General features: G+C 42.4%; 5 protein-coding genes, 1 long non-coding RNA gene, 1 other non-coding gene and 1 pseudogene across 15 annotated transcripts; 5 read left to right on the top strand and 3 right to left on the bottom strand.

Annotated features, from left to right (window-relative positions):
- Positions 1 to 5,819: 5,819 nt before the first annotated feature.
- Positions 5,820 to 135,176, top strand: Mga (MAX dimerization protein MGA). Of its 3 annotated transcripts, none has more exons than XM_026390625.2 (24): positions 5,820 to 5,868; positions 52,383 to 53,489; positions 80,005 to 80,953; positions 82,975 to 83,053; positions 83,167 to 83,262; positions 91,466 to 91,597; positions 91,803 to 91,907; positions 93,522 to 94,201; positions 95,385 to 95,727; positions 105,210 to 105,436; positions 106,952 to 107,134; positions 108,156 to 108,228; positions 108,971 to 109,488; positions 112,597 to 112,894; positions 114,187 to 114,813; positions 118,214 to 118,504; positions 118,684 to 120,182; positions 123,287 to 123,417; positions 126,058 to 126,109; positions 128,408 to 128,614; positions 130,131 to 130,242; positions 130,528 to 130,761; positions 131,953 to 132,129; positions 133,022 to 135,176. In XM_026390625.2, the coding sequence occupies exons 2-24, from the start codon at positions 52,450 to 52,452 to the stop codon at positions 134,299 to 134,301; spliced, it is 9,333 nt and encodes a 3,110-aa protein (XP_026246410.1). In that variant the 5' UTR covers positions 5,820 to 5,868; positions 52,383 to 52,449; the 3' UTR covers positions 134,302 to 135,176. The 3 variants fall into 3 exon arrangements, with proteins under 3 accessions (XP_026246410.1, XP_077656432.1, XP_077656433.1); XM_077800306.1 differs by having other exon boundaries at positions 112,744 to 112,894; XM_077800307.1 differs by lacking the exons at positions 118,214 to 118,504; positions 118,684 to 120,182; positions 123,287 to 123,417; ... (4 more) ...; positions 131,953 to 132,129; positions 133,022 to 135,176 and having other exon boundaries at positions 112,748 to 112,894; positions 114,187 to 114,323.
- On the bottom strand, positions 65,837 to 71,950 carry LOC113183566 (DDB1- and CUL4-associated factor 13-like; annotated as a pseudogene).
- A 5,470-nt stretch (positions 135,177 to 140,646) lies between the features above and the next one.
- On the top strand, positions 140,647 to 194,983 carry Mapkbp1 (mitogen-activated protein kinase binding protein 1). 5 transcript variants are annotated; one of them, XM_026392503.2, is made up of 31 exons: positions 140,647 to 140,735; positions 141,268 to 141,489; positions 169,467 to 169,558; positions 178,422 to 178,484; positions 178,693 to 178,750; positions 179,490 to 179,660; positions 180,060 to 180,197; positions 180,424 to 180,606; positions 181,416 to 181,576; positions 182,368 to 182,557; positions 183,241 to 183,387; positions 183,606 to 183,781; positions 184,639 to 184,730; positions 185,003 to 185,128; positions 185,462 to 185,532; positions 185,630 to 185,751; positions 186,029 to 186,104; positions 186,219 to 186,330; positions 186,510 to 186,573; positions 186,830 to 186,964; positions 187,150 to 187,286; positions 187,495 to 187,550; positions 188,587 to 188,823; positions 189,321 to 189,487; positions 189,682 to 189,830; positions 189,926 to 190,123; positions 190,295 to 190,379; positions 190,685 to 190,962; positions 191,165 to 191,734; positions 192,494 to 192,579; positions 193,289 to 194,983. In XM_026392503.2, the coding sequence occupies exons 2-31, from the start codon at positions 141,373 to 141,375 to the stop codon at positions 193,514 to 193,516; spliced, it is 4,485 nt and encodes a 1,494-aa protein (XP_026248288.2). In that variant the 5' UTR covers positions 140,647 to 140,735; positions 141,268 to 141,372; the 3' UTR covers positions 193,517 to 194,983. The 5 variants fall into 5 exon arrangements, with proteins under 5 accessions (XP_026248288.2, XP_077655973.1, XP_026248317.2 ...); XM_077799847.1 differs by lacking the exon at positions 140,647 to 140,735 and having other exon boundaries at positions 140,834 to 141,489; positions 193,289 to 193,360; positions 193,994 to 194,983; XM_026392532.2 differs by lacking the exon at positions 140,647 to 140,735 and having other exon boundaries at positions 140,834 to 141,489; positions 189,971 to 190,123.
- LOC113185431 (uncharacterized) lies at positions 146,092 to 152,120 on the top strand. The gene is made up of 3 exons (XR_003301127.2): positions 146,092 to 146,168; positions 151,382 to 151,485; positions 151,947 to 152,120. It is a non-coding gene; the product is annotated as an uncharacterized LOC113185431 (long non-coding RNA).
- Positions 148,350 to 148,454, bottom strand: LOC113186171 (U6 spliceosomal RNA). Its single transcript, XR_003301238.1, has one exon. It is a non-coding gene; the product is annotated as a U6 spliceosomal RNA (small nuclear RNA).
- Positions 194,984 to 195,079: 96 nt separating the features above from the next.
- Positions 195,080 to 204,904, top strand: Jmjd7 (jumonji domain containing 7). Of its 3 annotated transcripts, none has more exons than XM_026392563.2 (9): positions 195,080 to 195,869; positions 199,678 to 199,831; positions 199,908 to 200,161; positions 200,486 to 200,542; positions 201,038 to 201,133; positions 201,377 to 201,453; positions 201,681 to 201,840; positions 201,966 to 202,064; positions 204,849 to 204,904. In XM_026392563.2, the coding sequence occupies exons 1-8, from the start codon at positions 195,806 to 195,808 to the stop codon at positions 202,052 to 202,054; spliced, it is 951 nt and encodes a 316-aa protein (XP_026248348.1). In that variant the 5' UTR covers positions 195,080 to 195,805; the 3' UTR covers positions 202,055 to 202,064; positions 204,849 to 204,904. The 3 variants fall into 3 exon arrangements, with proteins under 3 accessions (XP_026248348.1, XP_026248352.1, XP_026248340.1); XM_026392567.2 differs by lacking the exon at positions 204,849 to 204,904 and having other exon boundaries at positions 199,908 to 199,929; positions 200,077 to 200,161; positions 201,966 to 202,597; XM_026392555.2 differs by lacking the exon at positions 204,849 to 204,904 and having other exon boundaries at positions 201,966 to 202,597.
- On the top strand, positions 203,698 to 213,421 carry Pla2g4b (phospholipase A2 group IVB). The gene is made up of 20 exons (XM_026390191.1): positions 203,698 to 203,706; positions 204,849 to 204,921; positions 205,167 to 205,303; positions 205,448 to 205,579; positions 205,952 to 205,992; positions 206,153 to 206,195; positions 206,469 to 206,523; positions 206,961 to 207,091; positions 207,352 to 207,435; positions 207,707 to 207,744; positions 208,726 to 208,861; positions 209,649 to 209,785; positions 210,062 to 210,284; positions 210,419 to 210,536; positions 210,823 to 210,960; positions 211,122 to 211,226; positions 211,390 to 211,569; positions 211,881 to 212,047; positions 212,293 to 212,479; positions 212,585 to 213,421. The coding sequence occupies exons 1-20, from the start codon at positions 203,698 to 203,700 to the stop codon at positions 212,803 to 212,805; spliced, it is 2,355 nt and encodes a 784-aa protein (XP_026245976.1). The 3' UTR covers positions 212,806 to 213,421.
- A 215-nt stretch (positions 213,422 to 213,636) lies between these two features.
- Sptbn5 (spectrin beta, non-erythrocytic 5) lies at positions 213,637 to 261,179 on the bottom strand. Its single transcript, XM_077799784.1, is given in 70 exon segments — positions 213,637 to 213,783; positions 215,046 to 215,109; positions 215,959 to 216,044; positions 216,128 to 216,219; positions 216,353 to 216,439; positions 216,760 to 216,831; positions 217,146 to 217,250; positions 217,414 to 217,590; positions 217,799 to 217,988; positions 218,132 to 218,349; positions 218,622 to 218,777; positions 219,674 to 219,868; positions 220,130 to 220,334; positions 220,450 to 220,646; positions 221,440 to 221,652; positions 221,886 to 222,072; positions 222,263 to 222,519; positions 222,595 to 222,732; positions 223,285 to 223,431; positions 223,576 to 223,666; positions 225,959 to 226,131; positions 226,717 to 226,794; positions 227,071 to 227,259; positions 227,474 to 227,648; positions 227,871 to 227,989; positions 228,156 to 228,269; positions 228,933 to 229,047; positions 229,137 to 229,252; positions 229,763 to 229,768; positions 230,748 to 230,822; positions 231,047 to 231,238; positions 231,355 to 231,504; positions 232,188 to 232,355; positions 232,713 to 232,817; positions 233,248 to 233,397; positions 233,567 to 233,770; positions 235,107 to 235,286; positions 235,512 to 235,622; positions 235,728 to 235,842; positions 237,001 to 237,146; positions 237,400 to 237,535; positions 237,935 to 238,092; positions 238,863 to 238,979; positions 239,199 to 239,399; positions 239,644 to 239,830; positions 240,214 to 240,428; positions 240,807 to 240,971; positions 241,408 to 241,578; positions 242,268 to 242,367; positions 242,501 to 242,640; positions 242,819 to 243,059; positions 244,107 to 244,394; positions 244,721 to 244,960; positions 245,163 to 245,293; positions 245,786 to 245,938; positions 246,562 to 246,705; positions 246,790 to 246,878; positions 247,769 to 247,901; positions 249,300 to 249,311; positions 249,314 to 249,559; positions 249,653 to 249,853; positions 249,980 to 250,133; positions 250,379 to 250,617; positions 250,736 to 250,874; positions 253,266 to 253,897; positions 254,744 to 254,972; positions 255,416 to 255,573; positions 257,711 to 257,827; positions 260,698 to 260,865; positions 261,069 to 261,179. Coding segments are annotated over 70 exon segments (10,986 nt in total). The 3' UTR covers positions 213,637 to 213,770.
- Between the last annotated feature and the right edge of the window lie 3,077 nt (positions 261,180 to 264,256).

Consider the following 264,256-nt stretch of genomic DNA (forward strand, 5'->3'; position numbering starts at 1 on the left):
TGCTGAGGATCGAACCCGGGCCGCACGCATGCCAAGCAAGCGCGCTACCGAATGAGCCACATCCCCAGCCCCTCTTTATAACTTTTTTTATTTTTGTTTTTGGTGGTACTGAGGATCAAATCCCAAAACGGTCATGGAGCTACATCCAGAAATCTTTCTTTTTTTTAAATTTATTTTTTAGTTATAGGTGGACAATATCTTTATTTTATTAAAAAAAAATTATGTGGTGCTGAGGATCAAACCCAGTGTCTCACAGGTGCTAGGCAAGTGCTCTACCTCTGAGCCACAACCCCAGCCCCTACATCCACAACTCTATCTTATTTTGAGACATGGTTTTGTTAAATTCGCCAAACTTGAAATCCTCCTGATTCAGCCTCCTGACTTGCTGGGATTACAGTTGTGGGCTACCATGCCCACCTAAGGGCCAAGTACAATAAATACTAATGATAAAAAAAAATGAGGTTGATGCTAGCAAGGCTCTGTTTTAAAATCAAAAATTAAAAGAACTGAGGATGTAGCTAAACGGCAAAGCACCCCCAAAAACAACATAAAAAAAATTGCTGAGGCTTGCCTGGAACTTGTGATCCTTCTGAAGTTGCTGAGATTATAGGCATGCACCACTGTGTTCAGTGTGTTTGTGTTTGTGTGTGTGTGTCTGTGTGTGTGTGTATACATATTCTATTCATCTGGTGATGGACTTTGGCATTTGGGTTTTTTTGTTTTGGTACTGGGGATTGAACCCAGGGGCATTTTACCACTGAACCTCATCCCTAGCCCTTTTTATTTATATTTTTAAATTCTATTCATTTTTTTGGGGTACCAGGGATTCAACTCTGGGGCACTCAGCCACTGAGCCACATCTCCAGCCCTATTTTCTATTTTTATTTAGAAGACAGGGTCTCATTGAATTAGTGCTTCACTGTTGCTGAGGCTGGCTTTGAACTCATAATCTTCCTGCCTCAGCCTCCCTAGCCACTGGGATTATGGGCATGTGCCACCTCACCAGAACAGGTTCAACAAGTTTTCCTTTCTTGTTACTGCAGTCTCCTACTCTTCTATGTTTTTTTCTTCTGTTTTCTTTTTTTGGTGGCACTAGACACTGAGTCCAGAGGCATTCTACCAGTAAGATACACCCTTCCTTTTTATTTTATTATTTTTATATCTTGAGACAGGGTCTTACTAAGTTGCCCAGCTGGTTTTAAACTTGTGATCCTCCTGCCTCAGACTTATGAGTAGCAGGGATTCCAGGTATTTGTCACTATGCTTGGCTTATTTTTATAAATTTGTATCACAACCTGGATATTGGCAATTAGGATCTTCCTTAAAAATTGGATTTTTTGGGGGGCTGGGGATGTGGCTCAAGCGGTAGCGCGCTCGCCTGGCATGCGTGTGGTCCGCGTTCAATCTTCAGCACCACATACAAACAAAGATGTTGTGTCAGCCAAAAACTGAAAAATAAATATTAAAAAAAAATTCTGTCTTTGTCTCTGTCTCTCTCACCTCTCTCTTTAAAAAAAAAAATTGGATTTTTTGGGCTGGGGATGTGGCTCAGTGATAGAGCACTTGCCTAGCACGTGTGAGACCCTGTGTTCGATCCTCACCACCACAAAAAAATCAATAAAATAAAAATATTGTGTCCAACTACAACTAAAAAATATTTTTTAAAAATTGGATTTTGATCAACTATAGTAATTCCTCCATAACTGTATCATTCAGTGTATGCTAGGTTTTTTTATGGTAATAAACAATCCCAAATCTCTGAGTCTTATTTTTTATTTTTTTTGGTACTGGGAATTGAACTCGGAGATGCTTAACCACTGAGCCACATCCCCAGCCCTAATTATTATTATTATTTTATTTTGAGACAGGGTCTCACTAAGTTGCCTAGAGCCTCACTAAATTGCTGAGGCAGACTTTGAACTCTTGAGCTTCTAGAACATATTCACATTCATTTTAGAAGTGAAAATTTGTACCCTTTGACCAACATCTTCCCATTCTCCCACCCACTGACAATCACCATTCTGAAAAAAAGGTTTGACTTTTTTTTTTTTTTTTAATATTGGGGATTGAACCTAGGGGCACTTAACTACTGAGCCACATCCCCTGCCCTTTCATATATATATATAAAATTTAGAGACAGGGTCTCACTAAGTTGCTTCAGGCTTTGCTAAGTTGCTGAGGCTAGCTCTGAACTCAAAATCCTCCTGCCTCATCCTCCCAAACTGCTGGGGTAAGGTGTATACCACTGCTCCTGGCAGGTTTGACTCTTTTTGATTCTACATGTAAGTGATGTAATACTGTATTTATCTTTGTGTTTGGTTTCTATTACTTAGCTGGGATTACAGTTTCTATTACTTAGCATAGTCTTCTAGGTTTATCCATGTTGTCACAAATTATAGAATTTTCTTTTTCTTTTTTTTTTTAAAGAGAGAGTGAGAGAGGGGAGAGAGAGAGAGAGAGAGAGAGAGAGAGAGAGAGAGAGAGAGAGAGAGAATTTTTGATATTTATTTTTTAGTTCTCCGCAGACACAACATCTTTGTTGGTATGTGGTGATGAGGATCGAACCCGGGCCGCACGAATACCAGACGAGCGCGCTACCGCTTGAGCCACATCCCCAGCCCGAATTTTCTTTTTTTATGATTGTAAGTCCAAGTTTAGCTTTTTGAAATAAATGTTAATATACTATTATTGTTATAGTGCAATCTTTATATGTTTTTAGGGTCTTATATAGAGAAAGTAAGGTTTGAACAAGTGCAATGGTGGAGGAAATGGAAAATAGGCAGGAGGATTGCAAGTTCAATTATTATCATTATTTTTTATCTTGAGACAAGTTCTCACTAAGCTCTAAGCAACTTAGTGAGACGCTATTGCAAACAAACAAACAAACAAACAGACAAACAAAAAGCTGGGCTGGGGAATGTAGCTCAGTGGTGGAGTGCTTGCTTAGTATGTGCAAGGTCCTGAGTTCAATCCTCAGTGCCACCAAAAGTCTGGTTTTGTAGTTCAGTGGTAAAGACTCCCTTGTTTCAATCCCCAGTTAAACAACAACAACAACAAAATATTTTGTGAACAATTAAATGTAGAAAACAGATGAGAAGGACTAGTTGTAAGTTTTCCAGCCTGAGAGACTTACTGGAATGATAGTGCCATTGCCTATTTAAAGGAATGCAGTGTGTCTGGGGTGTGGGTTGAGGAGACAAATGATTAGCTTGACTTTGGAAACTGAGTTTCAGATGTCTATAGAAAATTTTGCCTAAGCTAAAACCTCCCTTTTAAAGAGTGACTGATGAAATAGGAGAGGAAAAGAATCCACTGGAAGGAATCTGGCAAGGGTGCATCTGAAATATTGTTATATAATTGAAAGACAGAGGGAGTTTTATAGATATCTTTACTTAGAGCTATTTAAATATAAACAATTTAAACCTCTTGAAGTGTAGGCATAGGTTTCTTCTAAGCCTCTCCATGTAACTCTTTTACTGCAATAATGTCTATGTTTCAGCATTTTAACATGTTAAGAAAAAAAGGAAGTTGGAGGGAAATAATGTAATGATATGTCCTCCCAACAGATGGGCAATAGTAACCAAGGAGTCTAAAAAAGATCTACAGTGTATGAATCTGTTAGTGTGCCTCTAGCACTGTCTAGGGGAGAAATAGAATAGTGAAGAAAAAATTATTTAAGAATATGTTGTATTGGACTGAGTACAGGATGCTAGTTTCATTGCAACCTTTACCACTAACTAGTATTCAGGTACAGAGTATCTCACATTTATCATCAACTATGACAGGTGCTCTAGATATATCTATCACAGAATCATTATGTCAGTCCAAAGATTAGATGTGATTGGCCCCAATTTTCAGTTAAAGGAACCATAGATTCAAAAATTAAAAAATTTATTCCCAGTAATATGCAAGAACTGCAAATTTACCTAGATCTGTCCCTTTCAGGATCTTTCCACTAACAGCCAATGGATCTCAAATCTACTTATGCACCATATTGCCTTGAGAACATGTTAAAATATATTTTTCCTGATTTCTACTCAAGACTATCTCAGAGGATGGTAATATTAGTATAATAATTTTCTCTCAGGATTGTTAGAATACAATGTAAGAATATTAGAATGTTTCATAAACTTCAAGTTTAATATAGATATGCTCATAATACAATGTTTTCTATTACATGTTTATCCAATTCCCTTTCTTTTGATTTCCTAGTCAAAAAATAATTTCCTGATAAGCAGTTAGGTTTATGAAATACATTGTAGTTCAGGACCACTGCCCATGCCTGTAATCCCAGCAATTCAGGAGGCTGAGGCCCAAGGATTACAATTTAAGGCCAGCCTCAGCAATTTAGTGAGATGCTTTCTCAAAATAAAAAATATGGACTGGGGATGAAGCTCTGTGGTAAAACATCCATGGGGTTAGTCCCCAGTAACCCCTCTACCCATCGGACCTGGGGAAACAAAACCTTGCAATTAGAAAAGTGTGCCCCAAACTTTAGGTTTTAACTTGGTATTCACATAAATTGAACTTTTTTTTTTTTTTTTTTTTTTTTGGTACCAGGAATTGAATCCAGGGACACTTACACCAGAACCACATCCCCAGACCTTTTTATTTTTATTTTGAGACAAGATCTCTCTAAAGTGCCTTGGGCCTCACTTAGTTTCTGGGGCTGGTTTTAATTTGGGAATCCTTCTGCTTCAGGTTCCTGAGTTGCTGGGATTACAGGTGTGAGCCACTGTGTCTGGTAAATTAATAAATGTAATTTTTTTTTGGTACAGAAAATTGAACCCAGGGTACTCTATTGTTCTACCACTGAGCTACATCCCAAGCCCTTTTTATTTTTACAAATTACTGATTCCCACCAAGTTGCTGAGGGTCTTACTTAATTGCTGAGACTGGCCTTGAATTTATGATCTTCCTGCTTCAGCCTAACCAGTTGCTGGGATTACAGCATGTGTCACTGCTCCCGGGTTTTAATTTCTAGTTTTTAAGAGCTCTTGTGAATCCCACACATGCTAATCAGATTCAATCTTGATCAAACCTTTTAGAACTGATAAATTTTCATCATTAGCAAAGCTGAGAAATGGAGTTCAAAGTAGAAAAGGTGTGACTTGTTTTAAGTAGGGGCTTCAGTGGAATAGAATATTATGTTTTGGCCTGAAGTAAATTTGTGAATACATCACAAAATCAGTTCGTTCGATGTACAATCACCTTTTTTCAGGGTCAGCAGGTATTTTTCTCAGTTCAAATACACTATAGCTAGTATTAGGTGTAATCAGCAACTGTGACAGAGACCAGCCCTTGGTTTTTTTAAAAAAAAGCCTATATCCTCCCACCCTCACTCTCCCTGGTAATAGTGTAAGTTCACCAATAAAATTCTAGTTTTCTATTTGTAGCAAAATTCGAAGTATTATTTACACTCTTAAGTGGGGCTTGTAGTAAATTGTGTTTAAGTTAGTCTTCTTTTCCACCGATTATGAATGTCTAGTAGTTTCCTTGTGGGTAAATACCCTTGCTGTTCAGTAGTCTTCACAAAGTCAGTCTGCAGGCAACAACTAAATACTTGCTTCACGAAGGTTAAGCATTTTCCCCGAGATCACACGGATCAAACAAATGATGGAGGAGGGACTGAAAGTGTCTGGTATACTGTCACACTCCCATAACCCTCTCATTCGGAGTCCAAGGACCTGACTCTCAAAGGGACACAGAACTACCGCCCGAGAGGCGAGAGCCAGGAAATCGGGAGAGGTGGCTTTCCCGGCATGCTCTGCAGCACACAGAAGGGCGCCAGACGCATCCCGGCGTGCATCGGGGAGCGCCCAAGGGCGATGGTTCAGGGCTCCTGGAGGGGTGCGCGAAGTTAAGCCGGTATGTGTGAGCTTACTTAGTTTCCCGACGCTGATTTCTCATTTTGTCTTTATGGATGTACTCCCATAAAGGTAGAAAAGGAGGTACTCTTAACTATTCTCCCTTTCCGCGTGCGAATGACTTTCGTTGCCGCTTCGAGCACGGTGCCAGGTGATTAGCGGTTAGGGGCGGACCTGAAAGTTGCACGTGACCAGACCTGCTAGCCAATGGCTAGCCGGGTGGTCCGGCAGCGCGAGGATCCCCGGACTCCGGAGTGGAGCGACGCGTGGGCTGGCTACCGTCTGCCCCGGCAGGTACGCGCAGGCGCCTTGCTTGCCACGCGTTCCATCTGTTCCCACGCGCCCGGTGGCGTGTACTTAGTGCGAGGTGTTAAGAGTCTCTCGTGGGTGTTTTCAGGGGCAGCGGGGACGGCGAGAGTGGGGGGGGGGGGCTGGTGTCACGTGCGCACCACAGCCAATTGCAGGCCGAGGCGCACCCACAGCTTTTCTCAGCGCCCCGGGGTGCGACGTGTTCGGTGAGGTTGGACCCAGCCCTGACATTCTAAGCGCTCCTTCGAAGCGCGTGTGCAGCCTGTATTATGTGGGCACGGCGTCTCATGCCCTCTTGCCCCGCTGTGAGCGCGGATGACAAGTTCTCGGCAAAATGGCTGCTGGAAAGAGTCGCCTAGCAAGGGCAGCGCTGGGGCCGCGTGAAGGTCACATGACGAGGTTGGCAGCGCGTGCTGCTGGCGCGGGGAAGGAGTGGGGGGGTAAGGGGCGTGGTAAGTCACGTGCCTTCTACTGCTGCGTCCAGTGATTTCCTAGAGTCTGTGCAGAGGCCAGATGGCCTGCTTTTACCCCTCCCACTTCGAAGCGTGGCAAGCATGGAGAGAAGCTGTGCGGTGTCGTGTAATGAGCCCTGATGTGGGATTTAAGAGACTTGGGGTTCCAGGCCTTTGGCTGGTTTTATAATCTTATTTATATTTTAGCTTTTTAGAGGTGATTAGTTTTTAAGAGCCTAAATAAATAAGGTCCATGACTACCTACTCTCAGTTATCTGTAGATTAAAAAGAAATGTTAACAATGGCGTGGTGGGGATGGAGCTCAGTGACAGAGTGCTTGTTTAGAATTTGTGAGGGAGGCCCTGAGTTTGATCCAAAACAATGAGGAAGTCATAAACAAATTATTATGAGACAATCCCTACCCTCAAAGAAAAAATGACAAGCAATCATTCAAACTCCCAATAACAGTGCTGTGCGAAACTTGGTGTAGATAAATTATTATATTCTGGGCATATCCGTCTTTATCAATTCCATTTATACAATGTTCCCATCTACTACCTCTGGGAAAATAGTCTTTTAGACATTTAGATCCTGTATGCTTTCTGGAAAGAAAGGGTATCCATTATTGTCATAACTGTGGAGATGGGGAATATTTAATTTGAAGGACTTACTAATGTCCTGTAAAGTTGACTAGAAGACCCTAGGAGTCATCTTTTCGCTTGGTGGGTCAGTCTTTGAAAAATTTTTGAGTTTTTGTACTGCAAACCTTTAATATTCTTCATTAAAACTTTCTGCTTCCCGCACTAGCTCTTTATTTTCCCCGAGGGTCAAGGCCTTGGGGGAAAGGAAGTAAACATAAATATATTTTCTATATCACTGCTTATATATTTTATAGTACCCTTTGATTTATCTTTAAGAGTCTTTGAATTTTGTGGGAAGAGAACCAATTTTTCCTTCCTTCTTTTAGTTTTTTGTACTGGATTGAACCAGTACATCCCCATTCATTTTATTCTTTATGTTCTGAGAGCCTTGTTAAGTTGCTGAATCTGTCCTCCAATTTTAGAGCCTCCTGAGTCAGCCTCTGGAGTTGTTGGGATTATAGGTGTGCATGCCTGGGCCCAGGTAGAATTTTTTTTTTTTATTTATTTTGGTTATGTGGGATTGAACTCAGGGCCACTCAACTATCAGCCACATACCTAGCCCTGTTTTGTATTTTATTTAGAGACAGAGTCTCACTGAGTTACTTAGGTCTTCACTTTTGCTGAGGCTGGCTTTGAATTCATGATCTTCCTGCCTCAGCCCCTCCCATCCCCACCCAAGCCCCTGGGATCACAGGTGTGTGCCACTGCACCATGCTTTAGATTTCCTTTTAAAAAGTTGACAAAATGATTCCAAAATTCATTTGAAAGAATGCACCTATAGGGGCTGGGGTGGTAGCTCAGTGGTAGAGCGCTGCCTTGAACTGGTGAGACCCTGGGTTTAATCCTCAGCACCACATAAAAATAAAGAAATAAAAATAAAGATAAAAAGAAAAAGAATGTATCAATAAAGTAAAAACAATTTGGAAAGATAAAGTAGGTGGGTTTGTCTTGGTGATATACAATTAGATATAATAATCAAAAGTGCAAGTGGTGATTTGAGTAGACAGCAGTGGAACAAAATAATAAATCTAGAAACATAAGGTTATTTAGTATTAGGTGGCATTTCATATCAGTGGAAAAATATTATGTTGGAATACTTGGATAATCATTTTTAAAAAATGTTATTCTTACCTTAAAATTTAAATAAAATCTAGGTGATTAAGTATTTAAATATAAAATTTGAGATCAGGAAATTGCAACTTTGAAAAAAATGGGTGAACAGTTTTCTAGTCTTGAAATAGGATGAGTTATTTGAAGCATGGCTACAAAAAGCAGAATCCACAAAGGCAAAGATTGATGGAATTTTAAAATTGACTCAAATTGGCAGAAACACCATAAAGTTAAAAGATAAATTTATTTTTTAAAAAACATTTATTTATTTATATATCTTTAGTTTTAGTTGGATACATTATTTTGTTTTTACGTGGTGCTAAGGATCGAACCCAGTGGCTCATGCATGCTAGGCGAGCACTCTACCACTGAGCCACAACCCCAGCCCCAAAAGATAAATTTATTAATGGCGTGGAAGCAGGTGCCTCCAATCCCAGCCACTTGGAAAGGCAGAGGCATGAGGATGGAGAATTTCAGGCCAGCTTAGTCAACTTAGTGAGATCAAACAAACAAAAACCAAACTCATTTACTCACTGAGCATTCATTTAATATATTTATTCAGTGCATACTGTGTGCTAGACAATTTTTTTAGGTGTAGAGAATACAGTGATGAGCAAAGCCTAGCAAATTGTGGGAAAAAGTTGAATCAGGTTTTGGACCTAGGTTAATGATCTTAATATCTGATAGGCAAAAGACATGAGTAGGTAGTCACACAAAATAAAAATAATGAATAAAGATAAAAATACTTTATTTTTCACATAAGTAATACAAAACAACACTGTCCCCTAGTCTGGCAGATTGTTATAGGTGTAATATGAAATCATAATATCTGATGATTGGCATTCATACATTACTCTTGGTGTCTATTTCCATCAGAACATAATTTTTTAAAAATTTATTTGTTATTTATTTATTTTTGGATATGGGGGATTGCACTCAGGGGCACTAGACCACTGAGCCACATCCCCAACCCTATTGTATTTTATTTAGAGACAGAGTCTCACTGAGTTGCTTAGCGCCTTGCTTTTGTTGAGGCTGGCTTTGAACTTGGTGATCCTCCTGTCACAGCCTCCTGGGTCTCTGGGATTACAGGCGTGCATCACCGCACCTGGCTTTATTTTTGTTTTTGTTAGGGGGGATTGAACCCAGGGTGTTCTACTTGTCAGACCAGCGCTGTACCACTAAGCTACATCCAGAATTTTTTTTTTTTTTTTTTAGGAAACAGGATCTTGTTATGTTGCCTAGTCTGGCCTCAAATTTGCCATTCTTCTGCCTCAGTCTCCTGAGTAACTGGGATTACAGGCCACCACACCTGACTTGACTATACTTATTGAAAGCATTAAAAACCGTTATATACTTGGATTTAGGAACTCCTCTTTTTTTGTTAAGGTACTAATTAGTAAGTTTGCAAATATGTGCATTTGAGAATTTGTCTTTGGCCAGGTGATTGGCTAGGTTCAGTGGTGCATACCTGTAATCTTAAGAGATTTGGGAGACTGAGGCAGGAGGAATGCAAGTTCAAGGCTAGCCTGGGCAACTTAGTGAGACTCTGTCTTAAAATATAAAATTTAAAGGACTGATTTTGTGGCTCAGTTGTATAGTATTCCTAGATTGAATCCTCAATTTAAAAAAAGTTACTGGAATAATATGTTGAGATATTATGGCTTGGACTAAGCAGGTAGTAATGGTAGTGAGAAGTGGTTGCTGAGAGTTGAGTTGTGGAAAGTGAGAGGAATCAAAGATGATTCCATGGTTTTTAGCTGGAACAATTGATGACATTTATAGAGAAGACTGGAAGGAGCTAGTTTAGAGGAGAGTTTAGTTGGGTATTTTGAGTTTGAGATGCCTACTACTTATCTAGGATTAGAGGAGTATGCAGTGGACTGTTCAGGTCTGGATTCCAGGGTTAAGGTCGGGATTGTGAATATGTGCTTGGGTCATTGATATGTAGATGGTCTTTATGTGGAGCTGATAAGGTCATCCAGTAAATAAAGAGGGTCAATGGCTGAGCCCTGAGACTGTGGAAATCAAAATCAGGGAGGGGAGGAAATTATACTATAATTAGATTTCTTTTTGTATTGGCATTAACACACTGTATACATCTAATGGTGCACTATTAAATGATGTCCTTGAGATATGCTCTTCCTACTAACTGAATTCTCAGGTTGTCACTTTTCTGCCTGATGCTTTCTATTTTTTCTTTTTTTTAAAATTTGTTTTAATTAGATACACATGACAGTACAATGATCTTGACATATCATACATTTGAATTAGATGGGGTATAATTTCTCATTTTTCTGAGTGTACAAGTTGCAGAATCACATTGGTCATGTAGTCACGTATATATGTACAGCAATAATAATGTCTATTTTATTCTGCTGTCCTTCCTTTCCCCCTCCCCCTCCCCTCCCATCGCTTCTCTCTACCCAATCTAATGAGACACACTTATTTTTTTTTTCCTCACTTAGTCATATGTGTAATCTGTATAACGAAGAGGGTCTCCTTCCATCTTCCGTGCAATTCCCCTTCTCCCTCCCTTTCCCTCCCACCTCTCTTCCTTATTTAGTGATAATCTTCTTCTCATGCTCTTCCTCCTTACCCCATTTTGAGTCACCCCCCTTATATCAGAGAAGACATTCTGCATTTGTTTTTTAGGGATTCGCTAACTTCACTTAGCAAAATCTACTCTAATGCCACCCATTTCCCTGCAAATGCCATGATCTTGTTATTTTTTAGTGCTGAGTAATATTCCAATGTGTATATATGCCACATTTTTTTTTAATCTATTCAACCATTGAAGGGCATCTAGGTTGGTTCCATAGTCTAGCTATTGTGATTTGTGCTGCTATAAACATTGATGTGGCTGTGTCCCTGTAGTATGCTATTTTTAGGTCTTTTGGGTATAGGCGGAGAAGTGGAGTAGCGGGGTTAAATGGTGGTTCCATTCCCAGCTTTCCAAGGAATCTCCATACTGCTTTCCAAATTGGCTGCATCAATTTGCAGTCGTACCAGCAATGTATGAGTGTATCTCCCCCGCAACCCCCCATCTTCGCCAGCACTTGTTGTTTGACTTCATAATGGCTGCCATTCTTACTGGAGTGAGATGGTATCTTAGAGTAGTTTTAATTTGCATTTCTCTGATTGCTAGAGATGGTGAGCTTTTTTTCGTGTATTTGTTGACAGATTGTATATCCTCTTCTGAGAAGTGTCTTTTCAGGTCCTTGGCTCATTTGTTGATTGGATTTTTTGTTGTTGTTTTTTTGACTTTTTGAGTTCTTTGTATAACATAGAGATTAGAGCTCTATCTGATGTGTGAGGGGTAAAAATTTGTTCCCAGGATGTTGGCTCCCTATTCACCTCACATATTATTTCTCTTACTGAGAAAAAACTTTTTAGTTTGAATTCGTCCCATTTGTTGATTCTTGGTTTTAACTCTTGTGCTATAGGTGTCTTATTAAGGAATTTGGGGCCTGACCCCATGTGATGGAGATTAGGGCCAACTTTTTCTTCTATCAGATGTAGAGTCTCTGGTTTGATTCCTAGATCCTTGATCCATTTTGAGTTAACTTTTGTGCATGGGAGAGAAAGGGATTCAATTTCATTTTGTTGCATATGGATATCCAGTTTTCCTAGCACCATTTGTTGAAGATGCTATCCTTTCTCCATTGCAGCTTTTAGCACCTTTGTCTAATATAAGGTAGTTGTAATTTTGTAGGTTAGTCTCTGTGTCCTCTATTCTGTACCATTGGTCTACCAGACTGTTTTGGTGCCATCTATTTTTTTTTTCCTCTAATATCTGAGGTCATAAACTCCAAACTTTTGCAGTTTTGCATATTAGACCCATCATCTGATTCTGCTCTACATCTGGTCTTTATCAATCTTGCTGTGCCCATAGTGCTCTACTCTTTTTTAAGAATTTAACCTTTGTTTGTTTGTTTTTATGTAGTGCTGAGGATCAAACCCAGTGCTTCACCTAGGCTAGGAAAGCACTTTACCACTGAACTACAAGCCCAGCCCTGCTCTGCTCTTTTATTGCTTTGTTTGCCTCACTCTTCCTGCTTTTTGCCTCAAACTTCTGTTCAGTTTTCAGTGTCCCCCTTACATTTGCTTTGTAACTTCTACTTTTAATAGGTAGAAGTCCATCCCTCACTGCATGGTACTTCTCAGAGCTGTTGTTTGTACTTTTATTTATAGCAAAATATAAAATGAGTTGGTATTTTGATTGTCTTTTTATTTGTTTCCCAGTGCTTGGCATGTGGTAGATGCTTAATCATAATGCTTAAAAAGTTTAGAAGTTTGATTTGGCAAAAGAGTAAATTAAAACCAATTCTCAACTATTAGCTGAGATTTTTAGGATCTTTTTATTATGGCAAGTTTTTGGTTTTAGTGATATTCATTTTGATTTAAGTTAGCCAGAACAAAGTTTAATGAAATCATGTCAGAATGAGACATGTTAGGAGTGTTTTAATCTGTAGAGCTGAATAATGCTTATTCTTTGGAAGCAAACTATTATAATAGATTCTTCTTTCACTTGCCCACTTTGCCACCCACCTTCTCAGTAGTCAAGAAGTCTATTTTAACATTATGCATGTACTTTGAGCTCTTTGCTGGAAAAGGAACCTAATGTAATAAATCCAAGTAGATTCAGCAGAACTCACCCCAGGAATGTCCTTTAAATTGTTGTGAAGAGGGAAGCTTAGTGGTGTGAATGTAGGTGTGAGGGTTTCAGTCTTTGAGCCTAAAGTAGGGTTGATTATTTTGTCATTCAATATTAAGCATGTATTGAGCACCAGCCATATATGGGCATTGTATGAGGTATGAGTGGCTTTAAAAAAGAAAAAGATATGTTTCCCTGTACATGAGGCTGTATAAATTTAGTTGAGGAACTGAAACATAAGATTAAAAAGGAATTTAATCTTAATAAGCAGTGTATTAGTAAGTGCCAAGTGCTATAGTATATATCAAGGACTTTGCATTTCTTAAGCCCATAATTATGTTCTCAAAGTTATGTGCAGTCTTACCTTATATCATTTTAAATTGATTTAAAAGTTGTCCATTTTCTCTTTTACATTTCTAGCTTCAATAAGATATTATTGATTTGGCCCTTTGATATGATAAATGACATATACAGAGAGTACATTGCTCCTATATTGTATCCAAATGTTTTGTTCTTTCACATTTATTCATGTATTATTTATTTTTTGGTACTAGAGATCAAAATCAGGGCTTTCTATATGCAAGGCAAGTGCTCTACCATTGAGTTAAGTACCCTGCGCTAGTAGTAATGACATGGACCTGTTATTTCATCATTCATGAACCCTAGGCTGGAGATAATATCTCTCTTTTTTTTTTTTAATATTTATTTATTTATTTATTTTAGTTCTCGGCGGACACAACATCTTTGTTGGTATGCGGTGCTGAGGATCGAACCCGGGCCGCACGCATGGCAGGCGAGCGCGCTACCACTTGAGCCACATCCCCAGCCCCAGAGATAATATTTCTTTTCAGAAGTTTTGATGGCCTTATTTCTGTCTTTAAAGTTCCTTTTGAGAATTATTTTGCTTTTCTGATTCTTAATCCTTTGTTTAAACCAATCCCCCAACACATCTCTGGTTCTGTGCCTCCTGTAAGTTACTTAAATTCACTTAACTTTTTTCTTATCCTTTCCTTATCCTATATCTACTTTTGGTTTGTTTTGAGGATTAGTGAGATAAATAATGTAAAGTGCTAAAAACAATACTTTGCATTAATAGTAAGCATTCAGTAAATAGTTGTTCCTGTGTTCCATGTGTTCTCACTACATAGAACACAGTGAGATGCCTTTAGTCCATGTGTGGGTATTCCTCTGCTGTGAAATCTGGACATCCAAGACAAAAATTTGGGTTTTTGACTTTAGGGTTTATGGAGTGGAAATGGGATTTTCCCATATCCCTGAGCCTAAAGTGGGGGTTTGGAGTTTTGTAAGATCTGGTTTCCAGTTGCATTCACTGAGTTTGGAGAGGCCTTAGAATGTCCTCCTTCACCAAGGTGATCCCTCACCAGGATTATGCATTTGTTAGTGTCAATCACAATGTTTTCTAAGTTGTTAACTGTATTTATAATTTCAAAATGCAAGTTTTTCAACACTGCAGGTTACTTTTCAGTTCTTTTAAAAATGTTGTAACTGCCTTTTTATCTTAAATATGCATTCTTGCAAACTAGCATTTTATATTGCCACTAAGAATTTAAGATAATTAGGTCAATATCGTTGCTATTTGAAATAATAGATTTGAAAAGAGCAGATTTTTCCAAATTATATTTCTATGCAAAAGTATACTCAATTTCTTTATATTTTCCTTAACTTTTCTTTTTCTTTTTTCTTCTTCTTATTGGAGATTGAACTCAAGAGTGCTCTGCCACTGAACTACATCCCCAGTTCTTTTATTTTTTATTTTGAGACAAGGTCTTACTAAGTTGCCCAGTTTGTCTTTGAATTTGCTATTCTCTTTCCTTAGCATCCTGAGTTGCTGAGATCATAGGTATGTGTCACTGCACTCAGACTCCATTGACAGTATTTGAGCATTAGAGTAGTTCAAAGCAGTGGTTTTAAAAAATATTGATCTTGGGGCTGGGGTTGTGGCTCAGTAGTGGAGTGCTCATCTAGCATGTCTGAGGCCCTGGGTTTGATCCTCAGCACCACAGTAAAAAAAAATATAAACAAATAAATAAATAAATAAAGATATTGTATCCAGGGGCTGGGGTTATAGCTTAGCCGTAGAGCACTTGCTTCGCACATGTGAGGCACTGGGTTTGAAATTCAGCACCACATTAAAAATAAATAAATAAATAAGTAAATGAAGTAAAGATATTGTGTCTATCTTTAAAAAATCTTTAAATTTTTTTAAAAAAGATATTGTATCCAAATATAACTAAAAATAAATATTTAAAAAATATTTGGTCTTGTATGATGAAAATGTTTTGAAATTAGAAGAGGCTAAAATTATAGAGAATGCTTAGGTGATTGTTATGATGATCTAGTGGGGAATTAAGAATGGAAGTTAGAAGTGATAGTGGAAGTGAGAGCCTAGAGATAAGATGCTTAAAATGTGATTTGTAAGATGCAAACTTCCACTGTGGCTTACAAGATGCTACAAGATTTGACTTTTACCTACCTCTGCAGCCTTATCTCCTGTCATATTTTAAAAATAGTTTTTAGTTATACATGGACATAATATCTTTATTTTGTTGATTTATTTTTATGTGGTGCTGAGGATTGAACCCAGTGCCTCACATGTACAAGGCAAGTAAGTGCTCTCCCAATGAGCCCCGGCCCCAGCTCCCTTTCCTGTCATCTTTGCTCTCATTCTGTACATTTTAGCCACATTGACTGAGTCATTTCACAGAATGGGCTGTTTGTCTTGACTTCAGTGCCTTTGCATCTACCTTCTCTTTACCTGGATATTCTTTTCCAAGTCCTTTCTACCATTCAGTTCTTAGTTTAAATCTGCTTAGTTTTCCCTGATCACTAGTCCTTAAGCAACTTCTCTTACTGATTCATTCATTGTTTTGCTATCATTATAGTATATAATCATTAGCTTGGTTTAAAAAATGGATTTATTTGTCACTGTCTTTTTGAATTTCAATTTCATGAGAGAAGGAACTTTGTCATTTATATTCTTGACACCTATAAAGATACTTGGCATTACTGGATTTGAAATAGGACTTGATAAATCACCTGAGTTGGAGAGGTCCTCTGAATCTAAGGTTTTCAGCCTGGATATATGTGCCATTGACCCAAATAGAAGAGTATGGAGGAGTCAGGGACACCAACATGTAATGTAGTTCCAGCTATTCCAGAGTTGGAGGCAGGAGGCTCCTTTGCATTCTGGAGTTTGAGACCAGTCTGGGCAACTTAATGCCTGTCTCAAAAAACAAACACAGAAAGAAAGATTAGGAAAAGAAAAATGAAAAATAAAAAAGAAAGGAAAAGTCTGAATTTTGATAACTTTCTTACACATGCTAGACAAGTGCTGTTGAGTTATGTCCCTAACCCAGGAATTTTGATTTTTGAAGGAAAGAGAGTCTGAGATAAGGATGGGGAGTCCTGATGTGATATTTAGTAGGCTGTAGGAGATAGATAATTAATTGACCCTTGTGAGAGAAAGATTAGGACTGGAGGTAGAATCTTTTTTTTGTGTGTTGGAGCTTGAACCAGGGTATGCTCTACCACTGAGCTACATCCCCAGCTGTTTTTATTTTTTATTTTGAGACAGGATCTCACTGAAGTTGCTGAAGCTGGTCTTGAGATTGTGATCCTCCTGCCTCACCCTCCAGAGTAGCTGGGATTATTGGTATGCACCACTGTACCTGGATTAAAAAAAAATACCATTTTACTATAGTATTTTGTATGTGTGTGTGTGTGTGTGTGTGTATATATATATATGTATATGTATGTATATATACACATATATAAATATGAAGGTGTACATATTATATGTACAGTTTAATGAGTTTTTGCAAAGTAATACATTATATCTTGATCCAACACTTGGATCAAGAAAGAGAATTATTAGGCTGGGAGTTATAGCTCTGTAGTACAGCTCTTGCCTCTTGCCTAAGCACACATGAGGCCCTGGATGCCATCTCTGGCAAACACATACACACCCCCCACACACCCCCACACACCAAAAAAAAAAAAAAAAAGGAAGAAGAAAGAAAGAAAAGCCAGAGAAAGAGAATTATTACCAATACTTATGAGCCCCCATGGTGATGAACTGTAATTTTTAATTGGTATTTATTCTATATCCCTTTGATGATAAATATTTTGAGGTAAGAACCATGCTTGTTTAACTTACCATGGTGATCCACATAGTGATTTATGTTTGATGACAGTTCAGAGGAGTCTTATTTTGATAATAGTTGGCACTGGTTGAGAACATTTCTCCAGGATTATACTCAGCATTTTTTCTGGTGATTCTATTCAGTCTTTGTTTTACCTGTCTTTGAACTCTGATAGTATTGTCTGTTCATTTGATTTATCACTTCATTTATACTATCTCTGATGTTTCTTTAGTTTTTTTTTTTAAATATGTGTAGCTCATCTTTCTTTTCTTTCCTTTTCTTTTCTTTCTTTCTTTCTTTCTTTCTTTCTTTCTTTCTTTCTTTCCTTTTCTATCTTTTTTCTTTCTTTCTTTCGTATTGGGGATTGAACCCAGGGGTGCTTAACCACTGAGCAACATCCCAGCCCTTTTTTATATTTTATTTGAGATCAAGTCTTGCAGATTTGCTCAGGACCTTGCTAAATTGCTGAGTCTGGCTTTGAACTCAAGAGTCTCTTGCCTCAATTTCCCAAACTGATAGGATTACAGGCATGCACCACCATGCTGGACTGTAGGTTTATATTTTTTATTAAAAAGTTTTTCGAGATTGATAATTTTTCATTCTTCTGAATTCTCTTATTTGCTATACAGACCTGAGTAAATAAGAGCTTCATGTCTAGTTACTTTGAAGTAGTGCTGAATTTATATAGTTTTTGTTGTAAAAAATTACCTTCAAGCTGGGTATAATGTATGCCTGTAATCCCAGCAATTTAGGAGGCTGAGACAGGAGGATTGCAAATTCAAGGCCAGCCTCAACAAATCAGTGAGGTCATCAGCAATTTAGCTAGATCCTGTCGCAAAGAAATAAAAATTACTGGGGAATGGCGCTGGGGTTGTAGCTCAGTGGTAGAACACTTACCTAGCAAGTGTGAGGCACTGAGTTCAGTTCTTAGCACCACATATAAATGAATAAATGAAGGTCCATCAACAACTAAAAAAATCAAAAACAAAACAAAAAACCAGTGGGGATGTAGCTCAGTGGTACCCCTAGGTTAAGTCCCTAGTACCTAAATAAATAAACAAAAGGAGCATGTTAAAATGCAAATGTATGTCCATCCCTTTGTTAGGGAGCTTCCCCCCCCCTTCTGATTGTGGGGATTTAACTCAGGGACTCAAAACCACTAAGCTACATCCCCAGCCCTATTTTGTATTTTTTTAAAATAATTTTTTAGTTATAGATAGACATAATACTTTTACTTATTTATTTTTTATTTATTTTACTTATTTATTTTTATGAGATGCTGAGGATTGAACCCAGTGCCTCACATATGTGAGGCAATCACTCTGCCACTGTGCCACAGTCCCATTATTTAGAGACAGGGTCTCACTGAGTTGCTAAGCACCTCCATATTGCTGAGGCTGACTTTGGACTCTTGATCCTCCTGACTCAGCCTCCCAAACTGCTGGAATTATAGGCATGTCCCACCGCACCTGGTGTTACTCAGCTTTTTTTTTTTTCCTCTGACCAAAATACCTGAGAAGAACAACCTAGGGAAGGAAAAGTTTATTCTATTTTGGGCTCCTAGTTTCAGTGGCTCAGTCTGTGATCAGCTGACTCAGTTGCTGTGGGCCTGAGATGAAAAAGAACATTATTGCAAAAGGGCATGGCAGAGAAAAGCTCTCAGCTCAGGGCTGCAGGGAAACAGAAAGCAAAGAGCCAGGGATAGGGCTGGCCCCAGGCCATGCCCTCACTTACCTACTTCCTCCAGTCATTCCCCTCTGCCTGAGTTACCACCAGTAATTTCTTAAGATTATTAATGAAATGGAAGAATCCACTGATAAAGTTGTAACTACCATAATCCAGTCTTTTTTCCTTTGAACATTGCTGTTACCTTACACATTAGTTTCTTTGCGGGGGTATTTTTATAACCAAATCATAATGATAGTATAATAAAATATTAAAGATAATTTCAGTAATTTTTTTTTTTTTTTTTTAGTGGTGCCTGGGATTGAACTCAGGGTCTGGTGCATGCTAGGCAAGTGTTCTATCATTGAGCCTAAGCCCCTTGACTAAAGTAAAAACAAACAAACAAACAAACAAAAAACCCCAAAAAAAACAAAAAAACTTTTTATTTTCCCTTTCTCAATTATTTTTTGTGATATACTGTATTTTAAAGATTAAATCCCAGCCACAAATATTTTTTTTTTTTTTTTTTTTTTAGAGAGAGAATTTTTTTAATATTTATTTTTTAGTTTTCAGTGGACACAACATCTTTGTTTGTATGTGGTGCTGAGGATCGAACCCAGGCTCCACGCATGCCAGGCGAGCGTGCTACCGCTTGAGCCACATCCCCAGCCCCCAGCCACAAATATTTGAAAATCATAGTTTTCCCTTAAGTTGATTATAGATGAACAAACTATTAGGTAGCAGAGAGCTGGTAAGTCTTGCTTTCTTGTTGGTGACAACAGTAAATCAAAAAGTGACAATCTTATGATATATTCCCACTTTTATCATATTTTCATAGAGTAAAAATTCTGGCTTTTTACTATATATTATTATTCCAAAGTATTCATATTCACATGTGTATAAATCTCATAAAGTAGTTGATTATTTTCAGAGTATCTTCTTTTAAATTTAATCAATATCAAGCATGCAGATACAATGAAGAAATAATATGACATTAACTTTGTTTTTATGTCTGATTTCAATGTAGCACAGTACGAGCCCACGCAAGTGGGTTGGAATGTTGCTTAGCTCAACTGACGATTCAATAGCTACGTATGTGCCTGTATAGAAATTCTATTTTCTATAATATTTTTTATTGGATCATGGAGTACTACCTTCCTTTGAGGTAGTCACATATATGTAGGGAGAGGTAAATGCAGTACCCTAGGTGTCTAATTTCAGTGAATGTTGTTCTTTTCAGTAAAGGTGATTTGTCAAATATATAATTAAATGCAATTTAACTTTCATACTTCATGACATTTTCAACATTTTTTTTGAGAAGTCTCCAGCAGATGGGTGATTCAGAAAATGAGCTTAATATTACTTAATTCTCTATACCTTCTTGTGCTAACCCTTGGTCTTGTTTGTCTCATACCACTTGATTATCATCTTTTTTCCTGGAATATTTCTGATTGAGGGAGAATCATATTTAAATTATTTTAATTTAATTTAATTTTTTTTTTGAGAGAGAGAGAGAGAGAGAGAGAGAGAGAGAGAGAGAGAGAGAGAATTTCAATATTTATTTTTCAGTTTTCGGCAGACACAACATCTTTGTTTGTATGTGGTGCTGAGGATCCAACCCAGGCTGCACGCATGCCAGGTGAGCATGCTACCCCAGCCCTTAATTTTATATTTAAAACATAAAAGTGGGGCTGGGATATGACTCAGTTGTAGAGCAATTGCCTAGTGTGTCCCAGGCCCTGCAAAAAGGATCTACCATTCTAGGTCCCTTGCCTAGCTAGCATCCCAGCACTGCAAAAAGCAACAACAAGGGCTGGGGATATAACTCAGTTGGTAGAGTGCTTGCCTTGTAAGCACAAGGCCCTGAGTTCAATACCCAGCATCAAAAAAAAAAAAAAAAAAAAAAAACCAATAATAAAACTATAAAAGTTAATATATTATTATTATTTTAAATTCTTTTTTAGTTATAGATGAACACAATAGATTTTATTTATTTATTTTTACTTAATTCTCTATACCTTCTTGTGATCGAACCCAGTGCCTCACATGTTCTAGGTGAGTGCTCTACCACTGAGGCACAACCCAAGCCTAATATATTATTTTTATGGTAAAAAAAAAAAAAAAGAAAAGGAAAATTTTCTTTCATGTTTTGTACCCACATTTTCTTCCTCCTCTTTCTCTCTTATCAGTATTGCTGGTAACAACTTGTTTTGACTTTTTTATAAATGTGCATATATATTTTTCCCATTTTTACAAAATTGGGGGGAAACACAAATATACATATATATTAAAAGAAATAGGACTGGGGATATGGCTCAAGCATAATGCGCTTGCCTGGCATGCGTGGGGCGCTGGGTTTGATCCTCAACACCACATTAAAAAAATAAAATAAAGATGTTATATCCACCGAAAACTGAAAAATAAATATTAAAAAAATTCTCTCTCAAAAAAGAAATATTTGTAAAAAATGTTTCTGAATGGAAATATCAAGATTTTGCTTTTTCGGGCTGGGGATGTGGCTCAAGCAGTAGCATGCTTGCCTGGCATGCGTGCCGCCCGGGTTCGATCCTCAGCACCACATACAAACAAAGATGTTGTGTCTGCCGAAAACTAAAAAAAATTAAAAATGTTAAAATTTAAAAAAAAAGATTTTGCTTTTTCAACTTAATATGTTTTAGAAATCTTCTCATTTGTGTGTATACCTTTGTCTTATATGGTTGTATTCTTTAGGTCATTCCAGTGATTTATATAAACATTATGTAAATGCCCTCCAATGGGGTATTTTCCAGGTGTTCTCTATTATTATTGACATTCCTTGTTTCTTGCTTTTTTTTTGTTGTTTTTTTTTGTCCCAGGGATTGAACCAAGGGACAATTAGCCACTGAGCCACATCCTCAGTTTTATTTATTTATTTATTTATTTTTGGCGTACCAGGGATTGAACTCAGGTACACCCAATCACTTAGCCACATCCCCAGCCCAATTTTTGTATTCTACTAGAGACGGGTCCTCACTGAGTTGCTTAGTGCCTCCCTGTTGCTGAGGCTGGCTTTGAATTCTCAATCTTTCTGTTTCAGCCTCCCAAACTGCTGGGATTATGGGCATGTATCACCAAGCCCAACAGCTTGTTTTATTTTTGAGACAGGTCTCACTAAATTGCTTAGGTCCTGGATAAGTTGCCAAGGCTGGCTTTGAATTTGTGGTCTTCCTGCTTCAGTGTCACCATGGGCAAAAGGTGCCACTTATGCAGTGAGGGAGAGAAATAAAGAATATCCACATGCTTCTGCTCTTTTCAATGCTTTATTCACTCAAATCATTCAATACAATTTCACTCTATAGGTTCTTAATCAATAAAATGACAGTCCTTAAAGCTAGGCATTGCAGTAAACACAATCAATTCACAGCCAATAATTCTAGATTAATTCTAAGCACTGCAAACATACTTAATCATGACAGGCTCATGACATTCCCTCTGCATGCTAAGCTCAAGTGTCAGATCAAAAATCTCAAGCCTTAGGTTCTAAGTCCAGCACATGCACACTCATTCAGACTGTGGTGATCAGATCAGGAACCAAGGCAGGCTTCTCCTGGGGTGGAGCTGACAGCCAATTGAGGATAGGGTCATAGGAAGAAGTCCTTTTCTCAACCAGAGTCAAAAGGCTGCTGTAGAGTTTGAGAGCAGAGAGAACAACTCAGAGGATCAGGTGGATGAGAAGAGTTTGGGTGTCAGTCTAGGTCCTCTCAGACTCTCCAGCTCGAGGGCATCAGTGTCAGCTGGATGAATGTCTGTTCATTTGCTCCATCATTTATACTAAATTTTGGGGCTTCTGACCATTCTTTCAGTCCCTATCAGGTGCCACCGGAATTTGCATTTGCATCTGGTCTGGTGGTCCCCACCCTGATTTTCTTGCCTTTCCGTCTTATGGGGCAAGGATAGCATGACAGAGACTTCACTCTGAGCTTATCAGGGTGGGGAGAAGTGACTTGTTTGTGCCTAAGGGCCATACTGGAGTGCTTTGTAGGTGCCAGTGGTGAGAGTGCAGGTTTCAAACTGGAGTTTTAAAATGGAGTTGCTTAGGCTAAGTCCTACGGCCATCCTTACATTTAGTCTCCGCCACTGGGATTACAGGCATGTGCCACCATGCCTGCTTCCTTGTTTAGTTTCTTTATGTAGATGTTCACATATCTGGACATGATAGTAAATAAGAAGTGAAATTGCTAGATTTAATATTTTTTAGCTATCAACTAACATTTATTTATTTAAGTTGTAGATGGACACAATATTTTTTATTTTATTTTTTTGGTACTGGGGATTGAACTCAAGGGCACCCAGCCACTGAGCCACATCCTAGCCCTATTTTGTATTTTATTTAGAGATAGGGTCTCACTGAGTTGCTTATCGCCTTGCTTTTGCTGAGGCTGGCTTTGAACTCTCGATCCTCCTGTCTCAGCCTCCCAAGCCACTTGGGATTATAGGCATGCATCTCTGTGCCCAGCAATATCTTTATTTTATGTATTAATTTTTCTGTAGTGCTGCAAATCAAACCCAGTGAGTGACTCACACATGCTAGGCAAGCCCTCTACCACCAAGCTGCAAACCCAGCTCCCTTTATGTGTTTTTATAATTTAATAAAATGTTATCCAATTGCTGGCTTGATATACCATTATATCCATCTACCTGTAATGTATGAGAGTACCTTCTCACTAAATTGCCAGGCTGGCCTAGAGTTTGTGATCCTACTGCCATAGCCTTCTGAGTCACTTCTGTACCATTGAGCCTAGCAAAATTTTTTTTGGTAACAGGTATTGAACCAAGGGGCACTTAATCACTGAGCCACATCTCCAGCCCTTTTTTATATTTTCTTTAGAGTCAGGGTTGTACTGAATTGCTTAGGGCCTCATTAAGTTGTTGAGGCTAGCTTTGAATTCATGATCCTCATGCCTCAGTTTCCTGAACCAGTGGGTTTACAGGTGTGTGCAACCATGCCTGGCTGAGCCCAGCTAAATTAGCTTTAAATTAAAGAAGTTTGACATCTTCACAAAGTGAATCTCTCCTTATCCTGGAATATGTCCTGTTGTCTCTTTTCCTTTTTCTATTATCATTATCTTTAGAGCTTTGTCATTTTCTTCATATTGGTCTTAATACTTCTCATTAGATCGTTAGTTAAAAAGAATCTCCTTTGATTAGTTTTTTTGTTTTTAATGCTTCAAGAGAAAAGAAATACCCCAAATTATTTTGGTCACTGCTTATGATGGACTGTATATTTTGTGGTGCTGTGGATAGAGCCTAAGGCCTCTTTCATATCTAAGCAAGTGCTCAATTACTGAGGTACATCCTCAGCCCTGTCATAGACTTTAAATAAAAGATTGTTTTATTTTCCTTTTGTTTTCTTGAATTGACAGTAGTTTAGAGGTATTTTTTTTTTTTTCAATTTCCTTTTGCCCTTGTCATGATAGGGAAGTTGTTACTTCCGTTTTACCCTACATTCTGAGACCAGTAATGTCCTCATTCCTGGGGAATTTAGCAAGTCCTGGGCTGGTGTTAATCAGATATTAACCATTTTATATATAATTTAATCTTGCTGTTAATACTTCTGAAGAATAAACTTCTAGGCATCATCATCTCTTTCTCTCTCTCTCTCTCTCTCTCTCTCTCTCTCTCTCTCTCTTTTTGTGGTGCTGGAGATTGAACCCATGGCTTTGTAAACATACTAGGGGAGGGTATTGTACCTCAGAGCCACATACCCAGTGCTAGAGTAAACTACTAGAAGCACAATTACTGGGTTAGAGAGAGGGTTAAAGCAAAGGCTATAGTGACAGTACCAATATACTGCTACCAAAGGTATGAATTCTGCTAAATTCATACCATACATATGTGTGTGTGTGTGTATACACACATATATATAGGGTGTGTGTGTGTGTGTGTGTGTGTGTGTATATGGATGGGATGTAGCTCAATGATCGAATGCTCTGGATTCAATCCCAGTACTGCCAAAAAAAAAAAAAAAAAGTATGTGTTATTATTTCTCTGTATCCTCACCAGCAGTGTTGAGAATTTAATTTTTTTTGCCAATTTGATAAATGAAAAATTCTATATTGTTATTTTAAGTTTACATTTCCTAGTTTTTAGTAAGATTAAGCATCCTTTAGTTCCATCCCTCCTTTTCCTGGCAGGTCTGGAACTCTGAGCATCAAGAAATCTCTATTTCTGAAGTAGCTGGGAGTCCAGTCCAATCACCTTGCTAGGCAAGTGCCCTATCACTGAACTACATGTCTAGACTCTCAGTAGTTTTTTTGGGGGGTACCGGGGATTGAACCCAGGGGCACTAAACCACTGAGCCATACCCCCAGCCCTGTTTTGTATTTTATTTAGAGACAGGGTCTCATTGATTTCCTTAGCACCTCACTGTTGCTGAGGCTTTTGATCCTCTTGCCTCAGCCTCCAGGGCTGCTGGGATTACAGGCCAACGCCACTGTGCCCTGCTTAACGGGGTTTTTTTTTTTTTAAATTTTTTTTATTGTTGGTTATTATTGTTATTTTTTTATTATTAGTTCTTAATACATCATATTTCACAATTTGATTCAAGTGGGTTATGAACTCCCAATTATACCCCATATACAGATTGCTGAATCACATCAGTTACCCTTCCATTGATTGACAAATTGCCTTTCTAGTGTCTGATGTATTCTGCTGTCTGTCCTATTCTCTACTACCCCCCCCCTCCCCTCCCCTCCCCTCCCCTCCCCTCCCCTCCCCTTTTCTCTCTCTACCCCTTCTACTGTAAATCATTTCTTCGATTTGTATTATCTTGTCTTACCCCTCCTTTCCTCTTATATGTCCTTATGTATAACCCTGAGGATCGCCTTCCATTTCCATGCGATTTCCCTTCTCACTCCCTTTCCCTCCCACCTCTCATCCCTGTTTAATGTACATCTTCTTCTCAAGCTCTTTGTCCCTACCCTGTCCTTGTTTACTCCCCTTATATCAAAGGGGTCATTTGGTATTTGTTTTTTAAAGATTGACTAGCTTCACTTAGCATAATCTGCTCTAATGCCATCCATTTCCCTCCAAATTCTATGATTTTGTCATTTTTTAATGCAGAGTAATACTCCATTGTGTATAAATGCCACATTTTTTTTATCCATTCATCTATTGAAGGGCATCTAGGCTGATTCCACAATCTTGCTATCGTGAATTGTGCTGCTATGAACATTGATGTAGCAGTGTCCCTGTAGCATGCTCTTATTAGGTCTTTAGGGAATAGACCGAGAAGGGGAATAGCTGGGTCAAATGGTGGTTCCATTCCCAGCTTTCCAAGAAATCTCCATACTGCTTTCCAAATTGGCTTCACCAATTTGCAGTCCCACCAGCAATGAACAAGAGTGCCCTTTTCCCCGCATCCTCTCCAGCACTTATTGTTGTTTGACTTCCTAATGGCTGCCAATCTTACTGGAGTGAGATGGTATCTTAGGGTAGTTTTGATTTGCATTTCTCTGACTGCTAGAGATGGTGAGCATTTTTTCATGTACTTATTGATTGATTGCATGTCCTCCTCTGAGAAGTGTCTGTTCAGGTCCTTGGCCCATTTATTGATTGGGTTATTTGTAATCTTATTGTCTAATTTTTTGAGTTCTTTGTATATTCTGGTTATTAGGGCTCTATCTGAAGTGTGTGGAGTAAAGATTTGTTCCCAGGATGTAGGCTCCCTGTTTATCTCTCTTATTGTTTCTTTTGCTGAGAAAAAACTTTTTAGTTTGAGTAAGTCCCATTTGTTGATTCTAGTTGTTAACTCTTGCGCTATGGGTGTCCTATTGAGGAATTTGGGGCCCTATCCCACAGTATGTAGATCATAACCAACTTTTTTTTCTATCAGATGCCGTGTCTCTGATTTAATATCAAGCTCCTTGATCCATTTTGAGTTAACTTTTGTGCATGGCGAGAGATAGGGATTCAGTTTTCAGCAGACACATCTTTATTTGTATGTGGTGCTGAGGATCGAACCTAGCGCCGCATGCATGCCAGGCGAGGGCGCTACCGCTTGAGCCACATCCCCAGCCCCTCACGTTTCTTTATATGTTAATTGCCATTTCATATTCTTTGCACATTTAAAAAAATTTGCATGGGCTGAGTGTTTGGCTCAGTGGTATAATGTTTGCCTAGTATGCTCAGGGTCCTAAATTTGATCTCCAGCACCATCCCCACTAATTGCATATTTTATATAGGTTTTCTTTCTTTTTTCTTTTTTTGTTAATTTTAGGATTATACATGATAGTAGGTAATCATTTGCTTATATATGTTTAGGGATTTTTCTCCCAAAATACCATTTTCCTTATAATGGGTTATCCTGCTATAGTTTTTTTTTCTTCTCTCTCTCTCTCTTTTTTTTTTTTTTTCTGTATTGGAAATTGAACCCAGGGCCTCATTCATGCAAGGTAGACCTCTGACATGAACTATATCCCTAGCTCTTTTTATTTTTTATTTTGAGACAGTGTTTCAAAGTTGCCAAGGTTGGCCTTCCTCTTCCAATTCTCCTGCCTCAGCTTACTGAGTACATGGGATTAAAGGTTTGTGTCACCATGCCAGGCATCCCATAGGAGTTTTTAAACATTATCATTTTTAGTAGTCATATTTTTTATAGTGTGTTAGTCTTTTCATTCTTGGCTATTTCTTTCTCTCTTGGTGCATTTTATTCTCTCTCCTCCAGTGTGTTTTGTTATCTTGCATTTTATATTATTGTGCCTTTGTGTATGTATGTTTGTATGTGTGTGTGTGTGTGGTACTCACACATGTTAGGGAAGTGCTCTACCACTAAATTGTAGCCCATCTCTTTAATTTTTTGAGATAAATTTCTAAAGCTGGACTCAAACTTGCCATCCTCCTGACTCAGGTTCCTGAGTAACTGGGACTACAGACATGAGCCTAGTGACTGGCTTCTACTGCATTTCATTTTATTTTTATGGCACTGGGGATTGAGCCCAGGGTCTTATGAATGCTAAGCAAGTGCTCTACCACTGTACTATATCCCCAGCCATTTTTATTTTTTATTTTTAGATAGGGTCTCACTTAGTTGTTGAGACTGCCTTCCAACTTGTTGTCTTCCTCAGAACAGCTGGCTGTGAACTGTCTTTATTTTTCTTTTTTAAAATGTATTTTGTTTTTGCCGCTGTACTTGACAAGTACAGTGGCAAGTCCCACCATTTATGTGGTGCTGTAGATCAAACCCAGTGCCTCGTGCATGCTAGGTGAGCACTCTACCACTGAACCACAACCCCAGCCCAAATAGTGCATTTTAAATGCAGTAACTTCAGTGTGACTTGTAAGCAGTGTAATTAATATGTTAACCTAGTAGTGTTCATGAAATAGCATTTTTGCATATATTTTGTTAAAGTTATCTTCCTTCTAGGGATATAAACCCTAAATGAAGAAAGAAAATGGAGAAGTGTAGATGATTTTATAAGGGGAATTTGAGGTCATTCAATAGAAACTAGCTTCATTATATACTTGACAAACTAAGATAGCTCTTTTTGCATGATTAAAAGTCTGGAAACTTTAAAATTTTAGCACATGGGCTGGGGATGTGGCTCAAGCGGTAGCGCGCTCGCCTGGCATGCGTGCGGCCCGGGTTCGATCCTCAGCACCACATACCAACAAAGATGTTGTGTCTGCGAGAACTAAAAAAAATAAATATTAAAAATTCTCTCTCTCTTCTAAAAAAAAATTTAGCACATGTAGGAAGTCATAGTATATCTAAGATGTTTTATATAGGTTTCTGATTCTTAGAATTTTGTAATATTTTAATCTATTGATACTTACATTGTGTTAAATCCTGTGCCAGTTGTTCTGAACGATATAGAAACTGAATTATTGGACATGGTGGCGCACACCTGTAATCCCAGTGGTTTGGGGGCTGAGGCAGGAGATCATGAATTCAAAGCCATCCTCAGCAACTTAGGGAGGCCCTAAGCAACTCAGTGAGACCTTTTCTCTAAATAAAATATTAAGGGTTGGGGATGTGGCTCGATGGTTAAGTCTCCCAAGTTAAATCTATGTCCTGAGCTCAGTTGTGCACCCCTGTAGTTCCACTTGGTTGGGAGGCTGGGGTAGGAGGATTTTTGAGCTCCAGACTTTGGTGCCAAGGTAAACAACATATTGAGACTCCATCTCAAAAAACAAACAAAAACAACAACAAAAATAACCTTATAATTAAAGGTACTACAGTGTTAGAAAAACTTTACTAAAAAAAAGGAATAATTGAATAATCTGTGTAGGGTGGGGCATGTAGCTCATTGCATGGTGCGTGCAAGGCCCTGGGTTCAATCCCCAGTACTGGGTGGAAAAAAAATCACAGTTTCACCATATTTACATAGATCATTCTCCTCCTCTTTCTCTTACTGGGATTGAATTTAGGGGTCGTCTACCACTGAGCTACATCTCCTACCCCTTTTCTTTTTTTTTTTCTTTTTTATTATTTCTTACATACATGACAATAGTGGAGTGTATTATATTCATAATTTTTTTACATTACAATTCTTAATACACCTTTATACTACAATTTAATAATAACTTTTTAACAAAAAGTGTCTTATGTTACAATCACTTTGTGCATTTCCTACATATAAGTCTAGATTTGTTCTTGCTTTCTCCTGTCTTATTTTTTTTCTTTTGAGACAGGGTCTTGTTGGATTGCCCCAGCTAATGTCAAACTTGGTAATCTTCCTGCCTCAGCCTTCCAAGTAGCTGGGACTTGCCACTGTACTTGGCAAGTATAGTGGCAAAAAAAAAAAAAAAAAAAAAAAAAATTTTAAAAAAGAAAAATAAAGACAGTTCACAGCTATTACAGCAGGAAAGGAAATCTCAGGTACTAAAATTTTGGGAAGGAAAAGAGATCTACTTGTAAAACAGTGCAAGGAGTCAGGCTGCCTTCTATGTTAAAAAATACTTTAAAGTATTGCGAAAAATAGTTAGGCTTTGTGATTTGTCACACTCAGCAAGGATGTACAGAAATACTTAGGGCCCATTATTGTTTCCCCATCACTTCTTTTTTTAGCTCTAATAGCTTCTTAGTTACCCTTCAAACACTCCAGGAAAGCTCCTACTTGACACCTTTGCATTGTGGTCTTTCTGCCTAGAATATCTTCACAGATACTGTTTATTCTCTCACTTCTTCTAAGTCTGGTTATCTTTTCAGTGAGGGGTTAATCAACCACACTATTTAAACTTGCAGCTCTTCCCAACACTATCGATTTCCCTTTCCTTTTTTATTTCCATGGCACTTATTACTATATAACATGTTACATATTTTCCTTATTTAATTTTGTTTGTCTCACTCCATGAGAATACCATAAATGCTTCATAGGACAGTGAGTTTTCTATTTTGTTTACTGCTTTTTCTCTGTGGCACCTAAAAAAAAAATGTCTAGCCTGTGAAAGGATGACTGAATTTGAAGAACATAATATAAAGTTATTTAAAAAATTAATAGTAGTTTTAGGGCATGTAAACAGAAATCTAGTATCTGGAATGCTCTTTTTTATTTTTTGTAAATGGGAATTGAACCTAGGGGTGTTTGAACCACTGAGCTACACCCCCAATCCTTTTTATTTTTTATTTTGTGTCAGAGTCTCACAAAGTTGCTGAGGGTCTCACTAAATAGCTGAGGCTAATCTTGAACCTGCTATTCTTTTTGCCTTAACCTTCAAAGTTACTGGGGTTACAGTTGAGTGGTTGGGATTATGGACATATAACACTGTGCCCAGGTAGAATGCTAACTCTTAATTTGAATGGATTCAAGGACAACTTTAAAAATTTTTTGAAAGCTGTATGGGTTTGAAAGCTGTATGTATTATTATAAGAAAGTAATTAATTGTCCTGAATTGATCTTTAATTATTAATGTAGAAAGGGGTGATGCCTTTAGTGTCCATCATAAGGGTCATTATCATTATTCCTGCAACAAAATACAAGTTAACAAGAGAAAAGCATAACAATTTGTTTATCCAAAATTTTAAGTGATATGAGAGTCTTTATATTAAAAACTAAAGCTATGGGGAAAGCAGGGACAGAGGGAGGGACAGCTATTTAGAACTGTGATTGGATAAAAGTTTTACCCAGTGCAAACAGACTTTCTGGGGAAACCCAGAAAGTCCTGTCTAGATTCTTCTTGGCCCCTTGCTTACAGTAATTTTTCCTCCTGGGTATGCAGCAGGACCCTTCTGAGATCTTAATTTATTTATGGTTAGCTGTCACACTGAAAGTTAAGGAAGGCTAGAGTAATATTTTTAGGCTTTGAGGAAGGGGGTTCTAGTTTCTGTGACCTGCGTTGGGAAGAAGAATTCTGGTTTCTGTGACTTGTCTCAGAGGAGAATGAGGGGTGAGAGAAGAAAGGTCAGAGAGGTTAGAGAGAAGCTTTGCTTCAGAGGCCTTCATTTTGGAGCATTTTTTTGTGAGCCCCTGTACTAATAATGTGGAGCATTTTCAGTGCTTTTAAAAAATTGTTCAGAGTGAAATTTTGTAAATTTTCTGATTTTTCCATTTGTTTATTGAGTTATGTATTTATGGATATGTGTGTAATTAATATACATAAGAATATTTTCTTTCACAGTTTTAAAAACTTTTTGTATAATAAAATTCATGTTTTCTTTGCTTTCAGCTTAGAAAATTGTCTCATCTTCCTTTTTACTTCTTCCTTGTGTGGCCAGAGATTTGATAAATATTAATTTTTCTTCTAGCTTCTTCATTCTTTTAAAGAAAGAAAAGCTTTGTAGGTACCATAGAATTTAGGAATCATTGGGTGGAAGAGATTGTTAGTAGGAGTGTTTAAGTGAAGAGAGAAAAGAAGAGGGGAACTTCACAGAGGACCAACATGTTGGGTACTTGGCAAAGGATGAGTTTAGTAAAGTAGTCTAAAGAAAGTCAGTAGTAGGAGAATAAAGAGAGGAACATAGTAAAGTCCAGGGACAAAGCATATTTTAGGAAGGGTAGAATTGTCGATAGTATCAAATTCCTTAGGTCGAGGAGTGAAAACTTAAGGCTGAGGACTGAAGAATGATTATTATATTTGGCTACTAAGAATTCATTGTTATTATTTTAGTAGAAAGATGAAAGTGGAATACAAATGCATTTGTAGACTTTGTTCAGTAGACTTTGTTCAGATGGCAAGAGATTAGGTTATAGGTTATAGATAAATGGAGTTGAGGAAATGTTTTTGTATTGTTTTGGGTACTGGGGATTGAACCCTAGACATGTGCTTTACTGTTGAATTACATTCTTCTTCCTATGTACTTTGAGACAGGTTCTCACTAATTTGCCCAGACTGGTCTGGAACTTGTGATCCTCTTACCTCAGCTTCCTAAGTAGCTGGGATTACAGGTGTCTATGTCCAGTTCTGTTTATTTATAGTTATCTTGGAATACTTCTGCCTCAGCCTCCTCAGTTATTGAGATTACAGGTGCACACCACTGTACCTGGGTTCTTTTTTTTTTTGGTTACGGGGGATTGAACTCAGGGTCACTCAACCACTGAGCCACATCCCTAGCCCAATTTTGTATTTTATATTTGGAGACAGGGTCTCACTGAGTTGCTTAGCGTGTCACATTGCTGAGGCTGGCTTTGAACTCCTGATCCTCCTGTCTCAGTCTCCTGAGTCACTGGGATTGTAGGCATGCCCCTCCATGCCCAGCAATAGTGTCCACCAATATACAAATGTTTTAAATTTTGATATTCTCTTTTGGAGTATAGCTCAGTGTTGTAGTGTTTGCCTAGCATGTGTGAGGCCCTGATTTTTATTCTCAGCACCACAAAATTAAAAAAGAAATTTTTTTGATGTTTATCTGTTTTTCCATTTGTTACCTATGCTTTTGTTATCTTAAGAAATCATTACAAGAACCAAGATTGTGATTTCCCCTTTTTTTTTTTTCCTCTAAAAGTTTCATTAGTTTATTTGATCTGAAATGAGTTAGGTTTTGCATATGATGTGAGATAAAGGTCCAATTTAGTTCTGCGAGTATGTATATCCAGTTGTTCCAGCACCATTTGTTTATTGATTTTCTATAAATTTAATAAAATATTTCTTCATATTTTGTATAGTAAAACTTTGTAAACTGGCTTTATCTCTCTCTTTTTGAATTTTTTTTGTAGTTGCAGATGGACAGAATGCCTTTATTTTATTTGTTTATTTTTTAAATTTGGTGCTATGGATCAAACCCAGTGCCTCACACATGTTAGACAAGCACTCTGCTACTGAGCTACAGCCCCAGCTCCTGGCTTTATCTATTATTCAAGTTATTATCATATACAGTGAATGTAAAAGGTATTCTTATTTATAGAATGCTAAAGTTGGAAGATACCTTAGAGATTTTCTTTTATCTTCTTCATTTTATAAATGTGGAATGAGATCCAGAGAAGTTAATTGATGTCTAAAGTTGTATAGCTAATCAGTTAAAGATTGATGCTTTGACTCAGGGCTTTGAAACTTTCTGTTGAAGGCCAGTATTACAGTAAATAGTTTAGTTTCATGGGCCAAGAAGCAAACTAGAATAGGTATTATGTAGGTGCTTATATAATATGAGATAAAACAAATCTCCATAGTTTTTTTTTTTTTTTTTTTTTTTTTTTTGGTATGGGGGATTGAAACCAGGGATACTCAACCACTGAGCCACATCTCCAGCCCTTCTTATATTTTATTTAGAGATAGGATCTTGCTAAGTCTTTTTGCTTAGGGCCTCACTAAATTACTGAGGCTGGCTTTGAACTCGTGATCCTCTTGCCGCAGCCTCCTGAGCTGCTGATGTTATAGGCATGTGCCACCATGCTCAGTCCCATAATTTTTTTAAAAATTGGATTCATCTTTAAAAATTTTTTTTATAATTATGTGTTTATATTTACAGTGTTGGGAATTAAACCCCAGGCTTTGGGCATGGGGGCCCAGTCCTATACCACTGAGCTATCTTCATTCCATCCTACAAGTTTTTTATTAATGAAATTCAAAATATAACAGTACTTTTTAAAATGTTGGTAATGTTGGTAACATGTCTACAGAATAAAATAATGGAATTCTTTTTAGGGAGGATACATTGTGTTTAAATGAGTCTCAAATTTAGTGTTCTTGGGCTGGTGCTGTAGCTCAGTAGCAGAGCATTTGTCCAGAACATGTGAGGCACTGGGTTTGATCCTTAGCACCACATAAAAATAAATAAAATAAAGGCATTCTGTCCATTTACAACTACAAAACAACAACACCCCCAAAACAAACCAAAACCAACTAAGCAAAAAAGTTGGTGTTCTTTAGTATTAAAATGGTTATAAATATTCATCAATTGTCGCTGACCAGTATGAGATTTTATGTGTTTCATCTTCTTTTTTACCTCGAGGTACTGAGGATTGAATCTAGGGGTTTGTACATTTTAGGGAAGCACACTACCACTGAGCTATAAAAGGGAATCCAGCCCTTTTTATTTTTTTATTTTGAAGCAGGATCTCACTTAATTTCCCAGACTGATCTTGAACTTGGAATCTTCCTGCCTCAGTCTCCCAAATAGCTAGGATTGCAGACATGTGCCAACATACCAAGTAACATATTTCTGTCTGAGCATGTTTATCACTTGGATGACATTTATAGAATTCTGTTAGATTCTTTTCCTGATATTTGTATTTTAACATCACTAAAAGATTAATAATTTCCAATTTAAGGGGTATGTGGAAACTCCTTAATTTCACAGGTACATGGATTTTGAAATAGGGAAATTCCTTTTTCATTTGCATTAGTGTCTGAAAAATGCTGCTGGAGCTGTATTTTGAACTTGGATAATATATCCATTGTAAGTTTGTATGGGAGTGGACATCCATCTCTTGTGTTATTTTAATTTTTGACAAACTAGGAGGTATATGCAGCTTGATATTACCTGTGATAGAAACAATGTTTTTCACTTAAATGACTTTATTGCAGTGTTGGTTCTGTATATAATAACTTTTTTTTTTCCCCCTTTGGCTTCAGGTTGAATTCATTGAGGGACATTAACAAGTCTATAGGAAGAGCTAATTTTCAAAGCCAATCAGTGTTTGTTTAATAATAGCAATGGTGAGTGGTTCTTTAAAATTTTTTTTTTATGGTGTTGAGGATTGAACCTACAGGGCATTCCACCTCTTAGCAACAAATCCCCAGCCTGTTTTTCATTATATTTTTCAATTTTGAGAAAGGGTCTTGCCTCTACAATTACTGGGATCATAGACATGTGCTGCCATGCCTAGCTTGAGGATGGTTCTTCTCATTTAGGAAAGTTTCAGTTTACCCTGAGCTCAAAAAATTACAATAAAACTGTATATCTGTTGAGCCTGGTAACTGCATAGTAGTAGGATAAGTCAGTCAATTTTTGTTTTTGACAAAAATGAATGAAATCAACAATAGTTAAGTTCCTTGAGAGTGAAGTTAATTGACATTACTGGTTGAATAACACATGATTGATTCAGATATTTTCTGCAAAATGCCTTCTTTTTATTTTTTTGGTGGTGGTGTTGGGGATTAAACCCTGGTCATTGGGCATGCTAGGCAGGTGCTCTACCACTGAGCTACATCCCCAGCCTTTTGCAGAATACCTTCTGATGAATAATGCAGTGAATAATTATGTACCTCCTCTTACATTTATACTTTGTCAGTTCATCTAATTAGATCATTTCTTGTTTCACATATACTTTTACTACCACCAGTTTTAACACATCTTAGCAGATCTCACTTTGATTTTACTGAATTTGTATTTTCCTGACTGCTTCTTCAGAAATATCTTTGCTCGTTGTTCTGTGTAGATTATTCATAGACGTGAATTGTTTGATCACTGCAAGCTTGCATTGATTCTTCTAATAACAATAACTGGGAAATGTTGACTCATTAAGAGCCAAGGAAAACTACTTAAATTCATTTGCCTCGATGGTGCATGATTGTTTTATAACTGATGAATAAAATTGATTTCTTATTGATATATTTTTAAAAAATATTTATTTTTTGTAGGCTGGGAATATGGCTCAAGATGTAGCATGCTCGCCTGGCATGCGCGGAGCGCTGGGCTCTATCCTCAACACCACATTAAAATAAAGGTATTGTGTCCACCTAAAACTAAAACATAAATATTTTAAAAAAATATTTATTTTTTTGTAGTTGGACATAATACCTTTATTTTATTTATTTATTTTTATGTGGTGCTGAGGATTGAGCCCAGGGCCTCGCACATGCTAGATGAGCACTCTACTGATGAGCCACAACCCCAGTACTCTTATTGATTGATATATATATATATATATATTATTTTTTTTTTTTAATGTGGTGCCGAGAATCAAACCCAGTGCCTCACGCATGCTACGTGAGCGCGCTACCACTTGAGCCATCTCCCCAGCCTGCTTATTGATATTTTTAATGCCTTCAACTCTTTGAGTATTCTTGCAAAATGGCTAATAATCTTAAATAAGTTTGTTTATTATTTATTTATTTTAGTATTCTGGATTGAACCAGAGGCACTTTACCACTGAGCTACATCCCCAGTCCTTTTTATTATTTATTTTGAGACAGACAGGGTCTTGCTAAGTTGCTGAATTTGGCCTCACATTTGGGACTGTCTTGTCCCTGCCTCCAGAGTCATTGGGATTACAGGTGTGCACCACTGAGCCCAACTGTGGTAGTGTTTTAATAAAAAGGTTTATTTTTGGACACTTGAATTATATTAACCCTTACATCATGAAACATTCTTCTTTTGATTTTTTTTCCCCAGTAACTTAAAAATGTAAAAACCAGCTGGGTGTGGCAGCACTTGCCTATAGTTCAAACCTTGGAAGACTGAGGCAGGAAGATCCCTTGAGCCTAGGAGTTTAATGCCAGTCTAGGCAACATAGCAAGACTCCCTCTTCAAATGTAATAAAACAAAAAGTATGAAACCTTTCTTAGCTCATGGGCTGTACAATAATAGGCTTAGGCCTGTGGACTATACTAAATTACTAACGCTTACCAAAAAGAATAGTCTAGTGGGAGTAACATCATATCACACTTGATGTGAGGGAAATAATTTTGGATGACATTTGGATAACCCTTAACTTAGACCTGATATTTGTCAGGCTTGGCACTACCTTGGAAGAAGGGAAAAAGTAAAGGAAAACAGCTAGGGCATGGTGATGCCTGTCTATAATCCTACCTACTTGGGTGGCTAGAGGATTGTGAAGTTTGAGGCTTGGGCAGTGGTAGAGCTACAACATTGGGATTAAAAGCATACTATTCTGGGTCTGGGAGTGTGGCTCAGTGGAAGAGCGCTCGTCTAGCACGTGTGAGGTCCTGGGTTCGATCCTCCCATAAAAATAAAAAAATAAAATATAGGTAGTGTGTCCATCTACAACTAAAAAAATAAATATTAAAAAAAAAGCATACAATTCCTAGCTGGGCGCAGGGCACATGCCTATAATTTCAACTGCTTGGGAGATTGAGGTGGGAAAATTGCAAGGGCCAGCCTGGGCAATTTAGGGAGATGCTGTATCAAAAGAAAATATAAAAAGGGCTGAGGGCATAGCTTAGTGGTGGACAGTTTAACCCCAATGTGTGGGGAACAAGCATACAATTCCTGATTTATAGTGTAGTTTATAAGGGTGGCATGAGGGAAAGAGTTAAGAAATTAATAAATATTAGACCTGTGGTACCTTCTAGGAAGAATAGATAATGTTGTACTTTGAAAGCATACCATGGTCAGGAAGGTTAGGGATGTAGAATCCACAGGAAGATTTGGTGATTGACTAGTTGTTGGCAGGAGAGAAGGAACATTAAAGTGTCAAGAATCACCTGGGTTTCTGATGTGGGAAACTGTGTAGATAGGTGTAGAGAAAGCCTCACTGGTTTCTAGTTTTGTCATCTTCCATATATGGTACATAGTCAACAAATGCTTGACTCAAGAAATCATGCTCTGTTCTTTTATATCATGTGCTTTAGCATAGGCTATTTCTTATGATTAGTACGCCCTTCCTGCCCTTGTCTACTTTGTCAATTTATAGTCATTCTTTAACACTAAGCCTTAGTCGAAAACTCAGTGAGTTTTTCCTTCCACTATGTTTTTATAGTTTTTCTTTTAAAACATTTAACACTTAAACATTTAAAACATTTAACACTACACACTAGGGATCTAAATTAGTGAATTATATCATGAATTAGTGAATGTATATCATGGGCATTATGGACTTGTAGATTGGATGAATATTCTAAGTGTCTAGGCCCATATCAAAGGGAAGTAAACTGTTATATCAATTACTTCCTTTTGAAATCAATATCTAACTTGTTAGGTTGATCTCTGCTTAATGTTTTGCTCTTGGGGCTGGGGTTGTAGCTCAGTGATAGAGTACTTACCTGGCATGTTTGAGGTATTGGGTTTGATCTTCAGTACTACATTTACTACTAAAAAAAAGTTTAAAAATGTTTTACAGAAGCAGCCCTCTCTCCAATTTCTGAATATTTTATTATTGTTGTTTTGCTACTTAATTCATAACCACAGTTCATAATTCACCCCCCTCTTTCTCAATTTTATTTTTCCTTTAAGACCCTGCTACAAAGTCCTTTCTTCTTTGTAGCCTTTCTCTTTCTCATGGCTCTGTACATCTATAGTGTTCCCAAAAGGCCTTTTTCACACTGCTAATTACAGTTTTGTGATTGTTGTCCCGTCTTTTTGTCCAGAATTTAAGCCTTTTTTTTTTTTTTAAATTTTTTAGTTGTTGGATACAATACCTACCTACCTTTCTTTCTTTCTTTTTTTTTTAAAGAGAGAGTGAGAGAGGAGAGAGAGTGAGAGAGAATTTTTTTTTTAATTTTATTTTTTTATTGGTTGTTCACAACATTACAAAGCTCTTGACATATCATATTTCATAAATTAGATTGAAGTGGGTTATGAACTCCCAATTTTACCCCAAATGCAGATTGCAGAATCACCTCAGTTACACATCCACAATTGAGAGAGAGAATTTTTAATATTTATTTTTTAGTTCTCGGCGGACACAACATCTTTGTTGGTATGTGGTGCTGAGGACCGAACCCAGGCCGCACGCATACCAGGCGAGTGCGCTACCGCTTGAGCCACATCCCCAACCCTCTTTCTTTCTTAAAAAAGATTTATTCTTAAGTTTTAGGTGGACACAATATCTTTATTTATATTTATGTGGTGCTGAGGATCGAACTCAGTGCCTTGTGCATGCTAGGCGAGCACTTTACCACTGGGCCACAACCCTAGCCCTATTTTATTTATTTTTATGTGGTACTGAGGATCGAACCCAGTATTTCACACATGCTAAAGGAGTGCTCTACCACTGAGCCACAACCCAGCCCAGAAGAATTTAAGCTTTTTGAGGGGACTTTTTATTTATTCGGTTTTCTGTGGTTTAGTTCCTAGCACATGTTTAGCAAATATTTGATTGTAGCTTTAATTTATCTTCTTATGCTAATAAGGATAGATAACCTGGAGAATAGTGGGCAGAATAAAAAATGTGGCCCTATATAATATCTACAATTTATAATTTGTATTCAGGTAACTTGCATTATGTACTGCATTGAGGTTAATTTTTGTATTCTCTGCTTTAATACAGCTTTTCCCTCTGTTTTAACAGTTATTCCCTGCCCCCCAGTGGTTAAGTTCACAGCTAACAATTGTAGAGCTAAAAGGTTATAAAAATCCTTAGCGTTTATTTTCTTAGACCTTTTGTGATACTGGGGACTGAACCCAGGGCTTCGTGCATGCTAGGCAAGTGCTCTACCACTGAGTTACATACATCTCCAACCTCCTTAGTATTTAAGGTAATACTTAAAATCTCATTTGGTGTACTTTTCAAACAAAACAAGTTTTTCTCCCTTTTTTTCCTTATGTCTAATATGTCTGAAGCCCAGTTTAAACTAAGTGTAGCTTGATCTAGTCTTTTTTTTTTTTTTTTTTTTTTTTAAAGAGAGAGAGAGAGAAGAGAGAGAGAGAGAAGAGAATTTTTAACTTTTATTTTTTAGTTTTCAGCGGACACAACATCTTTGTTTGTATGTGGTGCTGAGGATCGAACCCAGGCCGCACGCATGCCAGGCGAGTGCGCTACTGCTTGAGCCACATCCCCAGCCCCGATCTAGTCTTCTTTTGTCAGCATTTATTCCAGTTTTTCTTATGTATGCAGTGATTGGGTATGTGCTTCACTCTGACCTTTCACTAGATTGTTTTGTAGCTTTACCCAAATTCCCAGAATTTTGCCCCAAGGTAAAGGTTATCATCTTATTTTCAGTGTGTCTTCTGCCCCCAAACTCCTCAAAACTCAAAGTAGTTTGTTAATTTTGTAACTGTCCTGTGGTCTGGATTGGAGTGCCTTCTGTTGTTGATTCTCTTCTGTATTGAGAAGCTGACTCTTGATTTATTTCTTTCTCTCTCTCTCTCTCTCTCTCTCTCTTTCTTTCAATATTTTTTTGTTGTAGATTGAGGTTAATCTGGGCAACTTGTACCTTCATTTATTTATTTTTCTGTGGTATTGAGGGTCAAACCTAGTGCCTCACACTTGCTAGGCAAGCACTCTACCACTGAACCACAACCCCAGCCCCTGACTTGATTTCTTGATGAGAAGTTGACTCTCGACTTCTTGGCAAGATATCCTACCCTAAGACTGTTGATATTTTTTCTTAGAAGACCAAATCTAGGGAGACTGTCATATGACTGATGAGTAATTTCTAAATACCTACCTGCAAAGAAGTTTTCAGTGGTATAGCAAAAATAAGGATGATGGCTGGTGCCTGTAATCTCAGTGACTCAGGAGGCTGAGGCTAGTTTGAGGCCAGCGTGGGCAACGTAGTGAGACCCTTAGCAACTTAGCAAGACCCTGTCTCAAAACAAAAAATAAAAAGAACTAGGGATGTAACTTAGTAATAAAGTGCCCCTGTGTTCAATCCCTAGTACCACCAAAAAAATAAAAATTGAGGGACTGGGGTTGTGACTCAGTGGTAGTGCACTTGCCAACCATGTGTGTGTGGGTCACTGGGTTCAGTCTTCAGCACCACATAGAAAATAAAGGTTTTAAAAAATAAATCTTTTAAAAAAAATAATGTGCAGGATGTGATGAATTTGGTTTGGTTCAGATTAAAAAATGAAAAAATAAAGGTCTAAGCATATTGTTCAGTGGTAGAACACACCTGTGTTTAATTCCCAATGCCACCACCACAAAAAAAGCACAATGTAGCTAATTTTTCATTGATATAAGTGTATAAAAGTCAGATATCAAAGATTATATATTGTGATATGTGTCCTCTCTAGTACTTGAACATGGTACTGGGGATTTAACCCAGGGGTAATTTACCACTGAGCTACATCTCCAGCCTTTTTTATTTTCTATTTTTAAAAATATTTATTTTTTTTAGTTTTCGGCGGACACAACATCTTTGTTTGTATGTGGTGCTGAGGATCGAACCCGGGCTGCACCATGCTAGGTGAGCGCGAATGCTAGGCGAGCGCGCTACCGCTTGAGCCACATCCCCAGCCCTTTATTTTCTATTTTGAGACAGGGTCTCACTAAGTTACTTAAATCCCAAGTTTCCAAGGCTAACCCTGAACTTGCAATCCTCCTGTCTCAGCATCCTGAACTGCTGGGATTACAGGCATTCGCCACCTACCCAGCCAATATTTGATCTTAAAGTGTCCGGTTTTTAGTTTGGCATGGTGATACATGCCTGTAATCCTAGTTGTTGTGGATGCTGAGGCCGGAGGAAAGCTGAGTCAGGAAGATGGTAAGTTCAAGGCCAGCCTGTGCAATTTATCAAGTGCAAGTTTCAAAATAAAAAAGGCCTGGGTGTATAGCTCAGTGGTAGAGTGCCTCTGGGTTCAATCTTTAATACTGGGGAAAAATATTTTTAGAATGAAATCATGGTAATGGTGGTTGATATATTTGTATTTTTTTCTTTTATTTTTTTTAGAGAGAGAGAGAGAATTTTAACGTTTATTTTTTTTTTTTAGTTCTCGGCAGACACAACATCTTTGTTTGTATGTGGTGCTGAGGATCGAACCCGGGCCGCATGCATGCCAGGCGAGCGTGCTACCGCTTGAGCCACATCCCCAGCCCTGGTTGATATATTTGTAAGATAAAATTTTCTTCATCTTATGATGGTCCTTTAAATATTTTTTGGGGGGGAAATTTTACTGTTCTGAGTGTCTAATAATCTAACACCTGTATTGACACCGTCAATATCTGCAAGGCAGTGGTGTCCTTCATGTAAAATAAGTATGCCCCCCCCCTTTTTTTGTGTGTGTGTGGTAATAGGGATTGAATTCAGAACCTTACACATGCTACCATGCTACCACTGAGGTAAATTCCTAGCCTTTTTTATTTTTAGACAGGGTCTCACCAAGTTGCCCAGGTTAACCTCAAACTTGTGACTTTTGTGCCTCAGACTCCTGAGTAGCTGGGACTATAGGAGTGCACCACTGTACTTTACAAATGTGACTTCTTTCATATGTATTCGCATTTGCAGACAATTTTCCAGTGATTTTTTCTTTTTTTTTTTTGGCGGTGTGTGTGTGTGTGTGTGTATGTGTGATAGGCTTCTTATTGATTTCTGCCTGAGTTCAGCCTTGCAGTTTATTTACTGTACCTCCATCCTCTTATCTTCCCAGTAGTTCTGGTTTCTGTTTTTAACATCTTTTGGTGTTTTAAATTTCTGTGCAGGCCTTGGTATAATTAGGTGAAGTTCTTTTGTTCTTCCTTTTTGCTTTCCTAGGTAAGCTGTTTCTTCAGAAGGTTTAGTATTAGATTGAAAACTTGTTTACATTTTTAGACTTGCTGGTCTTTGTTTTATATTCCTCTTGAAGCATTTTCTGAACTTCATGTATTTTTAATGATTTTTGACATTTTTCCAGTCAATTTTAGGATTGAGTGTGTGTTTGTTTTTGTGACACTGGAGATTGAACCCGGGAGTGTTCTGCTTCTGAGGTATATACTCAGCCCTTTTTAAATTTTGAGACTGGTCTTGCTAAATTGCTGAGGGTCATACTAATTTGTCAAGACTGGTCTTGAACTTGTAATACTTGTGCTTCTTCCTCCTACATCACTGGGATTATAGGTGTGTACCACATGCCTGGCTCCTATTGATCTTAGTAAAACAAATTCACTGTTTTATCAAAGTGTCCTTTCATTTTTAAGATATTTACTGTTTTTTCCACTATTGATGAGCATATACAGATGTAAGACTCCATTACAACTTGTTGCTTCTGTTACCAGATGGTAAATTATAGATTCTAGCTCACACTAAGAATCTGTTGTTTTCTAGGTAATAGTCAAAAGGCAGTAGTCATTAAGTGATTAGACATTTTTACAGAAATCTCTCTTCAAGTATCTGACCTGTCAATGATATTCCCCTAAGAAGAAATAATTTGGGATAAGAATCACTGGGTAGTAGTTTTTTTTTCTATTTATAGCTATACCCCTTTGTAAAATGTTAGCCAAAGCAGGGCTACTTATGGTATTTGCTTGTATAACTTGACCCCATTTTCCCAGACCCCATGTTATTGGACATTAAATCAAAATTTGACATTTGAACATGCCTGAAATACTGGATTTTTTTTTTTTTTTTATTCAGCAAGTATGTGTCTGCTCTGTTCCAGGCATTGTGCTAAAGTATTGGACTAGGTGGAGCTAACAGTCTAGTGGGGAAGACATATGCATAGCTTTATTTATTTTTGGTTCTGGGGATTGAGCCCCAGGGCCCTTTAATTTTTTTTTTTTTTTTTTTTTTGGTACCAGGGATTGAACTCAGGGGCACTAGTCCACTGAGCCCAATCCCCAGCCCTGTTTTGTATTTTATTAGAGACAGGGTCTCACTGAGTAGCTTAGCTAGCACCTTGCCATTGCTGATGGCTGGCTTTGAACTGGTGATCCTCCTGCCTCAGCCTTCCGAGCTGCTGGGATTTACAGGTGTGCACCATTGCGCCTGGCTGCCCTTTTTATTTTATGAGGCAGGAAAAAAAAATTAAGATTTTTATGTTGGGCTGAACCAACAGGGTGAGCTATAACTGTAATGAGAGAATTTCAATAGCAAGTTGAAACAGCATCAACTTTGTAGCCAGGTTGGCATCTTAAAATCTTGGGTTATATATAAGGATGCCTTTTAAAGGAAGTAAGTTGTTTTATATCTGAACAATATAACCAAGAACTTAGTTTGAGAAACACTGCATTAAAAGTAGAATGTAACCACTAAAGCTGTTACTTGAAAAAGTGAACAAAATTTAAAAAGAAAAACAGAAAAAAAAAGTGGTTACTTGATAACAGCATAATTGTAAATTGAAACTGGATCACTGAATTGAAACTGCAAGGCTGAACTCAGGGGTATGGCAGTGTTATTTTTAGATTTTTTTTTCCTCTTCTCTGTACTGGAGGTGGAACCCAGTGGTACTCTACCTTTGAGCTACATCTCAGTCCTTTTTATTTTTGAGACAGGGTCTTCCCAAGTTGCTCAGGTTGTTCTTGAACTTGGGATCCTCCTTGCCTCAGTTTGCCAAGTAGCTGGAATTAAAGGATGGACCACAACACCTGGCTTTAGCGTTTTTTATAATAAATCTCCTGACCATTATTGGTTAGATCCACTCCATTTTGAAAAACTATTATGAGGTGGGCTGGGGATGTGGCTCTCGGGTGGAGGCCCTGGGTTCTATCCCCAGTAGGAGTGTGGGAGGAAGGGAGGGAAGCAAGCAGGCATGTGGTCACTCATGCTTGTAATCTCATCTGCTCTGGAAGCTGAGGCAGGAGGATCACAAGTTCTCAGGCCTGTCTAGGGGCAACTCTTAGAAGGGGCTGGGGATGTAGCTCAGTTGTAGAGTACATGCCTAGCATGCAACAGGCCTGGGTTAAATCCCTCTTATTGCCAAAAACAAAACAAACATGTTAACATGGGTAGCTTACCTCTCACTTTTTTTTTTTTTGGTATTGGGGTGGAACTTGGGGATTTATCACTGAGCTACATCTCTAGTCCTCCCCCCACCCTTTAATTTTGAGACAGAATCTCACTAGTTGCTGAGGATCTCACTGAGATGCTGAGGCTTGCCTCTATCTTGTGATCTTCCTGCCTCAGCCTCATAATAGCTGGCATACAGGCATGTACCACAGCATCCCAACTTTACTACTTACACTTTTAATGCAGTGTTTCTTAAAGGAGATATAGTGCTGAATCTTGAACATTGTTTTCTTAAATATCTGGTGTTTTGTTATGTTTGCCTGGAATAGGGAAAGAGTACCAAAAAAAAAAAAAAAAAATTCAACTCCCCTTCTTCCATCTAATTTGTCCTCACAGATTTTTCCCAATTAGAGATGTCATTTTGGGATGCATGGCTGTTAATCAGTCATTCATACCTTAAGAACAAATGTATGAATGCTACATCAACATAAATTTTGTTTCATAAAATGAAAATTTTGTATGAAAAAACTGTAGACCCATGAGAAGGCATTCTTGGATGAGGTGGGAGATTCTGATAAGGTAGTTGTAGGAAAGAGGTTCTTGGAGTCAGGGAAGAGGAGGATGGCATTGAAGTGTTGCTTTTCAATTTTGCCTAGGGTCTTGAATGCTTTTGCTGCTAGTGCCTCTATCAGGGGTTTTAGAACAATTCCCGAAGTCTGAATTTTAGTTCTGTAGTCTGGACTATTCCAGCACAATTAACGTACATGTTGTCATCTATTATCTCCTCAGGAAGTGCAGAATGAAGAGAAAGGTGGTCCTTCCCTTAGGAAAGTAGGTCAGATCAGTCCAGTTGGCTCAGTGTCCTCCTCTTGACTCTTGCCTTTCAGTCTCTTCATAGTCCTTCATAGTGTTTTGTATTGTCATAAAGCACATGTGAGTTCGAAGTATTTACTAATTCTTCTGAGAGTGAAAGCAGTTTTTAGGACATTGACCATGATTTTTGTATGCCCTGGCCACACCCATCCCCTTTTTTTCTGTCATTTTAAACGCTTCCCTTTTACAGGCATGTTAGTAGTACAGAAGATAAAAATGGTAGGTAATGGATAGAGGAGAAAGAAATCTAGTTTTTGATATTTAATTAGGAGAAATACAGACCATTAACTTCAGCCTGACACATAAATAATATTTTCTTTGCACCCCATAGCATAAATGTCTTGAAGAAACAAAAACTGGATACACAGGATATAGGCACTAAAACCCAGATAATACTTTTGCACGAATTTCTCGCTTCCTTGTATTACTGCTTTATCACATCTTTCCTCTTTATATCAGACAGTTTAGTGGTAACTCCTCTTCCTTTCCAACTCCTGAGTTAGGCTTTGGGTCTTCTCCCTATTTTCCTAGTGTTCTTAGGTTGTGGATTTTGCAGACTCAACCACCCTTCTCTCAAGGTCTGTCCTTCAAGGTTTCCCCGAAGCTGTGGCGCTTTTCAAGCCCCCAGCACTTTGGAGAGGAAGTCCTTGGATTCTTGTGATGGGCCTATGAAGCCAGGGGGTCTGCGGAGCCCCGTGTGGGTGTGGCTGGGCGAGGCAGGGGCGGGGCCTGCAGGGAGCCGGAGGGAAAGGGTGGAAGGCACAGCTTAGAAAGGCCCGGCGGGCAGAGGTTTCAGAGTTTTCACGAAGGCTTCGAGTACGAAGCTGGGGATTTGGTGCCTCCCTCCCTGCCTTGCCTTTCTCGATTCTAGAAGCTTCAGTTGGCTTTTCTGGGTTGCTGGTACGAGGAAAGGCAGCGGCTTCGGCTCCGGGGGCGGGTCCCAAGGGTCTCGTCGCTGCTCCGGGGCCGTTTGGCCTTCTGGCGTTGGGGGAGGGGCATGGGAGTTGCTGCTCGCGCCTCTCTCTGCGCCTGCGCGGCGGGCTCTGCGCTGGTAGGAGCGCGTGCGCGGTGACGTGGACGTCCGGTGCGCGCGCAGGCTCTTCAGCTGGAGCGGACACACGGTGTGCGAACCGAAGAGAATAACCCGCCCCCAGCGGGATATGAAGGACTCCGGGTGAAGCCGGCCACGCCCCGCACGGTAACTGTCGGGCGTGGGTGGAGGGCGTCGCTTTAGTGTTGGCCGGATTGGAGTTTTTCGAGAGTTTGAAGCTCTTGTGTGTTTGAACGGCTTGAGCAGCATTTTACTGAGAGATCTTCGCACGCCCCGGCCAGGCCAGGCCAGGCCTTGCGCGGGGCCGCCCTTGGCGCGCGCCTATGGTCCCTTAAGCGAGGCTGCGCATGTCACCTCGCCCTCGTCCCCGGCCTCACTTCCGCGTCGCGCTTCTTACTAACTGGGAACATCGACGCCAAAGAAGCGGCCACGAGGCGGGCGGGGTGAGAAGCGTCCTTGGCGCGGCCCTGCCCTCGCGTGCGTGGGGCGCAGCACCGCATGGTGTGATCCGCGTGAGCATTTCCAGTCCGGCACTGGGCTCTAGGTCGCCTGGTGCACTTTGCATTTTAGAGCTCAGTTCGCCGGGTTCCAAATCTCCGGAAACAGTGCCGACGTCGCTTTTTCTAAGGAGCTGGGTGCAGCGTTTGACACCTGTACAGACATCTTTTTTAGCTCGTAATTCCTGGTTGTATTGAGGCAAGACTGCGAGTTTAATAAGGGAGGCGAGGAAGAGTTGTATAGCAGTGGGAACTTTGTAAACAAAGGACCTGTGATTCTTACGTGCAAAAATGAGGGCGGGGAAAACAGGTGGAAGAGCAGGTGTTATTTTCTTTTTCCCTTTATGGAATAGCCTTCGACTAGTTTTCCGTTTGTGGGGCTTCTCATTTCTGTTAAATTGTGAAGTAGGTTTCTGCCCTCAGTGAAAGGTGAGTCTGGTGTGTTAATAAGCTCTGATCACCAGTAACTGGAGTTGAGGAATCTGTGCGAAGACTTAAAAAGAGAAGTTAGGGATTATTTTAGTGTAACTGGGATGATAGAGAAGTTGTAGTGTCTGCTGCGAATAATTTTGTCTTGCCTCTCAATCTTTGGGAATGCCTCCTTCCTCTGCTAAGGTTGGAAGCTGGGAGCGGTGAAGGATGCCTGAAAGGAGGGGTTACTGATGGCCGAACAGCGGGAGAAACCAAAGTACTGTACTTCTGAGGGAAAACCACTCTCCCAAGCTCGCGTCGCCCGAGCAGACACGTGGATCTTGAGAAGTCTCTAGCCCACCCGAGAGCTGTCCGTGCGTGCTGCAGAGCTCGCCGGGCTTATGTAGCGGAGTCTCTTGTAAACTGCCTGCGCTGCTTGCTCCTTTTTGTGCACGACGCTGCTGCTGGGTTTCAGCAAAGGTGCCTGGGGGCGGCGTGACGGCTGCTGGGAACGGGGCTGGCTGGGTGGTTGGTTACGTAGTCTCCACGGTAACAGAATGTGGCTGGGTCCCGCGGTGCGATCACTGGGTTCTGGCCAGCAGCACGTGATCTGTCCTGACTCCTCGTCCCCGGAAGAGCTTTTCTTGCGGCAATTTTTCACGTGGTTCTTGACTAGCTGGCCTCTGCAGTTGAAAAGCTGCGGTTGGGGGCCCTTGATAGTTGACGGTGTCTGTTCCTGGCCTTTTCATTTCCAAGGGTATTGGAACGTTCTAGCGTTTATTTCAGCCTTAGGATTATGTTTACAACTGTTGTGTGGATACAGTAGTAGATTGGGTCCATTAACAAAAACAAGCTAAAGACCTGGGGAAGTGTAATGCCCTGGGTATTTTGACATACTTTCGCCAAATTTGACTACTGTCCATTTCTTCCATAAAAGTGTTTTTCAGATTCTAGTTAGCAAATGTCAGGAGACCTGAGCCTTGCTACTGCGAATTGAAGTTTGGGCTTCATTGCTAGAAATAGAAAATGCCTCTGAAGTCAACAATAATAGGGGAAGATAAGCGGATAGGACTACTTTGGGCCAGTACATACCTTTGCCCAGAAACCTGAAGGTGTTTCAGATAATTTTGAAATTTACTCTGTAAGGTTGGAACAGTAAAATACTAGGCCATTGTCTGGTTCAAAGTGAATGCTAATTTGAAAGTGCTATTTATTTAATAAAATTAATGAGGGTTAAGAACAACGAAGAAAGTAGTTGGCTATTACTGTTTTTGCTGTTGTTTACTGTTATAATTTTGTGATCATATTCACACATTTCTTTTGAACTGAAAATTTTGGGGCCCAACTATATAAGGCAAAATACTGAAATTCAAGTGAATTAATTTTGTTAAAATTTTTGAGTTTTAAAAACATGATTTAACTTATTTATTTCCTTATAGTGCTTACTCTACAGTACAGCATTTATCTTGTGAAGGTTGTGGTTCTGTTTATCAATTCAGGAAACTTTTGAGAATGTGTTGACCATGATTTGAATATATTTGTGTTTTAAAAGTAGTAGTATTAGCCTGGTGGTCTGTAATCCCAGTAGCTAGGGAGGCTGAGACAAGGATTGTGAGTTCAAAGCCAGCCATCAGCAATGGCGAGGTGCTAAGCAACTCAGTGAGACCCTGTCTCCAAATAAAATGCAAAATAGGGCTGGGGATGGGGCTCAGTGGCTGAGTGCCCCTGAGTACACTCCCTGATATCAAGAGAAAAAAAAAAGTATTGATTTAGATGGATAAGGCGTCTGTCGTCCGTCCCCCCCCCCCCCCAGGTGCTATGTTACTGAGCTACATCCCCAGTTGTGATGTGGAATTTTTGTGTATTTAAAAAAAAATTCGGCACATGGAAAAAAAAAATTTGTGTGTGTGCTATTGGGAATTGAACCCAGGAGAGTTCTACCACTAAGCTACCTATCCCCCCCCCCCAAAAAAAAAAAGCCTTTAACCCCCCCCCTCATTAAGTTGCTCAGGCTGGCCTGGTATTTGCCATCCTCTTCCCTCAATTTCCCAGGTAGTTGAGATACAGGAGTAAACTCGGATTACAGGAGTCTGCCACCATGGTGCCCAGTTTGTAAATCATTGAAGTAGCATATTTTGTGGGTTGTATGAGGGTCATTAGTAGTTAATGATTTCTCAGAGGTCACTGGTGAAAAGACATTTAGAGTAGGGACTCTGAATTATAACAATTTATGAAACTTGCCACATTACTTTAAAACAATTTTGCTTTGAAAGATTGTGTGTATGTATTCTGATGTGGCTTTTCAGGACATTAGAATATTTTCATTTCACAACTAAATTTACCTTCTTGGCCCCTCTCCCACCTCAAGTATGGGGTATTGAACCTAGGAGTGCTCTACTACTGAGCTACTTTCCCAGCTCTTTTTATTTTTTAGTTTTGAGACAGTTTTGCTAAATTGCCCAGGCTGGCCTCAAACCTCTCTATCCTTCTGTCCTCAGCTTTCTGAGTAGCTGGGATTACAGGAGAATGCTACCACAATCCAATCTTCTTTATTTATTTATTTATTTATTTTTAAAGCAACATACCTTTTATTTATTTTTTTTTAAGAGAGAGGGGAGAGAGAGAGAGAGAGAGAATTTTTAATATTTATTTTTTAGTTCTCGGCAGACACAACATCTTTGTTGGTATGTGGTGCTAAGGATCGAACCCGGGCCGCACGCATACCAGGCGAGCGCGCTACCGCTTGAGCCACATCCCCAGCCCCAATCTTCTTTATTTTGCTGTTTATAGTGGTTATATCTAGATAAATGCTTGATGTTGAAAAGTTGCACTGAAGTTTTCTTTTTGCTTTTTCTTTTCCTTTTTTTTTTGGGGGGGGGGATTGAAGCTTGGACCTCATGCATTATAGGCAAGTACTTTACTGAACTGAAGAATATTTTGAACATAAAGGGATGTATATACACCAAATCTGGTCTTTATTAAAGGTTTTAGAGAGCTAAATACAGTAGTTTTAGAATCTTGCTGTAAAGAGATTTCTTCCTGAGTAGCCCAGCACTTCCAAAGTGCTTTGATTTTTTTTGCAATAGTGTTTTCTTTATGTGTTTGAAACAACTCAATACCCTGAATTCGATTACCCTTTGGTTAAAAAAAAGTCCAGTGCAGTAGCCCCAAATATAGGCACATGCCCATGGTGAATGAAATATTGCTAAATTGATGTGGAATAAGAATTCAATTCCATGTTTTTAAATAGAGCCATTGTAGCTTAAAGTAGAGAGAGGTTTTGGTCCTAAATTGGGTCTTTGATTTTATACTTTTTTTTTTTTTTTTTTTTTTTGCATTATACTGGGAATTGAACCCATGGCTTCCTGCATTTTAGGAAAATGCTCTACCACTGAACTATATCCCCAGCCCCTGATTTTATGCATTTTGAGTAACTGAGGTATAACTTGATTGATTTAGCTTTTTTTTTTTTAAGACCTTAAATAAATTGCAGGTCTGAAAGTTCTAACTCCTTCTGTCTCCCTGGCATATTTTTACCTTTTAAAAAATTATTATTTTTTAATTTGCTGCCTATGTACCAAGTTAGAGTAGAGCAGTCTGACTTTTTGCCCTTAATTTTGTTGTTGTTGAGGCAACAGGAAAAACTAGATACATGTATTATATAGTATAAAATTTATTTCAAGTACAGTGTGTAATTTTCTGTCATTTGGCTCTTTGACATTTTGTAGATTAATGTTTAATAGATAGTGATTTTAAAGTGTTGCTTAAAACATCTCTGTCCTGGCTTTACCTATAATGATCTAAAAACAAAGATTTAATATTATAGAAGATAATGTTTAAGAAATTCTAAATCTGTTCATCTATTTTATAGGTTTGGGATAACTAAAAAATTGATCTTTGCCTTCTTAGTCATATTTAAATGCACTTAAGAATGTTTTCCATATTTCTGACAAAATAGTACTTTGTAACAAAACCTTGTGCTTTATGAATAAATAAATACAAGGTTAGAAGTTTGCATTGTGTGAATTATACACCATTGTAAGAGTGTATAATTGAAACATTACATGCTCATTTACTCTGTGTAACTTTTGGTGAGGTTTCTTAGATTTATTATTTTATAAGGTCATCTTATTTGTGACTTCCACATTTGTGTAACTTTGTTTTGCTGACCTCTGATAGGTATTGCCTTAGCATATTAATTTTAGGAAACCTGTAAAGTTCATAGGTAAAAGCCTGAGGTGTCTTTTTTTTTTTTTTTTTTTTGGTTACTGGAGATTAAACCTAGGGATGCTTAACCATTGAGCTACATCCCCAGCCCTTTTTATTTTTATTTTTATTTTGAGACAGAGTTTTATCAAGTTGTTTAGGGCCTTGCTAATTTGCGGAGGTTGGCTTTGAACTTGTGATCCTCCTGCCTCAGCCTCTGAAGTTGCTGGAATTAACAGATGTGTGCCATCATTCCTGGCTCTGATGTCTTGTATATATAATTTATCACAAATATGTATATTTAGGATAAAGTTATGGTAGAATTTTTATAGGGCTGGAATATTGTTAATTTTACTAGATTGAAGTGAACTAAAAAATGATTAGAATGATTAGATATTCTGGAATGAATATCCTTGTAGTGATGACAAGAAGGGTATAAACAGTGTCTTAGAGGAATTTAGGAATATTAAGCAGTGTCTTAGAGGAATTTAGGAATATTTTGGGGATGACATAATCATTGTATTCGTATAATAAATATTAACTTAATTAAAGGTTTGTTTGGTTTTTTTGCTTGTTTTTAGGATGGAAAGGCCATTGTGATTATGTGATAACTACAGTTATCATACTACTGAGTTTCTCACTGGAATCATGGAGGAGAAACAGCAGATTATATTGGCTAATCAAGATGGTGGGACAGTGGCAGGAACAGCACCTACCTTCTTTGTCATCCTAAAACAGCCAGGAAATGGCAAAACTGACCAAGGAATTTTGGTTACTAATCGAGATGCCTGTGCTTTGGCTAGTAAGGTGTCATCACCAGGAAAATCTAAAGGGAAGATTTGCCTTCCAGCTGATTGTACTGTGGGAAGAATCACTGTCACACTCGATAACAATAGTATGTGGAATGAGTTCCATAATCGAAGCACAGAGATGATTCTGACCAAGCAGGGAAGACGCATGTTTCCTTATTGTCGATATTGGATAACAGGTTTAGATTCAAATTTAAAGTATATTCTTGTCATGGATATATCTCCTGTGGATAACCATCGTTACAAGTGGAATGGCCGTTGGTGGGAACCCAGTGGGAAGGCTGAGCCACACGTTTTGGGGAGGGTTTTTATTCATCCAGAATCTCCTTCTACAGGTCATTATTGGATGCATCAACCAGTTTCTTTCTATAAACTCAAACTCACCAACAATACACTGGATCAAGAAGGACATATTATCTTACACTCTATGCATCGCTACCTGCCAAGACTTCATTTGGTACCCGCAGAGAAGGCTACAGAAGTGATACAATTAAATGGTCCTGGTGTCCACACTTTTACCTTCCCCCAGACTGAATTCTTTGCAGTAACAGCTTATCAGAACATTCAGATTACTCAATTGAAAATAGATTACAATCCATTTGCGAAAGGCTTTCGGGATGATGGTCTGAATAGTAAGCCCCAGAGAGATGGAAAACAAAAGAACAACTCTGACCAAGAGGGGAATAGTGTTCCCAGTTCTCCTGGTCATCGGGTTCGTCTCGCAGAAGGTGAGGGGTCAGAGTTACAGCCAGTTGATTTTGATCCATCAATAAAGTGTATGGAGAAGCCGCCCCTTAATATAAAACAAGACTTTTTTGGTTTCATGGATACTGATTCAGCACTTGAAGTTCCTCAATTGAAGCAAGAGATTTCTGAAAGGTAGGTGATAGGTTTTTTAAAATTTATTATTTTTTTTTTAATTTTTAGAAATAAAAAGGTTGGTTGAGAAGGGCCAGATTTTTGATTTGACACATTGATTTTGTAGAATACTTTAAACATTGATAAATGTGAGACACTGTAAGACTACAATTGTTTTACATTCTGTAATACGATTGTTCATTTTTCTCAGTTGGATTCAAGATCTAGAATTGAAGCAAATTGGATAATTTATTGGAGTAGAGTTTTTTTGTTTATATTTAGAATGTTCTCTTATTAACATATATAGACAACTAATAATAATTGAAGAAAAAAAGCCCAGGTCATAATTGAAAGGAAATTTATCCAAATGAGGCATAAAATGTGTTCAGAGTAAACTTGTTTATGTCTATTGTTTATGATTTGCTGCCCTATGGATTTCCTAATCTATAAATTTCCCAGTTGAAAAACCAAGCTAAAGATTATTATATACTAAGGTAGCATGATGTACCGTTTCTTTTTAAAAATTTTTATGCTGTGTAACTGTGAACCTTGTACTCTTTGATCAATACCTCTCACCCCTGGTAACCATTCTTTGATGGCTACTTTGCAGTGTTTGTCTCTCTGCATCTTCCTTATTTCACTTACAGTGTCTTATAAGCTCATCTATGTTGTCACAACTGATAGGATTTCCTTTTTTTTTTTTAAAATAAAGCTCAGTAATATCCCATTGTAAACATATGCAATCTGGGCACTGTAGCATATAGCAATTTGGAGGCTGAGTCAGGAGGATGGGAAGTTTGAGGCCAACCTGGGTAGTTACTGAGACCCTGTCTCAAAAAAGAAAGGGCTGATGGTAGAGCTCAATGGTAGAGAACATGCCTACCATGTGTGAGACGCTGGGTTTGATCCTCTGGCACCTCAAAAAAAAATACTCTTGGGATATAGCTTAGTGGTAGGGTGCCCCTTGGGTTTGATCACCAGTATGGAGGGACAGAAAGTATATCTGTATGGTCTGTATGTGTTTGTATTTCTGGTTTAGAGTTTTGTGGTTTTTGCATACTTATACAGACTTAACTGTGAGCATCCCGAATCTGAAAAGCTTCAATGTCTGAAATACTTTGAAAGCCAGAACTTTGAGGGTCTGTTAATGCTCAAAAGTTTTGGATTTCAGATTTTGGAGTTTTGGATTAGGGATGCTCAAGCTGTATCACTTGTTCTTTATTCTTTCATCTTTCATCATACACTTCAATTGTTTCCCTATCTTGACTGCTTTGCTATTGTGAAAAACAATGATGTTTCTTGATATTTGTAATTTTTTTTTTTTTTTTTTTTTTTTTTTAAGATTGAACCCATGGTCTCACACATGCTCATTTACCACTGAGTTACATCTTCAGCCCTTTAAAAGATAGGTTTTTGCTAAATTCCCTGGCTGGGTTTGAACTTGTGATCCCACTGCTTCCACCTTCTGACTAGCTGGAATTACAGATACAAGCTATCTTTTGAGTATTAGAATCCAAATTCAGCAGAAGTAAATCTGAGCCCACTTCTTTCCTTTGCCTTCCCTTTCTTATTTGTATCCTGTTAATAGCTACTGTTCTTTATTGTAGAATTCCCAGGCGCATGAGATTCTCTATCCTTATCTGTAGGCAGGTTGGTTTTTTTGCTTTTTCAGCATATATTTTCCACCATGTTTTTCTTTGTAGTTAGAATTAGCAGATACCAGCTTTAATACTTGATTCTCCACTCAGTTTAATTATCTTGATTATCCAGAGCAATTTAAACAATTGATCATCAATTATAGTAATGATGTTGTTGATAATGATTTTTTTTAGTTGCATATGGACTCAATGCCTTTATTTGTTTTTATGTGGCGCTAGGATCGAACCCAGTGCCTCACGCTTGCGAGGTGAGTGCTCTACTACTGAGCTACAACTCCACCTATTATTATTTTTATTTTTTGGTGGTGCTGGAGTTTTCCTCATGCTAGGCAACTACTCTACTACATCTCTGGCTCACAGTTAAAATATTTTTACCCTCATTATCCAAAAGTTTAATATGCTCTTGGATGGTGGAAAATTAATCATTAAAATTCCTTTGGGGGCCTGATGTGGTGGCACATACCTGTAATCCCAGCAGCTCAAGAGGCAGGAGTTCAAATTCATCAGCAGCAGCTTAGCGAGTCCGTATGCAATTTAGCGAGAACCTGTTTCAAAATGAAATACAAAAAAGGGCTGGGGATGCTAAGTAGTTGAGTGCTCTTGGGCTCAATACTCAGTATCCAAAACAACCAACCAACCAAACAACAACAATCCCCCCCAAAATAAAAAAAAAAAAAAACTTTTGGGGGACTAAAGAATTCTTATAGCTCAGTGGTGGAGCATTTGCCTAGCAAGGCCCTGTCTTCAGTTCTCAGTAATGGGTACCTTTGGAGGCCAGTAAAGGAGTTCTGATAAGGTGAAAGGGTCAGGTGTATTTCTTTGTTATAAATAGCAGCTGATGGATGGGATTATGTATGGTTGAACTTTTGATCTAATGGATTGAGAGAATAGTTCAGAGTAATGACTGAGCCTCTTCATAATTGAAGGGGAAAAAAATAACTTGCATCATGCTCCAAGAAATAACATTATCTTCATATGTGAAAATGACATTTAGCTGGATGTAAACTTTGTCTCCAAATGGCCTGATTTATGATCAGAAATTATTTTAAGGCAAATGTTGGCTAATTAACCTATAGCCTATTTTTTCTGTGTATATAAGAATATGTGACAGAGACTATGATGCTTGCAAGACCTAAAATACATACTCTTTACCCCTTTATAGGAAAAGAAATTATTAACTTTTTATTTAAGGCTTTTATGCATATATATTAGTTCTACTTCCACAGTTTCTCATTTTCTATTTAGTTGGTTGAAATATGACTGCTGTATCATCTTCTTTGTTTTAGCTAATAATGTCACTTGTGTGTGTGTGTGTGTGTGTGTGTGTGTGTGTGTGTGTCCCAAAGTGGGCATCAATCAGATTTCCCTCCTCTTATGGTACCAGGGATTGAACCTAGGGGCGATTAACCACCAAGCCACATCCCAAGCCCTCCAGTCAGATTTTGTAAACACACTCATCTTTAGCCAGGCTTTGCTTGCTAAGTGTGTTATTTAGCCATTTCTTCCCACTCTTAATTTTTCTTCCTTGGTCTTTATCGCATTATTCAACTGATTCTTCTAACTCTTGATCCTTTCAGTCATTTTCACTGACTTCTCATAATATATTCAGCCATTTAATAAATGATTATTTATTTCCTGGTATTGTGCTCTTGTAGTATTATTATGATTTTGAGCTCTGCTTTCATGTGGGTTTATTATTATTAATTAGTTTTTTTGGGGAACAGGATATTGCTGTTTCCCAGACTGGTTTTGAATTCCTAGGCTCAAGTGATCCTCTCACTCCTGCCTCCTAAGTAGTTGGGACTATAGAATTTCCCACCATGCTCCTCATAGGTTGTTTTTTTTTTTTTTTTTTAAGTCTAATAATGTCTTTAGCTTAGTTTTCATTTTTCTTAGTGTTGCCCTATAGCTCAAACTGATTTCTGAAAATTTTAGTCTTAAAACCTGCTCTTTTGGGACTGGGGATGTGGCTCAAGCGGTAGCGCGCTTGCCTGGCATGCTTGCGGCCTGGGTTCGATCCTCAGCACCACATACAAACAAAGATGTTGTGTCCGCCGATAACTAAAAAAAAATAAATATTAAAAAAAAAACCTGCTCTTTTGTGCTATTGTGGTCATTCAGTTTGTAGAAGTATACTTTTTTTTGCCTCCTTTCACAAATCCACATAAAGTCATTCTTATGTTGATGGACATTTTGATTATTATTAGTTTTTTACCGTTATGAATTAACTAACATGAATGTATTTGTGCTCAACTTTTTGTAGACATATGTACTAATAATTTCTGTTTGTTATTTATCTAGGAGTAGGATTGCTGGGACATGAAGTAGACATATTTTAGCACATACCCCAGAATTTTCCAAAATAATTATACCAATTTTCATTTCCTCAAATAATATATGAGCGTTCCTGTTACTGCCTCATCTTTGTTTATTACATGTAGAAATATCTTTCTTATTTTTAGCTATTCTAGTCTAGCTCAGCTTCCTGAGTTGTTGTAATTACAGGCTTGTTCCTCTGTGCCCAGTGGAAAATATATTTATAAACTATTAAGATTTCTACTTGTCTGGTGCCGTGGCACACGCCTGTAATCCCAGCGGCTCAGAAGACTGAGACTAGAGGATCAAGAGTTCAGAGCCAGCCTCAGCAACCAGGAGGAACTAGGCAACTCAGTAAGACTCTGTCTCTAAATAAAATACATAGTAGGACTGTGGGGGTGCTAGGGTTCTGGCTCAGTGGTAGAACACATGTGAGGTAATGATTCAATCCTCAGCACCAAATAAAAATAAATAAAGAAAATAAAGATATCATGTCTTTCTACAACTAAAAAAATATTAAAAAAAAAGTAGGACTGGGGATGTGGCTCAGTGATTGAGAACTCCTGAGTTCAGTCCTCGGTATGGGGGTCGGGAGAGGTTGGGGTTTTGCTCTCTTTTATTCAGTCATTCACCAAATAGGACTGAACACCTGGTTTCAGAAACCAAATAAAACACATTGCTCTAGGATCTTATATTCTACATAATTCCAGTTTCAGAATTCACAGATTATTCAGCTTTTCCATGTATGGCCTATGCAGATGTTTTCTCATTAGGTTAATTGCATTCTGCCATGTAGGGGCTCAGATATACATATTTTTCTCCTAAAAAGCACATCAGAAATAAGTAAGAATGACCTTATTGTAGAGAAAACCACTTTGGTTTAATAGGAAAAAAAAAAAAAGAATTCACATGTGAAAATTAGACATGAAAATAGTTTTGTAAAGATAAGTTTTCCTGTTTTTTTGTCTGAAACAGTATACATTATATGTCAGCCTTGTTGGAGAGGCTACATTCTGGGCTGGTGTTGTAGCTCAGTGGTAGAGTGCTTACCTGGCACATGTTCATCTACAACTAAAATATATTAAAAAAAGAGGCTACATCCTATAAAATGGATTTGATCACTCATCTGTGGATGGATGTTGAGACTGTTTCATATTTTTAGCCATTATAAATACTGCTTCAGTAAAATTTCCTATGCACATGTCCTTATACATTTTTATAGATACAAAGATCAGTTCTATTTATTTATTTTTAATATTTATTTTGTGTATTTATTTTTATGGCTGCTGAGGATTGAACCCAGGGTCCCACACGTGAGAGCCGAATGCTCTACCACTGAGCCACAACCCCAGCCCCCAAAGATCAGTTCTTAAGAATGGAATTGCGGGGCTGGGGATGTGGCTCAAGCGGTAGCGCGCTCGCCTGGCATGCGTGCGGCCCGGGTTCGATCCTCAGCACCACATACAAACAAAGATGTTGTGTCCGCCGAGAACTAAAAAATAAATATTAAAAAAAAAATTCTATCTCTCTCTCTCCTCTCTCACTCTCTCTTTAAAAAAAAAAAAAAAGAATGGAATTGCTTGGGTCAAAGGGTACACAGATTTAAAATTTTGGTTAATTGCTAAATCACATTTGAAAAGTTTGTAACCATTTATATTCCCACCTATAGTATGTGAGCCTACTGATTTTTGTGCATTTTTGTCCAAAACACTGTCCCCACTGTATAGTGGTTTCCCAGGTAGATATTATGCTTTTGTTTTTCTGCAATTCATGCTCTACTTTTTTTTTTTTTTTTTTTTTTTTTTTTTTGGTGGTGCTGGGGATTGAACGCAGGGCCTTGTGCATGCAAGGCAAACACTCTACCATCTGAGCTATATCCCTAGTTCTCTGCAGTGATTTTTGAGGCCAGGGCTCCTCTGTGAGTATAATAACAGGATGTGCCCCAGTATCTCCAGGACCTGTGACAGAATCTTTCTTTCCAGGGTAGGTCTCTAGGGGTGTCCTCCATCTAGAAAGCCATGGCTTGACTTCTTGGAGGTGGAATGCTAAGAGGGTATGCAATACCTGAGAACATTCTCTCTCTCTCTCTCTCTCTCTTTTTAATACTTATTTTTTAGTTGTAGATGGACACAATATCTTTATTTCATTTTTATGTGATGCTGAGGATTGAACCCACTGCCTCTTGCATGCTAGGCAAGCATTCTACCACTGAGCCACAACCCCAGCCTGCATTCTGTATTCTTGAACCCTCTTTCTCTGGATTCTTTGACATCCTCTTTCCTTTACACTAAAAGGCTGCTTGCCCTATTGCTTTGGTCTTGTACCATACTTTCCAGTGTTTGTTGTATCTAAGCCATGTAATTGAATTTCCATTTTAGACCTTTTCCTCTTTATATCCCCCCTGCCTTTGATACCTTTAGTGCACTTGGTTGCTGTATAGTATTGGTGTCACTGCATAATCTTTCAGATCTAGTTTCATGTCTATTTTTATTTTATTCATTATTTTTCTTTAAAAAATATATTTTTAGTTGTAGTTGGACTCAATACCTTTATTCTATTCATTTATTTTTATGTGGTGCTGAGGATAGAACCCAGGGTCCTGTGCATGCTAGGTGAGTACTCTACTGCTGAGCCACAATCCCAGCCCAATTTTTTTATTCATTCTTTTTTCTTTTTTTTAAAGAGAGAGAATTTTCAATATTTTTTCTTTAGTTTTCGGTAGACACAACATCCCCGTTTGTATGTAGTGCTGAGGATCGAACCCAGGTCGCATGCATGCCAGGCGAGCGCGCTACCACTTGAGCCACATCCCCAGCCCCTATTCATTATTTTTCTTTAGCTACTTTGGATGTTTAGGCTTTTTAGCATGTTTGTAGCATTTATCACTATGAAACTATCTTGTTTGTTGACTAGTTTGTACTCTTATTTCCCCACTTCATTATAGGGTTTATGAAAGTAAAGATCTTGTTTTTCTTGGTATGCTGATGGTTCAACTCTAGGATAATCACCGAGTGGTATTACATTTGTATGTTTTAACCAAAACCTTAATAGTGTTGAATTAATACAAACTTTTGGAATATCAGAAATACCATTTATAAACATGCATTTGATTTTTCATTACCTTGACTGAGAGTAAAGCTTCAACCTAGCCAGGCATTGTGGTGCATACCTGTAATCCCAGTGGCTTGGGAGATTGAGACTGGAGGATTGCAAGTTCAAAGCCAGCCTCAGCAAAATCAAGGCTCTAAGTATCTCAGTGAGATCTTGTCTCTAAATAAAAAATACCAAATAGGGTTGGGGATGTGGCTCAGTGAATTCTCTTGAGTTCAAGGGAAGTACATCCCCCACCCCCCGCCCAAATCTTCAACCTGTTATTTAGTTTGACATATTTTTATCCATGGATGTTATATATATTTCAGTGTAATTTTTAGGGGAAGATATTTTACCTTTTAGAAGTTAGACTTCTAAAGCAGAGAGGGAAGCTATTTTTCCATTATGCGTTTTCCAGGAGTTTAAGTTTTTTTTTTTGCTGTGCCCACTCTTTTTTTTTTTTCTTTTTTAGATAGGAAAAACAAGCAATTTTTCTTGGTCTTGTTTTTTTCTCCTTCATGGTCTTTCTTCAAGTTCTTTTATTTGTTGGTAACATTCTTTCATAAGTAATTTTCACTTATTAACTGAATTTTTTCATTTTTTTTTCCTTTCCCTACTCCGCCCCTTCCTTCCTTGTGTTGGATCAAACCCTGGGCCTTTCTCAAGCTAAGCATGTGCCCCTGTATTTATATCTCCAACCCTAGTTCTTTCTTCCCGTCTCCTATGATCTGTCTCCCCTACCAGTAAACTGTATATTCTCTCAAAAGTCACGTGTGACACATTTAAGAGATCAGCCAGTTTTTGTTTTTAATGTCAATATTGTAAAATTATTTGACCAATAAAATACTTCATCCTTTTAAGATATTACTATCCTAATTTTTTGTTTCCTCCTCAGAATACTATCTTTTCAGCCATCACTTTGGGCATCAAAGATTAATATCTTATTCTGCCTACATTGACATTCTCAACTGTATCCTTTCTTAAGACTCCAGATACCTTTTCTATAGAGATGCTTTCCAAAATGATTCCAATGTGGATTTTATATATAGCCCTAATATTTAATTATAACTGTTGTTTCTTAAATATGAGAGTCATCTTTTGTTACTTTTTTTCATTTTATTATTTTTCTATTGCCTCCTGATATGTGATTTATAACCATTTTACTTATTACAACCATGCTCACTCAGATTCCCATTATTTTATTCTTAAATTTACTGCCATTATCTTGCCATTATTTTCTTCAGTCTCTCCTGCATAGTGCCACCAAATTAATTAAGTGGTTTTGAAGATTGAGCCGGGGGCCCCATGTATGCTAGGCAGGTGCCCTACCACTGAGCTTTTTTTTTTTTTTAATTTAGTTTTAGGTGGACACAGTATCTTTATTTTCTTTTATGTGGTGCTGAGGATTGAACCCAGTGCGTCACGCATGCCAGGCGAGAGCGCTACCACTTGAGCCACATCCCGAGCCCCCACTGAGCTTTTTTTTTTTTTTCCCCCAGAATTTTATTTTCAGAAAAGGTCTTGTTAAAATTTTACTTCTGCCCAGGTTGGCCTTGAACTTACAATCTTCCTACCTCAGTCTCCCAAATGCCTGGATCTGTGCCAGTCATGTCAGAGAAAAAAGAAATACATAGTGGTGGTTGTGAAATTGCATTTGGTGTTCCTACCAATCCTGATGTGTAAGTATTTGTAACTTTGAGCCGAGACCTCTACAAATAAAAGTACTTACTGTTTCTAGTTTAAAAAAAAAAATTGCTCCCACTTTTAACACTTCTGTTCAGTCTTGTGCTATATGATATGTACTATATGATATAGTATATATGAATTCCAGATGTGTGCCATGGTTCCTTGACATATTTATGTTTTTAAACATGTTTTTTCTTGTCATCCCTCTATTCAAGTATCCTTTAAGAGGCTCTGGACTGGTAGTATAGCTCAGTGGTAGAATAACTGCTTAGTATATGCAAGGCCCTGAGTATTCAATCTCCTGTATTGTGTTCCCCTTCCAGCTCTGATTTACCCTCTTGAATTAGTGCCCAACTTACTAAATTGAGAATTTAAAACAAATTACAGATGGATGATTTTTTTAATATTTATTTTTTTATTATAGGTGGACACAATATTTTATTTTTTAATGTGGTGCTGAGGATTGAACCCAATGCCTCCCGAATGCTCTCCCTCTGAGCCACAATCCCAGCCCCCAGATGGATGAATTAAAAAAAAAATTTTTTTTTGTAGTTGTAGATGGATAGAATGCCTTTGTTTTTTAAATTTATTTTATTTTATTTTATTTTTAAAGAGAGAGTGAGTGAGAGAGAGAGAATTTTTTAATATTTATTTTTTTAGTTCTCGGCAGACACAACATCTTTGTTTGTATGTGGTGCTGAGGATCGAACCCGGGCTGCACGCAAGCTAGGCGAGCATGCTACCGCTTGAGCCACATCCCCAGCCCTTTATTTGTTTATTTTTATGTAGCACTGAGAATCAAACCCAGTGCCTCACGAATGCTAGGCAAGTGCTCTGCCCATTCCCAGATGAATGAATTTTTACAAATTGAACACAATCATAACCAACATTCATGTCAAAAAACCTCAGTAGTGAGTTTTTGTTTATTTGGTCTTCTGAACTTTACCCACGGGATAAGGATAATCATTATAACTTTAAACATTACAGGTTATTTTTTCCTGTTTTTATAGAAATGAAATAATAATACCCTTCTGTGTTTGAGATTTTTAGCTCAATGTTGTGCCTTGCATTTTTATTGTCATATGTTGTAGATTGCTTTGTTCTCATTGCTGTATGGTTTTCTGCTTTTCATTTTTTTGCATGGTGCTGTTGTCCATACTTAGAGTCGAGTGCATACTAGTTAAGAGTTCTCCCACTGAGGTGAACCCTAGACCATCCACTTTTTCAGTGTGTCACATTTTATTAGTTGCCATTTAGATAGTTTGCATTCTTTTGGGCATTGTGACTAGTCCATTCATGAACATTGTAGTTTTGATCTGCATGTGAGTGCATTTTTTGTGATCTTCCTACCAGTTTCCCAAGTAGCTGAGACTGAAGGTGTGTACTACCATACCTGGCATGTTGAGTGCATTTCTGTCAAGCATATGCTTAGACATAGAATTACTCAGTCATAGGTTATGCATGCATTCAGTAGATTTCCAGAGTGATTTTACCAACTCAATTTTCCCTTATCTGTGAATAGGAATTGAGGTTGTTCTTCATTCTTATCAGAACTGTGTGTGTGTGTGTGTGTGTGTGTGTGTGTGTGTGGTATTTATGCATGTGTGTCACATTTGTGAGAGTTTATTTCTGGGCTCTTTGTTATAGTCCATTGGTCTGTGTTTATCTTCAGGCCAGTCCCACACTGTTTTGATTATTGTAGCTTTGTAGTAAGTTTTGAAATTGGGCAGTTGTGATTTCATTTCACCAAGTTCTTATTTCTCAAGATAGTGTTTGGCTATTTGGGATCACTTGAGATTCCATATGAATTTCAGCATCAGTTTTCCTACTTATTCAAAAAAGGCCCTTTGGATTTTAATAAGTATTGCATTGAATCTCTATCACTTTGAGTAGTCTTCCAATCCAGGAATATGAGATATCTATTTTAAAAATCATTTGACATTTTTCAGTAATGCTTTTATAGCTTTCAGTATGAGAACTTTACTTCCTTAGATATCTATTTGTTGTTATTATTGTGTGTGTGGTGCTGGAGATTTAATTCAGGGCCTTTTGCATGCTAAATGCTAGGCAAGTATTCTACCTTCAGCTTCCCCCAGTCCTGTATTATTTTTAAAAGATGCTATTATATATTGAACAATAGTTTTCTTACTTTCTTTTAGTATTGCCTTTTGTTGTTTCATACTGCATATTATTCATTGTATAGAACTGATTTTTAAGTATTGGTTTTTATATTGCTCAATTTTGCTGAAATTGTTTAAGTGAAAGTATATATGAAAGCAGTTTTTTTGTGGAATTTTTTGGAGTGAATTTTTTTTTCCTTCTTTATTGTACTGGGGATTGAACAAACCTAGGGGTACTTTACTATTGAGCTACATCCCAGCCCTTTTTTATTTTATTTTTTATTGTTTATTTGGATGCAGGGTCTCAAGTTGCTGAGACTGATCTTGAACTTGTGATTCTTTTGCCTCATGAGTCTGGGTGGTGTGGATTCTGGATTGCAATCCCAGATCCTTAGGAGGCTGAGATGAGGATCATAAATTTAAGGTCAATCTCCCTGACTAAACGAGATCCTACTTAAAATAAAAAATAAAAAAAGGGCTGAAAATGTAGCTGAGTGTTAGAGTGCCCTTAGTAGATTATACCATCTGTGAATAGAGATAGCTTTACTTACTCCTTTCTGACTTGAATTCTCCTATCTTCACTTTCCCATATTTTCACTTTCTTTGGTTTTAATTACCCATGTAATTCATGTCTGAAAGTATTCAATGGAAAGTTCTAGAAGAAACAAAATTTTGTCTTGGGGCATAGCTCCGTGTTATAGCACTCAGTCCAGTGTGCAGCACTGCCCCCCCCGCCAAAAAAAAAGTTGTACACTGTTATAAGGATTGTGATGATGTTTTTTTGCTTTCTCACTCTCTTCCACTCAAGATATGAATCTCTTTGTCCAGCATATCCTTACTGTATATGCTTTCTACCCATTAGTAGCCATCTCAGATTTCAGATGGACTGTGCAGGTATTACAGTGCTTGTGTTCAATTAACTTTTTACGTAGTATTCTGATGCTACTTACATAATGCCTAAGTCATTCAACTCCCTTTATTTCATCATGTAGACATTGTGTCATGTCATTACAAGAAAGGTGATTATAGTATAGTGAGATACCTCTAGAGTAAGATATCTCTAGAGAAAGAGGCAAACTTTCATATAACTTTTATTATAGTATAGTCTTATAATTGTTCTATTTTTTTAATACTTAATTTTAAGTATTCGGTGGATACAACGTCTTTATTTTATTTTTATGTGGTGCTGAGGATTGAACCTAGCACCTACGCATGCCAGGCGAGCTTGCTACCGCTTGAGCCACATCCCCAGCCCTGTTCTATTTTTGTTATTAATGTCTTAACTGTGCCTAAGTTATAAATTAAGCCTTATTGGGGGCTGGGGTTGTGGCTCAGTGGTAGAGTGCCTGCCTAGCACTGGTGAGGCACTAAAATATTGTTTCAGTCTACAACTAAAAAAGTCTTTTTTTTTAAAAAAAAAAAAAACCTCACGAAACTTTATCATAGTTATACGTATAAAAAACCCTATTATTTATAGGGTTTAGCAATATCCCTAGTTTCAGCATCCACTGGGGGTCTTAGATTCTTTGTGAATAATACTACTGTATTTCTTTTTCTTGCCTACTTGCTCTAGATAGACCTTTTAGTACAAGATTGAATAGAAGTGTTAAAAGTGGGAGCAATATGTTTGTATTAAAAAAAAATAGAACCAATACTTTTATTTGTAGAGGTCTCAGTTCAAAGTAACAAATAATTACACATCAGGATTGGTAGGAATACGAAATGCAGTTTCACAACCACTACTATGTATTTCTTTTTCTCTGATACGATTGGCACAGATCCGGGCTTACTAGGTTTATGAGGATTCATTTCTTTTGTCTAAGAGCTTCCTTCATGATGTGCTGCTCCTGATTCTCCTTGTAGATAGATTTTGGCAAATATTGGTGATGAGCTATAGGTTTTTTTTTTTTTAAGTTGTAGATGGATATAGTACCTTTACTTTATTTATTGATTTTTATGTGGTGCTGAGGATTGAACCCATTGTGTCATCTATACCAGGCAAGTGCTGTGCCACTGAGCCACAACCCCAGCTTGAGCTATGAGAATGCTACTGAAGTTTTCCTTCAATTTCTGGTTATAATTGTTGATTGCTTTTTTCTTTTGATATAAGCACCCAGTTTTTCAGAAGCATTGTCTTCCCACAGACAGATGTTTATTTCATCAGACCCACACATAATGTATTTGCTGTCAGAGTCCACTTTACACATAAAACATGTTGCATTCATTTTGGGTGTTAGACTTCCCTCCTTCACCTTGTGTCAACAGGAAAGAGTTGAATAGATATATCAAAACTAGCAGACAAACTCTTCCCTAGTCAGGGAGTAATCCACATCAAGCACTGCAGATTGATGATCCATGTGGACCTATATGGGAATGTCCAGTGCATAGAAATCAAAAGTAAGTTATAATCTTCACTTGCTGCAGTAAAAGTAGAAGCTTCCATAGGGTCCCCACAGATTTTATTTGTTCTCATATCTAAGACAATCTTTTACAGAATAGTAGCTTGTCTCATATCATATAGTACCATATTTCTGTCAGCACAACTTCCCAAGAGAAATGTCTCATTTGGGCTAAATTTAACACTTTCCATACTCTAAAATCCCCAGGCCATTGAACATACAGGATTCATTCTTTTTTTTTTTTTTTTTAGTTATAGGTGGATACAATATGTGTATTTTATTTATTTGTTATTTTTATGAGTTGCTGAGGATTGAACCCAGGGCTTAACACATGCTAGGCAAGCACTCTACTGCTAAGCTATCACCTCAGCAGGATTGATTCCAAATGTCTGCTTGCCATCCTCATGTGGCAAAAGCAGGTTCTTTCCAGTGGTGATCAATTCCAGTATACACTGTCTTTCCTAACATTGTGTGTGTGGTTCTTCCTCTTCTCCATAGCCTGATCCATCTGTCTTCTGTTGTTTCACAGTTTTGTCATCACTAACAGTAAAAGAAGTCCCACAAAAGCAAGTACACGTTCCTTATACAAAATCTTCATGTGCTTATACTTAACTGTACAAATCACATTTTTGTTAGCCTATCTGTTAAGTCCCATTTGGTTTTATGTATGTAGTTGTTTGGATTGTGTGGCTTAGCATATCACCTCATCTTGGTGGCTCTTCATCCTGGACTCCGTGAGCCTTTTATTTTATTTATGTGGTGCTGAGGATCGAACCCAGGGCCTCACACATGGAGTACTCTACCACTGAGCATAGCCCCAGCCCCCACAATATGGTTTTAATTTGTATTCTAATAGTAGATACTTTTTCTAATAATAGATAAAGCTGAGCACCTTTTTGCATTCAATGTCACTCAAGTGATATTATGAGAGTATCTTTTCTAGGTCATTGTTTTCTTCCCTTGGTAGTTTGTCCACATTGTTTTAATTAGTATAGCTTTATAATGTTAATTGCCTATGTTCCTTCCATAACGTACCTCTGTGATAAAGCTTTTTTCTGAACCATTAATAAAGTTATTACTTTGTTTTTTGATTGTATTAAGTTTAGTACTTATTTTTGTGGCATCCTTTTTTCCAGTTTTCCCCCTTTCAGTCAGACTTTTAATTTTTAAAAGGAAGTCTGATAATACTAGTAAGTGATCTGTTTACTTTTTCAGGGGAACACGTTGCCTGAAAAGTTATAAAGATTTAAAAAATAAAATATAGAAAATAAAATACAATACCTCTGGATGCCTGACATTTTGATAATGACCCTACATATATACTGTTTTTTTCTTGTATATATGTAACTAAAGTGAAGATAGACTCAGTAAGAGATTAACAATAACAATAATAAAATGAAACAATTATAGTAATATGCTGTAAAAAAAAGTTATTTAACTTAAAAAATATTTCTGGAATTTTCTGTTATTTTTGAACCTTGGTTGACTAGGAGTTAAGCAAAACCACCTATAAGGAGAGACTTACTGTATTGTGTTTCAACCATATATGGTATACTGCAGTTCATTTCTGACACTAACAACCTAGAGTAAGTGTTAGACTCCAGGTTTATTTGCCTGATCCCCAAGAAAACTGTCCCTACTTCTGACCCTGGGCTACCTGCATTTTTGACCAACTGTCTACACATCTGGAGATTCTTCTTAATTTGCTAGAGTGACTCTTCAGACAAAAGTTTGAAAAGTACTATATTTAGGATTATAGTTTTATTATAAAGAATATAGATTAGGACCAGCCAAATGAAAAGATGAATAAGGCAATGATTGGAAAGGTGTAAAATGCGTAGTGTCCATGCCCTCTCCTGGAAACACATTGAATGCATTACCCTTGTGGCCTGTTGATGTGTTCATCCACCAAGCTCTGTTGAGTTTTAGTATGCAGAATTTTTGTTGGGGTTTCATTTTGTATGTGCCATGGATAAAATCATTGGCCATATGATTGAATTCAGTCTCTGGTTATCTTCCCCTCTCCAAAGGTGGAGTTGGTTCAGAGTCCCAGTACTCTAATTATAGTGGTGGTCTTTTTGGTGACCAAAAGAGATAGTCCAATTCATAAGCATCAACTCAGGCGTGAGCCACTAGGCTCATGAATAACAAAGACACTTTTACTAAGGAAATTCTAAATATTTTAGAAGCCCTATGCCAGGAACCTTGGACAAAGACAAATTCCTTAATATAGTAAGTACATATACATAATTGTTAAGGTTAAATAAAATGAAAATGAATGACAAATGTCACTTTTACCTATTTTCTTCTTAGAGAAACTCAAAGTTTTTTAAAAGCTGTGTCTAGTTTTTACCACTGTCTAAATCATATGCTTAATGCTATCAATTTTACATGTTATCCGACTTTAATATTTTTCTAATACAATGGGTTAATTCATTTCTGTTGCTATAATAACAGGTTATAAAAGGGTAATTTATAAAGAACAGAGGCTTATTTGTTTCATGGTTCAGGAGGCTTGGAAGATCAAGAGCATGGTACTAACATCTGTTTGGCATCTAGTGAGAGCCTTCTTGCTGCATGATAACATGGTAGAGGGTATTGCAAGGTGAGACAGGAAGTGTGCTAGTGTGGTTCTTTCTTCCTCTTATAAAGCCACAAATGCCATCATGAGAGGGTAAACTCTTAAGACCTCATGTAATCTTTATTACCTCCCAAATCCACACTTCCATATATCACTAAAATGACTTCGGGGATTTAAGTTTCTTTTACATAAACTTCTGGGGGACATATTCAAACCATAACATACAGTGCTTAAGCCTTTCACCTACTATTCTTTATTTATCCTCTTAGTGTAGTTATTTGGCCAAACAAGTATCTACTTTTTATGTTATGATATAAGTATTCTATATTGCCGAACCCAAATAGTAAACTATAAATACCTTTTCTTCTGTAAGTTTATTTTGTGGTAGAAAATTACTCCATTTTTTAATCTACCTTAGTTTTCTGTATACATAGTGCTAATTCTTCTAAATTCTTTAGTAAAACCTGAAATATCTCCATTCATTTTTATCCACACACACTCTCTCATCTATTAACAGTAAAATTTTATTTGCTGCCTCTGTACTTTGTACTCTAACTTTGTCAATCTGTTCTAGTTCTGTAGGCTTCTACCAAGCTACCGTCTTGTGGTTTCTCTTTCCTGTCATCTGGCTAACTTTTCTTTTTTTCTTTTCACAAAGATCCTCCTGTTTTCCTGCTGTCTTAAGTCTGTCTTGGATGTGTATTTGTGTGTAGTTAATTTTTCATTAATTTCCTCAGGAAAACTATATGGAACTTAGAATTTAAATAGGTACTGGGGATATAGCTCAGTGGTAGAGTGCCCTGGGTTCTATCCCTAGCACCATGAAAAAAAGGAAAAAAAAAAAAAAAAAACCCAAAAAAACACTGGATGTAATGAAAACCAGTAGTCCCTTATTTCACTACTCACCACCCATCCGTGATTTCCTTCTTACATGTTGGAAAATGACCTTTATTTTGCCCTTACTCTTTATACATATTTTGGTTTGATATAGAATTCTATGCTGAAAATGTGTTGTCACCTTCCAGTTTCCTGTTGAGAAATTTGATGTCCATTTTTTTTTTTTTTTAAATTTGAATGTAACTTCTCTTATTTTTGAAAGCACTTAGGATCTTGGGTTGATCCTTCACCTTATGAAATGTCACAAGGCTGAACTTTTGGTGTGGTGGCTCTCATTGTGCTGTGCTTTTTCAACAAAGAAATTTATGTTCTTTAGTTCCAGGAAAACTTTTAGTAGTATTTCTTCAATCATTTTTCACTTTGATTTTCTATGTTCTCTTTTTGAAATTTCTAATAGTTGGATGTCATATGTCTGGATTGATATTCTTTTTTATAAATTTTCCACTATTTTTGTTTTCTATTATGTGAAATTCCCTTGAGTTAGCTTCTGTCTTAACTATTGAGATTTTTATTGGGCTATCAGATTGTGTTTCTCAAGAGTTCATTTATTTTCTTTTATGCTGAGGGCCATTACCAAGTAGGTATGACGCATGGTAATCCTTGCCAGTGTACCCCATGTTAAATGGACTTGCCTTGGAAATTTGCTGAGACCTTGCTTGTGTGCTTTAGTAAGATGACCCTGCTCAAGGTGATCGAGGGTGGATCCAGGTTTGAGGAAGTATCCTGCAGGTTTGAGGAAGTATCCCGGTCCTTGGGTTTAAGGCGTTTCCCGGTTTAAGAATATGGGTTTTAGGGAAGTTGAGGTTGAAGATTATTGCTGCTGGGATTAGGGTGTTCCTGTGGCTTGTTGAGTTCCCGTGAGATTAAAATGGGATTTGGAAAAAGCCTCGTGGAGTAGGATTTGGGATCGGACATATTGGAATTGCCCCTGAACGCGTGTGGAGGCTGGTGTGAGATCGGGAATAAAGAATTGCTGTTTGAACCTACAAAGCTGTGGTGCCTCCTGATTCTGGTGCCCCCCAAGACATCAGCACTTTTATTCTGTATATTTCCTTTTCCCAGGGCATTTCTTTTTTCTGTTAATTTAAGCACCTATTTATTACAAGTGTTACTTTAGTATATACTTTTAGTACCCCTACCCCTTTGTTATGGCAGATATTAAATTACATTGTATTTTTCTCCTTTCTCCTACATTAGCCTTTAAATTCCTTGAGTGTAGTGATTGTGTGTTATTTATTTGGCAATCTTTGTGCCCATCAAAAATGACTGGTATTAGAAGGTGTTCCATAAATGTTTTCTGGCTGATTTTATCAGTAGCTCTTAAAGCTTTCTAGATGTGTTTCAGAGTAGCTGCTAATATCACATATTAATTAACATTAGGATTTTTTGTTGCATTGTTATGTACTGACAAAAATAATCCTGACATTCAAATGAGCTGGTGTGTATAATTCATTAGTTTAGGTATTCATGTACCTAATTTATTTGAATAGAAGTGACTTCTTTTTAAAATTTACTCACTACCAGGAATTGCACTGCACCAGGGTTGTTCTACAACTGAGCTACAACTTTAGCCCTTTATTTATTTATTTGGGTGGGTGGGGGTTACCGGGGATTGAATTTAGGGGCATTCAACCACTGAGCCACATCCCCAGCCCTGTTTTGTATTTTATTTAGAGATAGGGTCTCACTGAGTTGCTTAGAGTCTCGCTTTTGCTGAGGCTGGCTTTGAACTCATGATCCTCTTGCCTCAGCCTCCCCAGGCACTGGGATTATAGGCATGTATCACCACACTTGGCACCCTTTTTATTTTTTGAGACAGGGTCTTGCAAAGTTGTTGCCCAGCCACTAGAAAAAACTTCTTAGAAAAATGAAATTTAGGAATTGTTTTTAGAATCTCCCACCCCAGCAAACTTTCATGCATGATACATGTGTTTAAAACTCTCCTTCTGAGGCTGGGGATGTGGCTCAAGCTGCTAGCGCAGTCACCTGGCATGCGCGGGGTGCTGGTTCGATCCTCAGCACCACATACAAATAAAATAAAGATGTTGTGTCCACTGAAAACTAAAAAAATAAATATTAAAAAAAAATAAATAAAACTCTCCTTCCTGAGAGTTTTTCATCTAGCATGTTTTATTGTCCAAGAAGTTTCAAAAGTACCTGCTGCTGTAGCAGTGAAGATCTAGTCTTATGAGGTTCTCAACTACTGCAGACAAAACAGAAATCATATGCTAAATGATAAAATGATAAATGCAGAAAAATACATTTTCAAAGTTGAGTCTTGAAATGTGATGATAATGAGAAAGCTTACCAATAAGCATAATTATTGTATTACTTGATATGGTATTTACTTGTGATATACCTAAGAACTAAGATAATTATGAAAGGGAAAAAAGAATTGATGATTCTGGAGCTGGAGGTGGTGTCGTGTGCCTTTAATCCCAGGGACACGGGAGGCTGAGGCAGGAGTATCACAATTTCCAGGCCAGCCTCAGCAACTTAAGCCCCAAGCAAATGAAAGAGATCCATCTCAAGATAAAAAGGGACTGGGATATAGCTTTGCATAATGTGCCCTAGGAGTTAGTCCCCCTCAGCACCCAACAGTAAATAAATACCTACCTACCTACCTACCTGCGACTTTTCTTTGGTTTCTGATGACTTACCCTTTAAAAACTGATAGAAGCTGTACGTGGTGGTGCATGCCTGCCATCCCAGCCCAGCAGCTTGGGAGGCTGAGGCAGGAGGATCATGAGTTCAAAGCCAGCCTCGGCAATTTAGTGAGGCTCTAAGCAATTTAGTGAGACCCTGTCTCTAATAAAATAAAAAATAGGGCTAGTGATATGGCTCAGTGGTCAAGTGCCCCTGAGTTCAATCCCCAGTACCCTGGCCTCTCAAAAAATGAATAAATGAAAATAAATAAAATCAGAAGGAAACGGGGTCGTGGCTATGGCTACATACTATAACATTAATAAAAATCTTTGTCACTTAAAACATGTGCCTTTTATGTTATGCAACATTATATAATAAAGTTGTAACAAAGAAAAATACTAATAAAATATGTTTTCACCAGTTACGTGAAGTTTTTGAAAAAGGGGATTTTATTTTATCTTTCACATTTAAGTCTGTGACCCATTCTGAATTAGTTTTTGTGTGTGGTATAAAGGATAAAGGTTTATAATTTTCCAGGTGCTCTCATTTATTGAAAATTGCAGTGGTGCTTTGGAAAAAACAGGTGACTTTATATAGAGGTGGGTCATTTTTTTTTTTGACTGAATTCTGTTCCATTAAGTTGTCTGTTTTTTGCCAGTACCAGATTGTCCTCTTGATGTTAGGCTTATAGTAAATTTTGGAATCAGATAGTATAAACCTTCTACTACTACAAGATTATTTTGGTTATTCCTTCTCCTCCTCCTCCTCCTGCTGCTGCTTCTTCCTCCTCCTCCTCCTGCTGCTGCTTCTTCCTCCTCCTCCTCCTCTTCCTCTTCCTCCTCCTCCTCCTCTTCCTCCTCCTCCTCCTCCTCCTCCTCCTCCTCCTCCTCTTCCTCCTCCTCTTCCTCCTCCTCCTCCTCCTCCTCCTCCTCCTCCTCCTCCTCCTCCTCTTCTTCTTTTCTTTCTTTGCATTACTGGGAATTGAACCCAGGGGTGCTTTACTAATGAGCTACATCCCCGGCCCTTTTGATTTTTTTTTTTTTGAGGCAGGATCTCCATAAATTGTTCAGTTTGGCATTGAATTTATAATCCTCCTGCCTCATTCTCCTGAGTTGCTGGGATTACAGGCATGTGCCACCCCACCTTGCTTGTTTTTATTCTTTTTTTGGGAAGTGTTTAAATTTTTTAATGAAATTTATAGTTGATATTTAAAATAATCTCCTCTTTTGATAATATAGAAGTGCAATCAGTTTTTAGATATTGACTTTGTATCTGGTTACCTCTCTGAATTCACTTAACTATAGTAGTTTATAGATTCCTTTGGATTTACTACATATGTGGTCATCTTACCTGAACAGAGTTTGTTTTACTTCTTTCTTTGCAGTCTTCACCCCTGTGTCTGTCCTCTTTCTTACTCTCCCCTGTCATTTCTTTCACCTTCTTCCTCTATCCTTCCTGCTTACTTTACTGAATGAACTTCCAGTATTGTGGACAAATAGATATTATGATATTGGGTATAGTTTTTTTTTTTTTGTAGTATGTTTTATCAGATTGAGAAATTTTCTTCTATTTACCATTTTCCTGAGAATTATTAAGAACGAGCGTTGGGGCTGTAGCTGTAGCTCAGTGGCAGAGTGCTTGCCTACCATGTGTGAGGCACTGGGTTCGATCCTTAGCATCACATAAAAAAAACGAAACAAATAAAGGCACACTGTCCATCTACAACTATTAAAAAAAAAAAGAATGATTTTTGAGTGGCATCAAATGATTTTCTTGTATCTATTAAGATGTCTCCCCCCATATTTTGTTAATATGGTGAATGACATTTATTTTGGGGGGGTACGGTCTGCTATTATATGAGCATTGCATTTTTGGACTAAACGTTACCCAGTTGTGATAATATCATTCTTTTTAATATTGCTGGACTTAATTTGCTGAAAATTTGCTTAGGTTTTTTTCACCTAAATTTATGGGAGATATTTATTTTTAGTTTTCTTTCTGATATATTAGTACCAGGATTTTGCTTTCCTTAATAAACAGGTTGTGAAGTATTCCATTCTTTTGAGTTTTCCAAGTTTGTGTATTGTTTTTTTCATTATTTGCCCGATGGAATTCATCAGTGAACCCACTGAGTTTTCTTTGTTGGCAAGTTTCACAGATTCAGCTTCTTTATATTTCATTGATTTTCCTTTGATGTTTATTGTGTGTGATCCACTTGTTTTTTTCTTTTTAAAAAAATATTTTTAACTTGTAGTTGGACACAATGCCTTTATTTTACTTATTTTTATGTGGTGCTGGGGATCTAACTCACGGCCTCATGCATGCTAGGCAAGCACTCTACCGCTAAACCCCAGCCCCAGCCCTTGCTTTTTCTTTAGTTTGCCTAATATCAGGGTTTGGCAGAGTCCATTTGTTGGAACACAGCTGTGCTTATTTGTTACTGTATTATCAAATTTTATGTGTTTTAGTGGCAGAATTGAGTTGCCGGAGACATGGTATCATCTTGAGAAATTTTTACAGTTTAGCTCTTCACAGAAAAAAAATTTGATTTCTGACCTAGAGAATTGATTTTAGCCCTTTTCCTTGATGAATTTAAAACTACAAATTTGCTTTCACATATTTCAGTATGTTACATTTGTGTTTGTTATTGATTTGTAGTTTGATTCTATTGTTGTCAAAGAACACATGACTTAAAACCTTTGAAATTAGTAAGGATTTTCTTTATTTACCAACAGAATCTGTTTTGATTGATAACTTCCTGTATACTTTAATGTGTGCATTGTATAGATCTTGGATATAATAGTGTTTGGTTTGGTTTTGTACTGGAGATTGAACCCAGGGATGCTTTACCATTGAACTACATGCTCAGTCCTGTTTGTTTTTCATTTTAAGATAGGGTCTCTTTATGATGCTGAGTCTGGCCTCTAATTTGTGATTCTCCTGCCTTAGCCTCCAAAATTGCTGGGATTACAGCTGTGTGCCACTGGGCTTTAGGTATGACTTTAAAAAAAAAAAAAGTCTCCATTGGTATTTGCTGAGCTTGGATCTGTGGGTTCAAATCTTTCATTATTAGATTTTACCTTCAACTATTTCTCTACTTTATCTTATTGAAACTGCAGTTGTTAATACATTAGATCTTTTAATGTTATTCTTTAGTCTAGGTGATTTACTACTTTAAAAATTTTGAACTCACTTCTAATTTCAGCTTTGTTACGCGGCTCCTTTCTCTGTGAAGATCTTGGGAACCAAGATCTGGAAGAGTACAAGTTCTCTCTTTGTTTTCAGGCCACTTTCCTCTAATGACTATTGCTTATTCCACAGAAGTTTTTTGAAGGATAAGTGGTCAGTAGTGGAGACTGGTTTTCTTCTTGGGTTCTTACAGATTCTGTTCTGCCTATCCCAGGCATTAAAAGTGTGGCTGGTTTCTCTGCTTTCTGGGAGAAGATCTTTGCCTACGACTCTATTTTTTTCTTTATGTATTTAGGTAGGGTAAATGATACTAAGGGTTGAAAGCAATAGTAATTTCTGGTCAACTAGAGAAGGCTGGTCCTTCTCGAAAATTCAGTTCATTTAGACTTACTTGTGTCTAGAAATCTTTAGTGGCTTTTAAGAAAAATAATTTATTTATTGTTTCTCATTGAAGTGATGATATTCTGTGATCTTGACATTCTGATTGAAAGTGGAAGTCCTCCATTGGTGGATTTTTTAAAGTTTTATTTTTAATTTTTATTTTTTTCTAATTAGTTATGCACGATAGCAGAATGAATTTTGATTCATTGTACACAAATGGAGCACAACCTTTTCTCTGATTGTACATGATGTAGAGTCATACCACATGTGTAGTCATATATGTACTTAGGGTAGTGATGTTCATCTCATTCCACCATCTTTACTGCCCCCATGCCCATTCCCTTTCCCTCCCTTCCCTTTGCCCAAAGTTCCTCCATTCTCCCCATGCTCCCCCCACATCCCCCATTATCAATCAGCATCAATTATCAGAGCAAACATTCAGCCTTTGTTTTTCTGGGATTGGCTTACTTCACTTAGCATGATATTTTCCATCCATTTGCCTGCAAATGCCATGATTTTATTCTCTTTTAATCCTGAGTAATATTCCATTGTGTATATGTACCACAGTTTCTTTATCTATTTGTTGAAGGGCATCTAGGTTGGTTCCACAGTTTAGCTATTGTGAATTGAGCTGCTGTGAACATTGATATGGCTAGATCACTGTAGTATGCTGATTTTAAGTCCTTTGTTATAGATCAAGGAGTGGGCTAGCTGGGTCAATGGTGATTCCATTCCAAGTTTTCTAAGGAATCTCCATACTGTTTTCTGTAGCGGTTGCACCAATTTGCAGTGCCACCAGTAATATATGAGTGTACCTTTTTCTCCACATCCTCGCCAACACTTATTATTGCTTGTATATTGATGGATTTTTGATTAAGGTTAAGATTTTATGTTGTTCAGGAACCATTCATGTAATGGTTGCTGTGCATATTTGAGATAAGTCTTTGTAAAGACAGTGACTTTAATCGGAATTAGTAGTAAAAAATTAGTGCTTTATTAATGATGGATATGTGCTGCAAATATATTGTTTCGTAATTAGATACTAAAGTGAAGGTTTGTGTGAAATCATTTGAGGTACAACATAGGTTTTTGTTTAAGGTGAGCTTGAAAGGATTGAGAATAGATTGTATTTGAACTTTGAAAAGCATACCAGGTGTTTACACTTTTTATTTAGTTTCCAAAGACTTTGAAATGCTTTTGAACAGGAAAATAACAGGAATTCAATTGAATATTTTAGAAAAATAGTTTCAATTGCAGGGAAATGGATGGCACTAGAGCAGATTATGCTTAGTGAAGCTAGTCAATCCCTAAAAAACAAATACCAAATGTCTTCTTTGATATAATGAGAGCAACTATGAACAGAGCAGGGAGGAAGAGCAGGAAGAAAAGATTAACATTAAACAGAGACATGAGATGGGAGGGAAAGGGAGAGAAAAGGGAAATTGCATGGAAATGAAGGGAGACCCTCATTGCTATACAATATTACATATAAGAGGTTGTGAGGGGAATGGGAAAATTAACAAGGAGAGAAATGAATTACAATAGATGGGGTAGAGAGAGAAGATGGGAGGGGAGGGGAGGGGGGATAGTAGGGGATAGGAAAAGTAGCAGAATACAACAATTACTAATTGGGCATTATGTAAAATTGTGGATGTGTAACCCACGTGATTCTGCAATCTGCATTTGGGGTAAAATTGGGAGTTCATAACCCACTTCAATCTAATGTATGAAATATGATATGTCATGAGCTTTGTAATGTTGTGAACAACCAATAAAAAAAAAGAAAGAAAAATAGTTTCAATAATGAAGATTATGAATATAAAAGTGCCTGAATTATTGGGTATCTAATTAGATTGCCTTATTTCCTTCCCTTTGAGTCCTCAACTGCCTCGATATTTTTTTGATGTCTTCAAATGGATTTTAAAAAATATTTTTTTTGGTGGGGAACCCTTGAAGTCTGGCTTTTCTAGTATTAAATGGAGAGTTACTCTGCTACGAGCTAGTCTGCTATGGAAATCAAAACTTACCTACTTTATTTTAAAGTGATTGACTGGACCAAAATATGATTGCATAAATGCTGTGTGTTTGTGTGTAGAAATGTGCCATCTTCAGTGTTAGACTGAAGTGAAGCAAATATGCCTATAATTCTACTTGATTAGCTCTTTGTTTGTTTGTGAAAGGGTGTCGTGGTAGTATGTAGGGTTTTTTGTTTTTTTTTTTTGTACTGAGAATTGAACCAAAGTACTTTATTACTGAGCTACATCTCCAGCCTTCCTTATATTTTATTTTGAGACGGGGTCTCCCTAGGTTGCTATGACTAGCCTCAAACTTGGGATCCTCTTGCCTCAGCCTCCTAAGTTGTTGTGATACCATCACACATGGTGTATTGCTAACACTTCTGACTTGTGTAGATATGTGGGGGAAATCTTAGAGATACAGAGATTTCAGAGTTTTGTATTCCCTATATCTAGAGAATTCTAATTCCAGCTGTACCACTTACATAGAATCTTAGATAATTAAACTTGAGTCCAGCTATGTCCTCAAGTATATTGGTATAATTTTTATCCTTTCAATGGCTATTTATTAATAGTGTTTTTAAAATTTTTTGTAGTTATAGATGGACAGAATGCCTTTATTTTGTTTATTTTTATTTAATTTTTAGTTTTAGGTGGATACAATATCTTTATTTTATTTTTATGTGGTCCTAAGGTTCGAACCCAGTGCCTAATATTTGCTAGGCGAGCACTCTACCACTTGAGCCACAAACCCAGCCCAATAGTGTTTTTTTATTTGAAAAAATTACCCACAAATTCTTTACATTGGAAGTGAGTTTTTAAAGTTGTGAAAAATTGTCTTGTAACAATATTGTGAATATTCTAAAAACACTGTATACTTCAACATGGTTAAGATGTCTCAAAATAAAATGTGCTGGGGATGTAGTTCTGTGGCTGAGCACCTCTGGGTTCAATCACTAGTAAACCATCCCCCCCCCCCAAACAAAACAAAACAACGCACACACAAAAACTGGTAATGTAGCTTCATAGGAGAATGCCTCTGGGTTCCATCCCTGCTCCCCCAACAATCAAAAAAAAGGTGTTAGGTTTTGTGTTAGTAAATCTTATCTCAAACACATGAGAAGATCAGCTGGCAATTTGTAAAACTTTTCCTAGTTTGTTGCAATTTCTAGTTGTGAAGGTGCAATTTTTCTTTGCTCACAATTGTTAGTGTGTCAATATTTGTATGATTTTTGGATCAGTGCCAGCTGAGTTTTAAAATCCCTTGAGTTCCTTGAAAAATAAGTGTTATATCCTGAATTTTTAATTTAATAATAAGAGTAAACCTTACTCTTTCTTTGTATTTTTTAAATGAAAAATTGACCAAAAAAAATGTAAAAAGTGTAATCTGTTGATACACTGCTTTTGAGATCTTGTTAGGTTATACAGAGTATTTTGGAGGAATGTTTCATGAGATCTGATGTGTTACTTTGTTTCAAAACCTTTTTTCCTTCTGAGCTTTGTTTATGGATAATGGATAGTTCTGTACTTTTTGTTCCTCCCTCCCTTGTCTCTTCAGCTTTGTCGGGAACAATTTTAAAGATGGCTCCCATATTGCCTCACCATTAGACCCGAATGGAAACTTCAATGTTGTCATTAAAGAGGAACCTCTAGATGACTATGACTATGAAGTTGGTGGATGCCCAGAAGGTATCACTATAAAACAGGAAGACACAGATGAAGAAACAGATGTATACTCAAACAGTGACGATGATCCTATATTAGAGAAACAACTAAAAAGGCACAATAAAGTTGATAACCTAGAAACTGATCATCCATCTTCTAAATGGCTACCAAACAGCCCATCAGGTGTTGCTAAAGCTAAAATGTTCAAATTAGACACTGGAAAGATGCCTGTAGTCTATTTGGAGCCCTGTGCTGTCACCAAAAGCACAGTGAAGATTTCTGAACTGCCTGATAACATACTTTCCACATCTCGAAAGGATAAATCTCCTGTGTTGGGAGAATTAGAATATTTGCCTACATATATTGAAAATTCTAATGGTACTAGTTTCTACTTAGACAAGGAATCAGAAAATGGTCTTAGGAAACATTCACCGGATCTCAGAGTAGTACAAAAATGTCCCTTAATTAAAGAACCTCAATGGAAATGTCCTGATATGTTTGATAGCATTAGCTCAGAAAGAATACTCGACAGTTCAAAGGGTTCAACTGGGGATTCATTTTCAGGAAAAGAAGACCTGAGCAGAAAGCGAACAACTATGTTTAAAATCTCAGGAACCTCAAAGAATGTAAATGCCAATCAGAATGCTTCTTCTAATGTCCCTGGAAAAAGAGGAAGGCCTCGAAAATTGAAATTCTCTAAGGCAGGACGACCACCTAAAAACACAGGAAAGACTTTAACTTCTTCCAAGAATACCCCTATAATTCCTAGTGGTACCTTTCCTGATGTGAAACCTGATCTTGAAGATGTGGATGGTGTTCTCTTTGTTTCCTTTGAGTCCAAGGTAAGAATGTAATTTCCAGCATTCTTTCCAAGGCCTATTAGTCATTCTTCACGTCTGTATTGGCTGATAACTAACTCCCATTTTGTGAATAATGGATAGATAGCAAGGGTGTGATATAGAGGGGAAGTGCCTCTATGGATTTAGTAAGCACTCGTCACTTAAGATATTTTATTTGAATATATTTTAAAAAATTATATCTGATTGGGCATGGTGATGCATGCCTATAAATCTCACCTAGTTGGGAGGCTAAGGCAAAAGGATAGTAAGCTCAAGGATAGCCTGGGCAATTTAGGCAGACCCTGTTTTGAAAAGGGCAGGGAATGTATCAGTGGTAGAGCAGTATGATTCTTTTCAATATTTAGATGCTGCGGTTGAGTTTTTCAAACTTTGAGTCTTACTGCAATTTTCATCATTACGTACTTTTAAAAGGCATAAGAAGCCAGGTGTGGTATCGCAGCCTGCATCATAGCTACTCAGGAAGCTGAGGCAGGAGAATCACAAGTTCATTGCTGGTCTGAGCAACTTTAGACCTTGCCTTCAAAATAAAAAATAGAAAGAGCTGGGGATGTAGCGCAATGGTAGAGCAATTGCCAAGCATGCTTTTTTTTTTTTTTTTTTTTTAGTATTAGGTGGACACAGTATCTTTTTATGTGGTGTTGAAGATTAAACCCAGTGCCTCGCGCATGCCAGGCGAGTGGGCTACCACTTGAGCCACATCCCCAGCCCGCCTCTTGTAGCCATAAAAGGGAAGGGGGGCATAAAAAGTTAATCGACTCTGGGTACAATGGTGCATGCTTGTAATCACAGTGATTTGGGAGGTTGCAGCAGACGGATTGTGAGTGCAAAGCCAACTGTAGCAGTTTTTTGAGGCCCTAAGCAACTCAGGTAGACCCTGTCTCTAAATAAAAAATAAACGGGGACTGGAGTTTGGGCTCAGTGGCTAAGTACCCCTGAGTTCAAACCTTCTGTCCCCCGCCCCCGCCCCGCAAAAAAAAAAAAAAAAGATAATTTCTGCTTTAGAGACGTCCCATCCAACCCTTTCACTTCTAATCCCTGGCCAGTATTAATGGAATGCTATTGGGGAAATAAATGTTTAATAGTCTTCTTAGTTCTGCTGTCATACACATTGATATCATTTCTTTTTTTTTCTTTTTGAGACATAGTCTTGCTGAGTTGCTGAGTGCCTCAATAAGTTGCTGAAGCTAGCTTTGAACTCTCAATCTTCCTGCCTCAGCTTCCTGAGTTGCTGGGATTACAGACGTGGGCCACCACACCCAGCGTTTCTTTTTAAAATTCAATTTCAACTTTCCAACCAGATTATTTTTCTTTTTAATTTTTGCAAAGTTGCCGTCTTTCTAGGTTGGCTAAACAGATGTTGGATGTTTAATTCTATTCTTTTCCTCCCTCCTTGTTAGTTACTGCTCTAAGCAGTAAGTATGTAAATTAGCATAAGTTTGAGTTTAGCTGAGTAATTGTGTGTGTGTGTGTGTGTGTATTTCTTTTCTTCTTTTTTTTTTCCCCCTTCATTTTCAGGATTAAACCCAGGTCCTCAGGGCTGGGGATGTGGCTCAAGCGGTAGCGCGCTCTGTGCGGCCCGGGTTCGATCCTCAGCACTACATACAAAGATATTGTGTCCGCCGAAAACTAAAAAATAAATATCAAAAAATTCTCTCTCTCTCTCTCTCTCTCTCTCTCTCTCTCTCTCTCTCTCTCTCTCTCTCTCTCTCAAAAAACAAAACAAAAACCCAGGTCCTCACATGTGCCAGGCAAGTGTTATACTACTGAACTATATTCCCAGCTCATGATTATTAAAGTAATGTTAGTGTAGAACATTTATAAAAAAAAAAACAAAACTGAAGTTTTGGGAAAAAAAGTTGCTCCAGTTCTGTGAATTTGGAGTTAAAACTGTATACATGGGGGTGTTTTCCTTGGTTTTAAATTTTTATTTTATAATGCTGATTTACTTCTAAAAGTTTTAGAAGTGATACTCACTGCATTTTATTTTCATTTTTAATATGTAGGAAGCTCTAGACATTCATGCAGTTGATGGGATAACAGAAGAACCATCTAATCTCCAGGCAACAACCACAAATGACCCAGGTATTGCATAATAGTGTAAAATGAGATACATTTGTGGTTTATCCTCTGGTAGTGAAATATGCAACGTTACTCTTCTGTGTTATACAATGTTTTTGGGTTTGTTTTGTGAGTAGGTTGCAGAGAAAGAATTTCCCAGTTGGAAAAGGAATTGATAGAAGATTTGAAGTCCTTGAGGCACAAGCAGGTGATACATCCAGGTCTTCAAGAAGGTAATATTCTCTAAAACGTACGCAAGTCAAGTTTTTCTTTTCTTCTTCTCTTCTCCCCTGCTTTGCTTCTACTTGCTCCTCCATCCCTGTGTTTTATTCCTTCCTTTTATCTTTAAATACAGTGTTAGGACAAATGAACCCAAGGCCATATACTTGCTACACAATTACTTTGCCTTTGAGCCATGTCCCAGCCTCTTGATTTCATTTCTCAGTTTTCAGTTTTTTTTTTTGCTTCCACAGTTTTCCTTTTAACATAAAAACATATTTAGGTCTTCTTTATCTTAATAGCTTGGATATGGAAAAAAATGTATCATGGTAAGAAAGTGGTATTTTCTCTGTTTATTCTTTTAGCCCATTGTTTTCCCTCTGCCCCCATCTCATTGCTTAGTTGTTTTTGTTTACATGCTTATTTTTCTTTTGTAGGGGAGTGTCCTACTTATTCCTATATCCCTAGTAATATATTTAGGTGTATAAATAGAAGAATACTTTTCTTTCAATTTTGTGACTGCAAACATATATTTTGTATCATTGGGTCTTTAATTTAAAATTTTAATTATTATCTTTACTGTAGTAGATTATCTTGGCCTAGATTATGTTACTTAATCCTTTTTTCTGATAATAAAATCTATAGTTTCTATAATCATGTTAATACTTACTATTCCTCTTTACATTGTTATTTTTTTTCCCAATCTTTCTTTACAATGTTTAAAGTCTCCTACCTTTTTTTAAGGTACTCTACTATGGTATAGTCTTATTTACACCATAATTACTTATAAATACACATAATTTAACTTTTTCATTTATTGTACAAAACAGGATAATGAATAAGTCATCATTGTTATGATTTTGCAGATGAGAAAAATTAGAGCTCAGTGAGTTGAGCAAGTGCACAAATTTTGTTTAGTACCACATCTCAAAGCCAGTGTTTGACAATTTTATTTGAATGGATATTTTCGTTTGCTTCTACTTTTCTTGTTTTCATATGTATCCCAGAGAGTATTTTCTCCCAACATTTGCTGTCTATTTTAGTCTGTCTGTATTAAAAGAAAAAATTCCAAAGGAAAAAAAAAAGATTGGGAGATGCCACAATTTTTCGTTTGTCATTTTCTTGATTTTAGGTCAATTTCTTGGAGAGCTTATTGTATTTTTAAACTCTTAGCAGTTTTCAAGGAACTGTTTATATTATAATTATTTAACTGAGAGTTTAAACATTACAAATTGTTTAACAAAAGATTGATTTATAAAATGATTATTTAATTACCAAATCAAATGGTAGTACTTATATGATTTTTGTCTTAATGGGAGGCAGTTTGTTTGACAGTGCTACCTAAAGTATGGAAATCCTAATCTCCAACTAAAAGTGATAAGGACTGAATGCGATAGATATTGTAATGGACAGTCACATCTCAGCAGTTTTGCTGTTTATCAGTTAACCTGCTTATCTTGTACCCTCTTCCATTTCTACTTTTAGTTATATAGTGTACTTTAGTAGTGTAGAAATATTGTGACTTAGTGTTCTTTTGACTTAAAATCAAGTTTGTTTTAATTTTGGTTTTAGAATTAATATCCAGTGCCCACATCCAGTCTTTTTTTGCTCTGATTGCCTGTTGCTTACCGATTGGGTGAGGTTTGGCTTTTTCCCCTTTTATTGCAGACATTTTTGCCAAAACTGATCTTTTTCATTATGGAATGAGGAGTTCAAAGTCAAATGCTTATGGAATCTTAAGTGAGTGACAAAGTGAAATTAGTGGGAATTTGAGTTGGTCTTTGCAGGCCTGGAGTATCTTTTAAAGAGAAGGCCACATCATTGAATTGTTGTAATAGGGAAATTTGGGCCTAGTGTTCTTAGGTCTTGTATTTTTTATTTGAAATTAGAGTGAATCAGTTACATGAGGTCCCTCAATTTTTACATGGTGACAGATAGAGTTAGTTTTTTGGCAGCTAACTCAAGACTTTAAAGCCAAATAAAACATTTTTATGATCCATCACTTTTCACTTTATTTACACGATTCAGCATTTAGTTTAAGTCTGTACTTAATCCAAAAGTTGTTAAAATTTATTCAGTCGTAAGCTGGGCACTGTGGGGTACACGTATAATTCCAGTTAATTGGGAGGTTGAGTGAGGTATGGGAGGATCACTTTTGAGCCCAGGAGTTTGACACCAGTCTAGGCAGTATATCAGACCCCATTTCAAGAAAAAATAGCTACGTGTGGTAGCACATTACTATAATACTGAGCTACCTGGAAGGCTGAGGCAGGAGGCTGGCAAGTTCAAAGACTTAGCAATTTAGGGATCAAAAGAGCTGGGGAGGTATTGCCTACTAGCATGAATACTGGGTTCTCTCCCCAGCCCTGGGAAGAGGGGGGATCAGCTGGATTCCCTTTTTTTTTGGTGGTGGTGGGAGGTACTAGGGATTGAATTCTGGGCACTCAACCACTGAATCACACCCCCAGCCATATTTTGTATTTTATTTAGAGATAGGGTCTCACTGAGTTACTTAGTGCCTTGCCATTGCTAAGGCTGGCTTTGAAGACTCATGATTCTTTTGTCTCACCCTCCCAAGCCACTGGGATTACAGGCATGTGCCACTGTGCCTGGCTTAGCTGGATTCTTAACAGTTTTATTTTCTTAAATAGTTAACTCTGTGAATCCTAGTAGTACTTAAGCTTTTCAAGGTGTGAAATAGTTCTTTCATGGAGTTCTTCCCTCTATTTTCACTTTGGTGATATTTCTCCCAATCTTTGTTTCCTTTAAATAGCTAGATTTATAGTTTTAAAAGGAGAAATTAAGCCCCGTGTAGTGGTGCATTTCTGTAATTCCAGCGACTCTGGAGGCTGAAGCAGGAGGACTGAAAGTTCAAGGCCAGCCCCAGCAATATAGCAAGGCTCTAAGCAACTCACAAGACCCTGTCTCAAAATAAAATGTAAAAGCAGCTGGGGATTTAGTTTAGTGGTAGAGCACCCTGGGCTCAATTCTTAGTATTGTGGGGGGAAAAATACATTTTTTTTAGTTCTCTTTATTTGTTCTTAGGACTTGGTACCACTTGGAGGGCAGTTCAAAATATAGGAGTAAATGTAGATAAGACAATGGATAGGAAACAGTCTCTAAATCTGATTGTATGAGTCTTGATTTTAAATGTTTACCTATTTGCCAAAATGAGCACATTTTAAGTTTTCTTTTCTTCTTTTGTTATAGGCATGTGTTCTGGCTTTTTTTTTTTTTTTTTGTACTGGGGATTGAACGAAAGATTTGACACAGGATCTCAATGAATTGCCCAGGCTGATCTTGAACTTGTTGAGATCCTCCTAAGTAGCTGGGATTACAGGCGAGTGCCACCACATATGGTTTGTTCTGGCAGGTTTTTTTTTTTTTTTTTTTTTGATTGATTTAATTTTTTTAATATTTATTTTTTAGTTGTAGTTGGACACAACACCTTTATTTCAATTATTTTATTTATTTTTAATATTTTTTTTAGAGAGAGAGAGAGAATTTTAGTATTTATTTTTTAGTTTTTTTGGCGGACACAACATCGTTGTTGTTTGTATGTGGTGCTGAGGATCGAACCCAGGGTCTCCCACGTGCGAGGCGAGTGCTGTACCACTGAGCCACAACCCCAACCCGTTTTATTTTTTTTAAATACATGACAACGGGATGCATTATAATTCTTATTACACATATAGAGCACAATTTTTCATCTTTGTATATAAAGTGTGTTCACGCAAATTCATGTCTTTATACATGTACTTTTTTTGGTAATTCTTATTACACATATATACCACAAATTTTCTTTTCTTTTTTTTTTTTTTTTTTAAAGACACACGAACCATCCCACTGGCCAATATTAAGACCATTTTATTTTATTTTTTAATTTTTTTTTAAGAGAGAATATTGTAATATTTATTTATTTATTTTAATTTTCGGCAGACACAACATCTTTGTTGGTATGTGGTGCTGAGGATCGAACCCGGGCCGCACACATGCCAGGCGAGCGCGCTACCCCTTGAGCCACATCCCCAGCCCCATACCACAAATTTTCAAATCTCTGTTTGTATATAAAGTAGGTTGACACCCAATTTGTGTCTTTATACATGTACTTTGTTTTTTTTTTAAATTAAGACTTATAAGTCTTTTTTTTTTTTTTTAAAGAGAGAGTGAGAGAGGGGAGAGAGAGAGAATTTTTAATATTTATTTTTTTTTAGTTCTTGGCGGACACAACATGTTTGTTGGTATGTGGTGCTGAGGATCGAACCCGGGCCGCTCGCATGCCAGGCGAGCGCGCTACCGCTTGAGCCACATCCCCAGCCCTATACATGTACTTTGGATAATGATGTCTATCACATTCCACCATCCTTGTTAATTCCCTGCCCCCTCCCACCCCTCTTTCGTATCTAGAATTCATCTATTTCTCCTATGCCCCCCTCCCTATCCCACTATGAGTCAGCCTCCTTGTATCAGAGAAAACATTTGGCGCTTGTGTTTTTGGGATTGGCTAACTTCACTTAGCATTATCTTCTCCAACGCCATCCATTTACCTGCAAATGCCATGATTTTATTCTCTTTTATTGCTGAGTAAAATTCCATTGTGTATATATGCCACATTTTTTTTATCCATTCGTCCTCTGAAGGGCATCTAGGTTGGCTCCACAGTTTAGCTATTGTGAATTGTGCTGCTATAAACATTGTTGTGGCTGTGTCCCTGTAGTATGCTGTTTTTAAGTTCTTTGGGTATAGACCGAGGAGAGGGATAGCTGGGTCAAATGGTGATTCCATTTCCAGATTTCCAAGGAATCTCCATACTGCTTTCCATATTGGCTGTACCAATTTGCATGCCCACCAGCAATGTATGAGTGTACCGTTTCCCCCACATCCTCGCCAATACTTATTGTTGTTTGTCTTCATATTAGCTGCTATTCTGACTGGAGTGAGATGATATCTTAGAGTAGTTTTGATTTGCATTTCTCTGATTGCTAGAGATGATGAGCATTTTTTTCATATATTTGTTGATTGATTGTATATCCTCATCTGAGAAGTGTCTGTTTAGGTCATTGGCCAATTTATTGATTGGGTTATTTGTTTTTTCCGTGCTTACCTTTTTGAGTTCTTTATATACCCTAGAGATTAGTGTTCTGTCTGATATGTGAGAGGTAAAAATTTGCTCCCAGGATGTAGGCTCTCTGTTCACCTCACAGATTGTTTCTTTTGCTGAGAAGAAACTTTTTAGTTTGATTCCATCCCATTTATTGATTCTTGGTTTTAATTCTTATGCTATAGGAGTCTTATTAAGGAAGTTTGGGCCTAATCCACATGATGAAGATTAGGGCCTACGTTTTCTTCTATTAGATGCAGAGTCTCTGGTTTAATTCCTAGGTCCTTGATCCATTTTGAGTTAAGTTTTGTGCATAGTGAGAGATATAGGTTTAATTTCGTTTTGTTACATATGGATTTCCAGTTTCCCCAGCACCATTTGTTGAAGATGCTATCTTTTCTCCAGTGCATGATTTTGGCACCTTTGTCTAATATAAGACAATTGTAATTTTGTGGGTTAGTCTCTGTGTCCTCTATTCGTAACATTGGTCTACCAGTCAGTTTTGGTGCCAAATACCATGCGGTTTTTGTTACTGTTGCTCTGTAGTATAGTTTAAGGTCTGGTATAGTGATGCCACTTGCTTTGCTCTTCCTGCCAAAGATTGCTTTAGCTTTTCTGGGATGAATTTTATGATTGCTTTTTGATTGGAATTGCATTAAATCTGTATAGTGCTTTTGGTAGTATGAAAATATTAATTCTGTTTATCCAAGAGCAAAGTAGATCTTTCCATCTTCTAAGGTCTTTGATTTCTCTCTTTAGGGTTCTGTAGTTTTCATTGCACAGATCTTTCACCTCTTTCGTTAAGTTGATTCCCAACTATCTTATTTTTTTTTTCCTGTTTTTTTTTATTGAGGTTATTGTTAATGGGATAGTTTTCCTCATTTCCTTCTCAGAGGCTTTGCACTGATATACAGAAATGCCTTTGATTTATGGATGTTGATTTTATATCCTGCTACTTTCCTGAATTCATTTACTAGTTCTAGAAGTTTTCTGGTGGAGTTTTTTGGATCTTCTAGGTAAAGAATCATATCGTCAGCAAATAGTGCTAATTTAAGTTGTTCTTCTTTTCCTATACATATCCCTTTGATTTCTTTGTCTAATTGCTCTAGCCAGTGTTTCACAGCTTTTGCTAGCTATTCATTCATTCATTCATTCATTCATTCATTCATTCATTTATTCATTCATTTATTTTTTGGCGCTGGGGATTGAACCCAGGGCCTGTGCATGCAAGGCAAGCACTGTACCAACTGAGCTAAATCTCCATCTCCAGTTTTTGTTATTACTGATTAATAATATTTTTCTTTTTCAGAGGACTATAATATCTCCTTTGGTCTTTTGATTAGAATTCATTTCTCCCTTGAATTTCTGCTGCTGCTTCTTGTTTTCTGGTTCCACTTTTGATTTTTTCTTCCTATCTTTCTTTCTTTCTTTTTTTTTTTTTAAACCCTATAGACTTATGTGTGTCTTATAAAGAAGAGACATTTATTTGCACAGTTTTTTTAAATGTTTATTTTTTAGTTGTAATTGGACACAATACCTTTATTTTATTTATTTTTATGTGGTGCTGAGGATCGAACCCAGGGCCTCACACGTGTCAAGCGAGTGCTCTACCACTGAGCCACAACCCCAGCCCCTCTTCCTATCTTTCTTAATTTCTGCTTGTTCTGACTTTAAGTTACACTTTTGGTAATTTTACTAAAATTACCAAAAAAATTCACTTGGGGTTTTTGCTGTTTCTTTTTCTTTCTTTTTTTTTTTTTTTAAAACCACTAATGGAATTTATTTACCGAATTGTAACTACTAATGAATCAGGTGGAAATATAACACTAATGTTCCTTAAAGTCTGGAGAATGTCTTTTTATCTAAGATGATTTGTATTATAGAAAAGGTAAATTCTCAAAGCATATAGCCCAATGTGGCTGATTGATGTTCATTTTAACATTGTGGAAACTATAGCCAAAGAGAAGTTTAGCCCAGGTTTCATGATTAAGAAATAGTGAAGACAATATTTAAAAAAAAAAAAAAAAAAAAGGAAAGAAAGAAAAAAACAATTGTTGGGACTCATAATCTTATCCCTTTAGTTGACTTGGAATCTGAGGAAAGAAAGTTTTATTCTTTTGAAGTTTGTGTTAATTACTTCATGCATTTAAATAAATGTGATAAAGTAAAAATACTTAAAGAGGTAGAATTGCAGATAGGTTCTATGTGGTCTATGTGGTTAATACACAAAGTAACCATATGAATTGTGGCCCAATCTACCTGATGTCTTCACCTTTTAAAGAAACAGCACTATGAAATTTTTGTTGGAAACATACACCTATGACTTTTAATAGTTTTACTATAATAATACTTCAAATTCCTCTTGGTTTCCATTTTGTTAAAATTTAAATACTTTCCTAAAAGATTGCTTTGTAATAACATTTAAAGAATTCATATTTATGGGCTCACTTAACCATAATTAGACTAAAAACTCTGTTGATGACAAGTTCTGTTTAGAGGTTCTAGAAATTTTCTGGACTACCGGGGCATAAAAGATCTGAATTCTGCCATTTTGATTTATTAGTCACCTATTGTTGCTTAATGAGTTACCACACATTTAACAATTTAATATCACATTTGCTGTTTCATGTTTTCTTTGTATTAGCAGTTTGAGCATGGCTTACTTTGGGTCTTCTGTTTAAGGTCTCAGAAAGCTGTAATTAAGACATTGCCTAGACTTGTTTTCTCATTAGAGTCCAGACTGGGGAGGGATCTGCTTCCAGTTTTCCTCAGCATGTTGGCAGAATTTATTTCCTTGAAGCTCTATCATGAGGGATACTATACTCTGTATTTTAATCACATACACATAATCATGTATATCCTCATCCCTTTTGCTACAGTCCATTGGTTAGAAACAAATCACAGACCTTAATCATATTCAAATGAGTAATATGAGAAATGTGGATTATAGGGTCACCTTAAAATGATTCTGTCACTGTTAATTTTTATTTAAAATAAATTAATTTGGTTGTCACCATCTCCTTTTTCTCTGTTAACTGCTCCCTTCCCCCAGTCAAAGGTTAAAAAACAAAAAGGAGATAATATGATTTGTGGTATTTTTTTTTTCCCCCTTATAGTGGGTTTAAAGTTGAATTCAGTGGATCCAACAATGAGCATTGATCTTAAATACTTGGGAGTACAGCTACCTTTGGCTCCAGCTACTAGCTTTCCTTTTTGGAACCTTGTGGGAACCAACCCTGCTTCTCCTGGTGAGTGTATAGCTTTTATAAAGCCAAGTACTTTTTTTTTAGATTAAAGTTTAGGTAATTTGTGATATACGTTCAGGATAGTTTATGGCAGAGTATTGCCAGAGTATTAATAAGTGATTTATACATTTTCGATAAGACTTGATCTTTTGTTTTATGATGTTGACTTGCTGGAATTTGGTCATCTCTTTTACTTTTTCTTTTATAGATGCTGGATTTCCCTTTGTTTCTAGGACTGGGAAGACCAATGACTTCACCAAGATCAAAGGATGGAGGGGGAAATTTCATAGTGCGTCTTCATCTAGGAATGAAGGTAGTTAGTTTTTTAAAATATTCTAAATATAAGGGGCTGTGGTCATGGTTAGCAGTAGAACGCTCGCCTCGTGCATGCAGGGCCCTGGGTTCAATCCTCAGCACCACATATAAATAAAGAAAGATATTGTGTCCAACTACAACTACTAAAATTAAATATTTAAAAAACTCTAAATATGCTCTGAAACATAGCTACAAATTTTTGTTAAAAGTTTTAGTTAACCATTGTTTTATATTCCTTCTCTCTAGCATTTAAACTGAACTGAATAATTGTCTTGTTAATTTGTTTTTCCCATAACCACAATCTTGAGGGTGCAGTCCCTGCTTTTTTTTTAATACTGGCGATTAAACTCCGGCGCACTCAATCACTGAGCCACATCCCTAGCCCTTTTTGTATTTTATTTAGTGACAGGGACTCACTGAGTTGCTTAGCGCCTTGCTTTTGCAGAGGCTGGCTTTGAACTCAGGATCCTCCTGTCTCAGCCTCCCTAGCTGGTGGGATTACAGGTATGTGCCACTGTGCTTGGCTCCTGCATTTTTTTAAACTGCATTTTCTTTCTTTCTTTTTTTTTTTTTTTTTTTACCCCACTACAGTTACAAAAAGCATCATTCCCTAATGTTATTTCAGAACTGTGTACTTTAGAGCTTTGTAATAATTCCTGATAGTCTTATACTTAAAAGTAAACTTGTAATCCAAGCATTTTGACTGTGTGCCAGTTGGTCTACTGCTTTTTCTTTCACACTAAACTTCCTTGCTGTTATACTCTAACCAGATAAATTGACTTTTTGTCCAAAATAGTCTTTTTTTTTTTTTTTAACCTTTGAATCTTTGTATAGTGTTAAAACAGTAAAATCCTTGACTCTCTCCTGAACGTATTTTTTTTCTTCCTTAAAAGCTAAATATTGGAGCTGGTGTGGTGGTGGATACCTGTAATCTCAACTACTTGTGAGGCTGAGGCAGGAGGATCGCAAGTTTGAGGCCAGCCTGGGCAATTTAGCAAGACCTTGTTTCAAAATAAATTCTCATAAAAAATGGTGTGGGACTGTAACTCTGTGTTATTGTTCTTGCTTAGCATGCACAAGGCCCTTGGGTTAATTTCTAGTATGTGGGGAAGCGGGAACCCTAAGTATTATGCTCTTGTGACTTTAACTGTGCCCTTGCACTTTGTATCAGATTCTAGTGCTCCAGTCTCTTAAGTAATCCCTTGACATTCTGTTGAGGTTTGCCTTGATTTATTTCTATATTTTTTTGCTATTATGATTTTTTACTAATCTGTGATTCTGTAGTTAGGTCAAAAGTTGTCAAAGTTTGATGACTTAATGACTCTTCAACACTTTGCAAAAATCATTACTGATTAAGAAATGTAATTTGATAATTTTAAGGTAAGGCATAATTTTAGAAAATGGAATGGAGACCACAGAGTGGATTTTTATGTAATTAGTATCTCAGACTCAGTCTCATCTTTTGGTTTTATTTTTTCTTCTTTGTGAGGAGGGAGACTTTGGAAGTCTCATTAGCTTGTAGTTCAGTACTCCTGGCCTTTTTGAATCATTTCTAAGGAACTAAGGATCTGTCCTAGATTTCTTTAAGTATCTTTTGTCTCCTTATTTCTAGGTGGAAATTCAGAAGGTTCACTGAAAAACCGTTCTGCTTTCTGTAGTGATAAGCTAGATGAATACTTGGAAAATGAAGGCAAGCTCATGGAAACAAGCATGGGTTTCTCTTCCAATGCTCCCACATCTCCTGTGGTATACCAGCTTCCCACCAAGAGTACCAGCTATGTACGAACACTTGATAGTGTACTGAAGAAGCAATCTACCATTTCCCCTTCTACCTCTTATTCTTTGAAGCCTCATTCTGTACCCACTGCCTCTCGAAAGGCAAAGTCTCAAAATAAACAGGCAACATTCAGTGGCCGAACTAAATCATCTTATAAATCCATTTTACCATATCCTGTTTCACCAAAGCAGAAGCACTCCCCTGTGATTCTAGGAGATAAGAATACCAAGAATACTTCGAACATCATCACAGATAATCAGGTGAATAACTTTGCTGTACCAACTTTAGATGAAAATATATTTCCAAAGCAGATTAGTTTGCGGCAGGTGCAGCAGCAGCAGCAGCAGCAACAACAACAACAACAACAACAACAGGGAACTCGCCCTCCAGGCTTGTCTAAATCTCAGGTGAAGCTAATGGACCTGGAAGACTGTGCACTTTGGGAAGGAAAACCAAGGACCTATATCACTGAAGAGCGAGCAGATGTATCCTTGACAACTCTGCTTACAGCTCAAGTATGTATTTGCTGTTTTCTGGAAGTATATTGATGCTTGACTAGAAAGGGAATGGGGCCTTTTGGCAGAAGAATCAGGAAATTTTTAGTCACCTGGGTGACAAGTAAGATGTCTTCTTGGGTTTATTATCAACCAGTTTTTCAAGTGTAGAGCCTTCCTGCTAAGTTGGGCTTTTGAATAACACCCCTCAGCTGTATAAAGGTAGCTGGCCATTCTGAAAATTTCTGATTTCATTCTTATGTGAACAAGTACATTTGCTAATCTTGTTAAAATAATTAAAAATTCTGCTTAAAGGCACAAATCCCAGAAAATCCAAGGAATTATTAATCTCTGGGGAAAAGTCTTATGTCTTTTATAAAATTTTATACTAAGATTTATACTAATTTATTAATGATACACCTAAGAAGCCTCAAGTGCATTTGAAATGACAGAAAAGCCTGTGGATAATTTTTTAGCTTTGAATTTTTATATCGTATCTTCCATTTTAAAGTTCTGAACTGAACCCTGGGGGTGTAGCGCGGTGGCAGAACATGTACTTTTTGTGTGCAAGGCCCTGGATTCAGTTCTCAACACTGAAAAAAATTTCTATACTGAATTCTAGAGCTGAATATTGTCAGATTTTGATACTCATTACAGACTGTGTCCTTTATTATGAATCATTCATAGACTTGCACAAATATAATTCTCTTCCCTTTTTATTAATTACTCTAGAGCAAATGCCAGCTGAATTTTTCTATAAAGAGTGAGATAGTAAATATTTTGGACTTTGCAGACTATATATTCTGTTGTAGTTATTTTAACTCCAATGTTGTACCATAGAAAATATGTAAATGAGAAAGCCTGGCTGTGTTCCATTGAGACTTTATGAAGCTTACTGGATTTGGGCCAGGATCCTTAGGTTTATCAACCTCTGCTAAAGAACATTATGTGCAGTTTCTGTTTAATAAAACCATCTTTGATTTTTTTTTTTGCTCATAATTAGAATATCTATTCTCTTGATTACTTGTGCTATGTATTAGAATGGGAGATTACTTAGAATCCTAGTTGTGTGCATTTCTGTCCTTTGAATTTGTGTTATTCTTATGCTGTTAGTACTCAGAGCAAAGGAGACCAATATGTGACTGTAAGTTGTTGGTATCAGAGGATGATTTAGTAGAGTTATAATTTTCTGCTTTAACTTTAGGCATCTCTCAAAACTAAACCTATCCACACAATCATAAGGAAACGAGCCCCTCCGTGCAACAATGATTTCTGTCGCCTGGGTTGTGTATGTTCCAGTCTAGCTTTAGAAAAACGCCAACCTGCTCACTGCCGTCGACCAGATTGCATGTTTGGCTGCACTTGTTTGAAAAGAAAAGTTGTACTTGTTAAAGGAGGATCCAAAACTAAGCATTTCCAGAGGAAGGCTGTTCATCGAGATCCAGTATTTTATGATGCTCTGGGAGAGGAGACAAGGGAAGAAGAAGGAGTCAGGGAGGAGGAGGAACTACTCAAAGAGAAAAAGAAGAGAAAGAAGCTGGAATACAGTGAGTATTAATTGAGAATTAAATGTGTAATATTATGTTTTGGAAAAGTATGATTATTTAAAGATAGTATTACCTACTTTCATTTTGATTGGTAAGAATTTTGAGAATTCTCATTATCCTTACATATCCTTTCTTTATAATGTATTATATTCACACATTTTTAAAAAAAATTTTGGTTTTTAGTTGTAGTTGGACACAATACCTTCGTTTTATTTATTTATTTTTATGTGGTGCTGAGGATAGAAACCCCCCCCACACACACACACATGTGTGAGGCGAGTGCTCTATCGCTGAGCCACAATCCCAGCCCCTATATTCACACATTTTTAAAATTTAGTTTTTCTTTGAAAATGGCTTTTCTGTGTGTGCTGAATTTGAATCTTACTCCTAGACTTCCAGAATGCTTTTGAAACTTTTGAGTTTCCTCCATTTCCTGTAATTCTCTACCTGCACTCCTACAAAGGTTCAGCTGTTCTTTGGAAATAATATAGATAATCTGTCATATTGTTTAAAAGGAAAATTTGTAATGAAGGTCTTCTCTGGTTGGAGAAGTTCTCCAAATGGCTGGAGTTTTGGGGACAAATGTTTTGTATTTTATTTAGAGACAGGGTCTCACTGAGTTGCTTATGCCTCGCGTTTGCTGAGGCTGGCGTTGAGTTCAGCCTCCAAGCCACGGAGATTACTACCGTGCCCCGTAAAAGCCTTTTTTTTTTAGTGCCAAGGATTGAACCCTGGGGGCTTGGGTGCTTTACCATTGAGCCACATCCCCAGCACACACATACCCCCCAAAATATAGTTTTTAGTTGTAGATGGACACAATACCTTTATTTTATGTATCTATGCACTACTGCGCCTGGCTAGAAAGCTAATTTTTTTCATTTTGGACAAATGTGGTATAGACCCAAGTTAGCTTTTATTTTATTCTCAACTTTTCACTTCCTGTGATTTCTTTGTATTCAAATATTATTACATATGATTTCATTATGTAAAGGGTTTCTTGTTTCTTAATTTACCAAGGAATTAATATTCCTTTTTTGGGCAGTTTATATTTATATTTCTTATTGTTTACTATGTACTCAATTTTAATCAAAGATGATGACTAATATTTCTTTTTTGGGGGGTGAGGGCAACAGTGTTTGGGATTGAACCCAGGGCTTGTGCAAGCTAAGCAAGCCCTCTACCACTATATTACATTCCAGTTCTATTCATTCATTCATTCATTTATTTTTTTGGTTAGACACAATACCTTTATTTTGTTTATTTCTATGTGGTGTTGAGGATCGAACCCAGGGCCTTGTGCATGCTAGGCAAGCGCTCTACTGGTGAGCCACAACCCCAGCCCTCTTTTTATTTTTATTTTGATATAGTCTCACTAATTTCTCAGACTGGTGTCAAACTTGTGATCCTCTTATCTCTTTGAATGGATTTTTTTTGTGATTCCACTTGTATGTGTTTATATATTTATGGAAGTAGAGTATACATATGTGGTGTAATAAGCATTTTAAGGTCATAAGATCACATTCTTTATTAAGAATTTATCTACATACTGATTTTAATAATGTCATTATTACAATCCTTTTTGTTGGACATTTAGCTTTTGGGGGTTTTGTTTGTTAAAAATAATACAGTAATTAGTATCCATGTTTAGGATAGCCAGGTTTAAGATTTTATTGCTGGTAAATCTATGAAGAAAAAGTGAAATTTCTATGGCAGTGAATGTCTTTAAACATTTATAGATGTTTCTAGAATCATATCAACTTACACATATGCTAGTTGTGCCAATTTTTCTATTCTTTTAAAACTGGATGTTTTAAAAAAAATTTAAAACAGTCTTAAACTGGTAGGTAGAAATTGGAATTATTTTAAATTTGTACTTCTTCAGTGATAGATTTATTGACCGTTTGTCATAAATCTTCTTCTGTAAGGTACCTTTTTGGGGGGGAGGAGGTGTACTGGGGATTGAACTCAGGGGGCACTCAACCACTGAGCCCCATCCCCATCCCTATTTTGTATTTTATTTAGAGACAAGGTCTCACTGAGTTGCTTAGCACCTCACTTTTGCTGAGGTTGGCTTTGAAGTTATGATCCTCCTGCCTCAGCTTCCTGAGCTGCTGGGATTACAGGTGTGCGCCACTGTGCCTGTCTGTAAGGTGCCTTTTTGAATCTTTTCTTTTACTGGAGTAAATTGCAGGAGTTTTATTTTTCCCAGGTTTTAATTTTGTGATTTATGTTTTAATTTTGTTCAAGGTCTCATCCCACCCTTAAATAAAAAAAAAAAAAGATGATTAAAACAGATAGTTAAATATCTCAGTCTTTTCCTTTTGTTTTCTGTCTTCGGGATTTTACTAAAAATGTCTTTATCTGTAAGATTATAAAATTAAACCTGGGAACTGTTGGCACATGCCTTTAATTCCAGCTGCTTTCTGGAGGCTAAGGCAGGAGGATCGAGAGTTTAAAGCTAGCCTCTGCAATTTAGCAAGGCCCTAATTTAAAGTCAGTGAGACTTTAAATAAAATATCAAAAAAGGGCTGGGGATGTGACTCCATGATTAAGTGCCACTGGGTTCAATTCCTGCTACCAAAGGGAGCGGGGGAAAGCTAAAATAATAAAATAAAAATAAAACTGTATTTAACATATGTATGTGCTTAAAAATTGTTACTATGTGTGAAATTTATTTGATATGAGATTTGTCCTCAAGAAAGTTGCTCCCCAAATGGCTCAGTTGTACCATTGCTGAAAAATATATACTTTTTAAAGGTGACATTTTAAATGTCGCCTGTAATGTAGTAACATTAACATGCTAATGTTTGGGTCTTTTTTTGGTTTCTGCTGTTTGTAATCAGTGCCAGGCTATTCTAATTACTATTTTAGTATATAAAGGAGATATTGTCTTCATATAGCTAGATAAGGTTTAAAATGAAATATAATGCAAAGTTATTAGTTTAGTTGTATTTCTGTCTTCTTGCTGGGTTTTGTTCTCATCTTAAATATAAAGCAACACATTTTCATTTCAAAGGAACAAGAAAAAGTTATTAAAGCTACATATGCACGAATAATGTTTATCTGTTAGACTTTCTGCTTTCTTGATTAGTGTCATTATTGTGTGTTCTACCCTTGATCAGAATTAGCTCCAGAAGCCAGCCAATTATCAGGTTATAATTTGTTTTTTGTGCTGGTAAAAATATATTATTAAAAATATTGCCTTTTTTCCCTTCAATTTTCTTATACTGTTAGGGAAGAATGAATAAAGGAGGGAAGATATTTTTGTTTCAATTGCTGTATAAAGGGAGAAATAAGGAAGAGTTCTTAGAGGGAAAAGTGTCAAGCTAAAAAAAAAAGACAAAAATAAGTATATAAACTGGAAAAGGTTGAAATCTTTTTGTGTGCTTTACAAAAAGGTGGAAAATGAGGAAAAATTTTTGGATCATATGGAGGAATTTGAAAAAAGAAAGAATGAAACAGAAAATGAAAGGGATAATATACTCAAAAGGATGAAAGAAGCAGGAGATGGTGGTACATATCTCTAATCTCATCTCTTTGGGAAGCTGAGGCAGGAGGATTTCGAGTTTAAGGCCAACCTGTGCAGCTTACAAAGACCCTGTTTCAACTGGGGTTATAGCTCAGAGGTACAAACGCACTTGGGTTCAATTTTCATGATCCCTAGTAGCATAAAAAAAAAAATACTTAATAAATGGTGGAAGAATATATTTCCTAGTCAAAGGACACAAAATTTCAGATTAAATGGGCTCACTGGACATCTGACCATAAAATTTTACGAAGATCCCCTTCTGGTATTTCAGAACATAAAGATTATATCTGAATACTGTTTTGGGGAGTGGAGGCAGTACTGGGGATTGAACCTGGAAATACTCTATTCCTGTTCTACGTACCTAGTCCTTTTTATTTTGAGGCAGGATTTTACCAGATTGCCAAGGCTGTTTTTGACTTGAAATCCTCCTGCCTCAGCCTCCCCAGTAGCTGGAATTATAGGTTTGTGCCACTGCACCTGGCTTAATCTTTAAAGAGAAGCCATTTTGCGTTAGAAGGATTTAAAAATTCAGTTTGATGTTAAAGAGAAGATCAGTAAAGCTGGTTTTTTAGTTGTTTTTTTTTTATTTCTGAAATCACGGGAGTGGTAGGGACCGTGCATGATAGATATATCAACCTAGCTAGTCAACTGAGTTATCAAAATGTGCATAAAATAATGATATTAATACATGCAGTAGGGTGGAAATATGGACCTCTTATAAACTGTAGGTGAATTTCTTGAGAAAATTAAAAGGAATTCAAGAAGCGGGAGATGTCCTCTAATACAAGAAAATTTAGCCTAAGGGTAGAGGGTGGTGTAAAATTTTAGGATGTCATCTACTTTATAGTACTATAAAGTAGCATATTATTAAAATAAAAACTCAGATGCAGATAAGAATGTCTTCAAAAAGACATTCAGTTTAGAACATGATTAAGAACTGGGATGATCTCCATAATTATAAGAAAAACAAGAAGAGCCTGGTGTGGTTATCCCAGTGACTCAGTAGGCTGAGGCAGGAGGATTATGAGTTCAAAGCCAGCCTCAGCAACTTAGGGAGGCCCTAAGCAACTTGGCAAGACCCTGTTTCTAAATCAAATACAAAAAAGGGCTGGGGATGTGACTCATTGGTTAAGCAATCCCCCAGGTTCAATCCCCAGTAGTAAAAACAAAACAAACAAAAAATAAGGGCTGGGGATACCACTGAGTTGGTAGAGTTCTTGTCTAGTGTGGCACAAGACCCTGGGTTCAATCCCCAGTACCAAAAAAAAGAAAGAAAAGCCAAAATTTGTTCAGGAACATTATACTATAATTATGAATAAATAAAAGTTTTGGTAAAACTTTGACCAGTAAGTAAAAATTTAAAAAAAGATGAATAAATTCACTTTATTAATTAGTGGTATAGAATTACCTTTCTTCCTCTAAAGGACCATTCACCCTAATTGGTTCTACAAGCATTAATCACATAAGCATATAAAAAATGCTAATGACTTAAATGTAATTATAGAAATCAGTCATACAAACCTTGACAATGTGTAAAAACAGTAGCTAATAGAAGTGGAGAGGTGCAGCAAGTTTATAATGCCAATTTCCTTCTCTCATTATATGGAGTTCTTAGCTACTGCTAAGTTATGAAATTGAAGTTCATTTTATTTAGGATAATTGAGGTAACCACTAAAACTAAACAGAAATCATTAAAAGTAGTCACTTGGGGACTATGGCACTGATTATAGTGGAAGACTTTCTTTTTTCTTATAATTTTATATTTTACATGGTTATTATTCATTATGTAGTTAAAATGTAAAAAGTTTTCTCAGTTCATGAAATTTTAGACATTTAATAACCATATATTTTTTAAAAATTTTTAGATGTTGTTGGACCTCTCTTCCTCCCTCCCTCCTCCTCCTCTCTCTCTCTCTCTCTCTCTTTCAGAATTGAACCCAGTACCTCACACATACTAGGCAAGAGCTCTACCACTGAGCCACAACCCCAGCCCAACCATACATTTTTTTTTTTTTAGGTGTAATGGTGTACACTTTAAAAAAAAAAATTTAGTTGTAGTTGGACACAATATATTTATTTTTACGTAGTGCTGGGGATCGAACCCAGGGCCTAACCCATACTAGGCGAGCGCTCTACCACTGAGCCACAACCCTAGCCCCAGTGGTGCATACTTATAAGGAAGGCTTAGGAAGGAAGATTATGTTCAAGGCCAACCTCGGCAACTTAGTAAATCCTCAAAAATTAAAATAAAGCCAGGAACAGTGGCATGAGCCTATAAGCTCAGGAGCTTAGGAAGCTGAAGCAGGAGGTTTGTGAATTCAAAGCCAGCCTTAGCAACTTAGCAAAACCCTAAGCAACTTGGCAAGACCCTGTTTCTAAATAAAATATAAAAATGGGTTGGGGGGACTGGGATTGTGGCTCAGCGGTAGAATGCTTGCCTGGCACGGGCGAGTCCCGGGTTCCATCCTCAGCACCACATTAAAGGCATTGTGTTGTGTCCATCTACACCTAAAAAATAAAATTAAAAAAAAAAAATGGATTGGGGATGTGGCTTAGTGTTAAGCACCTCTGGGTTCAACCTCAGGCACCAAAAATATAAATGAATGAATGAATGAATGAATAAATGAACAAACAAATAAAGAATGAAAGAAAGAAAGAATAGCTGGGTGTTATGGCCCATGCCTGTGCTCCCAGCGGTTCAGGAGGCTGAGGTAGGAGAATTGTGAGTTCAAAGTCAGCTCATCAACGGTGAGGTGTTAAGCAACTCAGTGAGACTCTGTCTCTAAATAAAATACAAAATAGGGCTGGCAGTGTGACTCTGGTTGAGTGCCCCGTACTTCCCCCCACCACCTGCAAAAAAAAAAGACTGGTACGTAGCTCAGATTACTTGCCTAGCATGCTTGAGGTCAGGGATTCAATCCCCAGTTCTGCAATAAATAAATTAATAAGTAAACAAGTTTTTTGGAATGGTAATAGACTTAAAAGCTTACCTATAATTAATGACCCATTAATCCTTTGGTGTGAACAGAGGAGTACTAACATTATTGAACAGTCCATGCAGAACACCCTGTGCAGGCCATATCATTTTAGTTTTGCAGTCTTATATAATAAGGAAGCTTTTTTCTCTATTATACAAATGACCCTACTGAATTTGTAAGAGTTTAACTTGTTCTCAAAATCAGGTATATATATATAAGTAAACAATAGGGATTCATAGTTAAGTTTTTCTGACTTCAAAGTCCCTGTGTGTTTTCTAGTGTGTAAGGTGTGATTTCTGGAATTTTAATCACTTCTCCTTGTTGTATTCCCTTTTGAGCATCACTGTTACCACCTGTTTGTCCTTTGGTTTGTTGAAAAATACTGTTGGCTGTGTAAAGGCACTGTGCTTACCTGCTGTGACCAATACTAAGAGAAAGGATAAAACTTGGCATTTCAGCTTTCTTAGCCCACTCGAGTTTTGTTAAACATAGGACATATCCCTCCAAGTTATCTAAAAATGTAAGTAAAAGATCAGTAAAATTGATACCTGTAACCATATTGATTGGAAAAACGAGAACATACAAATTACCAATATTAGGAGTAGAGGTGACTTCATTATAGAAGTTAAAAAGAAGAACAAAGGACAACTCAGATGAAATAAACAAATTCTTTAAAGACTCAGAGGAATCCAATTCACCAAAGAACTAGATAATGGTTTAGTTTTATTAAAGAATTTTAATTTGTAATGAAAATCCTCAGTGTCAACTCATCAGTGGCTTCACTGATGAATTCTGTAAAACATTAAGGATTACATAATGCCATTATATATGTTCCATAGAAAGGTCTTGTTCTATGAGACCAGTATTACCCATAGACTCAGTAGAGAAAAAGACATTACAAGAAAACTGTGGACCAGTATCCCTTAGGAACATAGATACAAAAAGAAAAAAAAAAAACAAAAAAAACTCCTAAGTAAAATTTTAGCATATCAAATCCAACAATATGCTTAAATATGCTTAAAGGATAATCATGCTAATAGACTTACCAGGAAATTAAGACATTTTTTAGACTTTTTTTTTTTTTTTTTTTTTTAAGGATGATTGAGGTAGCCACTAAAACACAATAGTTAAAAAGTCGTCACTATGGAGCTGTGATACTGGGTATGGTAGAAGACTTATTTTCAATACGTATTAAGATTTTTTGGTCCAAAATTGCTTTAACATTTGAAAATCTGTCAATGTAGTTTTGTTTTCTTATTTCTTTATTTCTTTATGGTGCTGAGGATTGAACCCAGTGCCTCACACATTCCAGGCAAGTGCGTAGGCTACCACTGAGCCACAGCCTCAACCCTGTAGTTTTCTTTCTTTCTTTCTTTTTTAAAAATATATATTTATTTATTTATTTTTTAGTTGTAGTTGGACACAACCTTTAGTTTAATTATTTATTTTTATGTGGTGCTAAGGATCGAACCCAGGACCTCGCCCATGCTAGGCAAGCGCTGTACCTCTGAGTCACAAACCCAGCCCCTGTAGTTTTCTTTTTCTTTCTTTTTTTGTTCTGGGGATTGAACCCAGGAGTACTTAAACACTGGAGCACATCCCCACCCCATCACCTGCTTTAAGTTTTTTATTTTGGGACAGGGTCTGGCTAAGTTGCCTAGGCTATCCTAAAACTTGTGATCCTCCTAACTCAGCCTCCTGAGTTGCTGGGATTACACTACTGCACTGGGTTAAATAATTTTTCATTGTCACAAAAAACTTGTGATCCTCCTAACTCAGCCTCCTGAGTTGCTGGGATTACACTACTGCACTGGGTTAAATAATTTTTCATTGTCACAATAAACTATAAAATAAAGGCTATATAATTGTCTCAACAGATTTATATATAAATATACATATATGTGTGTATGTTTTAGTTGTAGTTGGACACAATATCTCTATTTTGTTTATTTATTTATTTGATATATACATATATATATATGTTGTAGTTGGGCACAATACCTTTGTTTTGTTTATTTTTTATGTGGTACTGAGGATCAAACCCAGTGCCTGGCACGAGCTAGGCAAGTGCTCTACCACTGAGCTATAACAATAGATATTTTTGAAGAAATGACAAAATCCAATCTTTTAAAAATTCTGAGTACTTCAGGAATAGAAAGCAGGTTTCTCAATCTGATGAGTCCATCTATGAAAAACTTTATACAGTTGAAATATTAATAGTGAAAAGATTGAGTGCTTTCTCCCAAATATTGGGAATGGAGGAAGAATGTGTGGTTTCATCACTAAGAACTGTGTACAGTCACTTGTGTGTGTAGTTCCAGTAACCAGTAACCAGAATGCTTTGGCAGGAGGGCTACTTGAGCCCAGTAGATTGAGAAGACTAGTCTGAGTAACAAAGCAAAGCTGTGTTTCAAAAAAACAGAAACAACACAATCCCCAAAACAACAGACTGAAGATCCCAGCCAGTGTGGTAAGGATTAAAGAAAGACATCCAATGTGATAAGGAAAAATTAAAATTGGCTTTGTTTATAGATAGGAAGATCCTGATCAGTGTATAAAACAGCCAGTAAAATCATTAGTTAAGATTGTGTAGCACACATAGTCAGTATACAACATATAAGCAACAAACAACGAGCAATTGAAATTTTTAAAAATACAACTTACAATAACATCCAAAGAAATGAAATAGTTAAGGATAAATTTGACAAAAAATGCATATGATGCATATTCTGAGAACTTTGTTTCATTCCTATCTATGTTCACTCTTGTGCCTAAAATAGATAGTAGATATTCGATAAATATTTGATTAATAGATGAATAAATTAAGGTACATGGGGAGGTTTTTAGGGATCATCTATTTGACTATTATTTTGAGTTACTGTCTTTGTGAGGGAATAAATTTTGTTTGGCATTGCTTCAGTGATGAACTTCTGTTGCCTAAAGCACTTAAAATCTTAATCTTATTTTTTGTTAAGCTATATGTGAAACAGAGCCTGAGCAGCCTGTTCGACATTACCCATTGTGGGTGAAAGTAGAAGGTGAAGTAGATCCGGAGCCAGTTTATATCCCAACACCCTCAGTCATTGAGCCTATGAAACCATTATTGTTGCCTCAGCCAGAAGTATTATCTACTACTGTGAAAGGCAAACTGCTCACTGGAATTAAACCTTCACGGGCATATACTCCCAAGCCCAATCCTGTGGTAAGTGCGCCTGGAGTTTCTTTTCTTTCCTTTTTTTTGCAAGTTACAAAAGTCATTTGTAGAAGTGATAGATTTCAACCAGATTTTCGGTTTATATTCTGTGAGCAATTTTTGCTTTTTAATGGGTTTGTAAGACATTGTCTTTTTTTGTTTAATCATTTTTTTATTGCTGAAACTTTTTAAATGTCATAAAAATAGAAATGAATCAGTGATTCTTAAAGATAGGCATGTTTTTCTTCAAGAAGTTCATGGAAAGCTGGGCTTTTTACATGACTTGCAAAGTCTTTTAAAGGTACTGTTATTCCAGTAGTATAAACTATTGTGTAATTGAGACACAAAATGCTAGAAAATGTAGAAAAATATTAAGAAAAGCATTTTAAAAGCAAATTTTTAAATAGTAATAAAAGTTCAGATTTAAAGTAACAGTTGATATATTGTGTATCTGTGAAGATGGATAGGGAAAAGTAAGACTTCCCAGTCCACTCATTTGAAAAAGAATCCTCTACAGTGCAACACAATATAACACAGCATACATGGTTTCTGTACCAGTGGTGGTCTAAAACTTTGTTACTGGTCTGTGATGAAATAAATATAAGAACAAATCTTTGAGCCATGCATGCCTTTAATCCCAATGACTCAGGAGACTGAGGCAGTAGAATTGCCATTTGAGATCAGCCTCAGTAACTTAGACCCTCACTCAAAATAAAAAGGGCTGAGAATGTGGCTCATTGTTAAAGTACCCTTGAATACAATCCCCAATTCCAAAGGGGGAAAACAAACAACTTCTACAGCAAGTTGATTAAGGTTAATCTATTATATTGAAAAATTTGAGCTTGCAGTAATTTTACATGTCTTTTATTTATTTTAATTTTAGTTGGACACAATACTTTTATTTTCTCTATTTATTTTTATGTGATGCTGAGGATTGAACCCAAGTGGTAGGCGAGCGCTCTACCTCTGAGCCACAACCCCAGCCCATAATGTCTTTTATTTTTCTATTTTTTGGGGGGTAGGGTAGGGTGGACACTGAGGATTGAACACAGGGCACTCAACCATTGAGCCACATCCACAGCCCTATTTTGTATTTTATTTAGAGATGGGGTCTCTCTGAGTTGCTTAGTACCTCACTATTGCTGAGGCTGGCTTTGAACTGATCCTCCTGCCTCACCTCCTGAGCTGCTGGGATTATAGGCATGCCCAGCTCTAGTAATTTGTTTTATTGTACTCTATCAGTCTGTGTTTGACTGGTGATTAACAAATGTGTATTTTAGCACAGATGACTTGAGAAGCACTGCTCTGGTGTAATCTGAAATTTCCTGATACTGAATGAAATCTTTCTGATTGCCCCAAGATTTAGCACATACAAACTGTACTTACACTGTTTAATTTTAAAGCTTGCATTTAAAAATTTCAGCTGATGGAATGGAAACACAGATTGAATATTTGTCTTCATTTAGAGTATAGGAGACTTTTTTTCACTATTGTATCAGATGTTTTGATATATAAAACTTGCAGATAAGGGAAGAGGACAAAGATCCAGTCTATTTGTACTTTGAAAGTATGATGACTTGTGCCCGCGTTCGAGTATATGAACGAAAAAAAGAGGAACACAAACAACCATCCTTGTCTCCATCCTTGTCTCCATCACTTCAGCAGCAGAACTCATGTCATTCTAGTCCTGGGAACCATAGTTCAAAGGTGATTACTTGTTACACAATTGTTTTTAAACTTTTAATTCCTTGTTGCTGGTATTAGAACTTGAATTACTATCAGAATGATTAGAATTTTCATGCTACAAGAATAATTAATGTACTCAAGACTTACATGACATGTAAATTAATTTATTTTTCTCCATACTTTGGTGTTCTATACCTTAGGGTTACTAAAAGTATTATTTTTCTGACCTTGGAGTAAATAAAACACAACACAAATACTTCTGGGTTTAATTAAATTATTTATCTGTAATTAGTAAGATTTATGTCTTCCCACACTGATGAATTTTTTAAGTAACTGAAGCTTGTTCTGTTAAACCTAAAATATTTTCCTTCTTCACTAGAGTAACTGTAGAGTACAATGCACATGACAACGATGATTTCGATGATGTTTTTTTGTTTTGTTTTGTTTTGTTTTTGGTGGTGGTGGTGCTGGCAATTAAATCCAGGGCCTCAAAGGAGCTATACCACTGAGCAATATTCCCAGGCCCTGATAATTTTATCTTGATGACAGTCATTATTAAAAACATTAGAACAAGACTACTTGTTTTTTTTTTCCCAGGATTCTATATGATAGTAATGTAGTTGTGTGTTCAGTTGGGAAGCTGTTTTAGTCAGCTTTTTCACTAAAGGATCTGACCAGAACAATTATAAAGAAGGAAAAGTTTATATGAGGGCTCATGGTTTCAGAGGTCTTAATTCATAGAAGGCTGCCTCCATTTCTCAGAGCTTGAGATGAGTTGAATATCATGGTGGATGTGTGGCAGAGGGAAGCAGCTCACATCATGGTCAAGAAGCAGAGAGAACTCCACTTGCCAGATATAAATATATGCCCTAAACCCCACTTCCACCAGGCACACCCTACCACTTCAGTTACCACTCAGTTAATCCCTCTCAGAGGATTAATTCACTGAGTGGGTTAAGATTCTCACAACCCAATCATTTCTCCCCTGAACCACCTTGCATTGTCTCACATATAAGTATTTCTGTGTTATTTCCTTCCTTAGGAACCTGATTCTGAACAGCAACCCTTAAAACAACTCATTTGTGACTTGGAGGATGATTCTGATAAATCACAAGGTCAGAATCTTAATAGTTACTGGTAATTATATATGTCTGGATTATATAATGGCAGAAAACCAAAACTAGCAATCCAGAGTATGTCACTTACCCTTTTTCTGGTTTCTGCCAAAAATAGAGATTAATAAGTAAGCATCTTATTTTTTGTTTGTTTGTTTTTTGTTTTGTTTAATAATTCTCAAAAATAAAATTTATTCATATTGATGTGGTATGTTATGAGAGACTTTTAGAGATGAGGTCAGTGAAAATTTTTTTTTTTTTTAGCTCTCCTTACCAAACCTTAGCAGTATTGGCATTATGTCACCATGGATAGAAATATATTGGGGAGTTGAATGATATCTTTCTGATTGCCCCATGATTTAGCACGTCAGAGCATGTTTCAGAGCAAACTTGCAAGTATTTTTGTTTTGCCCAATGAATAGCAGAGTAGTAACCTAAGCCAAATAATCAACCTTGGTTATAGGTCTTGCTTTGTTTGCAAGCTAGCACTTCTTAGATAATAGTTAAGGCCTCTTAGAGTAATGTTAAGGGAACTTCCTTTTTATCAGAGGATAGTGAAGACAATTTTGTGAGATCTTTCTTCTTTCTGGAAAACTCCCAAATTACGAATGTTAAACTTACATATTAGGTTACCCCTGGAAAGTATATGGGAATAGAACATTAAGAAATTGTTGAAGATCTTTTAAAAGTCCAGTAGTACAGAATTGCTGTAATTCAGAAAAATTTTTCAATTTTTTATCAGAAAAGAGCTGGAAATCTTCCTGCAATGAAGGGGAATCCTCTTCTACCTCTTATGTGCATCAAAGGTCACCTGGTGGTCCCACCAAACTGATAGAGATCATCTCAGACTGCAACTGGGAGGAAGATCGAAACAAGATTTTGAGCATCTTATCCCAGCACATCAATAGCAACATGCCACAATCACTTAAGGTGGGCAGCTTCATCATTGAGTTGGCTTCTCAACGAAAGAGCCGGGGTGAGAAGAACCCTCCTGTTTATTCTTCTCGTGTCAAAATCTCTATGCCATCATGTCAAGATCAAGATGATATGGCTGATAAATCTGGATCAGAGACTCCTGGTGGTCCATTGTCCCCTGGGAAAATGGATGATATCTCTCCTGTGCAGACAGATGCTCTGGATTCAGTGAGGGAGAGATTACATGGAGGCAAAGGTCTGCCTTTTTATGCAGGGCTTTCTCCTGCAGGGAAGCTTGTGGCCTATAAGCGTAAACCCAGTTCAAGCACATCTGGGCTTATCCAGGTGAGAATTATCTTTAATCTGGACATAGCACCTTTTTGTATTTAGGTGACATCTTACTTTTTTTCAGAGCCCTTACTGGGCCTTAAGTCCTTTACCTTCACATTTCCTGGTAACTGGGTAACAAAATTATTATCCCTTTTTCTAATAGGTCAGTTAGATGCATACCTACAGTGAATTTTTGGAACATTTATACACAGAAACAGAGCCTTGTATTATTAGATTTTTCTTTCTATTCTTTTCAAAAAGATATTCTTAAACTTTATTGTGTAGACTCCAGTGATATTTTGAGAACCAAAGATAGGAATTTAATCTAGTTTTTAAAATTTATTATTAGCATACAGCTTTCAATACGAATCTCTTGTTTAGAATGTTAAGTCTAGTAAAGGGAAGATGATGAATGACTTTCAGACAGGCAGTTGACAGTATATATTTAGAAACTTGGAGATATTTTATCTTGTTTTTGTGGTGCTAGGGATTGAATTTGGTGCTCTGTCTGTGAGTCATGTCCCTATTCCTGGGGAAAATTTTAATTTATGAGAAATTCAAATACATAGAATTAAAAAAAATGAGTCATATATTTTTCTTTGATTTGTGAGGTTTTATCAGTGTAGTCACTTTAGGACAAATATATGTATCCTTGCTGTTCAGTAATTCATGAAGAATAAATTTGTAAAATTATACCAACATCTAGGAAATCCTTGGAAAGAGAAGTTCCAAATGAAAATGTTAGTCATTGTCAAGGTTTTCTTCTTGCTCAGTGGTATAAAATATATTTTTATAAGGGTAGAAAATGTATGCAAGTGTCCCATGTTATTGCTAAGGTTACTCAACTTTGGACTAAAGACTGCTCCATTAATATATAACTGGTCTACTTTAAAAAAAAAATTATTGTAGTTTACTCTTGCTGGTGCTATGTCATTGCTTCTGTTGGTATTTCTTAAACTCTTAATGATGGAGAGAATGATATTTCTCTTTTCATTTATTGATTGATACTTTGGGAATAGTGACTTAACTGAGATTTCTAATAAGACTCCCTGAAATATAGGCATAGAGATTTTGTGTTCTCTCCTGATCAGGACTTCCAAAGCCACCATAGAGTGTCATTTGCCTAAGCAGTCAAGCAGTTTATAATATATGTTGAGCATCCTTAACCCAAAAAATGTAAAATTCAAAATGATTCAAGAGCCAAAACTTTTTGAGCATTGACATGACCCCACAAATAGAAAATTCCATACCTGACCTCATGTTGTAAGAGGGCAAACATACTAAAAATATTGTATAAAATTAATTACCTTCAGACTGTGAACACAGTTTAAGGTGTATATGGAGCATAAGTCAATTTTTATTTAGATTTCGGTTTCATCCCCAAGATATCTCATTACATATATATGCAAATATTTTAAAGTCTAAATTTCAAAAACACTCCTAGTAGTCACTAGCATTTTGGATAAGGAATATTTAATCTATGTAGACTTTGGGGAAGCTGCTGAGTAGTCTTAAGCAGTCCCAACAGAATAGGCAGGACTGTCTGACCTAGATGCCACATAGCCTAAAAATCTGTACTAAAGTTTACTTTGGGATGGAGAGATCATGTTTTTTTGTACTAAACTTGGATATTCCTGATCTCTCTGGGAATAATCACAATTTACCTAAGTAGCAAAGAGTAGTTTTATTTTGCATCTTGGAAGATAGAATAGTTTGCTGTAGCTATCCTCCTTACTAACTTCCTATTAAGAGAGTAGATTCTACCTCAGTCCACCCTCTGTGCACCACTTTTTTCTTTTTTTGGTACCAGAGGCACTTAGCCACTGAGCCATATCCCTGCCCTTTTTATTTTGAGACAGGTTCTCACTAGTTAGTTAGGGCCTCACTAAGTTGGTGAGGCTGGCTTTGAACTTGGAATCCTCCTGCTTCAGCCTCCTGAGTCACTGTAATTACAGTGTATGCCACTGTGTCCTGACCCCACTTGATAAAAAGAAGTCATAGAAAAGGTTATTTCCTCTAGAATCACCAGTAATATGACCTAGAGAACATGGGTAAGAAAAATGGGAGTTTTTTGTTTTCTTTCCTTTAAAATAAAAAAGGGCCAGACATGGTGGCATATGCCTGTAATTCCAGCAGCTAGGGAGGCTGAGGCAGAAGGATCGCAAGTTCAAAGCCAGCCTCAGCAACTTAGCGAGTTCCTAAGCAACTTAGCAAGACTGTTGTCTCAAAAATAAAAAGTTCTATGTATGTAACTCGGTGGTAAAGTGCCTCTGAGTTAATCCCCCAGTTCCGAAAAGAAAAGAAATAAAAATTTTAAAAAAGGAAAGAAGCAAAAAACAAAACAAAACAAAAAAAACAAAACCCACTATATCTCTGTCGAAGATGGGCAGTGTAATCAACTCAGCAGAGAAAATCTGTGCCATATTTGGTTTGTTGGTTTACCATGTCTGATAGTTTTCTGACTGGGTCTAGAGTTACATTGAGTTTTTACCAGCATTTGTTTTGAGCCCATATTTTGTCTAAAATATGAAGACAACATCTTCAAATTTGAGCCTTTTGATAACCAAAAACTGAAGTGTCTTTGTAGCTTAGGTTATTGTAACAGTGGTTGTCATAACAACTTAAAGTAGATTTATCATATATATTTCAAATATAAAGGATGCTGGAAAAGACCCTTATTTCAGGGCCTCATTATTCTTCTCTGGTCAAAGAGAGGATTCTGTGGAAGACAGAATTTTTGCTGATGATTGTTAACCATTTTTGCTGATGATTGTTAATAGCTTAATTAATATTTTAAATTAAAATGAAACAATTGCATGATTCTTCGGACACATTCCTGTGACTTTCCAATATCTAGGATGCAGAAGTGATGAGTTTCTAAGATTCTCTGTTTCTGTACTACAAAATGAAGAAAATGGAATTAGTTCTGAATACCAGATAATGGCATTTTTCTACTCCCTATTACTCAGATTGTCCTGAATAGAAAAAGCCCACTTCTTTTTTTCCCCTTCACATCTGAAAAGTAGACTTTTAAAACCTTGTAAAAATGAAACCCCTGTCAAGGGAGAAGAGTTAGCAAGAGAATTTTATCTTTACAGAATTTCTCTTTGCCACTTGTTTCAGGTTAATGGTAAGAGTTACCCGCAGGCTAAGTTGCTATTGGGACAGATGGGGGCATTGCATCCAGCCAATAGGCTAGCTGCTTATATCACAGGCAGGTTGCGACCCTCAGTCCTGGACCTCTCAACCCTCAGTACTGTCATCTCCAAGGTAGCATCCAATGCCAAGGTGGCTGCATCCAGGAAACCACGTACCCTGTTGCCTTCTACATCCAACTCCAAAACGACACCCTCCTCTGGCACTACCACAAATCGTCCTGGGAAGAATCCGAAGGCATTTGTCCCAGCAAAAAGGCCAATTGGTAAGTTGGAGAGTACATATAGCTTGGAAAGGATTATAACTTAGTGCTTGATCAGTTATTACAGGTGTGAAGACTGTTAAAATTAGAAAAGGACAGGATTTGGCATAATTATTATTGATGTCTGTGTTACCTGAATCTTTTTTTTTTTTTTTTTTGTAAACTCTTCTCATGGCTTATGATTCTAGATGAATTAGAGTCTAGTTACTAGTTACTGTTAGAATTATTTTTGAGTCTTCTACATATTAATATAGAAAAGACATGATTTAATTTTTTAAAAAATATTTTCTCTAGTATTTTTCCTGTAAGGACGAGGGGTTTTGGCATCAATCAAATTCATGTTCCTTGATCTTAAGATTTCAAGAAGCTAGAAAAATTAGAGAGTTGGGTTAGTATAGGCTCAGAGTAGAAAGTTTTTTTTTATAAAACATGGTTTTCAAAATGTTACATTGTTCCATACATCCCTGTTTTGTGAACCTTTATTTTGCTCAACATTTCATTTCTAGAGTATGTAATAAATTGCCTTCTAGAAGCACTTGTTTTAGCATTTAGAGAATCAACAGTTGCTTTGTTGAATTCTTCTTTCTGTTGTTTCAAATCTATTTAGGAATGTTAAGTAAAAGTGTCAATTGTTTGTCTTCATTCTTATTCCTCTAACAGGAAATTGAAATATCTGGCTGAAGGCTGGAGTTGTGTGAAGATAGAGGATAGGCATTGTATGCCTTAAAAAGAACCTATTTTACCTCCTTTAAAAAAACAACTTTAATTGTGATTTTAAAACAACAACAACAACAACAACAACAAAAATGCAGCCCTGTCCTGCACTCTGTTGAAAAAATATCTATGCATTTTAAGAATATGCAATACTTAACTGTCTTATTCATAAGAGACAGCCTTAAAGAGGTGGAGGTGCTGGTATAGGAGGAAGTGGTGGAAATAAGTTTTAAAATTAGGATTAGGCAAAAAATCCTCTTCTTACTTTCTGTTTTAGGTGGTGAAGTTTTACTGCTGTATTGTCTTTTTAGTGTCCTGACGAATTGAATATTTTGCATAGCCAGAGAATTTTAATAGGAACACTCAGTTTTAATCCCTTTCTTGTTGGAATTATATGCCATTGTTTTGGATTGAGGGAAGTGTTTTGATTTCTGTGGGTGGAAATTGGCACATATAATACAGGTAGGTAGTACCTGTAAGAAATTGACCCAGTGGTGCACAATTAATGTTGATAAGCACAGTCACTAGGAGGGTAAAATAAGAGAACTGAAGATTTTTGACCTGCAAATTTTTATTTGCAGCGGCTCGACCCTCTCCTGGTGGTGTGTTCACACAGTTTGTGATGAGTAAAGTTGGAGCCTTGCAGCAGAAGATACCTGGAGTTAGCACACCCCAACCCCTGACAGGGCCACAGAAGTTCAGTATCAGACCTTCTCCAGTAATGGTCGTCACACCTGTGGTTTCTTCTGAGCCAGTTCAGGTGTGCAGTCCCGTGACTGCTGCTGTCACTACTTCCACCCCTCAAGTGTTTTTAGAGAATGTTACTGCTGTGACATCTATGACTGCTATTTCTGACGTGGGAACTAAAGAAACTACTTATTCTTCTGGTGCCACCACTGCAGGGGTTATTGAGGTCTCTGAAACTAATACCAGCACCCCTGTAACATCTACCCAGTCTACAGCCACTGTGAACCTTACCAAAACTACTGGGATAACTACCCCTGTGGCTTCAGTTACTTTTCCTAAGTCTTTGGTAGCATCTCCTCCAACCATAACTCTTCCTGTTGCTTCCACTGCCTCCACCTCCATAGTCATGGTGACCACAGCTGCGTCTTCCTCCATGGTGACCACACCTACTTCATCTCTGGGCTCTGTTCCTATTATACTCTCAGGAATTAATGGGAGTCCACCAGTGAGCCAGAGACCAGGTAAGGCCTAATTATTACTAGTTGCTTAACTGTATAGTTGTTTATGTAATTTTGCAGCTGGGGATAGGATCTTTCTGTCTGTCTGTCATCTGTCTCAGGATAACCATGTAGGTGTTTTCTGCTATGAAATTTGAGTGTATTTCTGAAAATATTTGCATTCTGCAAAACTGAACATTTTAAAATAATAGAGCTCATGGTTAATGCAGTTAGATCACTGAAAATATATAATTTTGTAAGCAAAACATTGCAAAAACAACTTATTCCTTGGGAGATAATCAGTAGAACTTAGTGGGCCTGCAGGTTGCCTCAGGAGATAACAAAAAAACTCTTGAAAAACATTAGAATAGAAATGCTGGCTGAAGGACACCGAAATAATGTAGATGAGAGTAGAGCTCTGAGCCACTAGAGCAGTCATTAAGGTGAACATGGGAGAAATTACAACCTATTATGTGACATGCTGAGATCTAGGGGTACATATCCTTAAGAAGGAAACCATATGTACAGGTGCTCTTTTTTGGGGTGTGTGTGTGCTGCATTTTAATTTAAAAAACCGAAATGAAAGGGCTTCTGCCTATTCTTTATCCAAGCTGAGGGCTTTTTTTTTTCTTTTTTGAAGATTAAAATCTACTCTTGCTGGGTGTGGTGACACATGCCTATAAATTCCAGCAACTTAGGAGGCTGAGATAGAAGGATTGAAAGTTTTGAGACCAGCCTCAGCAATTTAACAGAGCCCTAAGCAACTTAGCAAGACCCTGTCTCAAAATAAAAAGGGATGAGGATTTGGCTTATGCACACTTGAATATACTCCTGCTATTCTAGCTCTTTTTGCCTAGCAAAAATCATTTTTATTTATTTTATGTGGCTCTGAGGATCGAACTCTGTGCTTCATGTGTGCCAGGCAAGCGCTCAACCACTGAGCTACAACCCCAGCCCTCATATTTTAAATTCTCAACTTCTTAGTTAAAATTTTCCTCTTGTTGGCTTAGGTTAAACAAATTCATAATAGGAATATTGCTTTGGTATATTTTATATCCAAATGCAACTACATAAAGTAAGTGATTCTTTTAGTCTATTCAGAGAAGAATTAATGTATACAAAAATGAGAAACTTTGCAGAATTCAAGGGAAATAACTACCCAGTATCAGTATATTGCTCTGAGTCCCATTTGTACTATTTTTTAATATTTATTTATTTATTTTACTTTTTGGTTGACACAATGTCTTTATTTTATATTTATGTGGTGCTGAGGATTGAACCCAGTGCCTCATGCATACTAGGCGAACACTCTACCACAGAGCCACAACCCCAGCCCCCCCTTTGTACTATTTTAAAAATTATTGTTTTAATTAACTACTTTTTAATTTAAATGTGTTTTTAAGAGAGAAAACTGAGTGGAAGCCAATGTTACTTGCCAAAAGACAGGTTGACCTCATAAACAAGTAGTAAATAAAATATATTAATAAATTTGAATATTTACTGTATGTTCTGTGCTTGTGGCATCTCTTTCTGTTGATGAAGAGAGCTAGAAAATACTGAAGTCATTTTTTAAAGATAAAATATCTAAGATTGTGGGGCTGTGGCTCAGTGGTAGTGCACTTATCTGGCATGTGTGAAGCACTGGATTCAGTTCTCAGCACCACATATAAATAAATAAAGGTCTATCAACAACTTAAAAAAATCCAAGACTGATACTTTCTTATGTATATAATCAAAAGATTAAAATTGAAATGGGAATGGCTTTTCTATCAGTGTGATACAGTGTTACTTTATATTCATATATCACTTAAAATATTTTGTTGAATACCACTTAAAGAAATAGTGATTCTATTTTATTTTTTGGTACTGGGAATTGAACTTAGGAGCACTTAACCACTGAGCCACTTCCCCAGCCCAAAATAGTGATGTTAATAAATTTTCTTATCTCTTCTATAAATACAGAGAACTCAGGTAACTGCTAGTTCTAAGGAAGTGGACATTTTATTCTCAGTTCATAAAGAGCATATCAAGTTGGATATTTTGATTGTCTGTTTTTTTCGTTTGACTTATGTTTTTCTTTCCCTGCTCCTCACCAACATTTAAGTAAATTATCACATTTTCAGTGGGTATAAGAAAGATTGCTTTCATTCTCTCAATTGAGGTAATTTAGGTTTTGAATCACTCTAAAAATAAATTTGAAAAGTTTGAGAAATTGTGTTAACATTTTCTTAATTCATGTAAGATAGGTGAATGTTTTTTGTTTAAATTGCACAGTATTATTTTCATGAACAAACTGGTCTTTGTTTTATTTCATTTTTAGAATAGTCCTAGATTTTTTTGTGTTACAATTTATCATCTAAATGTTATGAGCATGGGGCCAGGTGTGGTGTTGCACACCTATAATCCCAGTGGCTCAGGAGACTGAATCAGGAAGATCACAAGGTCAAAGCTGGACCCAGCAACTTAGGAAGGCCCTAAGCAACTCAGAGTGACACTGTCTCTAAATAAAATATTAAAAAGGGAAAGGCTGAGGATGTGGCTCAGTGGTTGAATGTCCCTGGGTTTACTCCTTAGTACAAAAAAGTTATTAATATGATTTTCTCTTAGAAATTTAATGTTTTGTGTGGACACAATGCATATCTGATAGAAAATCACATTAAGCCAGAAATTTTGGGGTTTAATTTTTTTCCTTTATTGACAAGACTATTAAATTTTTTACAAATTTATAAAACAAAGTCAAATAAGTTCACCAATTTGAATGATATCATTTGTTTTAAAACTGTCTTTTCTCTCCTCTTGTCAGGCTTTATTTATCTCTCACTTTTTTTCTTTTTTTAATTTTTTTTTTTTAGTTTAGATGGACACAGTACCTTTCATTTTATTTATTTTTATGTGGTGCTAAGGATTGTACCCAGGGTCTCAAAAGTGCTAGGTGAGCACTCTACCACTGAGCTATGATCCCAGCCTTTACTCTTTGATGTCTTTTAATTTAACATGAATCCAAATTTAGGGGCATACCCTGGTTGTCATTAGGCAAAAGCAATATCTCTATAAAAGTACCTCTTGACAGTTAATGCTTTTTTTTTTTTTTTTTAATCATTCTGGGTTCTCTTGGGGGGAGGTGATAGGGATTGAACTCAGGGCCTTGTGCACATAAGGCAAGCACTCTACCAACAGAGCTATATCTCCAGCCTTTTAATCATTCTGAATGCAAAACACTACAATGTCTGGTTAGTTACTTGAGTTTAAAACAAATTCCTCTCAGCCATAAAGAGTGTATTATAGAGGGACAAGATTTTTCCAATTTTATAATTCAAATTAGAAGTTGCTTGTAGCATTGTCAGATCCTGTATTTGTTGTCATAGCTTTTTTCCTTCATATGTTGAGGAGAATTCTGATATTATGTGTCTGTTTTGTTTTTTAGAAAGTGCCCCTCAAATTCCAGTGGCTACTCCACAGATCTCTCCTAACACAGTGAAACGTACTGGACCACGATTGTTGTTGATTCCAGTACAGCAGGGTTCTCCTACGCTTAGACCTGTCCCAAACCCACAACTTCAGGGACATCGGATGGTCTTGCAGCCTGTAAGGAGTCCAAGTGGAATGAACTTGTTCAGGCATCCCAATGGGCAGATTGTCCAGCTCCTGCCTTTGCATCAGATTCGAGGCTCTAATACCCAGCCCAGTTTACAGCCTGTCATGTTTCGGAACCCAGGTATAAAGTTAGAGATCTTTCTAATGAATTTTTCTTTCGGTAAATCAGTTGGCTATATGATTTATTACTATACCAGGATTATTCTTAATCTCTTAGAGTCACATGTCCAAAAAAGAAAAACACCAGTGAATTATTGAGATGGGCAGTCATGATTTAAATTTTCTTTTTCTTTCTTTCAGGGTCTGTGATGGGAATCCGGTTACCTGCTCCTTCCAAACCTTCTGAGACTCCACCAACTTCCAGTTCATCCTCTGCTTTCTCTGTTATGAATCCTGTAATTCAGGCTGTTGGGTCTTCTCCAGCAGTGAATGTTATCACTCAAGCACCATCATTGCTTTCCTCTGGACCTAGTTTTGTCTCTCAGGCTGGCACATTGACCCTGAGGATTTCTCCTCCCGAACCACAAAGTTTTGCAAGTAAATCAGGCTCTGAAACCAAAATTACCTATAGCTCAGGAGGGCAGCCTGTTGGTACAGCCAGTCTTATTCCTCTCCAGTCTGGTAGTTTTGCCTTGTTACAGCTCCCAGGACAAAAGCCTGTTCCTAGCTCCATTCTTCAGCATGTTGCTTCCCTTCAAATGAAGAAGGAATTCCAGAATATAGATCAAAAAGATGAAATGAACTCTATAAAAAAAGAGAAGGAAACTAGGAAAACTCTACAGTCAGAAGGAGAAGCTACAGACCCAGAGGCTAATAAACAAAATTCAGGAACTATTGCCTCAGAGGAAACTCTGAATATTTCCTTGGAAGATGGGGGTGATGGTTTGGATGAAGATTCTCTTACAGAAGAAGGTCCCACAACTGTCAAACCTTCTAAACTCTCCTATATCGCTGGGTCACGCACAGATGAAGACTATAAAAATATTAATGAAGAGAGTGGGACTAGAAATCATAGTAGTTCTAAAGAAAAACTGTCTCTTCTAGAAGTTAGGACGATTTCTGAAAAAGCCAATATTATGACAGTACAAAATGTAAATAAAGTACAGCTACAGAACTGTGCTGTGAAGGTGGAACAGCAGAAGGGATTCGACAATCCAGAGGAAAAACTAAATGAGTTTCCAGTCATCTCTAAGGAAGAAAGTAAACTTGAATTGTCAGGGAGCAAAATTACTATGGAGCAGCAGTCTAATCCACGGGCCAAGGAGAAGGAATGTGGAGACTCTAGGGAGAAGGACAGTATTAGGGAAAAATGGAGAAAACACCTGAAGGGCCCTTTGACCCGGAATTATGTGGGAACTTTGCAAGAATGTAAGGAGGAGACAGATGAGTTGTTAATTAGAGAAGCAAAGCCATGTCAAGAGAATTCAGATGTATTTCAAGAACAGGGGATCTCTGACTTACTTGGAAAAAGTGAAACTACTGGGAATGCCAGAGTTTTAAAAACTGAATGTGATTCTTGGAGTATGATTTCTAATCCTGCAGCCTTCTCCATTGTTCCTAGGAGAGCTACAAAAGGAAGCAAAGGGAATGGACACTTTCAGGGTCACTTATTGCTACCAGGAGAACAGATACAACCAAAGCAAGAGAAGAAGGGTGGGAGAAAAAGTACTGGCTTTACTGTTTTGGATTTGGAAGAAGAGGATGAAGAAGATGAGAATGAGAAAACCGATGATTCTATTGATGAAATTGTGGATGTTGTTTCTGACTACCAGAGTGAGGATGTTGATGATGTAGAAAAGGTGGTGAGCCCATTTTTGTTGTGACTGAAACCTCAAGGATTTAAATGATTTATTAGAGACAGTAGCTTTTCCAGAAGATCAATAAGACCTAATACATTCATTTGGATGCCTAGGTTTAGATCATTATTAACAGCCCTGTAGCTTTTAGGATGTATCAGACAGGCAACATTTATTGGGCTTATCCTTTGACATTTGTCTGTTTTTTTATGGTAAGGGTAGCTTGAACTTTTGGGGTATAAATGCTTGAGAATCCCTAGTAGCTTTAAAAGGAATGTTTTGAAACCACTACACCCATTTGATCTCCGTAGTTTCTTTGACATTTGCTACATGGAGTGATTCTAACTTATCTGTTAGATATAATATGTAAGAAACAGAATGAATGGGTGACCTTTGAACTGGAGGATAACCCTGTCTGCTTTCATTTAGAATGAAGTTTTTGTTTTGGAGAAAAACTGAAAAATACCATCTAATATTTTAACGTAATTCTGCCTTAAATTGCCTTTTAATTATCCTCTGAATACTTAGTTTCCAGAATTTATATTTTAGACTTTAATTATAATCCTTTGTAATATGACTTTTATAATTGATTATTAAAAATTTCCTGAAGCATTTTTATAGGCCTCCTACTTAGGGGTGTATTAACTGAACTAAGTAATTGTGAGTCAGGTGTGATACAAAGCAGGAGTTAGAAAAGCTTTTTCTGTGAAGAGCCAGATAGTAAATATTTTAGATTTTGCAGGCTGGTTGGCTCAGCTGCTGTTGTAGTGTGGTAGCAGCCACAAACAATACATATGTTAATGACTGTGGCTTTGTTCCAGTAAGTCAGGCTTTGATTTGCCAAATTCTGATATAGGGTCTGATTTAAACATGAGACCATAGACAATCTATGGGGTGCCCTGAAATTCAAACAATCTCCCTCTTTTAGGGAGCAGATGACATAGCCCTCTGTACCGATTATCATGTGGTTGATTGTTTCAGAATCTCACTTCCTTAAGATTCATTCAGCACCTGAATTGTTTGGTCTTACTTTGTTAATCCCTAATGACCTTATGCAGATAAAATATAACAAAAAGGTTAGTATTTTAAAACTCTAAAATGTTTAAATATTTTAATGTTCCTGGTTCATTATTTTTGAACCTCAGTTGTCTGATTTATAAGTGAGGATCTAGTTCTAAAATTGAATGATTCTATATGCATTTGCCTTATAATTTTCTTTGTAATCCTTTTCAAGGTTATATATCTAGAAATCTGAATTCATTGAGTTTAAAAGTTATATTGCAGATCTTACAGTGCTTTTTGTGATCTCCTGTTATAATCAATCCAGAGAAAAATCAGACCAAAAAAATAGTTCAACTTTAAAACTATTGCTAGTTGAAGAATTGATTTTAATCGAGTCAGTTCTTTAGAGTGCCATAATTGCAAGGAGATACTGCTTGAAGGTGCAAGTTGGGAATTTCATAGATAATTTACACAGATTTTTTAAAAAGTAAGAACAGTATTTTAAATGATCCCCAAAATCTAAATTCTATATCATTTTTATGTACATGCCCCATGCTTAAGTTATCTTTATGCTTGTTATTAGAATTAGATTGAAATGCTGTGAGCAAAGCTCTGAATAGCCACTTTAATGAAGTACTGGGTACTTTTTTTTTTGGAAAGTCTACAGTTGAAACTATGCCGTAGGCAGACATTTTTCAGTCTAAATATCACAAAGCATATATACCTGTAATATTAACTAAAAATTCTGTTGGGATGCTGTTCATTTTGCTTCCTAGAATTAATGTTTATATACACTGTTTAATGTATATTGTTTAAGTTGTACTTAAATTGGGGTGGGAACAAAAGATAGTTTGTATTTAGTGTCTATTGATCTTACAAAACCTATAATTTGGGGGTAAGTAATTTTTCCAAAAAGTCTATAAACATACAGAGATGGTTGGGATGTTGTCTCTTTCTGGTACAGTGTGAGTATATATAAGAGATAATGTATTTCTTATTTAGTTTGTGGCATAGTAAACACTACTTTTAAAGGTTGGACTTAAAAATATCTGCTTGTCCCATATATTCATATAACTTTAGTGTTATAAACAGTGAATTTTTATGATAGATGCATATTGGTAAATGCTTACTTGATTGACTTCTTCTTTGGTATAAGGAACCACAACAATCCTGGGTTTCTTTTGAAATCTGAAATTCCTTAAGAGTTCTCATTCTGTGGAGACTTTGAATATTGTCTGGGTTGTATTCTGTACCATATCTGCCTTGTGTGTGTTGATTTATTGGCATCTGATATGGTGTTAGTCATGAAACCCACTTAGGAAAGAGTTCTCCTCCTCCTTCTCCATCCTTCTTTTTTCTCATTCTTTTTCCTCCTTCTTTTTCCTCTTTATCCTCCAGGCCTCTTCTCTCCTTTTTCCTCCTCATTGGAACCCAGGGCCTTGTGCATGCTATTCAGTGTTCTACCACTGAGCTATACCCCCAATTCCCAAATAGAATTTTGTTCTTTCCAGATTCCTCCTTTCCAAATTTTATTTCACTGGCGTTTGATCTTAAGATTTAGGAAACCATAGCCAGGCACAGTGGTACTACCTGTAACCCCAGCTACTCAGGAAGCTGAGGCAGAAGGATCACAAGTTTAAGGTCAGCCTTGGCGACATAGTAAGATCCTATCTTAAAAAGGGCTGGGGATGTATCATAGTGATAGAGTGTCCTGGGGTTCAACCCTCAACACTCCTACCCACCAAAAAAAAGGCAAGGGGGTGGATTTGGGAAAGCCTTAATGAAGCCATACCTGAATTTTATTCTCTAGAGGTAACATTGAAGCATTAATGCATCCCATTGGGAACTCTCTTTAGCTTCAGAATTAATGATGTCTGTTTAATATATATCTGTGAGTTTTGTAGTTCTTGGTGGTTAACTCTAATCATATGTTGTCTGACTTAATTCTTTTTTTTTTATGATTAACAAGTTTACAATTATCAAATACTCCAGTGTTAAGATCAGTGTTTGGTAGTAGTTGATTTTATAAAGTGAGCATGCAGTTGGAAAGTTTAGGTGTGGGTGCACCTCAATACTTTATTTACTGTTGAAATGATGTTTTTCAGAATAACTGTGTAGAATACGTTGAGGATGATGAGGAACAAGTGGACATTGAGACTATAGAAGAGCTCTCAGAGGAAATTAATGTTACCCACAAGAAGACCACTGTAGTTCACACACAGTCATTCAAACAGCCGTAAGTCTTAATTTATCTTTGAGTTATAATTGTTGTTCCTGTTATAATTGTTGTTACTTTGTAATCAGAAAAAACTTGTATGTTCTTTTTAGGACATCTAGGTAACTGACCTGGTTCCTTTATTCTTCTAGCTTTTTTTCTGAGTAGTATAGATGAAAAGAGAAACTGTGATTAGGAGCTGATTCGATTGCCTTGGTTATTGTTTGGAGGCAGGGTATAAATGTCAATAATAGATGCTTTTGGAGAGTGATAGACTGGTGTTAAAATACTAGTTTTGAAGTGTTGAATAATACATGTAACTAGCATAATAACTGACACAGTGGACTACTCAACAAATGTTATTTATCTTTTAAGAATAAGGCATTAAATTCTAAATTTGTTTATTTTACTAGTCAAACAGGTGAGTTACAGGTATGAAAATTTTCCTGCCTCTTCGGCTGATAAAATGAAAATACGGAGGATATGAGGACTTGCTCAGGAATATTTCCTTTTCTGTTTTAGTAAACTTTGTATTGATTAGGGACTGGGATATGAGAGAGAAGGGAAGGAAGATACGACTTCTTGTTTTCTGCTAGACCTTGTACTTCTCCTGTTACATATGAAGTAGCAATGATCTGAGAAAGTAACTCTTCATCCCTACTGATGCTGAAAAAGTCTGAGGAATAGAAGGTAGGACTAGTAATTATCTTTACACCAGAACTATTTGCAGGCTACTTCAGTTACCTACTGGTTAAGCATGAAAGAGTTTTGAGTCTCTTAACTGAATTAGACTTAATAAGCTAAACAGTATTGTTGAATTAATAAAGCATGTTTTAAAACTGAGTTCTTAAATAGTAACAAACAAAATCTAAAACATAACCATTTACACGAGTAACAGGAAAAAGAAAGTTTCCTTGGAATATATCTAATAAAAGCTGTGTAAGACTTTTATAAAATCATACTAAAAGACTTTAAATAATAATTCAGTCAATAGTGAGAAACCATATTAGTGGGTTAGAATAATAAAGGACCAAGCATAACCAATACAGAAAGAGCACAAACTATAAAGGAATAGATTGAAACTAAAGATTTAAGAGCCATGTTTAGTGTTCCTGAGGCCCTGAGTTCAGTCCCCAACCCTGCCCCCCACCTCAAAAAAAAAAAAAATAAAGATTTAATTTTTAAGTCTAATTAAATGTAAAACTTTAGCCGGGCACAGTGGCATTGGAGGCTAAAGCAGGAGGATGGAGAATTCAAAGCCAGCCTCAGCAATTTAGGAGGCTCTAAGCAACTCAGTGAGACCCTGTCTCTAAATAAAACATTAAAAAAGGCAGAGGGCTGGGCCTCAGTTGTAAAGTGCCCCTGGGTTCAATCCCTGGTACCCCCCCCCCCAAAAAAAAACCCTCAAAATTCTCATTGAAAACAATGAGAAGGCAAGCTTAGTCTATAAGTATTTGTAGTACATAAAACTGACAAAGGGTTATTAGTATTAGGATATTAAAAATTTGTTACCAGTCTATTAGAAAAAGATAATTCAGGGCTGGGGGTGTGGTTCAGTGGCACACTACTTGCCTAGCATGTGCAGGGCCCTGGGTTTGATCTCCAGCACTGCAAAAACAAAATATGATTCAATAGAAAAATATGGATATCACAAGCTGAAAGCTTACAGAAGAGGAAACCTAAAAGGCCAGTAAGCATGTACAGATTTGTTCATCTTCACAAGACATTAGGGAAATGCAAATTAAACTGCAGTAACTGTATCAATTCATACTCTTAAGTGTGTCAAAAATAGAAATTTATAATAGTACCATATAAGTGTGGAGCAATGGGAACTCATAAAATTTATGAGGTGCAGTTTAACATCTACTAAAGTTGAAGATGTGCATACCTCTTTCTTGAACCTAGTAATTCCACTCTTATGTTACCATACAACAGCTTACAACATGTATACAAGGAATCATTTTTTGCTGTTGTGAAGATTTAGAAATGACCTAATAACAATATAAAAACTACTAATATTCTTAAAAAATTTTTTGGTGGGCAGCGGGGATTCACACTGTGGAATACTGTACGGCTAGTTGAAATAATCAGATTAGAACTATGTATACAACATATCTCAGGTGTAATGATGAAACAACTCAGTTGCAGAAAGATACAATATACTATTTAAAATGATACATATAAATTTTTTTGTTTAGAAATGGACATTCCTAAGAAAATTATTGAAACTCAATTCAGGAGTATTTACCTATGAGAAGGATGGAATGGAGTGTGATTGAATAGTCTGCATTTGGGGGTTGGTTTTGTTTTTTTATGATACTGGGGATTGGCCACTGAACTACATCCCCCCTTTTTTATTTTTTTAAATTTTGAGATGGGTTGTTGCTAAGTTTGCTGAGTATAGTCTCAAATTTGTGATCTTGCGTCATTTCCCGAGTTACTGGGATTATAGGCATCTCATCGTACACAGGCTTTTCTTAGAGAAAAAAAAAAAAAAACCTATGCTGTTGAATAAATAATATGGCCCACTACCACACCTTGGGGAAAATAAATTGGTTGTAATTTCGACAATTTAGGGTGGTGTGCTTTAAATATAGTTGTTAAATAGGTCTTAGATTGTTGAATTTCAATAAGGCATTGAAAAATACTATATTTATCTAGGTGCCGTACCCATATCTCTGCTGATGAAAAAGCTGCTGAAAGGAGTCGAAAGGTATTTAGAACATATTTAATGATAATTACTCATTTAATAAAATTGGTAATGTTTATGTTAGAGTTGAAATAATATTAGCTATATTAACTGAGATTTTTTTCAAGGATGTTTTTCTCAAGAAGTTCATATAATCAACTTGTCCCCCCTTAACAAAATTGTACTGTTAATGTGCTTTTCTCCCTTTTAGTTCTACGTCCCCCAGAGAGGGAATAATTGAGTTCAAATGGGTATGAAGCCTATGAAAATTTATTTGCTTATTTGAAAACTAATTGTATATTGTAATGGTTTGATGTGAAACAAGCTGGCATTCTTACTTGTAAGCCTAGGCTTGTACTTTTCAGTGGTCCAAATTGAGCCATGAAATTATAAACTACCTTTAATTTTTTAAATGTACCATGTTACTGTGTTTTCTTTATTTAAGAGATAAAGGCAGTGATGGGGATTAGGTTGAGGTGGAGGGTGGCATTTCATTTCAAATTCTCTCAAAAACCCTGCAGCATGATTGTTTGGCTATTTGAGGATCATAGGAAACATGTGCATGGTTGTAATCATTTTTCATAAATATCACTATATTTGGTTATTTTTGTTTATTCTAAAACATATTTAGATGGCAGAGCTTTCATAATAGCTTATTTACATAATCTTTTGTTTTATACCCAAATTATTACAAGCAAGTACTTGCAGTGCTTTCCTTTATTTAAATTTGTTCTATCTTATTGCATTTTTTATTCTCCCATACTATGTTAATGTACAGAGGGTTCAACTTTAGAAAAAATAATGTCTTTACCTTAAGAGTTTTTGGGCACTGTAAAGGTAATGATGAAAACAGACAGTATCAGGAAAGATAATTAACAGCCTCAGAAGGAGAATAAAAACAAAGCTGTGTAAGATAGGAAATGTAATTATTCATTAATATTAATATTCATGAATATTTATAGTGTCAGAATAGTATAAACACCCTCAGTGATTTTTTTTAAGAATTTGTATAACTCTGAGTAAAATATGAAAAACCTAATTTTATTCTTGAAAAATGTCTAAATACATATCACAGATTGTGAAGTGAAAGGGAAGAAAAAAGAGAAGGATATAGATACCAATACCCTCATTTTACAAAGTGGAAAGTCAGAATCTATTTATTGTTATAAAACAAGAAATTAAGAACTATATATTCAAGTTGCTAAGGGATCTAGTGAAGAACTAAAATTAGTGATATAGCTATATTAGAAAAATAGAGTGGCAAAGATACAAAAATGATGTGAGTTAAATCCTTTTCTGCATAGCAAGTAGTCAATAGACAACATGAAAACATATAAGTTCTTCATGTATTTTTAACCTTACATTTATGTATAACTTGTTCATAAGAAGTAAATAATATTTAAAATTGAAATAGAATAAAAAAGAATAAAGGAAGCCTAAGGGATACTGAGAGTGAAGGCAGACTTTGCTGGGAAAAATACAATGTTTGAGTTTTAGGTGTTAAATTTTAAGTGCTATGGACGATTGGGGGGGACAAAGGGGAGGGGTCATCAGGTGTATGCAAAAGGGGAGGTGTAGGATTGCCTTGTGTGTTTTTGGAATTTCTAACAGTTAGGAGTGGCTGGAGAAAAAGGTGATTTAGAAGAGTAGAAGTTGATCCTTTATTGAGCTGTGAAAGATCTTACAGTATTTTTTTTAATTATTTTAAAATCATTTTTCCACTAATCAAGATATTTTTCATATAATTTGTATCATGAAAATTAGTTTTTATAATAATAAATTATATAAATAAGCTTTACAAAAGATCCCATGTTCCAGACCGGATATGGTGGTGCATGCCTATAATTCCAGTGACTTGGGAAGCTGAGGCAGGAGGATTGCAAGGTCAGCCTCTGGAAATTAGCGAGGCCCCAAGAACTTAGCAAGATCCTGTCTTAAAATAAAAACATTAAAGGGGGGCGCTGTGGATGTGGCTCAGTGGTTTAGTGACCCTGGGTTTAATCCCTGATAGCAAAACTAACCTCAACAATGAAAGATGCCATGTTCCCTCTTGCTCACATATTTTTCCTCATTTGAGAACCACTGAAATTGAGTTGGAAATTAATATGATTATATTAGCATGTATTTGAATTTATACTGTTGACATTGTTGAAATTAGATTTGGAGGAAGGATAGAGTGGTATTAAGATGAGCAATCAAGAGGCTGTTATAACAATCCAGGCAGAAGATGATGGGTACCTGAGATAGAGCAATGCTGTTTGGGATAGTGGTAGAGGGCAGGTACATGTGAAAGATGTTGAGGAGGCAATCTCATTTGGACAGGCTCCACAAATTCCTTTAAAACTGAAATCTGATTACTGGAATGACAAACTACAGAAAGAAGCAGAAGCTTTTGCCTATTATCGCCGGACACACACTGCCAATGAGCGGCGGCGACGTGGTGAAATGAGAGATCTCTTTGAAAAATTGAAGATTACATTGGGATTGCTTCATTCTTCCAAGGTTTCCAAAAGTCTCATTCTTACGCGGGTAAGTGTGTGTCCAAGAGAACCTTATAGATAATATGGGAAAGGGGACCCATTGCCATGTGATGGAAATTGAAATAGAGCTACTTTAACAACTGAATGTGTACTAGCGAATGTTCAGCAAATTTCTTAGAGGGGGAAATTGTTAAATTGAGTCAGAGTAGGTTTTTATTAAGCTAATTTAACAGAGTTATCTTCCTTTAATAAAATCAGAAACTCTAGGTAACTCTGTTTACCACATTCTTTTTACGTTGTTCCTACTAGTACTTAGAAGAGTTTGTCACAGTATAAAGCATAGCATAAGTGATATATTCTTTTAATTGTAGATGGACACAGTGCCTTTTTATTATTTGTTTTTATGTGGTGCTGAGGATCTAACCCAGTGCCTCTCACATGTGCTAGGCAAGTGCTCTATCACTGAGCTACAACCCCTGCCCATAAGTGATATTTTAACATACTTCATAACAGTTGACATTTTAAAAGAAAATCTGAAATAGTCACACTAGGAGAAGTTTTAACTTTGCACATAGAATAGCTAGGGTAGTTTTGTTTAAATTGCTTTTAAGTAGAAGTTGGAGATATAGCTGGGCATGGTGGCACATACTTGTTATCCCAGCATCTAGGGAGTATGGGGTAGTTCAAAGCCAGCCTCAGCAACTTAGTAAGACCTTGTCTCAAAACATAAAAAGGGCTGGGAGTGTGGCTCAGTTGTTTAAGTGCCCCTGGTTTCAGTCCCTGGTATTGTTGAGAAATAATAAGGTAAGCATTCATATACCTCTAGCACAGTGTTCTTTCAACCAAATGTATGCTAGAAGATTAAAGTTGATTAAAATCTAAACTGAACGTGAATATTTTCTATCTCTCTTCATGAAATAGTAGAGCACCTGTTACTCAGTGATATTTTCTTTGAAAATAATCATTATCTACATTCCCTGAAAGTATAACCCAGAAAACTCCATGTGGTTTAACAACAAAAAAAAAGTTCTTATATATAAATAGTTTTTTTTTTTTAAAGAGAGAGTGAGAGAGGAGAGAGAGAAAGAGAGAGAATTTTTAATATTTATTTTTTAGTTCTCGGCGGACACAACATCTTTGTTGGTGTGTGGTGCTGAGGATTGAACCCGGGCCACACGCATGCCAGGCAAGCGCGCTACCGCTTGAGCCACATCCCCAGCCCATAAATAGTTGTTTTAAATGGTATTTTAAAGATCTCTAAATTATTAATTTATGATTTTGTCACTAAGAAAGCTGTGTGTGGGAGCATTATGCCTATAATCCCAGTGATGTGGGAGACTAAGGCAAGAGAATCTCAGGTTTGAGGCTAGCTTAGGCAATTTAGGAAGACTCTGTTTCACAATAAAAAATAAATTGGGTTGGGGATATAACTCAGTGGTAGAGCACCCCTGGGTTTAATCCCTAGGGTTTACCCACCCACCCAATTTATTAAAGAAATTTGTTAGCCTTCCTTGTTTTTGGCAAAGAATGGATCAATTGACATAATATTGCTATTTCTTTTCTAGGCATTCAGTGAAATTCAGGGACTTACAGATCAAGCAGACAAATTGATAGGACAGAAAAATCTCCTGACTCGAAAACGAAATATTCTGATACGGAAGGTATCATCTCTTTCAGGTGAGATAAGTAAATGGTCTTTGATAAAGAGCATAGTAACAGCTTTAGCAAGGAGAAATCCTCGGTAGACCTTTCCAGATACTATTTAGTTTAAGGCTTGGTGTTCCCTAAGTTTATATCAGAGTTATCTTTTGACTGGGTGGTCATACTTCTGGATTATAATCACTCTTGCCTTCCATAGTTTTGGGGAATATAGTTAAATCAACTGGATTTCAGTTGACTCTATTTCTCATTATTATGTGGGGTCATTCAGAGAGTGATAATTTATTCCCTATCAACCTGTAGGTAAGACAGAAGAAGTGGTCCTGAAGAAGCTAGAGTATATTTATGCAAAACAGCAAGCACTAGAGGCACAAAAAAGAAAAAAGAAGATGGGATCAGATGAGTTTGATGTGTCTCCCAGAACTAGCAAACAGCAGGAAGGATCTTCTACATCATCTGTAGATCTCGGACAGATGTTTATAAATAACAGGAGGGGGAAACCTTTGATTCTTTCCAGAAAAAGAGACCAGGCCACAGGTAGGAGGGACATTCTTTGCTTTCCTTAATATAGATGAACATCAATTTAATTAGTGGACTGAATGTCTTCTCTTGGCCATAATTTTAGTTAAATAAAAATGAATTATATAAAAAGTTGAATTAACATTAGATTTTTATTTCCACCTTTATACACTCAAGCAACTCTTGAGAAGCTAACCAGTTATGATTAACATGTTGATCCTAATTCTGATGGTAGTCTATAGTTAGGTGTTTTAAGTAAATGCCAACTTTTCAAACTTTATATATATATATATATATAAAATATATTCCCCCACCCCCACCCCTACCCCTCCTGGCAATTCTGCCAATGGGTTGAGAAAACTTGGGTCTGAGACAAATTGGATTTTTTTTTTTTTTTTAATTTAATTTTGAGCTGGACATGATGATGTGACCTACTTGGGAGACTTAGGTTAAGAGAATTGTTTGAGCCTAGGAGTTTAGGTCTGGGCAACATAGTGTGAGACCTTGTTTCTTTTTAAAATAAATAAATAAATAATAAATTTTTCTTTGTTGAATAGTCTCTGTTTCTCATCAGATCTATTAAGGAACAAGGTAAATTGGTTTTAAGTTCTTTCTATTTGATTCTGAGAGTTAGGCTATACTGATTTTATATTATTTGTTTTTATCCTTAAAAGAAACATATCTTTTTTTACTCAGGCTAGCCCAGTGTACAAACCAGAAAATATAGCTTAGTTTATTAAAACCAGATGGATACTAAAATACAAGTTAGTTTTAACATTGCCAAATCCAATGACATTATCATCAAGAAAGGAATTTGATAGTATTATCTCATTTCACAGTGGGAAAAACTGAGGCCTGGAAACTTGAAATACTTTATTAGAAGTGGATAGGAAAGGAAACCTAGGGATAAAATTTTTCTTCATCCTGTCTGTCTGTCTAGTCCGTCAAAAGCATTCCATTGAAAAACTGCTTCCCTAGCTCTGTTCCTCAACAAATCATTTCTTTCCCTTAGGGAGAATCTTTGAACAGGTAACCAATACTCAGTGAAAAGTGGTTCAAAAAAGCAAGCTCCGCTAGTTTAGTTTTACTAAATTGAAATTTACTTCTTGTTTTTCAAGTCAGAGTTTGGTTTTGGAAATGCCTCCTAGACTCCTGGACTACAAAATTGAACATATTTTATCCATAACTAATTTCTAATCTTCCTTACAGAAAACATCTCATCCTCTAATACTCCACACACTTCTGCCAACCTCGTGATGACCCCACAAGGACAAGTGCTCACTTTAAAAGGTCCCCTATTCTCAGGACCAGTAGTAACTGTTCCTCCTGCTCTCTTAGAAACTGATCTGAAGCCTCAAGTTGCAGGCAGTACTGTAGCTCAATCAGGTATGTCATGTTGACTCTATGGGTAGTGGAAAAAAGTTCTCACTGGTGTCTTACAGTGACAGAGGTAGCCCTTGGTTGCATTCTCTAATGATAAAAAGCTGTTCTGTTGGCAATGCCTTGGTGAGAGATAACATGTTTAACTTGGTCTTGTGGCACTGATTAGTGTATTTTACCTGGGATTGGGGACTATTTTGTGAACTCTATTTTTTTCCTAAGTAGAAGAATAAAAAAAGATGTCAAAGTGAAAGGAATATGTTGAAAAGTCATTATCTTAATTTTTGGTGTTAATAAATATTTATCATAAATTTTTATGTTATACTCAGAAATCATGCACCTCCCACATTACCAGCCTGTTTCAGTTTGAGCACCACTCCTTTTGGGGGTAAAGGGTTAAAAACGTGTCATTTTGATGATTTAGGTTTCAGGCACCAAAATTTCTGTTAAAAAAAGGGTAAAGGGGATCCTCATCAATATTAAAATCCTAGTTACTTTGTTGCCATTGCTAACAATAATTCTTGTCTATACTACTACATCCACTCTGGAGGACTCCTCTGTTTCTTTTACTGTGCTCCTTCTAGGCTTTCATTTTACCTTCAAAGTAACAGCTAATTGGGTGAATCAAGATGCATTTCTGTCTTAGGATGAGAAGTAACTTGGCGGGGAGCTTTTCTAAAAAATGATTCAATGGAACTTTTTATTAATAATGGAATACCAGAGGGTCTTTTGGTTGTATTTTATTTGACTTATTATATTTCTTTCTTCTTGACAAAAGTAGACTGGTGAATTTTAACAATTCCCTAAGGTGTATGATTGGTGAGGAGTGGATGGGACAATTACTACTGTAGATCCAAATGAATTTTTCCTTTTTTTTCCCCAAATTTTTGTTTTTCAGAAAATGATGACTTATTTATGATGCCACGGATTGTTAATGTGACATCCTTGGCCACAGATGGAGGCGTGGTAGATATGGGTGGCAACAAATATCCACATGAAGGTACTGATGGGAAGCCACTTGACCACCTGAAAGGCACTCTCAGAAATGAAGATACCTCCTTAAAAGAATTGGATAGAATCTCTTCCAGAGGAAGCCATAGAGATGGCAGAATGGCATTGGGTCCAGCACAAGTTTTTCTGGCAAATAAAGATTCTGGTTTTCCACAAATCATTGATGTTTCCAGTACGCAGGAAGCACAGGAGTTCTTACCTAAAAAGATTACTGGTGATATGAGAGGGATTCGGTATAAATGGAAAGAGGGTGAATCAAGAGGGGAGAGACTAAAGTCTAAGGAATCTCCATTTCATAAATTAAAGATGAAAGATCTCAAAGACTCAAGCATAGAAATGGAACTGAGGAAAGTAGCATCAGCCATTGAGGAAGCAGCTCTTGATCCCAGTGAACTGCTAACTAGCATGGAAGATGAGGATGATACTGATGAGACACTTACTTCGCTGCTCAATGAGATTGCCTTTCTTAATCAGCAACTAAATGATGACTCTGTTAGCTTGGCTGAACTGCCTAGCTCTATAGATACGGAGTTCTCAGAGGATGCTCGGCAGGCTTTTATCACTAAGCTGTCCCCCGGGAACAGAGCAACTTTCCAGGTTGGCCACTTAGGAACAGACTTGAAAGAGTTGTCTGATGATATTCAAAGGGAGAGTGACTCCATCAGCCCCCTCCTCTTGCACTTGGAAGATGATGACTTTTCTGAGAATGAAAAACAACTTGTGGAAACAGCTTCTGAGCCAGATGTCCTTAAGATTGTTATTGACTCCGAGATAAAGGATTCCCTTCCTTCCCACAGGAAATCTAGTGATGGAGGGAAGAGTACATCTGGCCTCCCTACAGAGCCTGAAAGTGTGTCCTCACCGCCCATCCTACACATGAAGACTGGTCTAGAGAACAGCAACACAGATACTTTGTGGAGGCCTATGCCAAAGTTGGCACCTTTAGGTTTAAAAGTAGCTAATCCTCCTAGTGATGCAGATGGTCAGAGTCTGAAGGTGATGCCTTGTTTGGCACCTGTAGCTGCCAAAGTTGGGTCAATTGGACACAAAATGAACTTAACAGGGAATGACCAGGAAGGCCGGGATAGCAAGGTGATGCCTACATTAGCACCTATTATGGCTAAATTGGGCAATCCTGGGGTCTCACCAGGTTCTGCAGGGAAATGAACTTTTTGTCCTCAGGCTGTGAGGGGAAATTGAATCTCAACTCCTTTCTCTGCAGACATCTGTTTATTTGTGTCATGGAACTATGCTCCTTGATTGGCTGTGATTGTATATATGGTGGATAATAATGGAGAAAGGGGGTAGGGGTGCTGGCCCTGGTATAAGAAATACTATGAAATTCTGATCATGTTAAAATGTGTTACCTCACTTGTGGTGCTGGGTCCCCTCATCCTAAAATGTGATCCATTATTGAACACGAGGTGCCCCTCTTACCCAAGGCATTGATAACAAGACTGGCTCTATAGTGGTACCTAGTTCTCTCCCCAGAGAGAAAAGGCTGCTTGAGACTTTGGAATTGCTATGGACTGAACTGTAGTTGATAATAATTAGATTGTCTAAAATCTAAGGAATGTGATACACTTGTGCAAAGGGATTCAGAAGAGAGTTTTTAGTTGGCCTTTTAATAATAGGGAAAGATAGGTACCATGAAATACCAAAGTGAAGGATTTTATGTGACTCAGCAAAATCGTTTCTTTCATATCCCAACTAGCTTTCATTCCCTCACCTTTTCAATCAGAATTAACAAATTTAAGCCTTCTGGTAAAGTAGGGATGAATTTAACTTTTACTATTAAGGTAATTATTTTGAGATGTTAAAGTGCTCCCTTATTGTCTTTGTAGGTATTAAAAAAATTATTTCATAGGGCCAGAGATTTCTGGAATATGTATTTTGGAGGTAGACATGGAGGGAGCCCTTCCCCATTCACAAATCATATCACTCTAGACAGCTAATGTGAAAAGCATTCTCTGTCCAGACCAGAGACAGTAGCCAAAATTAAACAAAAACAAAAAAAAAAAAAAAAAAAAAAGAAAACAAAGAAAAGAAAAAAAATGGGGCTGGATATTTCCTAAATTAGCCTCCTGGTGCTTGAAGGTTTCATTCACTGTTACCTGCACATGATGTAAAGAAAGTCAAGTCACAGTAGGCACTCTTTACCAGGGAAATAAGGCAGTATTTAAATCACAAGATATATTTTTTATCTGCTACCATGGATTCAATGATCTGTAGAGCTTTTTCACTCATTTGCTGTCAGGGTATGAACTGACAGCCTGTAAAGATAAAGATATTTATATTTTTGTATAGTTGTTTTCATAGATTTCTCAAAGGCTGAAGTTTTCAACCTAGAAGATGAGATTTGTATTGAGTATAGAAATGTTTCCTATCTAGTTTGTAAATAATCATGGTGCACTTGAGGGGTCTCTTGGAAACTCCTGGGGGCAAGAATCACTATTCTGAAAATGTATAGACTGGGATTTAGCTGCTGCATTTTGCCTTTCTTAAATGATTATATTTCGGAATGTAACCCCTGTTCTGTCTTCACTGACAGGATTTGCTTGTGTTGTAAAACACTAACACAAGAGCTTCCAGTGCCTGGGCTGTGCCTGGGTTATGCTGTTTTCTTCTATATCCCCTGCCTTCTTTATCCCAAGTCCCACTCAGCATTGTTCAGACCTAGGTTATGAGACCAACTTTGGAATGGATCTAGCCAGTGAATTATTACTTCCATATTGATTCCTTTTCTATTAACTCTGGTAATCAACAGATTGAAAAGGATGGGAAAATTTACTCTGCGAAGTGCCCTGGGGCAAATTCTTTGTTGGTTTTGTGCTGCTTGCCTTTCTAGACCTGCTTATCGGCGCTTAACCTTCACTCATTGCTGAAGAAGCTTGAAGTAGTTAAAAGAATGCTCCTCATTATTTCTTCTACTCTTTACCCAACAGATATCATCCAATGCCTTAGCCAAGGAGTCCAGCCCCTGTCTTCCTTCCTAAAAATTGTTCTTGGAGATGCCAGTTCTTTAACCTGGGTATAGCAGTTTCCCATTATTTCGTTGTCTCATCCCCACATTTCCTCCTGACTTCCCAAGGCTTTTGAGGGTCAGCCAAGGAGCAAGCAAGGGAGTGAGTAATCCTCAGGAAAAGAAGGACCATTTAAGCTTTTGAACACTTTCCCTTCCTTAGAAGAAAATAGGCAGATGGGCCAAGGTCAGTTCCTGATTAAAGGATATTTGGCTGTGCTTATATGAGGTGAAAAAGACAGAAATGAGGGATAATTCCCGGTGTTCAGAGAAAACTACAGATGTCATTACAATCCCCACAAGCGCCAAGACACAGTGTTCTTAAGACAGAGCTAATTTGAGGAGAGCTCAGTCTTCAGAACAAACCTGCAGTTTTGGTAGCAATCTGAAATCTCCAAAAATGCTTACCCTTTCACCTTACCCTAGGAAAAACTGATCTATGAAAATTACACGTGTGATTATGAAAGATGAAGTTGAAAGAGAAGAGTTGAGGAACCTGGAAGACAGTGAGCTCTCACCCTAACTCTTATAAGAAGCATGATCTCAGTAGACCAATAATTCGCCTTTTTATACAACTGTAAATAAATGGAATGTTTTTAAGAATATAATTATGTCAGATTTAGCATTTTCTTTTATATATTAAATATATATATATATATATATCTTTCCTTTTCTGCTTTTGAAAGTGACTATTTTTTTAGAAACAAGAATAGAAGTTGTTTGGCAATTAAAGGGCAGGATGTGTAAGCCTGAAATAAATTAGTTGTACTAATGAAAGCAGTACTTGGTGTTGGGAGGTTTGTGCCGAGTTGGAGTATATAATTCTTAATGCCCTGAGACCTATTTAAGAGCAGGTATCTTCAAAGTAGTTTTTTTTAATGGGAATTTCTTCCTGTTTGCAAAGTTTTTGACATGCCATTTGGGGGAGGTTTATTATTCTAATCCTTGTAGTATGTCTGTCATACATGGAGGCTTCAAAATTTTGTACAACCTGATAGCAAATATTTGTTTCAGAAGTAATTCTACAGTGAAGAAGGCTAGCCTAATACTTTGTGCAAAGGCAATTTGTTACCTTGGGAAATAACAGGACATAAAACAACAATCTAAGTAGCTAAGGACAGTAAGTATTCTTGAGGCAAGATACTATGACTACTTTGATAATTACAAAATGTTTTATTAAAGGCATTCTTTAGAAGTTGAGCTACTCCTATTTAAGAGGTCTCTAACAGATCAAGTTCAGTAATACAAGCTTTATATAGATTACTTACTTTGTATAATTTTATAATAAATGCAGTTGCTTTTCCGAGAATTATGGATGAAATACCTGATGCTAGATCTTTCTGTAACAGGCTTGAAAATATTTTGAATATAGGACAAAGGCAGACAATCCATGTGTTATTTTTGACAGTGTTTATTAGTATATATTTTTTTCCTTAACTGTACTGATTGAGATATTTGAAATGGAATGGGGTGGGATGAATTGAGAGTTAAATGCACTTTGAAGACAGGTCTAGAAAATAATGATTACCCTTGTCCCTCACTCCCAGAATTAACAAACAACAAACAAACACAACAACTATACACCATGTAGGTAGCACATTTCAGGTACTTCTATGAAGAATGACTAATAAACCAAGAATCAATACTTTTCTTGCACAAAATGTTGGTTTTGGAGAAAGTACTATGAGGAAATAAGTTTTAAATGGGCATGAACGGCTGGTGCATGGAAAATTAAAGCGAAGTTAGACTTACTGTCAGTTGAACAAAAACAGTTAAAATACATATTTGAAATAAAAGGAAATTATTTATATTTTTAAACCGGGACAACTGTAATATATTGAAAATGACTGAACTGTTCTACAAAGGCACATAAATATTAATAGTGATGGAGGTGAGTGTGGAGGGTGCTAAGGCTAAACCATTAAATTTTATTGTAAACTTCTGGTAGAAGAGATTTTTGTTGAATAGGAAAGCAGCATTGGAAGCATTGTCTTGAAATTTATCCCCTTTCCAACTGCAGTCTTTGGTCTCAGCTGTCTCACAGTGCCTTGCATGTAAAGGTGCTCAATAAATTTGAGTTGATTAGCAAATGTTTAGCCTGTTAAGTTTTCCAGAATCATTTAATTGCCCCTTACTTGCCTAGGGTGAATATACAGCTTGCATCTAAAGAGCATAATGCTAAACAAGACAACTATATAACATTTATTCCCAGACATCTAGAATTTTAGAATATGACAAACATGCATACAGATTTAGTACATATACAAGGAGAATGAATAGTGAAATAGTGTATGGACAACGAAATACTTTTTATATAAAGAGACAACTGCATTTTGGAGAGTTGGGATGACAAGTATTTAAGGGGAGAGATAAGGGAGTAACACTGATATTCATACTGGACCTGGGATTTTTTTTTTATATAGTGTAGATGGACAAAATGCCTTTATTTTATTTCTATATGGTGCTAAGGATGGAACCCAGTGCCTCGCACATACTAGGCAAGCGCTCTGCCACTGAACTACAGCCCCTGCCATGGGAGTGTTGTTTTCTAAGGATTTCATGAAGCATGTGAACAGCCTACACTTATTTCCATATTGGCATCTCAAAAGGTGGTATGGTACTTGGACAATAAAGGTTGGCTTGAATTGTGAAGAATTAAAAATGTGATTTGGGGCTTTGGAAGTTTCCAGATTCCATCCTCTCATTACACTGTTCTCAGTTGTATTTTATCTTAAAAAAGGATCATCTTAGTAGATCATCTCAGACAAGAAAAGCAGGAGCTTTGCCAGTGCAGCTTCAATTTAAAATGAGAACAATTCAGAGAACCTTTTCTCTGAAACTAAACTGAAGTAGCTTTAGATAAGAAATAACCAATGACACTTCATAAACCCTTTATTTGGCCATGAGTGGGTAGGTGAGAAAGCTGTTAGTGGACCCAAAAATGACCTGGAGAGAATTATGAATAACTGTGGGCACACTTTTTTCTTGTTTCATGGATAGAAGTGGAAGTTGCTAGGGTTGGCTGCACACAAGTAAAAAACACCAGGTGGCACCATTTATTAGCAGTGTTAATTAGCTTTGTGGAAAAGTCCAAGCACAGACTGGCAAGGTGTTTCTGGAGTCAACCACCTGTTTGTACAGTTAAGGCTAATGCTTCTTACCTCCTTTTTCCAGTTTTGGGAAAGTCCCATTTTAGTTTCATTAGATCTACAATGCATTGTTGAAGGGTAGAAGGCCTGACTCAATCTATTGCCAGTGAGATGTTACAAGGGGTGACATCTTTCCTGTCCATGTCAACCTGTGAACTTTTATGAATCTTGTTTTTGTGGCCAAAGTATACGCAACACCTCCTGCTTTGCCATTTGGTTGTACCAGGTCTACCCATTGTTTAGTCGTCTTTCTTGCTAATATATAATCTTCCTCAGGAATCCCAAAGATCTGGATAGGGTGAGACACTGTACTACTATTCCTCAGGTCCAAGTCTTCTGACTTAGGCTAACTTTTTTATAAGGTAGTTTCTTGAAGTAGTAATCAAGGTGGAGAATTCTAGGGCTTCTAGAGAATAAATGTTTGGCTTATATATCTATGAAATAGGAATACGTAGTGATATTTCCATGTGTTCCCCTCACCTCCATGAGCAGGAGAAACTACCACCAAACAGTCCAAGAAGGCTTCACAGTGATCTCGGCAAGTATCCCTGGGGAAGAGGGGGTAGTATTCACAAGTAAAACTTGACAGGACCGAGGGAAACATCTGGAATAACACAGGCCTGGTTAACTGCGGGGAGAGCACTACAGGACACAAACAAATCCCATAAACTAATTGACTTGGTTTCACTCTTGGCTCGCCTAAAGCTGTATTCGAAGTTTCTGTCTCCCTCCCCTTTCTTCCATCACGACCAATCAGCTTGCCCAGATGAAATCCTGTTGTTAGCGTTTGAGTTGGATTACTCCGAGGAATCTTTAACACGTGGGCCAAGCACTAGATTGGCCGTGATCAGAAACTATTGGAACCGCTTTAAATCCTAGCGTTTGGGGTGGGATGGGAGCCGAGTTTTTTGGCTGTATCTCAGCCTTGTAATTCTGAGCTAGTTTGTTTCAGCCACGGTCCCTCCGGCCTATCAAAAGCCAACGTTAGCACTCTGGGGGCGTGGTTATATTCTTGGGGCTCTGGGAAGTGCAGTTCTCTAGGGCATCAGGCTTATAATACCATAAAAGGCCTGGTTCTCTCAATTCTGAAGCCGTGTTCTGTTGACCTTCTTCTAAGAGCGGTACCTAACAATTATACTGTGCAGAATCCGTAGTTCTCCAGTCCCGAGTCCTTGTCTTCCTAGGTCTTTCGCTGGCTCCGCCCCCGCAAGCCTGGTTTGTCCAGTCGCGAAACGACCTCCTGGCTACAGACCGCACCCCCTTGCGTCGGCTCCTCCTTCCCAGTCCCTAGCTTGGCCCAAGCGCTAGTTCGCGTTTTGAGCCGCTCGTGCCACCATAGCTGCTGCTGTTGCGGCCGCAGCGGAGCTGAAATCGCCGAGCGCGATGCCTGAGGGCGCTGTGAGCCGGGCAGCCCTCGAGCCCCGGGGCTGGTGAGGCTGGGCCCGAGCGGGGGCGCTGACGAGTAGCAGGGGCTTCTGAGGCGGGTGAAAGAAAAGTCTAGGCGGTTGTGGAGGGCGGAGAGCGAGCTCCTGAGGGTCGGGGGTGGGGGAGGGAGGCTCCCTTAGCAGAACGAGTTGCAGGGCCATCACGAGCCCAGCCACATCGTGTCCTCGCAACCGCCAGCCGGTCCCCCGTGAACCTCCCATTGGCCGCCTCCTCTGAACAGTGCAGTTTCCATGGGAACAGTTCGGCGTTAACGGAGAACATACCTGCCAGTAGTTCTACTAGAATCTGCCCCATTCTCCAGTTAAACGCCTCTCGCAGGCGTGGGCCTGGCATCTGTTCGCAGTTCAGGGTCCCCCCCGCCCCTTTCGTGTAGCTCCTTCTCACGTTGTAAGAAACCACGCAGGGCTTAAAGGTGGGGATGAAGGAAAAGGGGAGGGCAATACCTAGGGATAAGAGTGGCAGACAGGTAGGCAGAAGACACCTACTGTGATGCTGAGGTGGCTTCTGCCATCTCAGGCCAGTGAGAGGTCATTTTGGAAGGCTGTTTGGAGTGAGAAGGCAGTCCAACAGTTGAGATAGGTCCCAAGACTGGACAGGGACTGTCCCACCGGGCTCCTCATCATGATGGCCGTGGAAGGGTCAACCATTACCAGCCGGATTAAGAATCTGCTGCGGTCCCCATCCATCAAATTACGCAGGAGTAAGGCAGGAAACAGGCGAGAGGACCTCAGCTCCAAGGTGAGTCATAGCCACCCTCTTTCCATCTCTTTATCTTCTCCTTGCTCCATGTTCTTATTTCACCTTCTTCTTTCTTGGTAAAGAAGAGAGCTAGACACTCCTGTTGGCTCTAAAAGATCAAATATGCAGGCCTCTGCCTCTCAAGCAGGCAGTGATTTGGTTTTGGGTTGGAGGAAAAAGAGTGGTGTGGGTAGGCAGTGCTGAGATTCATCCATGAAAAGAGGTGAATAGTAGGAAGGTGAGTTCAACTATGATCTCACTACAAACTAAGTGTTTGCTTCTGGAAGCTAGTTGATATACTATGACTCAGTTTCCCTTCTTGGAAGGGACTAATGGAACTACATACCCTGTGTGACTAATGTGGCTGCAGTATTGACAGCTGGGTTTATGTAAGACTGTAGTAACAGAAGGAAATACCTTAACATCTTAAGCACCTTTTCTGAAATATTAGTCTGGTAATTGCTCTTATCTGGGGTCAAAACAAATTTATTTCTTTAAGAGACCTAATTAATTAACTGGAGTGTCTTGGCCTTCTTAGGAATGATAACATGCAAGGAGCCACATATGTGCCAGCAAAAACAGTTCTCTTAGTTTGCCCTTGATATTGCTTATCCCATTCACTGTATGCCAAGAGCCAAGTGGTTCCCAGAGGCAAAGTCCTTTTTTCCATCCCATCACTTGTCTGGATTTTGGTCCTTATGCTTTATTCAACTTTGTTAAACCCCACAACTTTGGTAATACAAAAATAGACTAAATTTATTTACTCCCTCAAGGGAATCTATGTCTTTGTTCCCACAGGATCAGATTAAATTGTGTGTCTTATTAGCAGCCTGTAAACACAATAGGCTTGTGTGGTACAGGATTGCTACAGGGAGAGTCATTTGAGACAGTAGCATTTTATTACCTTGCCTGACTGTGAGAGATGAGTAAACCTGGTGAATGAGTTAAGAGTGCTGATGTACAACATGACAGGGTTCTGGGAGGACTCAGTTCAGACCCCTGTCCCTTAGCAGAACCTTAATTGGATTTGAATAAGGTGAACAGCAGCTTTTCTTTATGTTTCAGCAGGGGATATAGTGAATAAAAATTTGCCTCAACGTTCCATGGTGGTGTAGATAGTGATCCTTCTAAGTCCTTTTTTTGTTTGTTTTTTTAAAAGATGGGTTCTCACACAGCGTCGGATGGTACATTCCTATAATCCCAGAAGCTTGGGAGGCTGAAATAGGAGGATTGAAAGTTCAAATCCAGCCTCAGCAATTTAGGATGACTCTGTCTCAAAATAAAAAATAAACAAGGATGGGGATGTGGCTCAGTGATTAAGCACCCTAGGTTCAATCTCTGGTAAAAAAACAAACAAACAAACGAAAAATGGGTTCTTGCCTGTTGCCCAAGCTGGTTTCTAACTTCTGGACTCAAGCAATTCTCCTGCCTCAGCCTCCTGAATAGCTGGAACTGTAAGTGCAGACCACCATACTTTGATTTTTAAAGAACTCTTAATTATCATTGTTCCTATTTTCTAGAGGCAGGAGAGTGAACCTGAAAGTTAGAAATTGTCTTAGATATGACACTTTTTGCTCATTCTTAATACTGCAGATACTCATCTTCATGGCCAGTAACTTGGCAGTGATCAGAACTATTAGAACAATCTTCAGGAATGGAATATATGGCAGAAATATATAATGGAAGTTTAGTTTTCAGTGTGAATACTGCAGTTTTGGTCTGGAATCCAGATAGTACCATCACCATTGTTTAAAACTGTCATTCATCATTAATGTAGTCAACAAGTGTTTATTTAGTCCTATTAGGTATAGAGTCAGGGATGAATAAAACACTAGCTTTACCATCAGAGAACTTGTGACTATTCAAACATGTAAACAAATAATTATAGGGGATTTTCTAGAAGTATGCAGTAAATTATTAATGGAAGCACAGCGTCAGACTATAAGTCAGTTTAGGGGAATTAGGAAAGACATCTTAGAGGAGGGGTTGTTTGAATCATAACTCCTGAGTCAAGAGAAGAGCTTTCCAGGAAAACTGAAAAAAAGGGGACATCTCTGTGATCACCATTAAACATCTCTGTTTCTAATATCAATTCAGTACTTCAGACTGCTTTAAAGCTTTTGTCTGTCCTAAACCTAAGTATGAAGGGAATATTTATGAAAAATTGAGTGACCCTTGAATGATATGACAAAGGAAGAGTGCTATACACCCAAGAGTATGAACAGTTTTTGGTTATCTAGTACCCAAGATGCCTCTTGGGTACCTCCCCACACTCCTTAGCAAAGGATCTTTGCCTAAGATTATTCTAAAAAGCCTGCTTTGTGGTAACCCACATAGGACCTAGTCTGTTAAATTCATGAGTTGCTCTAATATATGGTGGCTGTGGGTAATCAGTAACAGAAAACTTGTGGCTCAAGGATAACTAATTCTGAAATAAAATTTGAAGACAAAAAGACAAGCCTCTTTTGAGGGGGCAATGTCAGGATCTTTATACAGCTCTTACCTTAGGTGGTCTCCTGCTTTGAATAATACTGTTCTAAGGTTGCTTTCTTACTCCTTTTCATCAAATTCTGTATTACTTTTAGAATCATCTCCATATTTTCCAAAGACACAGGGCCTTTTTGGACTAGTCTCACTACCTTGAAATCAATTTCTGCTCTTTTATTTATGTCTTCATTTCCTAAGGTCAGGGATCATGTTCTTTATTTCTTTTACATCACACTGTTTAGGACAGTGTATATAGTATGTACAGTATGTAGTAAATATTAAAGGAGTAAATGAATGAGAATAGTTTAAACATGTCTAATAAGTACAGAAGAATAAAAAATGATCAGGAGGCTTTATGACCTTTTTAGAAGAGAAATCAAAACTAGGAATAATAAAATGATGAAAAAGAAGAGATTCAAGTAAGTGAAAAGAAGTAAGAGATTCTATGGTGGTGCTTTGAGCCTTTTAATATGTGCCTATTTAGTTGAAAAGGATATAAGAGGGCTGGGGTTGCGGCTCAATAGTAGACCGCTTGCCTAGCATGTATGAGGCAGTGGGTTTGATTTTAACCATATACATATGGTTAGATTTGATTTTAACCATATACATATGGTTAAAATGTGATTAAGCTGAACAGGAAGCCCTCACCTGTAATTCCAGGGGCTTGAGAAGCTGAGGCAGGAGAATAGCACATTCAAAGCTGACCTTAGCAACTTAGGGAGATGATGTCTCAAAATAAAAAGGGCCAGGGGCTGGGGTTGTGGCTCTGCGGTAGAGTGCTCTCCTAGCACATGCGAGGCCCTGGGTTTGATCCTCAACACCACATAAAAATAAATAAAGATATTGTGTCCAACTAAAAAATAAATATTTTAAAAATAAATAAATGAATGAAGAAAAAATAGATATTGTGTCCAGCCAAAAAAAATTAAGAATAAAAAAATAATAAAATAAAAAGGGCTGGCGATGTGGCTCAGTGGTAAAACACCCCTGAGTATAATCCCTGCTACCAAAAATAACCAACAACTTATATTTAAATTAAATATATAGTTTAAACGAGAAAGCCAGTAGAGGTGGGGATTTAAATTACTACAAAGAGTAGATGAGAGTTGAGATATTTATAAGGTTTTTAAAGGGAGGAAAGTCTCTTCAGTGGAGTAAATTGAAAAAGGGTGATTTGAAGTTTTGTTCCAGATCTATCTGCTGAGTCTTGATAAAGTATAGATGGAAGTTATTAGTTATAAATACCTTTCAAGTTTAAATCCTGTACATTTGTCAGTTCTTGCCTGTCATCTCAGTTGAGGCTGTTTTCTGTAAGAAGCAAATGTCTATGCTCTTGGTAACTAACCCTCCCACTCTAAAGTTACTGAATGATTTTTATATGGAGGGAGCGGAATTGTTTTTTGTTGTTGTTGTTGTTGTTGTTGTTGTTTAAACAAAGCACAGAAATGGACTGAAGCAGAGCAGGCAAGATTTAAGTTAGGGATACAAAAAGATTACCAGTGCTGGAGATTTGTTAAATTTTGAAAAAATAAGTGAGGGAGGTTTTGAAATATTCCTTGTTAATAGCTATTAATCCAGTCTGGGTTATATATTATTCTGCTGGAAACAATGGGCAGGGGGACTTTCTTTTAGTTCTGTTTTTATGATTGTAAATCTATTCCTTCCTTCCTCACTCTCAAGCGTGCTCTCTTTCTCCCTTCCCCCACCCAACATGATTATACGGTGGTGCTTTGATCTTTTTAATATGTGGCTCTAAGAAGAGTTTGTGTAGGTGGGTTTTATGAAGGAGAAAAGATTGGCAGTAATCTAATTGCAGCTTTTGTTCAATGTTTACGCCTAGATGTTAGTATTGAATTCTTTAATCTATTTGGGAGAGGGAACTTAATCATTTTCCAAGCATGTGAATCATTAGCTCTAGCTTAATGGCTCTCAACTTGGGAAACGATTAGAAAGGCCATGAGGCATCAGAATATTTGTAACATTTTAAAATATACATTCCTGAGGCCCATCCTAGCTCTGTGGAATCAGAACTTCTGAGGGCGGTGTTTGGTAGTTGCATAAAATATTAAGTTTCATCTGATGCCCACTGCTGGTTATGAAACCTTGGACTCGATGCTAGGATCCTAAGATCTGTTTCTTCATATCCAATTCCTCACTGAGACTTCTTTCTGAAAGTATATCAAGCTAGCCCAGTAAGTATACTTTCTTCCTTGAGTAGTTTTTATCTCTTCTGTGTCTTCTAGACAGATTACTCACAAACTGCTTTGTCAGGGATCAGTTTGATAGAACTTTGCATTGTGAGGTCAGATGTGAGGAGCTGATCAGTGCCTTACTAAGGCAAAACAGCAGGAATTTCCCTTGTGAGTAGTAGTAAGAAACTTTATGATGATATCCGGGAGTCCTGGCCAGTCATTGCTCTCACCATTCCACTACCCACTTCCCCTAGAACCCATAGGAACCAACAGTGTTTTAGAGGTTTTTATTGTTGTTGTTGTTTATTTGTTTTTGGTACCAGGGATTGAACTTCAGGGCACTCAACCACTGAGCCACATCCCCAGCCCTATTTAGTATTTTTATTTAGAGACAGGGTCTCCTTGAGTTGCTTAGCACCTTGCTTTTGCAAGGCTGGCTTTGAACTCGTCTTAGCCTCCAGAGCCGCTGAAATTGATGTGTGCCATCATGTTTTAGTGTTTGATACAAATTCTCCAGGCTCCCCACCTAGAATACATGATCAGGAGCAGAAGCCCCTGTGGCCAGCCTCTCACTGTCCTTTGTTGAGTTACGTTAGGTCAAGTTCACATTTTCTGTCTCTGATGTGTTTTTTTTTAATATATATATTTAACATTTAATTGTAGATGAACACAATACCTTTCTTTTGTTTATTTATTTATTTTTTGTAGTTGTAGATGGACAGAATGCCTTTATTTTATTTTTACTTTTATGTGGTGTTAAGGATTGAACCCAGTGCCCCACACATGCTAGACAAGCGCTTTTCCACTGAGCTACAATCCCAGCCCTCTGATGTGTTCTTGAATTAAGCTTGTGGAGTGTCTTAAGATCCTTGGAACAGGTGGTTTACCATGAAAAGTTTCGGTGTTCTCCTGGTTTTGTTTGATCTTTGTTTCATCTTCCTTCCGGCGCCTGCAGCTGCCTTCAGTCTTCAAAATGATTCTCATCAGAAAGAGAATTCCCTCCCTGGACCCAACAACACCTCTCTTCCTTTACTGACTAAAAGTATTCCAGCCTCTTGAAGTTCTGGATTGTTTTTTGGAGGCTTCCTACATCTACTTGGCCTCACTCATTTCATAGTTTTCCAAGTTTATTTTCCCTCTCTCACTTTGCAATTTAGGGCAAGTTCCCCTGTCTTACTTCCTGCCGGTATCTTGAATGTCTTTGGGACCTTGGTATTTCTCTGATTTCACTTCTGTCTTCCGTTTGTCTTCCACATGTGTTTTCATTTCTTGACTAATGAAAAACACAGGTATATGTGAGGCTTTAGCCTGACCTCTGCAATCTTCTTACCAACCCCTAGAATCTCACATTTGGGCTTGTGACTGTTATCACTGCCCTTTGTTTGAAGAGCAATCCAGGGCTTGAAATTTGGGACTGTGTTTATTCACACTAAACTTCTCTGAGAACGTAGTCTGTCCTACTGTTCTCAGCATTTCTGTTGGTTTTCCTTCATGGTCAGACTGCATTGTTGTTAAGGGGAAAAAAGCTACAGTGTTTTCAGTAGGATTTGTTATATTATACATGGCATTCCCATTGCTACAAATTAAGCCTCTCCTTTGGGATTCATTGTTTAAAGCAAGATAAGTCCAGGTTTTCTGCCAGTTTTCTTTTCACAGCAGTTCTTAGTAGAGGTATAGAATGAGAATTACTCCCTTTTTGGGTGTTAACTAACCCTATTAATGGATTTTACCTTCTCTTGCATCTTAAAATTAAAAAAAAAAAGGGCATGTGTTTGGGGGGATAATAATATTGAATATGACAGTCAGACCTGGGCAGTGTGGATCTTTAGGGTTTTTTTTTTTTATTTTTATTTTTTTGTGGTACTGGGGATTAAACCAAGAGGCACTTTACCACTGAGCTACACCCCCAGACCTGTTTTTATTTTTGAAATGGTTTTGTTGCTGAGACTGGCCTCAAACTTTTGTATACTCCTGCCTCAGTCTCCTGAGTAACTGGGATTACAGGCATACTCCACCACACCTAGTTTAGGGTTGGTATTTTTGATCAGATTTTCCAAATCTTTCCTTCCTTCCAGTGGTTATAGCAGCACATCTATAGTGCTTCTTAATTGACCACAGTATTTTCCTTTTTTTTTTTTTTAATAAACTGTTCAGAATTCCTTCAACTTTAATTGTGGGGGTAAAAATATGGAACATTTCAAGTATTTGTGTGTCACCCTTGAGCACAGGCCATTGCTAATCTCTGTATTATTCCAATTTTAGTATATGTGCTGCCGAAGCGAGCACAGTATTTTCCTTTGGTTTAGAAGAACACTTACAGACAAATGATTTTATAGTGTAGGTCTCCTCTTAGACTTCTGTCTTTATCACAGAGAATATTTGTAATGCTTTTTTTGTTTTTGTTTTTATTGCTTTCCTAGTCTACAAAACAGGTTTTTTTAAGACTGAATTCTAAGTTTACACATCTCATCTTTCTCCCTCAAACTGAGGTGAAGCTAAAGTCATTCAGAGTTGAAATTTAAATTTACTTGAAGATCTTGTAACAGCCTTTTGTGAAACCATATGGCTGATTTTTCCCCCCAACTTTGCTCTTTTGGAGGAATCCTGAGAAGGAGGATTCCTTCTTTAGTTCTTCAGATTTCTTTTTCTCCTAGTGCTGGGAATTGAACCCTAGGGTTTTGTGCATTCTAGCAAGTGACCTACCACTGAGCTATATATAACCCCTGCATTCTTCCGGGATTTGAATTTTGCTTTTCATTTATACCAAACTTGAAGTAATTACTAACTTTCATCATCATTTCTTATCAGTTTTTTTTTTAATTTTTTTTAAGAGAGAGAGAATTTCAATATTTATTATTTTTTTAGTTTCCGGTGGACACAACATCTTTGTTTGTATGTGGTGCTGAGGATCGAACCCGGGCCACATGCATGCCAGGCGAGCGCGCTACCGCTTGAGCCACATCCCCAGCCCTCTTATCAGTTTTTGAGGTCTACTTTCCTTTAGAGTGCTTCTGATCTTTTCTCCATAAGTTCAATTGACCCTTTTAAAGGTGCTGGCACTTAAAAATAAAACTTTAAAAAATTACAAAATATTACACATAAGAAAGTTTATGAAATGTAATATTATATTATGAATAATTTTTAAATGTTCTTCTATGTTTACAGCCATCCAAGTTAAAAAAAAATAGAACAATGCCAAGGTGTTTGCAGCTTCTGAAAGATATGATGTTAATAGTGTCGTCAAGGTGTTTGAAAATAAAAATGAGGTTTTATCTTACATAATCAAAATGGGGTGTGTGTGTGTGTGTGTGTGTGTGTGTGTGTGTGTGTGTGAATTGAATTCAAATGAGGATTGAACCCAGGACCTTGCACATGCTAGTTAAGTATTCTACCACTGAGTTACTGAGCCATACCCCCAGCCTCAAGATGACTTATTTTAAAAAATTAATATACCTAAGGACTTGATTTTGATATTTTGTTTTTCAAGTTTCTTTTCCCAACTATGTCCATTTATGCCATTCAGTGTTTTCAGGTAGTATGAACCACCATGTCCAACCTTTGTTAGGCAATTGGCAGTGTATTTGTACTACTAATAATAGGAATAATAGTATTTGCAGTGGTAATAATAATTAAGATTTATTTTGCTATGTACTAGGTACTGTGCTTTGCATTTTACATGTATTATTCAAATTTTACTCAACTCTACCATAATCCCATTTTTGTAGATAAAGAAAGTGATGATAGGAGAGGTCAGGTGAGTAGAGGATGGTTACACAATTAGTAGATGGCCAAGCTGGAATTCAACCTAGGCTTTCCTAACTCCAAAGCCCACCCACACTTATTCAGTTATCTTCCTAGGGAGGATTTAGGTTCAAAATATTGCACTGAGCACAAAAATATGCCTTGAATTGCTGTAGCCAAGAGTCATCTCCTACATTCAGCTTAGGAAAAGGTATTTCCTTTAAAAAATATACTTTTTCTTCACTATTCTCCATAGAACTCAATTTAAATTCTTATACTTATTTTAGAGCCATCATTCAGTAATTCCTGTTACTCTATATTGCTTCTTTCTCATCTCCACCTCCAAATTTCCTGAACTGTTTCCCCCACTTCTTGTTATGTGGTACTCTTAGGTTTTGTTTTTGTTTTTTGGGTTTTTTTTTTTTTTTTTTTTTTACCTGGGAGTGAACTCAGGGGTGCTTAACCATTGAGCCACACTGTGGTACTATTAGGAACCATGCAACTTGTGGTTTTGTGGGAATTTGAATCAAGTCGATGGGGTGCAGCTGCGTGGTTCTAAATGACTATAAGTTACAAGAAGTTGCTGCTTCTCTGTTGGAGTTGTATGGGGAGTGAATTGAAGACCTACAGATGACTTGGTTAGTTTTGTGTGTGGGTGTATTACTGAGCTTTAATCTGTGGTGGCTTGGTTGGCAAGTTGATTGTGTACTTTATGCTCTTGATTAGTTGCTAGTCTATCCTAGACCTATTCCCTCTGAATTCCACCTCTTTGTTATCTTTACAGCTCACAACTGACCTTGTTTTTGAAGCTGTGGAGAGTACCTGGATCAAAATGCCTCTTTCTGTGTGGATAGGAGAGGTTCTAAAATGTTCCATACTAGGAACTGATCTGGTTTATGACAGTTAGGGTTCAGTGAATTTGAACGTACATAAAAATAAGGTCACTTGCCCACCTGACTCCTTTGGGCTGTGTGGGCTCCAGGGTTGCAAAGTTCTTGAGCAAGTGCCTTGCCTTCACCTGGTTTCAAATTTGAATTATTTTGATTTCTTCTCTCAAGAAATGTGATTTCATGGTATAGTACAAAAGCATGGGATCTCAAGGCCTGCTTCCCTGCACTGCCTCAGTTTGCCCTGAGCAGAGGAAGCCCTAAGCCAAGTGGTTTGGATGGCGGGCAGCTCACGGTAGTTTGCTATAGTTGGCAAGGAGGGAGGAGGGTGGAGCATGTTAAAAAAAAAAACCCAACTCTTGCCACCTCCCAGCTCCTACCTTAGAGAAAAGCAAGCAGCTGCTTGTCAGAATTAAATTTGCAGCAGGCAGGTAGGCCTTCCTCTGCTACCTTGACACTCATTGTTGGCTTTTCAATTTGCAGAGGACAGTATTTGCACATCATGATTGTTTTCATATGACTTAATAACCTACTGCAGACTTCTCTAACAATGTTCTTTCTGCTTATGATGCCCTTCCTCCCCAGACTGCTGGGTCTCTCTTGTGAGGACTGTACTGCAGCTATCACAGACTTTGCCTCATAACAAACTCAGAACTGACTGGTGAACAAGGCTTCTCAAGAATTAATGGGTAGGCCCCTGGGGCTGGGGTGGGAGTGGGGCAGAAGTATTGCCAAAAGGCAGACTCAGGCTCACCCTGAGACTCTGCATTTCTACCAAGCTTTGAAGTAATGCCCAAGCTGTCTTACTTGGGCCACACTTTGAGTAGCCTGGTGGTGTGAGTGCATGTAATTGAGGGGAATATATGTGTGTGTTGGGGTTGGGGAGCAATATCCTCACATCTGAGGGAGCTGACCTCTCTCATTTGTAAAATTGGAATACTAATGCCTTCCAGGGTTGTGGTGAGGGTTAAATGAGATTTAGTGAATGTGAAAGCACACTGTAAGCCCAAATAACTTTACAGCTATAAAGAGATTGCTAATATTATCAGGGTTCACAGATTTCTAGAATACCAAGTAATTTTCTTCTAGTTTGCTGGCAAGATTTTATTCCTTCAAGTTTCCATTTGTGAGCAGTCCTTTTTTTTTGCAGGTTCGGCTTCTTTCATTCCAACATTTAATAATGACACACTCTGCATGGCTTTTCTTTGTGACCTGTCCTCTATTTTTTTCTTTCCAATATTCTGACTTGTATCAACAGTACTTTAACTACTGACCAAAAGGAGGGCATAGCAAATGTTATTTATTCTATTTTATTTTATTTAAGAGAGGGGGGGGGAGAGGGAGAGGGAGGGAGGGAGGGAGGGAGAGAGGGAGAGAATTTTTTAATTTATTTTTTTAGTTTTCCGCAGACACAACATCTTTGTTTGTATGTGGTGCTGAGGATTGAACCGGAGCCGCATGCATGCCAGGCGAGCGCGCTACCGCTTGAGCCAATCCCCAGCCCGCAAATGTTATTTTTGATACCAACTATTGTGTAATTTATTTCAGGGCTACAGATATAAGTTTTCTAAAATGAAAAAAAGAAAGTAAAACCAGTGAACTCCAAGGGGTTGGAGGGGTCCTAATTTTCTGTCAGGATAGAAACCACTAGGGTGGTGAGCATGCTTTTTAACAGCAGTAGCTTCTCCAGATATGGGAATAACTTTTTATTTTAGAGCAAATTCATTATACTGAGAAATAATTTGAGAAGTGAGTTGTTCCTGTAGTTTCCTTTCAGTCTAAGAATTTACAGGGAGTGTAAAAACATGTTTGTTTATAACCTATTAAGTCTCTATAATGTTGTGACCAGAATATTTAAATATTCTATTTAAATAATTTTTGCTTATAAAAACAAGATATGTGAAGATGTACGGATGTAAGTAGAGTCATACCTAACTTGTACTGTTGGAAAGCATACATTTATCCACCTTGCTTAGAGAAGAATTTGATAATATATATTAAAAGAAAAATTTGTATGTTCATACCTTTTGATCTAGAAGTTATAATTTTGGTGTCTTTATGCACATACACTACACAGATGTATAATTGAATTTTTTTGGTGTTACTCATAACGGTGATGTCTTTGAAGTTATCCAAGTAATTATCAATAGGGGACTGGAATACATCCATGAAATTAAATTCTCTGTACCTGCTAAAAAGAATGAAGTCATCTGTATGTACGGATATGGATGGATATATAAGACAGAAATGGGGAAGAAAAGCAAATTGTATAACAGTTTCTTGTTAATGACTATTTATATGTTTGTTAAAGCATATACATGTGAGCATATGCATATAAAAAAGTGAGGCTATAAATACCAAATTGTTAATGTTGGTTATCTCAGGGAGGGATAGTAGATTATGGTATACTTTCACTATCTACATTATATATTTCTGTAATGTTTGAATTTTAAACAATAAACTTGTATTATTTTTGTAAGTAGAAAAACAATAAAGATGAATGTCTCTCCAATTTAAACGTGTGTTTGATATTTAAGTCTAAAATGTTTAAAATTTACTGTAGGGCTGGGGATGTGGCTCAAGTGGTAGCGCGCTCGCCTGGCATGCGTGCGGCCCGGGTTCGATCCTCAGCACCACATACCAACAAAGATGTTGTGTCCGCCGAGAACTAAAAAATAAATATTAAAGAAATTCTCTCTCTCTCTCTCTCTCTCTCTCTCTCTCTCTCTCCCTCTCTCTAAAAAAAAAAAAAAAAATTTACTGTATATTTCATCAAAGCAGTTATACACAAGTATTACTTTAAAATATATCTCAAGTAATAGGCTTAGTTTTTAAAGTGGTAATAGATAATAACAATTTTTATTTCTTGCAAATCTATGATTAGAGCTTGTTTAATTTTACATAATTCATTTCTAACATCTTCAAGAATATTTTCTTGGTTAGTAAGTTTAATAAATGAAATATTTTTTTGATACTTCTTGAAGTACATGTGCTTTCTGAAAAGATTTTACACAAGTAATATAGAGAATCATAAAGAAGAAAAGTCTTTCATAATTCTAACCTCAGAGATAATACTGTTAATACTACTATCATAGATACATCTGTTTCTGATTATAAAGGACCTGTGTGTGTGTGTGTGTATGTGTGTGTTATACTGGGTATTTAACCCAGGGGTGCTTTACCACTGAGCCACATCCCCAGTCTTTTTTATTTTTTATTTTGGGATAGGGTCTCACCAAGTTGCTGAGGCTGGACTCAAACTTGTGATCTGCCTGGCTATAAAGGACATTTAAATCTCTTTTTAAGCATAACATTGGTCATTTAATTTTTAAAATTGTCTTTATTATTTTTTAACTTATTTGTGTGTGTGTGTGTGTGTGTGTGTGTGTGTATGTGTGTTGCTTGGGATTGAGCCTAGGATCTTGTACATGCGAGACAAATGCTCTACTGCTGAGCTACACCCCCAGAACTTTGAACTTAACTCTTCGCTCCCTCCCCCCCGTCCCTCCCTTCCTTTCTTCCTTCTTCTATTTCTTCCCTCCCTTTCTTCCTTCTTCTATTTCTTCCCTCCCTACCAGTACTGGGGATTAAACCCAGGGATGCATTACCACTGAGAAACACCTACAGGCCCCCCGCCCCCACCTTTTTTTTTCATCTTTTTTGTTGTTGTTGTTGTTACTAGGGATTGAAGCCAAGGGGCATTGAGGTACAGCCCCTTTTCTTTTTATTTTTTTATTTTGAGACAGGGTCTCACTAAGTTGCTGAGGGTCTCTGAGTTGCTGCAGCTGGCCTAGGACTTGGAGATTCTCCTGCCTCAGCCTTCCAAGTTGCTAGAATTATAGGCATGCACCACTGTGCCATCTTGTACTTACTCTTTATAGTGTAAATGAGATAAGGGATAAGAGTATTTGTGGTGATTTATGCACATGGATTATGTCATTCAGGCCCTCTTCTTTCTGGAAAGGCATCAAAGTCTTACTTCCTGCTCCATCTTCTAGGGCAGGCAGTGACAGATAGTTGGAGAATTCTCTGGAAGAATTAGTAAGATTAACTAGAGTATTCATAAGTATTTTTATTTAAGATATTCTAAAGAATTAGATTGGGGCTGGCATAGTGGTACACGTGGTGAACACCTGTGTTCCCGGTGACTTGGGAGGCTGAGGCAGAAGGATCATGAGTTCAAAGTCAGCCTCAGCAACTTAGGGAGGCCCTAAGCAACTTTAGCAAGACTCTGTCTCTAAATAAAATATATATATATAAAAAAAAAAAAGGAATGGGAATGTGTCTCAGTAGTTAAGTGCCCCTGGGTTCAATCCCTGGTACTAAAAAAATAATAATTTTATGTATATAAAAATTATATATATATATATTATATATATACACACACACACATGTGCATGTGTGTGTGTGTGTGTGTGTGTATGTGTGTATGTATGTTTGGTAGGAGAAAAAGGAATTTAGTATTTAAAAGATGGATTCAGCCTGGCATGATGGTACATGTCTATAATCCTAGCTACTCAGGAGGTTGAGGCTGTAGGATCTCAAACCAAAGGCCAAGTTCAGCAATTTATTGAGACCCTGTATCAAAAAGAGAGCTGAAGATGTAGCTCAGTGTTAAGGGTTCAATACCATAAATAAATAAAAAAGATTCAACAGACATATTAAACACTGTGACCTGGGATACAAGCATAGTTTTATGAGACACAGTCTCTGCCCTCCAGTTGATTATAGACTATTAAGAGAGATGAGACAAATCCATTGAGAATTTCTGTATAAGGTACTAAGTGGTACCTGCTGTGTGGGTGATGCAAGTTAAATGCTGCTGTAAGAGTCCCAAGTAGGGAGAAATCATTTTGGCTAGGTGATCATTGAAAGGTCCAGACACAGGGGATATGACTTTTGAGCTGGTCCTCAGAGGAAGGGATTCCAGGTAGAAGAATATAGCTAAAGCCCTGAGGCTTTTTTCCAGAATAATAAATAATCCAGGTTGATAAATGCACATGATTCATATAGGTGAGTAAAAGGAAATAGAAGAAAAATAGGACCCGTTGATGCTAGGCTAAGATATTTATTCTTCATTTAGCTGACAGTAAGAGCCACTGAATGTTTTTGAACAGCAGAGAGACATAATCCAAGCTCTGCTAATCAAATGTTACTCTGACAGGTTAGGGAGGGAAGGACAGTGTGTACAGTAAGAAGATTGATCTGAAAGCCATTGTTATATCCAGGAATGTAGTGCTGAGGGCTTAAACTGAAGTGATGGCACTGAGATGGAAAGGAAGTAAGTATTTTGTAGAGAATAATTAGTTGAAGAAACATTCCCTTTTCTCAGGGAAACTTCATGGCACAAATTATTCTGATTACAGGGGCACTGAGAGCCCTCCCCACATCATTCTTGTTCTAGGACGCACATTCACTTTGTACACTTAGTCCAGATAAGGAACAATTAGTAATCTCCTCAGTTATTAAATTAGAAACCAAGAGATTAAGAAAACTAGGGTATGTAGAGATAGTGTCCCTTCGTTCCCTCCTCTTCAGTCTAATGCCTTCCTTACTTCTTTCTCCATATGCATATAAAATCAGTTTTTCCTGCTTCTGACACTGCAATGCCAGTTGCCTTGGAAACAGGTGTCAGCTGTACATATATATTTTATTAATTTTAATATTTATTTTTTAGTTATTGGCGGACACAACATCTTTGTTTGTATGTGGTGCTGAGGATCGAACCCAGGCCGCACGCATGCCAGGCGAGTCCGCTACCGCTTGAGCCACATCCCCAGCCCCATCAGCTGTACATATTGACTATAGGTTGTAGCATGACCTGGACATGAGCAAGCTCTGACCACATGGGATACTCTGACATTAGGAAAACCCTCCCTTCCTCTTTTTTTGCAACCATCTCAGTGAGGAAAGGTCAGAACTCATTTTTAAGACTCATTTCAACTACTGATAAGTTCTGGTAATTTAAAAAATACATTAAAACTAGCAAGTGAAGACCTCTACTTCATCCTGATGCCCTCTGCCCTACTGTTTTCTTTCTTTCTTTTTCTTTTTCTTTTCTTTTTTTTTTTTTTTTTGTTGTTGTTTGTTTTTTAAAGAGATGGAGTTGGGCTGGGGATGTGGCTCAAGCAGTAGCGCACTCGCCTGGCATGCGTGCGGTCCGGGTTCGATCCTCAGCACTACATACAAACAAAGATGTTGTGTCCGCCGAAAACTAAAAAATAAACATTAAAAAAAAATTCTCTCTCTCTCTCTCTTTAAAAAAATAAAAATAAAAAATAAAGAGATGGAGTCTTGGATGTTATTCAGGCAGTTCTTGAACTTTTGTGTTCAAGTGATCCTCAGCCTCCCAAGTAGCTGGGGCTACCAGCACACCCCCACTATGCCTGACTGCCCTCTGCCTTCTATTTTGGGCCTAAGGCCTGTTGCTAAGACCCACATGGAGGCTTGGTGACTTCCCTCTGTGCTCTGCCAGAAACAGAAACATTCTCATGATGTTGGGAAACCTGAACCCCTTTCTTAGGATATCATAGTTTCTGGAAAAGACAGCCCTAAATCTAAATCCTGGTTCTTCTACTTACTACTTACTTTATTCCTTCATCTGAAAAATGGACTTAATACTAGTCCTTCATAAAGTTGTCAAGGATATTAAATTAGATAATCTGTGTGAAGTACTTAGAATGGTTGCTGCTACACAGAGCATACATTCAGTAAATGGTAGCTCTTACTGCTGTAGCGCCTCTCTCTACACAAGAACCTCTTGCCCTCCCCCCCCCCATGGGTATCTTTTCAGACTTGGAATACTTTTCTCCTCTTAGTCCCAGGAGTGGCCAAAATTTGAAAATAAAATGGCAAGATGCTTTAAGTTTAATAGTTCACAGCCTGATCATTAGAACTATCATTAGAACCACCTAGAGAGGGCTTTTTTAAAAATTATTTTTAAATTTTTTGACAGCAGGTTTGACTATATTGCCCATGTTGGCCTCTAACTCCTAGCCTGAAGCAATCCTTTTGCTCCAGTTTCCCAAGTAGTTGGAATTATAGGCATGCCCTACCACACTGACTTTGAAGAGTTTTTAATAGGCACATTCTTAAACCTTACCCTGTATCTTTTGATCCAGAATCTTTTTTTTTTTTTTTTATGGTGCTCGAAATTGAACCCAGGAGTGCTCTATCACTGAGCTATATCCCCAGGCCTTAAAAAAAATACATATGTTATATATACATTTTTTTTTTCCTTTTTGAGAGGGTCTAGCTAAATTGCCCAGGTTGGCCTCAAAACTTGAGTTCCTCCTGTCTTAGCCTTGCAAGTAGCTGGGATTACAGGCAGGCACCACCATGCCTAACTTGATTCAAAATCTTGAAAAGCCTGGTTCAACTGGTGCAAAACCCTCTCTCTCTCAAATAAGGCTGTGGAGATGTAGCTCTGTAGTAGAGTGACCTTGAGTTTAATCCCCAGTATTGCAAAATAAATAAGTTAATTAAATAAAAAGTAGTTGCCAGCTGTGGGATAAGATATAGAAATGGGATGGGGACTGCAATCTGAAAAAAAGAAAAAAAAATTCTCGAGTAATTCTACTGATAGACCAGGTTTGGGATTCTTTGTTCTAGTTTCCCAGTCTCAGGGGTTTATGGCTAGAGGATCTCTAAGGTCACCTCTTCCCAGATTTACCTACCTTAGAAGCTGAGGCTATTTTAATTCCAGCACAGGAGAGTTGACTCAGTTCCAACTAATTCTCAGCTATTAAGCAAGAAAGCCTGGTTTTTCTGTCTAATTGGAAATTGTTGGTTTCTGGAAACCTTTGTAGTATATACTTTAGATAGTGGAACTGTAAATCAGTCTAACTGGGTAGAGATAAGAGCAGAGTCAAGAGGCCAGGTCTGTTTGCCTGTCGTGGAATGGCCATTTTGCCCCTACTTACCTTTGACCAGTTGGCATTTTGGACTTTGAAGGAGTCATAGTAAGTGGTGTTCCCCACCCCCATCCCAGGTCCAGTATCGAGTCTCTGCCCAGCCCCCCAAGTCTCTGCATAAAACATGCTGACCTTGGGCTTCCTTTGTGGCTTTTGCAAAAGTGGCAATTCTCAGAATCTTAGTGGAGAATCTTCTTTGTGAGATTAGAGTGTAGTGTGTGGGCAAGAGACAAACATAGTTATTCTTAACCTGAAGGCAGGGAGGGCAGGGCAGAGAGTCTCTGCCTTAGACAGGTCTCTAACATGCTTGTTTATAGAAATAGAAAGCCATGATTTGGCTGAAATGACTTACAACTCAGGTATTTATAACTTGTATTGAGTGGAATTGAGAAGTGGGGGAAGGGGGAAGGAGGAAGCTGGTGGCAACAAAACATGGCAACAAAAACAGATTGGTTTCATTCCAGTTGCTAGAGTTTCATTACCAATTTGAGGTCTGCCAAATCCTAGGTGACCTTGGCCTTTGTGACTCAGGCCTCTTAGTTCTCTATTTTGAGGGAACACCCATTCCCATGCCATCAGCAGAGTCCCTGTAGTGGTCCTCACTAAGAAAAGGAGAGAAAATCTTTACAGTTTATGCTAGGGTTCCAAGCAAGAATCTCTTTTCTTGTGCTGCCATTGTCTTGGCTCCCACAGACTGGTTGTTTCACTGGCTGAAACCTTCCCTATAGATCATGGACCAGTTGTATTCAGGGCCAGAGAGGTAGGCAAACAGACACCACAGCAGAGTAAGACAGAGATTAGAGAAGTTTAGAAAGCCTTGCCCAAAGATTCTGGGATTGTTTTTAGGGGTCTGGGACTACTGGGGCCCCTGTGTGGTACCACCTGCATTGCATATGGTCTGGATTCTGAAGAGTCCTTTCTTTTCTTTACTTTTTGAAATACTGGGGTTGAACTCAGGGATGCTCTACTACTTAGTACATCTCAGCCCTCTTTATTTATTTTTTTTAAAAATTCAGACAGGGTCTCACTAAGTTGCCCAGGGCAACCTCAAATTTGTGATTCTCTTGCTGCTGCCTCCCAAATAGCTGGGATTATAAGCATGTGTCACCATGCCCAGCCTTTACTTCTTGTAGTGCTCACTTGTCTGCTCCTCCCATCTAGGAACTCTCCCCTTCACTGGTTTCCTGGTTGTCCTCTTTCCTAAAACTAACTGCTGGGCATTGTGGCACATGCCTGTAATCCCAATAGTTTGGGAGGCTGAGGCAGGAGGATTGCAGGTTTGAAGCCAGCCTCAGCAAAATTTAGCGAGGCCTAAGCAATTTAGAGAGATCCTGTCTCAAAATAAAAAATAAAAAGGGATAGGGATGTGGCTCAATGGTTAAGTGCTTCTGGGTTCAATCCTGGTGCCCAAAACAATAACAACAACACAACAATTAAAAAAAAAAAAACTGATACCTCATTTTCTCCATATGCTAAAAACAGGTTTCCCCTCAAGCTGTCTTTAGTTTCTCTCCTATTCCTCTTTTCTTCTCTTTTCTCCTATCTCATTGGACTTTCAGTGGTGGTTTTCACCTCCATGTGAATAATTCCTTTTTTCCTTTTAATATTTTTTTTTAGTTGTAGTTGGACACAATATCTTTATTTATTTATTTATGTGCTGCTGAGGATTAAACCCAGTGCCTCACACGTGTGAGGCTAGTGCTCTACCACTGAGCCACAACCCCAGCCCCCATGTGATTAATTCTTAAATGTTTCTCTCTCCAAGCATTAATTTTATGTTGCTAAATTGAGTGTTTATGTAGTTCCTCTCAAATATCTCTAAAGTGCCTCAGATTGAACATGTCTAAAACAGATGTTATGTGCTTCTATCTCCTTGGACTTGACTCAGATCTTCTTTCTGCTCATGGCATCACCTTGTTTGCTACATCTGAGGTTCAGAATTTTGAGTTTGTCTTTTTTTCCCCCACAGTTGTTCATTGCCCAGTCTTTCTAATTCTGTTTGCTTTATGGCTTTTGAATGCATTTCTTTTTCATTCCCACTATCTTCCATGCTGGTCTAGATTTTCATTACTTCTCATCTGAACTATTGTAACAGCTCCCTAATTAGGCTCCCTGCCTAGTATGTCTCACATACATTATCACCAAAACATAGCTTTGATTGTGTCTCCTGTTTGGAATCCTTCCATGGCTTCCCAGAGCCTGCAGGTTACCCCACTTAGTTTGACATTCAAGGTCTTTCCTCTTCTGGTTACATTCTGTCTCTCCTGACTTAATACTCTCATACAATCTTTGCTTTTACCATTGCTCACCTGCTGTGTTATTTCCTGTCACCAAACGGGCTCATACAGCTTTCTTTACAGAGGGTTTCTTCTCTCTGTATTTTCTGACTTACAGTGAGACCCAGATACTTTCAAGAAAGCTTCCTTGTTTCTCTTCCCTGTTTGCTCAAAAGTCATCTCTCTTCCTCTTCTTTATGACCTTTATTACATGTTAGATTATTGTATAATTAACCATTCATCTTTCCTAATGGATTGTGAGGGCAGTGGGTAGAATCTTCATTTTAGGATTCCCTCATAGCATTCCAGTGACTTTGAAACTTTTATTTATTTATTTATTTATTTATTTTTGTACTGAGCCTCATCCCCAAGCCCTTTTAATATTTTATTTTGAGACAGGTCTCACTAAGTTGTTCAGGGCCTCACTAAATTGTAAGGCTGGCCTCCATCTGCCAGAGCAAAAGCTGGTCACAACTCACAACTCTTGCTTCATTCTCCCAGGTCACTGGGATTACAGGCATGAGCCGTCAGGCCTGGCTAAAATGTTTTTTGTTTGTTTGTTTTTTGGTACCAGGGATTGGACCCAGCGGCACTCAACCCCTGAACCAGCCCTTTTTTATATTTTAGTTAGAGACACAGTCTCATTAAGTTGCTTAGGGACTTCCTAAATTGCAAAGGTTGGCTTTGAACTCTGGTTCCTTCTGCCTCAGCCTCCCAAGCTGCTGGGATCACAGGAGTGCACCACTGTGCTGGGCTTAAGATGTATTTCTTTCTTTTCTTTATAAATGAACTCCTATATACTCTTTTTTAAAAATTTTTATTTATTTTTTATGTGGTGCTCAGGATCAAACCCAGTGCTTCATACGTTCGAGGCGGGCACTCTACCACTGAGCTACAGCCCCAGCCCTAAAATGTATTTCTTAATGTGGATTGTTCTCAAAATTTTTTGAAAGAGCCATGCATGGTGGCTCACTTACTACTTACTATGCAATATTTTGTACTATTCTGTTTATTCATTATCAACTAAATGGATTTCAAGTCTCATTAATAGGTTGCAGTCTACAGGTTGGAACTGTTCTATCTAGAATGAACGGGTAGCCCTGTTGCCTGTGGTTTTTTTTTTTTTTTTTTTTTTTTTTTCATCTCCTTTAATGAGAGCCAGAAGAACACTTAAACACATGGTTTTATTCTTTCCTTCTCTCTTGAGAATAGGCTACTAAGAGGTTATCTGTTTATCTTATTAAAGTGAGGAAGAATTGGCCTGCCTCCTTTCTTTCAGGAAGACACAATACTGCCCTGCCTATTTCATATGGGGAGTGGAAGTCATGTAAGCCCTTCCTCATAGGATACTTTTATCCTGCAGACCAATAGCCTGGCTTCAAAGGAAAGATGACACCTTGTGTCAGGTTGGTATAGGCTTTCTCCATCTCTCATCTCAACACTCTCCACCTGCTAGAGCAAAAGCTGGTCACAGCTCAGGTGTTCTCCCTGCTTCTAGGCTTCATTGTGGGTGTGGAGTACAAAATGGATGTTCTTCTTAGTTCTGTGTTTTCATTTGTGCATGAAGTGGTGTTCCTAGGGCTGTGAAAAAGATCAGAATGCCAACTGCATGAGACATTTGTGTCCCAAGACACTGGCCACAAGCAGTTACCTGGGCTGTGATATCTCTTGGGCTAAGTTTTATTGGCATTTGGATCTTGAAGGTTTGGAGCTGAAGTTTCTATCAACTTTGGGCCACATCCAAGACTTTGAGGCTATTTCTTTCATAGGGACTCTTTCCTGCCTCAGTTTCTTCAAGTAATGCTTAGTCCAGAACTCTCAGACTAGTAAGCTTATTTTCTTATGTGTAAAGATGCTGTAGTATTCAGGAGGGGTTATGTCATTGAATCTTAGTGGTCTAAGAACACTTGGCATTCCCAAAACCCTATTAGGGAGTCCATGATATCTTCCCTTGTCCAACTATATAGCCAAATGAGGCCAGATTTTTTTTTATATACTTCAACTAGCAGATTGAATGCAGATGCAGATATTAGAATCCAGCTGTTTTCTATTAAGGCAGACATTAAAAAGCTTGGTAAAAATATAAAACAGTGCCACTCTTCTTACTAAGTTTTTTGGGGAAAATAGTTATTTTTAATAAAAATGTTAATGAGTAATGGATTTATTATTATTACTTTTAAATGACTTAATAAATAAAGTACTTTCTATTGTGATTTCAAATATAGTAAATATTGGTAAATATAATCTGTACAAACAAAGGCTCTTTTGGGGTCCTTGATTAATTCTAAGATTATGAAAAGGTCTTGAGATCAACAGGTTTGAAAAATATGTGGACCAGTAATCCTTGGTAACAAACCACTTCAAAATCTCCATGGCCTAGCTGGTAGTTTATTTCTTGCTCATCCTACATATTCAGTATGGGTCAGCATGGAGGCTCTGTTCAACATAGTTACTCAGAAAGCCCATCTTACCCCCGGTTCCCATGCTTAACAGTCAGGAAAAGGACTATGTGTAGTGCTTCTTAAAAGTCATATGTTGGAGGGCTGGGGATATAGCTAAGTTGGTAGAGGGCTTGTATTGCATGCACAAGGCCCTGGGTTCAATCCTCAGCACCAAAAGAAAAAAAAATTGATATGTTGGGGCTGGAATTGTGTAGCTCAGTGCTAGAGCACTAGCCTAGCACGTGTAAGGCACTGGGCTCTCTCCTTAGCACCACATAAAATATAAATATAGGTATTGTGTCCATCTACAATTAAAAATATTTATGTTATCAGGTATGGTAGTACATGCCTGTAATCGCAATAATTTGGGAGGCTGAGGCGGGAGGATTGCGAGTTTGAGGCCAGCTTCAGCAATTTAGTGACACCCCATCTAAAAATAAAAAAATATTAAGGGCTGGGGATGTGACTCAGTGGTTAAGTGCCCCTGTGTTCAATCCCTGGTACCAAAAAAAAAAAAAAAGTGACATGTCAGAGCATTATGTAAATATGCAGTCTTATCAATACTTAATGAGAAACTTAAATCAAGTAAAAACACATATTGAGTTCTTTGTATCCTTTTCCCCAAATTGCTAGGTCAAGAGAGTGCCAATAAACCACTCAGAGATTTGTTGTTTTTTGATACTGGGAATTGAACCCAGAGGTGCTTAACCACTGAACCACACCCCCACCCCTTTTTATTTTTTATTTTGAGACAGGGTCTCATTAAGTTGCTAAGGCTGGCTTCGAATTTGTGATCTTCCTGTCTCAGCCTCCTCTCTTTTTCAATATTTATTATGCAATATTTAAGACATATAATAAAGACATGGAATAATAAGAGTGAACAGTTGTATACTCACCATCAGTTTAAAAAACAGAATATTGTCTCTATTATTAACTGTCTTTATGCTTGTCCTCAGCTGGACATGGCCACTCTGTCTTAGTTACATTGTAAAGAGCATTTCTGTTGACCTGAAATACCCCAGTTTTCCTGGACTTACTCATGTCTGATCTATCATTGTTCCTGAATCCTCTGCCAGGCATTTATTTATTCATCAAATATGTTTCAAGTGCCCATTATGTGCCAGACACTGATCAAAGTGCTTGGGAGTTCTATAGTGAGGGATAGCAACTTAGGTCCTATCTTCAAGGAGCTCCCATTCTGCTGGGGAAGACAGACAGTAAGTACTTGTACAGAGATGGAATCAGGTTCACTACCTGCCTCTGTGTACCATGAAGAAAAATAAAAGCTGGGTAAGTCCAATATGGAAAGATTGCAGTAAAGCTACTCTGGAAAAACCCTCCCAAAAATCTTGGATCAGGGGCTGGGGATGTGGCTCAAGCGGTAGCACCCTCACCTGGCATGCACGGGGCACTGGGTTCAATCCTCAGCACCATATAAAAATAAAATAAAGATGTTGTGTCCACCAAAAACTGAAAAATAAATATTAAAAAATTCTCTCTCTCTCTTAAAAAAAAAAAAAAACACCTTGGAGCAAAGACCTGAGTGAATTAGCTATGTGAATAGCAGAAAAGTACTGGGGGCTAGAGCAGTTTAAGGTGCTTTAAAGTTGCTAGTATGGCTGGGGTGGAGTGCTGGGGAAGCATATAGGAAATGAGGTGAGAGAGAGAGAGCTAGAGGCTGGGTGATTTAGGGCCTTATAAATTTGGGTCAAGTATTTGAACTTACTGGAGATGGGAAGCCATTGAAGGATTTTTGAACAAAGAAATTATTTCATTTTTAATTTAAAAGTATCACTGCAGGGGCTAGGGTTGTGGCTCAGTGGAAAGGCACTTGCCTAGCATGTGTGAGGCATTGGGTTCTATCCTCAGCACCACATAAAAAATATAAATAAAGTCATTGTGTCCATCTAAAGTTTAAAAATATTAATTAAAAAAAAAAAGTATCACTGCAACCTGCCATGTCCAAGAAACGCTGTAGGGGGCAAAGCCTGCAGGAGAGAAGACACTTTGTCCAAGGGAGGGATGATAATGACTGGAACTCAGTGGTATACTGGTGAATGTTTACAGGTTCTTTGAGAAGGGAAGGGAAAGCCTGTGTAAGTACTCCCACAATGGTGATTTCGAGGCTATCAGTGTGCTATCACTGAATATGGGAAAAGCTGTGCACAGTCATATGAGCTGGTGTAAGGCAATGCTTGCATACCACTAATGGTACTTGGATGCATTTAGCTTGTGGCATTTGCAAGAGGTGTCCATTCTCTAGGGTGGGTGGAAGCTTTACTACATTTTGGGAAAGAGAGGGAGGGAAAAGATTATCAGAGGAGGAAGAGAGTCCATTTATAAAGTCCATTGTGTTAGTCTTGCAAAATAAACCTAGATGTTGGAGGCTTCACAGGAGCTCTGGACTCTCAGATCCTTTGAAAGTGGAGCTCAGCCCAAACCTCCCTGCAAACAGGAAGCTGGTTTGAGTTAAGAACATAAAATAAAAACCAGCTGATGCCCCTGAATGTTTTCCCCTACTCCTCCCTCTCTACAGAGCCAAAGGAAACTGCTTTTTCCCCCCTTGAATAGCTGCTTTAGAGAGCCAGAAAAAGCCAAAAACCATAACTCCTTTGAAAATAAGCCAAGTTTTGAGCCCAGGCAAACTCCTGCCTGTGAGGTTTTCCTAGTCTAGAGTTATGTTCCACTGTGCAGAGTCTTAGAGGAAAATGACTGAAGAACACAAAGGTGTCAGTGACCCAAGTCTGGCAGAGAGAAATGGTCTGTATGTAGCAGGTTTCCCAAACTAGATCTTCCAGCCCATTGTAGGTCATGATATCAATAAAGTAGGTCATAACTAGAATTATTATTATCATTATTAATAGTAGTAGTAGTTGTTGTTGTTGTCATTGTAAAAGGGGATTGAACCCAGGGGCAATTTACAACTGAGCCACATACCCAGCCCTTTTTACTTTTTGAGACAGAGTCTTGCTGAGTTTCTGAGGCTGACTTTGAACTTATGATCCTCTTGCCTCAGCCGCCTGAGTCACTAGAATTTACAGGCATGGGCTATCACATCAAGCCCCAGTTCTTTTCTTTTTTTTTTAAGAATTTTTTAATATTTATTTTTTAGTTTTCGGCGGACACAACATCTTTGTTTGTATGTGGTGCTGAGGATCTAACCCGGGCCGCACGCATGCCAGGCAAGCGCGCTACTGCTTGAGTCACATCCCCCAGCCCCTTTATTTTTTATTTTGAGACTGGGTCTCAACTAAGTTCCTTATGGCCTCTCTAAATTGCCGAGTCTGGCCCTGAATTTGTGATCTTCCTGCCTCAGTCCCTTGAGTACTGGGATTACAGGTGTATGCCACCATACCTGTCCAGGTAATGAAATGGAATATACTAGAGTATATCACATGCAATAAAAATTTTGCGAAACCTTTTAGCTTTATGCTGAAAAAGTATATCCAGATATACATATATGTATACACTGGGATATAAAGTATGTTTCTTACTATGGGTCATGGTCAAAAAATTTGATAATCACTGGTCTTTTAGGATCTGAGTAACCCACATCTCCTCCTGCTTTAGATTGCTGTTGAAAAGTACAAACTAGTTTCACAATTCTCTGAGGAACTGGATCATCTACCCACAAAACACCTACCCAAATTCCTATCAGAGGGAAGAGCATCTGAGAGCCACCTGACTTGTTCTGATTCTTTGGGACCAACATTCAAACATAAGGAGGGAAGGAGTTGATGCTAATTTGAACCGAAAGGATTTGCCTTAAATCAGATTAGCTTGAATAGAATAGGAGTTATTAGCCTTTTAGCTCACTGCACTTAATTTTGTGACTTCTGCCATCTATGTGGGTCATGCCTCAGTATCCTCTCTCTCCACTGTACAGGCAGTAGTTATAGCAGGAATGTTCCTGAGCACCCCTTCCTCTGGGGGTAATTAAAGGTGTAGTGCTAAGATGAGTATCCTCCAGATTTCCCCAGGATGAATATGTACTCTCTAGCCAGTGTCAGTTAACTAGATGTCAGGGGGGGGAGGATCATTAAGCTGAGAAAACGATAGAAAGAGGCATAAATTAGGGAAAACTGCCCAATGTTGTGGTTCATACCTTTAATCTCAGCTGTTTGGGCAACTGAGGCAGGAGGACTGCAAGTTTGAGGCCAGCTGGGGCAATTTAGTAAGACCATGTATCAAAATACAAAGTAAAAAGGCCAGAAAATGCAGGTCAGTGGTAGATTGCCCCTGGAGTCAATCCCTAGTAAAAGAAAGAAAGAAAGGGAAAACTATTAAGAATGTCTAGGATAAGGTAAAGTTAGTCACTCTCTCATCAGATTTACTGAGTCAACTAGGCCAAGGGTAACTGACAAATTTGGTACTGGCCAGATGGCTGTGGTTTGGTGCCTTATAACTAAACCACTTCTATCACTATATAGATACAAGTTGGAGTTCTTGATCCATATCCCCCTGAAGTACAGAAGACTCTTGGGAACCTTTCTGAGGAAAAGGTTTCAGCTATATCATCCTGGGAAGTTTATGTTTGGTCTTTGACCAACACAGGGCATTTTTTTCCAGCCTAATTCAAACCAAAATGATCCTTGGAGATAACAAAGAGTACTTTCAGTTCTACTATTGGAATAGTAAGAGGAAACTATCCTGGTTGATTCTGGGATTACCCTCTCTAGAAACTGGCCTGGACTGGGTGTCTCTACCATGTCACAAGTATGAATACCCTTTTAGGTGTTTCTGGTTCAATTGCTCTCCTGGGATTTCCAAGACTCCTCAGGTTCAGAGTTTTCATATCAGACTATAGTGTAGCCTGTTTACATGGCTATTCTGCATTCAGAAGCTCAGAAGCTTTCTGAATGAAGGGAGAGCAAGGACATCCCTAAAGAGGACTGGTGCAAGAAGTGCCTTCTGACAGTACTGGAGGAGACTGGACCTGGAGTAACCAGCAAACTATCCTGTAACAGAGTGTGAGGTGGAGCAGTAAGCAAAAGCTTACAGGGTAGTCTGAACCTCATATGGCATCATCTGGCAGAGAGACCAGTGATGGGTTAATTTAAGTTTAGTCCATATGGGTTTTAGGGGCTGCAGACAGTGTGAGGTGATAATACTTATAATGAGAGTGATGAATGACATGTGTGACCATGTCCTTTTAGAATCTCTGAGCACTTTGCATGTTTCCCTATCTTCTCTGTGGGAGATGTGGCTTAAATAATAATAGAGTATCCTCTATACTTTGCAAAACACAACATTAAGCCATGTTTCTGCTTCCTAGGCTCAAAGTCTATATGAACTGGTAGACATTTGGGAGGTAGAGACCTCTGATGGGGAGGGGAAGAACATGATAGAATGCAGAGGTCAAGGATAGTTGATGGACCTGATGGTGCATACCTGTAACCCCAGCAACTTGGGAGGCTTAGGCAGGATGATTGCAAATTTGAGGCCAGCCTCAGCAATTTAGTGAGACCCTGTCTAAAAAACAAAAACAAAAACAAAAAAAACCTGGGGATGTAGCTCAGTGATGAAGTATCATTGGGTTCACTCCTTAGTACCCCCCCCCGCCAAAAAAAAGTTAAGAGATATTATGAGTCACCTAATCAATACCTAATATCCTTTTGGTTCTTGGTAGATCACAGTGGCCTATCCTTCATGCCTGACAAGGCATGAAGATCAGTACATTCCCTGAACTTTATATTACACATGGTTCCCTGAGTCTCATAGACCCAAAAGCCCAATCTAGGGACCCAAGGCCCTAACTTGTAAATAGTGCCTTCCTGAATTGCTTATTGTTCTTTAGCCATGGATTGTGCTTTAACCTGTTGATTTTCTTTCCCACAGTACCTGTACATTGAATCTGGTTAAACACAGGGGATTCACACTGAAATTTTCCAATATGATCAAAAGTCCTTTGACTTAAACAGAGCTTGGAGAAATCATAGCTCCATTTTCTTGAAGATAAGGGCGTCAGGAAAGCACTTCATCACCTCTGTCCTGAACCTACTCTGTCTATAACATGTCACTTTCTGTCTTGTTCTAACAGGTAACCTTGGAGAAGGTGTTGGGAATAACAGTGTCTGGAGGCAGAGGACTTGCCTGTGATCCCCGATCAGGCTTAGTTGCCTACCCAGCTGGGTAAGTGCCTTGGAAGAAGGGATCTTGTTGTTGCATGTGAGTTTATAGAAATGCTAGACCAGGTGGGGTGGGCTGGCGTTTTCTGGTATCTTCTGGGAGATATATCCAGGTTAATGTTTTTGTGCCATTTCTGTAACTAGGTAAAGGTCTTTGTTGGGTATTGTCCTTATTGCTATCCTATCCTGCTTTTTGACCATCTGTCCCCACCTACCCACCTACACATACAAATTTATACTTTATATTACACATGGTTCCCAGCACCATCTTCAATAACTACCTTCTAGCCATTGTTAAAAACACCTTTATTGAGGGCTGGGGCTATAGCTCAGTTGGTAGAATGCCTGCCTCCCACGCACAAGGTCCTGAAGGTCCTGAGTTCAATCCCTAGCACCACCAAAAATAAACTCAAACAAAACAAAACACCTTTATTGAGGTTTAATACCATACATTTAAAATGTCCAATTGAGAACTGGATATAGCTCAAGAGAGTACTTGCCTAGCTTGTGCAAGGCCCTGGTTTTGATCCCCCAGCACTGCAATAAATAAACAAATATCTACTATCATAGTATTTAGTATTTTCACAAAGTTGTGCAGCCATCACCATAGTTGATTTAAGAAAAAATTTTATTGCCCTAAAAAGAAACTCCAGCTGGTTACAGTGGTATATGCCTGCATTCCCAGCAACTGAGGAGGGTGAGGTGAGAAGATAACAAGTTTGAGGTCAGCCTCAGCAACGTAATAAGATCCTGTGTCAAAATAAAAAAGGGCTGGGGGTGTAACAGTGGTAGAGGACCTCTGGCTTCAATCCCCAGCACTGGAATCAAAAAACAAACCAAAAAACCCCTCCATATAGGTGGGTATGATGGCATATGCTTATAGTCCCAGCCATTGGGGTGGCTAAAGCAAGATCATTTGAGACCAGGAGGTCAAGACCAGCTTGGACAACATAGTGAGACTGTCTCAAAAACAAATTTATAAGGAAAAAAAAGAAAGAAACTCCATAGCCATTTCCAGTCACTCTCCAATCCCCCTCCCCAAATCCTCAGCCCTAGGCAAGTGCTAGTCTACTTTTTTGTCTCCACAGATTTGCTTATTTGGGACATTTCATATAAATGGAATCATATATTTGGCTTTTTGTGACTATCTTCTTTCACTTAGCCTAATATTTTAAAGATTCGTTCATGTCACATGTATCAGTACTCCATTCCTTTTTGTGGCTGAATAATGTTCCATCATATTGCTATATCACATTTTAACTGTTCTTTGGTTGATGGATATTTGACTCATTTCCACTTATTAGAAATAATCCTGATATTACTGTTTATCTGCTTTAAGTAGTGTTCGTGCCATGAAAGAGAAGTAGGGGCCTGGGGATAATGTTATTGCTGTTGTTTTAATCTTCTGCTCCTACAAATCTCCTCCAAATGAGAAACCTGAATCATAGTTTCTTAGACTTTTATAGAAGTGTTTTTTCTGGGGGGGTCCCACCTTCTTCTAATCCTTTCTGTCCCTTGCTGATGGGCTCAGGAACATGAAAATAAGAAAGGCCACTGTTTTACTTTTCTTACCCCACCCTCAACTTTGGAATGCCTAGTTCCCCAATATAATTTCCCTAGCAACTTATATAGTTTTTATACCGGATACATGATTTACTTAGTTTCATAATCTCATCAAAAAAGCTATCTTTATAAAATACTTATTATGGTCCAGGTACTCTTTAAGCACTTTATACTGTTTAATACTCAGAGCAGTCCTGTGGGGTTGTTACTATTACCCCAATTATTTATTTATTGGTCGGGGGCAGTGCTGGGGATTGAACCCAGATGCTCCTTACCTTGAGCTACATTCCCTGTCCTTTTATTTTTCAAAATTTTTTTTATCTTGAAACAGGGCCTAAGGATTTCACTAAATTGCTGAGGCTGGGATCCTTCTAAGGTTGTGATTCTCCTGCCTTAACCTTCTGGGTTGCTGGGATAGCAGGCATGTGCTACTCCATCCCATCTGTCTTCATATCTCTCTCTCTCTCTCTCTCTCTCTCTCTCTCTCTCTCTCTCATTTATAATTTTTTTTTTTTTTTTTTTGTACCAGGGATTGAACTTAAGGGCATTCGACCACTGAGCTACATCCCCAGCCCTATTTTGTATTTTATTTAGAGACAGGGTCCCATTGAGTTGCTTAGTACCTCGCCATTGCTAAGGCTGGCTTTGAACTTGTGATCCTCCTGTCTCGGCCTCCAGAGTCACTGGGATTACAGGCATGTGCCACCATGCCCAGCCTAGTCACCTCCATATTTTAGAGGATGAAACATATTCAATGAAGTAAATCAATTTGCTCAAGGTTACATAATTAATGTCTGAATTGGGGTTACAATCCAAGAAGTCTGATCTCAGAGCTCTAACTCTTAAAATGGCATAGGATTGGGAAGACCAGACTTGCAGATTATTTTTCAAAGCTGCTTTTCCTCTAAGCTGTCTGTCATTTGAATGAAAAGAGCCTAATTTATGGGCAGCTCATTCTGTGCCAGAGTCTTTTACCCCTAGGTTCTGAGGTCAGTGTCTCTCCTGAGGGGCCCTCTGGTGTTTGGTGTCTGTAGTGGGGAGATTATGGGAGCTGCACTGGCTCTACCTGGCAGAGGTAGGGTTGGTCTTCTCCCCCTCCAGAGGCAAGTTGATGAAGGACCTCTGTTGCTGGATAACCCTGTACAGCCTGCCTCAGGGGAATTCCACTCATTCCTGCCTTTGCCTGGGAAAGCCAGGCTCCTTCTTGTTGGGTGTGGGGCTGGATCTAGATGAAGAATGGGCAGGAAAGGCCTAGGGTGTTGCTCTGGTGTTTGCTGAATTGGGGAGTGTGGAACCCTGTGCCCTCCCTCTTCCCTAAGAGACCCTAGGCCTGGCCCCTTTAAGGTTATGTGCTTCTGTTTATGGGCAAGTCCCAGACTAGCACTTGTGGCTGGGAGTCATTATCTTTACAGGTAGTGTGTGCAGGCTTCCCTGACACTGCAACCTCTAGTAGGTCTTCCAACTGTGCTTCACTTGGGCCTGTGTTGGGCTCTGCCCCTGATCGGTTTGTCTTCTGACCTTTGAATTTTTGTCAGTTCAAAGAAACTTTGATTTTTCTCTTTGAAAATGTCCTCTTTCTGGGGGTTTTAATTCTACTCTTTGCTGAACTCCCTAATGTGCTTCTGGGATCTCCAGGGACCACTATAATTTGTGTGAGCCCAAACTGGTTCTTTCTTTCCCCTGTCTTCCTTCTCTTGCAATGTGGTAATCCTAACACCACTCCCAACCCCCACTCTTGCTCCTGCTGTGCTTGTTGCTCCAGAAGCCCTCTCAGGTATCCTAGAAACTAGAGGAGAAACAAAACTTAGAAAATTCTCCCAGAGGCCTAGAGGCAAATATCAAACCAAAACAAAGTTTTCTGACAGGAAATGAAACAGCGCAAGGAAAGAAGGGTGGACAGCATATATCAGACAGCAGTATGGTTTGGAACTCCAAGCTGAGTGTGGAGTCTTTGTTAGAGACCCCTCAGTTATAGTGGCTCCTGCTTCTCTTCTCCAAAGCTCTCCCTTTGCTGTCATTTTCTCTACTGCCCACCCTCATCTGTCATGCTTTAAGCCCTCCTACCCTAGGATGCCAGCTTAATCCCCATATAGCTTCTTTGAGGGACTTAATTTAGTTGAACACCCTTTTTTTCTACTTCACTTCACAGCCCCTGTTGTCACTTGGGAGCAAGTTAGTTCTGAGTATGGGTTTCTCTTGGCCTCATTGCCTGAGTAACCTGGGTAAGTGCTCTGGGAAGAGCTGCTCCTTGACCACTGGAGTAAAAAGTGTCCTAGCAAGGTGACTAGGCTCATCCAGCAGCTAAGAGGGTTCATGACTGCTTTAGGTTGGGAGGTGGGGGAAAGAGGGAAACTGACTTCACCTGAGAAGGCCCTTCAGTCTACTCAGCCCATGTTGGAATTTATTTTGGGATCCCCGCTTCAAAGCATTGGACAAGGTACAAGGAAGGACAGAAACTCCTCTTATGCTGTATTCTAGTAACATCTGAGCTGAAGAAACAAAGAGCTCCCTTCTTACTCTCTGAGGCAAGCCTTGTGTGGGTGTTTGCCAGGAAGTGTGTGGGACAATGGAGAGACCAGGTGGGCCTGAGAGGAGGATACTTGGACTTGGTGTCCTGATGAAATCATATGCAGGGGTACATACAAGAAGGGGCGGAGCAGGGGGAGCTTGGTACCTTTCCTTTCAACTTCCCTATATATCTTACACTGGAAACCAGTACCCCTTAGTTCTTCCCACAACAGTTTATTGATTGATGCATTCATTTGTTTAGCAGGTATTTGTTGAGAACCTGCTCTGGGCCAGATACTGGGGATGTAGCAGTAAGTAAGACAGACAGGGTCACTGCTTCTATGGGGTTTAGCTTCAAGAAGGGTGAGCAGACAATAAGCATTTAAGCAAGTAAGTGAACAAGGTAGTGTCAGACAATAGTTAAAATAAGGGGAAAACAAAATAAGGGGAGGAAAGAGATTAAGTGAAAAACTGGGAGCAGGGAAGGGCTACTTTAAGATTGGGTGGTCAGGGATCAATCATTTGAAATAGTACCTAAATAATAAGGAGGCAGCAACATGTATGATTTGACTCCAAAAAGTTTCAGATGAAGGAAATGTCAAAGATGGTGAAGGAAGGAGGACTCAATTCACTTGAATTAATGAGAAGAAAGGTGCGTGAATGCTTCCTTTTTGACCTGGCTTCTAAGTCTTGCAATTCACTTTTTGTCAAGGAAAGGATTATGTTTAGAGTCCTCTGGGCAAAGAAAAGCATGCTGATAGCCCTAAATCATTGGGCACATAATTCACAGGGTAATATAACATCCAGTCTTTTCCCATGTCTTGGAGGAGGGGGCTCAAGAAACAGTGTTCCAGAAACCAGAGATGCCAGTAGACCTCATAACCTGGTTCACTTATCTTAACCTCAATTTTCTCATCTATAAAACAGAAGTAATATCTACCTCATAGAATTGTTGTGAGAATTGAAGATAGTATCCAAAATAACCAACATGGTGCTCTTGAAGGGTCCCCTAATACAAGGAAAGGGCTATCCAGGGGGTCAGCAGAGAAGTGAAGGTAGATGTCCAAGATCATAGAATACGTTAGCAGAGAGGTGTTCTTGCTCTTTCTTCTGCCATATTGCCCTTGGGCATCAGTGGGTCATCCAAAATGCCTACCATGTGGGAGAACCATAGACCTGTGCTAGGACCTGTCCTGGTTCACAGGTCTACTACCCAGGAGATTTCTCAGCAGTCAAGAGTTTTGAGATCTTGCAGCTAGTAACTTAAAGTTGTATTCACTCATCCATAAATACTTACTGAGTGCCTATCTTCTAGGCCCTAAGGACTTACCAGTAAATAAAAAAGACAAAAAAAAAAAAATGTCCTCTTCACTAGCTGGCAATCTAGTGTGTGAAGTTAAATTATGTAGAATATTATAAGTAAATGTACACTTGGAAAAAAGTATAAGCAGTGATGTTAAAGAGCAATAGAGAATGTGGAGAGTAGGTTTTTAGTCATAATTAGGGGTAGAGGATGACATTTGAGCCAGGCTTGAAGGACCTTTGGTATACCTCGTTGAGTCACTCTTGATTTTATCTGATCTGAAAGAAGAAATTTGAAGGCACAGAATCTCTGATTGAACCTTCTGTGCCTGCTCCCTGCATGTGCTGCTTCAGTCATAACTCATTTCAGGGTTCGTTTAGCGCTGCCTTCTGGAAGTTGGAGAATAGTAGAAGGTGGATCCTATTGAATATGCTGGGTTCTTCTTGATGGAAGCAGGCCTGGACCTGTACAGGGAATTGGGTAATCTTGAGGGGTTGGCCCTTCCTGGCACTAGTATTCCACACATGACTCCCAGGAGCTGAAGCCCAGAGGAACTGAGGCCTTACCCTCTTCCTGTGAGATCAGGCAATCTCTCTGCACCCTCAGGTTCTGAGTTACAGGAGTTAGACTGTTGGGCCAGCCCAGCCAGCCCAGCCAGCCCTGTCCTTGTCATGTTGAGGATTTCAGTTAGAACTGCTGCAAGGCTCATGCTGCCGGGCAAGGATGTGGAAATAGAGGGCCAAAGACTGATGACAATTGTACTTCCCCCTGCTTTTCCTAGCTGACTGAGGAGCTTGCTGAAAGTTCACCAAGAAGAACAAGGAGGCTCCTTCCTGAACAGGACCTCCTGTTTTCTTGGGAGCTCAAACAGTTAGGCACATAGGGAGCAGTTCGCATCTACATTATTGTCTCCACAGTGGAGCTGTTTCCATGGGTTGGTCTCTTCCTTTTTCCCTGTGTTGAATGTTTTTCAAATCTGAATAACTAGGAGTAAAAAAGTTGAGATTAAGAGCCTCCCTCTGTGTGTCTCTCCCTTTCTTAACTCTTCCATGCCATACCTGAGAATTTCCCAGGCTAACTAGTGGAGCGTGTGAATATTAGAGAAGGGAGAGTTTGTTCATCTGCCTCTAGACACACACACACACACACACACACACACACACACACACTGCTGCTTTTTCTCTTCCTCCCACCATGGAGTCAAACTTAGGAGAAGGAGGAAACAGGATGTTTTGTCCCAAGAAGTTTCAGAACAATGACCTGGAAAAGTTTGGAGCAATGACCTGGAAAGTGTTTTAAGCAGTCTGATGCACTGCCCTTTAAAAGCTGTAATGCTGCTTTGGGACAGTGGGCTTAAGGGAAAACTCACAGGCTTATTGTAGAGCCCTCAACACTTAACTTTTTCTGGATGTGGTATGTGGTTGGTTGGATTGTATATCAAGTCAATTCAAGTATATCAACTCTTGAGTAGAAGCCCTCTGCTATGGTTGATCTGTAACTAATCAGAAAGCTAGGTAACTGGGCTTGGGATGTAGCTCAGTGGTAAAGTGCTTACCTAACACATGTGAGGCCCGGAGTTCAATTCCCAGGTTACTAGGTAATTCATAAACCAATCAGACTATGGATGCCTTTGCTAAAGAGATGAACCTATACAGGGCCTCCTTAACCAGTCAGCACGGATTTTAAGAAGGTTCAGAAAATATCATTTGGCCACTAAAATTGCTGGGCTGAATTCATGATGACGGCAGACCTGGGGTGTATTTTTTTTTCATACACTGGAAAAAAGCCTTAAAATCTGAATATCTAAATCTGTAGACTTTCAACTATAACTGCTATATATTTTTTTTCATACACTTATTCAGGAGTGATTGAGCACTGTTTCCAATCTGGACCTGATCCTGTTTTTGTCATTTTGTAAAGCTCTCCTGACCACAACATTCTAGAAGGGAGAAATGAAAAAAAGAAAGGAGAAAAGGCATAAAGGGAACAGGAAAGAGTAGATGGGGAGAGGAGGGGGAAAAATGGTGAGGAAGGAACGGGTAGATTGAGTTAGAGGAGATTATGGGCTCAGGAATTCCAAAGCTATTGGTCAGCTAAGCATTCACTAGCAACTTGTATCTCTTCCACTTCTAGTTTTCAGAAGCAATGGGGATTAGATATGGGGATTGCAGTGGGCTTCCCTCTAACAAAAGTTTAGGACTTGGGGAAGTAGCTATTTGCTCATTCTTCTCCTCCTCTTCCCTGGTGTAGCTTGCTCTGGTCAGAAGTTCCACTGCTAATGAACAGGTGAGGAAGGTGGGGAACAGGCCAGAGCCTGCTCAGAGCCAAGGAGCCTAACAAGAACATTGCCTGGCTACTGGCTTCTGGCTTCTTCCTTTTGATGCCTGCTACCCAGCTTCCCTCCCTGGAGCTGCCTCTGGGCAATCTGGACCTGATCCTGTTCAGCAGTCTTATTACCTGGCTGGAGTGCTCAATCATTCCTGAATAGGTGTATGAAAAAAATATAGCAGTTATAGTTGATTTAGATATTCAGATTTTAAGACTTTTTTTCTTTTTTAATATTTATTTATTTATTTTAGTTCTCGGCAGACACAACATCTTTGTTTGTATGTGGTGCTGAGGATCGAACCTGGGCCGCCCGCATGCCAAGCGAGCGCGCTACCGCTTGAGCCATATCCCCAACCCAAGACTTTTTTTTCAGTGTATGAAAAAAATACACCCCAGGTCTGTCATCATCATGAATTCAGCCCAGCAATTTTTAGTGGCCAAATGATATTTTCTGAACCTTCTGTGCAAGGCAGGCAAAGTCCCTTCTTATCCTTTTGTAGCAGTCAGGAGGCCCTATTTAGAGATTATTTGAGATGGGCTTGGGAGCTCTGTGGCTCTGTAAGGTTTTCTTCAAGCTATCTCTGTCTCTCATTCCTGTCTTACCAGGCCTCCCTGTAGTTTTGATCCCCTTTGAGGCCTCCCATGCTCTTCCTTATCCAATATGTAGAAGTTTTGAAGGCCAGTTCCTGCCAGGTGTACACACGTCCACACACAAGAGGCCTTACTTCTCCTTTGGGCACAAATGATTGACACACAAATGGCTGTGTCAGGCTCTAAGCCTGAGAACAGGCTGTACACCTGAGGCCTGCTTTACCTAAATCACATTGAGTCTTCCCTCCTTTACTCCTTCCTCAGGTATTTGCAAGGGCTTTGGGAAGGCCTGTGTTCCTGCTGCTCTTTGTAGCTATGGCCAGAGATTGTGGGTTGGTACTTGGGAACTTGGTGGGTATAGATGTCCAGGGAGCCTTTTTATCCTGCGGGGCTACAGAGACAGTCTCTCTTGGATGGAGAAAGGAAGCAAGAACAGGTTTCCAGGAGAAAGCATTGGAACCTTTCTGAGCTTGAATGTTTCCTCTGCTGGGTAACTAGAAGTCTTAGATGGCCTTCGAGCTTCTGGGGAAGCTATGATTTGGTGCTGAGTCTCATGTCTCACTCATCTCCTCAGGTGTGTGGTTGTGCTTTTCAATCCCCGGAAACACAAACAGCATCACATCCTCAACAGTTCCAGGTAGGTGGGCCTGGCTTCAGGGAAAACTTCTTCCTCCTGGCAGCATGAGAGGACACCGAGACTCTGACTGGGACATGGTTGGGGCCAGGGCCAGATAAGGCAGTGCTATGCCATCTGAGTCTCCTGGGTGTGCCTTTGGGAGAGGTCCTGGCAGTGGGTAGGGGGGCAGATTGCCACTGCCCCTCTGAATCTGCCCCATCTCTTGCAGGAAAACTATCACTGCTCTTGCCTTCTCCCCTGATGGCAAATACTTGGTCACTGGAGAGGTGAGTGAAGGAGAGAAGCAGCAATTCTATTAAGAGTGTGTGTTGTCTGCCCTCAGCAAAACCATAATCCTATGTTCAGTTAGGCTACTGCCAATTTGTCTTCCTGAACTGATGCCAAATCCTATTTTTTCTATACCTTAAACAAGTAGTTCTAAGCATTGGTATGCATCAGAATCACCTAGAAGGCTTGTTAAAGTACATGTTGCTGGGCCTGCCCTCAGAGTTGTCTGATTCTACAGGTCTGGGAATCCCCAAATGACTTTTCTAACAAGTTCCCAGAGAATAATGATGTGGGTGGTTAGGGAAGCATACAGAAAACCACTGACCTAAAATATTCCTTATCCCTGGAGGCCCCCTGCTGGGCACGTGCAGAATACTTCTGCCCTCTCAGTCTCTTACAGGAAGGGTAGAAACAGACATGAGTGGTGATAGAAAGCTATCTGTCCATCAGAATCATTCAAGGAGCTTTGGCCAAATACGGAGGTCTGGGCCTCTACCCAGATACACTGAATAAAATCTGGAACCACTGTATCTCTAATAATCACTGACATCATCGGATATTTATCATGTCTCCTCTATATCTTTGTTCTGAATAGCACCCTGCTCTTGACTTTTGGCCAGGGGACCATTAGAGATGGTGTCCAGTAGTAAGGAGGTGAGGGCTCCCATTCTGAAAGACCTTTAAGGGAGGCTATGTACCTATCTATGGTCCTCACTTATAGTTCTTACCTCCCTGCAGAGTGGGCACATGCCTGCCGTGCGGGTTTGGGATGTGGCTGAGCATAGCCAAGTGGCAGAGCTGCAAGAGCATAAGTATGGAGTGGCTTGTGTGGCCTTCTCCCCTAGTGCCAAGTACATTGTCTCCGTGGGCTACCAGCATGATATGATTGTCAACGTTTGGGCCTGGAAGGTGAGTGGTAGGTGGGATGGCCTGGAAACTTTGTGGGAGTTGAATTGTCAATTGGGGAGTCAGGAAGCTGTTACCCTGAGCTGTTGCCCTGAGCTACTTCAATCGACTTTGCTGATCTCAGTCTCATCCTAGAAAATGATCTGAAGAAGAAAATAGCAACTGTGTTTCAACCATGTTGCTAGAAAGGGCTTGCTTTATGTCTTTCTGACCTCTAAAGGAAATGTATCATTTCAGTTCCTCTAGAAAGGAATTCTCTCCTATCCCTCTTTTTTTCCAGTAGATCTTAGAAACATTTTTTCCCCCCAAGTAGAATTTTTTTCTAACTGTCTTCTATTTGAGTCTCTTTCTTCTTAGCCCAGAGAGACAAACCCTTGATTCTTCTTTTGACTTTCCCACCAGAAAAACATTGTGGTGGCCTCCAATAAGGTGTCCAGTCGGGTGACAGCTGTGTCCTTCTCTGAAGATTGCAGCTACTTTGTCACTGCAGGCAACCGACACATCAAATTCTGGTACCTTGATGACAGCAAGACTTCAAAGGTGAGGTGCTGAGATAGTCTCCCACCCTGGGAGAAGACTATTCCACTTGGGCCTCTTCTGCCTGCTCAGCCACCACTCAGAAATTTTGAATGAGCCAGGTGTTATCTGGGCTAAAACAGTAGTCTCAAAAAGCAAGGGACCTTGCCACTTCCCCTCTCCTAGGACCTCTTTTCTAGGGGGAAGGATCTGGGGTAGATGGATGGCTAGTGGTGGCATGTCTCTACAGGTAAATGCCACTGTACCCCTGCTGGGCCGCTCAGGGTTGCTGGGGGAGCTACGGAACAACCTGTTTACTGATGTGGCCTGTGGCCGAGGAAAGAAAGCCGACAGCACTTTCTGCATCACATCCTCAGGCCTGCTGTGTGAGTTCAGTGATCGCAGGCTTTTGGACAAGTGGGTGGAGCTGAGAGTAAGTACCTCTGTACCAGAGAAGGGCATGGCTCAAGTTGGGAGAACTGATGTTGGGGGCTCCAGATCCTAGGTTGTGGGCCTTCATGCATGCAGGAGGGGATTCCAGGAGAAGGAAGCCTGGGTTGCGAGAGTTGGCCCAGTGCCAGCTCCTGGTGATCTGTGTAACTGCCTCCTCTTGCTCTCTCTCTTTCTTTCTCTCTCCCTTGCTTTCCTCTTCTGCTCAGAACACAGACAGCTTCACAGTAAGTGCTGCCTAGACTTCCTCTATTCCTCAGACTGTTTCTCTCTGCTAGGCTTTTCCTACTTTATCTTTTTTTTTTTTTTTTTTTTTTTTTGGTACTAGGGATTGAACCCAGGGGTACTCAACCACTGAGTTACAGCCCCAGCCCTTTTTATTTTTTATTTTGAGATAGGGTCTCACTGAGTTGCTGAGGGTATTGCTAAATTGCTGAGACTGGCTTTGAACTTTGAACTGCCTCAGCCTTCCAAGCTGCTGGGATTATAGGCATGGGCCCCACACCTGGCACTTTATCCTCTTTGCCAAAACTTCTGGTGCCTTAGATCTCCCTGATCTCCATCCCTCAACTGCATAGGACCCTGGGCCCTCTGGCCACCTGTTGCTGGAGGGAGAGTATCACGGGATGATAGTTGAGGGGCTCAAGACATAGCAGCTGGGCTGCTATTCCCTCATCTCCACCTTGACTTTTCTCTCCTCTCAGCAGGGGACTGTTATTGAGGGGTTTGGGAGGAGAAGAAAAGACTGAATGGGCAGGTGGCTCTTACTGACCTGAGTTACTTTGCCCACAGACCACGGTTGCCCACTGCATCTCTGTGAGCCAAGACTACATCTTCTGTGGCTGTGCTGATGGTACTGTGCGTCTTTTCAACCCCTCTAACCTACACTTCCTCAGCACTTTGCCCAGACCCCATGCCTTGGGGACAGACATTGCCAGTATCACTGAGGCCAGGTGAGCTATGTGGGCCCTTGCCTCCATTCATTGCCTTACCATGTACCCAGACTTCCTTGTCAAAAGTGCTTCAGAGAAATAAATAAAGAGTGTATTGATGCCCAGAGATTACCAGGATCACCTCTGTAGACAAATTCATTTGGTTTTATTGATACTTTTCGAACCAAAGAGACCTTGCACTATGGAGGACCAGGGAGTATCTCAGTAGGTGGGTGTTTAGAGTAGCTTATTATAGGATTTGGGGTTGCATTAGATTATTTTAGGAATAGTTTAAGGGATTGAAGTTTTTTTCTGGTTGGATGCTATTAGGGAACAATTCCTAGGGGAAATTTCACAACTGGTCCTCTTGATGCTTTTTATCTAAGAACTAGAAGGAAGAGTATGGGGTTAAGCTGTTATATGGTAAAGAAGTGGCCATCAATTGTGTTAGACAGGAAAAGGTGATGTTTGGTCATTTTTGAGGCTTGGATGATGATCTTGTTTTCCTCTGTGTGCAGAAATGATTGCAGAATAGTTTCATTTTGTTTTGCCCTATTATGGCTACAGAATCACCTTGTCTGGCTTTGATATTCTGTGAACTTAATTCTGTTCATCAGGAGAGCATTGTGGCCCAGTAGCTAGTACTGGTCAACTCTCAGCTGATGGGTATAAGAGGCTGCTTCTTTGTTCTCAAGCAACTACCTCTAAACTTACATGTCTATAGGGGATGCCCATGCCCTGCCCTTTCTTGTGAGTCAGCTTCTCTTCATTCCCTTTGGTCTCACCAGTTTATTTTGTCCTCTCCCCAACAGTCGCCTCTTTTCTGGAGGGGCAAATGCTAGGTATCCAGACACCATTGCCTTGACCTTCGATCCAACTAATCAGTGGCTGTCTTGTGTATACAATGACCACAGCATCTATGTTTGGGATGTGAGGGACCCTAAGAAAGTGGGCAAGGTGTACTCGGCTCTGTATCATTCCTCCTGCGTCTGGAGTGTGGAGGTATGTGGGTTGACCTGGTTTGCTGGGATGCCATTTTGAGGACAGAAAGTGGGGAACCCTAAGTATAACCATAAGTTCCTGCTGCCTCCCTATTTCTCCAGTGATGTCCCTGTTGTGGATCCTGGGATTGAGCTTGAATTTTACTGCTATGCATCCTAGGCTTCTTCCAATTTGCCCCATCTGTCCTTGGTTTTGCCTCATCCTGGGATCAGTGATTTTGAACAAGTTATTAAACTTGACCAAGCCTCAGTTTCCTCAGCTATAGAATGATATTCCTGAATCATCTAATGTTGTAAGAATAAAAGGAAAAGATATAAGTGGGAGACATAGGGGAGTGGTGTGTAGTTAGTACTTGGTTAATGAGTTTTCCCTTAGTCATTATATAAAGTATGGGGCTGGGGTTGTGGCTCAGTGGTAGAGTGCTGGCCTGGCACATGTGAGGCACTGGGTTTGATCTTCAGCACCATATAAAAATAAACAAATAAATAAAGGTATTGTTTTCCTCTATAACTAAAAAAATATTTTAAAAAAATATATAGAGTATATGTTATGGCTTTACATACTATATGTGGAGTACCCAGCTAAGTCATAGCCAGCATTCTGTTTTTAATTTCATTCCCTTTCATTTCCTTGGGCAGAGAATGGACCCTTTCCCTTTGTCTCTCTTCCCTTTGTCCCTCTAGGTGTATCCTGAGGTGAAGGACAGTAACCAGGCCTGCCTGCCCCCCAGTTCCTTTATTACCTGTTCCTCAGACAACACCATCCGCCTGTGGAACACAGAGAGCTCAGGAGTACATGGCTCCACCCTGCACAGAAACATTCTCAGTAATGTGAGCCTGAGACCCCAGGGCCCCCACTCCATACTTAGTTCTCCCATACCTACAGCCTTCACACATCATTCTCAACAACTGAGCCCTCAGACCTTGATTTTCCAGCTCTTGTTTAGTTGGGCTATATGAATCAAGGTTTATATTGCCCAGCATTCCTTTCTTTTCTCAGCTATACTATCAAGTTTGCCTTATCCACATCTTCTAACCTGTTCTATTAGGATCTCATTAAGATAATCTATGTGGATGGGAACACTCAGGCCCTGCTGGACACTGAGATGCCTGGAGGAGACAAAGCTGATGGGTCCCTGATGGATCCCCGTGTGGGCATTCGCTCTGTGTGTATTAGCCCCAATGGACAGCATCTAGCTTCTGGAGACCGTATGGGCACACTTAGGTAATGCCAGGTCCAGAGTGGGTACTGACCTGTGGTGTAGGCTTGGGGTAGTTAGGGCCCCAAGAACAGAGCTTTAGGAGGATTTGTCTCAAAAAGGTTGAGGAACAATTATTTATTACTTGAAAGGAAATAATAACTTTACCATGAGAGAGACCATCTTAACCAAGTGTTAATAGTTAATATCCACACATCAACATGATGAAGCCCATAATACGATGTTCTAAGTATATAACATTGTTTCTGTGGTCTTTTTACCCAAAATGCATAAACTCAGTTCACTCATGAGAAAACCCTAGACGGACTCAAATTGAGAAACATACAACAGAGTAATTGATCAATCCTTTTCAAAAGTATCAAGGACATGAAAGGTAAGGAAGGATTGAAAAACTATTACAGACTACAGGAAGTTAAGAAGTAACAACTAGATGACATTTGGACTCTGGGTAGGAGCCTGGATCAAGTAAAAAGGACTTGTGAAAAAAATGGTGAAATTTGAATAAGGTCTTTGTTTTTGTTTTCTTTGTCACTATTTAGGGATACTTAAATGGTTTCAATAATCAAGCATTGATAAGATCTTTCATATTTAATATGTTACTTCTGTACAAATGGAAACAGTATTGTACCACTGTAAATTTCCCTAGTTCTGATAATTGTACTATCATGTTATACAAGATGTTAACATTAGCAAAAGCTGAGGAAGGAAAATAAGAAACCTCTGTACTCTTTTTGGAACTTTTTTCTAAGCTTAAAAGTTTGAAAAGAAGAATTTGGAGGAGAAGATATAGTAGACAAAGGGGATGAGTCCTTCCTCCTGTGGCCTGGCAGTGACCTCTTTCTTCCTCTGCTCCTCTTTGTAGGGTGCATGAACTGCAGTCTCTGAGTGAGATGCTGAAGGTGGAGGCACATGACTCAGAGATCCTGTGCCTGGAGTACTCTAAGCCAGATACAGGTAAGCAGGATGCCCATTCTGTAGCCCAAAATGGCATAGAGTCCTCCAATCCCTCTAGTGCCACTTTATATGTATCCTAGCTCTTATATGTGAGGCTGATCATCTTTTAGATTATTTGGTGTTTGTAGAGTTAGAAGAGAACAGCTCTGTCCCTGCTCCATGATTGATGTAGCTTAGAGATGTGAGGTTCAATTTCTTTGGGGCTCTTTGTCAGGCCTAGTTAAGAACATGCTCAGGGAACATGTGGGTTGATTGAGTTCTTCCAACCCTAGGTCTGAAGCTGCTAGCGTCGGCAAGCCGTGACCGGCTGATCCATGTACTAGATGCTGGGCGGGAGTATAGCCTACAGCAGACACTGGATGAGCACTCGTCTTCCATCACTGCTGTCAAATTTGCAGGTGGGACAGGACAATTGAGATACATTCTGCCACCTACACCACCTTCTATTTCTGTGAAAAAGGTCTGCCAATGGTGTGGAAGTTGGACAGCAGCTGGGAGGCCTGGGGTTGGATGGGAAGACAAATGGAATATAGTCTTTCAGTCTGGAGGACCCTGAGCAAACCAGGTTGGGTTGAGGATGGGGAAAAAGGAAAACCTGGGTTTAGAGGGAAGCATTCTTATTTAATTGGTTGACCCACCATGTAGAATAGTTTGAATGGGTGAAAACACAGAGGAAAGTTGCTCTCATGCAGTGGGAATGGTGGGAGTAGCTAGGCCCCCTTCCTCCATAGCCAGCGATGGGCAAGTGCGCATGATCAGCTGTGGAGCAGACAAGAGCATCTACTTCCGCACTGCACAGAAGGTGAGGGTACTGGGAAGTAAAGGGGGGTAAAAGCAGGGCTCAGTGGGTCTGGTGAGGCATTTGGGTATGGGACTGACCACATGCTCCACCTCTGCAGTCTGGAGATGGAGTACACTTTACACGGACACACCATGTGGTACGCAAGACAACCCTCTATGACATGGATGTGGAGCCTAGCTGGAAGTACACGGCCATTGGCTGCCAGGACAGAAATATTCGGTGGGCATCCCCCTCTCAGATTGTCAGACCACATTCTTTTGAGTTCTAAGGGATCAACTCTATACAGCTCATTTCCCATATGTATCTTTTTGTTCAGGACTTTGTATCCCCTTGAACTTACACAATAAGTACTGTGCCTCACCCAAGAATGGTGGCCCGTATGGTGTTGGGGGTTAGCTCCCAGGAGTGACTGCTGGCATTTCTACCACCCAAGTGTGCTTGATTGTAACTCTTCCTTATAAGAGCAAGTGTTTTTTTTTTTTTTTTTTTTTTATAGGATCTTCAACATCAGCAGTGGGAAGCAGAAAAAGCTGTTTAAAGGATCACAGGGTGAGGATGGCACTCTAATTAAGGTAAGAGCCTAGTGGGATGGCACTGGGCCAAGGTACAAGGGGACAGAAAAGTATGAGGTGAAGAAGCAGTGGCTCTTTTGTACTCTTCTTCATCTATGTGACTCCACTCCTCAGGTGCAGACAGACCCTTCAGGGATCTACATTGCCACCAGTTGTTCCGACAAGAACCTCTCAATTTTTGACTTCTCCTCAGGCGAGTGTGTGGCCACCATGTTTGGCCATTCAGGTGAGTGTAGCCCCACTACTCTGCTCCTGGAACTCTACTCTTTCTTCACTTAGTTTCTTGTGACCCAACAGAGCTATCTGACCTTCCCCTCCAACCAGCCACCATCTCCACAGTTAGGTCAGACAGGAGTGGTTGGAAATTCAGGGTGGCTTATAGACTATATTCTTTGTTCTTCACAGAGATTGTCACTGGCATGAAATTTAGTAATGATTGCAAACATCTCATCAGTGTTTCAGGGGACAGGTAAGTAGAAGCCAGCTTCCCCTAGAAACAGATTCTTTGTCTGTGCCACAAGCACACACTGTCCTTCCCCTCTGTTCATCTCATGTATCTCTGGAAAGTAGGGCTGAACAGGGAAATTTCTTGACTGGGCCTAGCCTGGAAGTGGAGGGTGGCTGTGGTCTTCTTGCCAGTCCACAGGAAAGGAGGACTAATGGTGTTGCCACCTCCAGAGTCCTGCCCTGCCTCTCCCTAACCCAACTCTGTGGCTATATCCCAGCTGCATATTTGTATGGCGTCTGAGCTCTGAGATGACCATCAGCATGAGGCAACGTCTGGCCGAGCTGCGCCAGCGTCAGCGAGGGGGCAAACAGCAAGGACCCACCTCTCCCCAAAGGGCTTCCGGACCCAACCGGTGAGAACAGAATATGGGCAAATGATGGGTGGGTGTCCAGATGGCTTGCTGTGATCTCACTGCTCCTCTTGCCATTCAGCAACTTTATCTCCCAAGGTCTTGCTTCTCAAACACAGAGTATTATCATCCTGACTTTTTCCTCAGTGTATCTGCTATCCCCATGACCTCCCTTATCTTGGATTCAGGCCCCAGACCCCAGTGATGCTCTCTTCTGGACCAGCTCTCTCATCAGACAGTGACAAGGAGGGAGAAGATGAGGGTACTGAAGAAGAAGAACTGCCAGCTCTTCCCATCCTTGCCAAGAGTACCAAGAAAGAGCCTGGTCTGTAGCAGTCTGGTGTGGGGCCAGACAGCCAACAGGTGGTGTAATGGCTAGATAGATCCTTTCTGTAACCCTAGGGTGAGATTAGCATGAACTGAGGAAACTGGGGCATCACTGTGGCAATGCAGGGGATAGGCTGATGTGGGGTCCCAATTCCAGGCGTGGGTAGTCACTGAGAAACTCCTTCTCACTTCCCATTTCTTTCTAGCCTCGGTCCCCAGCCCAGCCCTGTCCCGAAGCCTGTCCCATTGGGAGATGAGCCGAGTAAGTCTCCTTCATTCAAATGTGCTTCCAGGGTTACAGGAGGTGAAATGGTGGTGGGGAGGGAGCAGAGCCCTTTGTGTGTTGTGAGGTATTTGGACAGAGGGTCTGCCCGTATGCTCCAAGGAAGGCATTACCAGAAGGAGTTCAAGCAGCTGGTCCCAGTTAAGAATGAAGAAAGTCCTAGTCTTTCCATCCTGTACCAGAAAATGTTGTTTTGTACTAGGGGAGCTGCTCCAACCCTTTCAGCTGCCTGGGGCCTGGGAGAAATGCCATCTGAAAGCAATTTGAGATGGGGAATAGAAAAGGGCATCTGAGCCACATGGTTAGAATTAAAGTCCAGGAAAACCAAGTGTACAAAGAGCAGAAATGAGAAAGTGTAGGTCTAAAGAGTACAATACTCCCAATTAGGAGGTAAGCATAGTATTTGCAGAATAGTTGGAGGGAAAAGGCTATAAAAGGACCAATTACTGAGTGACTACTTGAGAGTAGCCAGAGGGGGTTAAAGGCTTTCACAGCAAACCCCAAAGCAGCCCAGCCCTCGTTATGTCCCATGGAGATATTTCAAGCCAATCACCCTGTATCAGTAGCTGCAGTTTCACAGAGTGATGGTAGAATTGTACCTAGTGTATTATTTTGACCACATCATGCATCTCAAGCTGGAATTTTGGTCCTTCATTTTGTGAAGGAACCTTGGGGCCCTGTTGGGTCTGACCTCAGGGTAAAGGACCTTTAGAGACATGGTGAAGACAGAGACTAGACATTCCTATGTGAAGGTATGAAAAGCAGTTAAGGGCATGAACTCTGGAGCCAGCCCGACCTGAAGGCCACCTACTGTTTGTGAGACTTGGACTGGTCACTTAAGCCCTGTGTGCTTCCATCCCCTCATCTGTAAGAATGGGGATGATACCTACTTCATAAGATTGTTATGAGGATGAAATGACTAGTTCTTGGCATATAGTAAGGGACATATGAGTGCTTATTGATAGCATTGTGTGGTTCTTGTTGTTATTCCTCCTTTACTTTTTATCTCTACCAGGCACAGGAGACAGTGGAATTCCTAGACCCAGCTCCTGTAGCCAACTCAGGACCCAGAAGAAGGGGGCGTTGGGCTCAGCCAGGCGTAGAACTGAGTGTTTGCTCTATGTTGGACCTGCGGCAGCTGGAGACCCTTACCCCAAGCCCTCAGGGCCACTGCCAGGACTCTCTGGCCATGACTCCATCTGGTCCTGGAAAGCATGGTCAGAAGGCCCCTGTAACCTCACATGCTAGCCAGGTGAGCCAGCTTTTCCCCAGATCTCTAGCGGTCTCCAGGGAGCCTTAATCAGTTTCATGCCAATATCTCATGCCAATAGCTGCAGCCTGAGTATTGGTCCATCTATGCTTGCTCTGCTTCTGTGGCACATAGGTCACCTGAACTGCAAGTTCAGGTTAAGGCTGGCTAGTTGTATGGTATGGTGATGGAGGTGGGCAGAGAAGGGGTGGGGGTGAAGAGAGAAAGATGACCTTTGCCCTGGGCCAGCCAGGTTCCTTGGAGGACTTAGTATTAAGTGGGGCTGGAGATTGGCAGCACAGAGTGTGCTAATATAGGTCTTCCAGAAGCTCACAATACCAGTCAGAGCCTAGTCTAGCTGTCTGGTGTCTGTCCTCAGAGCTGAAGTACTCAGTTTTCTCAGAATTGGTGCACACCAAATCCTTACCCGCCTTCACCTCTTTACTAGGACCCTCTTCTCTCCTTATTAACTCCCATAATGTTCTTTTGTATGTTCCCAGAATGAAAAATCCCCTCAGCTTCAGGTTTCCCAACCCTGTTCCTGTCCCCACCTTATCCGATTGTTGTCACAAGAAGAAGGGGTCTTTGCCCAAGATCTGGAGGCCGCACCCAGTGAAGATGATATTGTCTATCCAGAACCCAGTGACAGCCCCACCATGGATACCAGGCAAGGGTTCTGCCCTGGCCACAGCCCCATTTTCCCTTCCCTCTGAGCATTTTTCAGCTGGGTGAGGGCTGGGCCCCAGGTTGCTAAGGGCTTGTCTGACACCTCACCACCACCACCTCCTCCCTAGTCCTGCTCCCAGGCAGGAATCCAGTGGGGCTGCTGCTCTCTTATGCTCACTGCCTCTTCTTTTCTAGCAGTGAGTTCCAGGTGCAGGCTCCAACCCGAGGAACCCTAGGAAGAGTGTACCCAGGTAGCAGGGGCTCAGAAAAGCACAGCCCTGACAGTGCCTGCTCTGTGGATTACAGCAGCAGCCGCCTTTCCAGCCCTGAGCACCCCAATGAAGGTGAGGCTACATCCCTGAGGGAGGGACCAGTTGACTGAAGCAGGGGATGCTTCAGATGGGTGCAGTGTGATGCCTCTCCACTCCCCCACATCCAGACTCCGAGAGCACGGAGCCCCTAAGTATGGATGGCATCTCCTCAGACCTTGAAGAACCAGCTGAGGGTGACGAAGAAGAGGAGGAAGAGGAGGGAGGCACTGGCCCTTATGAGCTGCAAGAAGGCAGCCCCCATACCCCGGACCAGGAGCAGTTTCTAAAACAGCACTTTGAGACTCTGGCCAATGGGGCTGCTCCAGGTGTGGCCAGAGGGTCAATATTTGGTCACTACAGTTTGTCCTCTTCCTCTCCTTGCCCAGCTGAGAGGGAGGGTCAGGAAGGCAATGCTTTGGGGTTTGCCTCTAGGGGAAGCAGAATCTGGGGCAAAGTCTTGGCTTTTTGTCTCAATTCATGATTTCCATGACTGGCAGGGGGCCCAGTGCGAGTACCAGAGAGGACAGAATCTCAAAGCATCTCTTCACGATTCCTGTTGCAAGCACAGACTCCTCCACTCAGGTACAGAGACCCCTCCCCACAGAAGCTTGGCTCTGCTAACTTCCCAGTGCTCCTACCTCTGGGGAGCACACAGCCCTCCTGTCCCCCTTTCTAAGGGTGTTCTGTGCTCCAAATATTAGGATAACTGGTCTCACCTCAACCCTGGTAGACTAGATTATGCCTGTCTTCTCCTGGCACTTGTCTGGCACTTGTCTGGTGCAGGAATCAATATGCTCCCTCTGTGCCTCCCCTCCCAGCCGCCCCGCTGCTTAGTGGAAGAAACACTAAGTTTTCTCTGGGCCTTATTCTACATCTCCTCCCTATAGGGACCCATCCTCCTCAAGCCTGGCATTGATGTCGAGACGCATCCAGGTGTCACAGGTGTCTGGCGAGCAACAGAGAGGCAGTGATGCTAACCCCCCAGGAGCACCTCCAGAGGTGGAGCCCTCCCCTGCCAACCCCAGCCCCCATCAGGCAGCCCCTGTGCTATTGCCACGTCGTCGTCACAACCTGGACAGCAGCTGGGCTCCCAAGAGAGTGATCACAGCTGGCTTCTCAGCTGGACTCCAGAAAGCCCAGTCTGTGCACAGTCTGGTGCCACAGGGTGAGGAGCCTGATGAGCTCAGCCCCAGAATGTGGGAAGTGTGGAACTCATGGGTGTACTAGAGGAGGGTAGAACTGGTGTGTCTGCCAGTGGGTATCCTTAGTGGGCATGTGCAAGGGAACACCAGCTCCTAAGATTTGAGCTGTAGCACCCGGGTGTCCTTCCTCACCACTTGACCTGTATATATCTCTTGTCTCCTCAGCAAATGAGATGCCTTCATCAGGCCCATTGCTCTCACGGGACATGGAAGTCCAGGATGGCCGTCCATCTTGGCCCTACTCCTACCAGAACCCTACCACCAGTTCTATGGCCAAGATATCCCGCAGCGTCTCTGTTGGGGAGAACCTAGGCCTAATGGCAGAAACTCAAGCTCCTGTCTCTATTCGAAACTCACCACTCAGCAAACTGCCCCTTCCTAGCCGGGCTCATCTGGTCTTGGACATCCCCAAACCACTGCCTGATGGTCCTACTCTGGCTACATTCGCACCTGTAACGAAGGGCTGGGCCCCTGATGAGGCAGAACAGGCTGGCTCCCCAGCAGGCCTAGGAAAGGCTCATAGCACATCTGAGCGGCGGGCCTGTTTGGGTGAGGGTACTGCTCCCAAGCCTAGGATGCAGTGCCAGGCTCAGCCTGGGCCCAACAGACCCAGTGCCCAGCAACTGCCAGTCAGCCTCCTCCGAAGCCCTGAGAACCTGCAGCCCCCACCCCCTGAGAGGACTCCCAATCCCATGGAATGTATCAGGCCAGGCGCAGCCCTGAGCCAGAACTCAGGTATGCACAGCTTCCAGCTCTTATCTCCTGCCCCATCCTCTCTCTCTTTTGTCTCTGTTAGCCACTCTCTGGTCCATCCCATTTCTGTGCATCCAGCCTCTGGTGTTCTTCATCCTGTCTGCTCCTGTCTCACTCAACCCATAAGTCATATCCCTGTTGGTGAGACACTCCTGCCAACCTTCATGATCTCTTTATGACCAACTTACCCCTTCTGGACCTTGGGGTTTGAACTGGCTCTCTCCTCTGGACTTTGTTGTCTTTGTGGTTTTGGAGAATGTATTATAAGGGAAGGGGGGAAACAAGGCACAGTGGCACAGGCCTGTAGTCCCAGCTACTTGTGAGGCATAAGCAGAAGGATCACTTGAGCCTACACGTTCAAGACCAGCCTGGGCAATGTAGTAAGACCCTCATCTGAAGAAAAGAAAAGAAAAGAAAAAGGAAAAAAGGGACATGAGGAAGGGATTCAAGAAAAGAAAAAAAGGGACAGGAGGAAGGGATTGAGGGCTAGTGGGGGTTTCAGTGTTGAGGGGTAGCCTCTCTTGCTCTGAGCAGCCCTGGATGGGAAGGTCTGAAATGGCTTGCTGAGCCTTTCTGGTGTTTTTTTTTTTTTTTTTTTTTTTTTTTTTTTTTTTTTTTTTTTTTTTTTTTTGTCTTTTTTGGAACTGGGGGTTGAAATTAGGACTTTGCGAATGCAAGGTAGACACTAAGCTACATCCCAGCCCTTGCTGAGCCTTTCTGAGCTGTATCTGTTCCTCACAGAACTGGTGGTGAGCCTGGAGCAGTGTGAAAAACTTGTGGCAGAGCTCCGTGGGAATGTGCACCAGGCTGTACAGCTCTACCACTCGGTAAGCATTGGGCACCACCTGGCAGGAAGACAGAGCGAGGTGACAGTAGTGCGAGGTGTTTGATAGCTGAGTGTCTACAATGATAAAAAGGCTCTTCCACTAACAGTGTGAAGCACTCAAGACATCCGGGCAGAAGAAGCAAGGGAGTTATAGGCCAGTCCAGACCTCTTGAACTAGGTACCTACTGGTCATTTCTAGTTAAGAGCTTGAGATCTCCTCAGATAGGAGGATAGAACATGGAAAGACTGCATGTTCTAATTTTCTCAAGACAATCCCAGTTTATGCCTGTTGTCCCTGTGTAATTATTAACAGTATCCCTTTTCATTTTTTTTTTAATTTAAATTTTCCAAAATTATCTGGCTACAGTCCAACAGGGCCCAAGTTTTGAAAGAGAAAGTGGAGTCTATATGAATTGTAAGGAGTGGTTAACAATATATGGATGATTCCATAATCTGGAGGGATCACCTCTGGGTCACCTTCTAGTCTGTGAGGGTCCCATATTCCCAGGTCATAATGAAATTGATTCTTGGAGTGTGGAACTCCCAACCAGTCCCTTCTTCTGAGGCAGCAAGGGAGTTATAGGCCAGTCCAGACGTCTTGAACTAGGTACCTACTGGTACCTGGAGCAGGTGGGGCCCTTCCCTTTTACATATACATTGATAAGACCCTTCACTGTTCCTTCAGCTCACTTCTAGGGGTCTTATTGCAGGTGGCTGGCTGCAAGACGCCCTCAGCAGAGCAAAGTCGAATCACTCAGCTCCTCAGAGACACCTTCTCTTCAGTACGTCAGGAGCTAGAGGCCCTGGCTGGTGCAGCATTGTCCAGTCCAAGCGGGAGCCCTGGGGCTGTGGGAGCTGAGCAGACACAGGCCCTACTAGAGCAATATTCAGAGTTGTTGCTTCGAGCCGTGGAGCAGCGGATGGAACGCAGACTCTAGCTTCAGAAGCCTGTCCCAAGTGAATGCTTCCCCATTCCAAACTGCAGCCCCTCTTCCACTTACCAAAACCTGTGGGGAGTGGATAGCAGGGATCAGTGCTCAGAGGTGAAGCAGCTTTCCCAGCTACTACTCCGGGAGCCCCTGTATTTATTAATTTATTTCCCAGACTGTTGCCTCACCTTTTTGAAACTCCAGCCTCCACAGCCGTTCTAGTGGTTCATGGCAGGGGTAGGTCTTGGGTCTTTGTCATCATGGTGCTGTGAGGGCTAGGAGGGCAGCCTGCCCCATCTGGGGGACACTGGGAAGGGCTTGCCCTCTTTTTTAGAAGCCATTTGAAATTACTTCAGGGATCAGCTCCCTGGGGTGGAGCATTCACAGGGTACTCCATGGGGGTAGAGGTGAGAGGTAATGTGGTATTCAATGCCCTTCAGTCAACTGAGGACTTTCACCTCTATTTCCTTTCTCCTCCCACACCAGCTACACTCTCCTGGTTGCCAGAGCAGGCGTTGTTTCCCCCAGTTCCTGGCAGTTTAGGAAGGCGGACAGAGCTGCCTGGACTTCCAGAGCATCCCCAGCCATCAGGAAACTCAAATTGGTATCAGGACCTGAGCCTCCACATTCCACTTCCAAGAGGGCCCTCATATTGTCTCTACCCTTGTGCCCCCCTTTCTCTCTCTGGCAGAGCTTGTGGATCCAGCTCTGTGCCATTGCTGCAGGACAGTAAGGTCCTCTGCTGGGCAAACATGAAGCCCTGTCCTCCTTTCCTTAGTTCCTTAGCCTTTTCTATCCTCCAGCCCTAGTCCTCAGCAGGCTACTGAAGCCCAAGGGTCACCAAGTTCTCCCTGCATCCTGAGTGATACTGTCAGAAGCCTGTGTGAAATTTCCTTCATGGTTTACAGGGCACTTACACACCTTCTGAGGACCTTGGCCACAGACGAAGTCTCACACATACGTACATGTACACAAACAGTTGGGTGCTCATTGCTAAAGTCCTTAGATGGCTGATATGTGCCTGGGTTCCTCTCATATTCTGCCTCAGTTTCACTACCCTAACTTGTGTGGAACTCAAAAAGGAATGGAACACACTTCATCCAAATTCTGGATTCTTCATGTCCACAGCCTAGCTATGTGATGGACCATTAGACACCTAGTATGAGGAGCCTCCTCAAAGACAGTGCTGGGTGTACCCATCAAGGGCTCTACAGATACTGGAGGTTGTGGGGAGGGAGGCAGCAGGGCCAAGAGACACACAGGAAAAGTGGTAGGTGGGACAGGTAAGTGGCAGAGGTGAGGGACAGATTAGAATTTAAGGGGCCATTCTTGGGTTTAGGGGAAGGAGAGGGTGTAGTAGGCCCATGGTGTTGGACCAAGTAGTGATGCAGTTGTTTCTGAGTAGGGGTGAAGAATGTGTCTCTGGGCCCTCCTGCTTTTCTCTGCCCCAGGTAAAGCAGGGCAGCTTTACCACAGCTTCAGGCCACAAAAAAGCTGGCTTACCTGGCTGCAAGCTCTGTATGTAGAAGCTATGAAAAAAATTGGGTTATGGAGCGTGCCCAGCTCTGTTCAATCAGCCTGAATGCCCTAAGAAGACCAAAACGTTTTATGCCCCCACTGTTCTCTACCACCAGCATCTGCGTGGTCAAACTCAAATGAAATCCTGGCCTCCAAAACACAGCTGGCTGTGGACCCCTGTCAGCACTGTAGCTGCTTGCCTGAGGGTAGAAATTCACTCCAGCTGTGCCCGCCCCCATCACCACCCAACAGCCACAGCCCACCACAAAGGCTCAGGCTTGGCACTGCAACCCCTTGCTCCACCCCTGGGCCAGGTTCTTAGCAGTCCTCAGTCAGATGCTTTAGGAGAGAGCTACATTCCTGCTAGGTTTGTGAGAAGGTAGCTGCCCTTTCCCTAACCCCTGCCCAGGGTGGGTGGGGGTCTTGTGACCGTGTCGGCACCCCGACCCCTTCTGCATGTCTGAGGCCACCGGTAACTGCCGCCCCTGTCCATACTACCCCGTCCCAGTTTTGAAAGCCCCTTATTTATAACTTTTATACTTTGTTCCGGCAGTGGCGCTTGTCTCCTCCCCAGCCGCATGGGGCGGGAGCTGTTTTTAAAGTGTCCGTTTGTACTGATGTATGAACTTGTCAATAAATGCAATCATTTGTTAACTCTGGGGTGGCAGCAAGTGAGGCCGGCGAAAGAAATCACTGCTTCTCGCTCCATCCAGTGGAAAGGGGTCCAGCGGCCTGGCGAGAGCTGAGGAGTGGGGGGCGGGGCTTCGGGCGGCGGGCGTCATGGCGGCGGCGGCTTTGGACGCTTTGCAAAGGGCGTTACGAGAGTTCCCGGCCGCGGCACGGGGTGAGTGCGCTAGCGGGGCAGGCGCCCGACGCGAGAGGAGTCCCGGGGACCGCCGACACCTCGCACCCCTGCGCGAGAGTGGTTGGCACCCCCGCTAGGCTCGCTCTAGTCACGGCCCCTCCCCCAGCCGGCCGGTGGGTCGCGGTCGCACGCGCTGTGGCTTCATGGAGTGTGTGTTTTCGTTATTTCAAGGCCTGGTGGTGTTGTGCTGGGTTCCCAGGGTCAGTCTGTGCTTAATAAATCTGGGCAGTGCATTGTTGCTCTTCCCGTAAAGAAGTCTCATTTGTAACCTCAAATGTCCACAGGTGGTGGTGGGCTTCTGTCTCTGAACCCCTGCAGAAAGGAGACGGTCGTCTTTATTCAGAACAGACTCCTCCAAGTTTTGGGAGAATTATAGATAGCTGTTCAAGTGATCCTGGTTATTACCCTTACTGTTTTTTTTTTTTTTTTTCCCTTTCCCCTTTCCTCTCTTCCTCTAGTCCTTCCTCATCACCCCCTCCCCGCAACCTCCTAGCTTTTAAAATTTTTCTTCTTTCTATTTTTATTATGTACTTGTATCAGTACTGGGTATTGAACCCAAGGACACTCTACCAATGAGCCCCTTTTATTTTGAAATAGGGTCTCACTAAGTTATCCAGGCTGGCCTTGATCTTGACATCCTCCTTCCTCAGCCTCCTGAGTTACTGGGATTATAGGCCTGTACCAGCAGGCCTGTTTTTAAATGATTTTTCTTTTTTCTCTCCTTCCTTATTTCTTATTTATTTTTAATGATTTTGTATCACTGACCAGCAACACAGGCACCTGACCTGAGTCTTTAATGTAAATAAAATAAGCTTCCCACTGTCAGCCCCACTTGCATTCTTCCAGGAAGATTCTTTTTAAATCCATGCACACAGGACTGTACCCTTTTAAAAACTTTTCTGCATTGTGCATCCTGGAAGTCATTCCACATCTATCTCATTCATCTGTGAAATGGTGAAATTCACTGAAGCAGCCCACTATTGATAGGCATGTCAGTCATTTTTAGACTATTGTTTTCAATAATTCTACAGTTAATACTTGAGTTTTCATTTAATATATTCTTTAAGCACCTCCATGTGCTAGGCTCTGTTTAGTATATTGCGGTACATCATTGCACGAATAAAGCAAGTTCTTAGAGCTTACATTCTAAGTGAGGTGACAGACAACCGCACTGAACATGTAAATCATGAAGTTGGTTAGAAGACAAGTGCAGGGCCAGCAGCTCCTTAGGTGGGAGAGTGCTTGGTGCATTCAGGGAACAGTGTCTGGAGCAGTTTTTGTGCACAAGTGCAAATACTTAAAAAAAAAAAAAATATATATATATATATATATATATATATATATGTAGATGGACACAATATCTGCGTTTTATTTTTATGAGGTGCTGAGGATTGAACCCAGTGCCTCATGTATGCAAGGAACACTATCACTGAGCTACAACCCCAGCCCTGTGCAAATACTTTTGTTGGTTAAATTCTTAGAACTGTTGGGTCAAAGGAATTGTTTGGATCCCTTTGAAATTCTCTTTCTGAAGCCCCAGGAGAGAAAAATAGCCATTCTCTAAAGGAATGATAAGCAAGGAAATCTGATACAATTGTTAAAAATTCAAAGGATGAAAAGAAAAAGGCAGTTTCCACATGTTTTATGAATCCCATGGCTCGGTGGGGTAGCTTAGTGGTAGAGTGCTTGCCTGGCATGAATGAGGCCTTAGTTCAATTCCCAGAACAGCAGAGGCAAAAAGAAATAAAGCCTAATGAGTACAACAGGGAGATGCTTGGGAGATGGCAGAGCCCATCTTGTCCCTACCCAGGAAAAATAAACACACATGCCAGATTTTTCATTTTCAGTTTTCTTGGGCCCACCAAGGTCTTCCCATTCAGTTTCAGTTTCTGATCTTAAGACATTTGCTTTCTTACTGATTGCAAGGTAAGGATTACTGGCATAAAGACATAGCATGAGAGGTGGAGTATGACCTTAGAGGTGAAAATGAATGACATGGTCATTGGAGCAGGTTGTAGTAACTACTGATTGGGGCCAAGGAGGAGGAATGCGAAGCCCTATGCTCTTGTAAAAATCTGGAGAAAGGCATTTAGTCTGAGTGAGCAGCAGGAACAAAGTGTGGTACTGCCTGAGTAGAGGGTGTGTGGTAAGGGGAAGGCAGGAGTCAGGAGCAAATCAAACTGGAAAAATAGGTTGGGCCTAATGATGGAGTACCTTGAATGCACGCCAGAGGCAGATTATGCTGTAAGGAATAGTGGTAAGCCATCAAAGGATTCTTTACTAGGGGCGTGAGGAGTTCAGATTGTATTTTCAAATGACTGGGCCAGATAATGGATACTCTGAGGGGGAGTAGAATTAGGCCAGAAAAAAACAGTTGAATGGTTTGATGATTCACTGCAGAAATCATTCAGCCAAGATATTGGAGACTTTCATTCAACTGTTAAGCAAGTATTTACTGAGTACCTGCCATATGCTAGGTACTGTTCTAGGGATGAATCAGTGAACAAGACAAGCTACCTTATGTAGCTTTCAGTCTTTCGAGGGAGACAGACCAATAAGCAATTTTAAATAAGTGAAATATATAGCATGTCATTTGGTGATAAACACCAAGAAGAAAAAATAAGGGATTTAAGAATTGGGAACGGATTGCAATTTTAGAGTGGACAACCTAGCAACTCAGGGTGCTGAGGCAGGAGGATTGCAAGTTGAAAGCCAGCCTTGTCAACTGAGTGAGACACTGTCTAAAAGAGCAGGATTGGGGGGTGTAGCTCAGTGATGGAGCACGTGCTTAGCTTGCCATGAGGCCCTGGGTTCAATCCCCAGTATCCCACCCTACACACACACACACAAAAGAATAAATAAATAAAAATAAACCGTCCAAAGGACTGAGGATATATCTCAGTGGTGGAGCGCTTCCAAGTTGAATCCTTAGTACTGCAAAAAGAAAAAAAAAATGCTCAGGGAAGGAATCCTCAATATTGTAATTTTTTAACGAGGACCCAAAGTAGCAGAGGAAAGAAAGAGATAGTGGCTTTGAGAAATAGTAGGATAACAGGAGCAACTAAGGGTGAGTCATAAATAATAGATTGCATTTAAGGGTGATGTAGGACCACTGTAGACGTCCAAACAGGTGGCACATTGCATAAGCTGCTCAAATATACATGGTGGCCCTGGGCATCTAAGGATGATGCTGCTGTTCAGTGAGACCCAAAACACAGTTTAGCCCCTATTTCATCTGGTGTCTTTTCACCCCAGGTAGATTGTAAGCTGCTTGAGATGATTATTGGATAATCCTTTGATATCCACACTGACCAGGCCAAGTGTGAGCACATTCCAGGTGCTCAGATGTGTCACTTTTGAAGGGGTCTTTCTAGAGTCTCACCCCCAGCCCGGCCCTGGCCTTGGGCCTTGTCCATAGTCATTCTAGACCTCCCACCACCAATTCTGTGGCTCCATTTCCAAATGGATGCTGGAAGATTTGCCCTCCTTATGGGGAAGCCGAGGGTCTACTGTATAAAGACAATACATGGACCCATGTAGGATTTAGGTCATAGGCTGAACAGCAGCCCATGATGGCCCATCTTCGTGTGTGTTACTTTATGTTTTCTCACTTCAACTTCTCTTCTATTCCTGGTTGTTTAGGGTCCTATGGTCACCAGTGGGCATGGCTTAGTGACATAGTATGGCCTTCCTAGGGAGGGTATTTCTTATGCAGGAAATGGGACAAAGACTGAATGCTGCTGCCTTCAGCCTCCCCCCCTCCCCCGCCTTTCCCTCTTTTTCTCAGAGCTCAGTGTGCCTCTTGATGTGCCTTACCTGGATGAGCCCCCTACTCCACTCCACTTCTATCGGGACTGGGTGTGCCCCAACAGGCCATGCATTATTCGAAATGCCCTGAAGCACTGGTCAGCTCTCCAGAAGTGGTCCCTCCCTTACTTAAGGTGGGAGCCTCCCTGGGGTGGTGGATGGGCAGTGATTACTGACAACTGGGCATGAGCTGAGTATCCATTCCTCCAGAGCCACAGTGGGTTCCACAGAGGTGAGTGTGGCTGTGACTCCAGATGGTTATGCAGATGCAGTGCGAGGGGACCGCTTTGTAATGCCTGCTGAGCGCCGCCTGCCCCTCAGCTATGTACTGGATGTGCTGGAGGGCCAGGCCCAACACCCAGGAGTCCTCTATGTGCAGAAGCAGTGTTCCAACCTGCCCACTGAGCTGCCCCAACTGCTGTCTGATCTGGAGCCTCATGTACCCTGGGCCTCTGAGGCACTGGGTGAGTGAAGGCAGGTGGGGAAGGGGGGTGCAAGGTGATCTCTGACCAGGAGGCAGGGCAGGGAATCTGGGAAGGAAGGGATCAGTTTGCTTGTTCATTCTCTCCCTTTGATTTTTATTTGGTCCACACACTTGGGCCTGTGTGGTCAGGTGCTACCCACCTGCCTGCCTCAGGCCTTGACTTCATAATAGATGAATAAGGAAGCACTCCCAATTTCTTCCTCTTCTCCTTGAGATTTCTTCACTCCCACCCAGCTTTTTGCCTAGTATGCCTGTGTGTTGGCCCAGCTAGCATGTCCTTCCTAACTTGCCATCTGCCCCACAGGAAAGATGCCTGATGCTGTGAACTTCTGGCTGGGGGAGGCAGCTGCAGTGACATCCTGTAGGTGTTGGTGAACAAGCTGGAGGGGCAGAGGAAGGGAAGATGAGTTCGGGTGAGGAAGGTTGGGCTGGACTAAAGATAGGCTGGCTCTTCTTTCACATTTCTCTTGGGATTCTGGACTCCGGCACCACAGAAGGTCTCCCCTGACAGCTGAGTTGGGTAGCTACCCATGGTACTGAGACCAGAGTGCACCATTTGTTTTTTCCTGTTGATCCCTAGAAGCTCTCAGAAGGCCAACTAGGTCAGGAGGGAATTTAGGAGAAATCTGATGGCACCACTTTCCCTCTTGGTGGAGGTGAGCCCAGGACTTGACCAGATCTGTTCCCTGGTGTGTTGAGTTCTGCAATGTCCACCAGCATCCTTGGTGTCTCCTTGAGCCAGATGACCCTTTATGATCTCTTCCTTTTGCCATAGGCAGTCTAGAGCTTCAGGGTTGAGGTGGTTGGCTCCCCTCTGTCCTCCAACCTCACCTCCAGGCTTTACTTACATTGACAGTGCACAAGGACCACTATGAGAACCTGTACTGTGTGGTCTCAGGGGAGAAACACTTTCTGTTACATCCACCCAGTGACCGGCCCTTCATCCCTTACGGTAGGGGACATGGCCTGGAGGGGGCTTTGGGGGAACAGGTGGCTTGTGGTGGAGGGAGGACAGCAAGATCCTGGGGCAGGCTGGTGCCTAGACCTGAAACGTGACCACAGGTCTAAGGTGCACCAGGACTCCCAACCCTCTGGACCCTGTACCTAGGGAACATGTGTGCTGGCTGGGGTAGGGAGGAACTGGCAAGCTGTGGGTCACTTGAGGTTCCCCACAACTTTCTTCCTTGGGCTTTAGAACTGTACACACCTGCAACCTACCAACTAACGGAAGAGGGTACCTTTAAGATAGTGGATGAAGAAACCATGGAGAAGGTGTCTGTTCTGTTCCTGGGTTCTGGGGAGGGGAAGGAGCAAGAACCTGAGCCCCAGAGGATAAGCACAAAAGGTCTGGGGAGGTGATACCTTGCTCTGAAAAATTGTAAGTATGGGGCTTTTCCATGCCAAGTAGAGCAGGGTTCATGGTATTCAGCTTGGGAAGGGACAGAGCTGGAGGACCTGGAACTTTGGGGCCTGTTTCCTGGAAACTGCTGTGTCCCTAGGTGCCCTGGATCCCACTGGACCCACTGGCTCCAGACTTGACCCAGTACCCCTGTTACAGTCAGGCACAGGCCCTTCGCTGTACTGTGCGGGCTGGTGAGCTGCTCTACCTGCCATCTCTATGGTTCCACCATGTCCAGCAGTCCCATGGCTGCATTGCTGGTGAGGAACACACAGGGCACCCAAGGGAAAGCCCTGTCAAGGCCCAGTAGGGCATCTTTGGGAGAGGTTGGGGGCTCGGGATTAAAAGAGGGACCCTCATGTTCAGATCTCTGTTCTCCCCACAGTGAACTTCTGGTATGACATGGAATATGACCTCAAGTACAGTTATTTCCAGCTGCTCGACTCCCTAACTAAGGCTGTAGTCCTTGACTGATGTACCACTGGTGAATACTGCTAAGGACATCTTGAGGGAGAGGTTGAGCCCCTCCTAGGCTGCTGGCTTAATTCTAGAGACCACCTGGAGTTTAAGTACTTGTCTGCTGCTCAGGGTCCAGCTTAATTTGGAATCAGCCTTGGATGATCTTGGGATATGATCTTGGGATGTGATTAGGAGATGCCAGGCAGGTTTGAGTGAGCATGCCCAGGAAGTTGCCACACAGGTGAGGAGGAGTGGGGATCAGGTCCTATAGCACCTTTTACCAGTGTTGAGACTCTGGGCAAGTCACCACCTGTTGGCATTGGTGTCCTGGCTGTAAACTGGAGATAATAATGGTTCTACTGCACAGGGATGGAGATAATATCTGTAAGGTCCAGCATGGACCAGCACAAAGGAAGTGGTCAATAAAAGGTAGCTGTGAGGGGCTGGGTATGTGGTTCAAGTGGTAGCGTGCTCGCCTGGCATGCATGCGGCCTGGGTTCGATCCTCAGCACCACATACAAAAACGTTGTGTCCGCCGTAAACTAAAAAATAAATATTAAAAAATATTCTCTCTCTCTCTCTCTAAAAAAAAAAAAAAAAGGTAGCTGTGAGTCATTTGTTCTGATACTCCCTGTCACAGTAGTTTCCTGTGGCCCAATGAGGGCTTGAGGGTTTAGGTGAAAATTTCAGGGTAACCCTGATTGGGGCTATGGGCCAGACCCAGGCATGGGAAGCTGTTTGCTACCCAGACCCCTTGTCTGTGACAGCCTGTGCAGTCCCTCAATGGGAAAAATGGACTGACCCCAGTCTTGTAACTGCCTGACTGGGTCCTCCTTGGCTGAAGGCCTCTAATGCTATTCGCAGCTTTACCCTGGCCTGGTTTGCTCTTGTCCCCTGGCTCCATGGCTGCTGGTGGGATCTCTTGTCCTAGGATAACCTCTATTGTACAACAAGCACTGGAGGGAAGGGACAAAAACCCTACCCCTCCTGGGACCATCCCTCTGAGGAAAGATTTGGTTTCCACACCCAGCCTCCCTCTGCACCCATCTGAAGAGCAGGAATGCCAACCTACCAGCCTTATCCACAGCCACCCAACTCCAAGGGTAGAGGCAATCCAGACATGGCTTTGAAGGGCTATTTTATGTGACAGCCACACCCCTTGCCAGTTTGATGGAGCCTGGGGTACTCCTCTCAGATTGGCAAAGAGCTCCAGTCAGGACTGGGCATTCCTGTCTTACTGGTGCTGGGAGGTTGCACAATACCCTACTGCTGAAGATGCTCAACTACTCTGTTCACCACTGCTGTGGAACCCACTGTCTGCCTTCCTTCTGCTCAACACCTGACAGCACCTCTCCCGGAGCTTCCTCCTTTAAGTCAGGGCTGACTGGGGCAGGCCCAGATGGTGATGGCTGCAGAGTGGGACCTCGGGGAACCAGGGGTGACACAAGAGGGTGTCAGTGGCTCTGGGACATGCTTAAGGTGCCTCATTTCCTGGACAGGTGGTGGGTGTTGGCCTTGGGTGGAGTGAAAGAGGCATATGGGAGGGGCTGGGGAGGTTCTCCGGGCTAGCTAGAGCACCCTGTCTCTGGGTTAAAAGCTGGAAGTCCTTGGTCCTGTGGCTGCTGCCTCATTATTCCTGCTCCTGAGAACTTGGCCTCATGGCTCTGGTAAGGCCTTCCAGGGCACTGGGCCCTCACCTCAAACCCAGATCCCCATCCAGGGTCTGATTATTGCTATTTCTTAGAAAAGCTCTGGTCTTCTTGAGGTTTAGCAAGGAATATTTGCTGGTTACAAGATGAGACCAGTTAGTAGTAGCCAGGGGAGAAGCAGTGACCTGGGTGAGGGACTACCCCAAGTTCTTTCTGTCCTGGAAATGGCTCCAGGTTGACCACAGGGATTTGGGTCTTGGGAACTCAGAGGCTCCCAGCTGCTGTCCTGGGGCCCCAGAAGGAAGTGGCTGCTTGATGCTCCTTCTGACTCAATTGCTTGGGATGTGAGAGCCCCAGGGCTGCCACAGGTGGATGAACTGCCCCATCTCTGATCCTGACCTTGGTAGCTTCCTGGACTTGATCTGTCAGCACCCTTCCAGAGGCAGAACTGAAAACCAGCGGGAAGTGCTAGTTGGCACAGGCTTTCTCTGCCCTGGCTACTAGCCAGCATTTATAAACCTTAAACAAGGAGTGTGTTTGGAGGGAGCTCTTTGGAGACCATCATAGAGCAGAGAGCCCATTTCCAGAATGGGATGGACAGTATGGGAAATGGCTCATCCATGATGTCCAAGGCCCTGACATACCCCTTCATCTCCCTTGATAGCTTACATCCCAATCTGCCCGAGACCAGACTTAAAGCTGCTTAGCTGGGGTGTGTGGTGAGGCTGTGGGATGGAAAGACTAAAGGATGCTGTATTCAGGAAATAGAAGTACCTGTGTATGGGGCTTAAATTAGAACTAGCCTGGCAACTAGGTCTCCCCCAGGCAAGCAGCTACGTCTCCATGCCTCAGTTTCTTTATGGATTGATCCTAATAGGGCCCCTGCATAGGGTAGTCATGTGACATTTAAATGAGTTCATGTATATAGAACCCTTGGCACAGAGCTGGACATAGCATTATATAGATGTGGGCAGATGTCAGCAAGGAGATACCATATCTCCTACGGAATCAGAAGTCTGAAGGGGTGGAGGGTGGGCCTAAGCCTGATCCTTTTGATTCAGGATTAGGCCTCGAGGGACTGCCCCAGCTTCCCCTATGGACGTTGACATTGTTGGCCTCATCTACCTGCAGTAAACCTGTCCCCTTTCCCTCTTCTGTAGGCAAAGGTGCCTGGCACCTGCCTGCTCACTGTGCGTGTCCTGCAGGCCCATGGTCTGCCTTCCAAGGACTTAGGTGAGTGTGCTGTTCCCCTGGCCCTGTGCTAGGCCAAGGAAAGTGGAGAGTACTACAGCTGGATTCAGTGGGCAGTGTCAGTGGGAAGAGATAGGAAGAGGGGTCCTGGAATAGAGTGCTGGGAGGAGATTCTGAGTAGATGGTGGCAGTGGGGCCACCCATTAGACATGAGTGATGGAGACTCTGGTGGCTGGGCTGGGAAGGGCTGTTGGCCATCACTGCGCACTTGTTCATCCTCCCTGCAGTGACCCCCTCTGATTGCTATGTGACTCTCTGGCTGCCCACGGCCTCCAGCCACAGGTTTCAGACACGCACGGTCAAGAACAGCAGAAACCCCATCTGGAATCAGAGCTTTCACTTCCGAATCCACAGCCAGCTCAAGGTGGCCAGGCATCAAATCCAGCCCTACTCACCATCCCCATGAAGCCACTGCTACCTGTCCTCTCCCAGGCCCTCATTGCCTGCCTTACCCCCTTTTCCATCTTACCCTCCTTTCTGCAGTCTTCTTACTCTGTTTCCTTTCCAGAATATCATGGAATTAAAAGTCTTTGACCAGGACCTGTTGACCAAAGATGACCCAGTGTTGTCAGTGCTTTTTGATGTGGGGACCCTGCAGCCTGGGGAGTTCAGTCACCAGAGCTTCTCGCTGAGCTCACAGGCAAGGCTATACTCAAGGCAGCAGGGGCTCCCCAACCTGGGAAAGGGGATACTTTGGAGAGTAGCTGGCCCAGGTATCTGTCACATTCCAGAAGCCTCTGCCAGTTAGGAGTGATTTTTCATCAAGGAGCAGAACTTCCTCATCCTTTCTTGCCTTCTGAACCAAAGAACAGCTTTCTTGGAACAGCCCAAGGAATGTGGACAGAGTAGCCTGGAGAGGGACAATGGCCCTTCCCTCAGACCCCTTCCTTCACCTTTACTTCAGCATCCCTAGCTGGTGTCTGGGTTGGAATATACACACACACACACACACACACACATACACACACACTGCTCTTCTCATTCTTTCTAACTTGTTTCTCTATCTCCCCAGGGTGAGGAGCGGCTGGAAGTTGAGTTTCAACTGCAGAGCCTGTGAGTTGGGCCATGGGGCAGTCCCAGGTGGGAATGCTTCCTTCTGGGAATGACAGTGCCACCCAGAGCTGGCGCCATTCCCTGGTGGAGAAGTATTGCCCAGGACTCTAGGGGGTGAGAACCTGGGTTCTTGCAAAGGGTCACTGGGGGCTCTTTCCAGGACAGACTGTGTGGAGCAGCTTATCAGCAATGGCATCCTGGTGGTGAGTCAGGAATGATGCTTGGGGGGTGACTAGGGGTCCCCAGGTTCCCTCATACATCTTCTTACTCTTTATACCCATGGCTGCCTGGGTCAGAGTAAGCTGGTTGGGGAGCTTTGGGGTATCAGGGCCTTGAGGGAGTACAATCTCAAGCAAATGCTAGGTAACTGGGAGCCAAGGTAATGAAGTGCTGAAGAGGAGGAGACAGGGTGCTGGGAGGGTGGGGTCCTCAAGCAGGGTGACGATGATAGCTGAGGAGCTCTCTTAACAACGCAGGCCCGGAAGCTCTCCTGCTTGCATGTTCAGCTGGAAAAGACTGGGGACCAGAAGGGTGAGTTCCCAACCTACTGGGATAGTCCCTGTTTGTTTGTTTAGTTGTAGGTGGACACAATGTCTTTATTTATTTATTTTTATGTGGTGCTGAGGATCGAACTCAGTGCCTCATGCATGCTAGGCAAGCACTAGCCACAACCCTAGCCCCAAGTCCCTCCACCTTTATTCCTTATCTTCCTCCTTTCTAAGGGGAAGGCAGTAGCTGCCTTCAGTTCCCAAAGGCAGGAATAAGGGCTAGAGAATAAGTCTGTGCTGGGGCTTCACAGGAGCCAAGATTTTCCACCTAGTATTTAGAGTGTGGTGTGGGCTCCAACATCCAACCTGGACCAACCAACCCTCCATTTCGGAGAGAAGGAAATGCCCTCCAGGAATAGTGAGAGATGCCTTGGGCAGAGATCCTAGCACTTTCCTCTCTGCTCTATTTCCTGTTTCCAGGGTCAGAGACCAGAGTTCAGCTTGTAGTTCCAGGGGCCTGTGAGGGTCTTCAGGAGGCCTCTGTGGGCACTGGCTCTTTCTGTTTCCATTTCCCAGCCTGCTGGGAGCAGGAACTGAACATCCATCTACAGGTAATGGCCTCATTCCCAGGAGCTGGGTCCCCAAGGCCACCCTCACGCCCTCTGCACCTCCTCCCAGCCTGACCTCTGTTTGCCTGTACCCCACTTCCTTTACCCTTCTCCCTGACAGAGGCAGGCAGCCCCCTGGGTAGAGTGTATGGGGTTCCTGTTCCCCTCCCTCCTGTTCCTTTTTCGCTGCCAAGGGGAGTTGGTGGGGTTCTTGCTGACAGGGAGGGTATAAGGATTCATGGGTTTTCTCTGTTCCCCAACAGAATGACCCTCAGGAACAACTGAAGGTGCCACTACAGACCCTGCCCACTGACCAGTTGGTGAGACTCATCTTTCCCACATCACAGGTACTGGTCACCCAGAGAAGGAAAGCTCAAGGTATAGACTGGGCTGGCACTGACCCCAGCCCTTTCCTTAAAGGGAGAGGCCTGCTTCTGTAGCTACTTTTCTCCTCAGGCTGTGCCCTGAACAAGTGCTAGGGCCAGGCTTTGGGTAAGAGGGTGGCCCCTATGGAGTTGGTTGGGGGCCTGAGGGTGTATGGGGCTATCTAGGGCCCGGTGAGAGGAAGGGCCGAACAGAGGTGGCCAACCTTTGTGATGGGGTTTTCATGGTTTCCAGGAACCCTTACTGAGGGTGGAACTGAAGAAAGAAGAAGGGTGAGAGGCCTGGCTGGGGCTTGGGAAAGCAACCAGGTAGGGGTGGTGAAGGTTGGGCCTTTGGCCTGCAGGAGCGACAGGGAGAGGTGGGGAGCTTGCAGCAAAGTTGCACCTCTCGGCACGGCTTCCTTCACAGATAGAGCACAAAGTGCCAGAGGAAGCCTCAAAAAGCTTATTTTCTTAACTGTTTTTACATTTGTTTCTACTCTAGTTTGAGGGGTGCCAGTGCCTGACACTGGGCCCTGGATAAATAAATGTTTGGCTAAAAAAACAGGTGGGGAGGTGAGGATAGTAGCAGGGCTTGAGGCACAGAGAAGGCAATGAAAATGAAACAGGAAGTTGTGCTGTTTGAGTGGGAGCCATTGTGGATGGACCTTAAATGCCTTCTTTTTTTTTTTTTAATTTAAAATGTTTTTTTTAAAACTTCCTTGAAAAATATTTTCAGTTATAGATGGATACAATAATTTTATTTTACTTATTTGTTTTTATGTAGTGCTGAGGATTGAACTCAGTGCCTCACATGTGCTAGCCAAGCGCTCTACCACTGAGCCACAACCCCAGCCCCTTAAATGCCTTCTTAGGAGGAGTTGCCATCAGCTCTCTCTGTCTTGGGAAGTAACTTCTCACCATGAGAGGAGGAGGGCATTGGACCTTCTTTCATGCCCCCTCTATTGTCATTTTTTAAATTGGTGGGCAATAGAGAGAAGATGAGCCTTGGAAGTGAGATTCCCTGCATCGGGGGCCTGAGTGGCCCCTTCAGTCTCTGTATTCCCAGGCTCATGTGAGTGTCCATGTGTGGGTCTGGGCTCCTCAACTCCCTGTCACACTTCACAATGTCAGGCTTCTGAGCACATAGGAGTGGTGGTGTGCATTGAGGAACGGGGAATCTTGAGAGTTTAGTGGCTATGTTGAGGCAAGCCCAGCATTCCCTTTTTCTGGTGTGGTTGGGAGCTGCCTCACAGACTTTTCCTCCTCTTTCAGCCCACAAGAGCTGGCCGTGCGTCTGGGCTGCAGGCCCTGTGCAGAGGAGCAGGCCTTCTTGAACAGGAGGAAGCAGGTGGTAGCTGGGGCCCTGAAGCAGGCCCTGCAGCTGGACAGAGACCTGCATGAGGATGAGGTATGGGTCTGAGCAAGATTTGGTTGGGGCAGCCCTGGGCTTGCTTGGGCCCTGGGTTGAACACAGATTGGTTGTTTATAAGGAGCCCAGAGCTGGTGCCAACCTACATCTGTGGCTGCCACCTACCCTGCCCTGTTTCCTCTTGCTTGATGTAGTCAGGGGCTGTAAGTGCAGTGTTTTGCATGGGCTGGCTTTCCTTCTCTTCATTTCTTGGTCTTTACCCTGGTCCAGGTTTTTGGAATAGGTCCCATCTAACTGATTAGTGACAAGATAGCTAATATAAGGATGGCCTCCTGGCATGGGTAGTCCCATGGGTCTGGGTCATCTAGTGGGGGAATGACATCTAGCAAATAGAGGGAGGCTTTGGAGTTTGTATTGAGGCTTCCAGAAAGTGATCCCAGAAACTTAGGGGCTGGGGGAGAAATGAGGCCTAGCATCTGTCAGGCCCCGACCCCTCATAACTGGAGAAGCTCAGCCCTCAGGAGGCCCTCTCTGAATCAGAGCTGGCCCAAGTCCCCCTGTTACATATTGACTGGTCTTAGTTGTGAAGCAAGCTGAATGACTCCTTGATCTGTTTTCTTTTTTCTTTTTAATATTTATTTTTTAGTTTTAGGTGGACACAGTATCTTTATTTTTTTATGAGGTGTTGAGGATCAAACCCAGTGCCTCACACATGCCAGGCGAGCACGCTCCCACTTGAGCCACATCCCCAGCCCCTTGACATGTTTTCTTGCATGGCTTTTTCCATCCCTCAGGCCTTTCCAAGCCTGACTGTCCTCTCTTCTAGATCCCAGTGGTAGCTGTTATGGCCACTGGCGGAGGGATCCGGGCAATGACTTCCCTATATGGGCAGCTGGCTGCCCTGAAGGAGCTGGGCCTCTTGGATTGCGTCTCTTACATCACAGGGGCCTCAGGCTCCACCTGGTGAGCTGGTAGCAAGTTGAGTGCTGTAGCCCATGTGTGGCTGGTTGTATTGTGGGAGGGAGTGCAGGTGGTAAGGTGATCCTAGGACCCAGAGGCTCTGAGCAAACTGGAAGGGCTGGGAAAACGCATGTGCTAGGGAGAAATATGCTCCCAGGCTCTCTCAAAGGTGCCTGCCAGAGGTACCTGTTGTCCTAGAAGAGAAAGTTTAAGGCATGTGAAGTCTGGATGGGATCCTTAAGTGACATCCCCCCTCCCCTGGTCTTTGACTTTTCTCAGGGCCTTGGCCAACCTCTATGAGGACCCAGAATGGTCTCAGAAGGACCTGGCAGGGCCCACCGAGTTGCTGAAGACCCAAGTGACGAAGAGCAAGCTGGGTGTGCTGGCTCCCAGCCGGCTGCAGTGGTATCGGCAGGAGCTGGCCGAGCGTGCCCGCCTGGGTCACCCAACCTGCTTCACCAACCTATGGGCCCTCATTAATGAGGCGCTGCTGCATGATGAGGTGTTGGGGGTAGACCCTGGATGGGGTGCAAAGCCAGGGCAGGGTTCAGAACTTGAGCCTGTCCCCTGGTAAAGGGTGGGAAGGGCTCCAGGCACCAGGGAGCTATAGGCTTAGTGCTGATCATCTTTCCCCAGCCTTGTGACCACAGACTCTCAGATCAAAGGGAAGCCCTGAGTCGTGGCCAGAATCCTTTGCCCATCTACTGTGCCCTCAACACTAAGGAGCAGAATCTGACAACCTTTGAATTTGCCGGTGAGTGGCCTCAGAGCTGAGATATATGCTCTTATGGATGGTGGGATAAGGGATAACCTGGCCTATAAGGGGTGGATCTTACACCCACATCTGCTGGCCATTTCCCAGAGACTGTCATCTTACCAGGCCTTTGGATGAAGCAAGGGCCTTAGGTTGTGCACTTAAAGTCACAGCAACAAGGTCTGAGCCTCCTAGTCACCAGGCTGTCCTCAAGTGAAATCCATAGTGGATGTATGGGTGTCTGAAGGTCCCATGCCCCATGGCTGAGTGTATGGCCTCCTCACAGAGTGGTGCGAGTTCTCCCCCTATGAGGTTGGCTTCCCCAAGTATGGGGCCTTCATCCCCTCTGAGCTCTTCGGCTCTGAATTCTTCATGGGGCAGCTGGTGAAGAAGCTCCCAGAGTCCCGCATCTGCTACCTGGAAGGTGAGCAACATCTTCTCCACCCAGGCTGGAGAACTGGGTGGAGTGGGGAGAGTGGGTCTTCAGCCTGGCCAGCTTAGTCACTGGGAAGTTTCCTGGTCTAGGAGGGGCCATGAGGATTGTGATGGGGATAGGGGACTCTTCCCTTCATGTCCCTCTCTCAGGTATCTGGAGCAATCTGTATGCAGCCAGCCTCCAGGACAGTTTGTACTGGGCCTCAGAGCCCAGCCAGTTCTGGGACCGCTGGGCCCAGGATCAGGCCAGCCTGGGTAGGTGCTTGGGTTCCTTTATGGGATGCAAAGGGGCAGCCAGTTGGGGAAATGTTTGGGGTATGGTGGAGGTGGCTCTTGGGTCTTTGGGGGCCTCAACTGTTTCCCTCCAGGGTCATCACAGGGGCTGGGATAAAGGTTCCTCCCACCCCTGCCTGTATAGACAAGGAGCAGGTGCCCCATCTGAAGATAGAAGAACCACCCACAAGAGCTGGCAGGATTGCTGAGTTTTTCACTGACCTTCTGACGAGGCGCCCACTTGCCCAGGCCACTCATAATTTCCTGCGTGGCCTCCATTTCCACAAGGACTATTTCCATCATCCTCACTTCTCTACCTGGAAAGGTATCCGCTTCTTTGCCCTGGTCTTAGCCATCAAGCCTGAGCCCTGCGGCACCCACTGTACTCTCGCCTTTCTTTCTCCTTGGCACCACACCCTTTGAGACCAGTGCCCTGGCTGTGGGGTGCAGGGACTCCTTTCTTCTCTCCTTGGGTTGGAGCTTTCAGGTTGTGGGGGTGCTTCTTTAGCAGGAGAGCAGGGGCCCAGGGACACAGTCTCTCCTCTTACCAGTGTCAAGACTTGTTGTCAGCCCTGAGGAGCCCTCAGAGTCAGTGACTGCTGCTACTTCTCCTGCCCCATCCCCACACTTTTGCAGCTACCAAACTGGATGGGCTCCCCAATCAGCTGACGCCCATGGAACCCCACCTTTGCCTGCTGGATGTCGGCTACTTTGTCAATACTAGCTGCCCACCCCTCCTGCAGCCCACCCGGGATGTGGACCTCATCCTGTCACTGGACTACAATCTCCATGGAGCTTTTCAGGTTGGGAGTGGGGTGGGTGGGACTTCTTACAGGACTGGAAGGTTGGGGCAGGAGTGGGAAGTAGTGGGCCAATTCCAGTTGGGCCTGTCTTGGCCCCTGGCAAGATCTGCTTTGGAGTTCAGTAAATGTCTGGCCCAGCTTCCCTTAGGAGGCATGGCAGTGACACCATGTGGAATGGAACACAGACTATTAACTCCCCACTGTGGAGAACTTGCTTCTTCTGATGCCTTCTACCTGCCCTACAGCAGCTGCAACTCTTGGGCCGGTTCTGCCAGAAGCAGGGGATCCCATTCCCACCCATCACACCCAGTCCAGAAGAACAGCACCAGCCTCAGGAGTGCCATGCCTTCTCTGACCCTGCCCAGCCTGAAGCCCCTGCTGTGCTGCACTTCCCTCTGGTCAATGACTCCTTCCAGGAATACTCAGCCCCTGGTAAGCCACGCTCTACCTGCATCCTTCCTGTCTCTCTTCAAGTGACCCTAGACCTACCTCTCCAGAGCCCTTTCCCTCCCTGGCTAGGCTGTACTCTCTCCCCAGGGGTGCGGCGGACACCTGCAGAGAAGGCAGCTGGGGAGGTCAACCTCTCTCCTTCTGACTCCCCATACCACTACACAAAAGTGACCTACAGCCCAGAGGACACAGACAAGCTGCTTCACCTGACACATTACAATATCTGCAACAACCAGGAGCGGCTGCTGGAGGCCCTGCACCAGGCCGTGCATCGGCGGAGACAGAAGCAGCAACACAGACCTGAGTGATACCAGGGAGGTGCACTGGCTGGGCTCCCACCTGGTGCCTGCCAGCTTTGACTCTTTGAGCATCACCAAATGTTCTGGAGCTCTGATGTCCATGCATAGCTCAACCAAGGTGTATTCTGAGGATCATCTAGAGGTGGCAATGAAGCCAGCAATGACTCTATCCACAGCATCCAGGCTGAAGCCTGTAAGCAGAGAGGCTGGACTCCCTTCCTCCTTCAGAAGGCTGGGAGTGAGGGGCCCAGATCATTATAGCTGTAGTTAGGACCAGTCTCCACATGGAGAGGACCAGGACTACCTTCTTTACAAAGGGGGATGGGATTTGGGGCTCAACATTTCCATGACAGCAATGGGTAGAGATGGGGATAAAGTGGCCAAATGGACAGAGTAAAGTGGAGCACTTTATGTATTACAGCAGCTCTTGCAAATAGGAAGTACTGTCTGAAATTATCTGTCATCCCAGGCTCTTAGTTGCATATGGTCAGGACTGACTTAAAAAGCAAATTGACACATCATCTCCCCAGGTACCTGGTGTAGTGAGCTCATCAGTGCAGATTCCCCTCAAGGAGCAGGGCATATGCTTGGGTCACCCTTTCTAAGCAGAGTGGAGACCAGTGGAGTCCAGGGGTCACTAATGCTGTAGCCCTGGCCTTGCCTAGGTTAGCAGACTCACAGGCTGTCCTCTTTACCCATGCAGGGATCTTGGGGTGAGGCCACAGTCCAGTTAAGGGGCCGTTTCTTGCCACATGGTAGGGGTTGCCAGACTTGGGATCAGATGAACCAAAGAAAGAGACTAGTAACAGTGAGATAACTAGCAGCTTGTGATCATGATGGGATACATCTAACAGGAACTGTCTATCCCAGAAGCAGCCAGGGTAGGGATGTCCTTGTGCTGATAGTTGTCACTGGTTCCCCAGATAGAGTCTTCACGTGGCACCTGGAGGTTTGGTATTGCCCTGGGGTTCACTTCAAGGCCCAGGCCTGTTGAAAGAAGAGAGAGAGATAGATAGGAACTGGCCATCCCAGAATCTTCCCTGAGCAGTCATCAAGCTCTCTGGCCTCTCTTGGAACACTCCTTCTAGAAGCTGTTTCCAGAAGCTGACAGGCAACAACAGTTTTGTAGAAAGAATGGGAGGTAATTTCCTTGATTCTCATGATTCAACTTGCTATAGCTGCCAGACCTGACCAAGTGACTCTCAGATCCTTCTCTAGGCATGTGTCTGGAGTCACAGAGCAGAAAAAAAATGGCTATCCTGGTAGTCCCAGAATTCACTGTGTCTAGGACAAGTTCCTTCAGCAACACATCACCTAAACTTGGAACCCATGGGCTCTGCAGGAGTACGAGTGGATAATTACACCAGAGACCATAGCCAGCTGCTTCCTGTTATAGGGCTCATGGTTGTATGTGACATACAGACTGATACTGGGCCTAGGGTCCCCTGTATGGAGGATTTCACACTGTCTCCAATCTCTCTCCCATGATCTCCCAACTCAAGTGTCCTCTCCACTGGTTTGGAGGTGGGAAAGATGTGGGTAAGGTAGTTAAATATCAGAATTATGCTAGGATCTATAGGAGGCTGAGGACCTTCAAAAAAGAGTCGTGTGTTTCTCTGCCTCAACCTGCCATGCTCTCCTAGCCTTTGCATTTCTTGCCCTTGGTCTGTAATCTCAGGGACATGCTGACATCTTGGCCCTTTGTCCCTCAGGAGCAGGGCTGGGAAGTCGGAGAGGATGGAGATAGAGCAGGGTATGAGCAAGGGCAGATGGTTTGGCTATGCTGCAAATGAACACCATTGTTTGAAGAGGAAAGAAGGGGAGCTTTCTAGCAATGTGCAAGGGAAGCCTGGGATACCTCCTCCCTTGGGGCTGGCTGGAGCAGGAAAGGTCTTATACAGCCTCTGTGGCAGAGCTGGCCATCTGCTGGGTCTGGCCCAATGTGGAGGATGGGGCAGGCAGAGCCAAAGTGGAGTGAGGTTCTGGGAGGTGATAGTCATATCTGTGGGGAAATAGAACCTTGTAGCCTGGGCTCTGCCATCACAACTGTGAATGGGGTTTGCACCCAGAGTAGGGGTGTAGGGCTTCCTATTTCCCAGGGGTAGCTGAAGGGTCTCAAAGGCAAGGGACCCCCCATACCCCAGCAGAACAGGTCAGAGTTCCAGGACCTTGGGTGTGAGAATAGCCTTGGTGCCAGTCACTGAAGCTCAGAATCCCTGCCCCCCCCCTCACCTACTCAAGCATCCCACCTGAGCAAAGCAGCTGTGTTCTCTGCCAGGAGTCTGGCCTTGGGTTCCAGGCTTAGATTCTGGGCTGTAGAGCGAGGGAAAAAGGACAGTTACCCTGGCCCAGACCCAAGCCATCCCAGGCAGCCAACTCCCCTGCTGCTCCTTCCTCCTGCCCCTGGAGGTTTTGCCCTGCTCTACTGAGCATCCCACATGGACAGTGAGGGTGAGCAGTTTCCCCAGGGCATCCTGTCTCCTGGACACTCAACACAGCCAGGAGAGGTGCAGCCTGGATGAGTGGGAGGTGCTGAAAACTGAAGAAACTTCAGGTCTTTTGGGAATTGTGGGAAGAGGTCCACAAAGATAGAGCCCAGGGGAAACTGAGGAATGGAGCCAGGACATTCCCTGATCACACTGTCAACACAGAGCCTTGCTACAACCCAACAAAGGCTAAAATGGTTGAAGGGGGTGCTTTCTGGTGTTCCTCCTGGTGGTAGAACCGGGCTTGATCACTGTTCACAAGACACCTCAAGGAGGTAGCATTCAGAGGTGTCTGAGGATTAGAGAAATCCCTTAGGAGCAGATAAAGCAGAACCTGTAATATCCTTGACAGAACAGAATCCACAAGGATCCTGGCAGGAAGGGCTTGGGTGTGGGTTTCAAAAGTGGTAGACTACAAAGGGGGCGGAACAGGACTATGAGGCAGCTGGGGGTCAGACAGGCTCCACCTCCTGCCAAATAGCCTCGTAACTTTAAACAAGTTACTTAACATCTCTGGGCCTTGAATTCTTTGAGGAAAGAAAATAAGTCCCAGGTATTTCTCAGGGGTTAGAAATACTTGATGTGAAATTTCCCAGTGCCAGTTGAACTGGGAGTTTAGGACCCAGGGAATCAATACCCTGCCCCTGCCATCACCAATCCTTCTCCATAAGCCTACCTGCTGCACTGCCCAGGGCTTGCCGCCAGCACTCAGCCTGCTCTTCAGATGGTGCTGCAAACAGGATCTCTTCCCCGTTGCTCAGCCTGGCACCCAAGCAGCCATGGGTCAAACTCAACCAGTGCCTCCAGCCCCTCAGCTTTATGGCTGCAGGTGGAGTCAGTCTCACCTTAAGGAGAACACGTGCTTCCTGCCCTGGTGGTCCTTCATCTTCTCACACTGGGCTCCCTCAAGGTCCAGAGGGACAGTGGAAGCCACTTTCTGAGGAGAAATTAGGTACAGGGTAACTGTGGACATCTACGCTTTTCCCTATGGATTTCTTTCTGTCCTCTGACCCCTTAGCCTTGTCTCCAGCCCCCAAATTCCATTTCTTGCTCCCTTTGCTGTCTGGTACCTCCACTGCCATCCTCTCATCCAAGAATAACCTTAGAGAGCTGCCTTCCAAGGCCCCATAGCAACTGTCCCAGGAGCTGGCATCATGCTGTGGAGAGAGGTGGTGAGGTAGCACATAAAGGGGAGGCAACAGCCAGGTTTGGCCCCATCATTCATCCAGAGCCCCCCAGGGGAAGTCCTGGGCTGCACCAAGGTCATTAGAACCAGGAGGGACTCTAACAAGGAAACCAAGAAAAGTAGGAAGAGAGGAGCAGCCCTACCCCTTCTGGGTGGGACAGAGGCTGTGAAGTACCTGAGAGCAGGGACTCAGTTGCTCTATCCAAATCCAAAAGCCAAGCCCCAGGTGGCACTTCTGAGCCAGAGTGGTTTTGCAAAGGGGGATTGCATGGGGAATTTTCTGGCACTTACCACCTTCCCCCCAGGCAGGAGCTGCTGCTTAAGCTCGAGAGACCCCTTCATGGCAGGGGTACTCTTTGTCTCCTGAAAAGATGGGATCAGCACAATGATCCTTTTCTGGAAGGTCCTCCTAACCTGCTCCTACTCTACTTTTTTATTTCTAATGTCCCTCAACTCTATGGACAGTGTGCCAGCTCCTGCTGATTGTTCCAGGGGATGGGTCCTTACCACCTTGAGTTCCTGGGCTCCTGCTGTCTGGCCATATGCTCCAGGGAGATGCTGGTGGTGAGGGGAGCCCTGACTTTCAGGCTTAGAGACTCTCCCCATGCACTACCCTCAGGCTCTGTTCTCCAGGTGTACAAAGCCTTTGCTTGCCCCTTGCCCCAGCGTCCCCGCACCTCTGTCATCTTCTGCAGCTGGGCAAACTTCTCCTTCTGAACTGCCAGCAGCTTTTCTAAATCCTTGTGTCTGTGGAGCAGCAGCTCTACATCTGACACTGAGTGCTAGAGAGAAGTGAGTCAGGGTAAGGTCCAGTTTCTTGGGTGCTGAGAGCCTTCCCTCACCCTCCGCAACCCAGCCTGGGTGACCAATGAGTGGAACAGCAGTAGGGTCTGTCCTGGGCCATGGTTGCCAGAGGACATCTGGCTCTGGGTAGTATCCACTCACCCCAAAACTGGGCTCCAGCAAGAGGCCCTCCCTGGAAGCCAGCCAGGCATCTGCCTGCTCCACACCCTGCCTCAGCTTCTGCAGATCCCAGGTCTGTTTGAGGCGTTGCTGGCACACGGTCCACTCTTCCTGGAGCTCCTGCAGCTGCCAATGCAGGTCCTGCAGATACTCTGCCACCTGAAAGGGAAGGACAGCTGCAATGAGAGCTAGGCACTCGTGGCACTCCCACTCCAGGAAGGGCAGGAGAACCAAATTGAAACCAGAGGGACCTTCCCCATTGTGGCCGCTCTGTCCCTCCCCGGCCTTCCTGTACTGCTGGTTTTCACACCTGCTCAGGTTCCAAGGCATTGGGAAGTTGGGCTCATCCCACCCTCTATGCTCACACCTCCAGGGACATAAAGTGGCCATTTTCCACCATTTTCTGTCCTTCCTTTTGTATGTCCCGGGCTTGAAGGCAATGCTCCTGGATTTCTTGCTGCAGCTCCTCATGCTGCCCAAGAAGCTGCTCAGTCCCCACCATGTCCCCAGCCAGCTCCTGGGAAGACACCAGCACCTTCCTCTCCTGAGCCCATGCTCTGCAGGGAAAGAAAGCTGCTACCAGAGTTGGCAGGACAGCCTGGGGGACAAGGGCAGAGACAGTTCTGCTCCCCCAAATCCAGGATGACTGCCATCCCTCAAGGCAAAGCTGAACCAACTGCCAAGGCAGAAGACCACCTACAGTAATTCCCGGCAGTGCCCAAGGAAGGCATGGCCTTGGGCAGCCTGTGCCAGCTGCTGGTCCCACTCCTGCGCCTTCGCCTCCAGGGTGGCCCAGGCCTTCTGCACCTTGGCCAGCTGCGTGGCCAGGCCCTCTTGAGCCTCAGGGTGCCACTGGCCCAGTCTGCAGGTTTCCATCTGTACCCGTGCCAACTCCTTTTTGATAGCCGCCAGTTCTCTCTGCAACCAGAACACAAGATCAGCCCACAGTCTCCCCTTTGTACCCCCATTCATGCATGCTCCCCATTCAGAAGCCCAGGTCTCTCTAAGGAGCACCCTACATTCTGCTCTATAATCTGGGCCAAGTTCCAGGGCCCTGAGGGGGAAGGCCCAAATAGAATCCCTGGGTGGAGAGGACTCCTGTGGACTTCTGGGAAGGGGCTGAGATGGACAGATACACTTCTGGCCTCTGGGAGGTGTTCAGATGGGCAGGCCTTGGGCAAGGTCCTCACCTGCAGGCCCCTGTGCTGGGGCTGCAAGGACTGCACAGATGACAGGCAGTGGCTATGGATCTTTCCCTCAATCAGGGCAGTTTTCTCCTGCATCCAGCCCTGAAGCTCTGTAACTGCCTTCTCTAAGCCACGGACCTCTCTGGCTGCAACCAAGTTCTGGGAGAGAAAGGAGGCCCTGCTAGGGCTGCATTCTGTTCCCAGGGTCCCTTCTCCCTGAGACATGGCCTCTTCAGCTACCTCCTTTTGAATGAGGATGTAGTGACTCATCCATGACCCCCAGGAAATGTCCTAGACGTGGCAGCTACACAATGAATGTGATGTTACTGGGGTTGAGAAGGAGCTTTCAGTACTCATCTCATGGAAGTGTGGCCCTGGAGTGCTTGAGGACACATCCATTCATGTAAAGAGCAGGCTGGTCTGTGGGAGGGTCTGGGCAGGCCACAGCTGTAGCATTTCTGCTGGGGCCAGGACAGGAGGAGTGGGTTAGCTTTGGAGCTGACTGCCCCAGGCCAGGATCCTTGGGCTGTGGGGTCAGTCAAGGGCTCAATGAGCTGGACTGCTCTCAGAAACCAGCAGCTATGGTCAAGAGCTAAGGTTCTGGAAGAAAACGGATTTCCTTAGTGAACAAACCCACTCAGAGCATTTAGATTTGGGGAGTGGGTGAGGGAGAAGGGGGAGAACTTGGCACTGCAAGAGGAGAGAGCACATGGAGTTAAGTGTGAGACTGTTGAAGAAGAGAAGGGACAAGGTTTGTCTTATTAGAACTGGAGCCCATGCTTGGGAAAGGGAAAGGCTTCAATGGATTTAGAAGCTAGCCAGACACACTACCTGCTGCTTCTTGAAGCTGTCGATGGTACTAGGAGGAAGCCAGATCAGTGGAGAGAGCTAGATGGGGGGACTGAGGCCCCCCACCTGCTTGTCTTTGGGAATTAGACCAGTGCACGCATGCACACACTCCACAGCTGATAGGGCTGCTTGTTTCTGGTCCTGGCAGTGAACAGGATGGGCCAGCCCCTTGGCTACCCTGTCCACCCTGGTCTGTGGGTGCCTACCTCTGTACGCACTTTGATTGTCCTGTCCAGCCTCTCCCAAGTGGCCTCAATGCGGCTCTTCTGGGCTTGAATCTGGGGATAGTACCTAGGTGCTCCTTTCTCCAGGGGCCTTGCCAGATCCTTCAGGGCCTGCACTTTGACCTGCCCCAGGCTCTGGATTTCCCTCCTGAAAGCATCAAACTTCTCTTCCAGCACCTGCAAGTTTGTGGAACCAGGTAGTGTCACTCTGAAGGTAGTGTCTAGAAGCCTGTGGAGCTCATGAAGAGCTTGGCAGGATCCAATGGCTACATAATCTGTTGGACCTGGTTCTAGAACCACAGGGATCCTCCTAAAGATGCCCCTTCCCATTTCCTTGCTGCACCCCCACAGCATCCCTCTCATCCTCAAACATAGGCCTTCCTCACTCTTTCTCAGCCTGAATTCACTGTCCCCCAGGTTTGCCCAGGACTGACCCACCTTGACACTCTCCAGATCCTGCCCATAGTCCTGGGACTCAGCGATGGCCACCCTTGTGGTCAGCCAGGCATCGAGGAGCAGGGTCTCTTGCTCCAGTTGGTGGAGCTGTAGCTGCTCCTGCAGGCCCTGCCCCCTGCCCTCCAACCTCCGGAGCAGCTGCACGTGGGCCTTGCTCACAGCTTGCAGCTGAGCCAGCACCTTGGGGCTACAGCAGGAAGGACAGTTAGGACTGGCACCCTTCTGCAGGCTGGAGTAGCCAGCCTCAGCCACCTCTGTGGGGGGCACCCTTCTCCTCCCAGGAAGGTGTGGCTGTGGCCCACCTGTCTGGGTTCTGCCTGCTGTCCAGAAGGGCTGCTGACCGCTGCAGCTGCTTCATGCGTTGACTGAATCCCTCCAGGTCTCTCTTGGTGGCCTCCAGCTGACGCAGAAGGGCCTGTGTGGCCTCAGCACTCTGGCCCATGTCCTCACTGTCAAGGACATGGCCCCGTTCAGCCAGCCAGGATCCTGCTTCCAGGAGCTGGGGTGACAACAGATCATTTTTTCCCTGGATGAAGACCCTGGGACTCCAGCCTGTGATTTGTGGCCTTGAGATTTAGAGCTGTAGTTGTCAGCTGGAATCCCCTGGTCGAGGTCCTCACCAACTCCCTAAGCCTGCGCCCCACCCTGGCAGATTCTCAACAGGTTTGGATGAAGTCTGAGCATCAGTGTGTCTTTTTCTTTTGTTTTCTTTTGAGACTGGATTTCACTATGTGGTCCAGGCTGGTCTTGAACTCCTGGGCTCAAGTGATTGACCCTCCCCTCCATCTTGGCCTCCTGAGCAGCTGGGACTATAGGGAACACTGCCACTCCTAGAGATCAATGTTTCCTGAAGGTTCCAGGTGATTCTTTTTTTCACACAAAGTAAAGACACTTTATTCTAGATTCTCAGGCATAGATTTTGGTTTTGCCACATGATATTAGAACAAGATTTTAGTCAATATTCCTTTCCATGTTTTTCCTTTTTACTTCTTATTACTTCATCTAATTTCTCTTCTTATACAAATGTATTCACCATTGTGAGGTAATTTAGGGAGAATCACAAGATGAAGTCTCCAGGTGATTCTGATGCAAAGCCCTGGCTGAGAACCACTGGTTTAGAAGAAACAGTGAAACAAAGCAAACAATCCAGTGGCCTGTTTTCTGGGGAACAGGCAGATGAAAGAACTTGGGACGTGAAACCTCTTAGTGGGGGAGAGAGAAGATGCACAGCACTTGGCCCTTGCAGGTGATTCTCAGGTCCAGCCCTCCCCAGCTGTGCTCCATCTTCTCACCTCCATCAGAAGCTGCTGGGCCTCCTGGGCCTGCTGCAACAGCAGTCTCCTCCGAGCCATCTCTGCTTGTAGTTGGTCCAAGGCTGCCTCCAGCTGCTGCACCCGGGCGGCCACCTCATGGGCAGCAAAGTGCCCAGCCTGCACCAGCTTACGCCCTGTGCCTACCACCACCTGGGTCAGAGCCTTGTGGCTGCTCATTTCATTCTCCAAGTTCTGTGGAGGAGGAAAAATAAAATAAAAACAGGGATGCTCTGACACTTGGGGTGCCTCAAGGGTTGTGCCTGAAGCTTCATGGCACCCCACAGACTTGTTCCCCTGTCCCAAGTACACAAAGAATCCATGGTGCCCTCCAAAGCAGGGAGAGCCTAGTTGGACCATAATGCATGTTCCTTATCTGTGAACCCTTCCCACTTTTGAAGGCAGCACCTCCCAGCATGAGCCAGCACCTGGTGCTTCTCCTGCAGGTGCCGCACAGCACTCAGGCTCTGGCCATAATCCTGGGCAGTGGCCAAGGGCAGCTTTTCCTGCACCCAGGCCATCTCCTCATCAACATCTCTGAAGAACTTCAAGAGGAGGCTCTGGGCCTCCAGGGCTGCCCTGCGCTCCTGCAGGGGCTCTTGAAGACTCTGCAACCTGCAGCAGGGGAGGGCAGAAGCAGGAGAGGAACAAGTCATCAGAACTGAGCCTGGACTATGACGTAGAATTTACCCCCTTCTGTGACCCTCATCATGGACTAGGGGAAAAAATGAGAAGACATGAGCTGGGAAGAGGGGCGGGTGTCCCTCTAGGGAACGGAGGAAGAGGAAGAAACATGCTTATCTACCTCTGAAGCAGCTGTTGGGCCTGCTCTTCCACATCTTTGGTGAGGCAGTAGCCATCCCGCTTGAAGGTCTGGGCCTGACCCAGTAGGACCTCTGCCTGCCTGGTCTGCATGTCCAGGGCTACTTCCAGTTCCCCCTGTGCCCCCAGGAGCTTGCCTACCCCAGGTAGGTTCTGGCCTGTGAAAGGGGCTTTCAGCTGGCCCTCAATGGGCTCCACCCCGCTCTCCAGCTCCTCTACACTCTGCTGTAGATGTAGGACCTGGGGCAGAAATGACAAGGTATAAGGGGGAGGCCATAGCCCACCCAACTGCTCCATAGCATGTCACAACCTTACCTCACAGGCCTTCTGCAGCTTGGTGACTTTCCTCTGGCAGTTGGCCTGCAGCTCAGCCCAGAGCTCTTCCAGTTCCTGCAGCTGCTCTTGAATGGTCTCTGAGGCTGGGTGGCCCCCATGAAGCAGTCTCTGCCCCTCCTGCATTCACAACATGACATATACCTCACAGACTCAGGACTGCTGGTACCATGGCCCTTGTATTGGCTTCAATGACCAGCCCCACAGCTATGTGATCTTGGGCAAGTTTCTCAGCCTCTCTGAGCCATATGTTCCTCATCCATATAGTGAAGATAATAATAGTAATTTGTTTAATTGAGATAGAGTGTGTGAAATACTTAGTAGGTCACTTTATGTCAGCCTGGAGTCGAGACCTGCCTTTGTAGGTAGAAAAGGAAATGTTTTTAAAGGTGTTATGTCTTGCTGCCTCTACCTACATAACTGCTTATCTGCACTTAACTGCACTTAACATGTCAAAATGTTACCTTTAAGATTATTGAAAAGTCACCACTTTTGGAGAGGGAACCCGGAGGAAGAACCTGCTGCATGCCGGTGCATGCCACTACATGTCAGTGCGAGGCACTAGCACAAGGAAAGCACTTGATGAACATCAGCTGTCACAACCATGGTTCCAGACCAGCTTCCAGGCTCTGAGGGGCAGTCTGTGGCCCCCTCAGCCCCATGGTGTCTCACCTTCTGCAGCTCCTGTTGCTGGGGAACACTCGCATCCAGCTCAGCCTGGAAATGCTGCTGCTTCCATAACTGTGCTTGCAGCTTGGCTGGGTCCTGCCAACCTTCTTCCAAAGCCACCAGGTTCTTCTCCCTCAGCCACGTGGCCAGCTAGGTGCATGGGGAGGACCAGGTTCTGCGGCCTTGGACTCTCCTCCCTTCCTAACTTCTGGGGTGCCCTGGAAGAAGGGTGACCTTTCCCTGGGGCATCTCCTTCCCCCACCCACAACCATTCCTGCTCCAAGAAAGGAGAACCTCGAGCGAATCCTGCAGAAAGGTTTGCAGCTGCTGCAACTCCTCCAGCTGACGACCCCGGGTCCTTACTCGCTCCACCAGTGCTTCTTTCCTGCAGAAGGAGGGTCTCATAGGCCCCCAGTCTCACCCATCAGGACTTGGAGCTGCTACAGGTGTGTATATGCGTGTGTAACATGTGCACATAGCCTAGAACATCTTTTCTTGGCATCACAGTCCTGAATCAGGTTTCCTTTGAAATCCAGAAACATCCCCTCTATATTAGTGTTTTTTGTGAGCTGAGCTATATCCCCTACGTTGAAATTCTAGCTCCTGGAAATTCAGAATGGGACTGTATTTGAAGATAAGGTCTTTGAAGAGATAACCAAGTTCAAATGAAGTCATAGGGGTGGGCCTAATCTGATAAAATAAGTATTCTTAATGAGGTCACAGAAACACCCAGAGAGGAAGGAGACCATGTGAGTCCAGAGGGAAGATGGCCACCTATAAGCCAAGGAGAGAGGCCAAGAAACCGACCCTACTGACAACTTGATCTTGGACCTCTAGCTTCTAGAATTATGAATAAACAAGTTTCTATTGTTTATACTACCCAGCCTGTGGCATTTTGTTATAGCAGTCCAAACAGACTTATACAGTATCTAAGCCACTTTTTAATTATGCATTATTAGTAGTAAGAATATTTTAAGCAGGCACTCCAAATGTAGATAGATAAAGATAGATAATATTTAACATAATTTATGATTATGACAATTTAACACTTGAAATGTAATATAGGTATATATGTTATACACCAATTTATGCATTTTATATATGTGCTTCTGTACCACTGTATTAAGTACATTGCCACATACATGAAAATAAAGATTGTAAATGAGACCTACAAGAGATATAGAAAAAGAGGTTCTCATATCCCTTCACCCCTGTAGACGCTGTACACTTCCCCACCTGAGTTCCCCACACTAGTGAGAGTGTGAACCCCACTGCCAGAGGCTATGGTGGGTGGTGGAGGCATAGATGGGCCTAACTGAAGGGAAACCTCCTCCTGAGGGTGGCAGAAACCCCGGAGGGGACAGGGTGGCACTGTGCCAGAATCAGCCAGGCCTGCCAGGAGCCACCCAAGGTGACGGAGACCAGCAAACCAACATTTTCCATTTGTCATTTCAAACACTTCCTCACACAGGTGAGGTCCACCTGCAAGAATGGAGAGGGTACATGTATGACTGCTCGTGTGGAGCGACTCCACATTGTGCACAACCAGAGAAATGAGAAGTTGTGCTCCATTTGTGTACAATGAATCGAAAAGCTGTCTGCTGTCATGTGTAACTGATTAGAACTAATAAAAAATAAAGTTAAAAAAAAGAATGGAAAGGAGATGGCCGGGCTGGGGATGTGGCTCAAGCGGTAGCGCGCTTATCTGGCATGTGTGCGGCCCTGGTTCGATCCTCAGCACCACATACCAACAAAGATGTTGTGTCTGCCGAGAACTAAAAAATAAAAATATTTAAAAAAAAAAAGAAAGGAGATGGCCTGGAATCACAAAATTAATAGGCCCTGGTGGGCTCTCTGGGAAGGATGGTCCTTGCTGATGTGGGGTCCAGCTTTTGGCCATATCTGCCTCAATCTTAAAGTTCAAGAGCTGGACGAGGCAGCGGAACTGGATGAGCTTTCATGAGAAAGAAGGCAGAGTCTGGCGTCTCATAAGTGTGAAGCTCATGTGTATCTGTGACTGAAATTACCTAAGTGTAAGAGATCTGCTGCCTGCCTGTGACTGAGATGCCCCAGCCCCCTGGAGACAGTATTTTAGCCCCTTGTAGGTTCAAGACTCCTCTATGACAGAGAGGAACTTGCCTCAAGTTCCACCTGTAGTGAGTGGGTGGCAGAGGAATCCAGGGCTGTCTGGCACTAGAGGGCTAATGCTTAAGCACTGTGCTCTGGTGCCTTCCCTTTCATTAGATTGTTTGCCCTCTAAGTTTCTGAGTGTGTGCTTTTTAGTAAAACTCCCTTTTAGGGCTGTGGCTGTGGCTCAGTGGAAGAGCGCTTGCCTGGCACGTGTGAGGCACTGGGTTCGATCCTCAGGATCATATAAAAATAAACAAACAAATAAATAAATAAATAAAGGGATTGTGTCCATTTACAACTTAAAAAATATTTAAAAAGCTCCCTTTTATTTCAGCTGAACGAAGAAGGAAGTGGGATTACAGGCCAATACGTTGCAGGCCAATACATTGCAGGGCAGGAGGGGTGGGGACTGTAGCATCTGAGCTCAGCCCTTGGAAAAGGCTGGTGAGCGTGAATTAAGGGTAGAAGGGTAGAAAGGGAAGAGCTGGGATGCCAAGTGCCCATGCCAGCCCACCCACAATTCCCATCACCCCAGAACTACAGGCACCTCAGGAGCATGGCCTGCCACTTGGTCAGGGCACTCTGGGCCTCTGGCTGTCCAGCCTGCTGTAGGCTGTGGGCTGTGGCCTCCAGTGTGCTGATCTTTTCCATCTGTACCTTCAGGCCCTGCTCAAGCCTCTTGTGCTTCCATAGGAGGGTCTCCACATTGGCCAAAGAGTCCTAGGGGGAGCAAAACCAGATGGTGTTCACAGGGCTGTCCCCTCCCTGTCCTAAGCTATCTGCTCCTCACATTCCAGAGCCTTCCTGCTAAATCCTCTTCCACCAAAGAACTTGCTCTGTCCAAACCCATCTCTTGAACCTGTCAAGGCTGCTTCCAGCTTTCTCAGCCAGGGGCATTGGGTCTAGAGTCAATTTCCAGGTAGGCAGAGCTTTCCCCCTCTCTTCTGCACTCCCAATGAGACTCTGTCAGCCTGGAATTATTTTCTGAGGTCTCTATAAGTTCCACTTGTCTGTCACAGGGTTTGGGAGGCGGTGGAAAAAGTGAAAAGTGTGGGAAGAGAGGAGGGCAGTGATGAGGTGGGTGGGAGGGAGGCGAGGAGGGGACAGGGCCACAGGCTCACTTTCTAGCTCTCAGGGTATTCCCCAGGGTATGACCCTGGGTTCACGAGAAGCACTGATGGGTGAGTAACTGCTCAGTGTCTGATGTGCTGGAGGAAGAGGAGGGGACCCTTGGCCTGGGGAGCCCTGCTGGCTCGACTCCATCCTGCTCGTGTACCTCCTCTCAGACTCCTGCTGGGCACCTACCCCAACACCCTCACTGATTGGGGAAACTTCCTGGCAGTATAGCCAACATTCCACCTTCTCCACAGAGCTCAGAAATAGCTGGTGAGAAAAGATAAGGCAAAAGAAAGTCAGCAGAGTGTCTAGTTGCTTCAGGGGAGGTGACCCTTTGGGGGACCACATGGGGAAACCAGGGGCCCAGCTCCAGGGATCAAGTCCATGCCAAGCCAAACCTGTTGTGGGCAAATTAAGCAGGGACAGGCGGGAAAGCCCTAGCTCAGTAGCCCCTCTGGCTTTGGCTCTGGAAAGCCAAAAGTACTGTGGGACCAGTGCAGACCCTGACAGTGAGGACAAGCTGGACACTGGGGTGGTACCTACCTGCAGCTCCAGGGCCTGCTGCAGCTGCCGCTGGTGCTCCTGCCAAGCTCCTTGCAGGCCACTCAGCTCCTGTTCTAAAGCAGCCAGGGCCTGCCGAATGCCAGGAGCTGATGGGTGCCCAGTTGCAAGGAGGCGCTGCCCAGTGCTTTGAACCAGACTGATGCTGTCTCTCCGGGCATCTATCTCAGCCTGGAATGGAACTGGGCTCAGATCCTCCTGCAGGCTGAGGGCTGCAGGAGGCCCAGAGGGAAGGAGAGAGGTGAGAAAGACAGCCGAGGGGTGGGACAGAAGAGGACAGAGGAAAGCAGGAGACAGAGAAAGGATGCAGGACAAATGGGAATCAGGGGAAGGGGCAGCAAGGAGGAGATAAAGTCCAGAGAGGCCCAGTGACCCTGCTGCTCACCTTGCGTGCCTGGTGCTCATCTAGCATGTGTCTGGCTCCTGCAGGGCTGCAAGGGGCACCTCGCAGGTCCATCTCAGCCCGCAGCCTCTGGGCCCAGACCAGCAATTCCTGCAGCAGTGCCTGGAGCTTCTGTGCTTGGTGCAGGGCATCCAGCAACTCCTTCCTACCCACAGGGCTCATCGGCTAGTCCTAGGCCACCAGTCCCCTCTTTCCCCATGCCCACCCACGTGGTCTCCTATCCCTTAATCCCCTCAGCACACAAGAGCTCTGTGCTGGGAATGAATGAGTTGGCAATACAGAATCTTAGGGAAAAACAGGGACTGAGGGGAAGTATGGAGACTAAGATTCTGGAGGGAATGGGTCAGTGAAGGAGTGAGGCCCAGGGGGTTCATACCACTTCTGGGCTCTGCTCTGGAGTTGCCACCAGCTGCCCATCATCTCTTGCTTCTTGTGACTGAGGCCATGGGCTGCCCCAGGTCTTCTCTGGCAGAGGTGGCCCACTTTGTGCTCAAGGGACTGCAGAAGAAGTCAGGGTCAGAGGCTGGGTAGGGGAGGCTCTGGCTGTGGAAAGCCCCTGGCATGTGGCTTGCAGGATCTTAAAGCCCTTTCTGCCTTCTGGCTGCTAGGGACCACAGGAGGAGGCAATCATGGCCTGGACCGACTTGTACCCCCAGCTGCATACCTCCACCTGAACCTGGATGAGGCCCATTTCCTGCTCCAGCACCTTGTGTTTCCACATCAGCGTCTGAATGCTCTCCAGATCTTTCTGACCCTCTAGGGTCTGGATCAGGGATCCCTGAGGGGTGAGGGAGAGAGGCCATATTTATGGGTTTGACCTTAGATTCTTCCAGTTCCCTCACTGCAGAGGGCTAGGCAGCCCCACAGTGGCAATGTGGAAAGAATCCTCTTAGGTAAGAATTTTTCTATGTGTGGTGTTTCCTAATATTTTGTTTCTTTTGACTCCCATCCCTGGGGAGTTGGAGACCTTGGAGGAAAAGGGGCAAGCAGCACAGAGTCCTGGGTCTCTCTGTGTGAGGGTAACTGGAGGAGGAGGAAGCTGGGTGGGCCCAGAAAAGGGCCCTGTTTCACGTGGGACTTCCCAGGTTGCATGTGACTTTACTTCCTTCTGAACAGCTTTTAGCGCCTATATCTGTGTGGTGGTTGAAATTACCCTGGCACAAGCCTCCTGTAAGGTTTTGGCTTGCTCAGGGGCTGGAGGAAACAGAGGGCGTGTTCTGGCCTCTAGTCCTATAGCACATCTGGGGAAGAAAATGAGCAGGTGGGCTGGCTGTGGAGCCTGCAAGTGGGTCTATAGTCTGTTGTTGATCCCTTATCAGACACCCCCAGTGGAACTCTGATGGGGCCAACCTCTAAGTGCCTAGCTGAAGAGTGGAACACCGGGATACTTTAGGTCTACTTCCCTGACTCAATGCACAAGGGTCCCCTTTTTACTGCTTACCTTCTCCCCAATCCTCTCAGTGATGTCATCCAGCTCTCTGCACAATGTATGTATCTCCAGGGCCCCTTCAAGCTGCTGCTGATACTGGAGCAGGTTGCCTTGGAAACTCGCCCACCTGGCCAAGGGGTGGTAGTAAAAAGGGGAGCCTGAGATGGCTGTCTGCCCATCTCCTGGCCCCCCTGCCCTGCCCAGTCTGGGACTGGCCTGTTGTTGAGCTGACTTCGCCGCTGGCAGATGGTCTTGACCTCCTCAGGGTCCTGGTTCTTGAGCTGCAGTGATAAGTCACTGATGCTCCTGATGTAGGTGTCACCCACTGTGTCCTATGGGGGAGGTGCAGGTAAGGCCACTGGTACCACCTGCTCAGAGCCCCTTCCTGGCACTTCAGTTGGCACTCAGGAACTAGGAGCAGTGTGTTTGAGGCACATGAAGCAGTTGCTTCCTTTCCTGTGGCAGGGCCAGAGGCCACCCCTGCCAGGAAGAGTGAATGATATCAGCTTAGAGTCATCAGCTCCAGAATCTCTCAGACCAGGAGATCCTCTCCCAGGGATCAAGACCAGAAGCTTTTAAAGTTAAAATGCAGGGGCTGGGGCTGGGGCTGAGTGGAAGTGCTCGCCTAGCACATGTGAGTCACTGGGTTCAAACCTCAGCACCACATAAAAATGAAATAAAGATATTGGGTCTGCCTACAACTAAAAAATAAATATAAAAAAGTTAAAATGCAGCTTGTTGGAATAAAAGAAGGAAAAAAAAGGAGTAGAGGTACATGGTGTGTTCCAATCTTCTACAGTTTGGGTGTCCTGCCCTCAATGATTAGCCTGGGTTGAGGCTACTTCCAACTCTTTCCCTGCTATACCATCTGGCACAACACCTGTATGGTACAATTCTACCACAAGCAAAGGACATGTTCAGATTAGGCAATGCAGCCTTTAAAAACCATCATATAGGGCTGGAGTTATAGATCAGTGATAGAGTGCTTGCCTTGCATGTGTGAAGCTGGGTTCTATCCTCAGCACCACATAAAAATAAATAAATAAAGGTATTTTGTCTATCTACAACTAAAAATATTTAAAAAAATAAAAACCATCATTTTTTTTTACATCAAGGAGAGGAGATTAGCACATCTGAGTTCTAACAGCTGATTGTGAATACATTGCCAAATTGCTTTCTTCTATACCACATAAGAGAAACAGTTTTGGTGTAATTCATGGGGAGGAGATAAGAAGGGATGCTAAGATACTGAAGTAGCCACACTGAGGGAGGGAGGGATTGACTACCTACTACACCCAGGCATATGCAATCTCTTTTAATTTTTTTTCTGAAATAATTATAGATGCATAGGAAATTGTAAAAGTAGTACAGAGAGGCTCCATGTACCTTCCCTAAGCTTCTCTCTTGGTGACATCTTATGTGCTATGATACAATAATAAAACCAGGAAATTCACATCGGTATAATACTATTAACCAAACCAGATTCAACTCAGCTTTCATCTGTTGTTGCTGGTGTGTGTGTGTGTGTGTGTGTGTGTGTGTAGGAAAAACATGTCTGTGCAGTTTTTTCACAGGTAGAGACTCATGTAATTGCCCCCCACCTCTGAGGCAGGCATGATCCTCAATACAGAGGTGAAGAAACGAAGTCCTGATCAGAAGGAAGCTGACTGCATGTGTGCAAGCGGTGAATGCAGAACTGACACTTGGGCCACATCCTTCTCTGTAGCCCATGTTCTTTCACTGCTCCCAGCTGCATTTCCCAAAGGGGGATGCTGTGCCCAACCCCTCCCTGGCAGAGTCCCTTACCCTGGCCGTGGCACTTCGGACATCACGGAGCCTTCTGCAGAGCCGCAGGCAGTGCTCCAGGTCCTGGCCCAGGTCACCCGTGTTCACCATCACCTCCTACAGAGGCCAAGGGAGGGGAAGACAGCATGCTGAGCTCTGGCTCCAGGCACTCAGTCCCCTGGCACCAAGTACTGGGGTAGGAAGGGGCAGGTAGACGCTTTGGGACTACCTTCCAGGACAACCTCCTGTCAGGGAGCCAGAGAACCATGGGCCTGTGCTCCTCCCTGCCCCAATTCTCAGCCTCCAGCCCCCAGCCAGCCCCTGCTCAGCTGGGTCTCCACCTTTTTCTGGATCCAGGCCTCTGCAAGGTCCACTCTCTGCAGGAACTCCAGGAAGTTCCGCTTGTCTTCCAGGTCCCGGCCCCGGAGAGCCACCACCTGCCTCAGCTTCTCCCAGTGCTTCTGCAGCACCTGTAGCCTCTGAGCAACCTCTCCTGCCCGAAGGTGGCTCTGTGCCAGGAGAGCTTCCCCCTGCTAGGGAGAGAGGGGACAGAGAACTTGCAGGTGCCTTTCTTCCTGCCTGAGACCTTACCCTGGGTCATCCTGGAGTCCACACTTTAAAGCAGGCTATAACTTAGGGCTGTTGTTACCTTGGCAACTGAAGTCATGACCTGCTGGTGGGCCTGGACCTCAGACTCAAAGGCCTTGTGTATCTGGAGGTGCTTCAAATAATCTTTCAGGTCCCTAGGAGGGATCAGCTCTCTCAGCTGCTGTGCCCGCTCCTGAATCCAGTCCTCAGCCTGGTGGGAGTGGAAACATAATTCTGTGATGCCCCAACCTCCAGGCTGCCCCCTCAGCTGAGACCAGGAGGTGGGTTACTGGCCAGGGCCAGGGCCGGCAGTGTGTGGTATATTAAATGGGTTCCAGAAGGTAAATTAGATGTCCCAGGCCTAGCTGGCTCCTAGCCACAGGAAGTGGCTAGGTGAGGGGGCTTTCGGTGGATCTCGCTTCAGAGATATGACCCCTACTCCTGGGATCCTGAACTGTTCCGCTCATTTCCTTGCCCCTTTGTCCTGGCCTGGCTAGCACTCAAGAAACAAGTCTCCACACACTTGCTTAGAATCAAATGTTCTGTCCTCCAGCATGGTGCCTGGGAAATAATTTAACTCTCCAAATCTCAGTTTTCCTCATTACAGGATTATGGTATAAAAGTCATCTCCTTTCTTCTGTGGTGCTGGAATTGAACCCAGGGGCCCTGAGCTACACGCCAGCCTTTTGTATCTTTCATTTTGAGACAGGGTCTTGCAAAGATGCTGAGGCTAGCCTCAAACTCCTAGACCTCTTGCCTCAACCTCTCTAGTAGCTGGGATTCCAGGCGTGTGCCACTGTGCCCAGCTTGAAGGTCATTTTAATCTTCCAGATGTGGCCCAAATGGAAAGCACTTCCAGATGTGGTCCAAATGGGTGGTGGGTGGCCCTCTTACCTGGCCTGCAGCCCTGGTGAAGCTGGCTATCAGCAGGGAGGTCTGCAGGGCGTGTCCTCGGCTCTCTGCCAGCTCCTTCACTAGAGCCCCGTGCTCCAGTATGCTGTGAAGCAAGTCCTGTCTCTTGGTGCCTGGGATCACCTTCAGCTGCTCACACAGAAGTGCCTCCTGTGAGGCAGAAGCAGGGCTACTGGTTTCTCACCCTGGGAGATTAGACTCGGACTAGCCCCAGGACTCACAGTCCTTTCTTCCAGAGTCTTGGAGTTTTTTCCCTCAGCCTAACATTGCCAAGGGCTGGCCAATCCGCTGCTCCCCGGTAACCATGTGACATGAACAGAACCAAGCACCCACTGTGGCCCCTCCAGCATTGCCCACCTCATCCCTGACCCTCACTTAAGGCACACATACTACTCTGCCCCATAGATATATCAGTGCTGCCTCTGGGTGCTTGCCATGTTCCCCACACAAGACTCTCTCCCCATCCCCAACACTCTGACTGTGCCCAGGATTCCCCGGGTCCATCACCTTCTTGTCCTGGGCAGTCAGCACCTTCTGGAAGATTACATGCTTATGGATCAACTGTTCTACCTCTTCCACCGAGCTGCCCAGGGCACCGTTTTTCAGGGATATCTGGATCAGGCCATGGAAAAGTCAGAAGCCATTGAGGGCTCTCAGCCAGCATGCCCCTCCCTGTGCTGAGGCAGTGCCCCGGGGTGAACGAAGGGCCTGGCTGTGGCTGTGGCTGTGGCTGATGTAAGCATGAGCACAGGCAGAGGAGCCACCAGTGTGAGTGAGAGCCTGGGTTGGAGCCAGCAATGCCTTGACTTCTGCACAAAGTGGGGAGTATGACCAATCTCCCTTGGGGCTTAGTCTGGGGTCAGAGATGGGGAGGAGAAAGTGTGAAACTGGCCTGGGGCCCAGTGCTCCACCCTGGCCACCTGAGAGGACTCACACACAGCCTCTGTGTTTATGTCAAAGAAAATGCCAAAGATTCAAGGGAAAGGGAGAAGTGGAGCGAGAGATAATGCCATGTGAGGTGGGACGTGCCCAGGGGACCTGCCTCCTGGGCCATGAGGATCTTCTCCAGGTGCTGGCACCGTCTGAGGAGGAGCTCTTCCTGCTCCACAGCCTGTAGCCTCTCTTGTTTCTGTGACCAGGCCTGAAACACTTGGTCTCGCTCTTCCTGCAGGGCTCGTAACCCATCCTGGACCTGGGGATGGGCACATGGAGAGGCAGGGCTGGGGATGGTAGCATGAACAAGATGGAAGTGGGTCCCAGGGGAAGCCTCTGAGGAGAGGCCTGTGTGCCATAGAGATCCCCAGGAACAGGCATGCTAGGTTAGGTCAGGGTAGGCTGGGAGTGCCAGGAAAGGGGCCCACCTCCTTGGTGGGTGTCCCTATAGCCAGAAGTGCCTGCTGGCCCAACTGGGAGGCCTGCAGTCGTAGCTCCTCTCGGGACTCCAGCTCTGCCTGAAGCCATTGGTGAGTCTTGAGATTGAGCAGGCTGCTGCTGGGCCTCTGGGAGCTCTCTTCCGCCTGCAGTTCCTGCTTCATTCTGGCTGCCCAGGAAGTGTAGTCCCACACCTGATCAAGGAGATGAGGAAGAAGCGTGGGTGGCAGGGACCTAGGCACAGAGGCACAATTGTAGCCCACTGGAATACACTTGCACATTGAAGCCACCTGAGCTGTCCAGGGTTGGGGCCTCAGGTGCTTGGAGCTATTGACACCTGTTTTTCCATTCTCCCTGGTCCACAAACCTTCCATGTGTGTCAGGCCCTTGCCCTCACCAAGACTTCCTTCCTTCCTAAGCACTTACTGTCCTCCTGCTTAGCATCCCTTGTCCTTCTTTACCATCTCTAAAAACTTTACCTGGAAAATTGGTGAGAGGAGATGGTTGGCAAAGGCTGCTGAGTAAATAGCTCCCCTGTTCTTCTAGGGCTGAGGCCTTCTTTGCCTCTGCAGCCTTCCCTGTCCATTGATGTCTTCCTGCTCTCCCACTCTGAGCTTCTGAGCTAACATTTACAGTTGTCTTCTATTTTTTTTTTTCTGTAAGAGATTGAACCTAGGGGCACTTAACCACTGAGCCATATCCCCAGCCCTTTTTTATATTTTATTTAGAGACAGGGTCTGGATGAGTTGCTTAGGTCCTTGCTAAGTTGCTGTCTTCTATTGAACTGTGGATGATCATAGTGTCAGAGCTGGAGGGACTTGGGCTTTTGTCCAAACAATGCATAAGGGAAAGGGGATAGTGACACCATGTATGTGTCAAATTATAGATGCTTGACTGGCAGAGAGTAACAACCTAGAGCCAAGTGCCTTGCTCAGAGTGCTCCAAAGTGACAGAGTGCACCCTAAACTCAAGCCTTTTCATAGTGTCATAGGTTGAGCTTCCTGGTCTACCAGGCATTGGAACACAGGGACTCCTGGGACCTCACTACCAGGATCACTGTTCTCATTTGATTCCTTGGTGTATTAGGCTCATGTCCCCAATGTGGGTGGGTTCCATGAGGGCAGAAATTTCATCTTCCATATCACCCTCCTTTCTCCACCCACAGCTCCTAGCAGAGGGCTCAACACAGATGTTAAATAGATGCAGGTTGATCCAGAGGATATTGTCTAGAACATCTGGGTCTCCAATAATGGGCTCTCACTTCTCAGCCCTGGCCAGGACCCTGTCACTCATTTGTGCTGGCATTCATCCAAACCTGAGAAGTCCCTGCCATGTCCCCTGGGCTCCACCCGTGAACAGCCAGACTAACATCTTGATGGGCTCATATTTTTCATGTTGTTTTCCCATTCCCCCCCAAAGACACCAGTTTTCTTTCATTAGTGCATGCACACACAAGGTATAATACAACGCGCGCGCACACACACACACACACACACACAGAGGCCCCTCAAAAGGGGAAGAAACTCTCACTGCTGTGTGGAAACGGGCCAGGAGGCATGCCCGCTCCAGGTGGGCCCTGCGCTGCTCCACTTGCAACCACAGGTTCTTCCAGGCCTGTGTCACAGCTTGCTGCCTCTGCTGCATGGCACGGGCCTGAGGCCCTGGACACAGCTTCTGCACCCTCCCTCCAGCCTCCAGCAGTTTCTGCAGCTGTTATTATATAAGGGATAGAGAGGAAGGGTTGTGTCCTCAGAGGCCTGACCATCCCAAAATGTGTCCCACCAGGGAAAACTCAGGTCCTCCTTGGGTCATGCCCTGCCATGCACAATGGGCCCTACTGGAGGCTGAGGAACAGTGGGGGAATCTAGGAGAACAGATGGGCCAAGCCAGAGGGACCTGCAGGGCTCAAGTGGGGGAGGCAGCCCATCTGCTTACCTGCTGCTCAGAGAGCGCAAGCTCATGCTCGAGACCCTCCTGTCTCCTCAGTTGGGCTTCCACCCCATGTAGGTCCTGGGCCACATCACTGGGGAGGCTCATGGCTTTCTCCTGAGGACAGCAGAGGTCCACCAGGGTCAGGAATGGTGGGTAGGGTACTGAGCCTGGGAAGAACCCACTTCTACAAAGAATCCCTTCCTCCCCCTGAGCTCACACCTGGACCTGGGTAAGGGCCTCCAGCAGATCTCCATGAACTCTGAGGGTGGTCTTGGCATCTTGGAGCAGTTGGCCTCGAGCCTGGGTCAGCTCCCATAGCTCTGACCAGGCAGCCCTGGTGGCGGCAAATGGGAGACCAGCAGGGGATCAGCCTTGAGTTCCCCTCCCTTGTTAGGTCTGTTCAACCCTTCTCCTCCCTGGGTTGTATCCATAACTTGTCCAAAGCTCCTGAATGGGCCTCTTCCTTAGTGCCTCCTGCCTTTGGCCCATCTGCAAACCTCCCTCCTTTCCAGGAGTCTCTCTCTAGCTTCACTGTGAATCTGGTCCCTTGCTGGTATAATGCTCAGCACTTAATTGATCTCTCTCCTATGTGATACTCCTTACATCTTGCACATTTCATTCTCAATATATCAATCAAATTACAAATGCCTTGGGGGCAGAGGACACATCTCTCCATTTCTCATTTGCCAGCAAACTCTGGCTGAGCTCAAAGGCTTCCACCACGCCAGGCCCTGTGCTAGGGGTTACGAAAAGTCATAACCTTGCCTGAAGCTCACAGGCTGGGGGTGGATCCACACCAGCTGGGTGGAACCTAGGAAAGTGGAGTGTAAGGGCTGCATAGGAGGCAGTTATGGGAGCTGGGGGAACCCATGGAAAAGCCCCTTCCCTGGCCCAGGAAGTCTTCCTGCATCTCCTCCTACAAGTTCTGGGATCAGTAGGTGGGAAAAAGCCCTGGGCAGGGCTCTCTCGCCTCACCTCCCAAAACAGACTTCAACCTGTGGTCTTCCCTGGCACCAGCCCCTCTCCAGATGGACAGGCAGAACCTGTGTGGGCCTTGGAGCATGCCTCCCTCTTATTTATTTATATAATCTTTTTTTATTGGTTGTTCAAAACATTACAAAGCTCTTGACATATCATATTTCAAACATTAGTTTCAAGTGAGTTATGAACTCCCATTTTTACCCCATATACAGATTGCAGAATCACATTGGTTACACATCCACATTTTTACATAATGCCACATTAGTGACTGTTGTATTCTGCTACCTTTCCTATCCCCTACTATCCCCCCTCCCCTCCCCTCCCATCTTCTCTCTCTACCCCATCTACTGTAATTCATTTCTCTCCTTGTTTATTTTCCCATTCCCCTCCTCACAACCTCTTATATGTAATTTTGTATAACAATGAGGGATGCAACCCTCTTTAATACCCCAGACTCCCTGCCCGACACCTTCCCCTGCTCCCAGCCCCTGCCCCTATCTCCTGCACTCACTGCAGTTCCTGCTGCTTCCGATGGACCTTGTGGGCAGTGTTATGGCCATGTTCCAGCAGGCTCTTTGCCAGCTGCTGACAGGCTGCCACCCGCTGGCCACCCATCTCCATCTGGTGCTGAAACTTTGCAAACTTGGTACAGAGGTGCTGAGGAGAGAGGGTAATGGATAACTCGTGTGGTACCCACTGGTCAGGCAGCAGGCAGCCTGGGGAGTGGGGCATCTCAGTGACCTACAGGAAAATGTGGGGTTGGACAGGCATAGTCCGCCTACTCTACTCTGAAGGCCTGTCCTTAGCTAGGACTCGTGACTCCACTGCACCTTCTCCATCTAACCCAGCAGGACCAGCTACCTTTCCCCCATAACCTGCCCCAGTCCTTCCCCTACCCCCGCCCCCTCACCAGCACGTGCTCATAGTCCTCTCCAAGGCTCTCCTCCCTTCTGGCCACCTGCTTCTGGCTGGCCAGCCAACTCTTCAGATCCTCAGCCTCCCTCATGAACTCATGCAGCTTCAGGGTCCACTCCAGCTCTCGACCCCTGTGGTGACAGCCCATGGTTCCCAAGGAGTTAGTTGCTGTCCCCCTGGGGACAGCTGAGCCAGCTGAAGGGAGTGACCTGAAGGATGGGGATTTTCATGGTCTCTGCTTAAATTATGATCCAGGATTCAGGGAGAAGCAGGCACAGGAAGACCAGGGGAAGGTAAAAGGAAGGTATAGATGTGGGGAAGAGATGAATGGCCTTAAGTTGAGGCACCCAGTTCCTGCCCAGTGGGCGATGATTGAAGAATTTATGTATAAACAACAAATATATCCTTCTCCTGATGTATCTATATAGGCCTGGGGTCATATGTACCAACTTACGGCCGTGACATGGGGACAGTCAATTGAGGCTAAGACCCCTGAACCCACTGATGAGAGGGGTTACAAAGCCTCTCACCGTGAGGCTACCAGCTCCTGTAGCACCCACAACTGTTTCCGGAGCCTCTCCTGCATCACACCCAGCTGCTCAGGGGCCTCTGGACCAGAGAGGGTTTGAGCTTTCTGGTCAAGTTTCTCCATGGAGCTCCAATGAAGAGCTAGTTCCTCCTGCAGCACCTGCCAACATAAGAACCCATGCAAGGCTAGGACCCAATGACTCTCCATCTATCCATCCACCCACCCACCTGCCCACCCTCCCCACACCTATCCATTCATCTTCCATCCATTCACTCAGAATAAAGGAAGACAGAATAAAGGAAGCCTGGGCCACGGGCTGCATGGGACCAAGACTCTAGGCATATCCTAAAGGAATGGTTCACTAAAGGTTCTCAGGCACAGCACACATGGAAATAGTAGTGTCATGGGGTCCAAGCTGTGGAGCTTGTGTGGTTCTGAGAGTTCAATTCCAGAAACGAGGAGGGGGCTTCCAGGCCTCCTTCCCTTTAATTAGGGCATACTGTGGGAGGAAGGAGGTTTCAGGAAGGGCATCTGGTTAACTCTAAGGGTGATATTCAAAGCCTGAGAGGAAAATACCATGGAAGATGTGGGGTGAGCTGGAGCAGGTGCCCCTGAAGGAGTAGAAAAGTGTTGGGGAGGAAAGGGAGGAAGAGGAAGCAGAGACACCCAGAGGCTAAGGCAGCAGGGAGAGGCAACAGAGGGAGAGTGTTCCCAGGTCCCAGCACTCGGGTTGCCTTGGCAAGAAGGAGCGCCGGGGAGGAGGAAGGTGTCGTAGGAGTTGGGTGGGCAGTGGGCTTGTCTTCAGGAAGAAAAAGCAGGGCTCTGTGCCTCCGAGAAGTCATATGTTCCCTTTGGGGGTGAGACAGACCCCCTCTTCATGGTCCACCACCACCCAAGTCCACCCTGTGGGGTTGCTTAGGACAGGGTACCTGGTGCTTCCTGATGAGTTCCAAGGTAGCTGCCTCGTCCCTGCCATAGTCCTGACTGCTTGCCAGTGGCCGCTTCTCCTCTACCCAGCCTTCCAGCTCTGATGCATGAAGAAAGTACTGCCAAGAATAGTACCACTCACTGGGTAATCTCAGAACCTTCTCTCACCCACTGAGGATACTGTGCTCACCAGCAGCCTGCATAGAGGGGCTTCTGGCTATATGGGGACCAGCCAGCTCCTGGCGCAGGCTCTCACCACTGACTTCCCTCCCTGAGTGTGCACAAATGCTCCCTCACAGGGGCTGCCCTCCCCTGACCTTGTGCTTTCTCTATCCTACCTGTTGGAAAACGATGGCCTTTTGCAGGCAGCGTGACTGCACCTCACATGCCTGCTCCAGCTCTGCCCAACGGCCTTCCAGCTCCTTGCACTGCTCCCTGATGTGCTGAGCATGGGGGTGCCCAGAAGCTGCAAGGTTCTGGCCGGAACATAGCACCCGTTGCACCTGCCCTTGGTGGGCTCTCAACTCTGCTTGGAGTTCCTGCCACAGGAAAGCATGACAGGCATTGCCTCTGAAGTTCCCTTAACAACAGGGTCCAGAGCAGAGGCATGGAAGTGACTTCAGCACTCAGTTGTGGTAAGACCCCAGATCAAGAATAGCTAGGGCAGAGATATGGAATCCAGGAAAAGGGACTTAGAGGCCAGAATACCCTGAGTAGTGGCAGAAGGCTTCTAAGGTCTGGGAATGGGATGTCAGGGGTCCTGGGAGGAAAAGGGACCACCACCTTGTGCTTATGTTGAAGGCTCTGGGCACTATCCCAGCACTGGGTATAGCTGGTAGGGCTGGTCCTGGGCATGTGCTCAGCCACCCATGTGAACTCCAGGTTGCTCAGGTGGTCAAATTCATACAGCTCAACTGAGGCTTGCAACTGTAGACACTGGGTGGCCAGATGGCTCTGCAGGGACTTGAACCTGAGTGGAGGGAGAAGATGGGAGAAGTTGGGAATGGGGCCAGGACCAGACCCATTGCTTCCTTGGCCCAGCCAGGGACCTATGAAGAACAAGGCCAGCGAATACAAGAAAGTCATATTTGAAAAAGGGTAGGCAGCTGGAGGCACAGGGCCCACTTCACCACCCAGGGGACTTGCCTGACCAGACAGGGGTGTCCTGCTTAGGATGCCTACTGGGATCTCTGACCCTCCTACTCCAGAACATCTCCACTCAGAAAGAAAGGAGGTTTGGACATCCAGGTCACATAGTTGCCACACTTTGGGCCTTTGGGTTAGCAAAGGATGAGTGAGAGGACACAGCAGGGTGAAGACAGAACAGAGGTCACTCTGTGGACAGGGCCTCACCTCTGTTGGCACTTCTGGATCTCCTCTAGGATGGTCTGGGAAGTGACCATACTATGGGCCTGGGAGATGAGGGTAGCCATCTTGCTGCCCAGTGCCTGCCTTTCATCCTCCAATTGGCAGTGCTGTTTCTGCAGCCTTCGGATTGAACACAGGTTGGACCCCATTTCTGCACTCTTCAGAGCTCCCTCTAGCTGCTCCATCTTCTCCTTGGCATCCTGAGTAGGGCCACAGGGGGTATATTAGGCTTTCCATTATAGCACAGCAGATGAGACTCAGGTCTTACAATACCAGACTCACCAGGGACCTATCGCTGTCATTCCCAAACTGCAGTGCCCATACACTGTTCCCTGGCCCCTCATGCTTCTTTCTTTCTGGAGGACTCAAGTTGTTGACTACACCTGGAAACAGAAGAGCCACTCTGGCCTTCTGATGGGTAAAGCCATGCTCAATTTGCTGTGGGCCAGAGGCCTCCACAGGTTACAGGACTTCATGGTGCCATTCTAGAGGCAGTAGAACACCCAGACTCCTTCCCTCTGCCTTCTGTCTTGCCTGCTCCCACCCAGCCCCAGTCCAGCAAGTCTCCCTCCTGTAACCTGCAGCAGTCCCAGGAGCTGTTCCTGCTGTCTAGCCTGCTGAAGCGCATCCCCACGCTCTGCCATCTTGCCATTCAACTCCTCCCACTTGTGCCCCAGGCCCTGAAGCCTGGACTGTATGTCTTCCTGGGCATGCGGACTGCTGCACAATAGCTCTCTCCCAGCCTGGATCACAGAGACAAAGGCACAAGGCAATTTTCTGGGTTGCTGGACCACAGCAGGCTGGACCCAGGGGATATGGGGTCAGGTGACAGGCTGCAAGCTGCTTTCCACAGGTTGTCTGGGCTCCAGCAGTTCATGTGTCCCCTACCTAGCTATGGGCAGAGGAAAGAGGGCAAGCAGGTCCAAGTGGAAGGTAGGGAAGAGCTTTATTCTGGCGAAGGGGCAGGCTCTGAGGCTTGTCCTGGAGAGTGGAGGGAGCAGGGGTGGTGGCAGCTTTCTATGTTGGTTTGGGTACCAAGCAAAGGAACACCCAGCCAAGTGAAGGAAGTAATTAGAATTGACTGATTCCATGGTAATTAGAATTGACTCTTCTTTCAATGACTGTGCTCCATGAAAACGCGTAGGTTAGTGTGGACTGTCTCAATGCAGTGTCCCCCACCTGTTGCAGGTCCTCCATATGCCCACGGGTGGCTATCAGCTCCCTCTCAACTGCTTCATGCTGCCTGAGTTTCCGCAGAATGCTGCTGGGTGCTCGGGAGGGCTCATGTGCTGCCACTGACCACTTCTCCTCCATCCACAACATCAGCTCCACCACGTCCTGCTTCCATTCCTGCCCCCAAACCAGGAATGCTCAACAACCAGAGGGTGGTTATCATAGCCTGGGGACAAGGATGGTGCAAGGACCTACCTATATAAGGGGCGCCTCAGGGACCCCTGTGGGGAAAGCAAGACCCACAGCCAATTTTGGAGCATGAGGGAGATGGAGCCTGAAGTTACTGCTCAACAAACTGGGGACAGGAACACTGTGCCCAGATAGGAGGAGTGCCTGTCAGGTTCCCACTCCTCTAGCCAACATCAGGTCATGTTTGGCCATCTTGCTCTGATAGGCCAAAGCTCTGGGAGGCCTGTGGCCTGGCCCAGCCTAAAGCTGTTCTGGAACTGAACAAATATTCACAGAACCACAGTCTGGTCTTGCATGACCCATATAAAACCCTAGAGTGTGCCAGAAACTCAGGGAAAGGGGATAGCAGGGTGAGGCAGTGGTGGGTTAGTCAAGGGGCCTGCACTTTAGGCCTGGCCCAGTCTCAGACAGCCAAGTGGCCACAGTTCATTATCCTCATCAGGAAACACCTGAGGCACAGAGCCTGCCTCTCAGGAGGTGCTGCAAGGAGGGACGATGTGATGTGTGGGAAGAGTGCTCTGTAAGCGGAAATGCTCCCTGTCATCACACGGTTAGCACATAGGTGGACTCTCAGGCACTGATCTTGGGAGGCCTCCTATACCCAGGGAGCCCCTTACCTGAAGCTGGAGGGAAGCCAGCAGCTGCCCTCTCCTCTGCTCACTCCTCTCCTGGACTCTGGTCCACTGTACTTGGACACTCTGCAGCTTCTCTCTGACCCTGGAGGTGGGGAAGGGGAGGGTTCCTCTCTGCCCTGAGGCCCACCCAGCCCAGGTATACCCCTCTGATTTCCCACTCTCCAGCCAGCACAGCAGTCTGCACAGGAGGAGAAAAAATAGCAGGCCAGGCTCACCTGGGCACAGCAGGATGTTTGTTCTGAACTAGCTTCTTGCCATGGGCCTGCAGAGCCTCTGCTCTAAGGTGCAGGGCTCCCAGGAGCCACCCAAAGGCCTGGTGTTGCTGTAGCAGGCTCTGGGCCTCCCTCACATCTTCCTAGGGTTTAGAGACCTGAAGTCATTCCTGGGAGGACGAGGGCAGCACCATCTCACCCACCATGGACCCAGGGGCCTCGTGCCCAGCCGGGCTTCTGGGCCCAAGGAGATGAACTCCCTCCAGTGATGGAGGATTGATAACCCAGTAACAACCCAGTTCCATATCCCTGGTTCCATACCCCCAGGTTGTCCAGGCACAGGAAGGCCTTGTGGTTGGCACAGGTGGCAATGAAACCATCCACTTCTTGGCTAAACGTATGCAATTGCAATCCCTCCCATAGCCTCTGCTGTCTCTGTTCCCATGCAGCCTTCAGCTCCTGGCCACAGTGGCCCAGAAGCCGCAGAGCACTGGCCACCTCTTGGGAATGTGGGGAGTCCAAGGCTGCCATGGTCATGCCCTGAGCTTCCAGCTGCTGTAACCTGTCCAGGACAACAGGCAGAGGTTCAACCCCTATCTGGCTCCTCTCCCAGCTTCCTCCTCTCTCATTTCCATGCTTCCTTCACGGTGGAGCTCTGATGTGAGGGTAACTGGCAGGAGGGGTCTGCCAATCAGTTCACCTGTCCCATGGGACAGCCATACCTGGGTTCATGAAGGATGCAGTGAATGTAATGGGCCCAGCACAGTGCTTAGGACCCAATAGTTCCAAGCTCTCTGCCATGCCACACCTTCACTCCTGTTGACCATCCTCTAAATGTGCCTGGCTAATGGCCAATGCCAAAGCAAATGAACCTGTTGGGGCAGCACAACTAACAGAGACAGACCACTGAAACCACGTGTCTGCCTGCATCCAGGGCCACTGCAAGCCCACATGGAGCCTTTGCACAAGTAGGACAGGTGATCCTTTTAACTGGGTGCAGTCATACAGATGGGGAATAGGTGACACCATTGTGAGAAGTAGAAAAAAAAAAAACCTTCTACTTCCTGTGAGCTGCTGCAGCCTGAACCAGGTAATGAATGGGGTGTGGCAATCAGAGAGAGGGCAGATGTATCTCAGGGTCTGTTTGACATCTGCCAAGCTCCTGAAGACTGGCTCACAGCCTGAGCACTGCCTGTGGTGGCCCTGCCCGTTGGGCCATCACATCATCCCTGCAGGAGGACAGGCATCACTATACCGAGGAGGCAGGTATAGTAGTTTATGGATGGATTCTGAGCCATTTGACTCCAGGGCCCGCAGGGTCGGCCTCATCCAGAATGCAGCGCTAGATCGCCCTGGTGGGGTGGCATCTATTAACTCACCTGGAGGGGCATGTGGGCCTGCACAGCATAGAGCCTCCCAGGCAGCTCAATGACCTGGGGCTTCCCCAAAGTCTATGGGCTTCCTGACCTGAGCCTAGGTCCCTCCTGTAAACCTGTCTCAGGTATCACTCCCCCAGTGACCACACTGCTTCCTGCTCTCCTTTTCTGGGCTCGAGGTCTTCAGGCTTCACCCAGCCTGAAGTGCACCCTGCCTGCCCTCCCTTCCTGACCTTTCTTGCTGCAGGTGGATCTCCTCCTGCAGCTCTCCATGTTTCTTCAGCAGCCGCTGGCCTGAGGCCACATCCACCAACTCCTCCTCGTGGCACAGTCGAGCCTGGATACCCTCTGCCCACAGCAGCAATTGCTGGCTCTCCTTCAGGAAGCTCTGCCAGGCTCGAGCCTCAGCCCACACCCGGTTCTGTTGGGTCACCTGCCCCTGTGCTTTCTTCAGCAGGCCCTGCAGCATCTCCATCTGTTCCTGCAGGGGTTGGCTCTCTGCAGGGCCTAACTCCTCCACCCTGGGAGACAGGCAACTGCATAGTCAGTGCCCTATCCTGGGCCCTGTGTTCCATACATATGTCATCTGCTCAGTCTTGAATTTCCCAGGAAAGTGTTAACAACTCTGAATGCCCACTCCACCCTGACTTAGGGGCAGCATGGACACATGGCTCTTTCTTTCCCCAAGAGCACTCTCATGCTGTCTCCCACCTGTACCCAGGAGGTGGGAGACAGCATGAGGATGTGCTTCTTCCCATCCCAGGTTCTGTCCCCTTCCTCATTGCATTGCCTTGCTCAGACCTCCCTCTGACTTTACTGCCTCCCAGGGCACTGTCACCAGTCATACTTTACAGCTACTCTCTGGAGGTAGTGGATCCTCTTCTCCAGCACCAGGACCTTCTGCTGGCTCAGCTGCAGGGCACAGTGACTGGCCTCAGAGCTCTCTGGCTCCAGGGCCTCCAGTTGGAGTAGAACGTCCTGCAGCTGGGCCTGTGTGTGTCCATATTCCTGCAGAAAACTACACACTTCCATGCTGTGTGCCAGCTGCAGGCCCTTCTCCTTCTTCAGGGCCTCTAGCTGGCCCCACCTGGGAAGAGGGTACAGGGATGTCTCTATCACAGGGATACCTTCCCATCCATTTTGAGGCCCTGACCAGAATCTTTTATGACAAGCTGATAGACTGGCTATCCCCTGCCCTCTCGTCCCTGTCCCTGACACTGTCATTATAGGAGGCACCAGACCTTACCTCCACCCTGTCCACATCACCTGGCACTCCCCCTCATTTTTACCTCTGGTGCAGGTCCTCTTGTTGACGCTGGATTTTTGTGGAGTCCCCAGGACATCTCTGTTTCAGTTGCTCAGCAGAGCTGTTGATCTCAGCCCAGTGGCCCTTTCTCACAGCCAGGGCAAAGAGGAAGTTCTGGAGAGAATGAGGACCCAGGCCTCTGTTTTTTTCTTGGTACTTGGAGATTGAATCCAGGGGTGCTCTACCACTGACCTACATCCCCAACATCCCCCCCCCCACTTTTTTTTTTAAAAAATTTGAGACAGGGTCTCACTAAATTGCCCAGGCTGACTTTGAACTTGCAATCCTCTTGCCCTGGCCTCCTGAGGCTGGGATTATAGGCATATGCCACCATTCCCAGCCTCTGGAGTGGGGGGGTTGTTTCCTTTCGATAGGACTATGAAGAACGTCTGACAAGCTCTGACATGGAGATGCTTATGCTGCTTGCCTCTGGAAGGGCAGAACTCCAAGTCCTTAACCTTGAGGGTCTATTTATTATCCCTGCTCCCCTCCCAGATAGGACCTCAGTTAACATGGGGACCCAGAGCACATGACTAACAGGGAGGCAGGAGCAAGGCGAGGAGGGACTGAGCACTCCAGGCCCCTCTTGGCTTCAAGGGGCTGTACCTTATATTTGGACTGCATGATTTCCAAGTCGTTGGCCTGCGGCTGCAGCATTTGGAACAGCACAGTCTGCTCCTCTAGCCAGGACTGGAGCTCCCCACAGGAGTGGTAGAAGCCAAAGAGAGCCACTGCCTCCTCCAACCGGGCCCTGCGGAGCTGAGAAGAGGTGGGCTGGGTGAGGATTGGATGAGGGTCAGTGCCCCCTACAGGGCACTCAGAGCAGATCCCCACCCAAGCCCACCAGCATTTGCTAGGGCCAGAAGGGGTCTTTGCCAATGCTTGGCCCCATGTCCTCTCACAGAGGGAAACATAAGAGGTTAGGTTTGGCGTAAGCTCATAGGTCAAATCCACATTTCCCTGTGGGCTTTGGCTCTGCCCAGGCAGCCCCGCTTGCTTCTCCCAGCTCTCTGCTAGCCATTGCCGCCCTGGCATCTGTGTTCCAGGCACTCTGGCTTTGGCCTCCTCCATCAAGCTTACTCCTGGCCTTTACTCAGGTTCTGGCCTACTTCACAAAGGTTGCCTTCTCTCTGCTTCTCCTTGTTCAAGTCTCAGTTTAAATGTCTTTCCCTTGTTAGTGACTTCCCTGACCCCCACGCTGACTTGGGCTCTCCTTTCATGGGCTCCCATCATACTGCATCCATATACAGATTTGTCAACTTATGCTCAGCCATGACATAAATTTCTTGAGGCAGGAAGCATGTCAGTTACTGATCAGTCCTTTGGGATGGAGACACAGGGGCTAGTGGTTTGATGAACAATTTTTGAACAAGGAACATTACCTCTGCCAGAGCCCGCAGGCTCTCATAGTCCCGGCTCAAGTGGTCCTGTGTCTGGAGAATGGTGTTGGGGTCAAAATCAAGGTCAGACTCAGCAGAGAGAGCCATGCTTGGACCTTTCCCTGGAGGGCTCAGGGAAGACACCACCTGTGCAGATATAGAGCAGTCTGTCCACATGGGGCTCCAACCAAGCTGCAGAGGCTTTGGTTGGGGGGTGGGGGACAGTTGTACCTGGGGATCCTGCTCCATGCCATGGCTGATGGGCACCTTGGCTTGGCATTCTCCCCAGTCCTTCAGCTCAGGGGTGTCCAGGGCCACTTCTGAGAGCCAGGTAAGCCTTGGCCCTGTGGGAGTACAGGCTGCGAGCACTGTTCAGGGCCTGCTCCTCTTCTCTACCCAGAGGCTCACCATGGGGATAGATGGGGGTTATTTGTTATTTTAGTGCTTCCCTGTGCCTGACCCTATGTTAACTTAGGACCTATCCAGGGGCTCACAAACCTCTCAGAATTGCAAGGCTCACAGACTCAGAGCAGGTAAGACACTATCCTGGGATGTCTGTAGGTAGGCAGAGAATGTATCAAGTGAAATAAGTAATATAGGTGTCTGTGGGGGAGGGGGAGCCAGAATGGTGTGGGGTATTGGAAAAGATTTTAAGGACAAGGTAGGGCCCCAGTAGGCCCTGCCAGAAAAGAAACATTTGCAGAGGGGAAGACAAGGTGGCTGGGGTAGTAGAAGCTTGGAAGAGAAGACTGGGGAAACAGGCTGGTGCGCCTCCTTAGGGATGGATAAGTACCCAGTCTGTGCCATATTTTACCTCTGTCCCTGGGCAAGGGTTGACAGCAGTGGCAGCATCAGCCCAAGCTGCTCAGGACTGGGTTGAGGGGATGAAAGAAAAGTACGAGAAAGGGAGAGAGATCAAGAACTAGAGGGTGGGAAAAGGGGAACTCAAGAGAATTTCAAGCTGGACAAGACCTATATGACCATCTCATTTAAACTTCGCTGGTGTAAAACCACCTCTCCATGGCTGCCTAGTGACAGGAACTCACACCCCTGGGCAGTCCAGTGCTGTCTCTGAGTAGCCCAAATTGGCCTCCCCTAAATTTCTTCCCTTCAGTTGTTGGATGTTCCAGAGAGCCACCACATAGAATATGTTTAATCTCTTCATTCATGACAGCCTGTTAAGGCTCCTATATGGCTCTTGACCTCATACCTTTGGAGGCAAAGTGCATCTGGCCCTGGGGGCATGGGTGCTGGCTGGCTGGTGTTGCTAAGATTTGGGACCCATTCTGGGGTCTCCCAATTGTCTCTTCATCAGTCCTGCTCCAGCATTCTGAGGGTTCCTCCTGCATGGAGATGCAAAGGCTCTGCTCAGGTGCCTAATGGTTCTACCCCTCAGCAGAAGGAGCAGCTCTGCTTTTGCCACTCAGCATTGGGCAAAGCAAAGGTCTAAAATGCCAGGGGCCAGGCAGGATCTCTCCATCATTACCAACACAGGCTGGACAACAGAGGACACAAAAAAGGGATTAGGATGCTCCCATTCATTCATTTAAACAATTAAAAACTAGAAAAGCAGGACACACAGAATAGGAAGAACCTATATTTTTGTCCTATACCTAGAGAGTTATGTATTAGTATAGCATCACAGAAATATAGTTGTGGGTGGGGTAGATACAGCTCAGAACAGGAAGTCAGGAGACTCTCTGGTAGGGATAACTACATTTTCTTAATAACCTGGACCCTCTGAACCATGGTTACATCATCTGTAAAGAGAGGGGGTTGGACCAGACCATTGGTGATATACTATGAATTAATTTTTTTAAAAAAATAATTATGTTATCCAGGGAATAAACACAAAAGAAAAGGGAAAGATGGGCCTTTCAGACCTGGGAGTGGGACATGGAACTTCCTTGGAGCTCAGGGTAGAGGAGTGGAGCATGAACAGAGAGTCTAGGGGCCTCCTTAGCTTCATTGTGAGCTACAAGCAATTTCCTTCCTTCCTTCCCTCCCTTCCTTCCTTCCTTCCTTCCTTCCTTCCTTCCTTCCTTCCTTCCTTCCACTGGGAATTGGACCTGGGGATACTTCACACGGAGCTACATCCTCAGCCACTTTTTATTTATTTTTTTAACTTTTGGGACAGTGTCTTGCTAACATGTTCAGGGCGTTGCTAAGTTGCTGAGGCTCGCCTCAACTTGAGATACTCTTGCCTCACTCAGCCTCCTGAATTGCTGGAATTACAGGTCTGCACCACTGCTTCCAGCGACAAGCAAGGTTTCTTGGAAGAGGACAGAACTCAGCAACCTACTACACATGCTTTTGGATACTAGGGGCTCAGTGAACTGCGGGAGAGGTTTCAGAGCAGTCTGGTGCAGTGATTAGACCATCCAACAAAACCCACAAGGGCCGTCAGGTGAGAGAGACTTATAAGGGCTTAAGGGTCACTTTAGGTCTGGAGGTGAAAATAAAAGGGACATTCCTGGAGGAACTTGCTTAATGCTCCGGAATTGTGCTGAGCAAAGTGAGCCAAACCCAGTTGTACTAGGATGACCTCGATTCTCTGGGCAGACAGGATTCTACCTCAGGTCTTAGCCAGCAGGCGACCTGCCTAAGGATGGAGGGACACACCCACGCCCACGCCCAAGGGAAGGACAGGATTCCCGGGCCAGCCCACAAAGACCATTTGTCGCCCTCTGTGGCCCACGGGCGGTGGAATATGGGACTTAGGTGCCGAGCAGAAACTACACATTTGGTCTTGGAAGCGCACAAGTCTGAGTCCCTTCCCAGTCTTGGCGCGCACCCTGAGTGACGCCCGAGCTGCGGCGGCCCGCGCTTGCTCGTCCAGCCGGGACAACTCGGCTGCGAAGGAGCGCACGGCGCGCTCCAGCCGTTGGTGGCGCAGCAGCATGGCCTCGGCTGCCGCCTGGTCCTCCCCACAAAACGCAGTCTCCAGTTCCTGCCGCCGTTCGCGCAGCCACGCAGCCGCTTCCGCAGCGTCGGCGAAATACTGAGGGGAGGAGGGCGGGGCTGAGCACAGGCAGGTGCCCTCCCCGGCCCCGCCCCGGCCCCGCCCCCTGACTGGAACGCCCCACTTCTCTACCTGCCGTAAAAGCAGGGATGTGTGCAGCCTCAAGCCCCTCTTCTCCATCCTAGTCCAGATCAGCTGCCACTCTCTCTGCACGGCCTCGGCCCGCTCCCTGGGATCCGGCTGCGTCGAGGATCCGCGGGCGCTGAAGTCGCACCCCCTCTTCACGAGGTCCACGCACACAGCCTGGTGGCGGTGGAGCTTGGCTTCCAGGGCCTAGAGGGCAGGGCCCGGTTGAGGTGGGAAAGCTTGGTGATGGGAAGGAAAGGAGAGGGGGCTGGGTTCCCAAGCCAGATGGGTGAGGAAAAGGTGTGGATCCACAGGGAGCGAGGGAGTGAGCACCTTGTGTTTCTGCAGGGTGACTGAGATCTGACTGAGGTCCCCGCCCAGGGACAAATTCTCCACCTGCTGTCTGAGTTCTCTCAAGCAGGCCTCCTCCTCCTCACAGTTGTTCAGGAATTCTGCCCATTGTTGGGTCTGCTCCAACATAGTCCGCCTGGGAGACAATCAGCAAGGGCCACCAAGAGACTTCTGGTGTCGTGGGGCATGGGGAGGGAGTTCCCTGGGGGTCCTTAGGACTTTTCTTTTCCCTGTATGACTCAATAGGTGAGACAGAGGCCTTGGGACAGAGGGTCATTGTAGAGGAGGTTGTCAGGCCAACAGTATTTTAGTCTGGGCAGGAGATAATTGGGGTTACAGAAAAGTTCCAAAGAAGGTTGAGGAGTTAGGTCAGACTCTTACCTGTCCCTGACAAGAGACATCAGGTTTTGGTAGAGTTGGGCCAATGATTCAGCCTTGGCTTTGACCTGCAGCATGTCTACACTGGTGAACAGGGAGGAGTCCAGCTCTGCAGTCTGATGGGCAAGACGACTCACATGGGCCTCGTGGGTGGAGACCTGGGCCTCTAGCAGGTCATGTCTCTGAAGCAGCTCCACTACTTCTGCCAGATGCTGTGTACAGGTCATGGAGCTGGCTGGCACCTGACCAGAGATAAGTGGTCATTGCAGTCTTAAGGTGCTGCATTCCTGTGAGCACCAGTGCTGGGGAAAGACCCTCACTCTACTGGGTTCCCCAGAGGTTGGCTGGTCCTGTGCCCACCTGTAGCTCCCGGAGCTGGTCAGAGGCAGCCTCCACCTCTTGCAGAAGGCTTAGCACAGCCTGCACACCTGTCATCTGCTTCCTGTGCTCCTGTAGATGCTGAAGGAGTCTTTTCCAGCGCTGTGTGATCTTCTCATGCCTGGAAGACACAAGAATAAAGGAAGTTTCCAGAAGGCTGGGGCAGAGAAGCCACCTCAGGTTAGTGGTGAGGCTTGGATGCCCTGGATGATTTGGACCTCTGAGGCTGGAGGCAGGGTCTGGATGTGAACCTCTTGGTATGGGGAGACTAGGGCAATGTGTCCTGCCTGGTTACAGGCAGAGAAGCCAAAAGAGGACCTAAAAGGTCTAGGCCTTCAGCCCCAACCCCTTCTAGTCCCTATGGCAGTTGATGGCAGCTCCATCCTTCCAGATGCTCAGACTAAAATCTTAAGTCAGTCTTCACACCCTGTAGTGGCACCCCCTCCTCCACAAAATATATTAACTGGGCTTCTCCAGAAATCTTCACCATGGCTGATTTTAGGACTGTCAGCAAAAGGGTCTCAAAAAAGAGTTCAATGTAGATAAACTTCCTATTTTTGTGTTGCCCTATTTTACTTGGCCCCTAGCCTGAAAGAAATCCGCACTCCAGGTGCTGGACACCCCCTTAATAGTTTTTCACAAACATGTATCTAGTATAGTAGTTTGTAGAAATGTGTAAACAAGGCCACTGGCCTTGAGCTAGAGCTTCACAGAGATGTCAACATTTCTAAGGTAAGTTACCAATTAGGCTGCATGGTAACAGCTGGCAGGGGGAGGAAAGAAAGGGGAGAAGAAGCTCTCCCCCTTTCATGTGTTGTCCTTGAAAGGTTAATTTGCCCTGAACAGTGAAAGAAAAAGCTGCTTTTATGCAAACTTGTGAAAACTGTGAACTTCTGAGCCCCTCCCATTACATACCGGGTATACAATTCTGAAACTACCTGAACTCGGGGTTCAGAGGATTGATTACAGCAAAAGCTGTGCTCTCTGAACCTGGCTGCAGCCAAATAAAACTATTTTCTGCTATCTTTGGAGCCTTGCCTCGTCTGTCTCTACAACAACCCCACTTCTGACCTGTCTATAAATCCTGTTTGGCACTACCTTCAAATACATTCAGAATCCCACCACTGCTATTGTGCTATTGCCTCCCTTGCTCTGCACCCAGCAATAGCTTCATAACTGATCTCTCTGCTTCTGCTGCTATTCCTTCAGCCTCTTCCCAACATGGCATCCAGGTGACCATTGTAAAACAAAAGTCAGTTCTGTGCTCAAGCCCTCCAAGATTTCCCATCTTTCTCGGAGTAAAAACTGCAAGGCCCAGCCTGACTTCCACTCCTATCCCTTGCCATTGAGCTTTCCTGACCTCACCCCTGTAACTTGCTCACTTTAGTCACCATAGCATTTTTTAAAAATTTAATTTGTTCTTTTTAGTTATATATAACAGTAGATTCTATTTTGACATATCATATATACATGGAGTATAACTTCCCATTCTTGTGGTTGTACATGATGTGGAGTTACACTGGTTGTGTATTCATATATGAAAATAGGAAAGTTATATCTGATTCATTCTACTGTCTTTCCAATTCCCATCCCCTCTTCCACCCCTAGCATTTATACTTTTTTCCTAGACTTGCCAGGCAGGAACCCACCTTGGGATGCTGCAATTGTTGTTTCCTCTGCCTGGGTCACTCTGTCCCCCATATCTGCATGACCAGCCCTTTCACTCCTTTCTGGTCTTTATTCAAAAGTCATCTTCCAATGACTCTCTTCCAGCCACCCAAGTCTGCACCACCTCCCACACTGGCCCCTCAGCATTCCATTATCCTGCTTTATTTAATTCAATTAATTAATTAATTTGGTGCTGGGGATCAAACCCAGGATCTTGTGCATTCTAATCACACGTTCTATCACTGAGCTACATCCCCAGACCCTATATTTTAAATCACTATCTCTCATGTTATATTTTTATTATTTGTTTTCCTTAATAGTGTGTAAGTTTGTGCTGGGGATGTAGCTCAAGCGGTAGCGCGCTTGCCTGGCATGTGTGCGGCCTGGGTTCGATCCTCAGCACCACATACAAACAAAGATGTTGTGTCCGCCAAAAACTAAAAAAAATAAATATTAAAATTCTCTCTCTCTCTCTCTCTCTCTCTCTCTCTCTCTCTCTCTCTCTTAAAAAAAATAGTGTGTAAGTTTCTTAAGGGGAGGGATTTTTGTTTGTTCTCTTCACTGCTAAACCTCCAGCACCTAGAATGGCACATGGGACACAGCGGATATGCCATAAATGCCATAATGAATGAACTAATCAGAGGCTACCTCAAAAGGACAGTGCTTTACCAAAAGGTATGAATTACTGATGGCAGAATTCCAGCATCCATGGGAGATTGATTTTTTTAGAAGGAGCCCTGATTCCATAAACCACCCCTCTCTTCCATGGCCAGGAATGGGCATGTGGAAGCGTGAGGGTCTGCCTTTCCCTTTTGTGAGGATGGTTTATAGGCTTGGGGCTTACCTGTGGGCCACATCTGCCCAGTCATGGTAGTGTTCCTGCTGGAGGATGTCTGCGATCTCAGCCAGGGCCTGGAAGCGCCCCTCCTGGGGCAGGATGCCAGCCTCCAGCATGCCCAACCTCTGGGTGGCTGCCTCCACTGTGGCTGGGCTGGCTGGCAGGGCTCTGGCGTGGTCCAGCACCTGCTCCGCATCCTTTAGAAAGCTCTCCCGGAGGGCTGCCTTGCGCTGGAAGCGACGGGCCAGTGTTTCCAGACGCTCCAGTTGTAGTAGCCTCTGCTGCAGGGCCTGGCTCCGGGCAGCCTCTGCTCGCTCTAGCCCTGCCCAGCGCTGGGACAGCTCTTCAGGGCTGAGGCCCTCCTGCGGCAGGAAGAGCCTGCGGTTCTGGGCTCGGAGTGCTGTCTGCAGCTTGAAGAGCAGGGCCTCTGTGGCCCCTCGCTGCTGCAGCCGAGGTGGTTTCTCCTGAGCACGAAAGGAGGCAAAGTCCACCAGTAGCTGGCGCATGGCAGGCAGTGAGTCTGGAAAGTTCCGCATCTCCAGTTGTGCCTGCTTCTCTGTGATCCAGTGGAGCAGGTCAGCCACCAGCTGCTGGTACTGGGTCTGTAGCACCTCAGTCTCCTGGAGCTGAAGCAGGATCTGGTGGAAGGCAGGGAAAGGATCAGGCCCTGGAATAGAGGCACTCCCCTGTTGGACTCTGGGAGCCAGTTGCTTCTCTCAGCTGAGGGTGCACTAAAGTAGGGGTCCCCCAGCCCCCAGAGAGGAGGGGGCATCACACATCCAGTTTCAGGAGTGAGTGGTCTCCCTCTCCATGACTTGGGGGCAAGACTGTGTCCTGCCTTCTTCCATCTTGTTTCACCCTTTTGCCTCACCTCTGGGGGTTGAGGGCCTTTAGTCTACTCCTTTTCCTGAACATTCTTTCCCCTACCCCCACCCCAAGCATCTTAGAGTCCTTGGCCTGTATCATCTTCCCCCACTGAGACACCAACCCTGAGGGCAGCCCTCCCAGGCCTCAGCCTCTGCCATCGCGTCCAGAGAGTAAGAAAGTCCTCCAAAAACATGGAGCCCCCCAACCCAGCAGAGCCTCTTCTATGCCTGTCCTTGCAGACTCCTGGTTCTCTAGGGCTGTTAATCCCATTAGGAGCTTAACAGCCTGCAAGTGGAGGGGGAGGGGAGGGGGGGCAGGAGCAGCAGGAGCAGGCACTGCCTCCCTACTTTCCCAGTATGCCTGGCTCCATGTTGGGCCACTTAAGCTCCATTGAATACCAACCCAACAGCAGCCCTATTATCCAGGTGTTATTGTCTCCATGTTACAAATAGGAGCACAGAGAAGTTAGATGACTTGGCCAAGGCCACACAGCAAATGAATGACAAAAGAAGTTTTCAAATTCACGTCTGCCTGACTCTGGAGATTGTGCTCATCCCACCTGTCCTCAGAGCTGTGGCTCCCTATGGCTGGCTGGACCACCTCCCTTTGTCACCAACCTTAGCGAGTCTCTTTTGGACAGTCTGCCCCTGGTGTAGGCGGGAGAAATAGTGGTAGTAGAGGGAGACATAGGTCATGATGGAGCGCTCATCTGGTTGTAGGCTGGCCACATCCTCAGGGTCCAGCAGCTGAACAATGCCAAGCTCTTGCTCAGCCACGTGGAAGGCATAGGTCAGGTTGTGCAGTGGGCAGTCTGGACGCAGAGAGCCATAGTCTAGCAGATCCGGCCTGGGCAGAGAACAGGAAGGGCTCTTCAGGAGAGTGTCCTGCTTTTTAAAATGCACATGTTCCTATTGGCCAGACCCAGCTTACTGTGAATCCATTTTCCTCTGACAGTTCTCTGAGGCCCTGGCTGAAGGATGGGTTAATTTGGCATAGAGGCCAGGTCCAGGGATGGGGGCAGAAGTTCCAAAAGGGCAGCTAATTGCTGGGGAGAAGGCAATGAAGAGAAGGGAGGGATGCAGAAAGTGAAGGCCGGGGTCAGAGGCAAACATGGCAATTCCCTGGGGAGTGTGCGGGGGTACTACTCCAGGCCAGGGACTCAGTTGTCAGCCCACTCTACTTCTGGGCCCACTTCCCCTCCTCCTCCAGGAGCCAGAGCGGATATGGAAAATGGGCTGGAGAGGCCCCAGCCCTGGGTTCAGTAATTGGAGACTCAGGTCTGGGCACACCTGTGGGCGTGGATAAGGGCATTAAAACCCAGCCCGTCGCTCCAGCTGCGAGAGAAGTCAGTGATGCCCACGTTTGTGTAGCCGGCTGTCTTCCTCTGGCACCAGACCAGCAGAGCTTCCTTGGCTGACAACAGGGCTGCGCTGGCTCCAAACTCCTCCTGTAGGACAGGGCATGTCAACACCATGTGGGGCCAGGTGGGGGCAGCAGAACCTGCAGACTGTGGGTGGCTCATGCTGTGATCCTACCCCACCTGGAGATGGCTCTCTTCAGAGTATCTGATTTTACCTGATGTCATCCACAGATAGAGGTAGGGGTTAGAGAGCCAAGAGTCCTTCTGATTGATTGTGCTTCTAAAGAGGCAGGGTGACTGAAAGCTGTCACCTGTCATCAGAGTAGCTAGTTTTGTATTGCAGTTGAGGACCACAACAGCAATAGCTCCTGGTTTGGGGCCCAGGCATGGTGATAACCAACCTGGGGCTCATAGAATGGAGGCTGGGCCCTATTTGACTCCTTCCCTGTATTGTAGGCTTTCTGATGATCAGGTAGTAGGTTCTCAGCCTGTTAGTACTTACATTCTACAGAAGACAAAGGAGGTGTAGTAAGAAATTTGAAAGTTGCCCAGGGCCCCAGCTGATAAAGGGATTGGCCTGGACCCCTAAACCTCCAACAAAGGACAAGAGAGCCCCCCACCTATAGTACTCAATGCTTCAGGGACTGAGAAATGACTCGGCTGGGTTTGATTTCAAGCCCCCCCCAGCCCTGCCAGGTCCTCTTTGTGGATAGTTTCCCTTATTATTCCATCTCCATCTCCATCTCTTCCACTCAGTGCTTCTGTCTCTTGGCCTTTCATCCTCCTCCAACTTCTTTCTGCCTGCATCCCTGTCCTTCCCTTAGGGACCCCCCTTCCACTCACTCCCTGGCCCCGGTTGCCCTAAACCCTGCCTCTCCTGTGCTCCTGGATGCCCTCCTGTGTTTCCCTCTCCGCCAATTCCTGTTATGAATTCAGGAGTGCAGCTCAGCAGGATGCACTTCTTCCCCTTCCTCTGACAGGAAGGATGCTGGAGACCAGCACAGGTCTGTAGAGTCATCTCAAGGATTTGGAGGCCCCTCTGCCCCAGGGAGGAGGCCAGGCCCAAGCCCCTGGGTGCTGGGCTAGGCCATATGGGAACTAGGGCATACTGAGATGGACGTAGGAGGGAGCAGGGCTGCTGGAGCCTGAGTCATCAGGGAGCAGGCCTGAGGTGGCAGCCTCAGGGGACGAGGAGTACCTGCTGCTCCCAAGGGACAAGTCTGAGGGGATATTGGGCCTCAAGATCTGGGGAGGTGAGTAGAAAGGAAAGGTTTAGGGTCAGTTAGATGTTCATCTTTCCTGGAAAGGTTTAGGGTCAGTTAGATGTTCATCTGCCCATTTGTTCCCCCAAACAGAGCTCAGCTCTGGAGCTGCGAGCACACAAGGCCCTGCTCCTCTGTAGCTCATAGTCATCATTTGTTTTGAAGGTCCACATGGATTTGTGCCAAATCTGTAATCTGTGGCTTTTTTTCATAGAGTTTCATTTTCCAGCTTGGCTTTCCTGACCTACCAGAATCAAGTTTCAGGTGTTGTTTTGGGGATTATAAAACTTAAAAGTGATAAATATAAGAACATTATGTTTATACTCATTCCTTTTTTTTTTTTTGGAACCAGAGATTTATTGAACCCAGAGGTACTTAACCACTGAGCCACATCCCCAACTCTTTTTATGTTTTATTTTAAGCTATGTTGCTGAGGCGGGCTTTGAACTTGTGATCCTCCTGAGCTGATGGGATTTCAGGCAAGTGTCACCATGCCTGACTGGTTTATACTCTTTCTGATCCAGTTGTTGGGGAGAAAAAGATAGAAGGGGAAAAGTTGGGGAACCATGAGGGAAATACTGGGTCATTGGTCTTCTGGATACTGGGGAATTAGTGAACCTCCAGAGGTAGGACTCTACATGCTAAATTTCCCCTAGGGGTGCATTATGGTGCAATGAATATTACAGGGTTTCAATGCCAAGTAGGGAACAGTAAACAGGTGGAAAGTGTTGCTGGGAATTCACCCTGTCCCTATCCAGTGAGTGACTTGTCTCAGGTCAGGTGTGAAGCCCTGTTTCTAATTCTCACTTCAACATATGGCAACATCTCTGACTTGGGTTCTTTACCCCTGACTGAAGAATGAATACTAATTCCAAGGATGCCAAGGATTTGTGTGGGGAACGTAATGTGCAGTGGAACTGCGCTGTCCCCAGGCGCCTGAGGTGAGGTCATGGGGCACATACCCTGTCCAAGGAGATGTGGGAAATCTGAAAACGCAGAATGATCACCCAGAGGAGTCCTAGGATGAGTGTCTGGTCTCCGTCCACGATGTTCTCTGGCCCAATGAGGGGTATCGGTACCTGTGGGCAAAGTTGATTGTACTAAGTCATGAAACCCATGTTCCTAAGGGACTCAGAGGAACCAAAAGTCCAGGGAGCCAGTTGTGGGATAGGAAGTCCTGAAATTCAGCCTGCCCCAGTGGGAGGTCCCCCAGGAAAAGCAGGCAGAGACAAGGCAGAAAAAGGAAGACTTTTATTTTTAGTGCTGGGAATTGAACTTAAGGACCTTGCACAGGCTAGGCAAGTGCTCTACTACTGAGCTACATTTCTAGCGCCCCCTGCCCCTTTTTAAAATATTTTTAGTTGTAGATGGACATGATACATTTATTTAGCTATCTATCTACTTATTTATTTATTTATATGTGGTGATGAGGATCAACTCGGTGCCTCACACATACGAGGCAAGTGCTCTACCACTGAGCCGCAACCCCAGCCCCCCAGTCCCTTTTTATTTTGTTTTGAGACAGGGTCTCACCAAGTTGCCCAGGCTGATCTGAAACTTGGGATCCTCCCGTCTCAGCCTTCCGAGTCACTGGCCTGACAGGAAAGGCTTTCTGAGTGGTTAGATCCTAGGTCTCAGCCCACCTGGGTGATCTTGCAGCCGGGTGATCTGAGCTGGACCACTGGACAGGGGATTCCCCATATGTGGGTTACAGGGAAACCTGGGCCATTGGTCACTGGTTCAGCAGGGTCATTACAGATGTGTGAGCTAAACAGACAACTCCAGTGTCTGCCTCTACCTCCAGGGGCATCTCAGGATTTCAAGGGGGTGCCTGGGTCCCTTGGGGTCACACTCAAATCTCAGTCTTCTTCATTAGGCTCTCCAACAGAGCCTATTGGAAATTTCGAGTCCCAAGCACCACAAAACCAGACTTTCTAGGGCCAGGGTTCAGGAATTTGCATTTGAACAAACCAGGAGTGGCCATTCTGTACACTGAAGTCGAGAACCTCTGCCCTAGATCTTGCCACTTGGACAGGAGGAAAGGTGAATCAAGGGGAGAAGAGGACAGAATAATTGCCAAATTTCCATAGGATCTGATCCCATCACCTTCTGGATACATCTTCCACTCTCCCAAATCATGCAGCACCGAGGCCTACGGGATCTTATAGTCTGTAAGATTCTAAGCATGGACCTTAAGTCCTTTGCCCTGACTGTCCCTAATGACTGAAAATATAATCCCCCAGCTATCAGCATGCTTATTCACCTCTCTTTCTTGAAGTTTCTATTCAAGTGTCACTTTTCCAGGAGGCCTACCCTGATCACCTTACATAAAATTGAAACCCAAGGCTTATTCCTCCTACCCAAATACACACGCTTGATCCCTAAGACCTGGAAGGCAAGTGGCCTTAGCTGACCACCAGCCTTGAGGGAAGAGCTTCCCCTGGGTGTTGTGTCCCTCTAAAGGATCCCCTCTCCATGCCCTGGCACTTCCCTTCTCTCCCTGGCACATTCATCCTTTTTGCACTTGGAGTTGAGGCACCTGCTTAGTGGGGTGGCGGGGACTGGAGTCCGCTCCTGCCTGCTCACTGGGGCCCATCCTACTGGCTTCATGTTTAGCAATGTTAGCTGGCAGCTTGAACTTGGTCATGATGAGAGAATTAATGCCTCGGAGATTAGCAGGACATAAACCAGTGCTTTGATTTCCCCCAGACAGTTGTAGGACGTGTCCCAGAACACAGCTGATTTGCATTCAGCTAATCTATCTCCCCTGAAACTGGGTCTGGGCTTTGCTTATCGTATCCCCAGTGTGGGCTACAGAATGCTCAGCGTGTGGCAAGGTCTCCATCTCCATCAATGACAGCGTTCCACATTCTGCTACTTTAATGAACAGTATGTCTGGGGGCAGCTCTCTTGTCCTGTCTTGATCACTTGGCCTTGGATGTCTATGGAACCAAGATGTCACCTTCACAGGTATCAGGGACATGCTATATATCAAAGCTTAAGGAGAGCTGCAAAGCCTCTGACAAAGGCCATGGGACTCACACCCTTTCCAAGATCCTGGAGGACAGATGACTGGCTCACAGGACCTTGGACCGCATGGGAACTGGGTCTCTGTGGCTGGCAGCTTTTTGCTCTTCCAGGTGCTAGGGACTGCAGTTGCTGCCCTTCCCTTGGCTTTGGCTCTTCTCTTCCTGGTGTTCTCCAGCACACCAGGCTCCAGGGACTATAGGTGACCTCCATCAGGACTTAGGTGATGGTTCACGCACTTAGGCCCATCCTGGCCAGGCCCAGCTCAGTGCCCATAGCCTCCAGGACAGCACCTCACAGCCTCGGTACCCGAGGCCAGGAACCTTCCTAATTCCTGCTCCCCAATATAAACCACCCTGTGCTGGCCATGGGGGCCCACTGTGTTCAGGAGCTCTTGCTTCTATCTCCCTGGCCTGTCCCTTTCTCTGGTGACTCAGGCTCCTCCTATTTGCTGAGGCCTTTCTTCCTGCAAGGTAGGTCCTGTACTCTCCCTGCTGCCTGTCTCAGTAACTGGGGCTCTTCCCACTTTTCCCCCACTCTCCACCAGCCTCCCTTAGCCCTGTATCTGGGTTCTGCTGCCTGGTCATGGATCTTGTCTGTAAATAATTGCAGGCACCTTTATGAAATAAGAAGGTTAAGAGAGCACTAAGATTCTTTCGGTGTTGGATTCTGCAGTTCTGTCTTATAGACAGTGACATTTGCAGTCCCAATAGGCTTCCTGCCACAGCCGGCTGGGTGTTCTCCAAGCCAGAGTGCTGGGCAAAGCCTTTAATGCCTCTCCTCTGTAACCTAGCTGTTCTTCTCTTAGTCAGGCCCCAGATCCTCTGCTCTACCCTGTGGCCCAGCCTAGGAAAGATGACCATCCAGTGTGTCCCTGCTGCCTGCCAGGCACCACACATAGCAGCACTTCCCTGGAACCCACCTTGGCCCTGAGGAAGGCCAGAGCTCTGCTGTTGTTCTCCAGAAAATGCACACGCAGGCGGCCCCGGCTAGGCGCTGGCAGGGCCTCTCCAGAGATGAGCTCCAGCAGCCGTAGTAGGTGAGTGCCATCGGCCAGCTCTGTGTACAGGTTTTGGATCTTGATACCCACCTGGGAAGGGGATGGGCAGGTACAGGGTCAGCTCTGCCCACCCCATCCTGGGATCCAGCAGGTGGAGGCCAGAGCAGCTGTCTAGGAGGAAGGAGCTCTGCCTCAGCTCTGTTGTGGGATCCGGAGCAGCCTCAGGCCAATGAACCGACAGCCTGACCCCATGTCCACTGGCCCAAGCTGGGGGTGATCCCAGCCACACTCACCCGGCTGACCCGAAAGATGTTATTGACCCAGTTGGTGAAAGTCTTCTCCTGCATATGCATGTGCCGAGCCTGCAGCTGGCGGATGTGGCCCATCTCGTACTCAGAAGCCATGACAGGACCTGGACTGGGATTCGAGCTCAGGGGCTGGGCCTCTGGCTGCAGGTATCCTGTAGCCAAGGATCTTCTGGGGATTATGGGGCTGACTGGACACCAGACCTGCAGCCCTTTGGTGACAAGGGGCCTCTGGACGTTTCCCAGACCCTGAAAATTGTGGGGCATGGAGCTAGGGAGGAGTGTGTGTTCTGATGTTCCCTCTGCCAGGAGTCTAGGGCCCCACCTGCCACACTGTCTCTGTGGTTGGTAGAGATTGTGGCTTGGAGCCTAGCTAGGTAAGGTCTAGTCCTGGCTGCCACTTGAATGGTGTACCCCACCTTCCAGAATCTTCTCAGAGCCCCTGCTACCAGTCCTTTGACCACAGCTGATTGGCCTCTGCTCTGTGGGTTGATCAGGGCAGGTGGAAGGGAAACAGGGACTGCTCACCTTGACGATGTCCAGGTCAGGGGAGGAGGCCAAGGATGGAGATGGCAGCTAGTAAGGGCTGTGCAGCAAGGGAAGAGGCACCAGGAGAGGCCTAGGGTGGAGCTGGGGCCAGGCCACAGCCCTCCTCTTGAGCCTGCTTGCTAGGGATAATGGCACACAGGCTGCATTGTCCTCCCACCTGCCTCAGGGAGTGGCCTAGACGGGAGGGGGTGGCTCAAGAATGCTCCAGGCCCATTGCTGGGGGTCTCCTCCTTCATCTGCCACCCCTCTCCCCTGGAAGCTTTCCCTGTCATCAGGGGGTTCTGGTTCTCAGAACACAGAGGCCTTGGAAATGGCCTCTGGCGGGAACATCATGAGGTTGCTAGAGTCTGGGCAGAGCCTCCGGATGGAAGCCTGTGGACCCACTTCCCTATCTGGACTGCTCTCCTGCACCCCAAAGGGCCTCTTGGGGAGCAACTGCAGGGTGGAGCATGGGAGGATCATGCTGGCCAGCAGCCTTCTCACCCATCCCAGGAACAGCCATAGACACAGGGCATCATCAGAAGGTGGCTCTGCTTTCCTGGTCCTGGAAGAAGTGCAGCCAACCTGGCTAGGGCCTGGGGTGGGGCTCCCTCCAGCCCAGGAGGCTACTTTCTGGAGTCCCCCCTTTTTGTGGGGGACCTGGAACTACAAATGACTATGTAAATGAGAGTCTCCTATAAAACCAGAGACTCATCATTCACTCTTCAGGTCTCTGTAGAGCTGGCTGCGGCCTGGAGCCTGGGGGCAGGGTGGCCTCAGAGCCCATGGATGGTCTCCTGTCTCCTTCCCTGGGTGACCTTGGACTGCCAGAGGAAAATAAAGTTCTAATTGTGGTGTTTTCACACAACTGTGTGGCTAAACTCAGGGTCACAGTCTCAGGGCTGGGGATGGGTCAGAGGGTATATAACCACAGTGACCCTGGAGGCTCTGGGAGGGGGCCCAATGCTCTGAGGCCAAGGCCTGTGAGAAGAGAGCTGGGCAAGGTCAGCTCTGAACCCTTGAGCCCCTGGCAGGCAGCTGCTGAGAGGTGTGTGCTCACAAGGGAGCTCCTCCTGCCCCTGGCTGGCCTGCTGCATGCCTGAGCTGAGCCCAGCTCCTTCCCTGCGGGTGGCTCAGATCCAGTCAGCAGCACTTCCACTGCTTCAGCACTGCTGTCCTTGCAGGGCCTCGTCCCCACAGCCCGAACTCAGAGCCGGATACCAAGCCTGGTTACTGTCCACAGCACCACTCTTCCCCAGGTAGGAAGACTGCTCATTACCTGCCGGGAGAAACTGGGCCTGTCAGAGCCACTTCAGTAAGGCCTTCGAGGCCTCCCTCTCACCCAGGCAGCTTCTGTGGATGAGGCTCCATGTCCTGGATGGTGCCAGCCATTCTCTTGGTTTAGACTGTCCTACCTTGTCCCCACCATCCACATTCTCCTGTCCTAGCAGCCCCATTTAAAGTAGTGCTTCTTCTAGGAAGACCCGACCTACCTCCTTACCCCAGTGATGACTGGGCTTATTTCCTCTCCTGAGACCCTCGGCCTAGGAGGTATCTTGTGTGAGCACTGAGGAAGACTGAACTGCATGGTGCTTTGTACACAGATCTCAACAGAGGTTGTTTGAAGTTGTGGGATGGAGCAGGGGGGTTGCTAGGGGGGTTGCTTTTCTTTCTCCCTAGATCAACTGCACCTAAAGTCACTGCAGACCATCTCCTCTTTCACTTTGACTGACTGTAGCTCCTGGTCAAAGAACTTTGTTGATAAGTGTCAACTTTGTTTTTTTTTTTTTTTTTTTTCGGTGGACACAACATCTTTATTTTATTTTTAATGTGGTGCTGAGGATCGAACTCAGCGCCCTGCGCATGCCAGGCGAGCGCGTTACCGCTTGAGCCACATCCCCAGCCTGTCAACTTTGTTTTTTTTTTTTTTTTTTGTGTGTGTGTGTTGTAAATAATTGAAATTTCAACAGAAATTAAACAGGAAAAAAAAAAGACTAAATTGGCCACATAACTGAAAAATGCAGCAGGAAGAGGATTTTAGGTGAGGTTTGATCTAGCAGCTCAAATAGTATCACCACAGGCCACAGGTCTGGATTTCCTTTGCCTTTCTCAAAGCCTCCTTTATCCTCATGCTCCACAGGGTGGCTCCTGCCAGCCTGATGTCCCTCTCAGTGCCATTCACACAGTTGTACCAATAGGCTCACTTCTTTACATTGCAGGGTTGAAGAGAAGACAGACTCTCTTTCCCAAGAATTGGGAGGCCCTGGATCTCAGAGGTTTGAATTGGGTGACAGATCCATTTCTGAACAAATATCTGTGACTAGGGGATGGAATACTCTGGCTCAAGCCAATCAGGACCCACCCTGGAAAGAGGGGGTGGGGTCCAGCTCACCTAATTCTCATTGCTCAGGACCTAGGTTAGAAGAGGGGAGGGGTCTGTAAAGAATAGTCCAGGTCTGCATTGCCCAAACAATATATGGTGCCAGAGGGAAAAGTCCAGATGTTCACTGTTGGTGGTGCACATCTGTGAGGCACTGCAGGAGGCAGGAGCAGTGCCAGCCGCCCGTCCTTCCAGGCAGGCCTGTGTCTCCTAGGAGCACACTCAGCAATGCCTTGTCCCCGCCTCTGAAGTGCCTACCTGCAGTCCT

This window comes from Urocitellus parryii, chromosome 6 (genome assembly GCF_045843805.1).
Source record: "Urocitellus parryii isolate mUroPar1 chromosome 6, mUroPar1.hap1, whole genome shotgun sequence".
Taxonomy (NCBI): Eukaryota; Metazoa; Chordata; class Mammalia; order Rodentia; family Sciuridae; genus Urocitellus; species Urocitellus parryii.

Bases quoted from the DNA above. Each gene is read 5' to 3' on its own strand.
- Mga (XM_026390625.2), top strand. From the start codon at position 52,450: ATGGAGGAGAAACAGCAGATTATATTGGCTAATCAAGATGGTGGGACA. The intron at 107,135-108,155 runs GTGATTACTTGT...TTCCTTCCTTAG, and splicing joins CTGGGAACCATAGTTCAAAG to GAACCTGATTCTGAACAGCA. The intron at 128,615-130,130 runs GTAAGTGTGTGT...TTTCTTTTCTAG, and splicing joins AAAGTCTCATTCTTACGCGG to GCATTCAGTGAAATTCAGGG.
- Mapkbp1 (XM_026392503.2), top strand. From the start codon at position 141,373: ATGATGGCCGTGGAAGGGTCAACCATTACCAGCCGGATTAAGAATCTG. The intron at 184,731-185,002 runs GTAAGCAGGATG...TTCCAACCCTAG, and splicing joins GTACTCTAAGCCAGATACAG to GTCTGAAGCTGCTAGCGTCG. The intron at 190,380-190,684 runs GTACAGAGACCC...TCCTCCCTATAG, and splicing joins GCACAGACTCCTCCACTCAG to GGACCCATCCTCCTCAAGCC.
- Jmjd7 (XM_026392563.2), top strand. From the start codon at position 195,806: ATGGCGGCGGCGGCTTTGGACGCTTTGCAAAGGGCGTTACGAGAGTTC. The intron at 200,162-200,485 runs GTGAGTGAAGGC...TCTGCCCCACAG, and splicing joins CTGGGCCTCTGAGGCACTGG to GAAAGATGCCTGATGCTGTG. The intron at 201,134-201,376 runs GTAGGGGACATG...CTTGGGCTTTAG, and splicing joins CCGGCCCTTCATCCCTTACG to AACTGTACACACCTGCAACC.
- Pla2g4b (XM_026390191.1), top strand. The intron at 206,196-206,468 runs GTGAGTCAGGAA...TTAACAACGCAG, and splicing joins TCAGCAATGGCATCCTGGTG to GCCCGGAAGCTCTCCTGCTT. The intron at 212,480-212,584 runs GTAAGCCACGCT...CTCTCTCCCCAG, and splicing joins CCAGGAATACTCAGCCCCTG to GGGTGCGGCGGACACCTGCA.